The sequence below is a fragment of the Acinonyx jubatus genome, chromosome X, assembly GCF_027475565.1.
Source record: "Acinonyx jubatus isolate Ajub_Pintada_27869175 chromosome X, VMU_Ajub_asm_v1.0, whole genome shotgun sequence".
Taxonomy (NCBI): domain Eukaryota; kingdom Metazoa; phylum Chordata; class Mammalia; order Carnivora; family Felidae; genus Acinonyx; species Acinonyx jubatus.
This window is the reverse complement of record NC_069389.1, coordinates 20,196,260-20,484,617: the sequence shown is the minus strand read 5'-3', so window position 1 is coordinate 20,484,617 and position 288,358 is coordinate 20,196,260. Positions and strand designations below refer to the sequence as shown.

The following is a 288,358-nucleotide window of genomic DNA, read 5'->3' as shown; positions in this document are numbered from 1 at the left end:
TGTAGGCCTGTCAAAGGCACCCCTGACATTGCTTGGCCTGCTGTTGCACTCATTTCTTGGGTGTTACTGGACCCTATCTATTGACAAAAACTACCTTCTGTAACCTGTGTGGGATATGGGGTCATTTTTTTTAAAGGGAATTTTTACTTTCCAAGTGAATCCAGGAACATACTGGGTTAACCATGTTGTCTTGTTTTAAACACTACTTTCAGAGATTAAATTCTAAATTTTCACTCTTCAAATATCTATAGTTTCTCAGGACAAATGACAAAACTGCCCAGACAGGCACATGCCTGCAATTTGATCAATGGCCATGAAGAAATGTACTTGACGGTTATTATACAAATTATTGCTCATTAGAGGAAAGATATTACATAATTCTAAGTACTTTTATGCATGAAATATAAATTTATTAAAAGATGAAATTCAAGGATGAGCTTTAGACTACTCTTATCACTGGCCTGTTTTCTTAGGTACAGAAGACTATGTGGATGTTGTAGCATACTGTGAATATTTCCTCTACAGACTATGGAGGGATTTCATTAGAACAAGAGAAAAAAAACCTATGGTCTGGAGAACAAAAGCTAAGAGTTCTAAGTTTTTGTGGCCATGTTTCCCATAGGGCTATTGTGTAAGAAGAGTAAGACTATGTTTTTTTCTGTTCACAGATGGAAAAGAGTAAAATTTCGCTTTATTTAAGCCCAATAGCAATAATCTTGCATGGGTTTCAGAAAAATGATACATATTTTACTGTGGGATAATGAGGACCATTAGTTATTAGAGAGAACAAATTATTCTCTTTCAATTCAACACACTTATTCATTCACTCATCTAATAGACTATCCTCTCTCCTTTGCACTAAAATGGCCTTCCTATACAGAACACCTGGCCATGCAACATGCCAGCAGACAGACCTCAGGAGGTATCTTGACAGGGAGAAATAGTCGGAGAATTTCCAAAGTGAAGCCACAGGATAAAACCAACACTTGATGCTTGCCTTTCATTTCAAGGAAAGCAGTATAAAAGCAATAGAAAAAGAAAAAGGTGGTGGAAAAATATACTTGCTCTCCACAAAAGAGTCTTAAAAATAAAAAATCATGAACTTAATAATTTTCATAAATGAAATTATGCCATTATTCCTGATTTCTTTGTACTAACTAAAAGGACAAAGTATCAAACTTCACTGAAGTTTCAACACTGTAATACATTTCATTAATCAAAGATAAAAACTACATTAAAAGCAAGAGAGTTATTTTATGTCTGTGATTAGGCAGTTGGAGAGCCTGTATTTTATGTATACATTTGTACACTTCAACTTATTTAACATTGTCAGTTCACGAACTGTAGTTTTTTTTCATATAAAGAAAACAGATTTAGAATTTTAAAAACAAATTACAGTAATTTTATGCCTACAGCTTGCACCTCTTAGAAACCATGCACCCCCTTACACTCCTCTTACTTTCCCCCCACCTCCCCACCTCCTCCACTCTCCTCCGCCCTAAAACCACAGGCTAAAGGAGAACTGGTAACAGGGGCCTCTAATCCCCTAGTGAAAAACAGCCATCCTGATTTTTCTCTGGGGGGGCGGGGGAGGGATAAAGGATGCAGATCAGAACATGGCTCCTGCAGAGGGCAGGGAGCAAAGGCGGGCACAGAGCCGCCTGGGGAGCTTCCACATTTTCTACAGACCTTCATGGTCCACGACATTTGCAGTCCTGCACTTCATGCACGTGGACCTCCTATGGGCAAAGAGGGAGAGAGAAAGGACTGGGGGTTTCTCACTAATACAGGCAGAGATGCGGACAGCGCCGGTAACAACAGGAGCTGCCATGGGAGCAGAGGACGAGCACAGGACGAGGGGACAGCACAATGGAGACAACTTCACAGGCCCTCGGCTGAAGACCCACTGCCAAGCGGCTCAAGATAAACACTGGAAGATAAAAAGGGGGAGTCGCAGCAGCTCCTTGGGAACCAAAGACACAGATCTTCCCAGTAGCTCTGAGCGGCTACCTGGCACCAAGAGGTGGCGGGTGATGGGCTAGGAGAGGTGGAGGCTGGGTGGAGCTGTGCCCAAGTACGGAGGGCTCCGGGCGCACAGTGAGTCTGGTCAGTAATAACATGAACCCTCTGCAGACAGGACCCACGGGGCTACCGGCTTGGAAAATGATTTGCGAAAACTGGATTCATAAGGCAGAGCCTGTGACCAAAGGGCAGTGGCAATTAGGATCAAGTCTGTCTTTAAGCAAGTCAAAATGTGTCCACTGTTTAACTTAGAACTACCTTAAATATGACCCTAGAACCGACAAAATCCTTCTGGGTCCCTCTGGGACCAGTACTGAGATGCACAAGCGGGTATTGGGTTACCCACCAGGCAGGCTCCACCACCCTTCCCCCTCGAGGCTCGGTGCTGACTATGTGTCACTCGGGGCCGGGGCAGGGGGGCACTTCATCCATCTACTCCTGCTCAGTGCCGGGCCACTGGGAAATTTCACACCAGGGAAGGAAAGGATAGCAATTAGCCTCTAGAATAGGTTCTTGGTGAGGTGGTACAAATGGAAAAACTGGGAGCCCTACTCTTTCAAAAAAATGGTTCTTCTTGGGGGGTTTTTACTGCGAATGTCCACTGGTGGGTGCAACAGGGAGAGGAGGGCGCATGAAGATGAAATTCCTGTGCCTTCACATCCACACCACTCCACTCCTGCTTGAAGAGCTGTGTCATCGCCTCTCAGAGCTAAGAACAGGCAGGAGAGGGTGGTGCAGCGGTGAAGAGCTTTGGAGTTCACAGAGAGCTGCGTCCCATCCAAACGCAGCCAGTCCCCTTACTAGCTATGTGACAAGACCGAGTTAGTTACCTCTCTGAGCCTCTGATTCCTTCTCTGTAAAATGGAGCGAACACAACACACCCTCATGAGGTTCTTGCAAAGATTAAATGAGATAACATATACAAAGTACTTAGTACGGTATCCGACAGAGCAGCACCCAATGCGGAGATGAGAAAGAAGGAAGCTAACAACTACTGTGCGCTTCGATGCCCCTCCTCCCCACTGAGGATTTATAAACATCATCAAATACAATTCAACTCTGAGAACACATTATATGACGATTTGGGTAGCAGATCTTATCATCCTAATTATGTTCTGCTTAGGCAAAGGTCAAAAATAAGTTTCCACTTCCAGAGCAGACACTGGCAGAAGAGTGGAGTCAGGGCTAGCAGGCAGAAGCTGAGGAAAATGCTCACCAGGGGCAGGATGGCACACATCTGGGTCCACACATGCAGAGTGAGCACTAACTACGTATAAACCTTAGGGACTGGAGAGGCCGTGGACACATTTACGCAGAGGCCGGGCAGGAGCGCAGGGCGTGGCTGCCAACAGCACCCTCTCTGCTCCAGGCCCGGGCAGACGTTCACCCGTGCATCAGCCTATTGCCCCCTGAGAGCAACTCTGCCTTACGATTCCAGAAACCAAGGCTTTGAACAAGGTTTGGAGGCTTGTGAAAGCCACAGAGCTTGTGAAACACAGAACCAGCATGGACACCCAAGTCCCTATGATGTCAACACCCATGTCTTAAGTCAGACATTTCAATGAGAAGAGGGGGAGAATTTTCCATGAAGTAGGGACAGAATGAGCAATGCCACATTAAGGGGACCCTAAGTATACCGATTAAGAAATAAGGCTAAAAACACAGGTTGGAGCTCCAAAGTTAGAGTCTACAACTGCCAGAGTTAAAGACTGTGAGATGTCAGTGGCACCTGGACTTCACTTACAGGTTGCGAGGCGTCATCTAAGGACTTTATTAGGCAGTATTCTAAAAATACTCATCTTTGCGGACAATGGGAAAGAGAGTAGACATCTTAAAGCACTGTAACCCTTTCCATGCTGGCCATCTAGAAATAAAGTCAGAGCAAGTAACGAAATGCATCTGTAAGCAAGAGATGACAGTCTGGTGACACAGGAAAACGTCAAAACACAGAAGTTTTGGGGTTGACCAATACCTCCTGGGATGATGACAAATTAGGAATCAGCTCACTCCTAGAAGGTAACACCAAGTCTGGTTTTCAAAGAATTTAAAATAAAGTTAGAGTAGGATACTCACAGGGAATTGTATACTAAAAATTAAACTTTTTACTCTTACTCTTTAAAAAAAGCTGTGTACTCTCACTTTATACAAAAATACATTTAGAGATAGAGACAAGATAAACCACCCATCACGATACCATCAATCTCCTTATTAATAGAAGTTCACCGATTAAAGCAACGACAACGTAAGCTCAGACACTGGAACTATGCCTACAATCTTCTCCTCCTCTCTTCTCCTGCCTTCCTTCTCTTCCCTCGACATTTAGTGACTGAGTGCCTACTGTGGAGCAGGCATGTGGCTACAGAGGGAGCAAATATGTGGGCTCCCCAGCCTATGAAGGGAGACAGAGAGTAATCAACCAACCACAAAAATAAATACCCAACTATAAACAAAGAAGTGCTCGACACATACCGTGCCGATAAACAAGGCTTGCAACAGTTGAGGGAGGACCATGGCTGCTGGTATAGGCAGCCGGGTAAAAGGCTATGTGAGCTGGGGACACTTACCTAACCACGTTGCAATGAGGACAGCATCGATTCCGTCTATTGGCTCACAGATCCGAGCCACGACCGGGTGGATCTGCTGAGCCAGGTAGTACTGGGTGTCAATGGTTAAATTGTCCTGTTTCTGTAGCTGCTCGGGTGCATAGGCCCTCTGACTCGCACTGAGGTTTGACCCATCCTACAAAAGGACACGGCACAGGTAGCTGTTAAGAAATTCAATCACACATACTTGCCTGGCCACAAAGAGGGACAACAATTCAAATTTTATGTATTCAATTACAAACCCCAAGAAGTCCTTTTGACCTATTGGTGAACATTTCATATGTATCTAAGAGTAGGAAGATCAAGGAAAACATGTCACCCACTGTCCAAGAATGTAAATCCAGCATGTGTTGTGTTCTATTTTTTGTTGAAACATGAAACCAACAAGATGGCATGACTAGATTAAATAATTCCACCTGCCATATCACAGAAGCACACTGAGAAGACTTGCTAACTATCAATCTAGCCAGAAAGGCCTTTTAGGAGTAATGAGAAAAGGCATGTGTGGTCCTTTTACCATGTGAATACAATCCCTTCATGCAAGGATTCTAGTCATAATCTCATCTTAAAGGCCCCCCCTAGGGGTAGTATTTTCTTTGAGGAGCTATATGTATCGAGAAGCAAATGAGCAAGCAGTCAAGAAAGGAGTATGAAACCCACAGAGTAGTGACTCATATAGAAGATATAATAGGAACAAAATTAATGAGCTATCTTGGTGGAACGGCAATGCTCTAGAAGCAAAATATCTGGCCGGTGGAATGAAGGGCATGCCATTTCGTACTGTTTACAGGGGTCTCCTCGAGGAAAGAAAGATGGGTCAGAGAGTATCTTTTCAAAGGCTCTTTTTACAAAAAACAAAAAACAAAAAACGTTTATTGATTTGTTTTTGGGAGAGACAGAGAGAGCAAGAGCTGGGAGGGGCAGGGAGAGAGGGAGACAGAGGATCTGAGGCAGGCTCTGTGCTGACAGCAGAGAACCCGGTGTGCGGCTTGGACCCACGAACCGTGAAATCATACCGGGAGCTGAAGTCGGACTCTTAAGGAACTGAGCCACCCAGGGGCCCCTCAAAGGTTTCCTCTTTATAAAAAGCCGTGGAATTCTATATAATTGATCCACAGCCCTGTGGGTGAGGTCACCAACATCTGTGACTCTACAAGTCATCCAACAATTTGCTCCATACCTCCTCTTGTCAACAACAGAATTTTACATTCAGACTAGTCAATTTTTTTAAATGTTTGTTTATTTTCGAGAGAGAGACAGAGGGCGAGGGGGGGAGGGGCAGAGAGAGAGAGAGAGACAAAGAATCCGTGGCAGGCTCCGAGGTGCGAGCACAAGAGCCTGACGTGGGGCTCAAACTCACACACTGTGACATCATGACCTGAGCCGAAGTTGGCCGCTGAACAGACTGAGCCACCCAGGCGCCCCATCAGACAAGTCAATTTTAACTATTCACAATGCTCAGCTGCTCTGCCAAATAGATAACATGAACCCTATTCTTTTATTCCTGCTACACTCAGCCCCTTCTCAGAACCCAACCCAAGAAGAGGCTACTTGCACGCCACTGTCTTCACCAGACTGGAGGCAGAGGCCTCTTTATCTGGCAAGGCTCCTGAGGGAAACAAACGGAGATATTTATCAACTAGGTCCTACCTGGTCTGGGATATAATGAAACACCTAGAAAGAAAGCAAACCCTGGATTGAAAAACTTGCCATTTAGTTATTTTTCAGGAGTTCACAACATGGTAAAAACAAATTAGGCAGAATTCATCAACTTTAATTGTTGCCCTTTGAGAAGTCTGAATCATGAGAGGAGGGTAAGATGACGGTTAAGGACAAAAACGGTGTGAAAAATCCCTGGGCAGCGTCTCTATGCACCACACCTGTATTGAGACTGACTTTGTTAACACACACCTGAAACTTGATTAATTTAGAGAATTCTTTTTTTTTTTTTTTTTTTTAAACTTGTCTGTCCTTCGGGCGCCTAGGTGGCTCAATTGGTTAAACATCCAGCTCTTAGTTTTGGCTCAGGTCATGATCTCGCGGTTTGTGAGACTGAGCCCTGCATCAGGCTGTGTGCTGACAACACGGAGTCTGCTCGGGATTCTCTCCCTCCCTCCGTCTCTCTGCCCCTCCCCCTGCTCGTGCTCTCTCTCTCTCTCTCAAAATAAATAAAGGAACAAAAAAAAAATCTAGTCTGTTCTTAAGATTACAACAATGTTAACTACTTTTTAATGGTAAATAAAAATCAAATTGTAGAGGCAAATTTTTTTTGAAGGCACGTGAGTTACTTTCCAATATATTAGAAGATATTCTCAGAGTAAGGCAAGTTTTTAAAAAAGCAGTTGAAAATTTCTAAGCATATCCTCAAGTTAAGAAAGTTTTTATTTTAAATAACCACACAAAAGACCAGTTTTCACACTGACACAAATAGATTTCTTTTTTTTTCTCTTCTAGCACGGAGCCCAATGCGGGGAGCTTGAAGTCACAACCTGAGATCAAGACCTGAGTTGATAACAAGGATCAGATGCTTCACTGACTGAGCCACCCAGGTGCCCCAACCCAATCATAGTTCTTGCTGTATTTAAAAAATCTGAGCCCAAACATGACTAGATTCAAAAGAATTGGTAAGACAGGTTTTGCTATGTTGTGTTGGAAAAACATTCAGGCCGTGACATAAGATATATCCCTCACAGACCTAATTCTCCAACCTAGCAAGATCCCAAGGTATATGCAGTAACACACGGCATACGCTTTAAAAACTGATTAACAAGCAATGTTCGTCCTGCATTAAGTGCCTACGTAGTAATTCACAAAGTTCACAAAGTACATACTTCACAGAGACAACCAGGTGCAATCAATTCATTCAAAACTATGTTGTCATCTTTAGAAGGAAACTAATGGAAAAAAGTTATTTAAATGGGTGTACAAGGGGGCCCCTTAAAACAATTATGTTAAAGGCATGCCTTATGGAAATTATGTCTAATGAAAGTTAAATAATTAAGGATTTAAAACTTAACCATTAAGTGGAAGTTGATTTAAGATCTCAGCAAATAATTCATGTAGGCTTTACAAGTCGACGAACTACAATATAAATCAGACACCAAAAACATTACTCTCTGAACTCATCTGAATTTATAGTCTGAGTAAATTATCAATAGAGTACTATAGTCGAATTTTAATTAGAAATTTTAAACAAAACGGAACCTGTCTAGGAGACAGACTATTTGCAGAGGACACCTTTGCTTAGAGCAGTAAAGTACTCTTCAAAATATCAAAAAGAGATTCTAAATAGATGGTTGTGTTTGGAAACAGAATGGTGTGAGTCCTTAAAAGCAAAAGAGGTAGGCAACTCTGGCTCACAAACATCCTCAAAGCGGGCTTGCCCCGCTGCCAGGGGATAGAGGCGAATGCAAGTCCTGCAGCTTTTCCTGGGATACAATGAGAAGGCTTCATAAAAAGAAACATGAACTGTAGTTTTAACAAGTAAGTTAAGGCCCAGCACCAGTGGATGGGGGAAATATTGACAATACATCAAAATGGATTTATCGCACTATATCAGCGTCAGCATTTTTTGAGCTTTTCTAGCTCAGTAAGACCCGAGAAAAAGCAAGCTTAAGACCTACTATCTAGACATCAAGGAACATAACCCGGACTTCTAAATACATCGATCACACTACCACACATCTCCACTCCAGGTTTAGCCAAAACATAATTTTGGCTGGATTTCATTATTAGATGTCATTTCTCAGAACCTATATGATTTTCAAAGCTGCATTGCCATCTGTTCCTGTCACTAATAATCTAAGAGCTTTTCCACGTATGTGAGATCATAAGTGAAACAAAACTAGCCTATTTACCAAAATCTTTATTTGCATAATATGAAAATTGTTTTTTTGAGATGAGACTTGTCAGAGGCAATATGCAAAGCACATTAAGGGATTGAGCGAGTCAGACATTTATGGAAATATTTTCCTGCAGGAATTGGCTTTCTGTAACAGTTCTTAATCAAGGGTAACCCTAGGAGGGAGACAGAGTCAAGTGCTGATTCCTGTCCATGTACTTAAATCATTTGTTACGTACGTCATCTGTGATACCGAGCAGATATTAGCAGCTAATTTTTAAATTCTGAAAAGACTCTATGTTTTAAAAACACACTGACTGTAGTTTGACAAAGATCAATCATAATGTAATGAAGTTCAAGGCTTATCTCATTTTTTCCACTGTAATGACAGAACGCAATAATTAATTAAAAACAAAGCCTTACACAGATGAATTATGCCTTTTGATAAGTATACCACACCACAATTAATTTTAAAGAATTTGGACAGAGGCTGTGACTTTTTTTTTAATAGGAGAAAGAGATGAGACCTCTCCTTTGCTCCAACTGGAGTTAAGTGCGTTCAAAGAAAAAAACTACTCTTCTGTCCTACCATCTTTCCCCATCCCTGTTAAAGGAATGCTCCTCTCCAAAGAAACTGGTTAGTGGTATAAACTTGTGTTCCAGAGGGGTTAGAGGTTCCTCAGAGGTGCCTCATGGAAGAGGGAGAAGGCAAGGAGGTGGGTTCTAGGCCACCGCCACTCAAAATAAAGAAAAGACCCCAAAGTGGTTAGATAATTTGTGTTTTCTTCCTAAGGAATGTTTTTAGGATCCATCACTTTTCTCCATATTACCAAGTACTTCACACTTTTTTCAAGGGACTATTCGAACACAGGCTAGGGAAACATGCATCCGCTCTCTTATCCTGACAGTATTCCTAATGGAAACTATGGCAAAAGGAATAACAGACTCCTGCTGGACATGTGACCAAACTTACACACATTATCACTCAAGTCAGTTTAGGGGTGAAACAGCAACCACTGTCATGCATCTGTCTCACCAAGATAATTTCAAGTGAACCAGGACACTGGTCTTAAAGGCTTTACGAAAATTTTAATAACATACCTCGTACCTCTGACTAAGGCTTCAAATATTATAAAACCAACCAGACTAACCCATCTCTTTACAGGACCAATTGTTTGGAAGAGCACGAAGTAAGACACTGTGGTGATCTGAAGTTTACTACAGGTTAAGAGGTGGTCTGGGAGTCTTATTAATTACTACAGTTTTACCTGACAGATGACATACGACACGGTATCTCCAGCTTTCACCTTTCTGCCTCCTTGAGAATTTATCCAGAGGGCAACATGTACATGAGGTAGGCTTTTCTTATCAGGGTAATCCTGGGGATCCTTGGTCAATGCCTAAAAGAGGAAAAGAGGAAACAAAAAGCCCCACGGTTTAAAATAAAACCCTTCTCACACAGATAGACACTAAATACATCTTTCCTAGAACGCTATCAGCCACAGAAACCTAAGATGGACAGAAGCTGCATGGAGAAAACAGTGCCACAGTCCGTACACATTCCATCCACAAGGCTCCTCCCTCCTTCATTGAGTAACTAATATGACCAAATGGAACTCTGGCAAAAAAGAAATACAAGTTTATGGGCCATGGCATGTAATACGTGGCTATAAAAAACTGAGACTATAAATTCAGTTTCCTGTGAAGCCTTCAGAGTTTCTCGTCATGTTTGTTCTCTCCCTGAATTAACTGGTTAGTAAGGACTGATGCAGAGCAGTTACTCTGAACGGTGTTTCCCAAAGGCTTCTCCAGCCTACATAAATCTCAAAGGTACCAGAAATCGGTGGACTTAACACTCACTTTCAGCTCCAGAAAGGCAGAATGAGTGAGCTGCAAGCACAAAGTCGGCCCCACGAGGGCAGGAACAGGTCAGCCTTGCTTGCTGCTGCATCCACAACGCTCACGACCGTTCTTGGCGTGCAAGGGCAACCCAAGGTTTGCAGAATAAATGATTTTGCTCACTCTGCAATAATTAACTAAGTTCAAGCACTGTAAAGTACTGAGAGATGAGTAAGACGGTCACTGGTTCTAAGTCATCTGCTATTAGAAGATTCCCCATTCCACAAATGAAACCTCAAAAATAAGCTACATGTGCCCTAAGGGAGATGTGGAGCAAAGTGTTAGGGAGAGAGTTTAGAGGCAAAGATCACTATCATCTGAGAATAGAAATCATAGGAGAAAAAACTTGAGCCGGCATGTGAAGAAAAACAGGATTTTAAGACAAGGTGACAAGAGCAAGAACATTCTGGGCAGAGATAAAAGCAAAAGTTCAAAGAAGAGGTGACACAGAATACAGTCTACTGGACTAGAACTCAGTATGCACAAAGGGGAGAAGGAAGGGATCTAGCCCTGTGGTGGGTTTCAAAAGACAAGAGGAAGGGCAGGGAACAGGGCGCCGCATGACTACATCACCTAAATGTGCTCTGCAGACCTGTGGGGGTTCCGGGCACCCTTTTAGGAAGGTGAGAGGTCAAAATTATTCTTCTAACAATACTGTTGGCACTGGTAATGCAGAAGCAGTGGTAGGTAAAGATCCTGATGCCTCATAAACATGAACGGGGGCTGCCACACCAAAGTGTGGCACCATTCCTGGTATTCTTTGCCACCACGCACTCAGAGTTCTCAAAAGAAAAAAAAAAGAAAAGGAAAAAAGAAGAAAGAAAAAGCGAAAGAAACCAGTTTCACGTGACAATGTCCTTAATGGGGTGCTTGGGTCGTTCAGTTGGTTGAAGGTCCAACTCTTGATTTCTGCATGGGTCACGATCCCAGGGTCATGGGACTGAGCCCCGTGTCAGGCTCCGTGCTGAACGTGGAACCTGGCTGAGATTCTTGCTTGCGCGCTCGCTCTCTCTCTCTCCCCCCTACCCCATTCACACACGCACTCTCTCTCTAAAATAAAAAATTTTAAAAATGAATGTCCTTTATGAAACAGCAAAAAGTTTTAGATTTTTCAGCTCCTGACCCTGAATACAAGGCTAATATTTTGTGTGACAAGATAAGAATTACACATAAGCCATGTCTACTGTATACTAAAGAATGAAGCTTACTCGACGGAAAGCACTTGTGCAAATGTTCAGACTTGCAAGCCAAACTAGCTGCCTTTTTCATAGAACACAGTTTTTCCTTACAAGAATGATGAGCCAACTACTACTATTCTAACTTGGGTCTTCAGCAGGCAATTTCTCAAAAAAAAACGGAGTGAACCTGCAACCTGAAGACAAACAAGTGGCAATATGTACTGCCTAAGGTAAAATTCAAACTTTTAAGCACAAATTAGAATTCTGGAAAACTCGTTGCGTGTGTGTGAGCTTGACAGCTTTTCTATCCTTAAAGACTTTTCTAATGCTAATAGCAGGAAATATTTTAAAATGTGATTTTGAATAATCTACAATAAAATGCATTCAATATTTGGAAGGTCTGTACAACTGCCAGAACTATCATTTCATAAATGGCCAATGCATAATGCTTTGCATGAGTAAAGTATCTATTCCAAGTACAACACAGACCAACAGATTTTAATGTGAGATTATGAAAAGTTCACTGATAAGGTTTCAGATTTCCCCATTACAAATAGCCTTTAAGAAAATACCACATAGGTGAGACTGGGTGGCTCAGGTGGTTAAGCATCTGACTCTTGATTTTGGCTCAGGTCATGATCTCACAGTTCGTGAGTTTGAGCCCTGCATCAGGCTCTGTGCTGACAGTGCAGAGCCCACTTGGGATTCTCTCTCTCTCAAATAAAATATGAAAAAAAATTTTAAAAATACCATTTAGATAATAGCGGTGTAGAATCAAAGGAGAATATATATTACAACTATCTGAAAAAAGTAGTGAAATATTTCTCCTTTTTCCAACTACATATTTGTGTGAAAATGGATTTTCTTCCTATACTTCAACCAAAACCACACACGACAAGAGACTGGACATTCAAGTGGATATGAGAATCCAGATGTCTTCTACCAAACTAGACATTGAAGAGATATGCAAAATTGTAAAATGATGCCACTCCTCTGGCTAATTTTTCTTTGTTTTGAAATACATAGTTATTTCAAGGAAAAATGTTATTTTTGAATCACATACTGGGCTTATTGCTATTTCTAAACAAATAAATGTTTTTAAAACTTCTCAGTTTTCATTTCTAACAGTAAATATTAATATAGACCACACATAAACAAAATCTCTTGCCGCCCTCAATATTTTAAGACTGTGCAAGTGTCCTGAGAGCAGGAACTCTGAGAAATGCTGTAGTAGGAATAAAGCAGGTTCTCCAAAGGGCGGCACACACCCATGTCATGTCCACTTTGTAAATCATACACTCAGGGCCAGAGAGTGCCTAGGAAATGCTCCACGTATTTGAATCTCCTCCAACCTGCATTATGTGGAGTCTTGATTGACTTGGATGGGTAATGCTGCGTAGAAATCTTAATCAATATAACTCTACTTCAAAAAAAAAAAACCATTATCTTCTTCAACTGACTATACATCAGAGCAATGTTAAGAAATTCTGAATTTCATCTGACATACTTTCCAATTATTAGATTGAGGCTATTTGGGGATTTTACAAGCTAGTTTTCGAAGGCTTGATTTAAAAAAATGTTTCCTGGTGGTTTAGGGTCAAGTTAGCTAGGGCTATACAAATCAGCTGTGAAGTACTTTGTGTTACTTTATAAAATATATTTAAGCTAAGATTGCAGTAATTCAGAAAATCACACCCAGTGTTTTTCCGTTGCTTTCAACAACAAGGGCTAAAATCTCTACAAAGGTAAATCTCACCACTTTACTCCTCCACCCAAGGCTAGCCTCCTATTTTCAATCCCTCCCAAGTTCACAAAAATATCGGTATCTACAGATAAACAGATATCCTGTCATAAAATCATCCACAACCAGTCACATAGACTGTTCTGCTCCACTCTCCTTTGAAAGCAATAAAACATAAAAAGTGAACTGCTCACAAGTTTTCTTTAAAACTTGTTTATGTTTATTGTAAGTATTCAGAGAGATCAAGACACATCACCTCTGACATATAAATAGCTTGCTGTGAACAAGACTGAGGAAAAACTATGACACAGATAGGCCTTTCATCAGAATTTACTGTGCTTGGTGCAGCCGCTCTGGAAAACAGTGTGGACATTCCTCAAAAAATGAAAACCAGAACTACCCTATGACCCAGCAATGGCACTACTAGGCATTTATCCACGGGATACAGGTATGCTGTTTCGAAGGGACACATGCACCCCCATGTTTAGAGCAGCACTATCCACAATAGCCAAAGTATGGAAAGAGCCCAAATGTCCATCGATGGATGAATGGATAAAGAAGATGTGGTATACATATACAACGGAGTATTACTCGGCAATCAAAAAGAATGAATCTTGCCATTTGCAACTACGTGCATGGAACTAGAGGGTATTATGCTAAGCGAAATTAGTCAGTCAGAGAAAGACAAATATACGACTTCACTCATAGGAGGACTTAAAGACACAGAACAGATAAACCTAAGGGAAGGGAAGCAAAAATAATATAAAAATAGGGAGGTGGACAAAACATAAGAGACTCTTAAACATGGAGAACAAACAGAGGGTTGCTGGAGGGGTTGTGGGAGGGGGGATGGGCTCAATGGGTAAGGGGCATTAAGGAATCTACTCCTGAAATCACTGTTGCACTATATGCTAACTAATTTGGATGTAAAGTAAAAAAATATAATTTTAAAAATTAAAAAAAAAAATAAAAAAAACAAAGGAAAAAAAAAGAATTGATTGCGCTTGAATCACCATTGCAGAAATCCGTTTTATTTTTAAAAAGGTATAAAAATATGGGACAGTAAATATATCTTTGACAGACCATCACCATCTTGAAAACATGGACCTTGCCTTGCTCATTCAATTTTATATTCCCGAATCTAGCATTGTGCTTATAAGAGGTAGTGCATGTTTGATGAATGGAAGATTAAGAAAGCAACTGAAGGGGCGCCTGGGTGGCTCAGTCGGTTGGGTGTCCGACTTCAGCTCAGGTCATGATCTCACAGTTTGGGAGTTCGAGCCCTGCATCGGGCTCTGTGCTGGCAGCTCAGAGCCTGGAGTCTGCTTCAGATTCTGTGTCTCCCCCTCTCTCTGCCCCTCCCATATTCATGCTCTGTCTCTCAATAATAAATAAACGTTAAAAAATTTTAAAAAACAGAAAGCAACCAAATTCTTTTAATATTCACTGGACAACTGTTACTTGCCAGCCACTATGTCAAGTAAAATGGAGATTATAAAGATAGTGACTTAGAATTTTAGTTCTGCCACAGAAAAATGAATGCACAGTCCTGATCACACTATTACTATTACTGTGGTTAATAATAATGTCCCTGTAAATTGACAATTATTGCAGCTGAATGATGGATACATGGGGACTCATAATACTACTCTCTACTTTTAAGTTTAACAATTTCAATAGTAAAAACTTAAAAATCACAAGACTATAGACTGCTCATCAGAACTTGGACACTGCCAGTGTGCCTATGACTTCAGTTTCTTGGCATACTAGTAACACTGTCATTGTTCATATGAGAAGATGACAGCGGGGGTGCAATGGCCTAGGGGACATGTGCTCAGTGTTATTGTGCCAGTAATATGGTCATGTTTGGATTCAGCCTTCCAAACTCCTGCCAGGAACTCCTTGGAATACAAGGCCCACGTTTCTAAGAAGGTAGACAGTGTCAGGGATACAACCTGTGGAAGTGATGCAAAAAGTGATCAAGGGAAGACTGCAGTTTTAACTCTTCCTCACTCAAATTTCTGAGACAGACCAAACAAAATCTGAAAGGAAATCAGTGTTTAGATGTCACAAGTAAAGCCATGCCAACAGGTGAACATGGCATCACTTAAAGTGAAGAGCTAGTGCCAAAGCACATGCCCTCTTCTAATATTTACTTCTAGTTGTTTGTGCTTCTGTATATAAAAGAGTGTCTCTTTTTTTGTGACATTAAAGACATCACAGTTAAGGTGTAAGGAACAAATGGCTTATCTAAAAATAAATACTAATCCTAAGGATATGCATAGCAAATACTCATCTTCTCTAAAAACCAACAAATGCAAATTAAATCCAAAAGTGAGACACTTTCATATCACAGTGACAGCATTATTTTATTTAAATGTTATCAATGATATTATCACCAATGAACTACTACCAATACAAGGAAATCTGTGTGACACTGGCACACACATTTTATTTAATCAACTGGTTATCACCCTTTTACAAAGCAATGTGGCAAGAGCTGTACAGATATTCCTGTATTTTTTTATTTTCAGAAAGAGAGAGCAGGCAGAAGCAGAGAGGAAGGGGTAGAGGAAGAAAGAGAGAGAGAGAGAGAGAGAGAGAGAGAGAGAGAGAGAGAGAGAGAATCCAAAGCAGGCTCCATGCTCAGCAAAGAGAATGACATACAGGGCTCCATCCCACGCCCCAGGGATCACGAGCTGAGCCGAAATCAAGAGTCAGATGCTCAACCAACTGAGCCACCCAGGTGCTCCAGATAGTCCTATCTTTTGACTCAAATATTTCACGCCAAGGAACCTAAACTAAGAATATAATTCATTCAGAAGCAAAAAGATAAAGAAGGAAAGATGTTCAATCTGGTTATTTATAATATCAAAACTAATGTAAATAATCAGACAAAATTTTTAAATAAAGATGTATCAGTGAAATACAAAATTAACATGATCATTTTTAAGATAACATAGAAATGTGGCAAAATCTGTTTATGTTAAATAAAAACACATTTCCTTGGGGTGCTGGGGTGGCTCAGGTGGTTAAGCATCCGACTTCGGCTCAGGTCATGATCTCACGGTTCTGAGTTGGAGCCCCATGTCAGGCTCTGCGTGCTGACAGCTCAGAGCCTGGAGCCTGCTTCCGATTCTGTGTCTCCCTCTCTCTCTGCCCTTCCCCCACCTGTGCTCTCTCTCCCTTTCTCAAAAATAAATAAAATGTAAACAAAAACACATTTCCAAATAATATGTATTGTAATCGCTTCAATGTAAAAGTACGTTTCCAAGAGTAAGAAAACGTGCAAAAATGACAGGCATCACCTTAACATAAGGTATCATGAAGGTATCATTAGAGTTTTAACTCTTAACTCTTCCATTTTATATCATCATCAAATTCTTTTTCATTAAAATTCTTTTTTTCTATCAGCTCTGACAACATAATCTATCACAGAATGGATAAAATGGTATTTGCAGAATTAGCTTCCGTCTATGTAAGGGTACTGTTCAAATGGAGGAAAAAAAGGAGATCTGCAAACTAACATCTTATATTACACAGCACTTTGGAAACCAAGGTTTTATTTTTCAAATTAGGTAAGAAAAAAATATTCCCTATTTTCAACAACTAAAACTGTCCACAGAGTCTAAATTACATAGTTTAAAAAGAAAATAAAAGCACAAGTGCTCTGGCTATACAAAAAATGCTATCGCCATCTTAATTCTAAATAACTATGTCCCACAAAAGCCCTCTCATTGCAATACCTCTAAGGATCCCCTTCTGTGAAAGGCACACATACACACACACTCTTGTCTCTGTCTCTAAGCTTACAGGCTGTCCTCTGCAAACAAGTATAGATGAGGACGAGGACCATGGAGAAGGTAATACTCGCTAGTTCCCTAAACATCAACTAGGTCACTCTACACAATCTCTGGAAACAAGGCTTCCACCAAGTAAAAGATGGAGACAGGGCAGTGCCAGCAGCTGGAAGAGGAAGCGGTATGCTAATGCTCCATTGGGGAGATAGTTGTTAAGCGGCTTTCATCACCAGCTAGAATTTATTTCGATTGCAAGGATGAGGTGGTTCTTCAACTATCTGAAGGAGGCGAAAAACACATGGCAGCAGCTGGGCTCAGCAATAAATGCTACATTTACCTTGTTAATTTCAAACTGGCTCACTGGGACACTGCCATTTAGCACATTCTCTCCAATTTCTATTAACCTCTTCTGAATGTTTTCCACTATAGTGTCTCGGCTTTGATCAGAAAGAATCTGACCAAGGACAAAGCTGCAGAAAAAGAGAAGGATTCAGTTTTTTAATATTATACTTTATTAATAAAGGAGAGAAAAGGAAGATAAATGCCATTAGATTTACATGTGGACAAGAGCTGTACTAAAAGCTAACATGAGCGTTAATGTCCAAAAGGCCGTTACTATTTGTTTTTTTACATGAACTCTCCGAAAGGTTTACCAACCTTGGAACGTCAGGTTTGCCCTTAAACATACAGACCCTTTTTCATTCAGCAGCTAATGCTTCACACAAAATGTGCACTGAGAAAGGTATGTGTTCCATCCACAAGTGCATTTATGCAGCTACAAAATTCACAAGCAGTTATATTCTGCTCACAGGCTAAAATTTTAAAAGAAAAAATTGGACTTTCCCCATAAAGTAGCAAGATATTATTTCTGGTATCACCAAGCTGAGATGACCATTAACTGGGTAAGCAGAAATATGTTGCTCTTTACGCAAAATTTTTTAAAAAACCAAAGATTTCAAACTTTTCTTTCTTTGGCTTCATTATATTGCTCAGTGTTCTCCAACCTTATGCTATCGCTGAAAAACTTCCTATTATTCTACCAGACCCCCTCAAAAAAAAAAAAAAAGGGAAAAAAGAAAAAGAAAAGGAGTAAGGAAGCCAATATTTTATCCATTTCTGAGAAAATGCAGAGCAAGGCTTTGACAGCTGCATTATAATTTGTCAGAAAAAGAACCCTGACAAAAACATTTGTATAGCTTTAATTACTAATACATTTCTAACTCAGAGAAATTTACTTCTATTATGATGCATCTTTTCTTAGAAAACACAAAGCTGAAGAGAACACTCTAATCGACAGTCTATACAAAGTAGTTTCATCTTTGGGTACATTTGGGGGCAATGAAGCATTTCAAACTTCATTTCATAAAAGGCTAACAGTGACCTATACTCTGATGATCAACTTTGCCTAATCAAGAGTGGTTTTGCAGAAGCAACAACTGCTCAATCTCCCAATGTGGAAAGCAAGAGGGAGACTGGAAAACAAGTAAAAAGTGAGAATATTCAGCAATATTAAGATTAATTTAAAATTTTGCTTTAAAGTAAAAAGTTCTATTTTCAGAATTGGGCAGGTTCACAAAACAGGAATATCTAGAAAGATGGTACATTAAATACATATCAATACAGGTTTTTTTAAATGGGTGCTTTATAAATTAATGTGACTCTTTAAAAAAAAAAAAAAGAGGTCTTGGGGAGCCTGGGTGGCTCGGCTCACTTGGTTAAACGTTTGACTCATGATTTTGGCTCAGGTCATGGTCTCATGGTTATGAAATCAAGCTCCATGTCAGGCTCTGTGCTTGGCATGGAACCTGCTTAAGAGTCTCTCTCTCCCTCTCCCTCTGCCCCTCCTCGTTCATGTATGCGCGCGCACACGCGCTCTCTCGCGCTCTCTCTCTCTCTCTCTCAAAAAAAAAAGAAAAACAGGCCTTAGTATCACCATTTCCAGTCTCAGATGCAAAGCTAGGGGGTCAGCCATGACATTTATTATTTCTGAGGTACGTAGGGTATTTGAGACCCAGCTCTTAAATTAACCTGATAGGAATTTTTTTCTAGATATTCCTAAGAATCTTTATACACAAAAGATACAGTTGGGAACAAAGTCTCACTCCATGGTGCACTTTGAATCCCAGAATATTTAAGTCAAAACATGGGGACACCTTAACAACTATGTTCCTCCTAGAGACCACCTAAAGAGGTTCTATGATGATTCAGGAACATAACACAAGGCACTTTCTAGTAAGAACAGGAAAGCAAAACAAAACAGAGACAAGCCAACACCAATGAAACCAACTCTGTAGGGAGCTAATATGTGAAGGTTTACCCTCATCATGAGTCACAACTCCTAAGATGTATCTTACAGCAAGTATCTCTCACTGAGTGAATTTGGCTTCTTCTAAGTTTTCATCTACCTGGAAAATTCCACTCCCAATATGTAAAAAAGAAGTTGGGTCCTTGCGCTTGGCAGAATCATACATCTTGTCCATGTCATCACTATGTGAAGTTTTTAAAGACAAACAACAAAAGCACACATGAAAGCCGAACTCACTTTCCAGTTTCTTTAGCAAGATCACACCAATCTCTTCTAACTATATCTAATCCTTTTAGCTCCTGTTTGGTGATGTAATTCCCATCCGACGTTGGCTCAACAACCAGAGCGGCGTATTTCTTTTTCTTCAGCAGTAGCAGAGACTTGAAAACACCATCGATGTCTATTTCAAGCAATCTGTACAACTTATTCACTTCACTTTTTACCTGTGAAAATGTCGACCATTAATACTAGCTTCTCAAACATCCACTAGGGAGATGAACATGCTACAAATTCCCAAGAGTTAATCTAAACAGAACTTGAATGCACACAAGATTAGAATGCATTTACTCAGGTGATACAGAACACAGTATTATGTTGAGTATGATGCAAAACCATTCAAAGAGCACAGGGACAAAAACAGATTAAAAAAAATACACCATAACATAAATATATCATCCCACTCAACCAAAGGACAGAATTAGCTGGGTCTGCCGCAGGAAATTTATGAAAATTATGAAATAGTCTTCTTGAATCTAAAAACGAAAGTCAGAGGTGCTTCAGCGGCTCAGTCGGGTAAGCATTCGACTCCGGCTCATATGATTTCACGGTCCGTGGATTCGAGCCCCGTGTCAGGCTCTGTGCTGACAGCTCAGAGCCTGGAGCCCACTTCGGATTCCGTGTCTCCCTCTCTCTCTCTCTGCCCCTCTCCCGCTCATGCTTTGTCTCTCTCTCTCAAAACTAAATAAACATTAAGAAAGATAATAAAAAATAAAAACTAAATTCATTCTTACTTACCTTCAAACTACTAAATTAGAAAGATTAGATAGTTTAACAAGTAGATACGTGGCCAGAAACAAGTAAAACTTTTGACTATGAAAATAATGTCTAAGATCTCCCTGTACCTGTATGTTAAACAAAACATGACCTGCTCTTTATTGATAGGATCAAGGCACAGCCAATCACCCAGGGAAAATACACAGCTTTTTGAAGTGCAACATGAGGACAGTACGTGTCGCTTGCTCTCAGGTGAATGCTATAGGCCAAACTTCACACATATTAATGGAGAAAGGCAGGAAGTTCTTACTCTGGAAGATGATATCTTAGTTCTAGGTTACTGGGACAATATCTTAACATAGCAAGTACTCAAGAAACCTTGACTGCAATAAGGGGGCAACAAATGATTACTTTCAAACGTCCACTTGCCTTTTCAAATATATTTTAAGTACTCCTGTAAAAATTATAACGTGTGTACATGTATGTATGTATGTAGGCAGGTATTTCTCCATATCTGTCAGTGTATAAAATCCACCTGAACGCTATTAGAGATGTTTCTCCTCATGCATGATAATGCGATAAGTATAAACACGACCATATTTTAAATTTACATTAAAAACTTTTTTTTTGCTTTCTTCTTTTATCAGAAAGTAGACATAGGGTGTGAAGCAGTGTGCCTCCCTCTTGCAAGACCCAGAGATATCACTGTAGCCAGGCCTAAGCCCAACATCACGAAGGTGTGACAAGAACACCACAGCCACCAGCTTTAGAAACAAGATGAAAACATCTCAGACTCTCTTCAAAGCAAAAATGTATTTATCATTTAAGGAAAAAACACCCTCCTTTGAATTTTACCCTTAATACAAACAACTGGATTAGAAACTAAGAAAAATAAGAAGATGAGGAGCTGAGAAGCACTACATTTATTATTTTCTGAAGCACATGTATACATATACATGTTCCATGTTAAAAGAGAATTCACTAAAGTAGGTAAAAGAGATAATTTCATCAAATTACATCACCTTGTTTCCCAATTTATACACTTCTTCCAGATTGGTGCTATTGGTGTTTATCATAATTGAATCTGTATCTCCATAAATAACTTCAAGATTCATCTAATAAAAAGCAAAAATTATAAAAGTTAACAACAAAAACAGAGTGATCAGCATAAACAAAACTCAAGATTACCCATACTACAGAAATTACACGTTCCACTGATTTTTCAAAAGCTTATGTTTATTCTTGTCCATATTGTCAATATGTCCATATTGTCCATATCTTGTCCATATTGAGTACAATCAATAAACCAATAAACCCATAAACCAATAAACTAGAAAGGAAAGCCACTATCACATTAAGAAAGTCTACCTAATTTTCTTAAAACAGACAGTAGAGTGGCAGGGGAAATGTCTAGTTTCAACTGAAACAAACTGTGGAACTGAATAATATAAAGGAGGATAAGAGACTAGGAAGGGGGGTGTCTATAACTATCCACTGTATCATGAGCTTAGTGGTCACAGCAATTTATAAAGCCGAAACATAATGGGGTTTTTAAAATGCAGGGGCACAAATCCATATGAAATTTGTAACAGTTTCAAACAGTATTTAGGAGAATACGAAGAGTGCCAAAAAAAAATCAATCATAACAAACAACACTACAGCACATACAGTATAAAGGCCTGGAAGTAAACTCTAATTAGCACTGTTACTAATTTGCTTGAAACACTCACATATAGGCTTCAAGCAGCGCCTAGATCATATCAGTGTTAGTAAAAGAAAAAAGCTATAATCCATTAGCAGGGATTATAAACGTAAACTAGGCATCCTAAGAAGCCATTTCCAGTCTGTTTGGGTTACAATTTTCCTTGAATACAAAAACGTCACCAGGTATGATATTTAAGAGTCACTGTATGATGAAAATGCTCAGCATTACCTTCTGCACCATCTCTTTTGTATGCATCAAAATCTAAATGAAATAAAAAGTCAAGATTAGTACATAACATAGTTACAAAACCATAAACATAAGTACACAGAGATAAATATCCCAATGACTGGTCATACATTTTAAAGCTCTTGATGGTTTTCCAACCACAACCCTCAAAATAACAGTAATATCAACATAATCTAAAAGTAAGGTGGCCTCTATGCTGATTCACAGCCAGAGATATGGAAGTAGATCTACTGTAAAAATCTGCTTAAGTTCTATCTTTAATAAACACGTGTAATAAAAACATCCCATTATGATAAGGCAAAGAGGTAAACTAATTCTCATTATTAATATTTAAATATAACTATGTGGCTTAAAAAAAAAAAAAGCTTCACAGAGCATTTCAAATCTGGCAATTCTTACCCAGAATGTTAAAAATTAGTGGAAAAAAAGGGGGGGAGCCTGGGTGGCTCAGTTGGTTAAGCATCCAGACTCTTGATTTTTGCTTGGGTCATGATCTCACGGTTGTGAGATCAAGCCCCATGTTGGGCTCTACACTGGAGGCATGGAGCTTGCTTGGGATTCTCTATCTGCCCCTCCTCTAATCATGCTCTCTCTCACTCTCAAAATAAATAAATAACCTTACAAAATGAAAAAAAAAAGTGAAAAAGATACATACACAGTAGATTTAAATTTCTTCTCTCGATTGTAAATTTCTTAAAGACAGAGAGTAGACCTTCACATATTCTCTGGAGTTAGCACAGTGCCCAGGCCAGAGGCAGGGCTCAGTAAGTATTCAATGAATAAAGACAAACATCTACATAATATCTGTAGACAGTTCTGTCCACTGGCCCATATAGCTGCAAACTGGAAACATGTATTACAGAGCCCTATAAACCCTGAACTTAGAATTATCTTTCACATCTACCCCTGACTTTCCATTTCCACTGCTTCCTCCCCTTTATTACAGTCTAATTTTGCTCAGGCATTCACTGTCCTTTGTTCTTAGGGAAGAAAGCCCTTCCTCTGTCCTGGGGGTGGTGGGTGGTGGTGAATATGGATCAGGCTAATCAAGGTTTTCTTTTTTTAAACGTTTATTTACGTTTGAGAGAGCAAATGGGGGAGAAGCAAAGAGAGAGGAAGAGAGAGAATCCCCAGCAGGCTCCACACTGTCACCACAGAGCTCAACCTGGGGCTCGAACTCACAAAACGTGAGACCATGACCTGAGCTGAAGTCAGACCCTTAACTGAGTCACCCGGGTGCCCCTAATCAATGGTTTTAACACTGGCTGTACGGTGGAATCACCTGGGGAGCCATAAAAACAAACAGACAAACACCAATACCTGGCCCTCACAATGTTCTGGAAAAAGCTCTTCAGGTATTTATGTTGCAGGCCAGGCTAAGGACCACTGGCCTAAGATAATCATGATAATGCCCTTCTGAAAAGTTTTTAGTTGACAGTTTGTCCCCTCCCTAACTAGTCCACAAGCTCCTGGAGGCCAGAGCACATGTGTGTGCCTAACTCCAGGCTTCACATGTAACAGGTACTCAAAAAACTGTGCTAGTTGACTGACAGTTCTCATAGTAATCCCAATTACTTTTCTGAAATTCAGTTAACTCCTAAAAAACATTCACACTCCTCCACTTCACCTTCTTTTTTAAACATTTAAATTGCAGAGAAATGCATTGTGGGAGAACATGACAATTCCTTTGGGAAGAGGGCAATAACGAGATCAACCAACTTAATCATCGTGAGGACAGAACTGCTCATCACAAGTTCTCTTCACCCTCCGCCCCTCCCACCACACTAAGCTTAGCCTTCCTCATCACAATGGACAGCTCTATAAGATAACCAGTACCTAAGTAAAAATCCACAGACACCATCCGTCAACCTTTCACTGAAACTCCACATAAGTGGTAAGCAATTTCCTCTACTCTTCTTTCACACCATGAACAAAACCTACTATGTTGTCCTTGAGCGTACCTTCAACGTGTAGTGGCAACCTTCATCCTCCATCAACCGCCTCTATTCTCTCCTGCCACCAACTCACAACCATTTCCAAGCACAATCTGAGGGCTGCTACCAAAACAATTTTCTCTTTGGTGGCAGAAACCTCTTGTTGGATCTTTTGTACAAAAAATGGTAGAAAACTAAGCAAAAGGGGCGCCTGGGTGGCTCCCTCGGTTAGGCGTCCGACTTCGGCTCAGGTCATGATCTCACAGTCTGTGAGTTCAAGCCCCACGTCGGGCTCTGAGCTGAGCGCTCAGAGCCTGGAGCCTGCTTCCGATTCTGTGTCTCCCTCTTTCTCTGTCCCTCCCCCACTCATGCTCTGTCTCTCTCCCTCTCTCAAAAATAAATAAGCGTAAAAAAATAAAAAATAAAAAAAAAGAAAGAAAACTAAGCCAAATATAAAGACTATACCGTAACTGCTTTGTTTTCACCCTAATACTTTATCTTAGAGATTATTCATCTACACATAAAGACCTGCCTTATTCTTTTTTAACTATACAGTGTCAATCGATGATTTAACTAGTGCTCTAGTAATAAACACGTAGGTTGTTTCTGATCTTTACCTGTATAACCACACTTCAACAGATAATCCTTATACACATGTAACCTGCCAGTAACAAGATAAACTCCTATAAGACTTACTGGGTCAAAGGTTATATCGGTTCAAATTTTTTATAAAGATAGCCAAATAGCTCTCAACCGACGTTATACCAATTTCTGAGGGTAGTTTTATCACCATCTTTCCAAGGGACCTCAACAGTAGCTTTTCAGTGGACCTGAGCTCCATCTCAGGCTCCAGGTCCTTAACCACAGCTCATCAACTCTTCAGTCCATTCAATAGGAGACCCGCAACCAGGCTGAGCCTGACTTTTCATGCTTCTTCACTAAGCACTTCTGGGTGGTGGGTACCAAAGTGCCCTGTCCAGACTTATGCTTGCCCAAGCGCTAACGAGGATGACCAGAAAGCCACCCTTGATTCAAACTGTTCACTGGGAGGGCTCAGCTGTTAGGTGCCCTGTGGGCTACCAAACTCTTAGTATCTAGCAGAGGTCCTGGTGCACAGTGGCTATTAATGAATATTTGTAAAATGCTGAATGACTAATCCTAAGGAGTGGGCAGTATTATTAATCCCATTTTACAGTTGAGTAAAATTAGGCTCTACCATCTTACCCAAAGTAACAGAAATAGGCAACAGCTTGATCTAGAAACAGGACCTTACGTCTCATTTTCTTTTCAGCATGTTTCATTGCCTTGTTAAAAAGCCCATACCACATGAATGTTCGGGAAGCCAACAGTCAAAAATTTATATACATCACGGGTATTTCCCCCATTAAGGAAATTCATTTCTAAAAGAAGCCACAAGTATCAAGAAAAGTCTACTGGACACAAGGTACAGTGATTACAAGATGTCCGTTCGTAAGTTCACTTCAAATTGACAAGCCTAATATTAAAGCTCCCCGTTCTGACAGAAAATCATTTTCTAAGTGCCAACAGCTAGGAAACAGGGCTATAAAGGCTTGCTAAATTCATTAATAAGGCAGTCTGCAGTTATCTGATTTCACAGCAACACCTGCATATTTATCTACTCATTACCAATTGGATGATGGAATTTTTTCAAGCACATTTCAAAAATCTGCCAACTTCAAGTGTAAAAAAATAAACTTTGTGGTTAATTTTTCCCTTAACAAAGTACAGCTGTTGAGAATAATTGTTCAAGATCTTACCCTGTAATGTCAACTGCAGCAGAACAAAGAGTATTTAATTAGCAAATCTATCCAGTAATTCAACACCTATTATATAAAATGCCTTCGTGATTTTATTCAGGATAATTTGCTAAGAGGGTTATTACTGACATTCAGATGGAATTTAAAATTCCTACGCAAGTCGAGTCATAATAGCAGTAATGATCTCCCCAATCAGGAGATTCGGTGTCACACAAGGCTCTCTTGCAATGCAGCAGCCGATTTCCTGACTTCTTAATTCCTGGGCTCAGCTCAGTGAGAGCCCTTCATGCCGATATTTCAGTCAGCAATACATCTTTAATGGGACTCTATTAAAATAACTAGAACAAAAATGACTTTTTTTTGGTTAAAAAGAATGACAGCACTGCCATCATATCAATCATTGCAGGCTTTGCAGAACAGTGCCGTTAGGGGAAAAGAGGAGGGGGAAACAGGAAAGGAGTGGGGCTGGGGGTGGGGAGAGCAATAATTAAAATAATACGAAAAAGTATTTTAACCCCAATCTGAGCCTCTGAAGGCTGGTGGAGGGTGGTGGGGACTAAAAAGGAAATGTAAAGTGTATTTTAAAAAACTTTTCAAAAAAAAATAATGTATTCAGGAATACACCCACGATGTGGTTTACTAAGCAGAAAGAGCAGGTTTATGATGCCGGGTTTAACAGCAGCAGCAACCCTAAGCCCAACTACTATTGACGTGTGTATTTACAAGTTCCCCTAACAGGGTCAGGATAAAGCTGGGCTCCTTACTTTCTGCCAGGACAGAACACGTGTGTCTGGCAATGCATTTAAAGGTTACAAAATGGTTTCAGATGCTATTACAGACTAACACTGTGCTTATTAATGCTACAGAGGAGCAAGAAAACACCACTTTTCCACAGTTAAAAACAAAGTTTCAAGCTCCTTTTCCAAAAGCACAGGTCCATCACAGTGATATCTACTAACAAGAAACCCACTTTGATGACAGATGATGGTCGACGCTGCAGACGCTCAACAGAAATCTTACAAGTTAAGAAAATGTTGGGAAAGGTCAAATCCTAAACAAATAATGCATGAAGAGAATGACAACTGAAATCTCAATGGCTTTAGGATTCTTCTGTTACTGATGACATAAAATTAGAAATAAACTGGAAAGGCTTTTTAAAAAAATACATTAGCATAAGAGGGGTAGCAAAATGAATGGTTTTGAAGGATAGGGAAGAGAAGAGTAGAAGAAATATAAATATTATGATATGTGGTAATCCAACCATTATGTAAGCTTTCCTAGTCCCAATTTCAGCAGTTTCCAAGCAGGACTCTGTGATACTCAGCTCTCCCACTTGGCAAACATGTATTTCATCCTCATTATATTTGACTGTCTTTTTCTTATTTTCCTTTTACCTGTTATTCCTAGATGTGTGTCTTCTCTATAAGATGTTCAAGGAGCACAGGCTATGGATTTAATAAGCACCCTACTTTCTGTCTTCACCACTTAACATTCCTGTCACACTGGGTTCCTTCCTTATTACCTTAAAACCGGAGTTTTACCTTCTGTGAAACTGGGATTAAAACTACCACCCAGGTCCCTGAGGTAGATGGGAATAAGAAATCTGTGCTGAAAACGTGGTTAGCAAAGATAAAACATTATACAAATACAAGTTTAGAAAAAAGTTGGGGGTTGGAGCACCTGGGGGGCTCAGCTGGTTAAGGGTCCGACTTCAGCTCAGGTCATGATCTTGCGACTCGTGAATTCGAGCCGCACATCAGGCTCTGCACTAGCGGTGCTTGGGGTTCTCTCTCTCCCTCTCTTTCTTTGCCCCTTTCCTACTTGCGCTCTCTCTCTCTCAAAAAAAAAGTTGGGGGTCTGAAATGTGAGTACTGGTCTAAACTGCCAATTAGTAGCTGAGTGATTTAGAAACAATCTGAGTTTTCTCTCTAGATCTTAGATTCCTTATTTCTAAAATGAAGAGGCTGGGATTCCTCCCAGATGTAAAAATCTAGAATCCAAGTTTGACATGTAAAAATACCTCCTCCTTCTATCTGGTTGTTTTGTCTTTCAACCATATTCATTTCTTTTTTTTTTTTTTTTTAGTGTTTTTTTTTTTTTAATTTATTTTTGAGACAGAGACAGAGCATGAGCAGGGGAGGGGCAGAGAGAGAGGGAGACACAGCATCTGAAGCAGGCTCCAGGCTCCGAGCTGTCAGCACAGAGCCCAATGCAGGGCTCAAACTCACGGAGTGTAAGATCATGACCTGAGCCAAAGTGAGACGCTCAGCCGAGTGAGCCACCCAGGCGCTCACATATTCATTTCTTTAGTATTGGGAGAGGAGGCACTAATATGTCCAACAAAGACCATCAGCATTACAAGAATATATCATATCCTAGGTTACTTTTGAAGGCTATGTGGTTGTAAAATAACTAGAAATATACAGGTTCTGACAAGTTCTCTGCATATAGCTTTATGCACTTAGCATAACTGGGTGGGTATATGTACAAAATATAAAACATTTGACACCCTCTGCTGATATCTCCCCCTCTTGCTCAGGAGAACACACACACATACACATATATACATCAGGGTTTCTCAACCTCAGCACTACTGATTGACATTTTAGGCTGGAGAACATTTTGTCACGGGGGGCTGTCCCCGGCCTCTACCCATGCATGCGCGCGCCCAAGGGCTCTCTCTCTCTCCAGCTGTGACAGCCAAAATTATCTCCAGATATTGCCAAATGTCTCCTGGGGGACAAAATTGCCCCTGGTTGAATAACACTTTCTCTCTCCAAGCCCATTTTCCACCGTCTGTCCCACAAGCATTCATTCCTAAACTGCATCCATCTTCTCCAAACCCTCCCCAGCTCCAAACACGAGAAATGGCCCCTCCAAGAGCCTCGAACGGAAACAAAGGGCTGACTTCCTTTCTAACCCAACGAACTAACAAGTCTCACATAAGACTCTGTCTTTCCAGGGTGGCTTCCTGCCAATGTGCTCTCCCTCCTTCTGGCCCTCACCACTCAGACTACCTTGTCTCCAGCTTCACGACCTTTCAATTCATTCTTCACACTTTTCCAGTGTTCTTTTTCAAATGCACTCTTTGCGATGAAATTCAAATCCCTTAGCTTGACCCAAGACTCATGATGTACTTGAAGCTGACCTCATCTTCGAATGCTTCCCACATGCATACTTCAACTCAACCTTCCTGAAATATTTTGAGTTCCATGGACGAGCCATGCTCTTTTCTTGCTTCTGTGCTTTTCACATGCTGTTTCTCCACACTGGTCCAATGTGTGGGTTCAGAAGTTAGGCTGTGTAATGGTTAATTTTATGTGTCAACTTGGCTAGGCCAGTGATAACCAGTTATGTGGTCAAACATAAGTCTAGAAGGCTTTCTTGTTTTTGTTTTTTTGTTTTGTTTTTACATGAGACCAATATTTAAATCAGCAGACCTTGAGTAAGCAGATTACCCCCCACCATAACGTGGGTGGACCTCACCCAATCAATTTCAAGGCCTTAAGAGAATAAAGAACGAAGTCCCCTGAAGAAGCTGCGGATTTCAGACTGAAGCCGAAACATCAACTCAGGTGCTGTGTGTTTGGGTTTCCAGCCTGCTCACCTGCCCTGAGAGTTCAGTCTTGCCATCCCCTACAATCACATGAGCCAATTCCTTAAAATCAATCATTCAATTAATCAATCAATCACTCTCCCCTCCCACACCAAAATGATTCTGTTTCTCTGCAGAATGCTGACTGATACAGGCTACTTGTAAGTTCAAAACGTAACAGCACTGCTTAAAAGCTGTGTGACCTCAGGCACATAATATAACCTCTCTGTGCCTCCAACTCTTGACTGTAAAATGGAGATGATAACCACAGCTTCCCTACAAGATGGCTACTGTGAACATTAAATGTAACATATGTAAACTATTTTCTACAGTTCCTGGTACATAAGTGCTTATAAACATTAGGTATTATTATCACTTAAATGTCTACTTATTTTACAAGGAACTTCACACCATCAGAGAAGCCTCTCTGGCCTCCCCAACTAAATGAAATTAAGGAGTACATTATTAGTCCAATTTAGCCCTCAAAGTCCTCTGTGTATACCCAGAGCACACCGCTCTAATACAAAGGTAAATAAGACACTATAAGCAAATTATAAACAGAGATCATGTCTTAGCGATTAAACCTAACACAATGCCTGGCACAGGGATGCAATAAACATTTATCTTTTATGTTCTAATAAAAGGAGGCAAACCCAGGTGGTCTAACATGAGAAGAGCAAAGCAATGAAGTGATAAATCCATCTCCACAACAAATGGACCCTAAAGGTAGTTGCAGTAAGTGGTAATTAAACCCATACACAGTATGCATTTAAAAGCTAACTCTTTTGGGGTGCTTGCGTGGCTCAGATGGTTAAGCAGCCAACTTCGGCTCAGGTTATGATCTCACAGTCTTCGGTTTCGAGCTGCGCATCAGGTTCCGTGCTGACAGCTCAGAGCCTGGAGCCTGCTTCAGATTCTGTCTCTCCCTCTTTCTCTCTCTGCCCCTACCCTACTCGTGCTGGCTCTCTCTCTCTCTCAAAATTGAATAAACATTACAAAAAATTATAAAAGCTAGCTCTTTCAGGGGCTCCTGGGTGGCTCAAGTTGGCTGATCGTGTAGCTCTAGGTATCGGCACAGGTCATGATCTCACAGTTCATAGGTTCCAGCCCAGTGTTGGGCTCTGTGCTGACAGAGGAGCCTACTTGGGATTCTCTCTCTGCCCCTGCCCTCCTTGTGCACTCTCTAAACAAACAAACAAACAAACAAACTTTAAAAAATTGTTTAAAAGCTAGCTCTTTCCGTGCAAGAAGTGAAAAGTGAATCCGTTTTAACCCCACCTTCAAGCACAATGCATGTTAGATAAACATATATTCACTCATGAGAAATGAATTTCTATCCCAATGATAAAGCCCCATTAAATATAAACTTGACTAAAAGTGTAACTCTCCTACACAACTCTTTCCAGATAAACTGATTTTCTTTTAAATCCATAATTTACAACCTAGACGTTCCAATAGCTCATGTGTAAAGAATATAAAACACACTGAATAAACAAAGCTTTCTGAAAGGTTTCTCCTCCCTAACACATAGATTTATAATATTTATGAGTATATCTTGATTACTGCCCTAAAATGTGTCAAGGCTCTAATATTGACTTAAAAACTTAAAATACTATGGTCTGTGGCACTGTGTGAAATGGAAAGTGAACTTCTCCCTTCTCCTCTCATTTCTTGCCCTGAAAGATTTATTCCTCTGTGGACTTAAAAAAAAAAAAAAGTTTGACTTTTAAAAAACTGTTTTCACCTTTAAATAAAACTTCCTTTCACAACATTCTTACTCTCTGTTCCTCCTCCACACCAACCTCCATCCAGTTCAGAAACTCATGTCCCCTAGGCTTCACTTGAACTTCTGTGCGTTACTGCCATACTTGGGATTATCTCTGACACAGGACCCTGGAGAGTGTGCAGAGCTGGCTTTAAAGCACACTTGAGCTAAGTCTACTCACTGACACAAGAGTTCAAGTGTGAGCCTACACTCTTAAATATTACATCTCCAAAAAATACCCAAACCCTAAGACACCAAGGTTGAAACTTGGAGCAGGAGATATTAACCTAAGGTCAAGAAATGTGAACATTCTTGAAACCATAAGGAAAAATTTGAATGCGTGCTTACATGCGTTTTTCTAGGAAGAGGGTCCACATTCCATCAGATTTGAAACTGTGATTCATTTAAATTTAAGTACCGCTGAAGATGCTCCAATTAGCTTAAGAGTCGAGCTTTCAGATTTCTCAGAATTCACATAATGTCCATGAGACTAGAAACACCCCTACACAAAGGTCTTTGCCTCCCGCTTTGGAGCTGGGTATTTTCAGCCCCTACCAGTGTTATTTCCCTCACAAGAAAACACGGACACGTCAAAAGGCTCAGATTTGGTTCCCTGATTGACTCCTCACATAACTCATCTGGGAGGCTAATTAAGACACGGCCAAACTATGTCCGCGCTTTAGTGAACATCGGCGCTCAGGCAAGTTTCACACACCCTGATTAAAATTGACTCAAAGTGTCTTACTTCAGTAATCACTTAGACGGAATGAATTTTACATTAGTGGGATCAAGCATGCACCAGGCCTCAGTGGAAATGAAAAGGGCTTATAGTAATAGGATTTATAAATCCACCCATTAGGTTAATGGCTAAATGATTTACATGTAACTTTCTCCCCCACTCCGCCTTCCCTCACCCTTTAACTCAGTAAAAACTATGCTTGGCATTTTCCACTGCAGTGCCATACACAAAGGAAATAGCCTTTCTATTTTGGGACATACTAATTTCTAATAATGGCTTGGGTAGCTACCATTAACTCTTTCAAAGCACAAATAATTGACTAATAAAATTAAGTATTCTATAAGGCCTGAAAGTGCTTAATTGATCATAATTGTCTATTTGAGAAGAAGGCGTCAGGCTGGCTATGCTCAGATAATGAAGTTGGGCAATTCTGAAGCACTGCAATCAAGATAATACTTACAGCTAAAAAGGACATTAGCATTTTCTAGAATCTGCAACATTTTCGTTATAAGTGAGGTCATGGGAATATGTGACTAGAAAACTTTGTGCTCCCAGCCCCCACAAATGGAAAATTTCCCAGGTTTTCACTTACCGTTACTTAGTACCTGGCCTAAAGCTCAACCCTGGCAGAACAGCTAGGTGGTGGTCTGGCGGACAACTTGAAGCTAAGAGGGTGGCCAAGGTGTTACTGTCCTTATTTTCATGGAAGCATTTTTAATTTCTGGAAAGCTCCTTTTTACGATTGGTGTGTGACAAGATGTCATGGCACAGTTCATCATTACTCTCTGCTCTGGGAAGGTCAGAGGCAGAACTTTTTAAACCCAACACGTGGGATGGGGGGCAACTCCCTAGCTCAGTACCAAAAATATATACGACATTTTGATTCGATACTGCCTGTACTTGCCATATGCTATTTTAGCAAATGCTATCCTTTGCCCTCCTGTTTATTAGCCGTTCAGAAAACAGTAATCCTAGGAGCTACCTATGATTAAAGTATAGAGGGTTCCCGCTTCAACGAAAAAAAATCTTCTCACAGATAGTCTAGTTTTAGGGAAACATAACTGTGTTCACTTCTCCAGAGACACATGTGTTACAGACACATGTTCAGGCATGCCTCTAGAATAAATATATTTAAGGATCAATCAAATAACGTTTTCTCATATACCCATCACTCTTCCTCCTATCCCATCAGCTTCTATTTTTCTCCAGGAAGAATACAGAGAAATTCTGAAATCAACGGGTATCAGGTTTAGAAGTCATTTAGGATGGAGGTGCAGAATATGATGGAGATAACATATCAATACAAAGACTATACAAGATCTGGCTCCTTATGACTTTAAAAAAAAGAAAAGCACCTTTACTTGGGGACGTCATTGTACTGCCTCTCTCTAATGTGGCCAAGGCTCAAGAATGTGATATGAATTGTAGGAAGCACAGTAATTTTCTCATCATTTGCAATCTCAAAAGGGAACTGATTCATTCACTTACCAAGTATTTACGAGTACTTCTCGTGTCCTAGGTGGAATGGAACACAAAAGCAAATGATTCCCATACAATGTCTTCCCTGTCTAGCGTGTAACATTTAGCGGAGCAGAGAACCAAATATGTGACTGGGAAAACACACACACACACACACACACACACACACACACACACACACACACACACACACACACCCTTAATAGGGGCTCCTTATTAGGGCCTAAGAGGCAAAGGAAGATGGGGGAAGAGTGTTGGTGAGGATCCCAAGGACAAAGAGAAACTCAATGGTGATTAAACAACATTAAACTTTACACAATTTTAAGGGTTTTTTTGTAACAGAAAGCAAATAAAAATATGGCTAAGGCTAGAATGCTCAAGAAAGTGGGGAGAAGGCAGGAGAGAGGCCCAACTGCGAAGGGCCTTGTAAGCCACATTAACAACTTTAAACTGGGGAGTGCCACCACCAGATTGACAAGTTAAAGAAGTCTCTCTGGCTATAAAACACGTGGAGAATACGTATCAGCCGGGGGGTGGGGGGATGGCGTCCAGGGGGAAGTAACGAAGCTTACACAGCATAATAGCTGTCGCCACGGAGAGACTCGCAGGCATTTAGGAAGTGGAATCTACAGGACTCACCACCTGACTGGATTTGGGGCATGAGGAAGGGGTAGAGGAGTCAGGTATGATACCAACGTTCCTGGCTTAACAACTGGGGAGACAGTGCCTGTCACTCACTGAGACCGGGAATCCGGGAAGGGGAACAGGCTGGGGAGCAGAACCTTAAGAGCAGTTTTGGAATTGATGAATGCACTATGCCTGTGGACACGTGAATGAAGATGCCAGGGAGGCAGACGGAAGGTAAGGTGCTCAACGGAGGAGACGTGAGAAGTTTTGCCACAAGAAACGCAATGCCATAAATGAATAAGAAACAGAGATGCCATAAATGAATAAATCATAGCAACGTCAGGATGCAGACAGAACCCATCGGAACAGAGGGCAGAGCTCACCAAGGGACAGCAGGGGAAAAGGGAGACAAGGCACACCAGCACCCAAACCACAGTAAATGGGCTCCGTGGGTCCCTCGATTCCTCATTCCTCCTCCAGAACCTTCCTTTCCCTTTCAGCTCTCAGATCTCCATTCGTGCTGTCACAATTGGCAGGTGTCGCACGAACCAGCGGACACTGGCAAATGTGACGCAGGCTGCCACAGACAGCCAGGCACCACACGCTGACCTTTAACGAGACCGATCCCAACAGGTGGCTAGCGCCTAATACAAATAATTGTATCAGCCCTCCAAACAAGGTCAAAGAAGAGGGGGGCACCTTGCCTTTTCTCGAGCAGCCACAACAGCCAAAGGCAGTGGCTCCCCTCCTTGAGGCGGGGATAGGCTCCACAGAAGACTGACCGTCAATCAATTCACTTCACAAGAGCCTCCTCCAAGCTCGGGCATAGCTGTCCCTTCCCTGCCTCTCTCCTGCATCCGGGAGGGGGAAGGAGTTGTGCCTCTCTTACGGAGAGTTTGGGGCCATTTGTGAGCAGCTCTGACTCATACTTGTCCAGTTAAAAAAAAAAAAAAAAAAAAAAAAAAAAAAGAGCTACGAAGGAGGGGTTCCTCTGTTTCCAAATAACATTCTTCACACTCTCTGAGAGAAACTAAGTCATAAGTGATTAAATTAATTGCCTTGGTTGCTAATTTGGTTTTGATAACATCAAATGTCTCACGGTTCTCATGTACCTTTGACCTCAGAGCAAGCTACTGTTGTGACAGAACAGACAGCTGTAGGCCAGGGGGCGGAAGGAGGCTCGCACAAACTCCTGAAAGAAAACCGCCTCGATCGGAGCCCAGAAATTCCACCGGGCGCTCAATGGCCAGGAGCCCTGTGCCGGGCAGTAGGGCCCCATGTGCCGACCTACAGCCCTTCTCCTTGGCTTTCACACACAAAACGAGATCTTCCTTTCCTCAAAGACAACCGCCTCTGCTCTCCCCCTCTTAAGCCCTGTGACTGCCAACGGCACGGCTGCGACCAGCCGCACACCACCGGCGCGCGGGTGCCCGGATCAAGATCACATTCCTGGCAGCTGCACAAGAGCCGCCACTTCAGCTGCTTCTCGGTCTTTATTTTGAAAAGGCAGGATGGGCTCAAGGGCATGGTGGCCTGTCACACAAGAAGAGACGAAAGATTAAAAAAGATAAAACCCAAACCTCTGAGGGGTGTGCAGACTCACAAGAGCCTGCGAACCGAACGAGAGCTTCAGAAAAGCGCGTAGGGCAGTTTACAAACTGGTCAGGAGTGTGTGTGTTTCTCTGAGTGACATGACGGGGGGGCGGGACTGATTATGGGATTAAAGAACAGATCTAACTATAGGTCAGTTCTTAATCAATGGGACTAAAACAAATGAATTCCCCTGCTACTAATTTGGAAAACACTTATTTTCAGAACTCTGAGCCCAGAGCATTAAAATATTGGGATGTGCTGCCAGTGCCAAAGTGACCTACTTAATCAGTCCCCAGAACCAAAAGAGCATGTAAAAATTAAATATAAATCCACAAAACTCAAAGAGTATGGTTAAAGAGAACTTACCTATGCAGAATACAAAATGTGTTCTCTTTTTCCCCCTTTACCACCACCATTACCACCAGATCATTCTTGACTAATTCTTAGAAGCTGAAGACCAACTTGGATTTTGATGTATAAACTGCTTTTGACGATATTTCATTTTAAACAGATAAACACTTAAAAAAAAATGCAAGCCGAAGACACCCTTTTGAGAAACCAAGAAAACAGATGTGGAAGCCGTTTGTTTAGATGAAGAGGAATTTTCGCTTTTATAGGAATACAATGATTCATGAAGAGGAAAAAAGTCTGTCATCAAGTTTACTTCAATAGATACTCTTGGGTTTGAGGCAGCTTTCTAAATATGGCCATTGCTTTTCTTCACATCTCATCTCTCCTGAAATATCTCAAACTACCACTAACAAACATTACATTTATTGTCTTTGTTCTTTTAAATTTTTTGCTTAGTTAATATATTGTGCAGGAGGAAAAAAAAAACCCGACAACTCTGGTACTACAGCATTACGTACTTGTTTTTATTGCTTAGGTAGCTGGACAAAATACCTTCTGCTTTTGCGACTTACCAGAAACCAGCCAGCTTGAGACTGTGAAAACATCAGGAATGCCAAAAGCCATGACAGTAAGTTCAGAACTAAGAGCTTTCCTGAACTCCAAAGGAGATGGAATTAAATTAAAAAATTGTGAAGTTTTTGCAAGAACTTTTAGCCAAGAGGATAATCTGTTTTCTTCGGTTGTGTGCTTAATGGAGATACCAAGACAAACTAAAACAGGAGAAAAAGGCCAAAAAAGGGGGGCTGCTGCGGGGGGCACTGGTTCCACCGAGACAGACGCCGAAGAAATTCCTCTCCTCTCGTGCTGTGCCGTATACCCATGTGCGTGCACCCTCTGTTCCTCACCCACTGGCTGCTGAGCCCACGGAAGCTCAGTGGGTCTGTGTCCAGGGCACACTTCGGATTCACAGGCACGAAGCCTGCAGCCATGAGGGCTTCACCTTCCATGTGCCTCTGCCTCCTCAACAGAATAATAAGGCCACATCAGCCAATATCCCTCCATTGGTTTTGTTTGATAAACAAAAACATCACACCTCACAATTCCCTACCCCTTAAGATTCTGCTACGATGCCAATTAAGTACACAGAAAAAAAGAAATCAACTCTTTTCTGTAATATCCCCATGTGCCCATATTTTACATTACTTCCCGTAGCTTATAGTTCAAAAATAGAGGTTTTAACCTATCCTCAATCTAACAACCTAATTTTGAAGACGCATTTTCAAAATACACATACTCCTGCTATGAGCTACAGCTCAGTCTAGGAACCCACCCTTAATAGACGACAAAATTCTGTATTCATGCATACATACCTATTTTTTCTGGGCAAAGAATCCACAACTATCACCCAATCCTCAATGGGTCATGGTCTCAAAAAAATTAGCCTCCCTCACAGAACTTGTAGTGATTTCATAATTACATCAGTCCTCAATCTAAGCAGTTACCTGGTGTATTTCATAACCATGGCTTCTCTTGATTTATCCAAGAGGCTGCCAAAGAGGAGCAACCTGTTTGGCTGGCTCCAGCACCACTTATAAACCCTTTGCTTATCATCCTAAGAAAGAGTGTCAACCATCAGTCACAGGTGAGGGGACAAAGACAAAAGATGAGCCTTAACAAATCTGTGAGCACTACTATTATCGTTACAGAGACAATGTGTAGTTTCGATTAGGTGGGTCTAAAGGCTGGTGAGGTTGCTGGCTGGCTGCAAGGAATCTGACCCATCACAATAACTTTTATAGTTTGTTTCGTCAACACATATTGACTTTCTACTACATGAAAAGTATCCTTACAGGTGCTGGGATGAGACCAAGGGAAGGACATGATCTAATTTTCAAACAACCCCGCAGACACGGACAATGGGTTGTGGGGAGCAAAGAGGAGAAGCGCCAGTCGAGAGGAGTGATGCTACGGGCATGGGAAAAGGTGGTAGCAGCAGGGCGGGATGGGAAGTAGAATCAGGACACACTAAAGGCTGAGATGTAGGAAGTGGGGAAAAGAGAGAACTGTGGTGCCTCTTAAGTTCATTATGAGAGAGCAAAGTGTGTTTGTGAAATTAGTAGCAATACAGCTGTTTTTAAAAAATCGAAAAGACTAGCTATAAAGTTGGACTGCAGACATTCTTGTACCAGTGTTTACAAGTCTTAATGGTAAGCATTTCAAGATGTCACCGCCCTTAAGGAACTTAAAAGATAAATGTGATCACTTCCAACCAAGCAGTTTTGACTGTCTGTAAACAAAAGGAACAGAACTCAAGAGTTGTCTTGCAGGAATGTAAAAACAGGATGACTGAGCCAATCATACCAAGTGCCATACCAATGGACTGATCGATTAAAACCTTGTCTTTGGAGGCTCGCTCCAGTCTTCAGCTGAGTCCGAAAACAGAAGCAGCTCTGGGTGCATGCAGGGAATAGTACCTATGATACTAACAGAGAGGTAGGGCAGTGCTGATGAAAAAGCAATGGGATGAATGGTTTCTGACCCCATCATTTAAATGTCCTTGTACCTACCTAGTGTTATCTTTAAAAAAAAAAAAAAAAAGAACCATGAGGAACAAAGGTCCAGTACAGACATGAAGTCTGGAAACCTGGGATCCAGTGAGTTTTAGTGGCACAGCCAAGCTGTCCTTTAAAGCCTAACTCTCTTTGTAATTTCTTTGTAATAATAATTTGTAATAATAATAATATATAAGAATCTCACCTCTTCCCTTCCCACCGGTGCCTTTCTTTCTATTACTACGATTTCGATTAAGCATACTCATTCACTTGACAAATATGCAGTCTGTACTGTTCAAAGCATGGTGCTTATCTCTTAGAATATAAAATGTACTCTGTGCTCTTGCAGACCCTGTGATCTACACACCCCAAATGTCCACAATGGTCTCATTTCTTCTTTATCTTTTAAGGGCTCGACCCCTCCACCTCATGTTCAATGTGTAAAACCTATGCTGCCTTGTAGCTTCATTCTCAGAACTCAACTCCATTCATTCTTTCAAAAGCTGGTGGTCTCTTCTCACTTCACATAATGGTCATTGCTTAGGTGAGACACTTCAACAATCACCTGAGCACCTACCCTGACAGAATGAATAGGCACTTCAGTGTTTCCCCTTCATCATCACTAGCCTCCATCAGACCCTAATGACAAAGCCTATACATGAACACACCTCTAGACACTGTCAAATTTTCCACGGTGGGCAAAATGACCCCCTGGTGAGAATCTCTAACCTCTAGCAATGATTCTCTATGCACATGCTTGGGCGGAGACTGATTTGCCATAAAGCGTACTGATTCCAGACATATGCCTATGGTTGTCAACATTATTTAGCGCACAGGACTACATTATCTAAGATGGATTTTTCCACGTTTAGACAAACATATAAAGTCTCCAAATATGCCAGATAGCTTTCCTCTGCACATCTAGGTGCACTCTCCACCCTGCTCTCGGGGTGGTGGGGGGGAGGCTGACCTAATGGACTATATCCCTCATCACCTAATTTTCAACTGAGTGTGACTAATGGAGAACACTGTATAGATCAGGAGGGAAATGAGGACCGGCTATCGATGTCCCTGGCTTTTTTCCCTGAGGGGGCATGTAGGGACTAGTTAATTCCATCCACCTAGGATCATGAGGCCCTCTTCACCCAAATCCCTTTTTTGGGGTTAGGTATGTGTTCCTCCTCTTTCACCGGACAATCTAACACCCCCACTGTAAATGACCCTAGAGTTGGCATAATTCTCTTGTGATTTACAGGGGGATCGTGCCCTCATTTTGGTAAACAATCTCTTTATCAAATCTTTCTATTAATCCCAAGGTCATCTCTTTCCTACTGGGGCCCTGACTGACACACCAAATACATTTTTATTTATTTTAAATTTTAAAAACAAGCAATTTAAAAATGTTCCCCCTTGAAGCCCCATTCTCCTAAAAACACATTCCCAAGAGGCACTGCATCTTGAAGATCTAGGCTTTTAAGGTTTGTGAAGATACACTGTGAGCTTTCTTCAAAGAGCAAGTGTATGATGTATCTCTTTTACTATTACATATTAACTAAAATGTTCAAATTTCTACTTCTTTTAGCCTTACCTTACTGCAAAGAAAAAGAAAAATAGTGAACACTATAATAAAGAACACTACCTTCCACCTTATGGTCTTGACAACTGGACAATTATCGCATAATTATAAGGTAACTGATGCCATTATTTTTCCCTTTACATATTTAAGGCCTCTAATTACATTGTACATTAACACCGAGGACCGGGACTATTGTCTTAAAATTGTTTCCCTCACACTTACTCATGCCTTGCAATAGTTCCTTTAAGAAACAAAATATTCAAGGGGTGCGGGGGGGCTCAGTTGGTGAAGCGACCCACTCTTGGTATTGGCTAAGGTTGTGATCTCGTGGTGGTGAGATCGAGGCCCACGTTGCGCTCTGTGCTGAGCATGGAGCCTGCTTGGGATTCTCTTGCTCTCCCTCTCTCTCTGCCCCTCCCCCTCTCATGCTCTTTCTCTCTCTCAAAATAAATAAACATTAAAACAATATATTCAGTAAGTATTTGTTGACAGTTGGAAATAGTATCAACAGAAAGAGAACATGAGGAAGCAGGAAAGCTAGTCCCCAAAGCTACGCTCCCTTACTTTAGGATTTTCTTATCTGCCTTGCCTTACCAAACGATTTTGTCACCAGAAGAAACAGAAAAGCTTCACTGCAAGGTGAATATAAATTCTAGGAAAACAGCTGTATACCCATCAAGATTATTTTCCACAAGTAGCCAACAAGAAACAGAATTTACAACAGAGACAGGAAGAAGGGTAGGTGGAGTTAGAATAGAAGGAAATGAGGAGGCTCAACAAGAATTAATTACTGGTAATTACACATGCTACAGCCTCTCTTCTTTCTCCACCCTCTAGCTAATCAACAGTGGGAACAGATGTGGTCCGTGGTGTTGGGGAGGGGGGTGCTTAACAGCTGTTGGGAGAACATGACATTAGAAAGCAGCCTTGTCCACAGAAACCCAAGAGTTTCACTGTTTGAAAGAAAAGAGGTAATGAAAAATGACCACAGTCTTACTTTGAACTTCAACCTCTTGCGGCCAATACAAAAGTTCTTGTCCTGACTTCTGATCACCTACTGCAGTATGTTCACTATTTTCTATTACAGGAGTGCCTCAACATGGGGATGTGTTTCATGTGCCTTATCCACGTAACTCCTGAAACCAGTACAGCGATCCAACCACTCCTTACTGAATAAGCAGTCAATAAATCTTGACTATGGTAATGATAATTAGAAGGCAAACTCTGAAAGTGCCCACTGTAGGGAATACCAAATTAGGGTGAAATAATCCCCAATTTGCTACACTCCTTCTGCATACTCTTCTAGGAGATGAGAACTCTGAAAACAATGTGGAAATCAGAACATTCCAGTTTGCTTCTTTAAAAATTTCAAGAATGTAGCATACTGTCATTGCGTACAATCTTTCCTAAAAAACAAAAACACAAACTAAAGCCCACTAATAAATTTAAAAACAATACCAGAATCGAGGCTTTAACAAGAAATGTATTCACTTACCCCCAGGGCCCAAGGAATGCAGATAGGGGGCGCAGACCTGCCTTCAGGAACTATCAGGTGACTGCTACCTATGATCTCAAACGCCTGTGCTGGAGCACCTGAGAAAGTTTTTGTGTGTGGAACCAATTAGGTTCCAAAAAGCTGTAAATACGTCCATTTGTTCACAGATCCCAAGCGGTACTCAGTAAGTGACTGGTTCTGCCACTGACAGCAAGTACACTGACTGACTGCTTGTGCCAAAAGAAACGTGCAACTATGTTGGAAGCTTTGCAAGTTCTTGAGTAGCTTAACAATTAAAGTTCTTCTTGGCATAAATGTTATTTATGTACTTGGGTGTGAGGTGTATATACACATGGAATGTTTAAGAGGGTACATGTTTCACAGGCACTTGCAGGATACTATACTAATCTCCTATATCTAATCTTACTAAATTGAGCTTGCATAGTCTCAAATTCTGTGTATTTTGGGGGCAACTTCAAAAATTTCATTCAGTTTCAGTATACGCATGATTATACGCAGTATACTGCAAGAACTATGATTCAATCCCGTGGGGGATAATTAGAGAAAGACGGAGCTGGGGCAGGGAAGAGGAAAGGAAGGCAAAACCTAATGGCAGAACAGGAATAAAGACTTTTGGAATGAACCCATAGGAAAAATACAAGAAGGTGAGCACAAAGCACAGCTGGGAGGGACTCACAACTACACCCTGCCGGCATCTCAGAGCCAGCAGTGGAGGTGGCGGGGCCTGGGGAGAGGGACATGCAGATTTTGAGTCTGAAAACTAGGAAGGCCCTGAGCAGCTAGGTAGAAAACCAGCCGTGGGAGAGGAAGAGAGATGCCTCAACGCATGCTTGTTCTGCAACCAAGCAAATGTTCTATTAAACAAGGGATGGTAAATGAACATGAATATACAGTACCCGTTACTACTAAATAAGAGTATACATTAAAGGGCTGTTTGTATTACACTGAGATTATTCAAGTGCATATAAATACTGCTCTTTCTTAAGAAATTCCATAGATCCGCTCTCACCTTCAGAACCCCTGTGACTATACTTTCCATGTGGTCTCAAGTTCTCAGGCTTACATTCTACAGTCATGAGTTTTCAGAAACCTCTTCCTCCTGGTGAGAAAAGGACAATACCTTCCTTTGCAATTCAATGGGATGAAGCTATTCTTTTTGGCGTGCTCTGCAAACCCACCTTTTGAGCCCTAGAAATAATTTTAATCATCTGCAGAAAAGCGCATAAGAAAGTTTAAATTAATCCTTCATCCTAAATTATGTTGCTTTTCTGCATCAGCAAAGACACATTACCATGCAAAATAATGAGTTTTTTTTTTTTTTTGTCTGATAGAGAATATATTTGGGAGAGAAATGGGAGTTTCTGGCAAAAAATAAAGGCTTCATTACTTCAGCTTTAAATGTAAATTAGGCACTCAGCAGCATGCAAGTTAGGACAATTTTCCTTACACAAGATAAGATGAATTATATTTTATTCCTTAGTTCTTAACAAGAGTCACTTCCTTAGACATACCTAACCCTTAAACAAAGGCTGTTCTTTGTCACAGCTAGGGAAATGTTTTTATTACTGATGTTCTTTAAATATGAATAAAAATCTCTCTTCTATACTCATGCTCATAACAAGCTGCTACTTAGGCAAAGAATATCTAAAATGAATATAGAAATAAAAGGGGGAATATTTGCTTTCTATGTGAACAGTACACCTATCACCCCAACTAGTGGAAAGGCCTTTAAAAAACAACTGTCCTCTGAGGCTCTAATACTAACTTTGCAAGGAAGTGATAGCTTTTGAAAGTGAAAAAGACATTAAACACACATCCGATTGTCCAGAATCACACCAACATAACAACTACCAGTGTTCTGTGGGGTTTTGCTCGTTTTTAAAAGGTGATCACTTCTCTGATATTCATACAACTTTCTCCCTCTGTCTGGAACTCAGCGTATCAAAATGTCTGTTCTGCAAAGCCCCTGAACAAGACCCAACCAACCCAGTTCTTCACCAGCGGCCTTAGGTAAATAGCCCTCACCATTATATTAAGCACTCAGGAGAACATTCTTAGGCAGGCAAGGATCAAAGACGTTTCTCTGAGTGTTTTGTCCTAGTTAACCTGAATACATTACAAGACACTGCATCTTTAAGCCTCAAGTTCCCTGAACCACTTAAGGCAAAAATATAGTCCTGAGATGTTAGTCTGGAATTTTCCTTTAGTTCCGCACAACCTGAATATATAAGTTCAGAAAGAAGAAAAAGTCGAGGAAATATGCTCGACATTTTATTAAGTTAACTCACAACACTTTCTATCCTAACATGTGATATCAAATTTTTAATATCAACTTTACACTTGAGAGATTCTCCAATTGTCAAATGCCTTTTCAAGCAAAACTCAATAATATTTAAGATGATGAGAGTACAATTGACCTAAATTTTAGCATCATGGAATCTCAACTATGTGAATCATATTAAGATTGTTACTTTTTCTTCATATATGTTGGCTGTGCCTTTTCTAAGTAGTGCAGAATCCTGTTCGTGTACCAATTTTTCTGTTGCACTGCAGCAAATATCCACACAAGGGAAGAGAAACTTGGCATTTATTTTTGCTATTACAGAAGTTTCTACCTATAACACCTAAACACTTAGGAAGCACCAAGAAAATTAAACGTTTACGTGTATTTTTAAAAGAATACTTAAAATATTTTACATCATATAGACAGGCTAGGTAAATGTATTTAGAAACATACATCTTACAAATAAAATTATAAACAATGGCAGAATTATGTGATAGTCTCTCCCCACCCAAAACAAGGTTAAGTTAGATTTTCTGGAACAGAATCATCCAATAGTACTTCCTGTAGTGACAGAAGTGTTCTGTATCTGCAGTGTCTCACACGGCAGCCACAAATGACTAGTGAATATTTGAAATGTGGCTAGTGTGACTGAGGAATTGAATTTTTAATTTTATTTGGTCTTAAATAATGAAATAGCCTAATGTGGTTAATGGCTACCAGGCCTATATATAGAGACAATGAAACATGGCTAGTGTGACCGAGTAAATGAATTTTATTTCATTTTAATTAATTAAAATTTAGATTTAAAAAGTCACCTGTGGCTAATGTCCATCAACCTGGCCAGTGCAGATCTCGAACAATGATAGCTACAGAAGTAATGTGTATAAAGAAAGCTGCTATTAACTGTAATGTACTTTAAGAATAAATGGTGGGGTGGCCTGGGTGGCTCAGTCAGTTAAGCGTCCGACTTCGACTCAGGTCATGATCTCACAGTTCGTGGGTTTGAGCCCTGCGTCAGGCTCTGTGCTGACAACTCAGAGCCTGGAGCCTGCTGCGGATTCTGTGTCTCCCTCTCTCTGCCCCTCCCCCTCTCATGCTCTGTGTCTCTCTCTCTCAAAAATAAACGAACATTAAAAAAATAAAATACAAAAAGACAGGGCAGTCACCACCCAAGAGTCAGACACTGAATCTTAGTTCTGCTTTCCATCTCAAATCATCAACTCGGTGTTAAGAAACCTTAGACGTATAGTCTAGGATTTCACAGAACTAAGTTTATCTGTAAAAGGGGGGACTTTGACACTTCAAAGGTGACAAACATTTTCCCATTTTTCAGGCCAAAAATTTATAGTACGATAGAGCAAAAGTTATGGCTAACTAAAAACAGAAATGATTACCAGCATACATATACATTACATATTCTACAAGTGAAATTCAAATGAGGTAATTCAGATGCAAAGGCCACGTAAAACACGACAAAGCACTACACACGCATAGCATAACTGCTGGTCTACTACTGTTAACAATCTTAACTTCAAGAAGCTTGCAGACTGGTACCTGCCAAGGCCTTGGTGGCTGCCCACAGGTTTTGGTGGACATATGGACAGTTGGTATCACTTCGTTTCAATTAGTGAAAACTTAAGAACAGATGTAGATAAATGTGGTGATCACTGAGTCTTAACACTGTTTGTTTTTCATCATAAATTCAGCGGTCCTTTGATGATGGACAGCGGGTACAGACAATAAATGAGGGAACAATCTAAGACTCTAATGTGAAATTGGCTCACAATTCCAAGGTCTGAATCTCTATTATATACTGTCATGCATTCCTCCTTGAAGGCAACTACTTGTCATGTTTCGTGGATCTTTGACATGAAATTCTAGTATATTCTTTAACTTTAAAAAATCAAACATGTATGTTTGAGTTCTAGGACTCCCTAGGTTTAAATTTAGATTTTTCCTACATTTTCAAATAAATTCATTTTACCTCCATTAGGACAGATTAGCCTTTCCCACTGAAACAAGGTCTTACATAGGGACTGAACTTAAGAACAAGGGTATGGCATCAGTTAAGTTATATGAAAGACAGAAGCGAAATCTTCTATAACCACCTAAACGGAGTATAACTATGTTATTGGCAGTACATGAGAACAATGATAGGGGATTCACACATCCCTTCCAGACCATGAAAAGAAGGCAAAAAAAGGCCACCCTCTGAGCTTAAGACCAACTTACACAATGGATATGAGAGCACTCTGCTGACAACAACCAAAAGACTGTATGTGTATGCACCCAGGCCCAGAATTTGAAAGCCTTTGAAGGTTTCTAATGGTAATCTAAGTGTATTCTTAGGAAGCATTCCCAGGATGAGTTTGCCACTTAGTAAAAAGTGTATTACAGTTTAGTTTGAAAGAAATTGTGTAAACAAAGGAAAATGGTCAGCATTGAAATAAGCCCCAAGAACCAGACACTGGTAAGCTTTACCACTCAGCATTATTCAGGGGGAAACCCAAATAGTCCCTGTGGCAGGTGTATCCTAATCACGGATTATCTAACCAAGTCCCTTTGTTTTGATTCCATTCTCACCAAGCAACCTTGTGATTGTAATTTGGCTTCCCATGTGGCTTGTCTATAAAGAGAAAATGCACTAATCTCTCAGTTCAACCTTACCAGTCTAATTAACAGCTGTAGTGCTCATTTCAAATGAACAAATTGGCAGTAGGGCACGTACGTGTGAGTTTGACCATCCGCAGTGTGCCAAAAAGGTCAGATTTCTCAGCCTTTAAGAATATGAGCTCCTTGTTCATCACAACACTTCCGGTGCCTACAACAGGGCAGGGCTCGTGTTAACTGCTCAGTAATCATCAGGCTGGGGTCCAGAGACCTAAGACAACTTCTCCTCGTGTCTTTCAATTCAAATTACAACATACACTAAAACAGCACAATGTCCAGTAGAAGATGACCAGAAAAGAGAGTTTGTTACAGATAAAATATTTACGTACTGACATGACCTAAAACTAATTTATTTGATATAATAAACGTTAAACAATTAGAAATGCTTTGTTTTCGGGCCTAAAATATAAGTGTTTACTTCCATCATTTTCTCCTGAAAAACCTCCTCGTGCCAAGCAAAAGCATTCAAAATGATTCAGAAACTCGACACACTCAGTATTCAACAATGCTCACTTTTTCAGGCGATAATGGTTTTTCCTACTGAAACCTTTTTGAAAAAAGTTAATATAGCATTTCTCCTTTTCACTTTTTCCTCACTCCATTAATTTATTCTACATATCCACTGGAGCTATTCCATATCAAATTCAATAAAGGCAACAATGATTAGAAAATGCTGTCAAGTGACCTACTTCTGTACTTGGATTTACAGCTATTAAAGTGCATCTCAATTTGCTCCAGTGTCCCAAAACCAAAAACGCAGAGATTCTGCTTCCAGAGTTGGACACACCCCACGACAGAAAACCACCATACCCTCTGGACAATATAAAAAACAACTACCTGAAGGCAGCAGAGAACCAAACCCAGGCCAAATATGCACAGAAGTCTACAACTGGAAAAAAAGAAGGACTCTGAGCACGTTGCCCATTTTTCCAACTTTATGCCCGACTGTGTGGAACATAGTCTAAGTGGCTTAAAGAGGCAGAAAACAGCATCCAGGGTGGCCATAGTAGCTGGAAAAAATAAAAGACCAATTACCAATATCAGGAATGACAGAGATAACACCACTACCAACTCAACAACTATTATGAACAACTGCATGCCAATAAATTAGACAAATTTCTTGAAAGACACAAACTACCAAAGCTCACATAAGAAACTGGGGCGCCTGGGTGGCTCAGTCGGTTAATCATTCGACTCTTGATCTCGACTCAGGTCATAATCTCACGGTTGGTGGAATCAAGCCCCGCATCCACCTCTGCACCAACAGCACAGGGCCTGCTCGGGATTCCCTCTCTCCCTCTCTGCGCCCCTCCCTCACTCATGCTCTCTCCTCTCTCTCTCTCTCTGCCCCTGCCCTACTCTCGAGGACTCTCACTCTCTCTCTCAAAAAAAATTCAAGTAAACTTTAAAAATAAAGAAGAAATAGATAACCTGAACATCCCTATATATGTTAAAGAGACAGAATTTGTACTTAAAAACTTTTACACAAATTAAAGTCCCGGCCCAGATAGCTTCAGTGGTGTATTACTCCAAACATTTAAGGAAGAAATAGTACCAATTCACAAAAACATTCCCAGAAAATTGAAGAGGAAGAAATACTTCCCAGCTCATTCTATAAAAAGCTAGTATTACCCTGGTGTGACTGAGACAAAGATATTACAAGAAAAGACTAACATCCCTTGCAAACATAAACGCAAAAATTCTAAAAGTTTTAGCAAATCAAATCCAAAAACACATAAAAAGGATAGTATATCACGACCAAGTGGAGCTTTCCCCCAAAATGCGGGACCAATGTAACATTTGAAAGTCAATATAAATCACCATATTAATAAACTAAAAAAAATGAAACAGAGCTAAACAACCAAAAAAACCTTCTGATCGTCAAAAGACAGAGAAAAGGCACTTGAAAAAAATCCAACATCCATTCCTGATTAAAAACAAAAAAACCCTAAAACTCTATCTTTGTGTGCCAACCCTGTTTCAATTGGGAAAAATAACCTCTCAGGAAAGTGAGAAGAGAATGGAATTTCTTCAACTTGAAAAACACTATGTAAGAAAAACCTACATTTGACATACTTAATGCTAGCAGACTGAATGCTTTCTCCTAACATCAGGAACAAGGACAAAGTTATCCTGGCTGTTTATAAAATAGAAGTTTACAAAAAATACCAATTAGGAAAAACGAATACTAATGACAGAGAAACCATATGGAGATACATGCAAAAACGGGGGGAAAAAAATCAGCATCTCTTTCTAGCTGGTTGGAGCCCTGGGAAAAAAAATCCTACATAAGCAGGTATTGCCAATAACCACCGACATCCATTGTGCGGAGGTGGCGAAATGCTGTGGAAGGATCTCAAATTAGGTCAGAGTGAACCTTATGAAAGGAGTGCTATTCAAATATTTCTGCCCTAAAAAAAAAAAAAAAAAAAAAAAGGGGCGGCAATTACATTATATTACAACCATTAACAGGGTGGTTAAGAGCACAGACTCTGGCGCCAAACTGCCTAAATTCGAATCCTGGCTCCACTGCTTACTAGTTTGAGTGACCTGCAGTAGGTTACGTAACCTTGGTTTCCTCGTCTATAAAATACAGACATAGCAATATCCACCTCAGGGCTTGTTCTCAGGAGTTAACGAACTTGCATAGATAAAGCACCTAGAACTGTGCCTGGCACATGGTAAAAGTTATACCAGTGTGAGCTACTCTATCATCCATTCCAGCTCTGGTACTCTATGAAAAAGAAGGTGCTTCTACCTTATTTAACCAAATGGTAAAATGGAGGGGTTGAATGAGACTAACTCAAAAGTCGGGACTGGTTCTTCAATTCTATTTTTCGACAATTACAAAAGCAGAGGACAAAAGCTTTGTATCATCATACTACACTAACAAAGCAGTATCATCTGCCTAAATGACCATCTGAGGTCATTCTTCAGTTTCTCTTAGAATTGACTTAAAGTTAACCTCAAGGTTAGGGGTACCTGGCTGGCTCAGTCAGAAGAGCATGCAACTCTTCATCTCAAGGTACTGAGTTCAAGCCCTATGTTGGATGTAGAGATTACTTAAATGAATAAATAAAAGCTTTTTAAAAAAATCAAAATAAATTAACATCAAGGCTGGATGTCAGTGTCCAATCAAATCCTGTATTGAAGTCAATCAAGTAAATCAGTAGTCTCCAGAGCAGTGGCTTCCTATCATGCTTTTATACAATCTCCAGTCAACCTAAGAAGTTCAAGAGAAATAACTGCTATTTGCTCAAACCCTACAGTGTGCTGAACGCCAAGAACTATTGCGTGACAAGTATGAACTAACACAACATAGTCATTAATATGATCAATGTGGGCCTAGAATCAACTGCCCGGGTTCAAATCAAATTGCGACCTTAGGCAACTTATATGGCTTCTCTGTGGCTCATTTCCTCTTCTGTAAAATGAATAATAATCTCATAGGCTATTGGTGAGGGTTAAATACACTAATGTATGAACAATGCTTAGGACAGTGCCCAGCACACAGGAAAAAGACAGTAAATATCAGCTATATCAAAGTCAGATAATTAATCAAAAGCTCTCAAAACCAAAGTAATTTTCATGTATCTTAATTTAGAAAATAAGTATAGGCCATCCAACATGTTTAAAATGACTCAAAATCAAATAGCCACATATTAATGTAAAACTTAGATGTCAAGCTTCTCCTACTTTGTATCATAAAAAGAACTAAACTACTAAGAACATCTGACCACTCTAATTAAGGGTAATTCCTAATAACAAATCAAATCAAATAAACTTATTTACCAGGCCTGGAACATCTTTCTTTTTTGTTTTGTTTTGTTTTTCTTTAAATAATCCTATCTTCCACCTCCAAGACATATACAAACATTAAAAATAATGTTTTCCTTATCACCTGGCATTACTAATTCTTATTCACATTGGGTATATGGACAACTATTTACAAGACCATATGAAACTACTGTTAATTGTGTGTACTTTCAACCTTGAACTCTTAAGCCAGTCCTATGTTTCACTTCCTTTTTACATCAGTAGCCAACTGACTGCCTGCCCATGCTTTCACTTCCCTTGGCGCAAAGAAGCAATTAATGGTAACAAGAAGCTTAAGTAAATGTCTTATAGAGAAGCAAGCTCAATATTCTCTCCATATTTAATGACTCCATGAGGGTTAGTCAAAGGAAACAGCACTCTTCCCAAGACTCTAAAAGGCAACTCTCCACTTCCTACCCGTACTCCAAATGGTGGTGAACCATATACTGCGCCTGTTATCACCTGGCTGCTTATGCAACACTTTACCAAACTTCAGACAGGTGGTTTTATATCTGATGGGAGGTCTCACACATAAAACCGTACATGAGCATTACAGAAGAACTCAGACATCTCTGTTTCAGGAAAATTTAAGGCTGTACATGCTTAAGATAAACTCCTCCAATAATATCGCACGGCCTCAATGACTTAACCCGTAGTTTCCAGGATCAATTGGTTGATGATCAACTTAAAAAATATTGTAAGCATACATAAAAAAACAAAATAGAATACTTATAAAATACTTAGGTATATTTAAATCAGTATCAATACTACAGAATTTTAAGAGATACATACACTTTAATTTTTAAAGCCACAGGTATCTTATATACCTCTGTCCAATGTTACACTCAATTACACATACCGATCTACCAATATTTGTGTTTGACTTTAACCTGCAAAAATGGATTATCCAAGAAACATAAAATTAAAGATTAATCACAACAGTCAACAGTGGTGGAAGAAACCCAAATGTCCATCAAAGGATGAATAAACAAAATGTGGTACATACATATATAAGATGGAATGTTGTTCAGCCTTTAAAAGGAAGAAATCCTGTCATGTGCTCTAACACAGATGAACCTTGACGCCATTATGCCAAGAGAAATAAACCAGTCACAAAAAGACAAATGCTGGATGATTCCACTTACATGGTAAAGGATATCTAAAGGAGTCAAATTCACAGAAACAGAAAGGAGAATAGTGGTTAGCAGGAGCCAGGAAGAGGGGAAAAAGGAGAGTTGTTACTCAGCGGGTATAGAGTTTCAGTCATGCAAAATGGAAAATTTCTGGAGATCTATCTCACAACAACATGAATATACTTAACACTACTGAGCTGCATGCTTAAAAATAGTGTGGCAAATTTCATGTGATTTTTACCACAATAAAACATAACACGAACAAGGTTTTAAGAATAAAAAAATTAGAGACTAACAGAGTATATGCCTTGAAAAACTATATTCACCAAGTACTTCTTTCACATTGCCTTAACAAACACACATATGACACAAACAGAAGGCTGACTATTACAGTTCTTTCCAAAACAATACAATCTCAGCATTCAAGTAAGTTTAGCCCTACATACTGAGGCTAGGTGCTCAAAAAGTTTTCAGTGTAACTAAAACTTAACAAGACATATTCCCTGTGAGCAGAATACTTCCTAACTATTCACACAGTGAGGAGGCCTAGAAAGTTATTTTGGCCAAATCTTTTTGGATTGTATTTCATCCTTCAGAGCGGTATCCCACCTGGGCGGAAACCAAATGTGAAAAAACAAAGCAGACACCAATTGTACTGTAGAAACATCTGCCCATTACTAGTGCTGGTTTTACAACATGCCTTGAAGACGCCTGGGATTCAGCAAAACATTGCTGAAAAATGCCACATCTTGAGCACTGAACCTTGAGAATACTATCTATCCATCGATAAGTGAAATAAAGAGCTCTGAGAAGTATCAATTCCCAAGGAATACACAAAAGACTTGCCTGCATTTAAAGGAAAAGCAAGCTTGGATAAGAAAGGAATGAAAGGAGAAATACAGTTTCAGCTTGTCTCGGGCCTAGATCACTTTCATTCACAATTTCAAAATCATATTCTTGCTGGTTAAGTTGTGTTGTCATTTGTTTGTATTTAAATAGTTTCCAGGTGCCCAATTTCCCTATCTCGCATTACTGGCTGCCACAATTCTCAACTGCAAATTTATTAAATGTCATAAGCACTTGAGAAAATAAGAAATAATCATGTAAAAACACAGTGAGGATAAACCAAAGCAGTTTCTCCATCAGAAAATGAGGCCTCGCACTCTGTGACAATCGCTCTAGGGAAGTTGTTTTGACAGTCATCAACAGCAAATAGAAATCTGTCCTCAACCTATATTATAGAAAATATTTAAGTACAGTTTTGTAAGCTGCAGACTATCCGCAGATCTATAACAAGGCTGAGAAAGGCACAAACTACTGTCTTTTTCACAGGCTTTGCTACAGTTTACAGCTTCTCCTGAATAGTTTTTCAGCTCTTACCCAATTTAGGAAAAGAAAGGGGGAAAACAAAGGTATATAAATCAGATCCACCCAACTAGGCTGGGGAAAAGATAGAGGAGGGAAGAGAAAACAGCCTTTCAAAAGACCGTGCATGCAATAATTATGTTTTCCTACTTTACCCCCTTCCTTCACCGTGCATTACATTGTCAGCATGAGTCTTCCAGATGACTTTTAAGTGGCAATAAGAGAGTAAGCATTCTGTTAACTGGGTAAAAGGTGGACAAAATTAATAGTCAGCTCAGATTTTCCAAAGACTGTGGAACAGCTAAAATTACTCACTACAAATGATAAAACCTGCTTGGACTACAGACTCAATGACTGCATTATTTTACTGGTAGAGTCATTTTCTTACATGATGATTCAGTATTTTCTAAGTGCTGCACTGGTGCTCTACGGCACTGATCAGAATGGTAAGATCTAATCAGCTCTGGCGTGGGAAAGAAGACCCCTGGGTTTTAGATCAGTCCTGATTCTGGTCCAGACCCTACGGACTTCCACTTTTTCATTTATGAAATAAGGGGACTGGACTAAGGTTCCTTTTAGTCCAAATGAGAGGAGTCCAGAAATCTAAAACTTAGTAATCTTTTAAAAAATCTTCCATGTGTGCCAACTCTATTATCCTCACTTTTACCCTGAGGAGTTCTACACTGTACACATTCGCTCAACACAATGACAAGAGTCAACACAGATCTAGCCTTCTCTCTGGCTTCGATGTTCCAAGGGCCTTCAGGCTCCATGTATAATGCTTCTACTGAAGGCCACAAAGCTGCTGGTTTTATAAATTCTAAAGATTAAAAAGAGAAGCAAAGCCCTCTTAAGGCACCAGGCTTACCACTCGAACTCAAAATATATGCATTGAGACCCTAGGCCTTGAAAGCATCAGAATCATCCCCATAAAGTTCACTCCCTATGTGTCATGACTGTTTCAAATCACTCTGATAATGCATTTGCATGCTCTAGATTCTGGCTGGTAAAGTGATACTACTCAAAAGGGGTAAAATTAATATGGCTACAAAAGAAGATCCACTGTAAAATTCCACAGATACTTTCTCTAAAACATATTAACCCACCTGGCACACAAGGCAGCAAGCCTTTGGGCCACGCACTGCACAGCACGGACCTCAGTTAACACCTCTATGACACAAGCTGCACACACTCACTGGGAGCAACAGAGATGCCACGGTTCCTCACTGCAACTCTCAACTGCCAGGCAGCAAAACTAAGGACAAACGAGAACAATGAAGAACATCAAGTAGAGATGTTTTCCAGGCCCCTGACTCCCAATTTTTCCCAAGGCATTTCCTAATAACAGGTTTCTCAAACAGAAAAAAAAAAAAAGAAAAGAAAGAATGCCACTTCGTTTAAAATGTGAGCAGCAAAAGTTGGTGCATATCACCTAATACATTAAATAATAGACATGGGGTGATTACATCTTTGTAAAATCCCACTAGTTATCTAACAAATGAACAGTTAAACCTCTTGCTTTCAAGATAATACCAAGTTGCATGAAAGAATCCCAAGGCACTTTATACACTACATGTCATTAACTCCCATAAATCCCTGACAAGTGTGGCAAAAAGCCAATGCTCCAAATATTATAAATGGGGAGAGCAGCAGAAAACAATGACATGTCAGAACTCATTCGGCAAAGAGTCCTAAGAAAGCAAGCAACTGCTTGGGCTCCCAAGTCAGCTTCCGAACTTGATTCGGAAGCCACCTTTAAAGAGCTTAAGGGCAAGGGATCAGAGTTCATAATGACAGAAAAATATCAACCCAAGGTATATAAGCCCAAATAGAATGTACGACAGTAGGGGTTCAGTGACAGCCTCCCAGGGGATTAAATATTGATGCTACACTTAGGGGAGACACCAGCCAAGTACAGAAGCCCAGAGCCCAGAACTCTTGAGCAAAAGGTGAAATGTACCATCCACTCCTTTGAAAGCTCCGATGAAAGCACATTCAACATGCACAAAATCTTCTGCTTGTTTTTTTAAACACTTCTGAGACACACTTTGCAAGCAATAATTTTCTTCCGATTTTGTTTACAAAAAAAAAAAAATGCACTTGTTCCAAATATTCATCCCTTTGGCACTGCTATGGAGGAGGGGGCAGCCTGGGACACCAGACTAGGCTGTAAGACAGCATCAAGTGAGGGAATGGGCCACTGCCAGGCTGACACACAACAGGTGAAAGAAAGTGAAGCAGGGAGGGCCAAGCTGGGCCCAGATTAGCAGCATCAACCCTTCCAACGATGCACTCATGGGGCCTTACTGCATGTTTTGTGATAATCCTACATATTCCACTCAGAATCACAGAACTGGCCTACAGTTGGAAGAAACTTTAGAGGTCATCGAGCCTAACCACTGATTCAAAAGAAGGCTTCTCTCTTCTTTTATACACTTGTAATGGTCTGGAAGTTTCTGTTTGAATTCTTCCAGTACCTGAAAGGGCAACTCCACTGCTTAATAGAGCTAATTAGTAGAAAGTCCGTTATTGCTAATTTCTGGCAATTAACTATGTCTCTACTTTCTGGAGCTACACAGGATAAATTTCAACCCTTTCTTTACACAACAGTCTAACATTACATATAAATGTATGTGTGTTAAATGTGCGTGTGTGTGTGTGTATTTTAAGTAGGCTTCAAACCCAGTGTGGAGCCCAATGCAGGGCTTGAACTCATGACCCTGAGATCAAGAACTGAGCTGAGAACAAGAGTCGGATGCTTAACTAAGTGAGCCACCCAGGCACCCCAACAGTCTAATATTATAAAACATAAATGTAAGACTTATCCATTACATTTCATTTGCAGTTGGGGCTTATTCTACCTGCCCACCAAGTCTCTCAGATGTTTATCCTATCACTTATTATGTATTGAAGAAGTATGTGCTCTCTACCATTTAAGAAAGAAAAAGATTAACAACAACAATAAGCAGCTAACCTTACTGATCACATACTAAAGGACAGGAACTATTCTCAGTGCTTTATACTTAATAATTCATTCAATCTTCCAAACACACATGTGAGGTAAGTATTCTGTTGATTTCTGGTTTCTAGATGAAGAAACTGAAGCACAAAGAGGTTGTTAGGTAACTACCCAAAGCCACACAGCTGACTGCAGAAGAAATGCTCTCAGTACTCCGGCTCTTATGCTTAAAAGAGCCCACGGTCTGGCAGAAAAGAACTAATGGCCAACCACCTCAACTTTGTGACATACCTCCAAATCTGCTAAGGGCATGTTCTATTTTCATCTAAGTCTCTACAAATAATGTGTGTCAGGACAGAGTCATGGAGCCTCACCACAAAATAACAGAAATGCCCCTGCCACTTAAAAACAATCCACTAATAAAACCTCTCTAGAGTATAGCTGTTGGGAAACTAAAGATTCTCCCAATTCTATATACATTCAGTTCACACTGGTTTGACTGGACCATAATAACATTATGAGAAACATTTTCAGGTCCTTTGATAAAATCAAATTATGTGATCTTATTTAGTAAAACCTATGAAAGATGGAAAACCAAAATCGGCCTACCCTGTTTCTTCTGTTGGTTTTAGAAGTAAAAGCCAATGTGGTGGTGTTATAGTAAGATAGGCTCTCAGGGCCACTGCTCTGGAAGCATAAAAGAGTACATACTTTATTGTAAGCAACTTGGAAATGAGTTTTAAGAGTGCATACTCTTTAACCCAGAAATTCCACTTGTGACAATTTATCCTAAGGAAATTATCAAAGATGTGGACCAAGATTCATGTAGATGTTTATTACAGCACTATTTATAATAGTAAAATGCTAAAAATAACACGAATGTCTTAAAATAGGGCTATGGATAAATAAATTATGTGACATATACTTGCTGAAATCCTAACAGTAAAAATTCAGTTTCTATAAATATTTAATTACAGGGATATGCTTATGACAGGTTCAACATAAACAGCCAGATACTCCACAAAAATGAGCTATAATCTAAATTATATTTTTTAAAAATAATATTCTTGTGAACATCACATAGGCAAATGGAAAAACATGCCTAAACATACATTGTTGAATTATGAGTAAATTTTATTTTCCTATAGTTTCTAAATATGCTCCAATGGACATACAATAATTTTATTATCAGGAAAAAATGTAGTAACAACTCTTAGAATAAAGCATATGAAACTGTTGACACTCAACTACTTGTGATTTTCAAAATTAGCACTCTCATGTGGTTCCACCCAGTATTAAATCTAAAAGGAAAAACAAAACTAACAACGCTACCTGTTCTTGGTGAACCAATACTAATCCTTAGCCCTCACTACAAAATGCTGGAAAACACCTGCTGAATTTTTCTAGAATTGTATTGTGTAGCTTACTAGTCCATGATCTTCTTGAGTTCACCTTTTAGAAACTTTAGAATCAAGACTCGCTGTATTTGGTCTTCTAGACTGAAACCCTCAAGAAAATCCTGACATGGTTATATATAATTTGCATCCCAAATACAAGAGTTACACTTCAATGACTTTGCGATTTCTGCCCTGAAAAAAAGTACTGAAAGATTCACCATCTTTAATTGTATGAGGTGCTACAGAATCCCACCATCAGGCCAAGGGCCATGTTCGAGTGGTGCTTTATACTCTGTTCATTACAGAATGAGACAGCGTAAAACATTCTGACTCATCTTTGGTTCTTGACAGCCTCCCCACAATTCCCATCTTACTGTGATGGAAAAGACCTGAAGATTAGTTTGGTCCAGGAAGGGGAGGTGGTCTTCAAGTCTGGCAGATCCTGGAACACTTATTATCCAGGATTCCTCAGAGATTATCAACAGTTATTTCATAATTGCATTATTCTTCATGGAGCACGTATCAAAGGTGAGACACAGTGTAAGAATTACAAGTACCGCCAGCATTCTGGGCTGAGATGGAATGCATCTGGCTAGAAGATGGAATTTAAAAAACAAGGTTAGCTTTTACAATTTTTTTCACTCATCTTGGGCTGTGATTTACACATAATGATTTATCTATAATTTTTGTTATTGCTGTTGAGGTGAGGAGGCTGCTTTTTATCCAACAAAAATGAATCCTCTTCTATCTCCCTCCCCCCAAAACTCGGTATGAATCAATCACAGGAAAAGTTCAAGTTCTCTTGTCCCATGGCAAAACATTTTTATTGAATAATGGTCACATGCTAAGCTGGAATCAAAAACCCCTCTGCCCTCCAGTCAGAGAAGGCGGCAAGGAGATGTGCAGCTGAGGAGAGTTCAAAATTAGGAAGAGAAAGACCTGGGGTGCCTGGCTGGCTCAGTTGGAGGAACACGTGAATTTTCATCTCTGGGTCATGGATTTTATGCTGGGGGTAGAAATTACTTGCATGAATGAATAAATGAATTTTTAAAAAGAAAAGAAAAAACTTAATGGCTATAAAAATGCAAGATTCTTCATTTACCAAGTCCCCCCCCCCCAAAAAAAATTGTCACCCTCATTAATTTAGATTTCTGGCTAAAAAAGAAAGATCCTCAAAAGTATGACAATAATATACGGTTCCTCTTTGGCTTCACCCCTACAGAGACAGCATCCTAAACCTCTCTGTGCAAAACCTGGCAATCAATGACCAAAGAATCCAAGGAACTGAAAGCAGGGATCATTCCATGGACATGGACATCATTCTCTAACCTCCAGGTAATTTCCTCCTTTCTTTAAATATATCTTAATCATATGGTATCAAATTTGTTTGTGGGTCAAGGGCTTTCCTTTTCCTCTACCCCACTCTCAACTCAAATTATGATCAGAAACCATGGTCTTAACCAATTTTGTATCCTCAGGACACAACACTGCATCTGGCACACAGCAGGCCAGACAACCGAACTGAATTGAACCCATCTACAGTTTAAAGAAAGAGCTCTCTAGTGAAGTTTAGTAACAAAAAAAGCTATGTTTTACTTACCAAGTATAGGAAGATAAATACTGTTGGTGTGTTTCCTGTATTTCAGAAGAGTAGGACACCTATAAGTGGCCACATTCATTTGAGCCACTTGTAAGTAAGGAGACCCTGGCAATTTTCTCAATCCCTTTGAGACTTTTTCCTCATTTGTAAAAAGAGAGAATATCCCCTACCCGCAGGGTTGCGGGAGATTAAATGAAATAGAGTAAGTACTGTGTATGGATAGCAGACATCCAGCCAGACATTTCCCAGCTCCCACTTCCTAGCTCGTCTGACCAGGCCATCCTTATCAATCATGGGACTGCTATCTTATGCTTTCTGGTACTGCACCCAGCCACACCAATGCGGCACTTCAGGCTGAATCTCATGAGAAGCTCTCTAATCTACTCCACAACTCATTCCCTCTCCACTTCATCAAAGCCTTTCATAAACCACCAACTTCGCAACTTAGGCTTCTTGGGTTTGACAGGTCTTTCCTGCTGCCTTCCCTCAGTTCTTCCAGCGACTGCTTTCAAAACGAAAACTCTTGAGACTAAGTGGAAGATGGCAGAGCTCCTGACTCCAGGAGATTCCTTAAGACCCAAGCCATAACAGGATTCAGGGAATAAGAAAACAAGGTGCCTTGGAAGGAAGCACTGAGCACTGAGCACCCCGGCTTCATTTACCAGAAGGCAGTTACAAGCAGCAGAAGGAAAATCCGGAAGCCCATTACCAAACGTGTAAGTAGGAAGGCACCATGAGACGAAAGCACCAACCGCTAACTTCCATCCATGCAGCCAATGAAGGAAGCCCTGTGCCAGCATGCAGCTCACTTAAATCTCCCAACAAATTTGTTCCAAGGCAAGATGTCACCTGATGTGATTAAGAAAGAACAGGAGCAAAAAGCTAACAGTAATTCTGTCATGGAATGAAGAAAGAGCAGAAGGAAAAAGCCTCCCAATTCTGCTAAATCTGAAATATAAAATTAACTGAAAACCTGGAAACCCTCATGGTTATAGAACATGTGGCGAAATTAGAGTGACTCAAACAGGAGGCGATATGCAGCATTAGCAATAGCATGATTGGGTGGCTTCAGTAAATACGAGGGACACACAAGAGGTCAGAGACAGGACCAGGGATAGCTGATGTGTGCTCACTCCCCCTTTTCCATGCAAGAAACAAATTACAACACAGGTTCACTTCATTACACTGCATGTAAAAAAATAAATAAATAAAGCACTGTTTCTGGGCAACAAACACTTCAGGAGCTTCATATTCGCTGTGCAGAATGCTAAAAAGTCAGTGAATGTCTTGGAATTTCACCACACAAACTTGCGTCACCACACTCTTTTGTGTCAGACTGTTTCATTATCCTCAAGGCTTAGCATAATTGGAGCCTCGGTCTAAAAATAGGCTATTTTTTTCCTATGCGATCTGATTGGTAAATAAAAGTTAGGGGAGTTTTTATCCCCTTCATTTGTTTTCAACAACTGCTAGGTTCTGCTCGTCAAGCAAAGATTACTGAATACATTTTTCTGGATCAATCTGTCGAATCCGCTTACAGCAAACACTCTATGACCTTCGCCACTGTCACAGGCAGTAAGCGCCACAGATAAGCTGCACCAAGAGGTACTCCAGAACCATCTCAGTTTCAGCTGTGGTGGACGGCACCAACACCATTTCTGCCACAAAACCCACCAGAACCAAGTATTCCCCCTCCCTCATCCCTGTCTTTCCATTCTGCCTTCCTCATCCAGCCCTCTTCGTTAAAAATTTCATTCCTAGGGCCACGTTAATTAGGACCAATTTCCCTCACGGTTGGTGTCACCAGACTGTGGAAGTAAAAGGAGTTGTCCACGTGGATGGAAAATCTACAGTGGCAGCAAATACTAACCTATTCAGACTGATAACCTGTTCCTCGGCATACAACCTTTCAAACAAAAATGGCTCCAAGCACTGTGAAGACAGAACACTATTTTCTCTCACCTCATGATGCCTGTTGCATAAACAAACTCGCAAAAAACAAAACCAAAAACAAAACCACACGCAGGCAATGTACACCGGGGGCAGTGTACTGGGGGCTCAGGCTGCCTGGATCTGAATTACGGCTCTGTGATCCACCAGCCCCGTGACCTTGGGCAAGCTACTGACATCTCCCCGCATCAGTCCTCTCATCTATAAAATGGAGACCAGAGCATAAAAGCCCGCGCTAACTTGCCTCACAGTCAGGCAAATTCAGATCAAACTCAAGACTGAGGACTGGCCCTAACCCGACCCAGCCCCTATTTATAGGAACGGGCTGAAGCTTTTATTGAGGGGGTGGATGAGGAGCAGACGGTATGTTAGGAAATAACTAGCTCATGACCATTTAGATTTTCTCAGTTCAGTACATTTCTATACATCTCATCAATGAACACATTTTCTCCTCCATGCCACCTGCCACACACACGTAGCAACTAGAAAACAAATTGAAAAACATTTTTTCATAAACCTCACAGTAATATGACTGTTACATTTTACACAAGTGGAAAAAGGCTTTTTGTTTGTTTGGCTTATATCTTATAGTAGGGTTTTGCTGTTAGGATAAAGTGCTTAGAATGGTGTCTGGCGAGCATTAAATGTTTAATGCACCTTAACTGTTATTATTATTACCGATACAGATATGTGTCTAATTATGTACTATTTACATACAGAGGGGAAAGAGAGCAGATCCTCATTCTCTCTGGAAATTCACAGTAACTGCTACCCACCTAAGGGCCAGGAACATGTGTCACAATGTACTGAGTGGGGGAGGGGAACCAACATACTCTAAACTGAAGAATAAATCAGGAGGCATCCACACGAGACTTAACTACAGCTGTATTTTTCCCTCTGCTAAATATCTCCAAAAATCCTTTACAGTGATTCAATTTATGGTCTGCACCAGCTCCTGGAGGACAGAACAACATGCCCTGTACTGGAAACTAGGGCCCAGACATGACCACAGCAGGCAATCTCCATTTCAAGAACCGCACAGGGGTACAGGGAAATCTGTTCGTTCCCATGAGCTGGTCTTCCTGCCCTACAGGTGAATCCAGTATGCAAGCATCAAATACTTCAATCTGAAGTCTGTGATGATAAGGAAACATTTAAGAGTTTAAAAAAAACTAACAAAGCACAGAATACATAGGCTGATTTAGTAGAACCTAATAAAAATGAGGTTGTTTTTTTTCTAAGTTCAATTTTATTTTATTTTATTTTATTGTATTTTATTGTATTTTTTTTTTTTAGTAATCTCTATAGCCAACGTGGGGCTTGAACCCACAACCACTAGATCAAGAGTCACACGTCTTCCGAGTGAGCCAGCCAGGTGCCCCAAGAAGAGTATTTTTAAAAACTGATTTAAATAATTGTGCCTCAAAGATCAATATATTTCCTCTTGTGTCTCTTTACGCATGGCCACGTTTTCCTGTGTCTACCACAAGTCCCACTCCAAAAAATAAATAACAGATGGACAGTTCATTTTCTAATTTTGAAGTAAAAATGATTTTAGAAAACAAATACCAAAATCCTTGGCCCTCCACAATTCTGTAATAATAAATAAGGCTACAGATGTGGAAGGAGACCCTAAGTGATCAATCCAGCTCCTTTAACCAAAACTGGCCTGTGTAGCTCCACGCCATCTTTCATCTCCAAATTGCAAACTTAAAAAAGCATTTAATCCAAACTGGCTGTAACCTTTAAACTTGCTTTTGAACTTTGCTTCTCTTCAGGTTCTCTCCTTGCCAGATTTACCTCATCACCTGCACTCACTGCCCACAGGATCTGGCAGCTCGTTTCATCAGTGTTCACCTTTCTTCAGTCATCTGGAAGCTAAAGTTCAAACACCAAAGGGACCCAGTAAACAAGACATACGGAAAGCAGGTAGCTGCGTAAATGCAACAAGTATCAACCAAGTACCTACTAGGTGCCAACGTCCGAGCTAGGTGCTGTGTGTATATAGCTGAGTAAAACAAACTCCCTGCCCTAACAGAGTTCATGGTCTAGTAAAGACGATGAATAAAAACACAAAAACATGTTAATAAATGCAAAATGATGAGTGCCAAAATGGAACAAAATGGTGCTGAGCAAGAAAAGAACATGACAGAGGACATTCGCACATATACAAAGAGACAGGTATGGGAATGTCTACTTTTCATAATAGTAAAATACCGACAACAACCTAAAAGACCATCTACTAGAAAAATGGGAAAGTAAACTGCCAAATATTCATATGATGGAATACTATAGAGCAGTTCAAATGTATTTTCCGATCTATATGTATCAACACAGATAGAGTTCAAAAATATAATGGTGAGAGAAAAAAACTCAAGGTGCCAACTCAAATATGATGCATCATTTACATAAATTAAATGGGCACATTCAAGAGTAACAAAAGCATACAAAAAGGAAACAGACATATCAACTTCACAATAGTAGCTGCCTCTGGAGAGGGAAGGAGACTGGGGAAGGGAACACAGAGGGCACTACCTCTAAGGCTTTCTTTTATTTAAAAAAAAATCTTAACATGTTCTGGGAGATGGCCACACAAATATGTTATTTTACTCTATAAAAAATAATGGGGGGGCGCCTGGGTGGCTCAGTCGGTTAAGCGTCCGACTTCAGCTCAGGTCACGATCTCACGGTCCGTGAGTTCGAGCCCCGCGTCGGGCTCTGGGCTGATGGCTCAGAGCCTGGAGCCTGCTTCGGATTCTGCGTCTCCCTCTCTCTCTGCCCCTCCCCCGTTCATGCTCTGTCTCTCTCTGTCTCAAAAATAAATAAACGTTAACAAAAATTAAAAAACAAATAATGGGAAAAAATTTAATTTAAAAATGAAAGCTGGAAGTGGGGTGGACGTACCTATTTAGGTAGAGGAGTCAGGAAGGCCTCACCAATGAGGTGGAATATAAGCTGAGGCCTGAAGTGAGACAAACGTACAACCCTGCGCCAAGCCTGAAGAGGAACATTCCAGGCAGAGGGCCCAGATGCACAAGGGCCCTGTGGACAGACAGAACTGCATGTGAGTGCGGAACTGAAAGTGGTGGCCCATGGGAGTGAGCAAAAGTGGGGAAGAGGAAGGCAGCAAGTCGACAGCACAAAAGACAACTGGAGAAGTGTGGCGAACCACACAGGACCGTGGAGGCCGAGGTGAACCAAGAGGGGAAGCCACTGGAAGCAACACGCTGCAATCACACTTTAAAAATAGAGAGAAGCTGCTATGTGGAGAACGGATCCGAGGGGGCAAGAGGACAAGGGAGCCACCAAAGGGAGGCTGCTGCAGGGATCCTGGCCAGAGAGGACAGTGGTCTGAGCTGAGTATTTTGGAGGTGAGGCTGGCAGGAATTACTAATAACTGGGTCTCAGGACTGGGACAAGAAGACAACTATTTCAGAAATATTATAAAAATACCTGGTGCTTGTCACTTTGTGCCACTACTAGATATTGTTTGAGGACATGAAGTAAACACTCTGGGCCCCGAACCCATTTCGTACAACTGAGTGAACAAACTTATCAAACTCATGAACATCAAACTCGTTAAGAATAAATAAATATAAACCAACAACACTAAGTTAAAGAGTGAGGAAGGTCAGGTTAAATAGTTCAGGGAGAGTGAGTTTTGAGGAAGACAGCACAGAAATTAGTGACGCAGGTGGACAAAGGCCCAAAAAACCGAAGATATGAAAAAGCTGAAACACAAATTAGAAGAGAATTTGGCCAACAGCATACAAATTGGCCTTAGTAGACTAGACTGTTGAGCATTCAAGCAAGAGAAAAATGTGGAAGGGGGGTAAGAGAGGCTGTGAAAAGAGGGCAGGCCAGCTTAAGGTGTTTAGTTTTTAGCCAACATTTACTTAATGCTTCTTACATATCAAACACTATATCAAGTCACTGACAAAAATTATCTCACTTAATCCTCCTTCATTGGTTAGTTACTATTGCTAAATTGAGGAAGTGGGGGCTTGGGGAGGTTAAATAAGCAGTCAATGGGTCCCTAGTTCGGGGAGAAGCAGATCTGGGTTGTACTCGCCTGGGACTTACCTGGAACCCTAGTGGGCTGCAGGTGGCAGGGCGAAGGGTAAGAGGAGGGAGCAAGAGGCCCCCAGGCCTGGGCCTGGATTCCAGAGCTGCAACGTAGTTAAGCTGTTTCACAAGTTACTTCTCTGTGCCTTAAATCCCTCATCCATAAACTGGGGAGAATTACAATCTCTACCTGCAGCAATTCTGCTCACCACCATCACTGCATTCAAAAGGCACCGGCTGAGTCCATAATCACCTCCATGTCCCAAAGTGCAATGGAAAATTTTCAAAACTACTGTCAGTCTCTTTGCAACAGTCATCCACCACCTCCCTGAAAAGCTCTTTACTGGCTTCCAGGACATCACACATTCCTCCTTTTCTCCTTCTCTGGTGGCTCTTCTATGGTCAGCTGTTTAAGTCCATCCACCTCCTCCAAGCCACTCCATGGTGGGAATCCCAGAACACTGAGCCCTACGCCCACTTCTCCTTCTCTCCTCTTCCAAAGTAATCTCATCCATGCCATGGCTGAATTTACCTCAACACACCAATGGCTCCCACATTTATAACCTGCTACCTCAAAAGTAACATGTCCAAATCCAAACCGCTCATCTTTCCCTCTCCCCACCCCAAAGCCAATCCTTTTCCAGTGCTCGTCACCTCAGGGAGAGACAACCCATCCATGTGCCTGCTCAAGTCAGCCGGGCAGGGGTAGGAGCTGTCCCGGAGCTGTCCTTGACGCTTCCCCCATCCGAAGCCCTACATGCAATCTACCACCAGGCTTTGCTCATTTTTTTTTCTTTCACATCTCTGTCATGTCTGGATCTTTCCCCCTCCCTTGTCAGCCATCACACCAACCAAGCAACCACCATCACTTGCTTGGAATACTTCAATAAGAGCTCACTAACTCGTTTCTCTCATCTATTCCAAACACTCCAACTCATTCAGCACCAGGGATCTTCTCAAAATGCAAATGGGAGCCAATCCCTCCATCTGCACACAGGACCTGCTAATGCCTCCCCCTTGCTCAACATGGCCTGCAAGGTAGGACTCCTGCCACATCTCCAACCTGCCCTCCCATCACTCTCCCCTCCCTTTCTACACTCTGGCTACAGCAGCTTTCCCTCAGTTCTGCACCCTAGAATGCTTAGCCCTACAATCCTTTTAGCTGGTTAACACCACCACACACTTTTCAGGTCTCAGTTCCAGTACCACAGGCTCAGGAAACCCCGGATTCTTCTTCTTCAGTCCAGGCGCTTGGACTCTGCAGAGAACCTTTATTACCAGCACTCAGAAATTTGCATTCCTTTTGTTAGCACTTACTTTCTTCTAGAATGGCAGGACTATTCATGTGACTGTTTGCTTAATGGCTCTCGCCCACCAGACTGAAAACTCCATGAAGACAAGGTCCTTGAATACTTAAATCTACCACTGTGTCCCCCACCACACTGGCACCAGGCCCAACACCTGTAGGGGCTTGGCGCCTTCCTCTGGGCTGTTATGAGAAAAAACGGTGTATTGTTAAGGTGCTTAGTAACTGTAGCATGTAGCAGGAACCATCATCATCTGGCACCCTCTGACAAGTGAAAAAACAGAAGCTCAGAATAACTGACTTGCTCAAAGCCACACAAAGCCAACAAGCAGGGGGGTGGACGTCGCACCCCTGGTTTCCAGTCCAGGGTGTCTCCAGCACATACTGTAGCTTCTCTGCACGGCTTCTGCTACCACAGAAGACCTTTTCTCTTGTTTACTAGTAAGGAATCACGAGTTTGGCCTTCCAAGCTCTAGCTCTAATTTTACTGGAATTGTTACCTAAGGCTTTCGTCTCAAGCCTGCAGGTCAAAAGCAATGTCATTTGTCTCCATTTCTTCCATTGTACACACTCAGCAAATATTACTTGAAGAATTTCTGGCTATGAGGCAAGAATCAGTAATTGAATTAAATATATTCACCCACTCTAAGCCAATCAGCCACAAGCAAGTTATTTTTCCTGCCCCCTCAGGACACCATTAAGAAAGAAACACATGAATTTTCCCTGTAACAAAATCATCAGCTGTCTATCGCACCATGCCATGCAGTTCAACTTAAATAGAACACACACCCTAACCTGCTGGCCGGTGCACAGAAATATTACATGTGGCCTTAAGAACAATGCACATTATTAATAGCCCATGAGCTTATTCCTTTCCCCCCAGCGCTCCCTCCTCAACCCTCCTCCTCCCTGCCAGCAGAAGACACCACCCTCCTGCATAGGGCTGAAAACACAGTCTGTGGTTAGGTCGGCAGGGGCGAAAAGCCCCTGAAATAAATACAGCCAAATGTCTGACACTCCAGATTATGACCAAAACCTTACCCCTGCTCCGTTCCCATGCCACTCAACTCCTAGCCCTAAGGCAAAAAAATCTCATCCCCAGTCTCAGAATTCAGCCACAAATTTTGGTTCAACGTGAAACAATAAAGCCAATAAAAATAGGTCATAGAAAGCTAAACCCAAATGTGTAAAAAGGAATCAGTAATGCCAAACACCACACATAACCCATCTGTGGATATCTTTTATGTTTTGTTGCTCCTTTCACAATGCAAGTGGAGACTTACTTCGGTCACTTTCTATTTCATTCCACTCTTTAACCAAAAAATTAATAACAAAAAGGAAGCAAGGACAGGCGTACAACCTGACACCGGCACAAAATTTCAAAGTAGGTACAAGATCCCTAAAACGGTGACCCACAGGGCTTGGAATCCCTGGCTTAAAACAGACAGCTTCTCCACACAAACACATACATGAAGCCATTCTTCTCCCTGCCTTCCAAAACTCCCACAACTTACCAAACCCAGTTCCCCATAATTTGACACAGTGCTTCCAATACGGCAAATTGACGCAGGCTCACGCTGCCTACTTAAGTGATGAAAGACAAACAGAAGGCACTAATTCGATTAGCCTTCCCTAGTTTACCAAGCCTGAGCCATAATAAACCCAACCAGCTTGTTTTGTTTTTAAATTTGAGAGGGAGGTGTCTGTAAAGGATCTGACTGTACTGCTGTGAAAAGTACGCTCTAGCCACCAGACGGTGAGGGCTGCTCAAAGTAGATTCTTCCAATTAGCAATAAATGTACCCGGCACGGCTCAGGCAAGGCGGCAAGGCGACAGTGCGGTAACATCTTGTACACCATCAGGTTCAAACACTGGGGCAGCTGATCCATCTGCGGGATGGGAAACCTGCAAGACTGCCAGGTGTGACCTCATCACCCATAAATCTATTACCTGGCCAGATGAGGGAAGGGTGAGCCAGAGAAAAGATCAGTATTTTGGTTAGCAGTGATCCTTTCTCTTCAATCCTGCTATATACGCAATGTGTGAAAAGAGGGGTAAAAAGGGTGTGGGAGAAAGAATAGAGTTATATGATATTTCCCCCTTTCCTCAAGAGCAGTATTACCCAGGGACGCCTGGGTGGTTCAGTTGGTCGAGCGTCTGACTTCGGCTTAGGTCATGATCTTGCGGCTCGTGAGTTCAAGTCCTGCATCAGGCTCTCTGCCGCCAGCACAGAACCTGCTTTGGATTCTCGGGTCTCCCTCTCTCTCTGCCACTACCCTATTAGGGCGTGCACTCTCTCTCAAAAATAAAATAAACGTTGAAAAAAAAAGAGTAGTATTATCCAGGAAATTACCGATACAGACTGACTGAAGAACCAGACAATTAAATCTTACGCCAATTTCTGGGCCACTGGTGAATAGTAGTTAATAACTTCACACTTTTCGTCTCTTAACAAGGAAGGAATGGCACTTTCAAAATCATTACTGCTCTGTCATCTTGGTTCAGTGCCAAAGCAAGGAGCTTGAGAACACCTGTCAAATAACACATGACTTGTGAAAAAGAAACATATACCAAAGCAGGTTTATATAAAATGTTCACATATGTAGAAAGAGGACTGAGTTTGGGTTAAGAGTAAGTCACTATTTCTGGTGAGGGTTAGGGAAGAAAGGAGATTTCCAGGACTCATTTATGTGAGTCAAGTTAGAGTAATGACTCTGTCTCAGCAGAGCTCAGCAAAGCTGACACGATGTCAGTCTCATAGCATTTATCTGCTCATCCTTAGCCACATCCCCAGTGGCTTAGTAATTAAACAGGTAAAATTTAATAGATGAAAATACCATCCCTGTCTTCTCAAATAAGAATGCCTAGTAAAAATGTACCAAGTATCCTTTTTCCTGTTCTGAGTATCCAACCCATTCGTATAAACTCAAAATAGGCTTAAATATCAAGATCCTATTTTTAAAAATGCATCTCCTCCACATGCACTCATCTGTAAGTGCAGAAACTACAAGGCCAGTGTGATCCCAGAGTTAAAGCCAACTAGCACTCACTTTGCAGGCACAGGGTTAGGTACTAAGCGGAACATCAAAACATACAGAGAGGGATCCCTCACAACATGAAGGGAAGTGGAGAGTGGAGAATATAGAAACAACATGAGACTATAGGCTTTTGTTTTGTTTGTTAATAAAATCTTTAAGTGTTCTTACTAATTCATGTAGACCCATTTTGAAATCTAATAGTAAAACATCCAGTGTGTGGGTTTTAAAATGGCCATCAACTTATATTGAGACTAAAGAAATTCAACCTTCCTTAAAAAAATAAATCCCGGCACTTTTAAGGTTAGTACTGAGATTTTGAAAGACCTCAGGAAAGGCCAGTCCACACAGCCCCAGGACCACCTGTTACTACTACTGGCACCTAGTGGTGTAATGTGTGTAGGAGGGTGCAGGGTGCTCCTTCTTGACAAAGACTTGTGTAATCAGCACAAAAAGGCTGTTTCTTGTATTCTCCACAGCTTGTACAAGACAAACGTGAGGCAGGGGGCACCTGGGTGGCTCAGTCGGTAGAGCATCCAACTTTAGCTCAGGTCATGACCTCACGGTTCCTGAGTTTGAGCCCCATATCGGGCTCTCTGCTGGCTGCACAGAGCCCACTTTGGATCCTCTATCACTCTTGCTCTCTGCCCCCCCTCCCCATCTATCTATCAAAATCAAATCAAAATAAAATGAAATGAAATGAAATAAAATAAAATAAAATAATAAAATAAAATAAAAACATTAAAAAGGACAAAGATGAGGCAACCATCCCAAAACCTCAGGAAATATAAATGGGATAAAGAAGAAAGTCCATTGCTATCTCCTTGTTGAGGAGCCCATTTCACAGGCAGGTCTTGACATCATGCAGCTCCCTCTGCCCAGCTACCTCTCACACCAACCACTTTGTGTCCTCCTAAAGATACACATAATTTTGAATGTTCAAAACCATAAGAGCACATACAAGTGGGTGTCCAGGCCTCTTGGAGGTGCTAGTTTCCAACAGAAAGAAGGATATGGGCAGTCTCAACTTATTTTTAAAAGTCTAAAGTCTTGCCAAAAAAAAAAAAAAAAATTCTAAGGTTTTGCTACCATCGGTCACCATACAACACTATTACAATACCATTGACTGCATTCCCTATGCTGTACCTGTTATTCCCGTCACTTACTGTATGGTGACAGATGGCAAGTAGCTCCAACTGTGGTGAGCAGAGCCTAACACATTAACTTGTTGAATCACTATGTTGTACACCAGAAACTAATGTAACATTGTGTGTCAACTATATTCAGATTAAAAAAAAAAAGTCTAGGGGAGCCTTGGGTGGCTCAGTTGATGAAGCGGCCAACTCCTGATTTCGGCTCAGGTCATGATCTCACGGCTTGTGAGATTGGCCCCACATCTAGCTCTGTGTGCACAGCGCAGAGCCTGCTTCTTATCCACTGTCTTGCTCTCTCTGCTCCTCCTCCACTTGTGCTCGCTCTCACTCTCAAAAATAAATAAATGTTAAAAAAAGGAACTTAAAAAAAAATCTCAAGTTTTGGCTATTTTGAAAGAAATACTATGACAGTGTTTTCAGGTATATAAATTCAAACCAGGCCTAAATGTAACCCACTTATTTATCTGTATAAATACAACACCGTGTTAATAAAGCATGAATCATTCCGTATACTTCAAATCTTCTGTCATTGCATTTCTCTCAAATTACCGAATGCCTAAGTTATCAATAATTTAGACCAGTCTTCCATGGGTATTTCCAAATTAGCACTTCCTATTGTTTTTTTATTTATTTAAACAGAGAGAGCGTGTGAGCTGGGGAGAGGGGCAGAGGGAGGGGGAGAGAGAGAATCTTAAGCAGGCTCCACACTCAGCACGGAGACTGACACAGTGCTCAATCTCATGACCCTGAGATGACGACCTGACGTGAAATCAAGAGTCAGATAACTTAACCAACTGAGCCATGCAAGCACCCCCTAGTGCTTCTTATTCTTACATTTACCATCACTACTGTCATCGACTTTCAGAAAGGATATAGAGAAATGAACAAGCAAGTGTTGATGTTAACTCGTAAAAGTTCATCATTATAAATGATCTGCAGTTAAGATGCCACTTACTTTACTAGAAAGAGGTGTTTCTACAGAATTTAAAGGAATATGAAAAGAACCTAAGCTCCAAAATAACTATTAACTTGTACTATGAAGAATTTCAATTCAGGGGCGCCTAGGTGGCTCAGTCGGTTAAGCGGCCGACTTCACCTCAGGTCATGATCTTGCGGTCCGTGAGTTCGAGCCCCGCGTCAGACTCTGTGCTGACAGCTCAGAGCCTGGAGCCTGTTTCGGATTCTGTATCTCCCTCTCTCTGACCCTCCCCCGTTCATGCTCTGTCTCTCTCTGTCTCAAAAATAAATAAACGTTAAAAAAAAAAAATTAAAAAAAAAAAAGAATCTCAATTCATTTCATGTGAATCGCCACAGATTCTGAATTAGTAGGCGTGAATTAATAACGCTGAATAGTGTTATCAGTTTTGAAGAAATGCCAAGGATGTAGAACCCAAGCACCTCTGAAATACAATAAAAAGGGAATAAAAAGTTTCTGACTTAGAATCTTATTATGTAAACAACTTCAAAAGTGATAAGGAATCTGTGATCAATGAAAAAGGATACGGCTTCCTTTTAACATCCAATATATTCTGCCAAAACATATTAGACCTTCAGCTCAGACTTCAAAGAAATTCTCTTCTATTAAAAAAAAATCAAAATGTCAGGAGGTCAGCTAAAGTTAAAAGTAGTATTATTAAGCGGTGGCTATTAAAATTGTGGAGACAGAAGTAGAACTCTCCCCTCCTACCACCCACACAGTTGCCACGGGTCTGGTCTGGCAAGACAATTCTTCACACTGCCATGTCTTAGGTGACAAAAGCATACATTTTTAAGGCAAAAGTTTCCCTTTAACCTACAGAAGGAGAAGGCAGAAAGGAAATTCTGAGAACCAACAGTTCTTCGTCCTTTGGGCATCAAGTTCCCCTCCGAGAACTCTTCAATGCAATGTACTCTTGCCCCCCCAAAACGTACACATGTGCACAGACACACAAAATGTTGCACACAATCTCAGAGGACTCACAGACCTACCCTGAGTTCTCCTTTGGTTGACTGAAGTTCTCATATGACCATCTAAGCAAAGGAGAACTTCAAACTCTAAATTTTCATGTGTCCAAAAGATCATTTTCCTTCCTTCTTTCCTTTAAAAGTATAACCTCCTTTACAGTATAACTGCCTCTCTCTTCACCTACTATGACAGAGGGTGTTACATAGGAGAGTGACTTTCCTATTATTCATGACTCTCCGTGAGACCAGAAATCACAAGGTTTTTTCTGTAAAGGACCAGAAAGTACGTATTTTAAGCCCTGTGGGTCATTTAGTTTCTGTGCTAACTATCAACTCTGCTGCTGTAACCTAACACAAATGGAGGCCCAATAAAATTTTATTTACAAAAAACAGGCAATGGATCAAAGTCAGCCCATGGGTCATGGTTTGTTGATCCCTGGAATAGAGGAACAGAAACAACTCCATAAGGAAGCAAACAAATACAATTAGATCTCTAACTTACAGCATCCCTAAAAATAATTTCCAGAAGGATATAAGATCTAAGTAAGAAAAGAAATTAAGGGAGAATGTCTATGTCATTGCAGGAGGGAAAAGATTTCTCAGGGAAAAATAAACACAGTATACAGGGGGGAATGAATCAAATTATTTGGCATTAAAATAAAAATACAAACTTGTACACATTCAAAGACCACGAATAAAGGTAAAGGACAAGTCACAGTTGAAAAGATATTTGCAACACATACGACCAAACAAGGACTAGCCTTTGAATTCCTAACAAGAAACAGCATGAGACCTACGACCCAAAGAAAGAGGGCATATACACACATGGGCAGTTCGGAGGAGAAAAGTGAAGAGTTAAAACAAATGGAAAGACGCTCAACTTTAATACTTGGGGAAATGCAAATTAAAATCACAATGAGATGCCATTTTACACTCATCTGGCAAAAATTAAAAATTTAGAAAATAACAAGTGCTGACAAGGATGTGGAACACTAAAGATTTTAAGTGTGTAGTGAGTTGAAAATCCCTCGATAGAAAAAGAAACAACAAATTCAAAGAGACAAAACTGTATTTCAAAATCATTTCCAGTTTTCTTTAAATTAACCTCAGATACTGTGACTGAGTGGGTCAGGTTTTATGATCCTCTGGACACAGATATGAATTTAGCTATGTGAAAGAATTAGCTTGCTGTGATAAATTAAATGACTGTTGTCATTTAATCAAAGGTCACAGGTCACATAGTGCTTGTGGCTGTGCAGATTTCACTCTTGGTAATACAGTAGAGACACTCATGCCTATGGGGCACTGTACCACAGCACCGTTTATAAAGGAAAAAAAACTAAAGGGACAACTTGGAAACCTGAAAACACGGACAGTGGGAGAACAAAAAATACACTGGGCTGTATTTATTTAGTGAAATATTATACAAGAGGTAACAAGAATAAATCAAATCTAAAAATGCATCAATATGGATATACTTAAAAAGTGGAAAATAGACTAGGGGTTTTCCCCCACTTTTTTCCCTCTACTTGCTTTGGGGGGTAAACTGCAAAACAATGATGTATAGCATGACACATAAATGGTGAAAACTTTTAATGCACCACTGGTATAAACGTTAGTCGTAAAAGCAAAAAACCATGGGCAAAAAGGATAAAAACCCTTAGAAAGCAGTTACCTCTGAAGAAGAGAAAAGAATGAGAAAGGGCAGGAAAGAACCAGTCTTCAAATGTTTCTATAATATTTTACTGCTTTTAATTTTTTAGAAAACTACACTCTTTAAGAAAAAAGATTGGAAAAGTGAAATTTTTGCTTCTTTCTAGATAAAGATGAGTGTCCCTTAGCACTTAATTATGAGATTCTCCATTCATTCTCCTCCATGGACACCAATAGAGGCGACAGCCCAAAGGCCATTCCGAAGGGCTGCTGACAGGCACTACCACATCACCAAAAGACTCTCAGGAAGGCTTGCCTGGAGCGCGTTGTCGTGCAATGACCTGGATACATGTTCTAAATGCACAAATTTCAGGTCCAAACGCCAGTGAAAGCTAGGCAACTACAACCGGGTGGCAAGGACTCATGTCAGCCTGCCGGGTAAGAAAGTGAAAACACACAGCATCTATGCCCAAACATGAGAGCATATGTTCACTTTAAAATGCAACCAGAAATCCAGACCACAAATCGTTTTATCAAGAGCACAGAAATAACAGAGTGCAGAAATAAAACAATACCAACATCAGCAAGTACTAATTATTCCATAAAGACAAATATTACCAGTACACTAAGGATTACACAATGAATGTGCTTATAAGTATAGAGTAAGTTTAAAATCCCTTTAAAAAAAAAAACCCAAAAACCCAAGGAAGCAAAATTATGTATCAAAATCATTTCAACTCTCTTTAGATTAGCCAGATACTGTGACTGAGTCATGTAGTGTAGCCTCATGGCCAGATGTATGAATTTAGCTATGTGATAGAAGAATTTGCTTGCTATGATACATTCGATGGTTGTTCTTATCAATAAAAACTTGGAATTCAAAAAAACATCATTATTTTAAAATAGGTTAGACATCATTATTTTAAAATAGGTTAGACTCTTACAATCCTTTGGTCCATCGTTAGCCTTTAACAGTTTCAAAATTAATCAAAGTTGAAATGTGGACAGATTTGTGTCACTAAATGGCCTTCACTATTGTTCACAGAATAAAAACTCTTAATTGATTAATGATCTCAGGGTGTCTATCGCCATCTAGTGAACAGTCACTTCAATTACCACACCAGTCTCTTGACAACCGTTGTCTTGGCTGGTTTAAAATCTATGTCCACTCAGTGCTATCAACTTGCCCAGTATCTTTTTTTTATGTCTCTCTACACATACATTGAGAAGAAATACAAATGTAGGTGATATTTATACTGATTCACTTTTGAGTATCTATAAACTAAGTTTCCACATTACTTCTCTGAAAACACTGACTTCATTATTTTTAAATAACTTGCACGCTATGAGGTCCCTCATACAATTTTTTTAACCAATAACTAATTCCTCTACCACTGAGCAATTAAAGAGTTTAAGTGTGAAAGATCACACCTGGGAAAAGACAATATTGATGTCCATTTGACATAACTATTAGCATTTTTATTATAAACTTGTTTATAAAAGTACAATTAGTAATTACCCTGAGTACTCTAGCAGCCGTAACACATTTGATTACAGAAATTATTAGGTCACCAGAGCCAAACCTGCATGATTCCAACAAAACTAAGCACACACAAAATAGACCTAAAAACAAGAAGGGAGAGGGGCTTACAGTCTCCCCAGACTGTATATTAATCCATATTCAAATGCAAAATTTCCTAATCTTTTAGATGACATGCTACCAGGTTTCCTTATTCATTTCCACCTGAACCTTAATCTAATTTATCCTACAAGGACTTGAAAAGCAAACAACTTCTAAGATCTTGAAGTTATTGTACTGTTTTGTCCACTCCATCTCCTTACAAAAAAGACAAGTGTGATAAGTCATAAAGGTATTCCAAAATTTCAGCCAACTGACTCTCATTGTACACTTTACCTCTCCTACCTCTTTAATAATCAAGAAACGTTTGGGGCACCTGGGTGGCTCAGTCGGTTAAGCGTCCGACTTCGGCTCAGGTCATGATCTCACGGTCCGTGAGTTCGAGCCCCGTGTCGGGCTCTGTGCTGACAGCTCAGAGACTGGAGCCTGCTTCAGATTCTGTGTCTCCCTCTCTCTCTGACCCTCCCCCGTTCATGCTCTTTCTCTGTCTCAAAAATAAATAAAACATTAAAAAAAAATCAAGAAACGTTTGAAATCACAAAGGCCTAATAGTATATATGCAAAATGCTAGTAAACCCAAGAATGATTACCACAGAGAATATTTCCATCCACCAGTGCTAATAATTATCACCAATACTTTAACAATCAGTTTTATTTTAGTAAATAATTTCTGTAGGTGGCTTTGAATCTTCTTCTAGAATAAGATTTCCAGGGAGCAACCGTGTAATTATTATTTCTCATTAACCTCCCATTACTTTCAAGGCCGACTTTCCGTAGTTGTTATATTTTTTTATTTGTGGGAAGGAGCAAAGGGGAAAGAGACAAGGGGAAAGTAGAAACCAAGTATTTAAATCACATACAATTATTTCTAGATGTGTCTGAAACGTTTTGTTTCTTAGTGGAGAGAGCAGAGGTTTTTTTAGTAGTTTATAAAGATTTGTTACTGCTATATTTTATACAACAGCAAAATTAAAAATGAGTTTAAATACCCTATTAAAGATCAAGCTAAACAAAAATATTGCCCTTAAAGTACAATGGATTAGGGGAGTGGGGGAGATCACTGGACAAATTTGGGGCTTATCATTATCAACAGTGCCCTTTTAAGCTTGTGGATTTCTGAGCCAATGCAGAAAATGTAACAACAGGGATTTCCCAACAGCAAGAGGCACTCTCCAAGGGAGTAAATTGTCAACTATTGCCTCTCGTGAGAAACTTAAGAGTAACCTTGATCCAATCTCAATAGTCAACCCATGTATTATCACCCAGTTGGGGCAAAGTGAGTGCATTTCCTAATACAAAAATAAGATGGTATTCTATCAGAAGCCACTGGATATATACACAGAAATAAAATTTAAATAATATTAAAGTAAACTTAGCCTAAGAAACTGAAAACATCCTTCCCTCACTTCAACTAGCTCCTGAAATGCCTGTATGTTCCCGTGTAAAAAGGGCCTGTGTCTTGAGATGAGTAGCAAAAAAGATGTCCTTTGAGGAGTAAGAGAATACAAACAGAAGCACAGTCATGAAAGACACCATGAGATGGGGTAGATTATACTACTGTAGTAAAAGCCTTATAATCAGGAAAATATGGATCCCAATTCAAAAGAATCACTTGTTACGCTTCGCCTCTGAGTCTTAGCTTCCTCATCTGCAAAATGGGAATGTTATTAGCCATACCAATGGATTCTTGTGGGGTTTTAGACAAATAATTCATCTGGAAGCTTCTCATATATTGCTGGTGTTTAATACATGTTTTGCCCTTCCTCACTGTGCCCTGAGCCAAGTCTATGAGATATGGGTGTCAACACCGGAGCACCTCTGAACATCCTGTTTGTTTCATGCCAGCAAGATCTCCGCTGACTAATACAGGAGCCACTACTCACATGTGGATAATTAAATTTATTTTAATTATAATTAAATAAAACTCAAAATCCAGCTCCTCAGCAAGTCGACGCTAGCCTGATATCAAATGCTCACTAGCCACGTGGGCTAGTGGCCTATTGTATTATAAACTGCAGATGGAGAAAATTTTCATCATCTCAAGATTTACCGGACAGTGCTGGTCTAGACTCTAAAGCAGGGATCAGGAAATCTGGTTTCTGAAAAGGGCCAGATGGCAAATATTTTAAGTTCTGCAGACCATGCAAGTCTCCACCGTGACTACTCAATTCTGCTACTGTAATGCAAAAAACAGCCACAAACAAAACATAAACAAATAACCGTGGCTGTGTTCCAATAAAACTTTACTTACAAAAATAGACAGCAGGCTCAATTTAGCCCATGGGCCATAGTTTTGCCATCCCTGAGCATTCCACTCATAACCACGAACTACCTCCTTAAGATTGAGTAGTCTCAAATCCACTGGCAGGAATAAATAGCTTACGGGAGTGAAAGGGAATTTAATATTTAACATAACTATTCCTTTACAAATTAAGAAAAACCCACACAGGTGGGGCTAAAGCAAGTGAAGCTTATACTGTCACAAAGTGACAGTATCTCAAATCGGTTTCATATCTGGCTCATCTTTCTAAAGCCAATAACTCTCAGTCCTTAACTCCACTCCTCATCTATTCCTGGAATTGTGGACTTCTATATCCAACTGCCTACTTAACATGCCTAGAGATCTATTACAAATCTCAAAACCAAAAGAGTACCCTTAATCCCTCTCTCCCAGATTTCTCTTTTATACGTACATACGTATATATGTACATATATACATACTTATTTAAATTTTAGTTAGTTAACATACAGTGCAATATTGGTTTGCAGAGTAGAATTCAGTGATTCATCAGGGGCACCTGGGTGACTCAGTCAGTTGGGCGACCGACTTCAGCTTAGGTCATGAACCCACGGCTTGTGGGTTCAGGCCCCGCGTTGGGCTCTGTGCTGACAGCTCAGAGCCTGGAGCCTGCTTCGGATTCTGTGTCTCCCTCTCTCTCTCTGCCCTACCCCACTCATGCTCTGTCTCTCTCTGTCTCAGAAATAAACATTAAAAAAAAAGAATTCAGTGATTCATCACTTACCTACAACATCCAGGGCTCATCACAACAAGTGTCCTCCTTAATGCCCATCACCCATCTAGCCCATCTCCCACCCTCCCTGTTCTCTACTGTTAAGACTTTCTTGGGGTTTGTTTCCCTTGTGCAGATTTCTCCATCCTAGTAAATGGCTCCATAAGCGAACCAGCTATAGGACTGACATGGAGGCATTCTCCTTCATCTCTTCCCTTCCCCTGTACTCCAACCTAATACACAGGCAAACTTGCTTCCTGATGTCACTTTGCTCTCATTCCTGTTACCTCCTAAAGAAGCCTTCCCTGACCAATTTAAACTAGCCATCTTAACATCAAACTAGCCCATCACCCTGTTTTAATTACCAGCACAACATTTAGTTCTACCATATCCTCTTATTTTTTATGTTTGTTTATTCATGTATTTACAAGTCTATTTTCCCCAAACTACCCTCTCCCCATCCCAAGGCCCCACCGCATGCCACTTTATACCTCTGCTCTAGATAGAATGTGACCTGCATGATGCAGGGGAACCGTTTATGTCTTGCTCAACACTCTACCCCCTTCACAATGTCTGGTACAGAGTAGACGCTCAATAAATACTCTGTCAATGGATGAATGAACGGATCCATACTTACAAATCTATCTGTCTTGAATTTGTCCCAAGAAAGGGGCATTTGAAGCTGTGTAACTAGGTAACAAACTTGGCTCTCCCATGCTGTAACACGTATAGTTAAAAACACTCTCATCTTTAGAGCTATGAATGTGACACCATTTACCTCCCTTCCTTTGTAGGTCACCAAAGCAGCCAGTGGTTTGGCGTAAAATCTGCTGTAGGAAAATCCCAGGCAGCCATACATACTATTCGCTGTGAGCTTCAAAGCCTTCTGTCGAATGTCATACTGTAGGCACACAAGGACAAAAGACAAACAACAATATTTGCAGATGCTTAATAATTACATTAGATCTCTTTCTAGACCACCAATGACAAGGAGTAACCCTCCATGTCCAGGAAAAAAAAGAACTCTTAACACACTCAGCCCATCCTCCCAGATGCATGATTCCCTGACCTTCTGGAAGCAAGCAAACACAGACTCCAAAGCTCCCAGAAGTGAGAAGGGTTTGGTCCAGATAGGGCTTTGCAGATAGAGGTGTCTTCCATTCTGAGGCATTCTAGTGTTTGTGAATGTGTTTCCTGCCCACAAACTTAAAATAAGCCCATGAGTTGCCCACAGCATCATCTGTAAAACACTACTAGATAATCAAATTCTAAGAGCGGAGACTGTCACTCAGATGTCTCTCAGTGAAAAGATATACCTGAAGAACCAGGTCTGGATTTAAATCTTGCTGTTTCATTAGTTGTTTGACTTGCTTTCTCCTCTCTACCAGCTTCCGGATCTCTCTGGGCAAAATGCCCATTTCTAAGTTTGGGTCTGGCAGCTCAGGGATCTGTTCTTGTTCTCCATCCTGATGAACATACAACAGAAATTTCAGACAAATCAAGCTTTCATAAAACAATTTTCAAAAATAATATTTTGTGGGCACTTTATGCAATGATCACATCTTGAAAAGCTACTTTCTTGCCTAACTATAGGTCAACAGCATATGGGTGGCAAAGAAAAAGCTGAGAACAAGTCCACACCGCCCTCTTCTCCCACTTCTAACAGCCTCGTTCCCAGTATCTCCCCTCTCTCATTATTGACAAACGCAGATATCATTTAAAGGGATCAATTTCTATATATATTCCTCTCCTCTCTTCAAAAAGATTGGGAGCAACATGTTTGGGGAAATTGTTTTGAAAAGAAACACTGAGACCTCTAGGATTTACTGAAAAAAAAAAAAAAACTGCAGCACAACTCCTGTTTTAAGTCATACATACTCCCAAACAAAATGCCATTAACACTTTTACAACTACAGAGAATCGTGGCAATTACTGTGAATATTTTCCACTAAAAACTAGAACCCCAAATACTAAATCAGCAAATTTCCTTCAGGAATTTGGAGCACATATTTAAATAGGCCGTGAAATTTCTAAAAATTAATATATACATGTTCCTTAGCATTTATGTAGGACCTTTTATCTGTAAATTGCTCTGCAATTGGTAAAAGAATAGCAACATTTTAGAATAGTAACCAGCAGTTTTCTTATATGAAAATTTACAGCAGCAAAAAGCAGGAAAAGCATTAGACCATTTTTCTGAAGCCTCCATTAATTCTATTAACAGGCTGAAAAGAAAAGCCAGGCACACTTGCCCTTTCAAAGGTTCACAATTAAAAATAAACCTCTTGGCTTCAAGTATGGCAAGTCAATGCCATTTGATAACCCAGCCTTTACTAGGTATCTGATTTTATAAAGATCAATATTTTCAAATGAACAATCTTATAATAAACAGGGACCTATTGTTTTTGAAAACAGCAGACGATGATAGCAAACCTATTAAAGAGATCTTGGTACACATTCCCATTTATTTACAGCAACTAGAGAGGTCAAATAAAAACTTAACTGAAAGGATCTGGCCCAGCTCAACCAACACTAGCTGTGTGGCACTATTTTGAGGATCAAATACTGCACAAAACAATGATATAGAACCTATAAACTGCTACGTGTAGAGTATTTCTTAGATGACCTTTAAGGTCCCTTCCAACTCTGAAATGATTCCATTATATACCTGAAACCCTAACTGGAAAGCTCAAATAAACAAAACAGTGGAGGGGAATGAAGGAGGTCGGATCACAACAATTATCACAAGGCTCACATACTATAGCAGGACAGAGCCCAACGAACATTATTAGTCAAGTGCAGTCACCACCCTTTGGAGATGTCTACCCAAATTCCTTCTCTGTAAGATTATCCTCTAGTCCCACAGAAAGGCCCATCCTTAGCAGCCATGTTTGTACTCTGTGAACTCACTCCTGTGGTCACAGCATATGGTACCAGGCATGCTCACCCACTTAAGCAAGCCTTTAAGATTCTCTCTTCTGGGAAGACAGAAGAGGGGCTAAAAAACAGCTCCAAAGCATGTGGTTGGAACTAAAAGACATGTGAAATCTGGAGTGGGAGAGTAAATACACATCTTCTGCCACAGGTACAAAGAATCAGAGAAAAACAATATATAGAGATAATATTTTACTTTATTACTTGACATCTTTTACTGTTAGAGAACCACATCTAATCAAATTCCCTACTGAGAGTCAGTTATATAAGCTTTACATATGAAGAACCACACATTAAGTTATTAAGCCCTACGTAAAACTGTTGACTAATCACTAGATTAAAATCAATGTGAGATAATTCAAAAGTTTCTTTCAAAAAGATTCACTGTGTAGTGCAAGGAATCATTAAGAAAGGCTTACATGGCCAAAATTTAAAAGAATAAAAATACCAAGTGTTGGAGATGATGTGGAACAACTCACATTCATGGCTAGTGGGAATGTGTAACACGGTATAACTACTTAGGAAAATAATTCGGCAGTTTCTTTTCAGGTTAAACACACACTTCCCATACAAACCAGCCAATTCCCTCCTTAGGTATCTACCCCCCAAAACAAAAGCACATGTCCAGAAAAAGATGTGAATGTTCATAGCAGGCTTATTAATAATAGCTACACACTGAAAACCCAAATGCTTATTTCAGGAAACTAGATAAATAAAGCGTGGAATACTTCTCAGTAACACAAAGGAAAGAACTACTGATAATGCAACAACATGCATGAACCTCAAAAACATTATGTTGAGCAAAAAAGCCAGATACCAAAGAGTACATAATGTACCGCTCCACTTATATGAAGTTCCAGAATAAGCAAAACTAAGTGATGGTAACAGCAGAAGTCAGATCAATGGTCAATTGATGGTGAAGGGGCCTAACAACAAAGGCATGAATGATATACCAAAACTAATGGGATGAAACTAACGCCGTACTTGCCGGAAAATTCATAGCTGTAAGTATCTATATTAGCAGAAAAGATTTCAAATCCATAACCTAACCTTCCACCTTAAGAAATTAGAAAAATAAGGGCAAACTAAACCAACAAAAGCACAAAAAAGGAAGAAAGATTATAATGGAAATACAGGAGATAGAGAAAATTACCAAAACCAAAGTTCTTTCTTTGTAAAGATCAGCGAAACTGACATACTTTTAGCTATATTGACAAAAAAAATGACTCAAATTACTAAAATCAGGAATAAAAGAGGGATATTACTAATGACCTTAAAGAAACGATTAGAAGGGAATACCATGAACACTTTTATGACAAATTAGATAAACCTACATGAAATAGACAAGTTCCTAGGAAGACCAAAATGAACTCAAGGAGGAATAGAAAGTCTGAATAGACATAAAACGAAGATTGAATTGGAAATCAAAAAAAAGAGAGAGAAAGAAAGAAATCTTAAGACTAGATAATTTAACTGGTGAACTCTACCAAATATTTAAAGCAGAATTAACATGAATCCTTCACAAATTCTCCAAAAAAAAAAAAAAAACCAAAACAGAAGAGGAAACACCTCCCAACTCATTCTATGAGGCTATTATTATCCTAATACCATACCAAAACAAGACAAAAACAAGAAAAGACAAATATATACCAAAAGCCCTTATGAATACAAACAAAAAACTTTTCAACAAAATACTAGCAAACTGAAAGCAGAAATATATAAAAAGGATTATACACCAAGACCAAGTGAATTTATCCCAGAAACACAGAACAACACACGAAAATCAATGTCATATGCCATATTAAAAGAATAAAGGACAGGGGCGCCTGAGTGGCTCAGTCAGCTGAGCATCCAACTTCAGCTCAGATCATGATCTCGCTGTTCCGGAGTTCAGCCCTGCACTAGGCTCAATGCTGTCAGCACAGAGCCTGCTTGGGATCCTCTGTCCCCCTCTCTTCCTGCCCTTCCCGCGCGCACACACACACACACACACACACACACTCTCTCTCTCTCTCTCTTTCTCTTGAAAATGCATAAACATCTAAAAAAGGAAAACAAAACATAAAGAGAATAAAGGACAAAAAGCACATGATCATCTCAATAAAGAAAAAGTAGTTGACAAAATCCAATACCCATTCACGATAAAAACACGCAACAAACTAGGAACAGAAGGGAATTTCCTCAACCTGATAAACGCCATCTATGGAAAACCCCCAGTTAACATCATACTTAATGGTGAAATAAAGGCTGGATACTTTCCCCCTAAGACCAGGAACAAGAAAAAGGCGTCTGCTCTTGCCAATTCTATTCGGTATTGTACTGGAGGTTCTAGCCAGAGCCATTAAGCAAAAAAAGAAGAAGGAATATAAGGCAGCCAGATTATAAAGAAAGAATTAACACTACTTTTGCAGATAACATACAATATGTAGACAACCCTAACAAATCCACAAAACTATTAGAGCCGAAAAATGACTTCAGCAAAGTTGCAGGATACAAGATCAGTTCACAAAAATCAGTTATATTTCAATACACTAGCAATGCACAATCCAAAAATAAAATAAACAGTTTCACTTACAATAGCATCAAGAATGAAATATTTAGGAATAAATTTAATAAAAGAAGAGTTGTACAGTGAAAACTAGAAAACATCACTGAAAGGAATTAAAGACCTAATTAAATGGAAAGACCCAATTTTCATGGATTGGAAGGCTTAACATTAAGATGGCAATACTTCCCAAATCAATCTAAAGATCCAGTACAATCCCTATCAAAAGCAGAGCAGGCATTGTTGCATAAACTGACAAGATGATTCTAAAATAAATGTGTGACTTATATATATGTGTGTGTGTGTATATATATATATAAATATATACGTACCATGTATCACAGATATGTCATATATATCAAATATATCCTACATATCATATATATCATAAAAATGTGATACAGATCCATACAATGGAATAGTATTCAGCAATAAACAGGAATGAAGTACTAATACATGCTATAGTGCAGATGAATCTTGACAACAGTATGCTAAGTGAAATAACCCCGACATAAAAGGTCACATATGATTCCATCTATGTGAAATGTCCAAAGTACATAAACCTACGGAGGCAGAAAGATTACTAGTTGTCAAGGTCTGGAAGGAAAGGAGGGAGTGAGGGAGGGTACAGCTAAAAGGTAGGGGGGTTCTTTGGGGAGTAACGAAAATGCCCTAAAATTGACTGTGGCAAAGGTTGCAAACTCAGTGACTACACCAAAAGCCATTAAATTGTACACTTGAAATGGATGAAATGCATGGTATATGGATTACATCTCAATAAAGTTGTTAAATAATGATACAGAACAAGTGAAAATTTCTATCTACTCAACCTTCCCCCTGTTTTGACCACTAAGAAAAGACAAATTGTATCCTTAAGAGGAAAAACTAGAATGCTAACCCCTTTGGTTCTCTTCCTTCTTTAAACAGTGTTTTTAATCTCAATTTAAAGAGCCCCCAAATTGAATACCAACCTCTGTAGCTTTATGTGCCTCTGAAGCAACTCTTTGCACTGTTGTAAAACAAATATTGAATTCCTGAATGATGGAAGGATACAAACTGTTGAAGTCCAGGAGCAAAATAAACTTATCATATAAACCTGCAATAAAAAAGTCATGTTACAAAAAGCCTTTAAGAAAAAAGGAGGTGGGGGAAGGGGGGTTACAAAAAAGCAGATGTGTCAAAACATAACATTAGAAGAACTACCGAATGTAGTATGTATATTAAATACAATATAACATTGAAAGCTGTGAGTTACACCAATAGAAAAAAGTACTCAACTATCACTCCATAAAAACAACTTGTATTAGAGTGAAAACTCAGGTCACCAAAGAGGAAAAAAGAGATCCTGTCTTACCTTGAAACCAGCTACAATGAACCTTTCCACAGCAGCCCCAAAGTACACCATTATGATGGGCAAACACCTTCTCATATCAGTTACTTTAGATAGGCGTCATATCCATTTCAAAAAAAAGTTGTAAAATTCTCCTTCAAGTAAGCATTCCCTCCCACCTACCCTACCACCTCTGCCCCCAAAATATTTAGTGATCCATGTATATATATATATATATATATATATATATGCACACACACGTGTGTGTGTATACACATATATATATATGTGTACACATATATATGTAATACACATATGTAATATGTGTATACACATATATATATACATATACACATATATATATATAACTACTCACTGGTGTGTGTGTGTGTATACATACATATTTTACCATCATAAGAATAAAATGGGAAGCCCACTCACCTGTACACAAATGGTGTTAAAATCAGACAAGAGACGTATATAAATGTCAGCAGTGGAACGATCCACCCTTTTCACTTGCTAAGGGTGAACAGAAAGCTACTATATTTCTCTAGGACATTTACAAAGAGTTATCTTCACCTTAAGAAGAAACTGAATCAAAATAAATGTCCAGTATTAAAAAAATAAAACCAACAGCAAACATATTGATAGCATACTCTGTCAAGCACTATACCAAACAATCATTTTATGGGTGACGTACAGCGAGGAGGGCACTTACTGGGATGAGCACTGGGTGTTGTATGTAAGTGATGAATCACAGGAATCTACTCCTGAAGCCAAGAGCACACTGTATACACTGTATGTTAGCTAACTTCACAATAAATTATATGCAAAAAATAAATAATCATTTTTTTCCTTAAATCCCTGTGTGGGAGATTTTTTTTTTTTTTTTTTGAATTCTAGTGTAGTCAATGGATGCCTGGGTGGCTCAGTCAGTTAAGGGTCTGACTTCAGCTCAGGTCACGATCTCGTAGTTTGTGGGTTCAGGCCGCACATCGGGCTCCATGCGGACAGCTCAGACCCTGGAGCCTGCTTCACATTCTGTCTCCTCTCTCTCTGCCCCTCCCCCACTCACACTCTGGCTCTTTCTCAAAAAATAAACATTAAAAAAAATTTAATTCTAATGTAGTCAAAAATAAAATTCTGGGAGCACCTGGGTGGCTCAGTCAGTTGAGCAGCAGACTTCAGCCCAGGTCATGACCTCACAGTTTGTGAGTTTCAGCCCCACATTCAACGCTGCTGACAGCGCAGAGTCCACTTCAGATCTTCCGTCCCTCTCTCTCTGCCCTTCCCTGCTTGCGTTCTCTCTCTCAAAAATAAACATTTAAAAAATTCTGGTGTAGTTAACATACAGTGTTGTATTAATTTCAAGGGTCTATATTTCTCCTATCTCCATTTTACAGAAGAGGAAAACAAGGCTTACAGAGGTTCAAGAGGGAGCCCAAGATCACACAGACAGAATTTAAGTCTAGATCTATCTAACACCAAAGGACTACAGATCTTTTTCAATACAACTAATAAAAATCACTTTTTTAAAAAAGCTTATTTGAGAGAGAGAGGGAGAGAGAGCAAGCACGCACAAGCAGGGGAAGGGCAGAGAGGGAATGAGAGAGAATCCCAAGAAGCCTAACAACGCAGGGCCCGACACAGGGCTAGAACCCACAAACCGTGAGATCATGACCCAAGCCGAAATCAACACTTGGAAGCTTAACTGACACAGCCACCCAGGTGCCCCAATAATAAAATCACTTTTGTCAAAAAAGTCTCCTACTCAGAGTTCAAGTTACTTGATAAAATTCACATTATTCCCATACAACGATGTAAATACACTTAACGCTACTTAACTGTACACTTAAAAATAGTTGAGGGTTAAAAAAAAAAAGGATCCTGTCTAGCTCTGCATACCACCAAACATCTTCTTTGCCATTAATGACAATAAGAACTGGTTACTCTGCTGTTAAAGTTCAATGTGGTGGTTACTGTCCGTACTCCCTTTAACTTTGCCGTCCAGCCTAATGGGTCCTGGCAGCTCAGGCAGAGGCAGAGCCAGCCCTCCAGAGCAGATGGGACAAGCCACAGGTGCTCCCACCAGAAGGCAAAGGGCTCTATACTGGACTAGGGGCTAGCAAACTCTGTGCAGACCCAACTGAGCCTACCCCTTCTTTGTGTACCACTCACGAGCCAATAATAGTGTTTACATCCTTAAACGGTCAAAAAAAATTTTTTTAAACAGACTATCTCATGATATGCAAACATTACACAAAATTTAAACTTCAGTGTCCATAAACAAAGCTTTCTTGGAACGCAGCAAATAAAAAATATTCATGTTAATTCAGGTCAGGTGACCGGCAAACGAGATTTTCAAAAGAACCTAAAACAAAATAAGGTCATTACAAGACCTATTTGCTAACCTAGAAAATACAATTCAGGTCTTCTAGCTTCTCAAGCCCAGGTCTGCATTAAAAATTCCTTAACACCAGGGGCAAAGCAACCTGCCGCACAGCCTTACCAGCTTTAGGGTCCAGTACCAAGCCTCCGGCATAAGCTGCTTTCTTACGTCCTTTCTTGTATTTATTGGCATCTCCATCGAGGTCTTCATCTTCATCTCCCTAATGTCAAATGGAATGACAACTTCAGCAGCCAGCAACTAATTAACTAATTAAGAAGTTTTAGGATTCCCCCTTCTCCAACCGCAGTACACAGTTCTAACAAACAACCTTCACTTTTAGCTAGTGGTCCCACCTCTGTGGAACAGCAGTTACTGTAACATGCTCACAAACCCAAACAAAGGCCAAGCGTGGGAGTTGCCAAAACACTGTAGCCCTGAGTTAATAAATATGCAAATTTTACTTGAAAATGTTTCTGAATTCATAGAACCTTTTATTTTTAAATCAATGGATACTAAAAATACAACACTTCATATTCCGTAAAATCTAAGGTAGAAGAGTCTGCTTAAATTCATCACTCTAACAATCATGATGCAGAAATATAAACTATTTCATACAGATATAGTCATTATTCTAATTTGGACACTTAAAATGAGTGTGTCTGTAGACTGAAAATTCATTCCAGGTAGATTAATAACCAATCAATATTCAATACCTCAGCAGAAGTCAAACTCCTGTAAGTTAATATTCTTTATACCAATTTTGATGTGCACAAAGCAAATCCAGGAAGGTGAACCATCTTAACATTAAATTCCCCTTTTGAGTCAAATTGCTATCAGTGCTAACAAAACAGTAGCTAAGTTTTAGTTTCAATGTCAAGGAGGCCACTTCAGAAAACTGACTGTGGTGACCTGATCCTGCTAGCACATAAAGCTGCAACAAAGCAACAAAAAATAAAGGCTCGTGCATTTAAGGAAATAAAAGGTTTAACTGGTATCTAACTTTGGATACAGCTAGGGTGGCGCAATACCTTCCTTGTATGGTCATCCATCAAAGAGGCTTAATGCTATCCTCAAAGTAGTTCATATTTCACATAAAATTTTTATCTACACAGAAAAAAAGTAAAGAAGGAAATCACCACCGAAACACAAAGGAACAAATCTGACATGGTTTTGAGAGTATACAGAGGATTCATTATTTTGGAAGCACAAGTTATCACCGTGATAAAAGCCACCTAAGTAATAAAAGGGGAGAGGATTTAAAAAAAAAAAAAAAGCAAAACCCTATGCAATTGTGGACCCACCAGTTTTTGCTGAGGCTTTCTGAAAATCTGCTTGTCAGGCACAATATAGTTGTTTTCATAAAATGCATGAAGCAACAAGAACTCATTACGTTCGGATCGTCCGCCCATCAGAGTCCTAGACTATGAAAGAGAATGTTTTAAATTTGAGCTCAAAACCCTAACAAATAACAAACAAAACCAACTTTGAGGTGGTAAATTTAATCATGGCACCTCTTCCACAATCATTCTTCCTAATAAGAGCTGCTTTAAAAATAAGAAGGTACAAAATTAATCCTAACGTTTTCTTTAAGCACTATAGTTAAAAAGAGACAAAGAAAGCTTAAAATACTGGCAACTTGGGCTATTTCTTTACTGCCAAATAGACCGTTCCGCAAATCAGACACATCCAGATGTTAGAGATGATCCTTATGTTCACCCAAATTTCAACATAGTCTGCACCTGGTTTTCCTCCCCTTCTCACAGCCAGTTCATTTTACAAAAGAAGCCCAGCTTTCAGAGTACAAGTTACTCATTTTATAAGCATGCATTTAGGCTCATTATCATATAACAACTACCCCAAGCAAACACTGAATCCAACAGGAAATGCTTTTTCCCCCTTTCTAAGTTAAATTTACCATAATGTTCCCGGCGATGTTAGTGATCTGCAATGCTAATGGAAGAACATTTAGCTCACACATGATCTGCAAAATGAACCTGGCATCTTTCCAGGTGTGTTCCAACAGGTACAACAGATGAGAAGATTCACTGTACAGAAAAGTAAGAATGAAACAGAATCAAGTAATTAAAGGAAACAATGACTATAATCAGGACTTCATAAAATATTACAAAAAAATTTGCTATGATTAACTTCAGAGCAATGGCACCTTGGCTTTGGAAACAATTTAAAATAAGGTTAGTATGAAACTACGAATTCATTCATGTCACTGATCCCAATGCCCTTCTCCAAAACACACACACAAAAAATCCCATAAATACAAAGTAAAGTTATGCATTAACTACAACCTGGAAACTACCCAAATCGATATATTCAATCCATCTAGTAAGTAGGTATTACACGCCGACTATGTGCCAGGCAAATAGATTCTGGCTGTAACCAGAAGACAAAAATACCCATCCTCGTGGGGCTTAGGTCTTCAAGGGGGGAGACAGAGTATAAGTTAATATACATATAAAAGGTATGTTATATAATGTTCAGTGTTAAGGAGAAAAGATTAAGAAGCAAAGGAAATATTAAGTGTCAGGAGCAGAGAATGTAATTTTATTTAGTTAGGGGACCAGGAAAGAGGTGACTTGGACTAAAGAACTGTTTGAAGAGGTAAGGGGGCAATCCTTGCGGACGGATGTCTGAGGAGAACGGCACATTCAAAAGGTCAGAAGGACAGAGTAAAAGGCAGAGACACACACTGTAAAGGACCTTGTAAGTCACAGTAAGAACTTTGGTTTTTACTCTAAATGAAAGAGAAAGTCACCGGAAGATTTTGAGCAGAGTGCAGTATCTGACTTAACTTTAGCAAGATACCCCTGGTTCCTGGGTTGAAAACAGACAGCAAAGGGTCAAGGGCAAAATCAAAGAGACCAAAGAAGAAGCTGACATAAGACTCATTAATTCAGGGAAAGGGGAGGGTAGCTTGGACCACGATAGGTTCAATGGAGGGGAAAAGAAGGGGTCAGATCTAGATCTATTTTGAAGACAGAGCTGACAGGACTTTGTGATGGCTCAAACATGGGATATCTATCAGAAAGAGGACCCATGGAAGCCTCAAAGGTTTTGGGCTGAAGATAACTTTGGAGGTTTCCAGTAGTACTGGAAAATTAAGAGGTGTCACTCTTAGGGAAAAACTCCAAGAGGAGCCTAGGGGAAAATATCAGGAGTTGAGCTTCTGAACAAGTTAGGGTGGAGGTTTATATTAGACATCAGGTAGAACAGTCAGGTGTATACAGGAGTCTGGAAATCAAGGGAGAGGCTGAAGGTGAAGATACCAAAGCAGGAGGTATCAGCACCCACATGCTAGCGAAGTGCTGAGACTCCACGAGCTCACTTAGAGGGAGTGTAGTCAGAAAAGAGAAGCAGTCCAAGGACTTGGGAGGCATGGGAAGAAAACAATGAGAAGTGGCAAGAGGAGTAGAAGAAATCTTATTTAGGAAAGAAGCACAAAGGTTCAGTTGTACAAAATGAATGAGTTCAGAAGGTCTACTGTACAGCAATGTGACTACAGTTAGCCATACCGCATTGTGGACTTGAAATTTGCTGAGAGGGTACATCTACAGTGTTGTAACCACACAAAAGAGAAAAGAAATAAACAGTAACCATGTGAGGTGACAGATATGTTAATCAGCTTGACTATGGTAATTATTTCCCAATGTATACATTTATAAAACATTAATTTGAACACATTAAATATACACAATTTCTATTTGTCAATTCTACTTCAATAAAGATGGAAAAAAGAAATAACCAAGTAGCATCTCCACGTAACTTCATGATGTCTCAGTTTTTCTATTTCTAAAAGATTTATACTAACTTCTGAATTAATGAATTAAGGGTGGAAACCTAAATATCACATCAATTTCCAAACCGCTCTTGGGAAACACCTAGATGAGATTAGGATGGGTGAGGGAGATGGAGGTAAACTGATAAACTGAGAATAATTCAAGAGGCAAAATAATTCGAATTATTAAAGTCACAGAGATGCTGGTACTGACACGGAGGCAGTTCCCCTCCAGAACACCACACTCTCCTGTCCCTCCAGCCTCACGGTGATGCTGGCCTCTTGCTATCGCTCATTTCAAGGCAGACAAATTCCGAAGCACCCAGGAGCATACCTGTACATATTTCGTACATTTTCCACTGGGATCACAACCCTTTCAGATTTCAGAATCTGTTGAACAAGTTCAGACAAATGGTAGCTTTTACAACGAATTAATTCCTTTGCCGAAATTTCCACATCACAGATCATTCGGCCACAGGTAGCATTTCTTTCACCAAGTCCACTCCTGCCCTACAGGGGAAGGACAAAAAGCAAATGCCATGGATGAGCAGACACTGGGAACATTCTATTCCAACCGACTTCGAAGCTAGTCCACAATTACAATGAGGAAACTCTCAATCTCCTATTCGCCCACTCCGTCAGCCATCACTCAAGTATTTCTGAACGTTCACTATAGAGCTGACACTGTTCTGGGCACCAGGGAGATAGCACTGAGCCAAAGAGGAAAGATTCCTAGGACGCCTGGGTGGCTCAGTCAGTTGACGTCCGGCTCGCTGCTGTCAGTGAGGAGCCCACTTTGGACCCTCTGTCGCCCTCTCTCTCTGCGCCCACCCCGCTCAGGCTGTGTCTCTCAAAAATAAATAAAAACATTAAAAAAATGAAAGATTCCCGGGGCGCCTGGGTGGCTCAGTCGGTTAAGCGGCCGACTTCGGCTCAGGTCATGATCTCGCGGTCCGTGGGTTCGAGCCCCGCGTCGGGCTCTATGCTGACAGCTCAGAGCCTGGAGCCTGTTTCAGATTCTGTGTCTCCCTCTCTCTGACCCTCCCCCGTTCATGCTCTGTCTCTGTCTCAAAAATAAACGTTTAAAAAAAAAAATGAAAGATTCCTAATCTCATCTGAAATAGATGACAACAAATAAACATCAAAATCAAGAAGCTATATAGCTTTAGGAGGTAATAAGCATATGGAAAAGAGAAAAAGTAGAACATGTGAGGAATATGGCAATTTAGGGGGGCTGCATCTCAAATAGGGTGGCCGTGGGAGACCTCACAGAGACGATGCCATACAAAGAAAACCATGAAGGGGTAAGGAAATAGTAAATCAAGGGCTGGGATGAAGGTTAATAACTCTGTATCACCTTAAAGATGTGAATAGGAACAGAAGCAACAGCACCGGCCCCAACTCCAATCTGCGTTAGCAGAATCCTCTGGAGAGCATTATAAAACATACAGATTCCTAAGTTCTCTGATGAGGCAACACGCCCATTTTTCCTTACGAGCTTTAAGTGAAACAAGATGTTAAGCACTATGAGGCTTGGGAAACGAAGGTGGCTTCATACAAAAACCACCAAAACAAGTAGGTAGAATGAAAAATACATAGACTTTAAAAGAGTCAAGACAGGCCTAGCTCAAAATCTCAGTTCTTTCCCATCCTAGCCCTATGATCTTGAACAAGTTCTGCTACCCCTGTGAGAAGCACAGTCAAACTGGAGTTGCTGTGACAGGCAACTAACGCAGAAGGCACTTAGCCCACAGCCTTCTCATACGTTCAACATCAGCTCCCTCCCACTCTTCCCTGCCCTCTCTGTAGTGAATGAGAACACTGGCTGATCTCTGCTCTAAGGGCTACAGCTTTGGTAATGATGGAGTGGAGGTAACATGTATGTGCTGTCTCTAGATTCTAATAGCTGATTTTAAAAACTACCAGTGGCTTCTACCAATAAAATGCCACATTCAAAGGAAAAGATGTTCAGTGCCTAAGTTAAAATGTCCTATCACAAGACAACCAATTCTTACTCAAAGAAGCCCAGTGTGTTCCCAGGTAGCTATTCCATGTAAAGAAGCCAAGTCAAGAAGTAAGATTTTGAAAATTATTATTACCCCTAGCTTTGGCATGTTAGATCGCTTCAGTCGACCTATCTTGGACCAGTGAGGAACTTTGCACACGTTAATTCTCTGCAGGAGCACTTCCAGTTCAAATCCGTAAATATTATGACCCTAGTCAGAAAAAGAAGGCAGCCAATAACATTGTAACAAACGCAAATGAGAAGATTTATCTTCATACGCATAGAATTTCTTTGCCCTTTCTTTTTCTCGTCTCTAATTGAAGGCATCATGAGCTTACCTCCGATTGGGGTCCTTTCTTCTTCAGGAATTTATTCATCAGCAGCATTCATTAGCCTTGACATTAACAAAGCTAAGCAGATTGCTGGAATAAACTTTATTTCATCCTAATTGATGCAAGGTTCAGATGATGTCTTTTAATTTGCAGCTCATGCCTCACAGTCTCAAAAGCAAATGCAAATTTTTATGTCCCACACTTTTTTGTGATCAGTAAAAGCTGTGTTCAAATAATTCCATTTTAATTCCTTAAAAACAGAGAGCCTGCCTGTGTTGTGTGATAGTTCACACAGACTCTTCGAAAACTCAGGAACTGCAGCTACTTGCTTCTTGAAGAACTGAGTTCAAACACTACTGATTTAGACTCTTAATCAATATGCGACAAAATATATAATAGCACTCAACAGTTCAAGGAAGCAAACCATACCAGGTAGAAATTACCTGAAAAATGCAACCAAATTTTCCATGTCTATAATGATAATTTCCATTGTGTGAATAATATGGCTCAATGCCCATGTTTATTAAAAAACTAGACACAAGTTTAAAATAAATCAGATCAATAAACTGATTTACTTGTTATGAATTTTACTTAAAGATGTATACCATTATATATTTATGGCACTTTTGTCTATTAAATTAAGAGACCCAAGGACACAAGGAAGTCTCATTTCCAAATTATCATGCCTGGGATTAGGGACTCAAACCCATGTCAGGATTCTCTCTTACATCAGTTTGGATTCCTCACACACAGACTTGGCTTGGCTCTAACATGCTAAGCCAGGCCACCCTAGGCACCACGACATCTCCTTGGGGCCCAAGAGAGACTGCCAGGGGAGACTGGGTGAGGATCTAGTTCTGAGCCGGAACGCCACAATAGGGCACTGTGGACAGAATCTTCCTGGTGTTTTCAAGATGGGTCTTAGAGTAATGTAAGGGAATACTGTAAGGGAAGTATGCAGAGATACCTGATAACAAACTTCAGGCTCTAGGTACTTTGGCCACACCACGGTCAAGATAGATACCCAAGAGCAAAAATGAATGTGGACAAATATATACCACACATTGTTTTGCAAGGCTTCAATGTAACTAAATTACCATTATCACACTTAAAATACATGCATTTACATTCCTACTTTTCTCCAAAACCATCAAAATCACAGCATAATTTGATCCGTTAACTGGGTGGTGGGCAGGAGAAGAAATCACATCGAAGAGCCTACAAACTAAAGCCAGAGGAAACATAAAGCAAAATGTTGCTTTGTGACTCTTAAAAACTGGGGCAAACATAACTCAATGAACTATTACCTCTTCCTATTTAGTGGAAACATACTCAGTTACCAAGGGGAAAAAAAAATTCCTAGCCCTGAGCTCTCAAAGGAATAGGTCATAGAGAGTCACTGAGCTCGGGGTACCGGGCAGCTCAGTTGGAAGAATTTGTGACTCTTGATCTTGGGGTTGTAAGTTCAAGTCCCACGTTGGGTGTAGAGATTACTTAAAAATAAAATCTTAAAAAATAGAGAGAGAGATGCACTGAGCTCATGAAATTGAAATACAAACACTTTGCAGACTGACACCAAATCGAGGGAATTAACTCCTATGACCAATATACAGCTGGGCCACTAATCCAAAAATGTATAGGAACCAACAGTTAACAACACAAGTTTACTTACTTATAGGTAAGTTTACTTACTTATATAGGCTGGAAATAAATGGAATATCCTAAACATCAACAATAACTCATGAGTTGCTATTCTATTAGAGGAAAAGAACTATTTCATAGTGGGCTGGCTCTTTTTCCCCCTTTCTGTTAGAGGAAAATACAGCAATTCCCACCAGTCCATAGGGTTATTTCACTCTGAAGATTCAAAAAAATATATAAAGAACTCATACAAATCAACAACAAAAAAAACCAACAACCCCATTTAAAAATAGGCAGAGGGGAGCTTGGGTAGCTCAGTTGGTTGAGTGTCTGACTTCGGCTCAGGTCATGATCTCACGATCGTGGGTTCGAGCTCCACACTGGGCTCTCAGGGAGCTTGCTTTGAATTCTGTGTCTCCCCCCCTCCCTCCCTTGCTCATGCCCTCTCTCTGACTTTCAAAAAATAAAATTAAAAAAAAAAAACATTAAAAATGGGCAGAGAACCTGAACAGACATTTTCCCAAAGAAGACACAGATACCTAACAGGCACATGAAAAGATGTTCAATGTCACTAATTATCAGGGAAATGCAAATTAAAACTACCCTAACACCTGTTAGAATGTCTATTATCAAAAGGACAAGAAATAACAAGCATTGGAGAGGACATGGAGAAAAGGGAACTCTCTTGCACTGTTGGTGGGAATGTAAATTGTTGCAGCCACTAGAGAAATCAAAAAAATTAAGAACACATCTACAATATGATCCACCTATTCCACTTTGGGTATTTATTTGAATGTAAAAACACTAACTCGGAAAGATACATCCAGCCCTATGTTCAGCGCAGCATTATTTATAACAGCCAACATATCAAAACAAACCGTCCATCAGTGAATGAATGGATAAAGAGGATATGGTACACATACACACACACACAGAGGAATATACTGAGCCATAAAGAAGAATGAAAGTGTGTCTTTTCCAACAACCTGAAGGGACCCTGAAGGTATTATGCTAAGTGAAATCTAAAAAAGCAAACACACAACCAATACAAAAACTCACTGATGCAGAGAACAGACTTCTAATTATCAGAGGGCAAGGGGCTTGGGGGGTGTGCCGAAGAGCGAAGGGAATCAACTGTGCAGTGATGGATAGTAACTATGCTTTAGGCAGTCATCATTTTGTACTATACACAGACGTAGAGTTATACTACTACAAACCTGAAACTTACATAATGTTATATATACCAGTTTTTACCTCAATTAAAAAAACAGATTCTCTGCTGTTCAACAAGTACTGAGAACTAAGGAATGAAGAGTCCCCAACAGCATGACGAGACACCTACTCACCACAATGACATCAGGATCAATTTTGTGAACTTTGGCGAGGAAAAAACCTAGCAACGTTCTTTCCGTTGCAGCGATCTCAACCTTCACATTCTGTTAGATAAAAACATACGGGTCACTTACTCTTTACTTGTAAGTACTGTACTTTGGCTCCCTGTTCAAGCAGGATTAGATTTCTTAGAATTAAAAGAAACTATCCATTTCAAAACCAACAGAAGCAATGATATTGCTTATTCTAGGTTTCACAGTAACAATTGCCCAAAGTCTCTGAGAAGCTCATCCTAGTAATAAATGAGTAAATAGAGAAAATTTTATGTGGGATTTTTAAAATTTCTGTTTAAACTTTTCATTTTATTTTTAATATAATCTATTGTCAAATTGGCTAACATACAGTGTGTGAAGTAAATAAAGCAAAATTTTAAATGCTAAGCACTATGAAGGGCAGATATGTCCCTCCACAGCGACACACTTGTGTATCTCGACATATCACACAAGCATATGAATCAGAGTACCTAACAAAAACATTACTTACTTTCCTATATAATCCCTGATAGACTGCTGTTTGTGTATTTACCACATAAAGAAATCCCAAGGATTGTATAAACTAATCTGCAAGAGTGGTGTAAGAAACTATAAATAAGAAACTAGAATGAAAACTAGCATACATTTAAGAATTATAAGTGTCGTTAAGTATAAATAAAACCTATCTTCACACAAAAGGCTTCCACTTGGATTACTGAATATAAATCAGGTATTCAAAAGATCCGCTCTTATTAAGACTCTCCTAAAATGGAAGTTGATAGCTATGTGTTTGCTATAACTAGTTCGGCTACAAAGTATCAGTTTGACTCAAAAGGAATTTTCCTAAGTCATTTTACTTGGATAGGTACTTCAGGGCACTTCATAAGTAATAGCCTGATCCAACAGCACCTCCAGACTACTGGACTTCTCAAGCCAACTTAAAGTAAGTGGAACCTGACAAGGTTGCTAACTTTTAATTTTGTCAAGTGAAAACATTAAAAAAAAAACAAAAACCAACACACACATGTGTGAATGCAAGCATTCCACATAGTCTCCAGAAAACAAATTCTTTATATGAATACATTTACCCTTGTGACAAGCTCACTACATTATACTCCTTTTTCCTCACTTTCTATTTTATTAAGGACCCATGAAAACTTCATGGAGTATCCTGGGAGTTGAGAGATCCCTACCAATTCCAGCCAGCACGTATCGACCTTTCCAATACATGTCCCTTTTCATATCCAACTACACTCGGCTTTCTTCAAACTGGGGAGTGGGGTGAGTACTCTTCCCAACAGTTTCCCAAAACAGTAATCACATGATCGTGCATTTCAGAAAGGCCTCCCCTGAAGCTATCTGAAGGAGGACTTGAGCCTAAGTGTCTACTACTAGGGTACAGAATCACGTTATTTTCAGGTGGTAAAACATTCAATAATGTTTCTATTTTATATTTCTAATACATTTTGAATGGATTCATGTCAGTCCAAACTAGCAAGAAGAGACCTAATAAATTAACCTACAAAATAAGCCTATTTATGCTAATCTAGACCATCCTCCTTTTCTTTTCCTAAATAGTTGCTTCAAATCTAAAAGGAATAAATAATGAGTTATTTACCTTTTTCTTAATGTCTTCTTTGAAAGCATATGGAAAAATACAGTCCTTTGGTTTAGATATAACTGTAAGAAGGAAAAAAGATTCCATCACCATCTTAGTCCAATTTCAAGTACACATATGCTGCATGTTTCTACATGGAAACTGTTTTAAATATAAACAAATACCCCCTAATCTCTAAAGAGTTGAGAGATTCAAGTATTTCCAATGGTCATGTTGTTGGACCTCAAAAGAAAAGCCTAAACAATCCTAAAATTCATTATGGAACCACAAAAGACCCCAAATAGCCAAAGCAATCTTGGGAAAGAAGAACAAAGCAGGAGGCATCAGGCTAGTAATTTCAAACTACACTACAAAGATGTAGTCATGCCAACAGTATGGTATTGGCATAAAAACAGACATCCAGATCAAAGGAACAGAACAGAGAGCTCAGGAATTAATGCATGTATATATGGTCAGTATGACAAGGAGTTAAGAATATACAATGGGAAAAGGACAGTCTCTTTACTATGTGGTGATGTGAAAACCAGACAGCCACATGCAAAAAAAATGAAACTGGACCACAAAACACCACACACAAAAGCCAACTGAAAATGCCTTAAAGACTTGAATGTAAGGACTTGAATCCATAAAACTCTTAGAAGACATAGGCAGTAAGCTCTCTAACACTGGTCTTGGCGATGATTTTTTGGATTTGACACCAAAAGCAAAGGTATCAAAAGCAAAAAGAATCAAGTGGTACTACATCAAAATAAAAAGCTCTTGCACAGCCAAGGAAACCATCAACAAAATGAAAAGGCAACCTAACAAATGGGAGAAAGTATTTGCAAATAATTTATCTGATAAGAGATCAATATTCAAAATACAACAAGAACTCATAGAACCCAAGAGCAACCCCAAACAATCCAATTAAAAATGGGCAGGGGCGCCTGGGTGGCTCAGTCGTTTAAGCATCTGACTTTGGTGGTTCGTGGGTTGACGAATCCACCACTTTGGTTGGTGGTTCTGTGCTGACAGCTTGGAGCCTGGAGCCTGCTTCAGGTTCTGTCTTCCTTGCTCTCTGCCCCACTCTCTCTTTCTCTCTCTCAAATATAAATAAACATTAAAAAAAATTTTTTTAATGAAAAAATAAAAATGGGCAAAGGCTAGGGACTCGCTGGCATGAACTCTTGAGTTCAAGCCCTACATTGGGAATGGAGCCTACTTCAAAAAAAATGGGCAAAGGCTGTGAACAGACATTCTTCCAAAGAAGACATACGGATAGCCAACACGTACATGAAAAACTGGTCAACATCACAGTCATCAAGGAAATGGACACCAAAACTACACTGGGATATCACTTCACACCTGTCAGAATTGCTATCATCAAAAAGACAAGAAGGGTGCCTGGCTGGATGAGTTGGTAGAGCATGTGACTTTTGATCTCAGGGTCGTGAGTTCAAGCTCCACCTTGAGCATGGAGCCTACTTAAAAATAAAAAAGACAAGAAACAACAAGTGTTGGCTAGGATGTGGAGTAAAGGGAACCCTTGTATACATACTGCTAGTGGGAATGTAAAACTGGTGCAGCCACTATGGAAAACAGAAAGGAGGTTCCTCAAAAACTTAAAAGTAGAATTTCCATATGATCTAGGTATTCTACTTCTGGGTATTTGTCTGAAGAACACGAAATCACTAACTCTGTGCCCCCATGGTCACTGCAACATGATTTACAAGGGCCAGGAAATGGAAGCAACCTAAGTGCCCATCAATTAATGAATGAACAAACAGAAGTGGCATATTTATACAATGGAGTATTAGTCGGCCATTAAAAAAAAATAAGGAAATCATGGGGCACCTGGGTGGCTCAGTGGGTTGAGCATCTGACTCATTTCAGCTCAGGTCATGATCCCAGGGTCATGGGACTGAGTCCCGTGTTGGAGATCAGTGTGGAGCCTGCTTAAGATTCTCCTTCCCCCTCTGCCCCTCTTTCGTGCTTGCACATGCTCGCTCTCTCTCTAAAATAAAATTTAAAAAAAATAAGGAACCCTTGCCATTTGTGACAACACGGAAAGACCATGAGGGATATTATGCTAAGCAAAGTAAGTCAGACAGAAAAATAAATACTGCATGATCTCACTTATATGTGCAATCTAAAAAAAACAAAAGCAAAATGAGATCATAGATACAGATAAGAGACTTATGGCTGCCAGATGTCGTGGGGCAGGATGCGATGGGGCAGGGGACCCACAGGAATTGGGTGAAGACAGTCAAAAGGTGCAAATTTCAGTTATAAGTAAGCCACCGAAATGTAATGTACAGCACGGTGACTTTAGTTAATAATACTGTACTGCATGTTTCAAAGTTGCTAAGAAAGTAAATCTTAAAAGTTCTCATCACAAGAAAAACCATTTTCAAGCTATGATGACAGATGTTGACTAGTCTTGTTGTGATCATTTCATGATACATACAATTATCGAATTGTTATGCTAAACACCTGAAACTAAAATGTTACATGTCAATTATACCTCAATGTTTAAAAAGTTTAAAAGATTACATCTAAAAAAAGGAAAAACCACGCACAGAACTCTAAGCTCCTATTAACTGTTAAAACTACTTTGATGAAACATCTTCCTTCCCTCCATCTGAGGCAGAATGGAGGATGTTTAACTTCCCTAAGGGGGTTCCACCACCACCAAAGCCTTAACCAGTGTACAATGAAGGAACTCCAACCTTCTCAAAATTAGAAAAATAAAGATGACCAAAGCTGCCCTCACTGTAAGTTCTTTGTCACTCAAAACAGCTGTTCACACCATGGCATACACAGCAGGTGAATAAATACACGCTGAAATGAGCTAATGACTGCTCTCTTCCATGTACTTTCCACGATATCCTCACTGTCATGTTTTTCTGTGTATTTCACCCCACTTAAAGAGGGGAAACTTCACAATAATAACACATGATACTTCCTTCTCTGCTTGCTTTCCTAGTCCCGCTTTCCTAATACCCACAAAACCAGACAGGCAATGCTGTCCCAGTTAACTGCTGGTTCTAGCCTAGAAAAGATTTCAGGAAGCATGACAGATCAATAGTGTTATGCCCCTTTCTTGTTTACTGAAAAAAAAAAATAGTTATTTACCTGGCCAAGCTTTCAACATCGAATAGGTCAGAATCCTCCTTGGAGGCTGACTCAAGGCATGCAGATTTCTGTGTGAAATTTTCACCAACTGAATTTTATGCACAGCACAACCCAATTCCAATGTGATATTTCTAGAACTCCTCCCAAATAGGTAGACACTCATTTATGCCTCGGCATATTGCCTCACCACACAGAACACTTTGCTCAGGCTTCTATGATGGGCTTTTACAATGACATCATGAAAAGGAAATAGTGATAGCACAATTTTGACCCAATAAAAAAAACTAGAATGCCCCAACAGAATAACCACGGGAATAGAAAAGAGATGTCAAACTGCCTCCCAACTTCCCCTCAAACAAGATAAACTAGCTGAATAGGAGCCACCAAGCCAATAAAACTCAGTGTCCACAGCTGACCAAAAAAAAAAAAAGTTTAACAATATGCACTAACTACTCTTGAAAACATCAAAAAAAGAGTTACTGATCCAACAGCTGGAGAAAAAATAAGAAAAATTAAAATCAAGCCATTAGTAGACCAGCTAAAAAAAATACATACCACAGAAGTGTGACTGAAAGGGAGGCTGTGGGGGAGCTTTGTCTAACTCAAAGCTGTGATGGACCAAAGCTGCCACAGCAATAATCTGTAAATAAAGGAGGGAAAAAGATCACTTATCAGACACCTACTATGCATTCTGCATTCTCACCAAAACCACCAAGAATATTAAAAGATACATATTTTAGTCCATATTTTAATTTTTTATTACAGAAGTATTTAAACAAATAAAACACAGAGAAAACAGAAGGGGAGAGGAGGGAAGGGGTAAGGCGGGAGATTAACAACTATTACCATCTGACCTAGAACTGGAGCTCAGGGCTCCGGAACCCCAGGCCAGGGATCTCAAAGGAAACAGGTAAGTGATGTTTAAAGACTCATTCTTTCAAAAAGCAAGCTATAGATATGTGTAACAAATAATCTGGATGATGTCGACAATGGATAAAACTAAGAAGAGACGTTGTGGGTATTCTTCATTTTCTTTTTAAAATCTGTACTTTCTGGCAGGCAACTCTTGATATCAGAGTCCTGAGTTCAAGCCCTATAATGGGCGTAGAGATTTAAAAAAACGTTTACTTTCTAAGTTTTTCATAAATGGCAAGGACTGCGATTCTGATTAGAAACAGTATAGACATAGGAAAAACTCTAGAAAAAAGCAGAAAATCAAATCACATGTACAGTAAAATCCTAGCTTTTTACTAAAATATGCAGAGAAAGAAGGCAGAAAAGAAATACACAAAAATGTTACGAGTGGTTGTCGCTGAGGGCTGCGGTTATTAGAAGACTTGTCTTTTCTATTTTTTTTTGCATTTTCATATCCAGATTTTAATGTATTATATCAATGTACTCATGTAATAGCCTCCCTCAATGGTCTCCCTGCTGCTGTGCTGGCACCAATAATGGCTTCCCATGGCACCGTGCTGGAGAAAGCATGCTGCCCCTGGGGGGGAAAAAACCCATTCTCTGTGCCTAGTAAACTCCTACTCACCCACCAGTACTCAAGGTCCATCCCTACTCCTTTAGAAAAGACTTCTGGAGTGGATGCTGTGGTGTGTCACCCAGAAGTCCTCTTTAGGACAAGGGCCCTCATTCTCCCAACTGCTGAGAGGGCTGGAGGCTGACAACTCACAGAGGAGTCTCTTGGAAGCAGCCTGCATCCACTACCTAACTCATCGGAGAGGAGGGATGCTAATGAAGGCCCAAACCTCTTACCACAATTCAGAGCAACTCTGGAGGGTCATCCCCACCCCAGAGCTCCCTGGGACTGGCTGAGACCTTTGTCATAAGTGCAACTCAGATTTCTCCCACTGCCCAGTCTTGCTGCCTTCATTCTCCCACAGGGCTTGATCCTCAGAGCATCCCAAGAAGCTTCTCTGACCAATGACACCTTCCTGGCCTCTCAGGCTAGGGCAGCTTCCTTTATCATATGCTTGCCAGAGCACATCTATCCTTTGTAAATTTTACATCTATTTCTGCTATCGAGCTAATATCTGTCTCTTCCACTATCTGGAAGAATCACAAGTATTCCATCACACTAGCTCATGGTTTGGAAACATTTGCTGAGTGAACAACTTTATTAACCATCTAATCTAAACCCTCAGGAGGCCATCAACTTTACTCAGGGTTGCAGAAGATCTCTCCCATTCATTCATTCATTCAAATTTACTATGAGAAAAAATAAAGCAACATCAACTTTCATATACCCATCATCCACCTTCAATTATCAACTCATCAATATCCCTATCCACTTCCTGCCTCAACCCAGATTATTTTGAAGTCAGACTTATCACTTTATCCAGAAATACTGCAGCATGTATCTCTAAAACATGGTTTCTCACCCTCAGCGCTATGGACATTTTTGGCCAAGTAATTCTTTGTTACTGGAGCTGTTCTGTTCACTGTGGAATGTTCAGCAGTATCCTGACTGCCAACAGCACCGCCCTCCACCTCTGAGTTGTGACAACCAAAACTATCTCCAGACATGGCCAAATGTCCCCTAAAGGGCAAAATCTCACCCCTTTGAGAGCCCCTACTTTATTTTTTTTTTTATTTGAGAGAGAGACAGAGACAGAGAATCTTAAGCAGGCTCCATGGTCAGCGCAGAGCTCAAGGCAGGGCTCAATCCCACAACCCTGGGATCATGACCTAGCCAAAATCAAGAGTCAGATGCTCAACCAAATGAGCCACCCAGGTGCCCCAAGAACCACTACTTTAAAAGATAAGAAGTTTGGGGACACCTGGGCAGCTCAGTCGGTTAAGCGTCCGACTTTGGCTCAGCTTGTGATTCATGGTTTGTGGGTTCAAGCCCTGTGTCGGGCCTGGAGCCTGCTTCAGATTCTGTGTGTCCTTCTCTCTATCCCCCTCCCAAGCTCACACTCTATCAAAAATGAATGAACATTAAAAAAAATAAAAGATAAGGTTTTTTTAATGTTTATTTTTGAGAGACAACGCATGTATACACAGCACATATGGGAGAGTGGCAGACAGAAAGGGGGAGAGAGAGAATGCCAAGCTGGCTCCACGCTGCCAGCTCCGAGCCCAATGTGGGGTTTGAACCCACAAAACATGAGATCATGATCTGAGCCAAAATCAAGATTTAGAAACTCAAGTGAATGAGCCACCCAGGTGCCCCAAAAAGTTTTAAAAACGTAATAAAATTACAACTAATACAATTAATAGCAATTCCTTAAAATCACTAAATATTCATGCAAGATTCAAATGTTCATGTTTTCCCAACAATCTCAATTTTATTTACCAAGTAAGCTCATACTCTGTAATTGGTCAACATATAGAACTACAGGTACAATCCCTCCCTACCTTTTATTTCCCAGCAATTCATTTGTTGAAGAAGCTGGGTCATTCACCCTGTAGAGTGCTCTACAGTGTCAACTCTATGGCTTGTATCACAATAATGCCATTTAACACATTCCTCTGTTTCTGTACTGCTGGTGAATTCACATTTAGATCTAAAGGCTTGGTCAAAATTGCATTCAATGTTTTGGTATGAATATGTTAGAGGTGCTACTGATGCCTTCTATCAGATGGCAAAGGCACGTCATGTCTGGTTATCTCCCTTTTAGTGATCATTGCCTAGATTCATTATTTCATTAGGGATTGCAAAATGGAAATATTCCATTTTTCCTTTATCATTTCTTAGCTGGAAACCTTCTATGAAGAGAAACCACTTCACCAATTACTTAGTTAGCTGAGGTACAATACGAATTCAAAAAAGTCAAGATAAATGCTAGATTCAATCCCGTTATTGACCAGTTTTCGAACTAGGGACTTGGTTCCCTAGATGCCTTCAGAGGTGACCGGTGCTGGGTTGCAAGTGCTTACAGTAGCACTATGAACTCACACGTTTCAGTGTGCTGGACCTATCCTTGTCCATATTCACAACGTCCCATCCGTGGCCAGTAGGAAACTCTTCAGGTTGACTCCTGAACGCTTCTGACACAGCTTCAGTAGATTTAAATATCATCCTTGCTTTCTAGTATAGCTAGACACTCCCAGCATTTTCCTGAATTAGCCATTTCTCTATGAAGCCCTACTTCCCTTATTGTGAAATGGTACTGAGAAATCTCACTCCAGATGCTAGAGAATGGATACTATTTTTTTGAACAAATCAAACCTTTCTCACACACTTACCTATGGCCATCTACTATATTAACTATTATTAAAAGATCAAACCACATACTAAAAGAATTCAGAGCAAAAATAATGCCAAAAGGCTACTGTTAAAAAAAATCCCCCTCAAAGTCAAAAGGATTTAGAAGCAGACATAAGACACTCCCACTGACCAAAGACAAGTTTAAGCATCAAAAATAACAATGACTGCAAGACACTGAACCACCATGTGTAAATATAAAACTCATGAGTTCATAATATTCCATAAAAGAGGAAGCAAAATATAATTTACAACAAAAATAAACAAATCACTAGTCAACAATACATATAATGGAGGCCTCCAACTTCCTACTCAGAAAACTGGCAATGAAAGAGAAAGAAGTACACATTTCCCTCATCTTTCCTGTACAAACGACTGCAGCATAACCAAATAGTGCTGGTTAACGAGGAAAAGTTAATTTTATAGAAAAATTCAACTAATAAACGTTCTAATATTTAACATATATAACTAACAAACATGGAAATGACAGAAATTAGAAAACTGCTTTACAACTCCTAATGAAACAACTAATTCAGGTAAATAAAAGGGGGGGCATTAAATCAGTGGTTCTCAAAGGGGAACAAATTTTCTCCCCACCCCCAGGAGATATGTGGAGAGGTGCAGAGGCCTTTTGGTGGTCACCACTAGGGGGAAGGGGTCAGGTAGAGGCATCAGGTATCGGCCAAGGATACTGCTAAACGTCACACAATGCACAGAAGAGCTGTCACAACAATCAATTAGTCAGACCAAAACATTAATAGCACCAATGTTAAAAAAAAAAAAAAACCCTCCTTTAGGGGGCGCCCGGGTGGCTCAGTTGGTTCAGCATCCAACTCTTGATTTTGGCTCAGGTCATGATCCGCGGATCATGGGATCCAGTCCCACAATGGGCTCCACGCTGAGTGGATTCTCTCTCTAGGGACGCCTGGGTGGCTCAGTCAGTTGAGCATTCAACTTCGGCTCAGGTCATGATCTTGCAGTTCATGAGTTCGAGCCCCACATGGGGCTCTCTGCTGTCAGCACAGAGCAGGCTTCAGATTCTGTCCCCCTTTCTCTCTGTGTCCCTCCCCCATTCATACTGGTGCACTCTCCCCCAAATAAACATTTAAAAAATTTTCAAAAAAGATTGTCTCTCTGCCCCTCTCCCCCTACTTATACTCCCTCTGTATAAAAAAACAAAAAACAAAAAACAAAAAAAACTGCCTTTAGATGAAAACTGGAACCCACTAATCAATCATAACCCCACTGATAGCGGTTTTAGCCAGACCTAATACGTCTGCTGATATATAATGCAATATGAAATACATCATACCACCTATAAAGTATACTGACCCAAAAAGTCAAAACTGAATTGAATCCATGCTTTAGCACTAGCTAGCAGGGGCCAGCACACTTGTTCCGTAACGGGCCAGATACCAAATATTTTACACTCTCAGGACACATGGCCTCTATCGTGACTACTAACTCTGCCACTGTAGTCAAACAGCAACTGTAGATAATACATAAATGAATAGACATGATGTCTTCCAATGACTTTTTTTTTTTTTTTTTTTTTACAAAAACAGGTGGTGTGCTGGATGTGTTCGCAGGCCATACTTGATCAACCCCTGGTATAAAAGAAACTGTCCAATGACACCAGGAAGCAAACATACATAGAAAATACGACATTGTATGAGACAACGAAAAATGACTTATTTAAAGTCAATGTCACTGAATAAAGAGGATGGGAGGGAGCTGCTCCCATTTAAAAGAGATTGACAGGCAACTGGGTGGTTCAGTCAGTTAAGCACCCAACTCCAGCTCAGGTCACGATCTCACGGTTCATGAGTTCAAGCCCCATATCAGGTTCTGTGCTGACAGCCCAGAGCCTACTTGGCATTCCCTCTCTCTCTCTCTCTCTCTCTCTCTCTGCCCCTACCCCATGCTCACTTGCACACACACTCTCTCAAAATAAATAAACTTAAAAAAATGTTTAAAAATTTATTTAAAAATGAATTAAAAAATAAAATACTTCAACAAGAATTAAAGGTGGGAGGAAACAAGTCTGACAAAATCTTGCTAACCACTGAATATAACTGGTATATGAGAGTTCATTATATTATTCCAAGTCCACTTAAAGTTCTCCAAAATAAAATATTCAAAAAACAAAAAATAAAAATAAGCCCAGTAATTTAAATCTTTAAAGAACACCTCCAGCACCCAACACATTCAATACATTCTCCAAAATGGAGTTTGGTACTGCATTAGTACTTTCTCCTCCAGAAAGAACAATTTTCCCTTATAGAATGGCTGTATAAGTTCAAGCAAGTATTGCATCTAAGACATGGGTACAAAAATATGCCCTATTTCTTTACCTCATTCTGATGTGTCTTTGCATTCTGCATTGTCTTCATGCTGAAAGACATGACCACAACTGGAGGAGGACCAACATCTTTAATCACATTCACCAGGTCTGGTTTCAAGGCCACTGCCTCAACTTTACACCAACTCACTGGCGGATTCAAGAGCTCTGAAAGAGAACAGATACAACAGATCAACAGCCATTTGCTGAAAAAGGAAAACTACTATAATTAAGACATCTGTGATTAACTGAGATAGTCTTCAATCCCATATTCTAATAAGAATGTCTTATTACATCATCTAACTAAAAATAAGCTCAATTACTGGATTGTATGCAAAGCCGTGTGTGTGTGTATGTGTGTGCACGCGCGCGTATGTGGGGGTGGGTAGGTGGGGGTGTGTGTACACATATGCTCATCTTCTTGGTAAAAGGTCCACAGCTTTCATCTGATTTTCTGAAGAATCCAGGACCTAAAATAGGTTTAAAAAAAAAAAAACAAAAAACACTACCCTGAAGGAATCACCAAACATTTTTAAGAGATTTGTGAAGACAAAACAGAGTATCACAGATGCAAACACTGGAAAACATCGGGTAATAAACCAAATGAGCACTGTCCCCGTCGGGCAGGGATGCTGCCTCTCCTTCAGGGGTGAGCAGCTCGCTCCGCACAACAGGGGGCCCATCAGCAGGGTGGGAGGTACACGCCAGGAGCGGCACAGAGAGGGATGCGGGGAGGGGTGCGGGCAAAGGCCACCCAGACTCACTAAGGCCTCCCTCCCACCGAACTGCCAGGCACTGCAGCGATGAAGTGGCTCCAAGCATATTCCCTACACTCACTCGAGGAAAACTCTGAGGAAAGAAACACAAAAAAGGACGTGGACACACTGAAATAAATAGACCAGGTCCTTAACTTCTAAAAATCACCCTACTGGAAATTTAACTTTCTGAAGGTAAATTTTTCCTTACGTGGATTTTTTACTTCAAGCCAACAAGGTCCTTTGATCTTTCTGTTCATCAAGAATATTTCCAGGCTGGATGTGTTGGTCCCAAATACATGAGAAAAAGTTTCTCCTTTCAAATCCTGAGGAAGCTGTGGCATTTCAGCCTGAAAAAGGCAAAGAAGAAAAAAAACAACAACCCTTTTTTGTTTAAAACCATTACTTCACATTTTCCGAAGTCTGTATTTGAAATAAACAAAAGCCTCTCTACGAACCACCAGAAGAAATCCCTTTGATATATATGAAATGTAATTTGCAACAAATGAAATCCCAAACAATTCACAGTAGGACAGAAAAACAATTCACAATGACAAAATAATGCATCTTGATGGCACCCATTAGAAGAAAAATAGGCCAAGAAGCTCCCGGAAAAGAGGATTTCTGTCCAGAGCCGTACATGCCTTACTGATAAAGAACAGCTGAGTAAGTACCACTCCATTAGAAGAATGAAAGCAAGAGAGTGGAACTCATTCAAAATGCTCCTAGGGAACTTTTCATCACCACTGTCAGAAACATTTCTTAAAAGTTTCCCTTTTCCGACATTGTGAGATCAAAACTCTAGAACAAAGGTAAAAAGAGGTTAAGGCCCAGTTAATTAACATCCCAGAGCAATGACCTTGCCTATCACGGGAGCAAGAGCAGCACTACAGTGATGCTACGGACGATCCTCTCTCACCTTTCCGCGGCTCAGAAGGGACACTCCAACAGACTAATGATGTGCAACTCCATCATGTGGCCTTCACTCCACTTGACAAGCAGTTGTGCAGTCTCAACTTATTTATTTAAAGATGCATACTTGAAAGCCTGAGACAGGCAGCATAACCAGTGTTCTATGTACTTAAATTAATTTGAACCATTTTCATTATTCATGACTGTAAGTCCACCTCACTGAACTATGGACTTGAGGAGCCCTGGCAATACTCCTAATTGAAAGCCAGCTGAAGTCTCAAAAATAGAGAAATGTCATTCTCAACCAAAACCCAGTAATTTTGACTTACCGCGTATCTAACTTCCAAGTACTCGGATTTTTCTGGAACATCAGGTATCTCAAAAGCATAGTTCTTTTCCACTTGCTGGAGACGGGCGGGGGAAGGGATATGCAAAAAACATATAAAAATAAAAAAAATAAAAAATCATTAACACAAAAACTTCACAAATGAAAATGACAAGCATTCCATGTACAACACGTGCCCCTGTATTCAACAGTGAGGAACCTAGTATCATTATGGAACACAAAGGTAAATGAAGCCAAAAGGGCACCCTTTCCCCCTTTCAACTAGGACTAAAACACCCAGTGACAAAATGCTAAAAAGTTATCTCTTAGACACTAGAGAACTTAGAAATATTTGCATTCAAGAAGGGCAATAAAAGATTTAAAATTTTTATAATGTTAATGTATTAAATCATTTGCTACTCTTTGATATTAACCAATTCCATCTTGCTAGAAAAATTACTAATTAGCATTAAAATTATAGCTCCTATTTACTGAGTGCTTATCAAGCACCAAGGACTGTTCTAATCACCTAACATGAATTAAGTGACTTAACTCTTGCCACAACTCTTGAAATAGGGCCCCATTTCTCAGGTGAACAAACAGGCCCAGAGAAATCACTCAGCTTTTGTCCAAGGTCACACACAACAAAGTGGTAGGGCTAGGACTTAAAGCACAAGCAGTCTGGTCCCAGCACCTATGCTCTTCACCATTATACCACAATATTTTTAGAATTTTAGAGGAATGATCCACCAGCCGTAATTCAAAGCTCAAATAGTTAAGACCATTAACCTTAGCGTCAGCAACTCAATCCTCCCTTTGCTGAAACCACTGTTAAAAAAGTATGCTGGGTTACAGTCCCCTACGATGATGGCTAAAGGTGTCAGTGATATCACTAAAATCAAGGCCAATCAATATGTAACACACAAATAAAAGATTTTTATCCTATCAGAAATAGCACTATAGTCCCCACTGTTTGACTATAACACCTTAACCTTCTGACCAAAACGACTTGCCAGTAACTAATAAAAACAAGATCGGAACAGATTCTTTCCATTTCAGGAAAAGAACACAAAACATGCTGCAAGTACTGGAAACAATTACTTTGCTATGTGTTATCTTTCTATTCAAATTCAAGAAAATTATTTTCTAAGTAAAAAGAATTACTTGTACAAATCTTAACATACTAGCTTTACATTGGTATCTATGAAATCTCCATTCAATGAACTGCAGTCACAAAAAACACATTTTGTACAAAGAAGACATACAGTAACTATTCTGCTAAGTCAGGAAATGAACAAACAACTAATAAACAGAGCTGGAAAAAATTATCACCAAATACAAACCTTGGACTTGAACTTCATAATTTTATATTTTGCTGCTATTTTCTCATCGAATTCATCATAAACATCCTTCATGGTAACTAGAGTTTCTGTTTCTTTTCCTGTATTCAGATCAATTTTCTGCTCTCCCATGGGGAGAGAAGGGAAAGGAAAAAAAGTATCTGTATATGAGATCTTTTCAACAACCAGAAACCCAAGTCTCATTCAATTCTCATCTTCAGCCATTTAAACATTTAAAAGAACACTCTTACAGAGAGATGAATTCAAAGATACAAAGAGACCCCAAAAAGGTACGAAACCCAATGCCTGATTCCTCCCAGTGGCATCATAAAAGCACATCAGATAAAAATGACTGATTCTACAAAATGGAAGAATAGTGTTGTAAATCCTGACCAAGAAGCTTCACAGTTCAGCTGAGATCTCAGGGGATGGGCTGGGGTTGGGAGGGGAGTGTGGGTATTAAGTCCCAATTTCAAAAGGAGGAGCAAATGGAGCTGACCTGGCTGAATGGCTATAGTGGGCACGGTACTGCTACATGCATAGCAAAAGCATGAAAACTGGGCCAAATGCCCTGGGACATTTTAGAGCCATACACTCCCAACCCCGATTAGTATGGAAATGAGGGGTAAGAGAGAAGAAAGCATTATATACTAAAATGCAGACTTTAACACTCTTAACGAAAACAGTTTTACTACATTTCTCTATTTCTCCCAACCTCTAATGGAGCTGCTGACAATCAGTGGTCATCAGGCAGTCAGCAAAAAGGAAGCATCAAGGCTGTGGATAACGACTTGCCAGTAACTAATAAAAACAAGATCGGAACAGATTCTTTCCATTTCAGGAAAAGAACACAAAACATGCTGCAAGTATTGGAAACAATTACTTTGCTGTGTGTTATCTTTCTATTCAAATTCAAGAAAATGTTGAAGAATATGGCTGGTGGCAGAACATACAATGTACTTGGAATTAGAGGCTAACCACTAGCGATTACCGTTTCACGGGGAAGGAAGTAGAGCGTTCGCTCGATGTTTTTCACCATGACACAACAGCTCACGTGGGTTTTGGCAGATTCAATCCAAACTTTGCCAAACAGAAATACCACACCTAAGAGAATAGGAGAAAACCATGAGAAAAGAAGTGTTTCAATTACTCACATTAAAGGCGCAGCGTGAAGGCTCACTGAACGTGTCCACACATTCATGCCTTCATGACACACCATTTTTTATAGTAAATTTGCAACAGCTGCCCACCCCCCAAGCCCAATTCCTTTACTCAGTACTTATGCCACACAACATCACACTAGTAAAACGTGACCGCTGAGATGTCAGGGGGCAGAATGATTCTCCAACCTGATGTAAACGTTTTCCCCAGAATTCGGGATATCCCAGGTAAAGAGAGATAAACTTCAATTACTGGGGAGACATCCCAAGTCTGAGTATCCACACTTGGGGAACTAATGAGACACTCCAGGTTAGTGCAGAAACCTCTGGGGAAGTGGGGAGACATCCCAGGTCGATGTATACATAACCTCAGAAATTAAAGAGATACCCTAGGTCAGTGTAAGGAAAAAACAAACTTCCCTAGAACTGGGACTACCCAGATTCAGAGAAACAAAAAAAAAAAAAAAAAAAAAAGCAAACTATTCTCCAACAAATCTCCTATTGAAACCTCCTGTGGGGGGGCACCTGGGTGGCTGAGTCGGCTGAGCATCCGACCTTGGCTCAGGCCATGATCTTGTGGTTCGTGAGTTCAAGCCCCACATCAGGCTCACTGCTGTCAATGCAGAGCCCACTTGGGGATCCTCTGCCCCCTCTGTCTCTGCCCCTCCTCCCCCACTTGTGCACATGTGTGCTCTCCCTCTCTCTCTCAAAAATAAATAAACATTTAAAAAATTAAAAAATAAAAAGAAACTTCTTGTGAAGTGTGAGAATACTAACTTGCTTTTTAGCACTTGTACTTAGGAATAAAAATTAACATTCATGTATAAGAGTAGCTATGTATGGTGCATCACTATTTTTCTATATGTAAAATCGTATTTGGGGAAAAACATAATAGATCTCATATATCTTATTCTATATAATGATAAGGATGTCATAAGAGAGTTCAACTACTATCTCCTATTTTACCCTTTCTACCTCATTCACTACTTAAATATCTGGATAGGTGGTGCTTATCATGTTCGTTTTTCTTCTATTCCTATTTAAAAAATGATCTAGCAACCAAATCAGCAGACATGCTCCTTTTGAGATTCCCATGTAATGTATACCACAAAGTAAAAACAAGCCTTTCTACATAGACATCAAGTCACTGTTCATGAAAACTGGATATCAAGAAAGGACTCCAGAGGTTTGTCAACCTAAAAGATGGCCACTGTGCAAAATCCCGAGCTCTGTGCATAATTAGACAGCAGTTATCAGCATAGCCACTCAACACAGCCACTTGTCTGAGCACTAAGAAAATTCTGGCACATGCAAAGGCTACTGTTCACAAGGCCAATTACTCCAGTTTCACAAGATAGCTCATCAGTGCTTCCTTTTGTCACTCATTCTAGTGGAAATAAGACCATCTAAAAAATTTCATTTCTGCACATGATTAAAATTCTTAAAAGAGTTGTGTGATTTTCAGCTGGGGTGGGGGGGAGAAGGGGAGAGGGAAGGGAGGACTGTGGGGAATGATTTAAAAAGAAAAAAAATCACAGGAGCTAAGAAAATTAAAAGTCATCCTCACAACAGTGAGAGATGAAGAAACAAAATTCCATGCAAAGAAAAATAAAGACCCTAATATTGGATTCACAGATTCAAATAGCTCATTTTACAGTCAAACTAATATCACACTTCATGCAACACATTTGACACTGTTTATGCCTCATTTGCCACAAAAAGATCATGGTAAACAAAGATTACATTCCCCCCAAAGTTACTAGCTGAAACCAGGTGCAGTCAGGATTATTCAACCTTGAAAAAGTCATAATGAAGACAGGATATCTTCCCATATGCAAAGAGTAAGACTCTTTTCATAATTATGGAGCATTCAGCAATAACTGACTTACTTAGAATCTGTAAAAACGTGAGACACAATAACAGGGTCTTTGGGAGTACTTCGTTTTTATTAGCAGCATTGATTTCACCAAGGCTCAGTGATCATTACCTGCTATCATGATGAAACTGTTCAACCCCCTGAGATTAAAGGACGTCTTTTTTTTTTTTTTTAAGCCGTCCTTTTTAACCCGTTGGCATCAATCACAGAGAACGCAGCTTAAGAAGTGCCACAGAACAGCAGAGTGGACTGTGGGTGAGAAGCCCAGAGCTCTGGCCACTTTATTTTTTGAAGCCTTAACTTCCTTCTCTATAACTAGACCAGACTGCCTGAGGCCTTCTCCAGCACTTGAAATTTCCTTTTACCACAGCATTTGGGAGATAAGCCAATAAGAGACTAGTATCTGTTTCAAATGCAGAATATTTCCCGATAGTGGTTGAAAAGGCCTATCTTTGACTATGGTTAGCACCAGAGATTCAGTAACGATACGTATCATAAATTTGTGGCTTTCCTAATAAAGCCGTGCTTCAATGCCTCGATCTTAACCTCCAACAACTATGACTATAGACAAGCACTAGCCAATAGAAATTTCTGTGATGACAGAACTGTTCTATCTATGCCATCCATGGATCTGGTAGCTACTAGCCACAGGTGGCTATTAAAGCATTTGAAATGTGGCTACTGGCTGAGAAGCTGAATTTTTTTATTTCATTCTCATTACTTTAAATCTAAATTTAAAGAGCTACATGTGGACAGTGGCTACCATAGTGGATGGTTCAGCTCTAAACCTCGTCCTGCGAAACAATGCTGTCGGTTTCTCAGAGTATCAACAAGTAAACAAAAGGTGGAAATAATAAACTCATTTTCACACAGAAAACAAGACTGTTGTTGCTTCAGGTTCTAATCCTTGGCAGTTGACGGTGGGCAACCTGCTGGTTTATACGTGGATTAACCTTGGCCGGCACCGTGTCTCTCTGCATTACCCGTTCTTCCCCCACGCTGCTAGCAAGCTACAAGAGGCAATCTCAACAACAGCACTGAATGCATCTCTGGCTCCCTGAAACCTTCCATGTGCATCTATAGGCCTGTCCACAGCCATGCAGTGTATTTCAATGGACATTTATTCAATACCTACTACATGCTTGGCATTAGGCTGGAAGCTGGTCTAGAGGATTAGGAAAACTTCCAGGAGATGACACACCTGGGCTGAGACAGTGAAGGCATTCCAGTCAAACACCATGAGTAAAGGGACATGGTATCAACAGGAGCAGGTGTATACAGGGAACTATCTCTAGAACACAGAAGTCATACACGGCAGGTGTCAGAAGCCTTCCTGAGGAACTTGGACTTTATGTTGCAGACAGTAGCCACTGAGGTGTGTTTTGGGTTTGTTGTTGGTTTTTTTTTTTTTTTTAACAACGGAATGACGTGGTCAGAGCTCCCCTGCTGAGCAATCGCTCTGGCAGCAATGTGGGGATGACAGCTGAGGGATCCCTCAGGAAGCTATCACAATGGTTTCAGGAGGCAAGCGGGGATCAGAGGTAGAAGACACAAGAAGAAAGAGAAGACAGCGTGTCACCTTGAGAAGGAAAAAACTAACAAGATATGGTGAGGAAAGTGAGGAAAAGGGGCAGTCAAGGCTTGCTCCCGAGTCTCTGGTTTTGATGGGACCATGAACCAAGACAGGGTATCAAATCCAGCACCAAGCGGACCCAGCAGAGAGACTAGCACTGGGAAGGGCAGGCCCACCACATCGCGCAACTCCAGCAAGCCCCCCAGTGTTGAACTCCAGGGAGCGGGAGACACGTGAAGCACATGTGAAAATGGTGTCCCCTGAAGCCGTATGATAGGGCAGGCCTGGGTTTCGGCACTGGATGGGAAATACCTGCTCAGCTGCATGCAACCCCACCTGCCAGTCTACCCTCCACTGGTGAGCAGCAAAGAGGTAGTAGCCAAACAGGTGAGAGGGTCTAACCGAACTGTCTTGTCACAGCTAAAGTAGATACCATTTCTAAGATGGTTGAGATTTTTTTAACAGGGCTTATTCTTTACCTACGAAACCAACACACTGCAGTTCACTACTCAAATGGCTCTGCACCTGTCCCTATGCATTTGCTATGCTGAGGCCTATTAATGCTTCTGCTCCCTTCAGAGAGACTGTTAACAACCTTCCAGTGGATGTCAATGCCTGGTTATCTTTAAGATAAATCTGGCCTACAAGACTGATGGTTAATGCTTACTCCTCTTACTCATTCACTTGCTTCATGGATACTCTATTTTCACTGGATGCAGCCTCCGGGAAACCACTTTGAAAAATACACAGTTGCATCTACCCTCACACCCAGAAATGGATCTGAGTGAAGGCAACTCTGCTTAAGGATATATGTGGTATTTTATATTAATCTGACCTACCTTGGCATGCCCAACCCTGGGGTGAAGAAGGGCTCAAGGAGGACAAAAAAACACTAGAGAGCCTCCTGGCTTTGTCTGAGGCAGAATTCACATTCTCAGTTCATTGGGAGGAGGACCTGGGAACCATCCTCGATTCCTCCTTTCTGTCAGTCCCCATGTCAATCCAGCGACAAATTCATGTCAAAATACATGTGAAATATATTCATTCCTCTCCTCCTCCACAGCCATCACTAGGCCAAGTAACCAGCATGCCTGCCCTGTACTGAATGATCTCCAGGCTCCAGTCTTCCCCTCCCCACACACACACTATTCTCCGCACAGACCTATTTATTCTCCACACAAACCGGAAGGCTCCTGTTAAACAGTAAACCCAACTATATGACTACCACCGCCACGCCACCAGCACTTAAAATCCTCCACTGCAGCCCTCTCCATTCTTAGAGTGAGATCTAAATTCCTCAGTGTGGCTTTCACGGTCCTTCATCACCTGGCCTTTGCCTTTGTCTCCAACTTCATTTTCTACCAATCTTGTCACTGGATTGCTGTGCTACAATCAGACCGGTCTCCTTTCTCTCTCCAGGCCTCTGTGCTCACCAGTTCACCACAATGAAATGCTCTTTCCTCAGCTCAGCACGTGCCTCAGATCTCACCCAATGGTGGTCTCCGAAAACAGGCCTTCCCTGGCCATCCCCCAACTAACTGCCTTCACACCATTTACCAACTTACCTTATTTACCACCCATTTTTCCCCACCCACTCCCACCACAGTTGAATGTAAGCTCCACTGGGATTGGGAATTTGTCCGGCTAGTTCACGGCATCTCACTGCCTGGCATACAGCAGGTATTCAATTTGCTAAATAAACAAATTAATGACTGATTCCATTTAAAAGAAAGCGCATAACTACAACTTCAGATACATCGAAGGTGAACAACAAGCAGATTCCAAAATCACATATAACTGGTTTTCGGAAAACACATTTTTAAGGATTATTCATACCACAGCTCATCTCCACCGGGGTGGCTCACACACTTCACAATGAATGAATGGTGCTCTTTTACTACACATGTATGTGAGGGCAGAGCCTTTGCCAATTATAGTAACTAAAGCACTTAAGGGAAAGGCACCATTCTGTACTAAAGGCGGTTACCATACGTATGATTACCTGGTTGGGTGTACTGATCTTCATAAGCATCCAGCCAATAAAACTGAAACACTTGTTCCTCATCTGCCCCTTTTACCAGCGGGAGGTGACCGGAATCCACTTGGACTTCCTGGGCTGAGAAACTGCTATCATCTTCCTGATCAATGTCCCAACAAGAAACATCTGGGAGGAAACTTCCTCTGCAGAAATCACATATCAAAAACTTTCAAAATCCAACTGAGTCATTTGTAGTGCTACCTGCCAAAAAAGTCATAAAATGCTCTTACAAGTAGGACAAGGGGCCTTTCCCAGGATCTGCGTCATGTTTCACCCCCTCTGCTGGCTCACTCTCTTGGTCCCAAGTCTTGACAGCCATGGGCTCCACATCTACTTCCTCAGCTTCCATAGGTTCATCAAAGTCACCGTCTTCAAAATTCATTGTCCCGGAGTCCTTCTTGTCGTCTATACACAAAGCTGGCACAGACTCTCCTGTAGGCGTCATCACACATTCCCATCATGTAGAGCTGCCATGTAACACAAAGGCCTCCCCCACACGGCAACAGCAGCCTACCCTTCCTCCCACACTGTGCCTGCATTCCTGTTCAATCTCCAAATTGGATGTTTTCTAACTTTTGCTGCTATGGATTCAAATCTTTCACCCTTAAACCTGCTATCACAATACCTTCAAAATTGCCTCCACTTCCTCCTTCAGGGGACCTCCATTCCCGACAGCATTTTGCAACTGCTCAACACCCTTGCAGCTCTGACATTAGACTTACCAGCAAATTCAGCACGTTTAAGGGGAACAGAAGTTAATGGAGGCTCCTTCCTTGAGACAGGGGAAGCAGTTTTTCTTGAAGAAACTGCCTGTAAATATTTTTACATGTTCGGTCAGTTAAACCTGCATAGTATTTTATACTGTCCTACCCTGACCGGAGAAAACGACAGTTCCCATTTATACGACAATTTTATGTATCATTAATGTAACAGCTTCCATTATTTTACTATTACCTAGGTTTACAAAAAAATACTTGTTTCCAGGAAGAAAATTATTGCATTTAGCACAGCTGTAATACCTATAATAAACACATACTAGTTACTAAAAATTTACTATGAAAGAAGCAGGCACATGCTATTTTTGAAATACATGAAACTATACAATCAAAAGGGAGTCCTAATTTAAAACAAAAATCAAGAAGAAATTCAAAAGCATTTCCCTCACATAGAAAAGCAACAAAGTAAGTTTTAAGCAATAATACAAATCAAGATTGAAGGTTTTTCCACTCACTTTACCTTGGGGGTGTGCACAGAGAAAGGATTCAGTGAATCTCCAATGGATCTTTTCTTCTTTGGTATCATTACAGGTGGTAGAGTTATTTGAGGTGTCTTTAAAAGGAGGAGTAAGACAGACATTCACTGCCATGCTTGGCTTACCAGAAGACAGAAAAAGTACATTTCTTCCCCCCAATAAAGCCTAATAAGCAAAGCATTCTTCCTTCCCTGCTCTCCCAGCAGATCTATGTTCATGTACTACAGTTACTATAGCAACAATACCAGACTCACTAGAAAACCAGAACAGATATTAAATCCACCTCTCACCCAATTTTTTCTTTTTACAACTTAACATACTTTTCCCCTACCCCTCCAGGATATTGCATGTAAAAACTGTCAAGCTAGAACTACACAAGTTGGTGTTGTTTTAACGAAGCGTTACTTAGAAAGAAACACACCTCTAAATGAATTTAGTCTCCACGTGTAACAGCCCCAGTGTAAACTCCCAGAGCAGCCGAGCCTGTCTGAGTTGTCTCAGGAACAGCTCACTGCCTCTTCCTTCACTCCCTCTCTGAATTCAAGATGAGGATCTCATGCCTGACTGTGCAGACTGACAGGTTTCAATCTATTTCAGGAACATACACTGCAGCAACTAAACACAAGCAGCGTGCATTCCCAGAACTGACTCGTGTATGTTCTTACTACCTCAAACACATCCCCACGCAGCCCCATCGACATAACTGCATAGCTTGTAACAGCTGGAAACTACTCACCTAAAGTGGTAAGAAACCAATTTGGAGAGTTGTTTGTGTGTGTGTGTGTGTGCGCGCGCATGTGTGTGTTTTGGGGGGGGGTTGTGTTGTCGTTGAATTTTTTGTTTTAAATTCTAGCGGCAGTCTGTTTTGTAAAATTACTGAATTGTTTCTTCAGCCTATGCCCCCCACATATTTGACAACCCCCCGAGAATGACTTACCTCAGTGTTCAGATCTTGGAGAATGTCACCTAGCAGATCATCCTTAGACAAGTCGACAGCTTTCTGAAAAGTATAATTGGAGACAGAATGAGAAAGCCCTGCACTTCACGTTCTCACCCACACCATGTGCCTGTGAAAGGAAGAACCCAACCAGTCAGTCCTTGCCTCTTCAGACCCCACCCTGAGGACTCACCTACCGTTCAGATCTTAACCACCACCTGTGTACATGCAACTCCTAAACCTAGAGCCCCCATCCTGTTTTCACCCTCATTCCGGGAGCCTCCAGCTAATCAATAAAATAAACACCCTGTCCGTTCACTTTTCTATGTCCAAGTTCTAAACAATGAGGTGCCTAAATTCATCTAGAAATACACATCCAACTTCGTGAAAGTGGGAAAATACAATGGAAATATCTGAGCTCAAGAACACTGAGCACCTATTGTCCATACAATCAAATACTAAATTTACTTCTCAAAGAAAAAGACAAAATACAAGGAAACCATGAAACTCACGTCTGCAGTCTTCTTCCCAGCACTAGCAATGAACAGTGACTTGATATTGTTTGGTTTTGTCACCACAGTCTTCTTTACATTCCTCCTGTCTTTAGTACGTGCTTTTTCATCTTTGCCTGTTGGAATACAACTTAGTCATAAACATGTACAACTAAAAGCCTAGTCACCTGCCCTCTGTATAGGAGAATGAAAAGAAAAACATAAAGAATTCAAAATACAAAAACACAGGTGCCTAGCTGGCTCAGTTGGTAAAGCATGTGACTCTTGACCTTGGGGTCATGAGTTCAAGTCCCATGCTGGGCGTGAAGCCTACTAAAAAAGAAATAATACAAAAATATGAGACTTTATACATGGTACACAGGGAAGAATCTTTAAAAGTGGCTTAATTCAGGAAAACTCTGGCTAAATGTTATTATAAAAACTGATGATGGGGGACATGGCTGGCCCAACTGGTGGAGCATGTGACTCTTGATCTCAGGGTTGTGAGTTCGAGCTGCATGTTGGACACAGAGATTACTTAAAAATAAAATCTTACAAAAAAACTGATGAAACACTAAATATCAGGATAAATTACTAAGCAGGACTGTTTAATGGCTATTGTTAGTGTGAACAGAAATCTTTTTAAAAGGTAGGATTTTTTTTTTTGTTTTTTCTCCAAGAGAAATGAAACAACCAAGCTCATCTGGAACCGGAGGATTAGCCTAGCAGCCTTCATCAGATCATCTTTTTTAGTGCTATCCTGATGGCAGGAAAAGTGAACTATGAAGAAATAGGATTACCAATCATGGTAGTGTAGCATCCTAATTTCCATCTTCTGAGGAAGAGCAACCCCCCCCCCACACACACACACACAATATGTTGTAACAACACTAAACGGCACGGAAACATTTTTTCCATGTTTTCTCTTATGGCAATGTGTTAATCACCTACAAACTCTTCTAATACTGCCAGTTTTACTCCCTCTTTCTGATTCATTCCAGAACTCTCTACCTCAAAAAGACCTAGAATGAATAGTTGATACAGTGTGGTGTAAGAATACACACACCAGGGGTGCCTGGATGACTCAGTCAGTTTAGCGTCCAACTTCGGCTAAGGTCATGATCTCAGGGTTTGTAAGTCTGAGCCCCACATGTCGGGCTCTGTGCTGACAGCTCAGAGCCTGGAGCCTGCTTCAGGTTCTGCGTCTCCCTCTCTATCTGCAACTCCCCTAGTCATGCTCTGTCTCACTCTTTCAAAAATAAATAAACATTAAAATAAATTTTTAAAAGAAGATATCCACCAGATGAAATAGAAAATTGAATCCAGAAAAGATTGAATTACTTGTGTAACCTAGCATATAATAAAGGTGGCATCTTATTATCACTGGGGAGAAAATGGACTTTTTAACAAGTAGTGTCGGCTCTCCAATTGTAAAGAAAACAGTACCAACACAAAAAAAAAATCACAGATCAAAAAATTTTTAATGAAAATAGACAAATACTTTCAAGTTCCTTTGTAAGCTGGGTATAAGTATTTCTAACAGATTCAAAATCCATCTGCAAGAAAAAAATTGACAGATTCAATTATACCAGAAACAGGTTTAAAGACAAAACACAAGAAAACTTTTGCAGTGCTTTGCAGATAAAGAACCAATTTTTCTGATTAAAAAAAACTCCTGGGGTGCCTGGGTGGTTCAGTTGGTTAGGCATCTGACTCTTGATTTCAGCTCAGGTCATGACCTCACAGTTCAGGAGTTTGAGCCCCACATCAGGCTCCGTGCTGACAGTGTGGAGCCTGCTTGGGATTCTCTCTCCCTCTCTCTGCCCCTTCTCTGCTCATGCCCAAGCACTCTATCCAAATAAATAAATGAACTTTAAGGAGAAATTCCCTGATATTAAAAAAGCCCCAAGGCCCAAAAACAATGTGCACAATAAACACAAACATACAGTTCACATTAAAAAATATATAAACAGTCGGGGCTCAGTGGGTTGAGCATCTGATTTCAGCTCGTGTCATGATCCCACAGTTTGTGAGTGCGAGTCCCGCATCAGGCTCTGGGCTGACAGCTCAGAAACTGGAGCCTGCTTTGGATTCTGTGTCTCCCTCTCTCCGTTCCTCCCCCGCTCACTCTCTGTCTCTCTCTCCTTCAAAAATAAACAAACATTAAAAAAACTTAAAAATTAAAAATGTATAAACAGCTCTAAGTTTCATGAAAAGATGCTCAACTTCATCTGTAGAAGAAACGCAAATGAAAACCACATTCAGATGTCACTTCTCACGTATCAGAATGCCAAAAATCCAAAGGCCTGACAATGCACTCTGTTGGCAAGGCCATAGGGTCTAAATGGACACTCATACTGTTCATGGGAGTGCAAAATGGGACAAGTACTGGAGCAGTATCTCCTAAAACTCCACGTGCATTTACTCTCTGAGCCAGCAATCCTCCTTCTAGGAGTTTTCTCTGAGAAAAGCACCACACACACCAAGTTACTCAATGCAGATTTTTTTGTGAAAGCAAATTGCTGAAAATCTAATTGACAACTCACGGAAACCATTTGAATACACCATCATCACATGTTTATACAGTTAAGTACTATGCAAGGATGTAGAAATAAGTAAGAAAGAAAGAAGTATCTCCATGTGCTAATATGGAATGATTTTCAGGTCACCCTGTTAAGTGAAAAAACAGAGTATAAAAGCATCCACAGAAAAATCTCTTTTGTGTGAGAAAAAAATAAAAATATACACACGTAATTCCATTCCTGGGTATATACCCAAAAGAACTGAAAACAGGTGTTCAAACAAAAACTTACACATGAATGTTTGTAGCAGGACAATTCACAATAACCAGAAGGTAGAAACATCCCAAATTCCATCAGCTAATAAATGGATAAACAATATGTGGTATAGCCTTGCAATGGATTATTATTCAGCCACAAAAAGGATGGAAGTGCTAATACATGCTACAACATAAGGGAACCTTAAATCATTATGCTAAATGAAAGGAGCCAGACACAAATGGCCACATATTTGCAAAATAGGCAAATCCACAGAGACAAAGACTAGCGGCTGCCAGGTGATAGGAGAAGGAAGACTGAGGAGCAACTGCTTAATGGGTATGGGTTTCCACCTGGGGTGCTAGTTTCCACCTGGAACTAGATAATGGTCATGGCTACAAACATTGTTAACTTATTAAACATCAATTATAATAAAATGTATGTGTATTTAACTGCAAAAAGGGCATTTTTTTCGTGTACCTAAAAATGAAAAAATTGTAGAACATTTGTGAAAAACATGAGAGAAATAATTTTTTATTGAAATCATTTGGCAGTTTGAAACCAGAATAGAATTAATGGCCAAAATGTTTACAACACAAAATACAGGTCCTAATACAGGGTATCAAAAGAGAAGGTCAACAGAGGTTTGAATAGCATGGAAGGTTTCTTAAGTAGGCTTTAATCTCCCCATTGTAGGTTAGTAGTATCTCGAGAAGGACAAAAAGAAACATAAAGAACAGGAGTCAACATCTGATGTAGAATCTTTCACAGTGTTAGTACTTCTGTCTTATTTGTTTTATTCATTTTCCTACTTGTTTTTTCATTAGGACTTAGTTACTATTTTCTGCTTCTATTTGAAAACATGTCAGGGACTGGATCCACACCAGAGAGTTGTCCTTTTACATCTGTGCAAAACTCTACAATTTCTTCTAAGTCTTCCAAGGGGACTACAGAATTCTCTTTCCCTTCCTAAGATCTTAGGGACCTTATTGGGCTCTCCTGAGGGGCACTGAGGCAGTGGGGACTCATGGATGAATGGTGGCAAAGCATGGAATAAAGACGTATAAAACTGAGAATGCCAAGTCATTCTCTTCACTGATGTATTACTAGGAAGAGATAACAAGATAACAATGGAAACAAAAAGATGACTCGTGTATTCAACAAATACTGCATACTTTCTCTGCACGTGCTACTGTGACTGGCACTGAGATGACTAGGACATGGGTCCTTTCATCAAAAACCTCCGGGTCCAGTGCAACCTAACTTACAGATAACAAAACTCAGGTCCAGGTAACTGATGGGAGTCATTAAAGATGATAAAGACAATTCACAACAAAGCCATAACTCAAACAAAGTCTTCCTCCGTTCAGGGAGATAAAAAGCACACAGGTTCCTTTCATTCTCTTCTTCATGGACACACAAAAACTACAAATACACAATTAGCCACATTGCTACCAAATGGTACCACCGTGCAGAGTCCCTACATTACACAGGTTGGCAGCAACCAGAAAGACAGTCCACATATTTACAGTAACTAATGAATGACTAAGTAACATCCAACATTAAAAAATTACATTTATCCTTATTTCTTTTGTGGAAGGAAAACAGGAAGGATAATCAGAAACTATTAAAAATGGTTACCTAGGGAAACTGGGTAAAAACCAAGTAGAGAGCACAGTGATGAGGATAAGATTTATCTGAGTCTTGATCTCAGTATCGTTTTGATTTTGAAATCATGAAAATCTTTCACAATATTCAAAAACTGAAATTGAAACAAAGGATTTTTTTAAATCCTAATTTGAATACAAACACAAATGAACCTTGGTAGTAAACTGATAAAATAGCACAAAGAAAAAAATACTTCATGCACCTTCCAAACACAATCCTCTAACTATACACCCTTAGTGAGAACAAATAAAACTGCAAAGAAATTATTTAGCCATTTTTATGTACAATTCAGTACAGTTACATATATTCACAGCATTGTTCAACCGATCTCCAGAACTTTTTCAATTGTTTATAAAACGATTTATTTATTTATTTATTTATTTTGAGAGAGAACACGTGAATGGGGGAGGGCAGAGAGACAATCCAAGGAAGACTCCATACTGATAGTGCAAAGCCCAACACGGGGCTCGAACCCATGAGATGCAAGATCATGACCTGAACCGAAGTTGGACAGTTAACCAACTGAGCCACCTGGGCACCCCAAACTGCAAAGAAATAATAAACTTCACTTAGAAAGGTTGTCAGTAGATATATTGGTTTAGTAGCTCTAAAACTTCTAAAATTATTTTGCGTGTATTTTAAAGGACAAGGGTTTTCGGGCTGCTTGGATGGCTCAGTCGGTTAAGCGTCTAACTTCGGCTCAGGTCATGATCTCACGGTATGTGAGTTCGAGCCCCACGTCAGGTCTGTGCTGACAGCTCAGAGCCTGGAGCCTGCTTCAGATTCTGTCTCCCTCTCTCTTTGCCATTCCCCAACTCGTGCTCTGTCTCTTTCTGTCTCAAAAACAAATAAATGCTAAAAAATTTTTAAATAAATAAGAAAAATAAAGTACAAGGGTTTTCACGATGTTGAAGGCAGATACAAATACAGAATTGGAGAAGACAAAGTAAGAACCCTGTGGTACTATATTTGAAATGAATGTATCACTATAAAATCATGACAGACACACATATAAAATCTCTTAGTTCTAGTCACTAAAAGGGCCCAGTAGCAAAGAGTACCATCCATCCTCCTGATCTGAATACCACTCTCCACTCAAGGAGCCATGGTTCTTGGGGGGGAAACAGTTGATTCCAGGTCAGCGACAGGAATAATACAATGAGAACCTGGAACATCTTCCTAGCCCAGGAAGCAAGGAAATGCTCAAAGACTGAAGTGGTCATGTCAGAAAGACATAGGAGGCAGCTCAAAGGAGCTCCCACTGCCAAATTTAGGATAATTTGAACATCAAAAAGAAAAATAATGATAATGGATACTGAACTAAAACAGCAATTTTATTTCAATCTTTGAGTTTAAAGTGATCATTTTAAAAAGGAAAGAGAAAAAAAGGAAAGAGAAAGTCATCAATAGATGTTGAAAGCATTGGGTGATGGTGAGCGAAAGATATACACATGATCTCACATATCATCCCTTATGTACATTAATACAAAGGTGGAAAAGTAGCTTTATAAGGAAGAGATCTGATGAACATCACTTTGGCCAAGAGAGCAAACTCAGTATCACCAAGAATAGGACAAAATGACACTATGTGCCTCTGATATGATCAGTGGAAAGGACACAATTTCTTCTATATTGCATTTTTGACAAAATATTTAATCTCTAGGGGCACTTGGATGGCTCAGTCGGCTGAGCGTCCAACTTCGGCTCAGGTCACGATCTCACAGTTTGTGGGTTCGAGCTCCGCATCAGGCTCTGTGCGGACAGCTCGGAGCCTGAAGCCTGCTTGGATTCTGTGTCTCCCTCTTTCTCTGCGCCTCCCCTGTTCGTGCTTTGTCTCTCTCTCAAAAATGAAAAACATTAAAAAAATTTTAAATATTTAACCTCTATACACCAAGAAGCAATCAGGCAAATCCCAGATTGTGGAATAGTGAACAAAACCAGCCTGGTCCCTTTAAAGATGTCAAGGTGATGAAAGACCACCCCCCCCCCCGGACAAAAAAAAGCCAGAGAGGGAGGAGAGGATGGATGGTGCCGTTCTATACTAAATAACACTCAAGAGACATAAAAACTGAAATGGACTCTGCACTTGAAAAAACAGGTATCATTTTGGGCTGAGGAAATCTTAATATAAACGATATGTTATATAATATTATGAGAATAGTACTGTGGCTAAGTACACAAGTGTTCTTGTTCTTACGAGGTCACTATTGAAACCTGTAAAAGTGAAGCATCATGGCTTTAAAACTTACTTTCAACAAGTTAACGAAAACTTAAGTCTGTGTATATGTGGTTGAGAAGGGGGAAGAGGAAGAAAGTAAATGTTACAAATCCACAAATTAGGGCCCAGTATTTCTAAAAAAGGACAAGATAGAACAGATTTTAGGCTTTGTGGCTGCACACATCTCTCACACTGCTACATATTCTTCCTTGCATTTTTCTCTTTTTTAAAAACACCTTTTAAAAATGAAAAAACCAGGGCATCTGGGCAGCTCAGTCAGTTGAGTATCCAACTTCTGATTTCAGCTCAGGTCATGATCCCCAGGTCGTGGGGTCGAGCCCCCTATCAGGGTCCGTGTTGAGTGTGGAACCTGCTTAAGATTCTCTCTCTCTCTCCCCCCCTCTCCCTCTGTCCCCTGCTTGCACTCTCCCTCCCTAAAATTTAAAAAAAAAGAAAAGAAAAAAACATTCTGAGCTGGGGCCCTACATAGTAACAGGCATGATTTCCTTCTGAGGTAAAAAAAAAAAAAAAAAAAAAAAAACGTGAGACCAACTACGGTGATAGCTGCGCAACTCTGTGACTATAGTAAACACCACTGAAATGTACACTTTAAATAGGTGAATTGTATGGTACGTGAATTACAGTTCAATAAAGCGGTTTAAAGTAAACTGGCTGTGAGTGGGCCATAATTTGCTGACCCATGATCTACACTTGGTGGTAATAATGAGGCAAATCAAAAAAACAAACACTAAAGACAATTTCCCCTTCACATTTTACAGAAACTAAATCAGGCTTGTTTACTTAAGAAAAAACATTTTGTCAAAGATTATGTAGCTAAGAAAATCTGACACATTCATTTGTATCATTTTAAATTTTGATTAGACAAAGCAAGTTGATTACTAAATCTAATTATTGTACTATGCTACTATCAAAGAGCTAAAATTGTAAGCACATCAATTCAGTAGAAATTAAAAGACATCATTTATTGCTGCAGCTCTCAAAATCACCAAGTCTAAAATGACCACAGAAATGAAATTCCAAAATAAGTAAAAGAAGACCAAACTCTTTGGAGCACAGAGACACGAAACTTCCTTTCATGGTATTGCTTTTCTTTTTACATTTAATTTTCTACAGAACTACACTTCTCTCAATATGAGAACATATACCACACCTAAAAACAGTTGTGGTAGGTCCTTTACCCTTAAAGGAACCCGTGTCAAAGTACCAAGTCATCTCAAATGTTAATGCTTTATATCTCAAAATGGCATTCTCTTAGAAACAAAATAGTTACCTTTCTCATAAGAATCAAGGGCATCGTCTTCAAGGTCATCATCAAAAATCTCTCGGCCATCCTCCACATAGCCAATACCATCTACAGGACAAAATTTTAAATTGGAATCAAGTTTCCAAAAGTGGCTAGTAGTATTTTAGCCACCACCACCACAACAAAACACCTTTTATACCCACTCAGATGTTCTCCCGGCCTGTGCCATCTTTAAGTGTAGCAGAAACCTGGTTCAGATGAGTGCCAGATGAAACACAACATTTACATACACAGCAGGTTTGCTGAGTCAAAACAAAAGGAAATATGCTATGCCCATCCAGGTGAGCTAGGGAAACAATTTGGCCCTCAGGATCAAAGTCTGCCACAACAGGATGTTTAGCAGTAGTTTTGCTCTACCAAAAGAATAAAAAGTACAAGAATCGAGATCACAGAGGCCCAGAAAAAGCACCTCAGTCTCCAGAGAAAAGTGGCAATATAGCTGAGTCCAACTACAGAAAAAGAAACATAAATATGGTCACAGGTGCAGTCTACACAACCCCCCCCCCCAGTGGTTGGCAATCACATGGCCAAGAAGTCACACCCGACAAGCAGTAACCAGTGGGCTTTCCACATGGGTTGTAAGAACATCGGGACCAGCCTCTGCCCGGAGCTTTCCACTGTCCAGGTTAGTGTTCACGCAAAGAGCTCTGTGTAATCCTCACAGACATTCTGTGCAACAGGTAGTTTTCTTATCCCCACATCACCCGAGGATACCCCACAGGTACATGGTTCCTCCCAATTCCTAGCCCCTTCTTGGAGGTTTTATACTAGCTCCTGAGATATGTGGCCGGACTCTCCAAATATCCCAAAACAAACTTCGTATTGTACTGCCTCTGCACTCTCAAATATTGTACTTGAGAAAAATCTGAACCAATGGTATGATCGTCACAGTGTCTTATGTCTGCTCGTGCAAAGCAGCAACTCCACTGCACAAGACTCTACACAACTAGTACAGCGTCTAGGAGGCCATTTCCTCCCACATACCATCATCCACGATCCAGTCATCATCTTGACGGGCCTGAACCAGCTTCGAATACTGTTCTTCATCAACTTCTTCATAAACACTTGTGAAGTCCTCAACCTGCCATCATACAAGTTTGAGAAAGCTTCAAACGGAGTGAAAGCGTTAAACATTTCTGATGGAAAATCGTCAAATTGAAACTGGAATGGCAGCCTGAAGGAGTAGCTGCAACCAAATCACGAGTTCTGACATTCAACACCACTACCAGGTTTTCCTTCAATAGACATCAATTAACTTAGTATTCCTTTTACGTGGGTGTTAACACAAGATATTAAATGATTCCATTAGCATAATACACTTGTCACACCATCAATTACTCATCGGCTTCATAAAAAACAAACTGAATTATAGCCAATTCTTTGGTAGCTGCTTTGGGGATTATTCGCTTGTAACTTCTAGACTGGTTTCTCTTGTACTTAGCAAACCCATAAGGCATGCTAACCCCCTCTACACTAGCTGATGATGTCCTGCAAACTGACAATTTTATGAACTATTCAACCAACCAAATATAGTTCAAAAGGAAACCCTCCCCCATCTATCTCCCTCTCCCACTCAGCACAACAAGCATACTCGGTATTCTACAGACACACCAGAAACAATGTTTCAGTGATCCCTGTCGGCATTACCACTGATGCCCTACCGTTCTCAGGCCCTGAGACTGCAGAGACTGGAATGCCGAGCTAGGTGAAGGGCAAGTCCTCCAGCAACATGAGCTGCCCAACTGCAGGAGGGCCAGAACACCAGGATTTATTGACATGAACAGAGCAGAGCACTTCACAACGTAAGCAACAAGCAGAACAGAGGCAGCCACCTCAGCGGCTACAGTAACAGGCCATCGGCATCCCAGGTGCAAATTTGGTGGTCTGCTTAGAATTCAAAGACACCTCATTAAAAATCCCCCCCTTCTCTCCAGAGTTCAAGTGGGAAAGGGGCTAGAAGAAATGACTAACTCCAGCTGAAAAGCTAAGACTCCAGGAAAAATCGCTTGGACGTGGAGCTTTGAGAGCCCGATGTGCAGAGCTGACTAGACTCCTGCCATAGCAATGAGACTTCTAACAATGACCGGACCAGGCTTGGTTTTCACCAGCTATTTAATCTGCTCCATAGGGATCACTGGAAAATGTTGATTTGGCCTTTCACCATTTGATAACAGAAACTACCTGCCCTACCGAATTAAGTTTTTGACAACCCAAACACAAACCCATCCAACAATATTACTATACTGACCAAGTTTCTTTTGGCAGGGGAAGGGAACTGGCAGGATGATTTTTGTTGGTTGAAGTCTATCAGGCATACTTTGTCTCTTATTTAAGTAACTCACTTTAATATACTATCAAAAAGATACCAGAAAACTATTTTAACAAATTATTTTGAGTAAAATGTCATTTTGACTCTATGTCACAAAACAGAGCTACTGCTTGGCATGAACCCTTAGAGCCATGCAATTAACATGAGTGATTAAAGAAAAATCAGTCACATCGTGTCAACATCTGAAATGCCCCCACAGAACTCCTTTACAGAAGTTCCTACATTAAAAATGCTTTACTCCTGCTTTACTGTAATCCTTTTAGCAACCCTTTGTGATCTGGTTGACTCACTTAACTTGACTGAATGATGGCAAGTGAAAAAAAAACCACTCTTCTACTTTCTTAATTGCATAGCACAGTATATACCATTGTTAAATATGCAGATTCTGAAGCCAGACTGCCTGTGCTCAAATCCAGGCTCCAGGATCCACCACTGTGACCTCAGGATTCTCACCTGTGAAATGCTGTTAATCATAGTATCTAACTTTTTCATGATTACTGGAAAGATTAAATAAATGAACCTATTAGTAAAAGAACTTAAAACAGTGCTTGCTAAAAAAGTATATGAGCAGTTGGAGTTATCATTATTTTCCAGTATTAATTAAGCACTTTCTAGCCCTAAGGCAGCTAAGATACTCTAAGATATAGGAAGCACACTGAAAGGGAACCCAGACAATGCTGTCTAGATGGCAGCCGCTCCTTTTTTTTCCTTATTTACCTGCAGGCCAAAAGGGCATCACATTCAATCTTACTCATAGGACACAACAGCAGTAAGGCCCAAGTCCTTGCAGATTCACCCCTTGCAGATGAAATTAGAAAGAAAAATTCTCTCCACGAAGTAGTGCTTAGCTAGACTGCTCAATACCTTAAGAGTAAGGTAAAAGCATTTCTAAGTTTCCCCCAACAAAGCTATGGGACTTACCAAAGCTACAGTGTGCTTAATAAGGACAAAAATGTAGATCTGCTTTCATCAGAATTTGAATAGCATGCGTAAAGTGCCTTACAGGAACTCAAAGGGTCAAGCAGTGTACACAATGTGCAAATCTACTTCATGCCCATGCTTGTTTAATAGTAAGAAATGACTATCACAACAAGAGCGAATTATATGCTTATTTCTCATCAATGACAAAGGGGACATAAAATACCGACAGGCTATGAATTAGATAAAGCACAGGAGGGGAAAAAAAAAAGAAAAATGGTTACTTACTTCATATTTATACTTCTCACCAGCTTTAGCCCTTTTCAGTCTTTCCAGAGCTTCCTGGCGCCCTCTCTTTGATTTCTTTTCTCGCCTGGATCGAGAAGCTACAAAACTCCCTGAATCTGACAGAGCTGAAAAAAAGCCAAATTTATAGGAAATGTTAGAAAATTGCCAGCCATCTTTCCTCAGTAACAGGGATGTTTCTAGCCAATAGTAACAATTTTAATATTATACACACATACTTTTCATATTGTAGACAGTAAGTTCAAAGGTCATATTCATGCAGCTCCTGTGACTCCAGAAATTTTCTCTAAGACCCAGTGAAAATAACTGAAGTAACTGTTATTTTTTTCCTCCCCAAAGAGGAAAATTCCAAATTCAACTGATATCTTATGGAGACACTGCAGAATGGAGATCAGCCATTAGTCCATAACCTTTCCATTAAAAATGACAGCCCATAAGCAGAGTTATAGGAGAAGGACAAGTCATTTTGTATTCTATTAACACTTGAAAGGCTTTGAAGGAGCATCTGCTTTTTGCATTGTACTAAGCGCTCTGAAAGACACAAAGATCAGAAAGACATGGTTTGTGTACTCACAGAATTCATAATCTAAAATGGGAGATAAGTTAACAACTAGTTCAAAACCAGTCTTTAGGATACCTGCCCTAACAGAGGGGCAGATAAAGTACTTGGAATTTCAAAGCAGGGATCAAGTGGGTGGTTGGGAGAATTTAACAAGTAGGGCTCTGAAGAGATTGAATCCTTCACTAACTTCCAGGCCTCACTCAGTCGGTTACAACATGGTATGATAGTGCAAAATTACAAAGATTAAAATGTATTTTGTCAAAAATTACTGGAATATCAGAAGGCCTCAGTGTTCGTTCATTCAACTTTTGAATTATTCATGTTTTTGGTCGTTATCAACTGACCACCACACACATACGCTGAAAAGAGTTCATCCACAAAATTAAGACTTTCATTTACCAGCTGAAGAATAACCAAGGCAAGCGAGGCAGCGCTGCCTGCCAGCCGTGCGTTTCAGCTTAGCACGATTGCCATCTAGGTCTGTGAAACTGAGTATTTTATTGTATTTGATGCTAATTATTTTATAAAAAGGAGTAGGCACAGAAAAGAAGTATTGATGAGATGAATCCTAAAAGCTCCAATCCCTCTGGAACATTCATAACAACATTAAACTGACTGACAAAGTGTTTGACTGAAATAGAAGATGCAATTTAAAGTTAAATTTAAATGCTGACAATAAACTGTTGAAAACTAGATCTTAAAGGTGAAGCATAATTAGAGATCTTATTTTTTCTAGCTTTCTGGAAATGGAATCTCTTTCTACCATCTCAGTCTATTGTTTGACTTTTGCATCTTTTAAGTCCATTTTCAAAACAGCGTTAAGTAAAAATTAAGCAAAGCAGGTAGTTGATGATGACAGCCACAAATCTTGGGTGTCACTCAAATGATTTCAAAAAATCATGAGCAGGCCTACGTGAAAAGGTTTCAGAGAGTATTGGGCATGACCAGTGAGAGTGAAAAGTTGGTCTCAGTATATTTTTAAAGACTCCGTGGACCCCTTTAGTAGACTATCCTGACGAAACCTACAGTTCTTCAAATGGACTTACTTCACAGGCAATACTGTGCCACTCTACAGGATTTGGGGTACAATTACAAGCAAGAGACACCTGCCTGTCGTCAAGGGGGCTCACAGTCAAATAAAGCAAAAGGACCTGAGGTTCCCACGATCATACAGACACGGTGCCCAATAAGAAGGAAGAACAAAGTATTCAGGAAACACAGAAATGAGCACTGTTAATTTTGCCTGAGGAATCAGGGAAGCCTTCACAGGGGAGGTTGCCAACACTGACCCAGGAAGAGAAATAGAATTTCACCATCATCGTATAGGGGGAAAAGGGGCAGAAGCACAGAAAAAAAGCATGAGCCAAATTACAAAGGGATGAAACTGCCAAGTGCATTGAGAAACCGTGAGAAAGTCAGTATGGAAGATAAATCTGACATCAAAGTGTAGAGTGGGAGAACAGATTAGGGAAAAGCAGTACAATCCAACTCCACCACTTACTGGGTGACAGGAGACCACCAGTTAGTGTCTCTGAGCTGCAGTGATCAGATGTCTTGTTGTTGGTTTTTAAGCTGCCCAGCACCTGAACCTATTTGTGAATCTCCCCGCTTATAAATCTTGCTCGGACACACAGAGCCCAAATGTCACTACATAAGTTGCAAAACCAGATGCTCTTTCCCAGACACCCTTGCAACTAGAGCATGAACATATAAAAGAGGCTCTATCAATTAAGAACACCAGTTCAGACTTTCAATCAGATGCTCGTGACAGAAGGAAAGGGGGGTGGGCTAAAGGAAGATTCTAGAAGTAGTATCAGCTGCAAGAGGATTACCTGGGCTCACGGAGCCAGCAATGTCCCAAGGTACAAATTATAACATCAAGTACTTGGCCATGGCTGGCAATGACCTCCTCAGTAGACCAGTTTTGGGACATGACTTTAATCACATTCCTGGCTAAGCAGCCCCTTGACTGACTCTCCAATCCTCCTGGAGTTTTTGTGAACAACATATCCTTCTAATCCCTAAAATCCTTCCAATAAATTCCTTTTTTCTATTTACATCAGCTAGAGTTGGCTCCTGCAGCTTACACCTAAGGACTCTGACTAATGCAGAGCCTCAGAGTTCTCATCTGGGAAATGGGGATAATCATCTCTGCTCCATAAGGTTGTTAAGCATTAAATGAAGATCCCCGGCTTACTTTGTACTCAGCAGTACAGAATCTCATTTAATGTTTGTGTTATGTGTGTACAGATACAGGGTAGACACACACATACAAACACACACCGCCCACACACACCACACCTAGCAGTACCATGTTCTAGCTTCTAGAAAGCAAAAACAAAGCAAAGCAGTTTGCTCAGAGAAGCCTCAATATAGCACCACACATAATTAAATCTTTACCATCTCAACTCCAGGAAGATAAAATACATGTCCAGCTTACCTACCACTGTAATACTGTTGCACCAGAGTCTGGCAGACTGCCTATACCTCGTAGGTACATTATAAATATTTGCTGAATGAACAAATGAATAAACCACCGTACCTGCTTTTTTAAATCATTAAACTCTCCCTGATCCCTTTTCATATATAATAAGAGCTAGTTACAGACCTTTCAACTTTTCACTGCCATTGTCAAGGTGCCCCACCTTCTAATACCTAAGGGAAAAAAAAGGCCTAGAATTTTCTTCTTGGAATGTGTCCAATGCTTCATGTAGGTAAGTTAACCCCAAAAAGCATGAAAATAACCCATTACAAAAGTTTAAATATTTGCTTCAAGATTACCATCTGAAGTACCCCCGTTCTCCCCAAAAGCAGACAGACACTAGCCTGCAACAGTCTTTCAGGTAACAATCTTTCTGCTCTAAGGAAAAAATTCTAGTCACAAGCTCCAGCAACTACTTAATCAACACCATGACTTAAGAGAGTCTCAAGATTACACAGTATCCTCCGAAGAGTGATTTCTTGATGTTCGTAGATGACGTAGTTTTTAGGGTGAAGAAAGACACCCTAGTGGCAAATCACTGATGGACGGCTGCAAAGACTGTTCGCATACTCACATCCCACACCCCATTTGTAATCCAGGCTAGACGACTCTCCAAAATAAATTGTCTTAAAAACGAAAGGCTAGAAGAAATTGAAATCTGTGATTCACAACTAGGTGAATGCAAAGGAAGCTGATTAGAAAGCAAGTTCTCATTAATGGTGATGTATTTGAGTGACAGGTGATGGAGCTTGAGCTAAGAAAGCGAAGCATCTGATTTTAAGTTAGAAGTTCACTGAAGTTAAGTCACACTAGATGAACACAGTTCAAAAATCAGAAACCAGACAAAGCCAATTTACATTTTTGTATTCTATTTTTGGAAGTAAAAGATTACTACTGAAAACGGCGTCATATATATGACATCCCAAATGCTGCTGAGCTGATGCTTTGGGGGGGGGGGGAACTTCACCAGAGACGACTAGATTGTGAATATTATTTCTATGCAGCACTTGAAGAAATTTCGACAGAATTTAAAGAAAAAATTGCTAACGCACAAAGTAGAAATCCATTACCTAAAAAGACAAAACCCATTTGTATCTTGCGGTGACAGCCCTTAGACCTTTCTCTCCTGCTGAGTTACAAGATATAAGCAATTTTCCTGGGAGCTTCTATAGAAAGGGCCCACATCCGTTCTGCCCTAGCCCTCAAGCAGATACTTGGGGCCAGAGTCCGGAGATACTTTGAAGCAAACCCGTGCCCCACCGCGGCCAGTCTGGATGAAGGTGTGCCCAGCACGTGGAACGCGCTCACCAAAAGAAATAAAAAGAAAATGCAGACTAGTGTGGACACCAGGAGTGACACAGGCCCTGCAGGGGGTGTGCTCTGGTTTGCCAGGTGCAAACGGTCCTAAAAGGAAGCACCACCCGGTACCAACCAAAGGGGTCCTACCCGGGATGGCCGAGGTCCGCGCCCGAAAAGACCAGTACGGCGACCCGGATGCGCGCCTCTCTAAGACAAAATAAGAGACCACTCCAGAATCCCCACCACCTACAGTCATGCCACGGTCCCTACACTCCCAACTCAGGACCCCGCGCGCGGGGTCATCCCTCACCGCTTGACCCCAGCTCGCAGTCTTCACCGTGCACGAGCGCCATGGTTCCGAAGTCTCCCGATTCCGCGCCAACCAGCCCGAAACTGGCGCGGGGGCCGAGACAGGCGCCAGGCTGAAAGCCAATCAGAGGCTCCGGAGGCTGCGGACTTCCGCCCGGAAGGCCACTGACGTGCCGCGCCGCGCCGCGCCGCGCCCCGCCCCCGGCCTTCCCGCGGACGCGAATTTGGCGCCCTGTTATGACCCCTCCGGGAAAAGCGCGAGTGAAGGGGAGGCCGAGGAGAACAGGAAAAAGAGGCGGCCGGGCGCTGGAAAGGAGCCGCCTGGAGACGCGCTGCGCAGGCGCACCCGTGCTGATGGGAAAAGATTTGGGCGCGATGCAGTAGGAGCTTTCTGGTTCTGAGAATTGATTTTCCGGGGAAAAAAGACGCGGGAGGGCAGTGGGATGGGCGTGGTTGGACCGGTTCCGCAGAGCCTTGAGAAAACGACTGCCTCCTGCTGCGCACTAGAAGTCTTGCCTGATAACTTGCCTTCTTAGCGTGAGAATAAGTCGCTGTGTGATTTATAGATACGTATATACATACATATACATATATATGTGTGTATATATGTATATGTGTGTGTATATATGCATATATATATGCACTCTCTTACCCAAATGACCAAAAGAAGCATTGTCAATAAGGGGCAATCATATGCCTCTTGATGTGATGCCCTTGGAAAAGGGAACATCACCTATATAATCTTTTGGCAAAAGATGTTTAACCTGAATCTAATCATAAAGAGACGATCAGATGTATTCAAAGTGTAGGACAGTCTATAAAACATCTGGCCCAGACTCTTACAAAATATCAATGCTATGAAAGACAAAATGGCATTAGATCCTTGGGTATGGTACAACATATGTAATGTATGTATCTCATTCTATCTTTTTCCAAGTAGATACAACATTTTTATTAAATGATGCCTCCCACACATTTGTAATGTTTTTTCCTGCACTTTTGCCCACATACTTGTTGATCTCTTCCTCATGTGACAATTTTATAGTATCATTTTTTCTGAAGAGGATATAAAGATCATTCAGTGTGTCCTCCAGCATGGTTGATCAATGTTTGTTTCTTAATTTCTGACTGTTTAGAAATTTTTCTTTCAGCTTTATAATATTATTTAATATCATGTTAAGATATGATCTATATGTTGTGATACATAACACATAATAATTCACACACTTAGTTCCACTCACTGTTTAAAGCACTAGTACATGTATGCCTCCACTTTCCCTTTAAAGAAGTTGTTGAACTTTTGATATTATCAGGTTTATTCCTAACAGAAGGGAACTATTTTGGCTAGGCATCAATAGGAACCAAATCTTTCCTTTACTACTTCACATGTCTGATCATTTTCCACATGCCGTGTTAGAACTCTAAGCATTTCAAATCTTGTTTCTCTTTCATGACCTTCAAATTTCCAGGAGCCAGGACACATAGGACACTTTCATACTATTATGTCACTTCTGGCCCTGCACATTCAGGTCAAAATTCCAAGTAAGCACCGTGGGGTAGGAATATTCCTGGAAGCTATTCCTATAACCAGAAGTCTATCAATAACTTAAGTATAATGAGAGTGCTTTATCCAACATAAATAGATGCCACTAACTCTAAATGCAGTGCAATACCAAATCAACTTTCCCATGGTAGAATCCCACAATGACTGTGCCCACTCTACCGCCACCACGAGGCAGTAAGGGATGTGTATCAAAGGGACAGGTGGTGATTCTCAAAAGCTGATTGTTGCATATTCAGGAATTTTATGATCTGCTTGTTAAACTATTAGTAGCTTGAAAGCAGCCATGGTATTTACACCATGGAAATGGGCAAATGCTACAAATCAGAAATCAGGCCTGTTTTTTGTTTTGTTTTGTTTTTTCCTTTGAGAGAGAGAGAGAGAGAGACAGTTTACCAGCAAACCACCAAGTAGCCATAACAGATTGTAGTGAAAATATCTTACTTCTGCAACTTTTCACAAAAACCCAAGACCATTGCTAGAGCATCTTCCAGGGCCTCAGAAGTGGCGCATAAGCAAACAAGAGGTCTTGAAACTTGTTTCATCTACTTCATTGTAAATGTACCTCTGTTATCTAATCATGCAAAAAAAAAATAATCACAATTTGTCTTAGACTTACTCTATCCTGTACAACGCAGGCCCAGTTTTGCACTGTTTTTGCAAATTGAAAAGTTTTTTTTTAATTTATCACTATTACTATAAGCAAAGAAAAACAAATTGAGACTAACTTGAGATACCATTTCCCACCATTTCTCTTTTCATCCCTCTCCCTCTCTATAGAAGCTCTATCCATTGCTGGTAAACTGCTGTTGAGGAACCACTGATTTTTTGCCAGTGGTGGTGTAAATAGGGACAACCTTTTAGAAAATGATATTGCAATATATGGCAAGTACCATAAGCATGCTTTTGTCTTTCAAACCATGATTTCCACAGGTAAAAGTTAATAGGAAATAACTCAAAAGAAACAGAATAAATGCAAAAATGTTAATGGCTGCCATTTGCCATTAGCAAAAAGTTGGAACCTTAATGTCCACATCAGAGAAGAGGTTTAATGATGTGATATCAAAAAAGATAAAATAGGGGCACCTGGGTGGCTCAGTTGGTTAGGCATCTGACTCTGGATTTCAGCTCAGATCATGATCTCACCATTTGTGAGCTTGAGCCCCACATGGGGCTCTATGCTGACAGCATGGAGCCTGCTTGGGATTCTCTAGCTCACTCTCTTTGCCCCTCCCCCACTTGTACCTGCCCATGCTCTCTCCCTCTCAAAAATAAATAAATAAGCATTTTTTTTACAAAAGATAAATTAATTGGGAAAACTCAGGACATGGAACTTGGGATATTTTATAAAGTTAAAATGGCAGAAGGAAAACTGAGAGGCACACTTAATGGCAACTGTATATTAAATACCAATGCTATGGGGGTGCCTAGGTGGCTCAGTCGGTTGGGTGTCCGACTTCAGCTCAGGTCACGATCTCGCAGTCCATGAGTTCGAGCCCCGCGTCGGGCTCTGGGCTGATGGCTCAGAGCCTGGAGCCTGCTTCCGATTCTGTGTCTCCCTCTCTCTCTGCCCCTCCCCCATTCATGCTCTGTCTCTCTCTGTCCCAGGAATAAATAAACGTTAAAAAAAATTTTTTTTAAATAATTAAATAAATAAATAGCAATGCTATGTAAAATGGAGTATATTTTCTCCAGATGATAGCATTATAGATTCTTTTTGCTTACAATTCGTTCTCTTTAACACTATATCGGGAGACATTACAACATCAGGTAGAGTCAGATTTAGGATCTGATTCTTACACTACTAATTTTATGTGACCATCAGCTGGTTACTGAAACCTTAATTTTTTCCTCTATAAAACAAAAATGCTGGGGCGCCTGGGTGGCTCAATCAGTTAAGCATTCGACTTCGGCTCAGGTCAGGATCTCACCATTCCCGAGTTCGAGCCCCATGTCAGACTCTGTGCTGACAGCTCAGAGCCTGGAGCCTGTTTCTGTGTCTCCCTCACTCTCTGCCCCTCCCCCGCTCATTCTCTCTCTCTCTCTCTCCCTCTCTCTCTCTCTCTCTCTCTTTCTCTCTCCCTCTCCCTCGCTGTCTCGCTCTCTCTCAAAAATAAATAAACATTAAAAAAATTTTAAATGCTTATACTTACCTAAGGAACAATTGTGCAATTTAATTGAAATAACACATATACAGTGCCATTAAGATGCCAACACCTAAAAGGCATTTAACAAATAGCTATTATGCTTACTGTATTTATACAATAGTCTTAACCATTACACTCATCTTCCTAATAACTATACAAGGTAGAGTATGTTAAGAAATTGCTAGTTGCCTACTGCTACATTAATTCTCCCCCTTCTTCTTGTAACGGAATGTGAATTTTTAGCTGGCCACATTGACAGACAGGAAAAGACTATATTTCCCAGCCTCCTTTGCACCAAGGTTTAGCCAAACGACTCATTTCTGACATACAAAATGCAAGCAGTAGTATTGGAGGAGACTTACAGGAAAGCTGCTTAATGAAATCGGATACATATGGAAGGGGACTGGTTTGTTGTTGTTGTTGTTGTTTCCTTTTTGTCTTTTCTCTCTTTCTTCCTGCAACACAGATGTGGTGACCAAGGCTCCAAAAACCATCTTGGATTATAAGATAACTGTGAAGAAGAAAGCCATGCAAGGAGATGGTGGAAGAGAATGGTAAGAGCCTTGGTCCCTAACATCTATGAAGCTACTGTACCAGCCCAAGCTATTTGTCTACTCTCCAAGAAACCTTTCTTTTATAAACTAGACTTTTTTTTTTCTAGAGAGGAAAACGACCAGCCAACCAGATTCTACTCTGGCATGCCTGCCAGATATATTTCTCATTGCACTCAATAAATTAGGACTCTGATTCCAATAGCAGTGTGAATTTGTTAGCATAAACCCGGTTATCTTTGGGTTTATTAACAAAACCAGCTTTATGGCCGTGCGGAGTTTCTGAGCCTAAGTCATGTTGTTTATGTGCAGCTGTGGAGGGAGGATTGTCTGCCAGCTGAAAATAGGCAAGGAAATGAGGGGTGCTGCATGTGCCCTTGACGTCCCACAAGGATTCCAGGTGATATGAGTAGATATACGACCCCTCTGGTCAGGTAGCTCATGGTGCCCAAGCTCAAATCATTTTCCCAGGCAGGTAAGCTGCAAAGCCCCTCTCTTGACTTACTTGCTTATTAAAAGGTATAGGGGCCTTCTAATTCAAAAGGTTCCGGGTTCGGGTCCCGGCGGAGTCGCCAAAAAAAAAAAAAAAAAAAGGTATAGGGGCAGTGGGGCAGGCCCCTCTCCTAGAGCACAGCCCATTACATGTACCACTGCTCCTGGACAAAGCACAGCTCTCTGGGATGGCATCTGCTGACCCTGTGCCAGTGAGGTGTACCTGTGCTGTGGGAACCACATGGTGTTTGTGGAGACCTTTGCTTAAAGGCAATGATTCTGGGGCTGGAACTAATTGAATCAACACACAGTGGGAGAAATATTTTGACTTAATTATAAACTCACATCACTTCTAAAGCAAGAATGAATGACACCCAGAAAATCAGGAGGCAGAGAGAGAAAATGAAATGGATCTAACATTGCTCAAGGGAGAGACAGGGGAGAACTACTCACTACTGAGATATGGTCCCTAAATAGATACAAATACATACAGGCATTAGGTTTTCCTGTTGTTGGGGAGAAATGACTACTTAAATAATTCATGACGACACTTGACATTATTTCGGCTGCCTGGTATCTGACATGTTGGGGGATTTCTCACATTCTTTTCTTTTTAATGTGTATTTATTTATTTTGAGATATAGTGCATATGTGAAAAGGGGAAGGGCAGAGAGAGAGGGAGATGGAATCCTAAGCAGGCTCTGTGCTGACACGGGGCTCAAACTCACAAACATGAGATCATGACCTGAGCCAAAACCAAGAGTCAGATGTTTAACTGACCAAGCCACCCAAGCGCCCCTGGAGCATCTCACATTCTGAGTTTGTGGGGAGGCAGACCAACTACCACTTTATTTTTAAAAAAATTTTTAATGTTTATTGGGGGGGGAGGGGCAGAGACAGAGGGGTCCAGGAGGTCCGAAGCAGGCTCCGTGCTGACAGTAGAGAGCCCAATGCAGGGCTCGAACTCAGGAGCCACGAGATCATGACCTGAGCCCAAGTCAGATGCCTAACTAACCCAGCCACCCAGACGACCCCCACCTATCACTTTAGAAGCTGAAAATGCTTTGGTGCAGGCAACTCTGCCAGCTACCACACTAACAGTCTTACGCTTGGCCACCTCCACAAGGGACTTTGAATTTGGAACTAGTGTCACAAAAAACAGGGACATTCTCCATGTCACTGGCCGCAGCTTCCCACTTCCTGCTGGGCAGCCATGGCTTCAGAACTGCTGCGAAGGCCAGTGTCCAGGCCACCTGCAATGGCTGAAATGACCTGGGTGCCTTCCACCAAATTGCTCAGAGGTGTGATTTTTACCGGTGATTTCAGCTTCAGAGTGTCCCTTTGTGCCTACCCTCTTCGGCTTGCCTCCTCTGGCTTCCTGGAGATTCTGTGAGTCTCTAATACCCTCTCACAACCCCCTTCTCTTCCTTCTCCCCCATCTCCCCTCCTCTTTCTTCTCTGCCTCCTTTTTTCTCAAATCAGTCAAAGTCTCTTTCTGCTGCTTGTAACTAATATCCCTGGCTGACACAGCATTCTGTTTCTTTGCTTTATTCTCATTCCAAACTCACCAAGCAATATCTTAGCTGGTATTTAACATACTTAAGTATTGGGACAGAAGAATGCTAAACAGAAGAGGACAGCATTCCAGCATTTGGAAAATGATGATCCCCACTATCAGTTACGAGGTGTTTATTTTAGTTAGAATGTGTCTCCTGTGAGTTTAAGTAAAGTAGGTCTGGTTTCCTAAGAAAACCATCTCTGAGTGTTCTAAGGAAATGGAGTCAGTACTCACAACACGAAGGAAAAAATCCTTTCAGGCGAAACAATTATAATGTAAGGTGGTTTTCTAGATCAATTAAATTAGGGAGGGACATAATCCTGAGAGGAATTAATTAACAAAAATCTTCAATTCTCTTCTCCTTTGCTTTTTAACGAATAAATACTGTGAGATTCCAGAAAAACAAACAGCAATTTAAATGTGCACCATCCATGTAGATATGCGCCCCACCAATATACCCTGTAAGATTTAATCCTGGGGAATAGAGTGTGAAACACTGAGTCTGGAGACTTTGTCCTTGAATGCCTTAATTTCTAATCCCTGCCACTCTGGTGACTTCCAGACAGAAAAATCTATTTTCTTAAGATGGCCATGAAAAATAATTAATCAGCAAACAATCATAACAGAGACATTTGCATGAATGTGTTAACTAGACAGCACTAATTAAACCGAAAACTTGGAATGAGAATTAACCACGTTCAAGTAACGTTTTATGAAGAATTAATTTTAGCCATCCACGTCACTGCATCTGAACACTTTCAGCAAACCCACTACTGCACAGCTCTCTTCTTCCCGCCTCCCTAGAGAGCAGTGTCCTCAAGTGAGTCCACACGAATTATTGACCAACGGGCAGATCTTCTGTGTTAATTGAGGCTTGGCTCACGGCATAAATATGCAGTGTCACTGTGAATAAAACCTGTCCCCAAAGACAAATAACTGTACTAATGCTTCAGAACCTTCTAATCCAGCGGCATGAACTAACACTTGGCAGCAGAAAACCAGAATTCATCTGGGAATTATTAAAGGTCTTGGGGCAAAGTTAAGAAAGAATTGAGAGTTAGGACAGTGATCATATGGTCAGTCCATAGTGAGTTTTAGGAAAGGATGGCAGCATGAGAGCTTTGTAGCTTACATATGGCCAGTGTTCTTTAATGTTTAGAGCCTGGTTCTCAACTTGGCTGATAATTAGAATCATGTGAGCAGTTTCTCAGAGGTTCTATGCCCAATAGCGTCTCAGGCCTATTAAATCAGAATTTCTAAAGATGGGATTCCAATGTCCAGCCAAAGTTGAGAACAAGTGGTCTAAGAAGGCATTGCTAAACCTTTTAATCATTAGAAAAATGGTTAACGTGGATATAAATATTCAGTTGGGCACACCTGCTTCCATGAGGAAGTAGGCCTCATTTCCCACCTGCCCTGAAGACTTTTTACTCTTTGGTATTTTATAGCATTTAGTATGGTGGCTTCCTTTGAATGGAATGATGTCTGGGTTACGTAAAAGACTCATGCGAACCCAACACCAGCTTTATTAGAAATAATGTGAAATCACCCATCTTGTTAAGCTTCTGTGTGGGTAGAAACTACAGTTTGACTGCATCTCCAAAGTATGGGCCTAGGGGATGGAGAACCATTTTATTTTATTTTATTTTATTTTATTTTATTTTATTTATTTTATTGTTTTGTTTTAGAGAGAGAGAGCATGTGCACACAAGCGGGGGAGAGGGGCAGAGGGAGATTCAGAGAGAGAATCTCAGGCTGGCTCCACGCTCAGCACAGATCCCAACATGGGGGGTCAATCCCACCACCCTGGGATCATGACCTAGGCTGAAATCAAGAGCCCCACGCTTAGCCACCTGAGCCATCCAGGTGCCCTGATGGTGAACCATTTTGGTTGAAGTAGTCGTCACTTGTTGCTTCATCATATTACCCTTTGTGTTCCTTCCACAGTAATGACAACTTCCGTTTCATTTCCCTTTGTCCTTAACTACCTAATTAATAATTTCTTCCAGTGACACAGACTTGTCCAAATGGTCATTGACAGTTCACAGTCAAGAGTTTGCTTTGTAATCATCTGCTTTAAAAGATCATCCTGGACATGCAAAGTGCTCAAAAGTGGGGGAGGGGAGGCACCTGGGTGGCTCAGTCAGTTAAGCATGTGACTCTTGATTTCAGCTCAGGCCATGGTTTCATGGTTTGTGGGATCAAGCCCTGTGTTGGGCTCTGGGCTGATAGTGCAGAGCCTACTTGAGATTCCCTCTCTTCTCTCTCTTCTACCCCTCCCCTGCTCACATACATGCACATGTGTGCTCTCTCTCTCAAAATAAATAAATACTTTTAGAAAGTGGGAGAGGGGCATGTCCCCTAGATCAGGCGTTATTAGCAATTATGTATGTGTGTATAAGTCTGATGCTTTCTAGAGCTGCATATGTTATCCTTGGATCAAAAACAGAGATTATGTCTAGACTGATCTTTCATTTGCCTCCATTGGCGTAAATACTTAATGGTTAGCTACACTTGATGACTTACTACATTATATCTCTATCTCTTTAATACAGTGGGTATGTTTCTAAAAATTCCTGCCTTACATGTTTGTTGTTTTAATTTTTTTATGTTTATGTTTTTTTTTTTTTTTAAGTAAGCTTTACACCCAGCCTGGGTCTTGAGCCCACAACCATGAGATCAAGGGTCCCATGCCCTACCACCTGAGCCAGCCAGGTGCCCCCTGCCTTATGTTTTTTAAACTAAATTTTAAATTTTGAGATAGTTATAAATTCACATGCAGTTATGAAAAACAATACAGAAAAAGCCCATGTATCCTTTACGCACTGTCTCCCAATGGTAACATTTTGCAAAACTAGAGTACCATTTCACAACCAGGATATTGACATTGATATAGTCAAGACACAAGACTTCTCCATCTTGAAGATCACTAATGTTGCCCTTATATAGCCACACCTGCTCACTTCCTGCTCACGCCCCCACCTCCACCCCATCCTTAACAACTGGCAAACACTAGTCCGTTGTCCATTTCTTTAATTATGTGTGCAGGTCTTTATATGGACATGTTTCATTTCTCTTGGGTAAATACTTAGGAGTGGGATTGCTGAGTCATATGGTGAGTATATGTTTAACTTTAAAATAAACTGCCAAACCATTGTCCAAAGTGGCTGTGCTATTTTCCATTCCCACTAGCCGTGTAGAAGAGATTCAACAGTACTATCAGTTTTCATTTTCATTTTCATTTTCATTCTAGTGGTTATATATTAGTACCTCATTATGAGTTTGAACTTGTACTTCCCTGATGACTAATGATGTCGAGTATCTTTTTATGTGCGCATTGGCCATTTGTAACTGTTTTCTCAACAGTGCGTTTGTTCTTTGTTTCTCTTTGTCCTTCGTTTCTTTCTCCATGTCTCTGGTTTTAAAGGAGCATTTTTTTATGATTCCATTTTATCTCCTCCCTTTGCATAATATTTATACCTCTTTTTGCTTTTAAACGTTTTTAGTGGCTGCCCTAGGGTTTACGATATACATTTAAAAATACTCTAAGTCCACCTCCAAATAACATTGTACTGCTTCAGATGTAGCACACATACCTTGTAACTGATCATGCTCAATTCCTCCCTCCTGTCCCTTGTGACGCTGCTGTCATTCATTTCACTTATCCATACACTTTAGTCACCCAAAACTTTGCCACTGCTTTGCTTTAGTTATCTTTTAAATTAATTAAGAAAAAGAAAAATTAAAAAATTTATTTTACCTTCATTTATTCTTTCTCTGATGCTCTCCTTTACTTTATGTAGATCCCGGTTTCTGACCTGTATCATTTTCCTACTGCCTAAAGAACTTCTTTCAACATTTCTCGCAGGGAAGGTCTGCTGGCAGTGAATTCTCTCAGGCTGTTTGTCAGAGAAACTCTTTATTTCTCCTTCACTTTGTGTATGTGTGTGTGTGTGTGTGTGTGTGTGCTTCAGCAGCTTTATTTTTTTAAGACTATTCATATACTGAGAAGTTATTTCAAAGCTGCATTTTAAAATAAAAGACTGGGGGTGCCTGGTTGGCTCAGTCATTAGAGCATGCCCCATATTGGATGTTGAGCTTACTTTTAAAAAATGTGAATGCATAGTAAACATTTAATTTCCTATAGGAGAATAAACTGTCAAAAATGCTAATTATTAAAGTGCTGAAAAAATTACCACTCGTGAAGCAGATGTCAATATTTTCATATTAAATATATGGACAAGGGGCATCTGGGTGACTCAGTCGGTTGAGTGTCTCACTCTTGATTTCAGCCCAGGTCATGATTCCAGGGTCATGGGATCAAGCCCCACATCAGGCTCCATGTTGAGCACAGAGCCTGCTTGGGATTCTCTCTCTTTCCCTCCCTCTGGCCTGCTCATGTGCTCACTCGCGTGCTCTCTCTAAAATAAAATAAAATAAAAAATTTGAGGGGTGCCTAGGTGGCTCAGTGGGTTAGGCGTCCAACTTTGGCTCAGGTCATAATCTCATGGTTCGTGGGTTCAAGTCCCGCGTAAGGCTTTGTGCTGACAGCTTGCAGCCTGGACCCTGCTTCAGATTCTGTGTCTCCCTCACTCTCTGCTCCTTCCCTGCTTGTGCTCTGTCTCTGTCTCTCTCTCTCCCCAAAATAAATAAACATTAAAAAAATTTTTTTAATAAATAAAATTAAATAAAAAATATGAGATAAATAAATAAATAAATAAATAAATGGACAAGACCTAAATAGCATTAGAAATAAATGAAAAAGTTTCAAAGTTGGCATAATATTTTTGTTATAACAGTATTTCAAAATTCCACAAAAATGACAGAAATTTAAAAAAAAAAACAAATTGTGGGGGCACCTGGTTGGCTCAGTCAGTTAAGTGTCCAACTCTTGATCTTGGCTCAGGTCATGATCTCAGGGCTGTGAGATTGAGTCCTGCATCAAGCTCTACACTGGGTGTGGAGTCTGCTTATGATTCTCCCCCAACCCCGTCCCCCTCTTCCCTCCTCCCACTTGCTTGTACTTCCCCACTCACTTGCACTTTCTCTGTCTCTCTCAAAAAATATAAATGAATAAAAACAAATTTTGAACAACTAAGCTTGAAAAAACATAAACAGAATTATTACATATCCACAATAACGAGAATTCACATGATGATCAATCTATATTTTTCATGCAACATGCTTTGTTCTCTGGGCTGTATACAACATCAAAATCAGAATAAATGAAGTCAAGAACATTTCTGATCATTGCTAAAAATTGTTTAAGGATTTCCAAATATCATGTTGCTATTATGTTAATCAAGTACAAAGAATTTGTTCTGTTTCTTAAATTCTGCAAGTTATTCTCACCCCCATCTTCTTCCTTCACTTTTGAAGGGTAATTTCACTGGATATAGAATTCTAAGTTGGCAGATGGTTTTGTTTTTTTTTTCTACCAACACCTTAGTGATTTCGCTCTACTCTTGACTTGCTTACATGATAAGTAATATGCATTTGGTCTTCATCCTCTCTGGCACAGAGCTCCTAAAATCTTTGGAATGTCCTAAGTGGTGAAAACCGCAAAGGTGTCTTTTGTTATATTAATGAGGTGACTTTTGAACCAGCGCCTAAGGATGGGTGCTACTTGCCAGTAGAGCCAACAATGTCATTACAGAGTAGAAAATTCCAGCTCTACTCCGACCCCAGGGGAGGGAAGAGGGGCTAGAGATTAAATTCAATTGCCAATGTCCAATGACTTAATTAATCATGCTTAGCTAATGAAGCCTCTATAAAACTCCCAAAAGGGTGGGGTTCACTGGTGAACTCATGGGGATTTGGGGAGAGTGGTGCACCTGGAGAGGGCATGGAGTGTGGCTCCAAGCAGGGCTTCCATGCCCTCCCCCACATACCGTCCTTGCCCTATATATACATCTCTATCGTCTGGCTATTCCTGAGTTATATCCTTTCACATTCAACTGGTAACCTAGGAAGTTTCTTTGGGTTCTAGGAGCCAGTCTAGGAAATTAATAGCAACTAAGGAGTAGCTTTTGTGGCACTCTCCAATCTCTAGCAGGTCAGGTAGAAGCCCAGGTAATAACCTGGACTTGCATTTGGCATCTAAAGTGAGCATGTAGGAGGGTGACAATCTTATAGGACTGAGCCCTTAACCTGTGGAATCTGGTTCTAATTCAGGGTAGATAGTGTCAGAATGGAGTGGAATTCTTGGACACCCTGTTGGTGTCTGAGAATTGCTTTTTGGTGTGGGGAAATGCGCCCACCCACACATTGGAAATTGAGTCTCAGAACACTTATAACATGGTTTCTGGTGAGAAGCCCACTGTAATTCTTTTCTTAAATATTTATTTGGGGTAGAGTGAAAGTGGGGGAGGGGCAGAGAGATGGGGACAGAAGATCTGAAGCAGACTCTGCGCTGACAACAGTGAGCCCGATGCGGGGCTCAAAGCCACAAACCATGAGATCATGACCCAAGCTGAAGTCAGACACTCAACCGACTGAGCTGCCCAGGTACCCCCACTGTAATTCTTATCCTTACTCTTTAATAAGTAAAGTTTCCCACCGCTGCCTTCCCCCCACCTCTGGCTTCCTTCAAGTTTTTCACCTTGTCCTTTGTTGTTGCTTTTTATCCCCAGTTTGAACATGATATTCCCAGGTTTGTTTTTTTGTCACTGCTTGTTTGGGTATTTATCTCGCTTGGTGTCTCTGAGCTTACTGGGTCTGTAGTTTTGCGTCTGTCATTTTAATGACAAATTCTTTGGAAAGTTTTTGCCCATTATTCAAATATTTCTCCTGCTCTATTTTCTCTTTCTCCTCCTACTGGTATTTTCATATTGTTCCCTTGCTCCTTTTCCTCACTACAGCAGTTCCAATCTATTTCCTCAAAGTCTTGTCCCATGTTGAAGATGGTTGTTTTTATTTCTCCTTAGGTGGGACAGGAAGGCTGAAGTTCCCTTCCCTAACCTGGAATAATACTGCAGTATTGCCCTCTGACAAAGTCTTGACCCCTGGAGAGTCAGCCTTTGTGATAGAGAGGGTTCTGGGAGGCGCTCCTGATGGTGAGTCTTCCTCTTCTTCAGCCTGGGTCTCCAGGGGCTATTTCTCAGATCCTCAACGTGAGAATCTGGTGGGGTTCCTGCAGAAAAAGCCCACAAAAGCATGGGGTCCCTTCTGTGATTGCAGCCCCAGGAATTTCTTAATTTCATGTTAGTCCACATTGAGCCTCCAGCAATTTATTAAAATTACCCTTTAAGTATTCCCCCCAGACCATGGCTCCAGCAGCTTCTCTCCCAGGTGAGCAGATCTCAGCTGGGATTCTCTCTCTGCGTCTATCTCTCCAGGTTTGGGGGTGAGAATTCCCCCTGTTATCTCAGTTCCCTGATGGGTCTAAGGAAAGTCATTGATTTTCAGTTTATCCATATTTTTCTTGATGTAAGGATGGTAGCAACAACTTTCAAGCACTCTACATACAGGAGCTGAAGCCCGAAGTCTCTTGCCCATCTTTTCTGTATATTTTCTGATGAAAGATTCCTTCTAGTTGTTTGCCCATTTTTTAAAAATTGAGTTATTTGTCCAATCATTAAATTATAAGAATTTTTATATGTCCTAAATAAAAGTCCTTTATAGAATATGTTTTGCAAATATGTTCTCCCAATCTGTGGTTTACCTTTTTATTTTCTTAACTGTGTCTTTTGAAAACCAAAATTTTAATTTTTGGTGCAATTCATTGTATTCACTTTTTTCCTTTATGGTTCATGCTTTTTGTGTCCTAAGAAATCTTTGCCTAACCTGAGGTCATAAAGATTTTTCTCCTGTTTCAGTCTAGAAATCTTATGGCTTTTACCTTCAGGTCTATGATCCCTTTCATGTTAGCTTTTACATATAGTGTGAGATAAGGATCGAGAGGTTCATTTTTTTGCTTATGGAAATCCAATGGTTCTGGCAACACTTTAATTTTTAATTATAGTACAACACACATAATGTAAAAGTTATCATCTTAACCATTTCTTTTTAAAGTTTATTTATTTTGAGAGAGAGAGAGAGAGAGAGCACGTACACATGCACACGAGCAGGGGTACAGCAAAGAGAGAGGCAGAGAGAGAATCCCAGAGAGGCTCCGGGCTCTCAGCACAGAGCCTGACGCGGGGCTAAATCTCACCAACTGCAAGATCATGACCTGAGCCGAAATCCAGAGTCAGATGCCTAACAACCAACTGAGCCACCCAGGCATCCCTCATCTCAGCCATTTTTAAGTGCAAAGTACATTCACGTTGTTGTGCAACCAATCTCCAGAATTTTTCAACATCACAAACTGAAACTCTGTACCCAATTAAACAGTAGTTCCTTATTCCTCCCTGCCCCCAGCCCCTGACAGCCACCATTCTACTTTCTGTCTCTATGAATTTGACTGCTCTAGGTATGTCGTATAATCAGAATCATACAGTAATCTTTTGTGCATGGCCGGTTTATTTCAGTTAGCATAATGTCCTTAAGGTTCATCTGTGTTATGGCACGTGTCAAAATTTCCTTCCTTTTCAATGCTGAATAGTATTCTTTTATATGTAGACCACATTTTGTTTATCCATTCATCTAGTGGCGGACATTTGGATTGCTTCCAGCTTTTGGCTATTGTGAAGAATGCTGTTATGAATGGCATATTCTTTAAGATGATTTTTTACAGCAATCTCTGCACCCAATGTGGGGCTCGAACTCATGACCCCGAGATCAAGAGCCACATGCTCTACTAGCCATGCCAGCCAGTCAGATCAGGGAGTCTGAGTTCTCCAACACTATTCTTCTTTTTCCAAATTATTTTGGCTACTTTAAGTCTTTCTGAATTTCCATATAATTTTTAGAATCAGGGAGTCAATTTCTACCAGAAAACTTGCTGGGAGTTTGACTGGAATTGTGCTGAATATGTAGATTAATTTTGAGAAAACAGATATTTTAACAGCTTTGAGTCTTCCAATCCATGAACATGGCACATTTCTCCCTTTTTGTAGGTTTTCTTTAATTTTTCTCAGAAGTCTTTTATAGTTTTCAGTGCACATAACTTCCACATGTTTTGTTATATTTGTCTTGAAGTATTCCATGTTTTTTGATGCTGTGTTAAGTTGGTATTGTTTTCTCAATTTCAATTTTTAATTGTTTGCTGTCACGTAAAATTTTAATGCCAACCCAAAATAGACGACTGTCTTTCCCTTCCCTCAACTAGGGTAGGTGATATGACCGTGGAAACAGAATTTCCCTACTTTGGCAATTCTACTGAATTGTCTTTTATGCAGAGAAGAGTTTAGCACACTGCTACTCAGGGACCCAGCATCTTTTCCTTTGGAGCTAGTGTGGAGAGAAGCAAAGCCATCTCTAAATTGGCATCTTGATTTTGATTCCAAGACTCTGGCCCAAAGTTTCCTAACTACGTGGATTTATTTCAAGATATTTGAGTTCATTTTCTTGAATCAAAAGTTTCTGGAAATGTTAAAACGAAACGAACGTTTGGAAATGCTGTATATTATTCTCTTTCTCCGTAGATTTTCCCCAGGACCTCTAAGTGTATTGTCTTATAATCACCAATTGATGCAGTTGCACTGTCTGGTCAGGAACAGTTTTTTAAATTTTTTTCCCAACATTTATTTGTTTTGGGGAGACAGAGAGAGACAGAGCATGAGTGGGGTGGGGGTGGGGGACGAGAGAGAGGGAGACACAGAATCTGAAGCAGGCTCCAGGCTCCGAGCTGTCAGCCCAGAGCCCGACGCGGGGCTTGAACTCACGGACTGTGAGATCATGACCTGAGCCGAAGTCGGACGCTCAACCGACTGAGCCACCCAGGCACCCCAGTCAGGAGCATTTTGAGGTGCAAAAGTTCTAAGCGATCCTTTAACCTGTGGCTCCTCCCACAAAAGAGCCTCTTTGAGATTCACAGTTAAAAGTGAAGAAGAGTCTCTTTCGCCTTGGTAGGTGAGAGAACGGAGGAGGGAAAAGGAAAGGAAAAAATACAATGAATCAGATTCCCTGGTCAAGCACAGAAGTTTTGCATCATGAAAGGGCTGAAGGCGAATAGCAAAAAGCCATGGGAAAGATGTAGAAGCCATTACCAAATATGTCATGTTCCGTTTTTCTTCAAGTCAGTCTCACACCAGGCAGAAAGTCAGTTTTTCTGCAGGAGAGAAACATGTCAGCAAATCCCCAGCAATCCGTGAACTGGTTGTTATGAGGTGAGGGAAAGAAAACGATCTCTGAGTCACTTGGCTCATCACTCTAACACCTTCGAGACGTTTTGTTGATGGCCCAGTGGATCAATAAACATGCTTCTTTGCCTGGGCCTTCATTGTTTCAGCAAGTTGCTGCAAACTGAAACCACCCTGTGCCTCAAAAGAAAGCTAATAAATTCTCAAGGTCCTTACTCCCTGCAGCTTCTCAGTGCCTTTACTTTTCTTCAACACCAGCTGTTCTCCAGATCGGGGCTCCATCCTTCGCATTATTTGTCCCCAGTCCTTCCAGGAGTACCTCCCACTGTCAAACCAGATTGTTTTTCTTTGTACTATTCTCCTACCCACTCAAAGCCAAATTGAACAAGAAAAAAATAGTGCAATTTTGATGCCAAATGAATTTGGCCATCAACAAAATGTTTCCCGAACACTTAATATGTGCCAGACACTCTTCTCCTCACTGGGATTATCGGCAGTGAAGCAAAGCCCCGCCCTCTCACTCACCTGGGAGAGATCGACAGTAAACTTGTAATGGAATATGTCCCTTATGAAGTGAAACAAAGCAGGGGAAGGGGGAAGAGAGAATGAGGAGTTGAGGTGGTAAGATAGATTATGTAAGTCAGGGAAATATTCAGTTTAACAGCACCTCTTGTACTGATTTGTAATTCCATGAGGGCTGGTACTGCTGTAATTGCCTTCATTTTTTCTCCTGGGTGAGCGCTTGATACAAAGTAGATGTTCAGTAAATCCAATGGAAACAGTAATACGCAAAATATGTAAATTTTACCCTTGAACTTGGACACATCTTGACATCATGTGGGTGGAGTATGTTTTTAGTCCATCATTTGGAAATGCGAAGTCTATACTTGTATTCCTTCTTCAGAACTGTTGCCAGCTCATTCCAAGCGATCAGGAAAAGCAGAAAGACAGGGAGTCACAGGCAGTCACTCTCCTCCAGGAATGAACACGCTATCCTCTCATCTGTTCCCTGGCTTCATCTCAGAACTAAGACCCCCAAAACAGCCTTGGGTGAATTCGTCAAAGATTTTCCAAGCCCCGTTGACTAAAATCCCCCAAACAGCCTTGGGTGAACACAACAGGCAGAGTTTCTAAGCCGGTTATCAGGCATACGCAGGGCAAAAGATAAGAGGCACTTACAAAACACTTTAGGGATTCATTAATTCATTAAATCATTTTCAAAGCAACTACTATATACCAAGGACTATGCTAGAATTGGAGCAAATCATTTCATCTGAGTCCAGAATCTAGCCTTCAGCCACTTAGATTCAGAAAATCATATTGTTCAGACGTTCAGAGATGATTAGACTTTTGATGACAAACTACCTGTAATTAACTATAATTAAAATAACCAGAAAATGCTAATTAATCCATTAATTTCTACAGTGATTTAAAATACCTCTAGCTGGGCCTGCTGCTAACATTTGTGGGGTCAGGGCAGGAATCTAAATGGAGGCCCGTGTATCATGTGTCTAAATATTTAAAAGTTTGAAATCATGCTAGCAGACTGTGTGTACCTGTGTATATGGTGGGGGGGTGGGCGGAGCCAAAGGCCCTCCTCTGTGCTATAGCACCGGGTGGGGCCAGCCCAGATATCCAGTTTCTGTTCACATTTTCCTGCTAAAAGCTCTACCACCCCTTATACCCAGGGACATGCAATTCTGTGGGGAGGTTACCCCCCAGGAAGATGGCCTTGAGGGAGAAGCCACGAAAGTCCTGGAAGCAGGGGGGGACATCTGGACAGAGACCTCTAGAGTATTCTAGAGGGGGGCGGTAAGGGTCTCCAGGCATGTACCCTGTCCCATGGCCACATGGACTCCTCAGAAGAGAGCTAAAACAGGGCCCTCTCAAACGAAGCACGTAAAGCCATGTTCCTGGGCTCACCCTGCCCACCGGTGAGGTACCAGGAAGGCAAAGAGAATGCTGCTAGGGAATTAATTCATGGAAAGAAGAGTATTGCATCAGCTCTGGACCTGAGGCCTGGTTGACCAGCCACACCACCTGGCGTAGAACACCTCATCTCTTGAACCACGAGGATACTCATTCCCCAAATTCAAGAGCGTTTCTCTTATAATAGGACTAACACAGTTTGCTTCCCCCACAACGCCCAATTCTCTGAGGGTCAGGGGCTGCAGAGAGAGAGAGAAAGTATCAGTGCTGCAGACCGGGAGACTTAGGGGCTAAATCCAGCCCTCACTCTGTTCACCAAGTGGGACTGCTTGGCCCAGAGGAGCACCTTTTTAAAATTTATTTATTTATTTTGAGAGAACGGTGGGAAGGAGCAGAGAGAGAGAGAGGGAGAGAGAGAATCCCAAGCAGACTCTGGGTGACAGCACAGAGCCTGATGCAGGGCTCAGACTCATGAACCATGAGATCATGACCTGAGCCAAAATCAAGAGTTGGAAGCTTAACTGACTGAGCCACACAGGTGCCCCAAGTTAATTCACACAGAGTGCCTTATACAGGAACTCAGATCTGCTGCCCACCCATTTCCACCTCTGCGGGCCTGGGCAACTAGGTTCTACCCACTGACACAACTATCAGGGCTCTGGGGCACCCCTTGTATAGACCACAGGCGATTGTTCATAGGGATCATCTGAGACCATTTTAGTTTATGAGACTCTCAAAAGCAGAGAAGACCCCAGAAAGCTACCAATAAGTGTTCAGATGATAGACATCTTCATAATCCAAGGGTAAGTGGCTTAATTCAATCACCTGGGCTAGCTCTATGTTAAGAATACAGTACGTTGTTGTATTGGTGGCCCTGTCTCCATTCCATTTGCTTTAGAGTCAGAATTAATCAAAACCTATCCTCTCAACGTTCTAATGCTCAGGGCCAATAATCGCCTACGCTAAGCAGGAATTAACTGAGGGAATAGATTGTCAGCCCGTCTTCTTTTGGATGTGTGACAAGAAGCTTGGAAATATAATCAAATGCACTGTTATTCTAAGAGATGACAACAAGAGGCAATTTCAAAACAAGCCTCTCTTGTGAACCGTTGGGCCTTGATGACACAAGAGTGATTTTTCCATTACTGAGAAGAGTAAACCAGTGCAAATACAGGTAGATGATGTTTTTCTGACAGCTGAGCCAGGTTTTACTTCACTTTCAGAGAAATCTTCTGTTAGAGTCCATCTGTACATGCTGTGTTGGTCCGGCCACATTTCAGTGGGTCCAGTGAATCACTCTGGGAGAAATAATGTGCCCAGGACTTGGGCTTTTCTTTTTCTCTTTTAGCTGACTACCTGGAACCCACCGCTGGAGTGTGGCTTACCTCTGATGGCCAATCTTAGCCTCTTTGGGGGGATGAGCCATGGGGATAAGAACAGGGATGAGGGAAAGACACGGGAATGAAGAAGGATAAGGTATCCGAGAAAATGCTTGGGTCTGAATAGAATCATTGCAAATTGGGGGCTCTAGGGACCTGGGGGAGAGGTCTGACACAAATATAATATCTCTTTCCTTCCTCACTTCCTCAGTGACTCAGTTCCTCAGTCACCTCTAGGTCAAGTTCCACGGGATTTTCTCCCTATTGCCCTCTCAACTCCCCTCATGCTGGAGATTCTCTCCTACAGTCTTCACATTGTTTACAAAATAAGTATATCAGCCCTAGTTTAGTAAGCACAGCCACTATGAGATGTGCAGGAAGGGATTTAACATAGGAAATAGACCTGGCCCACTGTGGGAGGGGTGGGGGGAATGGAGGTCGGTGGGGCAATTGGATGATGGGACAAGTTAACCCATCTACAGTTACCAGCCCAGCATATACGGCTGCCAAAGTGCAGGAGGATCCCCCCGCCCCCAGGAAGCTCTGGGAAGCCGCTCTGACCTCCGTTGGGCTGGAGAAACGTCTGAGGGTGGACTCTGAGCTGCTGTTGCTTAACGGGGTCAGCGGTTAGTAAGATGATGGATCGAGACACAGAGCAAAGGGGAGTGAGGGTAATCTGGGACCTTCTGTCACCACTCCCAACCATGACAACCTTTGGAAATAATGACCACCTCACCCTCACCTTCCACATCTTGTATAAAATCCTCTTTTGGTCAACTCGAACCCAGAGCCGGAAGGAAAGGGGATCCCCGGGAATGGGATTCCAGCTGGCCAAGTCCGCACACTACACCCCACCATGCTAGGCAATGTAGCAGCGATTCACTGATAGAGCTTCTCCAGCAACCAGCCCAGCACCCGGACACAGAAAGGCTGGGATGGATGGATGGGTGCAAAGGTTGAAAGGCTCCTTTGACCGATCAGAGCGCATTGTCTCATCCTGGAGAGTGTAATAGGTGAGCGAGTGACCAAGAGTTTTCCCGCTAGCGTGGAGCTTGGAAAATCTTTATGTGGCTAAGGTGAATTTAGATGGACAGCCATCTTCATTCTGAGCCGAGGTATGATACTCGTGTTAACAGCAGCACTTAAAAAGAATCTTGTCCAAAATGCCCCAGTACATGCATATTTAAAGAGTTCTTTTAACACACAATGGTATTTGAGGGGGAATTACCTTAACACAACTTGTGAAGATTCTACATTATTAAAATGCACAAGTTCACTTATCGGTGGTGATTAGAATGGCTCCTTGGCAGAGAAAATGTTTATTAGAATCAAAGTATGTAGGAGAGATTTCCTTTCTCTATCTTCATTCTCCCATTGAAAGAAAGTGTTGAAGTGTGTATTAACAGTTCAAGGTCTCGGCTACTTTTTATCTTGAAAAAAAGAGACAAAATGTTTGTCATTCCGGGAGCATAATCAGTTCAGCCGGCACACAATGACATAGTTAATTCACCAACGGAATTTGTTGCCATAGCTCCAGTGAGGGATAGGGGAGATAAAACAATGGCCTTTTTCACCAGTGCAGCTTTCACCACAACCTGCCTGTCCCCGCACGGCAGGCCATGATAGCGCCAGTCCAGAGCACAGCACTTGTCGATGAACAGCGGCCCAGAGGGGACAAGAGGAGGCCGGTGGCAAACAAAGCAGGAACACCCAGCACCTTGGATCTCTGCTCATTCGATCACTGGGACACGACTAGCTCCTCGGAGCTTGTGGTTCAGGTTCACCGTTGGTCAAGTGCTCCAGTAAATCCAGAGAAGGAAGATTTCATCCTGGGACTCAAAAGAACTCCAAAGAGAAGAGAGGACTCTAGGAGACGGGGAAAGCAGACCAGGAGCAGAAATGGTGGGCCACCAGCAATGCACCTTGGAACAGGATACCAGGGACCATGGCACTTCGAGATCCTGGCGCAAGGTAACAGACATGCTTTCTTAGTGATCTTCGCCTGTTTGAATATCGAAGTAGGTCCCCAAAGTAAAGCCCTATGTATCTGTGAGTGTAACGGACCTGCGCTAATTAATATAGTCCCTCTCAACATGGAAATCTTATCCTTTCCATCTAAAGGTGATAAAAAAGAAAAGTTGGGGCTCCTGTTGTTTATCCCCTTACTGACTATGCAGGATCCCTGGATAGAGTTAGATGACAGGAACAGCTTCTCTTTCTGAAAAGCAGTCAAATCAGGATGAGGAAATGTAGGTGGTTAGAGGCAAAGAATGACGCTGTGTGAGCCTGAGGGCGTTGGAGAACTGTGGTAACAAAGTGCTCATTACCCTATAGAATGAGAAAGTTTCCTCTTAGAAAAGTCACAACATCCTGACATCCGTTTCTGAATTTCTCGTTGTGCAATTATCACAGAAGTGAGACCACCTCGTATGGTCTTGCCTTGTGGGGCATTGAGTGCCTAAGGGAATGTGCATTTTAGTGGAGTCCTATTAAATCAAATGAATTCTAGATGGAAAAAGCTTAGGTGGTCAGACGAAATAGTAAGAAGGCTTTCGGGTGATGTGAAGGAGAGATTAGGACCGGGGGAAGCTTCCTGGCAATGACATAATGTTCCTGCTTTACAGTAAAGGTGGTTTCACGCCACACCCTGACAGCAGTTTCTTGGGTCTCAAGACACCAGCTCTGCTCTTGCTTGTATCGGCACTCCTTCGAAAGCTCCCCATCCCCTTCAGAGCGAGCAGGGCTGGCTGGTTCAAGCACCCCATGCCTCAGAAAGTAGTCTAGGCCCACAGCCACTGGGCACCTGGGCAACACGGCTAGGAGAGCAATTCCTCTATTCGATCCCTTCCCCATTGGCCCCAGTATTGTCTCAGATTTGGAAAAAGTGTACATGTTGGGGACTCATGAGTTTTACCAGCTCATTTTATTGTGTAAATGGGGGGATAAGGATGCATTTCAGTCCTTCGTTTATTCATTCTTCCACATCTCATTCCAAAAATAGATTTGACATGGTATTAAAACAACTAAAGAGATTCAGTTCTTGACTGGTACAGATATGGAAAGTTGAGATGATCTTTCTCTGTCCAGTCATGGAGAATTAAATCTGTGCAAATAATCACTCCATATTCCCATACCTTTTGTGAATTGAAAAATAACCAAGGTCTTCTAATCTCATGGGTCTCCCAATAGCATCACTTAATATACTAACGGCTGCAGTTTTGGAGCGCCTGGCTGGCTCAGTTGGTGGAGCCTGCAACTCTTGGTTTCAGGGGTGTGAGTTCAAGCCCCAAATTGGGTGTAGAGATTACCTAAAAATAAAATCTTTAGGGGCACCTGCGTGGCTCAGTCAATTAAGGGTCTGACTCTTGATATCAGCTCTGGTCATGATCTCATAGTCATGACATCAAGCTCTATATTGGGTTCTGCACTGAGCATGGAGCCTGCTTAAGATTCTCTCTCTCCTTCACTCTTGGTGCCTCCCTGCCCGATAAATAAGTGAACTTAAAAAAATAAAATCTTAAAAAAAGAGCAGCTGCAATTTTTGGTCCTTAGTAGGTGGCACGCCCTGTGGTAAGTACGTTGGGTGTCTTATTTCATGTGATTACGTCCAGCAAAAGTGCCTGAGCTCCCGACTACTTCCCTATTCTGCTAATCTGTGCTTTACTTTCTTCACTTACATGGGCTGGGTTTATTTAGCCTCCTCGGGCAAGCATGAATTACACTATTAATTATAACAATGACGAAGAAGTGATTGTGTTGACATTTTAATCAGCCTTTTGGGTTCTCGGTGTACTTTTCATACAAAAGCTGACCTCAACTTCTATAAATTTAACTTCCTGACTCCCACCTCTCTTGCTCACCATACACTGATACCCCCAAGCTAATAGTACTGCTTACCAACTGATAGTTGTAAACATTGTCATTAAATATTTTATCGGAACAATGAGGATAATTCTGAATTTAATAATATTTATGAGTTCTCTAGGAATGCGAACACCCTTTAAATGAGAGAGCCGGTTATTCATTTTGCACATATTTAACTTTGGTACTTGATCGGCACTTATTTGGAAATAGGAGAATGCCTGGATACATCTCAATTCCTCTTACTCCAAATCCCGTCAGGTAGTTATTTACATTCTCGTTTTCAAGTGAGAAACTTCGAGCTCACAGAAGTTAAGTAAATTGCCAAAGGTAGTAAGTGTACAGCTAAGATTCAGGATCTTGGAATACATTTTCATTTTTTCTAAATGTTTATTTTTGAAAGAGAGAGAGAGAGAGAGAGAGAGCTCGTGAGCTGGGGAGGGGCAGAGAGAGAGAGGGAGAGAGAGAATCTTAAGCGGGCGCCACACTATCAGCGTGGAGCCCGACTTGGAGCTCGAACTCACGAACCATGAGATTATGACCAGAGTTGAAATTGAGACTCATTCAGGTGCCCCCATTTTCACTTTTTCTTTAAGCCTGCAGTGTCATCTAAGATAGCCACAAACCACATATGGCTGTTTAAATTTAAATTTTAGTTTAGGGGCACCTGTGTGGCTCAATCGGTTAAGCATCCAACTTTGGCTCAGGATATGATCTTGTGGTCTGTGAGTTCAAGCCCCCCCATCGGGCTCTGTGCTGACAGCTCAGAGCCTGGATCCTGCTTTGGAGTCTGTGTCTGCCTCTCTCTCTCTCTCTTTCTCTCCCTCTCAAAAATAAATAAACATTAAAACATTTTTTAATTTAAATTTTAGTTTAAATTAAATAAAATTTAAAATTTAGTTCCTCAGTGGCACTAGCCACATTTCAAGTGCTCAGTAGCCACGTGTGGCTAGTGACTACCTCATGTGGATGGCTAGACAGCACAGATATAGAATATTACATCACTGCAGAAAGTTCTATTGGATAATACTGCTTTAAGTTGTAGTATCTCTTTTCTATATGTTGACACATGGCCTCAAAATATATTGCAGTACTGTTATAAGTAATATGGATTTAATATTTTACAGTAAAATTTCGTTCATTGGAAGTCTCCTCATTTGCATAGCACCAAGTTAACTTTGATCTGCAAATTAATAATATAGATAAGAGTCAAGGAGACGTTAAACACACTTCAGAGGCCAAAGATTTTTAAGCACCATCAAATAACTCCAGAAGCACTCACTTAGATGCAAGCAATTGATATGATAATTACACATCATTTTTATTTATTCATTAAAACAGGATCCCCTAAGGTGCCCTGGTAGGAAATAATATGGTTAGCCTCGTGCTTTATAGCAAATCTTCTGCTATTTCTAAATTCTATGGAAAATCATTTTATACCACTGATTTACCTTCCTCTCTTCCTTTGGGTCATTAAGTAAATTGGTAGCATAAAATACTATCACAGTGAAATTTTTATTAGCTCAAGATCTAATTCTAAAACCTTCCCTTCTTCCACTCTATCCCAGGATACCCCGGAAGGAGTGTCCCTGGGGGCCCCTCATAGACCCTGGAACATAGGAGGGGTTTGATAAATATCTGTTGATTGACAGAGACAGTTCTTTCAAGATGCCACTTGTAGGAGTGGACTCCGATTTTCTACACAGAATTCATGGATCAAAATGAAAACTGTCTTCCATTTCTTCTTTTCCCCTTACCAATCTTTGCTGCAAAGTCTTCATTGTGAGATAAGGGGTTCCTATTTCTGAGAAAAAGATGCCTTGCAGGCATTCAGGTCGGAGGGTGGGAGTGAGCAGTGTGATCCTATGTGAAAATTCGGAACCAAATCTGTGAGCTTCTTCAGAAAAGAGAGCTGCCTTCCCAAGGCACCAGCCATCATTTGGGCCCATCAGTTCTTTTTTTTTTTTAATGTTTATTTAATTACTTTTTGAGAGAGAGAGTGGATGCGAGTGAGCCCACAGAGTGGGGGAAGGGTAGAGAGAGAGGGAGAGAGAGAATCCCAAGCAGGCTCCACACTGATAAGGCAGAGCCCTGACTTGGGGCTTGAACTCACAAACCTATGAGATCATGACCTAAGCCAAAACCAAGAGTCAGACACTCAACCGACTAAATCACCCAGGCACCCCAGGCACCATCAGTTCTTAAGCAGTATGTTGAGGGGTGCCTGGATGGCCCAGTTGGTTAAGTGTTCAACTTCAGCTCAGGTCACGATCTCACGGTTCGTGGGTTCAAGCCTTGTGTCGGGCTGTGAGCTGAAAGCTTGAGCCTGCTTCAGAGTCTGTGTCTCCCTCTCCCCCTCTGTCCTTCCCCTGCTTGTGCTGTCTCTCTCTCAAAAATAAATAAACAAAGATTAAACAAGACCAGTATGTTGAACACATTTGCCAGGTACTGTGCTGGCTCTAGGTAACAAGATAGAAGAAGAGAATTTTGAGTTATTTAGAGAAGAATGACCCTTGAATTTCTAAATCTTTAGTGGTTTCTTGCAAGCTTGCTTGAAGTGGTCATTCCAAACATGGAAAAAACTCAATTCCTCAGTTTAGCAGTTAGCTTCAAAGAATATGATTTGTCACTTCCTTGTCTTCTGTATGAAAAATTTCTAGTGTAAGCCATAAGCAAACAAAGAGAAAATCATTGAAACAATATAAATGCATTTGGAATAGTCTTTATTTGGAGGGAATTAAACAATTTGGAACAGTCCAAATTCATGAAGTTTAGATATCTGAGTATCTTTTAAAGCCACTTAGGGCAAGTAGATATTACATTTTTACTTTTTGTTCCGTAACACAATTAGGGCTTTTTTCCTCTCATCCATCTGCAATTCCTTCGCCTGAATCCTAGTATTACAGGAGCGGCATGTATTTGTACAACCTGCAGCTAACTCACTGCAGTCTTTGTCTCCTTTGGAGACTATATGGTAGACCTATCCAAGGGTCACACACCATGCTGACCCAGTTAACAGATGTATAATCACTGCCATCGGCTGCTCTGCTGATAGCTCTCACTCTGAAAATTGACAGGTAGTGCACACGCTGTATGTCTGTTGCAATTGAATCTGGGTTTCTAGAAGACACTAATCTCTCTTGCTAAACTATGGCTCCCCATCCACCGTGGTCCACTAAGGCAAGCCTTGACTAGTATGCATTTTGGAAATCTTACCAGCTCACCCAGATGGCTCAATTAGCACACGAAAAGATGTGGAGTGAGAGGTGAAACCTGTGTCTGTTGAAACCTGGGGTTCTTCTGGTCTTCCCAGTACTGGAAACTATGGGAAGAAAAGGAATCTTATTGGTTTCTCTTATTTTTGTCCTTTATTCTCAGGGAGTTGGGACCAGCTCTCAAATACCATGGAGCAAAGGATATACAAGAACTGGCATAAAATTAATCTTGCCCTTGGGGAGCCTGGGTGGCTCAATCGGTTAAGCATCCGGTTTCTGCTCAGGTCATGATCTTGCAGTCCATGGGTTCGAGTCCCACGTCAGGCTCTGTGCTGACAGCTCAGAGCATGGAGCCTGTTTTAGATTCTGTGTCTCCCTCTCTTTCTGACCCTCCCCCGTCCATGCTCTGTCTCTCTCTCTCAAAAATAAATAAATGTTAAAAAAATTTTTTTTAAAAATGAATCTTGCCCCATTCTTGCAGTGAGGACTTATAATGTGAAAAACATATTCTTTATTTCAATCTTGCCCCAGGCATTAGAGCATTTTATTTTTTTATTTTAGTATTTTTATTTTTTGAAGTAATCGCTGTGCCCAACATGGGGCCTGAACTCGTAACCCTGAGATCAAGAGTCACATGTTCTACTGACTGAGCCAGCCAGGTATCCCTATTAGAGCATTATAAAGTTCTCTTGGGCTTTTCTGGGGCGCCTGGGTGGCTCAGTCGGTTAAGCGGCCGACTTCGGCTCAGGTCACGATCTCGCGGTCCGTGAGTTTGAGCCCCGCGTCGGGCTCTGTGCTGACAGCTCAGAGCCTGGAGCTTGTTTCAGATTCTGTATCTCCCTCTCTCTGACCCTCCCCTGTTCATGCTCTGTCTCTCTCTGTCTCAAAAATAAATAAACGTTAAAAAAAAATTTAAAAAAATAAAGTTCTCTTGGGCTTTTCATGAACTAGAAATTTTTTCTTTCTCTCCCTCTATCTCACATACACACACACACACACACACACGCACACGTGCACACACAGATACACACATGGAAAGAAAAAAGAAAGGAAAAAAATGGAAAGTGTGGCCCAGGACAAAAAGAAAAATAATATCTGTTTCAAATGTGTCTTCTTCAGTTCCATTAAGTCATAGAAAAAAGTAAGAGGAATTTAAATGATAATTCTTTTAAAAGCGAAGATGGTAAGATTAGATTTTTAACAGTACCATCATATTTACTAAAAAAGAAACAAAAAGTCTTTCAGAGTTTGCCCTACCTATATATTCCTGCTCTATACATTCTTTGAGAGTGTAGACTATCACATCTTGGATGCATGGCTCCTGATGTACTGGAGATGCTCAGTAAGTGTTTGTTGAATGAATGAAAGGAATTTAAATCCCTGTTTATTCTCTATCCTCCTTGCCCAGGGAGAATCCTGTGTTTGTTCACCTAAGGTCAACTCTAGGTTGTCCCAGAGAATGAATGAATTTCAACCCAGTCTATAAGGCATGCATCATTGTTGGGTAGACCCACTTCAACTTGACTCCAGCGTCTAAATTGAATGACTTGATCATTAACACCAGCCACAAAGATGGAGTAATCACTATTTACAGGACTTTCCACCCCAAACCCTGCCAGACTCCTAGGTTTGCTGGAGGTTTGTGATATCTCAAGGCGAGGTGGGATCTGCTCAGAGACACCAGAGGTGGCTGACTCCCTCTCTACAGTTTTTCCTTGGCTTCCCCTGCGATGTGCACAGCAGGCTCAGCCTCCAGGAGACATGGGTCAGGCTTGTACACAAATCTGTCCCATAAATTCCTTGCCATGTGGCTACTACACCTTCCCTGAAGAGGGCAATTGAAGGAAGCTTGTAAGTATCACACAAGGAATTCAGCACACAAATGGAGAATTAATAAAAGAGTTTTGTAGGGTTTTCTCCATTCTATAAGGTAGGAGAGTAGCACAGTAGAAGTCTTCTTACCATATACAATGGGGACCGATAGGTTGGTTAATTGAAAAATAAAATGTCTCTGATAAAGACTTGTTTGGGGCGCCTGGGTGGCTCAGTCGGTTGAGCGGCTGACTTCGGCTCAGGTCACGATCTCGCGGTCCGTGAGTTCGAGCCCCGCGTCAGGCTCTGTGCTGACAGCTCAGAGCCTGGAGCCGGATTCTGTGTCTCCCTCTCTCTGACCCTCCCCTGTTCATGCTCTGTCTCTCCCTGTCTCAAAAAACAAAAACAAACACAAAAACAAAAAAACGTTAAAAAAAAGGCTTGTTTAAAAAAATGATAAATATATGCATGAAATATTTTTTAATTTAAAATAATATATTATTACTTTGCCAATCCTTTAATTGGACCACCGATTAGAACTCTGTGTCGTCTTTTCTTTATTGAGCATCACATAGGCAATATCTATGATTTCCATTTTGGGTTTATTCTAAATGAAGTGAAACTTAAGATATTTTTAAAAAATGGAATATAATTCAATACTCCTAATTCTATACTATACCTAATTCAGTAGTAGTTTTTAAAAGCCACATGACTGCTTCTTGTCTTTTGAAAACAATTTAGTCTTAAAAATACTCTTTTTGCATCATTTTTATCAGTTTCCATAACATTTAATTAAATTGTATCATTTCCATCACAGTGGCCATAAACAGGATGGGGGAAAGTTCAGCTAACTCTTGTAAAATGTAAAACTCAACTTTTCAGAGCTAATCTACCCAGGCATTCTCAAGAGGAGCTTACTACCAGACAGAAGCATTCAGAATACTCTTAGGGTCCGTAGGGAAAATGGAGGGCACTGGTTAATTCTGCAGGTTGGTTAACCTGGAGGTTGATTTAAGGGAATCACTACTGTTCCTCTCTGGCCATAAAATGTTAAAAATAATAGTAATCACAGCAGGAAGGAAATCTTGTGTTTGTCTTCCATGCTTCAGGTGTACTGCATTATTTAATGAGCACCTCCTTTGTGACTGGCACTCAGGAGATTCAAAGAGACGTTCTTTTCAAGATATAAGCCATTAAATTGTTAAAAAACTCACTAAAAACCAATTCGTTGTTTTTTAGTATATTCACAGGGTTACGCAACCTGCAACACATTTTACTTTTAGAGGACTTTCATCACCACCTCCAAAAACTGCACTCAGTAGCAGTCAGTCCCTCCCCAGTCCCCCCAGTAGCCCCAGTACTAGAAAACCACTCATCGATTTCTCTTACATGGATTTGCCTTTTCTGGACATTTTACAGAGGTGGAATCATACAACATGTCGTCTTTTGTGTCTGGCTTCTTTCAGTGAGTTTATCTTTTCAAGGTCCATTCATGTTGTAGCATGGATCTGTACTTCATCCTTTTTTTATGGCCAAATAATATTCCATTGTATGGATAAACCACTATTTGTTTCTCCATTCACCAGGCAGTGGACATTTGGGTTGCTTGCACTTCTTGGTTATTGTGAATAATGCTATGACATTTGTGTACAAGATTTTCGTGAACACATGTTGTCAATACTCTCGGGTAAATACCTAGGCGTGGAATTGGTAGGTCAAATGGTAACTCCATTTTTAACTTTTTGAGGAACTGCCAATTACATTCCACCAGCAGTGTATGAGGGTTCCGATTTCTCCACATCCTCACCAACTCTTGTTATTTTCCATTTTCAAAATTTTAGCCATCCTAGTGGGTGTGAGGTGGTGTCTCATTGTGGTTTTGGTTTGCATGTCCCTAATGGCTAAAGAGGTTGTGCATTGTTCACATATCTATTGGCCATTTGTGTATCTTCTTTGGAGAAACGTCTTTTCAAATCCTTTGCCCATTTTGAATTGTGTTATTTCTTGCAAAGATCCATCTTTGCCTTAAAGCAAGGTTTCTCAGCTTTGGCATTATTGACAATTTGGGTTGGTTAATTCTTCGTTATGGGGGGTTTTCTTGTGCGTTGTAGCATGTTTACAGCGTCCTTAGTCTTTACCCACCAGATGTCAGTAGCACCCCCCAAGTTGTAACAATCAAAACTTTGTCCAGGGGCACCTGGCTGGCTCACTCGGCGGAGCATGCAACTCTTGATCTCAGGGTTGTAATTTCGAGCGCCACGTTAGGTGTAGAGATTACTTAAGAATAAAATCTTAGTGGCACCTGGATGGTTCAGTCATTTAAGCATCTGACTCTCGATTTTGGCTCAGGTCGTGATCTCACAGTCGTGCGATGGAGCCCTGCATTGGCTCTGGACATGGATCCTGCTTAGGATTCTCTCCCTTTTCCTCTGCACCCCCCCAACAAATAAATAAATAAATAAATAAAATCTTAAAAACAACAACAACTGTGTCCAGACACTACAAAATCACCCTTGGGGAGCGGGATACAAATTATCCCTAAGTAAAGGACCGCTGCTCCAAAAGGTCCTCCTGTGCAGCTAAGAAACACTCACGTAGAAACGTAACTGAGCTTTAGGGGAGTGCTGGAGGCAGAAGCCCGTGGGAGGGTTGAGGATGATGTAAGAAAGTGAATGGATCCTGGAGGTACGAACTGATCTTCCCAAGCCTGGTTGATGGGTTGATTAACAATAGGAGAGACAGATGTCAAGGTTACAAGTGAGAATTAGGTAACATCATGAGATAAATAATGATTCAATATAATCACACCAAAGGAGTCGTAAGTTTGTATACAAAAGTATCAAAAGTGTGGTACATCTAGATTATGGGGTTTATGAGGTGAATTTACTCTGAGCTGGTCTCTGGAAAGAGTGTCATCCCCTGATGTTCCTAGGCGTGAAGCATAAGTACCTGTTAAGTGGCCTTTCCCTGTTAGCCCTTGGCTTCATTTCTCCTGTTAGTCTCGTCTGGGGCGGGGGTGGGGGGATGTGTGCACATCTGTCTCAGACCCAGTGCTGGGTTTCAAGGAACAGTAGCCGCTGAGCTAGCTTTTTCAGTAGGGCAAATGCAAAAGTCTATCTAATAGAACCCACAGAAAGCTGAAAAGCAAGGAAAGGAACAGGAGCAGCTTGACAAGGCCTCGGAAAGGCTCATTTGCAGACATATTTACTCTAATCCCCTGATCTACTCAGTTGGCATCTCTTAGTTCTAATTTCTGAAAGAGGGAATCTGAAGATCTGAGGAACCACTGAATAGCCCAAGGCTTGGTTTCTTCATCAGGTGTCCCAACCCAATTCCCTGGGCTGGGGGCTGTATTCATAGAAGGGGTGGAGTGAGTTGAGGGCCAGATAGAGTAAAAGGAACTACCTCATAGATGCTTAAGCATTTCTACCATCTGTACAGATTCCCCACCCCACTGTTTATCTTCTCAAACGTGTTTGCCCCATTGCCGCGTGACACACATGACACGTCTCATAGGAATGGCCTTGCTATTGTTTGCCAGTAGAATACGGTTACCACCATTTACCTATGGCCCTGTGGTCTTGAGGTCAAGTATCTTTATTTCTTTTATTTAAAAAAAATTTTTTTTAACATTTATTCATTTTTGAAAGGCAGAGAGACAGAGCACAAACGGGGGAGGGGCAGAGAGAGAGGGAGACACAGAAACAGAAGCAGGCTCCAGGCTCTGAGCTATCAGCACAGAGCCTGATGCGGGACTTGAACTCATGGACCGCGAGATCATGACCTGAGCTGAAGTTGGCCACTTAATCGACTGAGCCACCCAGGCGCCCCTCTTTATTTTTTTTTAAAGTCATCGCTGTACCCAGTATGGGGCTTGAACTCACAACTCTGAGATCAAGGGTCACGTGCTCTACCACCTGAGCCAGCCAGGCACCCCAGGCATCTTGACTTTAAAAGGTGGATGTGGGATGGGGGGCAGATTATCCATAATGTTTTCTATTGAATAACGACATTGTAGGCGGGTGTCATTGAAACTAAGGTGAACTATTTTAACACGAAAAATATATCTGTTGGGGAGCGCTGTCTGCATCCCCTTCATCCCAATCCTCCCCCTTTGGTGTCACAGTTGGGAATAAAGACTACTAAGCTGTTGAGAGACCGTACCTCCTTCCCACTGGTTAATAAAGTGATGCCCTGCCTTCACAGCCTATTAATTAAGAAGGTAATCAGTGCATGCTTCAAGTTTGCTATTTGAAACTCAAAGGCAATAAAATCAGAACACTACTCAGATTTTTTTCTCTTCAAGAAATGAATAACAAATTAGGGCCACAGAGCTAGAGTAATCACATTTTGAATGATTTCTCCTGAGCATGTCTTTAATAACCTGTATGTGTGGATAAGAAGAACAAAGAAAGGTAAAGTTAATTATCTAGGAAAAGCTTCATCAAGGAGTTTTGGTCACGTTAGCCCAGGGTTTCTCAACCTCGGTATTGATGATATTGGGGGCCAGACAATTCCTCATTGTGGGGAGCAATCCTGTGCATATAGTGGGTTGTTCAGCAACATCGCTGGTCTCTAGCCAGTACCCCTGGTCTCTACAGTATAGCCTAGTAGCACCGCCCCACCCAAGTCTTGACAACCAAAAATGTTTCCAGACATGGTGACATGTTCTCTGTGGGGCAAAGTCATCCTGGATTGAGAACTAATGAATTAATCATATACGTTCTTCTTACTCCCCATTCCTCTGGGGTCCCTCTAGGGTTTGTTGTTGTTGGTTTGTCTTTTTTTTTTTTTTTAATTTTTAACTTTACAGAAGGAGAGAGAGGGGGTGGAGGAGAAGGGCAGAGGAAGAGAGAGGATCCCAAGCAGGCTGCACACTCAGCACAGAGCCCGACTCAGGGGTCAATCTCACAACCCCAAGATCACGACCTGAACGGAAATCAAAAGTCAGATGCACAACCAAGTGAGCGACTCAGCCTCCGAGTTGGTTGTTTTAAACCCTTAGAACCAAACGTTTTATACCAGCGCCATCTACACTTTTCCAGGGAATGGTTTGAAAAGAAATTGGCTGGATCAAAATTACTTGTCAAAGTGACAAGAAGAGCTCTTTCCATTTCTGAATTGAAGAGTAGCAAACAAAAAGAACAAAGGAAGGAGGTCTAAGAAAGGTATATATGTAAAACACTCAGCTAAACACTTATATTTAATCCCTATGGAACCCTCAGGGGCATAATTAGTCTTATTTTATTGGTGAGGAAACTGAGGTTTAGAGAAGTTACATAATTTGCTCAAGAACGCAGTTTGTAATTTGGTAGTGGAACTACAAGCCTGATGGCAAATTTGTTCCCATCTGCAGATTGCCTCAGTACGTGCACTTAAAGTGTTAGACATCTCATAAAGCAAGGTGACCGATTTTTATCTTTTTAAAAAGAAATACAGCTTTTGGGGTGCCTGGCTGCCTCAGTCAGTAGAGCATGTGACTCTAGATCTCAGGGCTGTGAGTTCCAACCCCACACTGGGCATGAAGTCTACTTTAAAAAAAAGTAAAAAAATTGTAAATACAGCTTGTATTATCAATAGTTTTTAACATATGCAGAATTAGACAAAACAGTATCTCCCCATTTGTGCTGTTCATGTACTTGTCGTGCAGCTTCAATAACAATCAGCCCACTACTAATATTGTTTCATGCAGAGCTTCTCAACCTTGGCATTGACATTTTGGGCAGATCGTTGTACACACACGAGACAAGGGGAAGCTAAAGCTGAGTTCTGACTGACTTGACTGGTAAAAGTACATTGAGTCGCTTTGGGATTCAGAAAGTTTATTACTTAGTGAAAGATATGTACCATCGGTGCCAGCTTTCCGTGGTCCTTGTCTCCTATGCCAAGGACAGCAGGGCAACAAAAGAGGCCAGATGACCTCTAGACTCCTGCTGCTGAGGAGCCCATTGTAGATGGCAACTAACCGGTTTTCTACTCCGCAGGGCTGATGCGGAGGGGGACAGGGCCAGAAGCCCCATATCTCAGCAGAACTCAAGAGGCAGTTAGGAACTGCTTCCTGGGGGTCTGTCAGCGGGAGATAGGGACAGGCAGGAGGTGGCCTCCTAGCAGCTCCTAACAGGCCTCCCACCTCTCACGGTCTGCCTCTGCCGACTGACGGACACTCAGATGAGCCGCAGTTCAAGTCTTTGCCAGCGCTAGCCATGTGGACACATTCAATGTTGTCAGGCAGGGTGTCAGCGCAGACCCATTCCCCCACGTTGGAGGGCTATTTCTGTGCATTGTAGGATGTTTAGCACTAAATGCCTGGAGCATCACCGGCCCCCCCCCCCCCACCCACACACACACGTGGTCAAGAAAAATATCTCCAGACATCACTAAATGTACGCTGGGGGGACAAAGTTGCAGCCAGTTGAGAAGCTGTCATCTAGAGCCCTATCCACTCCCCACACCCACACAATATAATTCATCTGCAAATACTTCAGTGCATATTTCTAAAATAAAGTTTAAAAAAACCATAAACATGGGGCACCTGTGTGGCTCAGTCGGTTGGGCATCCAGCTTTGGCTCAGGTCATGATCCCATGGTCTGTGGGTTTGAGCCCCACATCGGGCTCTGTGCTGATGGCTCAGAGACTGGACCCTGCTTCGGATTCTGTGTCTCCTTCTCTCTGTCCCCTCTCTCCACTCGGACTCTGTCTCTCTGTCTCAAAAAAGTAAATAAACATTAAAAAAATTTTAAAAACCCATAAACATGATATCAGTATCATACCTGAAACATTTACTAATAATCCTACTACAGCATCCAGAAACTGTCCAAATTTCTCATTGTCTCATGCACGTTGTAATTTTTTTTACAGTGTTTTGAATTGCGATCCTAGTAATACGGGGTTTACATTGCAATTGATGGCTGTGTCTTTTAGATCTTGTTTAATCCTTAGGTTTCTTGCAATTTTTTGGTTGCAGCAACTAAGTTTGTCCTATAGAGCTTCCTACAATCTGGATTTTGCTGATTGCATCCCTGTGGTGTTAATGTACTCCTTTATCCCTTCTTTATTTCCCATAAATTGGTCTTGGATCAAGAGGTGTGATCAAAAGCAGGTTCTATTTACTTGGGAAACTACTTGATAGGTGGTGTGTGTGTCTCTCTCTGGAGTGTATGACATTGGCGGTTGTCTGTCTTTTTGTCATGCTGGCAGTTGTTGATGCCCCATGCCTAGATCCACTCATTCATGAGGGGTTTGAAAACAGGGAGAGTCTAATGCGTTACCTTCTTCATTACCTCCATACTTTCATTACTCATTCTAAGACGATCTGTTTCTCCTTACTACTTGGTCACTCAGAAGTACGTTTGTATAGAAAAGGTAAGATAAATGCCTGATTCTTTCCCTCTGGCTTCCAGTTTTCAAAATAATGCCTGTGACCCGTTGCAGCTGCCGATGCAGACAACTGACGTCTTTGGTTTGTTTGGGACTCTGTTCTATAGTATTATGAACTGGTGGATTTAAACACAGTTGATGGATTTCAATACATTGCACTTCTCATCCTTAACGATGCTTCAACTTTTCATCTTAGGCAGGCAAGAGTGTTTCCAAGTTGACTCCTGAGTCCTTTGGACAATTTCTGTTGTTTTTGAAAACGGGATAGTAAAACGCATACATTCACCTCTGTATTTTTATCTTCAGTTTTGCTCTACAACAGTGTTGCTCAAAGTCAAGTTGAGGGCCTACCCTGGCCTACTGATTAGAATCTCTGGGAGTGCGGCCTGGGAAAGCAGTTTAACAAACTCTCTGGGTGATTCTTATGCACATTAAAGTATGAGAACCTCTGCTCTAAAGAACTGACCTTAGAGCCTTGGGGTCACCTTTGTCACTTAAGATCTCTCGCCCTTCAGGAATTTCTTGGATGTCAACAGAGGGTACAATCAATCATCCTTGAGGGTTATTTCCTACATTTTTGAAATAACCTAAAGCCAACTGATAGTTTGATAGGTGAAGAGTAATTCTGGAAATCTGGTTAATACCACTTTGGATAAAAAAAATACTGATTTGGTTATATAAAAACTCTTTGTCTTTTTAAGATTTTAAATAATCTCTGTACCCAACATGGGGCTCGAACTCACAACCCTGAGATCAAGAGTTGCATGCTCTACAGCCCCCAAAACTGATTTTCAGAAGTGGCGTTATAAAATTTCTGTGATGCAACTTCCGGAAGATTTATTCCAAAAACGTTCTGAGCAAGGGTAGTATTTTACATGCTAGGGACTGCCATGGTTTAATGCTGATGGTTTTGTTTCTTTTGAATTCCTACACTTGAATGGTGTGGTGAGGTTCTCCAGGCTACTTTGAGGAAATAAAGGACTATCTTTCTTTCAAAGTGTGCTTATCTCATGCTTGCTTACTTACTTACCGAAGAGTATTTCTTCTGGTAGCCAGAGTGGGCTTCAGTGGAAGCACATTGACTGTCTACACTTACTGTCAAGCGCCATTAGGGAGTCATTCCACAGAGCCCCTCCCCTGGCACTGAAGTAGAGTAGGTGTTTCAAACGATTGCTTTTGGACACAGTGAAGGTTTTTACGTGGCCGCCTTCTTGGGATACATACATTAATAGGGTTTATTGTTTTCGATGCAAACAAAGCAGACATTCTTGGCAAAAAGTGAGTCCAATAGTTGAGCATCAAAACCTATGTCTTAATAAAGTCTCTCATCATCTCTGCTTCACTTCGTCTCTGTGGCTCTAAACCTTTTTTGTTGTTGTTCTGCATTTTTAAAGTCTGTTTTTTTAATGTTCATTTATTTTTGAGAGAGACAGAGAGAGCACAAGCAGGGGATGGGGAGAGAGAGAAAGAGAGGGAGACACAGAATCTGAGGCAGGCTGCAGGCTCCGTCTGAGCTGTGAGCTGTCAGCACAGAGCCCGATGTGGGGCTCGAACCCGCAAACCACAAGATCATGACCTGAGGCCCAAGTCGGACACTTAACCGACATAGCCACCCAGGCACCCCCATTCTGTATTTTTAAAAGTCCTGATGCTGCAACCCACCCCTGTGAGGCCAGAATCTCCCGGGTGTGGGGACCAGGTTTCTGTAGTTTTGAAAGCTCCCCAGCTGATTGTCATGTGCAACTGAGGCTGAGAACTTTACGAAGTAAATCAGAGAGGATGAGAAACTTGATTAACACACGAAATGAGGCTCCTAAAGTGTCAGGCTCTCTTTTTTCAAGAATAAGACAGCGGAGACGGGGCGCGCCTGGGTGGCTCAGTCGATTAAGCATTCGCCTTTGCCTCGGGTCATGATCGCATGGATTTTTGAGTTCGAGTCCCGCATAGGGCTCTCTGCCATTGGTGCAGAGCCCACTTTGGATCCTCTGTCTCTCTCTCTCTCAAAAATAAATATTTAAAAAAAGAATAAGATAGTGGGTATACTTGTAGGCTGTTGGAAAGATTATTTCTCACTGCCACCACCTGATACTATTCAGACATTTACATTTCACCCACGGAGAAGATAACCTGGCGGGCGCACTTCTGTTTGTATTATGGAGGAAGAACCCGCCGGATGCTACTTTGGGGAAGATTTATTAGAGCATGTGGAGACATCGTGAATGAGTGTTTCCTGATGGCATCCTCCACTGGCACCTGCTGAATGAGTCAAATATGAGATTCATCGGGGCTTAAAAGGTTTTATCTGGTTAGGTTGTATCGTTCAATGTCAAACTAAGTGAAAAGCTCTCAACATGAAGGCTAGCCAAGGAGAGCAAATTGAGCAGAGCGCGGGAAATGTTGAGCTACAGCCACGGCCCACGATGAACACAGGCCCACGATGAACACAGGCTTTGAAGTCCGACAGACCTGAGTTTGAAACTCAGCTCTGCCACTGACCAGCTCTGTGACCTTGGGAAAATTACTTAACCTCTCTATGCACTGACTCTTACCTGCAAACCTGGCACAGTGCCTGTGCGTGACACAGAGCAGGGGGTTACAAATTACCATGTTTTTAAATTATAGGCAGTGTATTGTTCAAATATCTGCACGTGAAATAGCCCGTCTGATTCATGCTCAGGAATGTGTGGTAGGCAGAATAATAGCCCCCGAAAGATGTCTACATTCTATTTCCCGGAACCTGGGAACCTGTAACTATGTCACTCAACATGGCAAAAGGGATTTCGCAGATGTGATTAAGTTAAAGATCTTGAGATGGCAGAGATTATCCTGGATTATCCGAATGCCTAATGGAATCGCAACGGTATTTTCAAGTGAAAGGGGCAGGCAAGAGAGTTAGAGAAGGTTGGCTATTGAAGCAGAGGCTGGGCTGATGCGGTGCTGGCTTGGGAGATGGAAGGCACAGGGCTGTGAGCCAAGGAATGCAGGCAGCTCTAGAAGATGGAAGAGGCAAGGAAACAGATTTTTCCCCTAGAGCCTCCAGAAGAAATGCAGTCTTGCTGATACACGGATTTTAGCCTGCTGAGTTCCGTCAAGACTTCTGACCTCCAGAACTAAGATAAGACATTTGTGTTGTTTCAAGCTACGACGTTTGTAGTACATTGCTACAAACAGCAACAGGAAACTACTACAGAAGATAAAACCAAATCTCTCTTTTTTTTAAGATCTTATTTTTAAGTAATCTCTCCATCCAACGTAGGGCCCTAACTCACAACTCCAAGATCGAGTCCTACGCTCCACTGACTGAGCCAGGCAGGTGCCCCCAAACCGAATCTCTCTTTGAGCATTCAAAGATGCTGGGGGCAGATTTTGCAAGATGAAGAGTTCACTCTTGGGTCCGTGCCATTCAAAATCAGTATAAAGTGCAAGGATTGTAACAACGGTCTACCTGTGAATGAGTGCCCATCATCGTGGCACCAGGTGGCCTTGATCACTCACTTGCCAGTCAGGCACGTTTGGATCACGTTCACAAGGCCCCAGGCACAATCCTCAGGACACAGCAGTATTTGCTGCTGTACTGGGAAACCGCATCTGGTGGCGATGCAAGAAGGAAGCAAACTGGTTTCAGCATATCAGGAGCCAAGAAAGACAACCCTTTAGGAGTATCAGAGGAAGTATAAATTTGGTCAAGACAATTTGATAATAGTATTGAAAAACATACACAAAAAGCCTTGACAATGCAAGTAGCCCGACTCAGCAATTCTACTTGTCGGAAAATTTATGGAAAAACTGCATTAGTATGCACATCCTTCACCTGCATACAAAAAAAAAAAAATCCTTCCATGGTTGCCGTAATTACTTCTAGAATAACACTTGGGGAGACTGACGGGCGTGTGGTAGTAAGTCCACTTACGCTCCGTAGGTAATTAAGACTGGCAGGTGTTTGTACTGACCACAGCTTGGTCTAGACTTGACCGTGTGTTAGATTAACCTTGGTGGTCCTTGAGCCACCTTTTCTACATTTGATCTTTTTCACGATACTCACCAAAATGGTGATTGTGACTAACACTTGCAATGCGAAGTCAGTGCCTACCCTTGAACATTTATCATAAACTATCATCCAATTTTGTGGCTCAAATGAAAACTTTCCTATGTGTAATTGAGCCATTAAGTGGTGAAAATTACCTGTATTTTTACTTATCCACTGACATTCAGATAATATATTTGACATGCAAAAGTTGTGAATCCAAATTGTGCTCAAATCCAAGGGAGGAGTCTTTATTCATTTTTTTCCTGTTGTGTCTGTTTCAGCCACATGTCTGGACCCAAACCCCATCACGGAGAGACCAAAATTTACACAATATTCTTGAGTATGATGGCGGCTGCATTTGGAGTTTTGATTAAACTGCACTACATGTGTGATTATTACTTGTAAACAGATGATTAGATATTAATTAGACAATAAGTGATTGTAAAGCACTTAGAAAGTAAAAGTGTTTATAAATACCACCAAGTAATAGCAACAATAATTCTTTACTGACTACACAGCTGCTAATGTCAATAAGAATGATTTATTCCAGCTAGGGCAACTTTAATTTATTTAAAAAAGCCCTGCTATCCTATCTGTTTTGCTATAGCAAAACAAAATGTACTTTATTTATAACTGATTTGATCACCAGCATTTAGATAAACACATCTCATATAGATAAAAACAAATTACCTCTTTTAGGACCTTCTCAAACACAGCCGCAGCCACTATGGCATGGCGTCTTTGAATGCTAAGAAATGGAGCTCCTGACTGGTCATTTCTGACTTATGTCTCATGTTTATATCTTTTAAATGTAAGATGTAAGATGACATCTCATTGGTGGCATTTTCATTCATGCAGGAGGTTAGTCATGTTGGGTCTGTGCAATTGTTCCCCAGCACCTTAAAGCAGTGCTTAATCTTGGGGTGCCTGGGTGTCTCAGTTGGTTGAGTGTCCGACTCTTGATTTCCACTCAGGTCATGATCCCAGGGTCATGGGATTGAGCCCAGCGTTGGGGTTAGCGTGGAACCTGCTTAGGATTCTCTCTCCCCATCAGCTGCTGGGTGGCTCAGTTGGTTAAGTGTCTGACTTTGGCTCAGGTCATGATCTCACGTTTCGTGGGTTTGAGCCCCACATCTGGCTCTATACTGACATCTCGGAACTTTGAACCTGCCTTGATTCTGTGTCTCCCTCTCTCTCTGCCCCTCCTCCACTCACACACATGCGCTCTCTCTCTCTCTCTTTCAAAAAAAAAAAATAAATAAACATTATAAAATTTTAAAACAGGATTCTCTCTCCCCATCTGCCCCTCTCCCCCACTCACACACTCTCTCTCTAAAATAAAAAATTTAAAAATTCAAAATAAAAAAAAAAACAGTGCTTAGACTCAATAAATTTTGGTCAAACGAATGGGTGAAAGTTAATTCTTTTCTGATTATGACAGAAGCCCCAAAAGGAAGAAAGTCCCTGTTAAGGATAAAATAAAGCACCTTCATTCTATCTTCTTGATTTTGTTTTTCAAAAAGTAAGTTTTGAAGCTCTGACTACTTGTTATGTCTGACCATTATTTTTTCCCCCCTAATGGCCTTTATCGGCCTGGCTCTTGACCCACTGGTGAATCTGGCAATGCCTCTGTGTTTATTTCTCTGTCATAATTAAATGCAAGCACCTACAATGAGTCCAGGTCCATGGTTTTAGAGATAGGAAGTGAAGTGAATGAATTTAAGTGAAGAGTGCTTCATGTTACATGAATTCAATAGGAAAGCGGTGAAGGGGCTATTTTGGATGATGAAATATGCATGAGTCAGCTCAGCAGCATTGTTAACAAAGCAAATATAACTACATCAAAAAGGGAGACAGTGTAGTGTAGTGGAAAACAGAGTTGAACTTTGATTCAAGAGACCTGGATTCAGGTGATAGTTTGTCCCCCTTACTGTGTGACCCTACTCAAGTCACTTAACCTCTCTGATTCTGTTTGCTCATTTGAAAATTTTCAGTATGAAAACTTGTCTATCTCAGAGTGCTATTATGATATAATTTAATGTGGAAAAGCACCAAGTGAGGGGTGAAATGCTTTACAATGGAAAACATTTTTATTACCACAATTTTCCCGAAGTAGGTGAAAAGGATTTATATGTGGGTTTCATTACTTAGTATGGTTGAATTTTTTGCTCGACTAGGTCAGGTTTCAGGCCCAAACCATAAGCCACATGTGGAAAACTGAGTAAGGGGCTCCAAATAGAGCCATGAATGTAACAAAATTCCATAGAAGGTCATAATAGTTTCCGGGAAACACTAAATTCTGTCCACTTTATGTTGCTCTTTCAATCTCCTTTCTTTAATAAGCTCCTTGCTTGGTAGATCTGAGGCAATGAGAAAAAATGAATGAGAAAGAAAAAGGGAAGGTGGAAGAAACAGTGAAGTCACGACTGATGGTAAGGAGGAGGGATTTCAGAGGAAGGAGGTTTCTTTTTTTTTTAAATTTTTTTGTTAATGTTTATTTTTTAAGGAGAGAGAGACACAGAGTGTGAGTGGGGGAGGGGCAGAGAGAGAGGGAGACACAAAATCCGAAGCAGGCTCCAGGCTCTGAGCCATCAGCACAGAGCCTGATGCGGGGCTTGAACCCACCAACCATGAGATCACGACCTGGGCCGAAGTCGGATGTTTGACTGAGCCACCCAGGCGCCCCTGGAAGGGGGTTTTACATACGGCATTCTTGATAAATAGTAGGAGCAGTATAATATATGGAGGGACATACAGACTGTAGCTAAATAATTTAAAATTACCACTACGGTTGAGCTAACATTTTTATACAATGGACATAAAATTTTCTAAAGGGAGGACTAAAGATTGGAAAATAAAAAAGGTAAAGAAAAGACGTTTTGAAAGAAGAAGACTCTTAAGTGTAAGGCCTACTTCAAAAACACAGGCGAACAGACATTTCCATATGGTGTTATGGCTCATTTTTATCCATATGAGTATATAAGACATTTTGCCATAAGAAACAGATATTAACTTTACGATGGGGCGCTGAAATAGTCTTAATTGGAGATGTCCCAGGAGCAGATCCTGAGACAAAGATTCAAGTTCCAGCAGTTTGTTTGGGAAGTGAGCCCAGGAAACAGCGGCAGCAGTGTGGGCAAGCAAGACGAGGGAATAAAGCCGGGCGATGGCGGGAGCACTGTCAAGCCAGCCACACCATGGCAAGTGGAACTGAATCCCACTGGGGACCTCTGTCCACGGGGAGCACACGATTTGGAGTCATCCCACTTGAGGGCTGAGCCCACGGGGGTGTTTAGACTTTTGCTCCTGTCAGTCACTGCTTGAGAGCTCTTAGGGATTTGGGCTGTTAATTTCCCAGCCCCTCAGCTCTGCCTCCCCGGGGCTGCTGTTGGGGGGTCTCCCATGGCCAGAGCAAGCCCTCACACAGAGATGCAGTTGAGAGCAGGTGGCAGCGGGCCGGCCGTTGTCCACCACAGTGAGGCCTGGGGGGATCGGGCTCACACGGGCTCCTGCTCTAAAGAGATAATTTTAGTTCTTCCCTGCAGATCTTTGGGAATGGACTTTCAACAATATGATGTTGTTCAAGGGCATACCGCTTGTAGGAAGAATAATGTCATTTTGTAGGTCTCTTCTAAGCTGAAGTCTCTGCAGGTTGGTCTCCTCGTCTGCAGAGGGGGGCCCCTGTTGCTATCTGCTCAGCTGTTGTGGGACTTACAAGTAGCCCAGGATAAGTACCCAGCACAGTGCTAGGAATGTAAGAGGTACTCAATAAATGGGGGAGATAACGACGGCTGTGCATGTGAGCGGCAGCGCCGATGTGCCGAGCTCTCACTGAAGCCGTGCCCTGCTCGCGCAGGGTACAGGACTCAGGACCCCTGGCCCCAAATGCTCCCTGGAGATTTTCTGGACAGCCTGCCTCCAACACGATGCCTCTACTTATCCTAACTGGAGAGGACTCTCCCAGCTTGTTCCTCGCTTTTAGCTTTCTTGTTTCCTTTCACTGAGTCCCTGCCTCTTTGTGTATGTTCATGTGCCAATGTCTGTCTGCTTCACCCCGACCCCATACCCAGCCCTTCATACCGTTGGGGAGGAGGGGTGATGTTCATTCTTTTCCTGACTAAAAGGGTAATAGATGTTCATCTTTTACATACTTGTTATAGATACGAAGATACAAAAAAGAAAGCAAATATCGCCCCTGATCCCACAGCTTAAAGATGTCACTTTTCACATCTTGGTGTACTTCCCTGTGGGACTTTTCTCTAGGCATGTACATATCTTTTGGTATCTTATTTTGTGGTCTGCTTTTTTTGGTGATGTAATGTTAACATGTAGCCATAGCATTAGAATGGCTTCAAAAACATGACCGCTAACGCATGTATAACACTATATGAATGTATTTTGTTTTAACCATTACTCCTATTGCTGTAAGTTCTATTTTTTTTTGCCTGTTATAAGTAATTCTGAATTAAGCGTCTTTGTACATAATTATTCGTGTGCTCCTCTGATTATTTCTTTGGCGATAGGTTCCCAGGAGGAATTCCTAGGTCCAAGGGCATGCATGTTCTAAAGGCTGTTCGCATGTACTGACAAATGTCCTCCACGGAGTTTTTAACAATGTTAACACAGGTATAGACTTGTGTAACCATTACTATATCAGGATAGGGAACAATTCTATCACCCCCATAACTTACCTTCTGCTATCCCTTTACAGTCATCCCCTTCCCCTCTGCTAACCCCTAGAGGGTTACGGAACATTTAATTCCATACTGTGGAATTAACTGGTCATTCTCAGCTAATCACCTTAACAGCATGTGGAAGCCCCCACGTTAAAATTACTCCCACAAGGACCCTGCTGGACACCAGGACTCTGCTAAATAGGCAGGTGAGCAGATGAGCCTTCCATCTAGAATTCCCTTCTAGAAAGGGAATTCGAGGACCAATTAGGAACCAAGCTGGCAAGTGGCCCAGAACCTAGTGGGGGTTAAGGGGGGTTAAGTGCTTTCCAATGGGACCGTGTGGCTCTAGACAGTGGTTCTCAAACTTTACCAAGTGGCAGAACCTGCAGATTTCACTGAAACACAGATTCCTCGTCGCCACCGCCACCGTCTGATTCAGTAATCTGTGGCAGGGAAGGAAGAATTTCTGACAAGTTCCCAGGGCTGCTGTTGTGGCTCCTTTGGGGACCACATTTGGGAACTGCCACTGTAAGGTAAAGAAAATATTGAGATGAGATGAACAATATCACTCCCATATCACCCAGCACAGGGGGAAAGGACCTCTTAAGTGTATTGTAGGGTTTGGCTCTTCCAGGCTTGTTAGAGATAAACTTGCAGCTTGAGGTGTTTTGTGTTTCCAGGAGGGCAGACAGGGCAGGAAGGAAAGGCTAGGAAGTGGGTGGGATGACCCCTTTTCAGACGACCCAGTGTCACTGGAATTCCTGCATCACTGGAGCTCTCTTAAGCATAGGTAATAATGGGGATGTCAGATGATGCCATTCTCATTTAAAGCGCCAGGATGTGTAACTGAAAATCTATGCTGCAGAATCCCTTTTCTTTTTTTTAAGGCTAGCTCTCTTGATCTGAGGGGCAATGAAAATAATGCCCCTATATGAATATGCCACATTCTAATTTACAAAGTGCTTTCACATAATATTTATTTGGTCTCCCAAATTCTGTGAGGGAAGCAGGACAGTGTTTTTATCCCACCCTTTTTTAAATTTAAATTTTAGTTAACATGCAGTGCAATATTGGTTTCAGGAGTAGAATTCAGTGATTCATCACTTACATACAACACTCAGTGCTCATCACAAGTGCCTGCCTGAATGCCCATCACCCATCTAGCCCATCCCCCACCTACCTCCCTCTGTCAACCCAGTTTTTTCTCTGTCATTAAGAGTCTCTTATGGTTTGTTTCCCTCTCTTCTCTCCCCCACAACTCCCATAGGTTCATCTGTTTTGTTTCTTAAATTCCACATACGAGTTAAGTCATACGGTATTTGTCTTTCTCTGACCTATTTCGCTTAACATAATACATTCTAGCTCCATCTATGTCATTGCAAATCACAAGATTTCATTGTTTTTAATGGGTGAATAATATTCCATTTTGTGTTTGTACGTGTGTGTGTATACACACTTCTTTATCCATTCATCAGTCGATGGACATTTGGGCTCTTTCCATAGTTTGGCTATTGTTGATAATGCTGCCATACACATCGGGGTGCATGTACCCCTTCGAACCTGTATTTTTGTATCTTTTGGATAAATACCTAGTAGTGCCATTGCTGGATCATAGGGTAGTTCTATTTTTAGTTTTTTGAGGAAGCTCCACACTGTTCTCCAGAGTGACTGTACCAGTTTGCATTCCCATCAACAGTGCAAGAGGGTTCCCCTTTCTCCCATCCTTTGGACTATTGGTTCTCGAAGTATGGTCCTTGGACCTGCAGCATTAATATCACCTGGGAACTTGTTAGAAATGCAATTGCTGGCCTGACACCAGACGTACGGAATCAGGTCTTGAGGGGCCAATAATTTGCATTTTTAAGAGTTCCCAGATGATGCTGATGTTGGTACTGCTGGTCCTGGACTACACTTGAACGAAAAATACTGTTATAGATTAAGATGAAAGATCTAGAAGCCCAGGGACTTGTCTTATGAGGACTCCTACCTAGGTGCTTTTTCTACTACTACACCTGCTACATCCCAGCTCCCACCCCCATCCCCCGCAAATCTTTCCAATCCTTGCAACTCTGCTTATGAGTTTGAGGCCCTCGGCAATTACTCTCAATTGCAATTTAAATGGGACTAGTAATAGGATCGACTTTGGGTTCTAACGGAGATTAAACAAAATCTGGGTAAAGCACTGTGCCTGTGCTTTAGAAATGGTAGCAACTGCCATGATTTTTATTAATGTTACTATAAGTGTGATATTTCACCAGAACGAATACCTTTGTAAGTTCTTTGAGTGTGTGTCTTTGGAACGCCCCTCTTACAATGGGGGATATTCATGGATGATTTAGACATTAAGGCACATCATCACTAACACCCCAACTGGAATGTTTGTGTGACTGGCAAGTGCATTTGGCTGAGAGCAGGGTGCTTAGGAAATGGGACCCAGGACTGGTAAAATAGGAACAGAGGAATAAGAGACCAGTGTATGGAACAAGACTTCATTGAGGAAACTCAGAATAGCCGGGGAGAGGGGAGAAGTGGTTGAGGGAGGAAGCAACTGGGAGGCGGGTTGTCAGACAATCTACCTCCTTCAAAATTCCTCTCAGGGCAGCCCCAGGGGCAGGATCTGGAGCTACACCAGGCCTGGGGGTGGGGGTGGGGGGTGCTGCCAGTGCTCTTGTTGACGTCAAGGGGATGAACACTCAGGTGCCCACAATAAGTGCCCTGAGGGGCTCTCTCAGGCCAGCTGGCAATCGTGGGCACAGGGAGTTTGGGCCCAAATGTTGCTTTGTCTTCAGGGTGACTGCTATTTAGCAAAATTCTGACTATAGCACATCAAACACTCATGCCAGGGACACGGTCCTTTTTTTAATGGAGGTCTGCTACGTCCTTCCTCGAGGAGTCCCGGACCCCTCAGGAAGCGGTTTTATCCTATCTGGCTAGTGCAGCGCGGGTCCCTCGCCCCGCACGGACAGAGACCTTTGCAACTGAATCAAGCGGAAGAAACAAAAGCAGCAAGTTCGAGCCCGTGGGCACAGCCGGCCAGCCAATGGGGCCCTGCCGCTCCCCGGCGGAGTGGTACTATGATGACAGTAGCCAACCAGCGCGCTCCATGCAAATGAGGTACTGTATCCCGCACCCGCCGCACCAGTGCCGTCTGGTTGTTATAGTGATAAACTGAGGCCTTGCCTTTTGGCTTCTTGGGGAAGGAAACGGGAGGGGGTGTGTGGGGGGGTAACCTCTTCACTTCCCCCAGGGAAGACAGAAAGAAGGGGCGAAGAAGGGGGATGGGTGAAGAAGAGAAAAATACGTGACAAAGAAAACATTCTCTGCCTGGGAGGAGACTCACAGAGGGTGTAGAGCTGGAGGGAGCATTCACTGGCCATGCCAGTACTTACCACTGATGCTGAGTCAGAAACAGGTATCCCAAAATCCCTTTCCAATGAGCCTCCCTCAGAAACCATGGAGGAAATAGAGCACACATGCCCACAGCCTCGACTGGTAAGTAAAGACAAAGGATGCAAATGTTATGCTTGGCTATGGCACAAAAGAGTTCCTTCTGCGCCTGCAGCCAGCGAGGAAAACGATGCTTGGAGGATTTTCATGTAAATGAGAATGGAGCTACCGCCTAATCCTTCTCAGCTGTTTATACTTAGCTTCTATACCGGGCGCTGCTCTCAGCTTACAAAGCATTATTGTATTGGCTGGGTAGGAAACGGGCTGTTTGGGCTATGCTGTTTTTCTGCCTTGGGAGGAGGGGATGGCCTTTTTCCTTTTAGGTGTCTTCTCGTCTGAAGATAAAAATCCCACAGTGCGTTTTAAAATGGTATTCGCTTCGCAAAGCTTGGGACGAGTCCGTTGTTAAGTTCTAAATTCTAGCTGAGGAATGATTCGGTCCCCAACTCATTTTGGTGCCTAGTGCCAATTTTGGAAAAATGAAAACGATATGGAAGCAAAACTTCCCCATTCGTTTGAACATTTCAAAATAAATAAGTAAAAGGGTCCCTCCGTGATGCATTTAGAAGCAAGGTGCATTTTAAATGAATCCTAAGTATTTCCAGAGTGTGCTGGGAGGGTTTGTCTTCAGATAGTAGAAACCTGGGGAAGCTGCATTTACTACTTAGAAACGGGTTGCATGCCTTTAATAATGAAAGTGTGGAAACGGGGGTGCTCGGAGCTTCCTTCCATCTCAGTGACTGGTATCCCAAATTTCATGAGTTGTTTCTGCCCTTGTGCATGATTATTTTAGCAGGTGTGGAAGATGGTTGTCAACCACCTGAGCTTAGGATATCCTCAAGGAATCAAAAACACCAAATGGGTGGTGGGTTTTCAGTGTCCTGAGGTCCTGTGAAAGTTGGAAAGACCTCTCTTCCAACTCTCAAGTTCAAGTGACAGACTAGTTAGAACAATCCTTTTTGTAGTCGTTTCCCCCAAGTTAAAAGGTGCAATACTCTGATTGGCCAAGGAGTTTGACCCTGGGAAGAGGTTTTTAAGAAAGTATTTTGTGATGTAGCATTTTCTGTGAACTCTGTAAATGAAGGCTCACAGATTCCAAGGCCAGCCCATCATGGAACTGCTTTTTCTTCATAAGGGTTACAAGGGTTCAAAGGCAGGCTTAGAACAACTTCCAAAAACATGAAAACACAAGAAATTACATTAGAGTGCTGTGGGCTTTCGTTCACTGTGTTTCTGTTTTATAAAATATATTTTTCTTAGGGCAGTTTAATATTAATGTGTCCCGCATTTGAGCCACTTACTGAGTGGCATACGTGATGTAGGGTCTATGTTCTCGTGGGATATAAACCATTCCAATAAGTTTCTTACCGCAGGATTCCTCTGAACCACTAAAGAACTCCTGATTGAGCGTTGAAAAAACAACACAAATGACCACTTAAAGCCTGTAACAAAGATGGTGCGAAGATGGTGCAGGGGAGAGAGAGGCAGCATCAAGTTCCAGTTTGTATCATTTGACTCTCCTGCTCACTTCTTTTCCTTCCCTTTTTGCCTTTGAACTCCTCTGCCCCTTGGTTGATTCTGAGAGGGTGGGCAGAGGAAGTCAAGGGAAGGAAGAAAGTTGAAGTACTTTGCACTGTCACTTGTGACGTCTCATCCCGGAGGTGGCTCTAAAGAGTCCTGCAAAGCTGGCAAGGTTACACCTGCACCTCTGTGCTGTTTTAGAAATAAGGAAATGGATGCTCAGAGAGGGTGAGTGACTTTCCCAGAGTCACCCTGCTTCGAAGGAGTTGAGCTGGGATTTGAAGATCCCAAGTGGAAGATCTTTCCTGTACAACACACCCTGGAGTGAGGTACATTCCCTTCCCATCTTTTTGCCAGTTCTAGCCTAAAGTAAGTGCGGGTGTGTATACAGAAGCTGAACTGGTAAAGTAATGGCTTCGGTCTACCTCTGATTAAAAAAAACACACACACACAAAACTTTACAGGGGGCGCCTGGGGGGCTCAGTCGGTTGAGTGTCTGACTCTCGGGTTCAGCTCAGATCATGATCTCACTTGTCGTGGGTTCCGGCCCCACGTTGGGCTCTAGGCTGACAGTGCAGAGCCTGCTTGGGTCTCTCTCTCCCTCTCTCTCTGTCCCTCCCCCACTTGTGCTGTCTCTGTATCTCTCAGAATAAGTGAATGACCTTAAAAAGAGTTAAAAAAGCTTTCCAAGTTGTCTATCATTGTCATGGGCTACTGAAAATTTGGTCGGTTTAAATCAGGGCTGCAGCCAATTTATAATCCACTACTCAGGTTTTAGAAACCCCTTTTCTCAGCACACTTTGATCACTGTAGGGGTATATTCTAAGTTTGGATTTACACTTGAGGGTCGGACTTTCCCTTGCTAGTGATTTTACTTGAATAGCTAGGCTCATGTTAACCACTTAATAACAAAGATTGTTGAAGAGGGAGTGGTGAGGGAAAATGTCAAATAGCATTTCTTTTTATGGTTTTTAGTAGTTTCTGTTGATCCTTAGCTTTGCTAATATCCTCACATTTCAAATTGTATAAATTCTTTGTTATGCCCAGCACCCACCCATAATGATCAAAATCGCACATGGGTCACTGGTGCCACAACCGTCAGCAAGGTATGACTGCTGAGTTCCAAAGTTACTTAAAGTTCATGAAAAATTTAAGAGATTCCCCTCCAGAGGACAGGATCCTTCTCCCACTTATTTTCAAACGTGAATTCATACAGTTTAGAGGAAACAGGGCTCAGTAACAAAACATCATCTTAAAGTAGCGGGCGCCGGGGTGTCTCAGTCAATTGAGTGTCCGAATCTTGATTTCAGCTCAGGTCATGATCTCGCGGTGATCGTGAGATTGAGCCCTGACGTGCTCAGCGCTGAGCCAGGAGCCTGCTTGGGATTCTCTCCCTTTCTCCCTCTCCCTCCTCCTCCCTCCCTCTCCCTCTGTCTCTCTCGCCTGATCACACATTCTGTCTCTCTCTCTCTCTCTCTCTCTAAAACAACAACAAAAAATTTTTAAAGTAGCAATTAGCAAAGTAGTTCTCTTTTTATTAGCTGAGGCCCACATTGGCTCCCCAAACTCACTCTGACTTTACCTAGGGATATGGAAAAGGAAATTTCTGGGTAAATAAAGGGCCATAAAGCTTTACTGCAAGACCTGGAGTGTGAACTTAGGTTGCTGAATGCTATTGTCTGTAAGTAAAAATTTTATTTAAATCTCAGAGGTTGTGTCAAATGCCTTTTTGTAATGGACTGTGCTCTCTTTTTAGTGTGGCACTTGGAAAGCTGTGCGCAGTATTCCTGTGTCTATGTGTGTTTGCCTATATATTTTCCGCGAAGCTTCTCTTCTGATCCTGCTGAACTCAGCCCGCGTTGATTGAGTACCTACTACATGTTGAGCTCTGAGCCCTCAAGCAGTTTGTGATCTGGGGATTCTAGAAGAGACTGGCACATAAACAGATAGTTTACCTACAGGATGATAAGGGCACCGTGTGCTAAGAGGTGTGTTATCAGGTACATTGGGGGCAGAAAGGAGTGTGGTGACCTCTCCACGAGTCAGTTTCCTGGGGAACATGGAGTAGAAGCCAGTCTTGTCATCGCTGTATCTCTGGCCTCTAATACAGAGCCTGGCATAGCCCTTTAAGGAAATGAGGCGTGAAGCTGGCGCACATAAATAAACGGGCCTTAAAACAATCTTTATTTTATATCCTTGTAACTAGCAAATTGATAAGGATATTGAGGGTGCAGTGTGGTCATGTTCAAGGGGAAATTTTTCTGAAAGGAATATTTATAGTTTTTCCACCTGCCTTCTTTTTCATTGAAAAAATATATAAGAAAGGAGAGGAGTAAATAGAATTAAGTAACACTGATTAAATTAGAAAAGAAATAACAAAATTACCTAGGTTTTCTGATCAAGCTTCTATCTTGGGATGTAATCGTATTACCCCTACTACTTTACCATGGTGCTCAGGTTTGGGATGTGTCTGACAACTCTTCTTTCCATCGTTACAGCGTTTATTCTTGATCCTTCACTTGTTGTCCCTTCTTTGCTATTTTCTTGCTTCAACATGATGCAAGGTGACTCATAAGCTTGGCTGTCAAGGAGAGAAACTGAGTGGTCAGGGGTGGTGTGGATGTACTAGCCCTCCTCCAAGACCCAATTCCTGAGGGGTGAGTACCCCTTGTGGGCAAGGACAGTGCCTTCATATCTCCCCAGCTCTCAGACTGTGCCTAGACAAATCTTCCAGGTCCAGCAAGTACCCCATGAACCCTTTTGAATAAGGCCCAGCCCGCCCCCCGCCCCCCGCCCCCCGCCCAAAGCTGTCTGCTTAAGGATTTGGTTGACGACCTTGGTCAAGTTCTTCTAGGAGTGCCTTGTACTGTCAGAAGGAAGTTGTATTTCTAGCCTGCAATAGTCACTTCCATGAAGATGGGTGTACCACGAACCAACTGAAAAGGCCTTGGAAATAAAAAAATGGGGCTGGTTCGATACGCCACATTAGCAGGAGTTCATTTCGGGCTTGACTTCAAAGTGGAGCAGTGCCAAGAGACTGCTGTCTTGAAGAAGGTGCATTATGTCCATTGGGAGGTAGGATGCTCACCCGCTAATGATCAAAAAGATGACTGGCTTTCCAGAGACATTGGTGGCTTCCTTTAGTAGTATCACCATCTATTTAACCCCTCAGAGCAGCACATATTTTAAAAGGGAGATACTTAATGTTCTGTGTTGGTGAAAGTAAATATGAGTTTCCTTGGGCATTTACTGTGGTCAGCTGGAATCATGCCCAAGGTTATTATCAGACATTTTCCTGTCGGTTTCAGTCCGAATGCAGCTTCCATTTCTTGCAGATCGATACTAGCCAGGTGTATTGTTGAACATGGAACCAGTGAATTCGTTTCCTCCATTCTCTTAAGTTGGTTCTTGTGCCAGCCCCCCATTTGCCTAATGCTAAAGTCCTTATGGAAGAAATAAATCTCAGTTGGTAAGAAGATGGGTAGGTTCTTTGTTTCATTTTGGTGTTTGAGCGTGTAGAAATGAGAAGGTTGTGTGTGTTCACCCAGGCAGTGAGGAGGATTTAAAGCTGATTCAGTGATGCAGGGCTTTAGAAGGTAACAGAGAAAACTCAGTCCCCTGTCAGCCGGATCCAGTTAGCCAGCCCGAGAGCAAGTTCTCTGTGCAGTAATGCACCAGGTGCTGTGGGGAGGAGTAAGAGAAGTAATTCACAGCCCCTACCCTTGAATATCATGTCCACTTAACAGGAGACCGTAGTTTGGGATGTGGAAGCATGCCAGGATGCTGAAATCCCTTTTGAGAGAGTTTTTTTTTTCTTTTTGGTACATTTGACATTAATATATTGGACGTTACGTACCTTATAAGCTGCATTTTATCCACTGAACACAAGTGCTTCCCAACAAGGGAGACTCCATTGACAAGATCCCCAAGTTAAGACTGGTTCCTGCCTCTGAGGAAAACATGCAACTTGCTGATCCCAAAACATTTTTGGACATGGAGAGGACCAGTCTACTTTTGAGGGGAATCTTAAGTCCCCAGTGTAAGCGGCAGACTCCAGCCTCTAGACCAGTGCTGTCCAGTAGAAATACAATTTAAAATGTTCTAGTAGCCAGGGTTTAAAAAGTTGAAAAAGGTGAAGTTAATCTTAATATGTTCTGTTTAGCCTGATATATCCAAAATATGATCATTTCAACATTAATCAATATCAAAATAATGAGTGGGGTATTTTATATTCTTTTCTTGATAGTAAGTCTGAGATCCAGTGTGTATATTATATTGGAACACATCAAAATTCAGACTAGCCACTTTCAAGTGCTCGGGAGCCATATGTGGCTGTAGAGGGAGCTTAGACACCTGCACAGACCTGTAGAGAGAGAGAGAGAGAGCTCTGCAAAGCCGCAATGATAAATACATGTCATGTTGCAAGCACGCACACACACACACACACACACACACGTGTATATTTACTCAAAGCTAAGAAACTACTTCATACTTTGCACTTGTAATATTTTCTTTGCTACCCTATCCTCTTTTGGTTTGGAGACTATTGTAGTGATGTAGATGAGAATTATTAAGTTTGAAGTTACGGATGGTGCAGTGGAGAAGGAGAGAACTGCATGAATATGGGAGACACTAAGGAGGTAAGCATCCCATGATTTGATAACTGAGTCTGAGGGTTGGCCAGTATCAAGGAAGATTCAGTTTTCTGGCTTCCTCGACTGGGTACCATCACTGAGGTGAGAGTATTAGGGGACAGTAGGTTGTGAGAGTTGCGTTGGGGATAGCATGCAGACTTCCATTTGGAGGTGTCTACTTAATGTTTGGTTTTGGAACTTGGGAGAGAGTTCTGAGCTGGAGATGTAGATGTGGGAGAGGTCAGTGTGGAAGAGATGGAAGTGAAATTGATCGGCATGAAATGGAGTCAGACAGTTTCTGGACCAAGAACATGGTAATTGAAATGGAAATGGTTAGCTAGCAAGAGCGCCTCAGGATAATCCTACTACAAGTAATTCGAGAAGATAACTGACCCTGGGCCATACTATCAGGTTCTTAGAAGGGGAGAAATAGAAGAGCTGTAATTAAAGCTATTAGAAGGCTCCTTATAGCTGCCTGTATCTATGTGAAATCTGGTTAAATTAATCTACTCTATCCCAGAATCTTTCCAGAATCGAGCCCTGAGGGACACCATGTATTATTTTTTTAAGCTTATTTATTTATTTTGAGAGGGAGGCCAGAGAAAGGAGAGAGAGAATCCCAAACAGGCCCTGCATTTTCAGCTTGGAGCCCAATGCGGGGCTCGAACCCATGAACCTTGAGATCACGACCTGAGCTGAAAGCGAGTCAGACCCTTAACCAACTGAGCCATCCAGGCACCCCCTGAGAGACACCATTCAAAGAGCCAGTAGAGGTGGATCATGAAAAGAAGACAGAGAGGTACTTCTCAAATATCTGGGAGATCAGGGGGCCAATGGCAGGGTACGTTCTGTGGTGGGAATGTCCAGTAGAACCAAATGCAGCAGACAGATCAAACGGGATAATGAAGCAAAGGCTCCTTTGGATTTAGAAAGAAAAGGTCACTGGTGATGTTTCAGTGATGTCATGGGAGCAGAGGCCAGATGGCAGTGAGTTGAGGAGCTTTTAGAAGGTGGGGAAGTAGAAGGTTGCCTGAGAAGATAAGCAGATAGAATGTGTAGGATCCAAAGGTGGATGAATCAGGATTTAGGGTTGAGAGAGGCTAGCTTTTTTCTCTTCTTCCTTTTTCATCTCATTCTTCCCAACATCTATCCAGTGTGCCAAGGCTTTTGGTTGGCTCATTCTTTGAAGCTGGTAGTAACTCACACTTACATGCAAATGGCAAAGAGCCAGTGAGAGAAGGTGAAAGTGATAGGGGGAAAATTGAGGGGGGAATGAGTCTTGGGCTGTGGAGACACTGGGCTCTAGTGAACAAGTGGAAGAATTGGTTTCAACTAGAAGAGACATTTCTTTCACTGGCAAGCTGGCAAGGATGTTTTGGGTAAGAAGTTTTAAAGGGGGAGGGCATTGAATGTTGAAAGCCTCTCTTTATCTGATAGGCTCGGATTTCTCTCTAAGGTGGAGGTTAAGTTAGTGGCTTGGTTCTAGCAGGTGCAGAAGTGTAAATATGGGATAGCCTGAGAAGTTGGGTCCAACCCCAGAGTATTCCTCTCCAGAGGCCTCCAGGCTAGGGTGGGAATAGGGAAGGGTGGAAAGGCTGAGCGGTTCCTGATGAGACAGGGTTCCAAGGAGAGAAAATGGATCTGTCCCATTATGGCCTCTGGGGCTGCACACCAACCCCCAGGATCAAGAAAGATGTAGATTTGGAGCTTCCAGGGGAAGTGGGCTGGCCCACCGCAGAAGGGCGGGGCCTGGCAAGACAAGAATGCCACAGCCTAGTCTCTGCTCATTGGAGCCCACGGTTTCCTTCCAACGTCAGTTTTACCAGTGAACTACTCTGTGGGCTTAAGCAAATCACTTCTCGTCTCTGGACCCCAGTTCTGTCACTCATGACGGATTGGATAGATGATCTTTGCCAGCCTCAAGATTGTGATTCCAGCTTCCCTCACCACGGAGCATGCTCCACCCCAGTGTGTTCTGTTTGATCTCTTGCTTCTCTCAAAAAGCAGGGCTACCCCACTCCTCCCCTCCTTTTGGTTTTATCCATTTGGGGTAAAAACAGGTTGAATGATCTTATGGCAGGACACATTGGTTAAATAAGAATAACAAATGCTGGCAAAAGACTCTGGAACTTTACATTAGTAAAAGAAACAAACCTGTTGTCTTCCAACTTTATTCTTCAGATGCTTCTTCAGAAAGGTTGAGTGTATTCTAAATCATATGTTGAACATTCTAGTCATTGTCCAAAGAAACCTAGCTTGAATCTCTTCTTAATGTGAATGTTGACCCCCTAATTGATCTATCTCCTAACACTAAAGTTCGAAATACTGGGTTTTCTTTGAGGCAAGGCAGTATGGCATTGAGCTGTAGGGGCCTTGTCTAGCTGAAGCCAGCCACATCAGCTCACTGCTTCAGGTTAAAGTCCAACAGTGCGTCAGGCCATAGTCTTGGAACTCTTGACTCTTTTGCTCATACCCACACAAAGAAAGCTTCTTGGTGCCTCTTGATGAGAAAAAAATGTAGAAAAAGGTTTATTCCGTCTGAAAAATGGGGGTGGGATGAAAAGGAGAAAACAAGGAAGGTAGGAACAGACCCAAGTCGTTGCAAGCTAGGCCTGTTTTCTTCCAATAATCTCCCAGGTAACAGCTTCTACCTTGCTAGGATCTGATTACCCGTTGCTGGCCTCAGACCATAGCATTATTGTTTTAACATTCCTACCTTCCTCTTTATCCCAGCAGGAGACAGGTTGTATGGGAGGCTGGGGAAGCTGACCTTGCTTGGGGATAAAGAGACAGTTTAACACTCAACAGTCTTGAAGGCACACTTGAAACACAGTGATTAGAAAGTAAAGCAGCAAGCCCTGTTAGTGTGCACCTGTGTAATAATGGGCAGGGCCACACGAGGCCGGCCCATGGAGCTGGATTCATTTTCATATAATCTCCTCACTTCCACCAAAGCGTGTGACTTGATGTTTTTGTTTTCCACTTCGTAATTCATGCACGTTGAACCTGACATAAGTGTAACAGGGAGCTGACGGCGATTTAAGCTGGCATTTAAGAAGAATAGCAACAATAATAATAGGTTAATAGAAGCCCCGTGAATGATGTGTACAGCCTGTTGCCAGCCAAATGATGCTGGAAGCCTATTCCTGGTAACTGCCGGCTTCTGGGCTTCATGTCTAGTGTCTGATTTTGATGGTAGGCACAGTCACATGACACGAAATCCTACTGTACCTCCAAATTGTTCAGTTACGCGGGAATTGTTCTATACTGGGCTTAAGACTAGTGGTCTCATTCATTGCCCTCTGTGGGCAAATGGGGGACTGGTGCACCCTGTGTTAGGCACTGTGCTGGTGCCCTATGTGTGTGACCTCGTTTAACCAGGCTGCAGGCCTGTAAGATAAGGATCACTATTCCCTGTGTTAGAAATAAGGAGACCAAGAATTAAGTAATTCCCCAAAGATCAAGCACACTGATAAAGCTGGGATTTAAAGTTAGGTTTGTCTGACTTGTAAAGCCCCATGTTGCCACTACACACAGTCCCCCAGCATCAGTGAGCAGAGAATCACCTGCTCAGGCTTCCGGGGGAGTTGGAAGCAAGGTGTTTGTGCATGCACTTTGAAAAATGCTGTATTTAGCTCTCCCGTGTCACATTGTCCGCCTTTGGGACCAGGAATGGAAACAATTTCGATGTCTAGGCTCTTGGTAGTAAATTTAGAAACTCAAAGTAAAGATTTTTGACCCGGCGTACCTACTCCTAGGAAACTTGTACATATGGCCACAAAAGATGAGTAATAGGATGTTCTTAGCAGCATTATTCGTAATAACTCCAACTGGAAGCTACCCAGATCCCCGGCAGAAGGAGAATGGATAAATAAATTGTTGTATTTTCACACAATGAAATGCTACCTGGCAATGGAGCATGAAGAGTCTACAACTACCTGCAAAAATATGGATAAATCTCACAAACAGAATATCGAATGAAAAGAAGCCAGTAACAAAAGAATATGCATTACAGGATTCCATTTCTATTAAATATTTTAAAAATAGGCAAGCCAATCTGTGAGGTTAGAAGTCAGGATAGCAGAAGGAGCACAGGACGGATGCTGGCAGTGGTAGTTTACTTGATCTGGGCGCTGCTGTGTATGTTCATTCTGTGCACGTCCAGAGTTCCACACTTAGGATCTCTGCACATTGCCGTATATGTATTGTTCTTTAATACAAAGTTGAAAGGTGCTGTGACCACAGTAATGGAGAGAGGGGACACTCAGCAACAGATTGAGCATTTCACATAACTCTGGTGATCTCACAGATCCCGTTCTAAGGAATGGTATCCAATCCTACCTGCAGTTACAGCTCTGGGCTACGAACAGAGCTTTGCTGTGCTCCTGGGTCAGCACCCAGTCTCGAAGAGAGCATAGGTAAGCTGCTGAACTAAACTCGCCTTGCTTCTAGTACCTTGTTTAGCCTTAGTCAGGTTATCTGTGAATTAAAAGCCATGGTGCCCAATCTATGTGTGTTTTATAACAATGGCCTGGCCACACAGTCCGTTTCTAGACTCAGAAGGAGGTGGACGGGATTGGTTAGGTAGCAAGAGGGACTCTGGATAATCCTTTTATAGGGCAAATTCTAGGAAACGACTGACCCCAAACCATCCTATCATGTTTTTTAAGGGAAGAAAAATAGAAGAGCTGTAACTAAGCTAAAGAAATCCTCCCTGTATCTGCCTATCTCTATATGAGATCTGATTAAATTAATCTACATATCCCACAGTCTTCCAGGATAGAATCCTGAGAAACAGTTTTTAAAGGTCCAAGAGAGGAAAGGTATTGAAAGGAAGACAGAGAGGCATTTCTCAAATAGGTGGGAGTTTGGGTTCTAAGAGCAATGTGGTTGGTTCATTGACAGTTAGATGTGGGGGTTTTTTTGTTTGTTTGTTTCCATAAAATACTGTTTTTATTAAAGAAGTCATCCACTCTGCACAATCAATCTTCTTTGGAACATCTTTCTTTGGAAAATCTTCTTTGGAAGATCTTCCCTTCAGTGGCTCACGAAAAAAGGGGGGGTTATTATTGAAATGGAATCTAGCAAATACCTCAGGCTGCAACATTTTAGAAATATCTGTACTTCGTCCAACTTTACAGCAAACCTCCCACACTGCATAATTTGTTCTAATGCTTGTTTCTTCCAGTCTTCAGCAATGTTTTCTATATGTCTTCTAAATATATTTGCTGACAAAGGAATGCGTTTTAGTTTGACATCAATTTTTTCCCCATGTACTAGAGCAGCCAGCTGTACTGTGGCATGAAGAGCAGGTGCTTCTGCAATGGTATGAGACTTTTGGTTTTTCTTTATTGAATTACAGAAATTTGAAAAAGGCTTCTGCCATTTATCATTACATGCAACAGTATTTTGTGAAGGCCTGGATTGAGTATCACGTCTTGAAACGTCACTGAAAAAATCCTAGAGATTTTTCTTCATGTTCTGGATGCTTTGCTTTTAAGTATCATGGTAATTACAGTAGCTTCGTATGATCGTAACCTAATAACTCAAGGTACAATATACGCTCCAGGTGAAGTTTAATGCTAATGGCAGCAGATATTTCAAATAGTCCTCTTTGTGATAATTGTCCATTCAGCTGTCTTCCTGTTGATCTGATTAGGTCTTCGTTGTTCATACCTGATAACGTGGCTGATGCAAGACACCTACAAAGGGCTCTTGTTCGCTTGTGCTTGTATTATTTTCGCTTTCCTATTTCATTATGGAAAGTGTTTTAAGCCAATTGGTGATCCTGTGAGCATTGGTTTAGTTAAAACTAGGTAACATAATCTATAAATGCCCTTTACCAGGCCCACGCAAACTGCATTAAATTACAATAAGCTAAAAGCAAATGAAAATGTCAGGGGATCCAGACCCCCCTTCTCAGCTGTACACTTTGCATGTTTCCTTAAGGACACTTCACGGACGTGATGTTGACAGAGATAGGGCACTGTATCAACCTGCATGTTAGAATTAGATGTCAGTAACGCGTCTTGTTTTTTAACATGAAAAATAAATCTAAGCCCAAGTGTTGTTCTCTAATGGATTATATCGCCTGTCCCACATTAGAAATCCCTGGTCTCCAGATTCTACATCTTGCCCTTGGATCCAGCAGTGAGGGGGAGGACCGCATTTTCAGGCTCCGTGTTTGGCCTCTTATAGAAATGCTCTCTTGAACTGCTTTTTGGTTCTGAGGCTGTGCCTTGCCTCATAACGGTACTTTGAGCAAACAAAAAAAACAGGGTTTTCTTTATTAGGGCGTTGTTGTTGAGTATGCTGGTCCCACTACCGAGCATCACCCAGCATGCCCCTTCCGGCAGCACCACTGGAGCAAAGGCTATAAAATTTGGCCTCAGGAAACGCCGTGCTTCTCCTCAGGATCTATTTTGGTTTTTTGCTTACGGACGATATTAACTTTGTCTCTCTCTTTGCTCTGACTGCTTAGAGCTTAAAGTCATTTTTGTGATCAGCCTGAAATGTGGAGAAGTGGGATAGGGATTCCTGTATGCTTGTTTCCCTTCTGACCTTTGTTGAAACCGTATTTCCTCCCTCAACCCAGATCTTGCAACTATTCAACTTTCAAATCTTTTTTTTTTTTAAGTCACCTCAAGTCCTTTGAGGAAGAAGATGGGATATGAATAAGATATACGATTGTTATTGATGTTCATTATGAACTCCTTAAGCTCAGTTGCTTAAGAAAAATGGACTTAGGGTATGGACTTTTTAAATCTTGAGGTAAAAATGATTCTTTTCTCTTGTCAGCATCCTCTATGCATTTCGTGAATCTAAGATGCCCTTGATTATGAGATACAGTCCCATTGCAGAGATGTTACAATATCAGAAAATTGCCGATACTGGTTTTAAGACATTTCTCATAAGACCCCTCTCCTCATCTCAGAGATGTTAACATGTGGGGGAAAACATACATTTTAGGATAAATGAATGTATTATTTAGAGTACATTTCAGAAAGTGACACATGGGTGGTGTGGGGGGTTAGGGCTTGTGGGCGGTCAGTGTTTTAGGGAAGCCTGGATCCCTAGACCATAATAACATTTCTGATCTTGGGTCGCTGGAAGGGCAGAAATTGCTAGCCTGACCTAGGTGCAGGTGTTCACACATTGGTTTAAAAAATGTGACTATAAATGACATACATTGTACTGTGACTATAAATGACACAGCTTTTGTAGAGGCTAATTCACCAACACATGTTAAAATGTTCTGCAAATATTTATCTCGAAAATGTTCATACCCCTGGTCTAAGTAATTCAGCTTCTAGGCATCTATCCTAAGGAAATAATCTGAGGCTCAGAGCTATGTTTAGAATGTTACTTATATTACTAAAACGTAAACAACTTCATATTCAACAACAGAGAGATATCTAAATACATTACGGTTTTTCTGTTCAGGGGCATGCTGTATAGCTATCAAAATTAGCGAGAGTTAAATGGGAAATAAAATGTGTGCCTCCTGCTCATGTGGCTGTGTACCTAAAGCTTCTCTAAAAAATAAAGTCTATTAAAAACAATGGGAGGGTGTTTTGCAAGAGTATGGACTCTTGAGAGGGTGGGGGGCTGTCACAAAGTGGCCATGGCTGGTGCAGTTAGAGCAGCTGGGGTCTCATTATACATCCTACTTGGACTGCTATCATTGGCGTTGGGTAGGCCAGGCCTCGGGGAGGCTGTTCAGCGTAGCCGATGACCAGTTACCCAGAATCCTTGGAAAAGGAAATGACTTTATTGAAGGGGCCATTCTTCAAATGTATCTTACTGCTTAGCTTGCCCATTGCCTACTCGTTCTCATTTTGGGATACCTGCTAATCTCTCCTCTCGGGCCCTGCACCAACCAGCATTGGCCTCCAGGCCAACCAGGGCAGCTCCTTTCACAGCTAAACTTGATTGGCCTGTATTGTATTTCCTGGTGCCACTTGCACCTTCAAAATAGAAACATGAACAGATAAATTAGGTGCTCCTGCTTCCCTCCTATCTTTTTAATTTAACATTCTCTCTCTGAGATATGATGCCCCTACTTTTCATTGTCTTGCCTAAAAGAGTAATGCTTGGGAATTTTAGGCTCAGGGCTAGGGAGAATGGGAGATAGAACCACCAGATAATACCCTTAAAATAGTGAGGTTGAAGTCTAAATGACATAATAAAGTAATCATGACATACTGAGTGGAAAAAACCGTTCATGTAGATAGGATTCCAAAGTTGTTAATATGTATGCATATCAGAAAGCCCTGAAAGAAATATAGAGAGTGTTAACAGTGGTTATATTTGGAAAGTAGAATTATTGGTGAATTTTGCTTTCCTTTCTTTATTTCCCCAAGTTTTCTGTAGGATATATCATGATAAGAAAAAGTTATGCATTATATTTCTTATTTAGTTTAGTCTTTATGAATAAAATCATTATCAATAATTTTCTCTCCAGTTTCTTATCAATAATTATTTTCTCTCTAAGGACTTTAAATTCCTCCATTCAACAAATGTCTTTTGAGAACCTTCTGTCTGCCAGATACTGCCCTAGGAATTAGGGATATAGCAGTGAGGAGGATACAACAGACCAAGTCCCTGTTTTCTTTTCTTTAAAAAAAATTTTTTTAATGTTTATTTATTTTTGAGAGAGAGGATTAGACAGAGAGAGAGAGAGAGAGAGAGAGAGAGAGAGAGAGACCAAAAGCAGGGGAGGGGCAGAGAGGGAGGGACACAAAGAATCCAAAGCAGGCTCCAGGCTCTGAGCTGTCAGCACAGAGCCCTATGTGGGGCTCGAACTCACGAACTACGAGATCATGACCTGAGTCGAAGTTGGACTCTTAACCAACTGAGCTACCCAGATGCCCCCCAAGTCCCTGTCTTCTTAGAGCTTTCAGTATTCAGGGGAGATTGGCCATAAATATATAGTGTCTCCTTATTAAACAACCAGGACCTTGCCTCAGCCTGAACTCATGCCCTTAGCTGAATGAATGAATTGAGTCTAGTGGCTTTAAATAGCATTTATACTGTATGGTTTCTTAACCTGTATCACTAGCTTAGTTCTCTGTCCCCAGCTTTAGACTTGTAAATCCAACTGCCTACCTGATGTCTCCACTGGGAGATCTAACAGGTATGTCACACCAAATGTGTGAGAGCAGAATTCTTGATTTCTCCATCCTGACTGTCCCACTCTCACACCTACTCTTCCAGCATCTCCCCATGTTAGGGAGTGGTGATGCCATATTTCCACGTCTTCAGGCCAGTGACTTTGGAGTTACCTTGACTTCTGTCAGTTTTTTTTACACTCTACATTCAGTAAATTTCAAATTTTGTTTATTCAAAATCTATCCAAAATCTGACTACTTGTCACTACCTCCCCTGCTCTCACCCTGGTCCCAGCCTCCAGCTACCTACTCTTGCCCAATGAGTACACCAGTTCCCTTAGTGGTTTTCTTGCTCCTGCCTTTGACCTTTTAGAGTTTAACCTCAATGTAGCAGCCAGGTGGTCCCATTAGGACTAAGTCAGGTCATCTTACTCCCTGTGCAAAACTCTCTCATGGCTCCCATCTTCCCAGTGGAAAGCCAGTCTTTAGAGCATCCTAAAAACCCCATACCATTGGGTTCCTCCCATCTCCTGCCTTGTACCTCACCTTTCTGGCTGTATCTCCTACTACTTTTCTTTTTTTGTTCACCTTCTCCAGGCATACTGGCCTTCTTGTTATTCCTGGAAGAAGCTGGGCATGCTACTGCCTCAGGGCCTTTGCACTTGATGTTTCCTCTACCTGGAGAGTTCTTTCTCCACATGGCTCAACTGATCCTTTATATTGATACATATATCAGCTCCCTTGGCTATCCTATTTACAGGTAAACCCTGTGCATTCTTTATCCCCCTTCCTTGCCTTTATTTTTTTCTAAGCACTATCACCTTTTAACATACTACGCATTTCACATTCTTTTTTGTTGTTGTTGATTATCTTTAAGGATCACAAAGACAGGATCTTTTTGGTTTTGTTTTTGTTTTTTTCCTGATATATCCTTAGAACCTAAAACCAGTGCCTGGCACACAGCAAGCCCTCAAGTAGTATTTGCTGGATGTTGGAAAAGTGAATAGAGAGTAGATAGTATGAAGATAACTTAAATTGTTTTTGAAAGCTCAAATAAATTTTAAATGTTCCATATACCTTAGAATAATATCATTTAGCAGTTAGTTTATAAATAATAGTTGTTATTTTTTTTAATGTTTATTTTTTTTTTGAGAGAGAGAGAGAGAGGGACAGTGTGTGAGTGGGGGAGGGGCAGAGAGAGAGGCAGATACAGAATCTGAAGCAGGCTTCAGGCTCTGAGCTGTCAGCACAGAGCCTGACATGGGGCTTGAACTCACAAACTGTGAGATCACGACCTGAGCTGAAGTCGGATGTTTAACCGACTGAGCCACCCAGGCGCCCCTAATAGTTGTTATTTTTAAAAGTACTCCTCTTTTCCTGTTAGACTCCTTTTCCCCTCAACATTTGGAACACCTGATCCTGGATTAGATTTCCTGCATCTCTGAATTCCCAAGATAGGAGATATTTCTTTAAATTTATTTTAAAATTAGATAAATTGTGGGGTGCCTGAGTGGCTCAGTCGGTTAAGTGTCCGACTCTGGGTTTTGGCTCAGGTCATGATCTTACGGTTCTTGAGTTCAAGCCCTGCATAGGGCTCTGCACTGACAGTGCGGAGCCTGCTTGGGATTCTCTTTCTCCCTCTCTCCCTCAAAATAAATAAACAAACTTTAAGAATAAAATAAGATAGGGGGCCCTGGGTGGCTCAGTCGGTTGAACATCCTACTTCGGCTCAGGTCATGATCTCGTGGTCCATGAGTTCGAGCCCTGCATGGGGCTCTGTGCTGACAGCTCAGAGCCTGCAGCCTGCTTCGGATTCTGTGTCTCCCTCTCTCTCTGCCCCTTCCCCACTCATGCTCTGTCTCTCTCACTCTCAAAAATAAATAAATGTTTTAAAAAAATAAAAATAAATAAAATAAGATGAATTGTGTAAGTGTGTTCTCATGTAAAAATAAAATAACAGGCACAAATGGAGTGAACAGTAAAAACATCCTTTCATCTCTTCTGCCCATGTGGTCTTCTTCCCCCAGTTAATAATTTGTTGTATATCCATCCTTCTTGGCCAGTGCTGTCCAAGAGAACTTTCTGTGATAATAGGAATGTTCTATATCTATGCTAATACTGTAGCAGCCACTAGCCACATTTGGTTATCAAGCACTTAACATGTGGCTAACGTGACCGACAAAATGAGTTTTTAATTTTATCTCATTAATTTCATGAAATGTAATTTGAATTTAAGTAAGCACATGTGGCTAATGACTACCACATCGGACAGCACAGTTCTAAACTATTTCTACAATTAGCTATTTTTCTCTCTCTCTCTCTTTAAGCATACGATATCATACTATACAACATGTGTACATATTATACTTCTTTCTCTGTCACTTGCTTTTTGCATTTAGCAAAATGTCCTAAAAATTGTTCCTGGTCTGTACATACATATCTGTGTCACTGTTTTCAGTGTTGCCTATTACTTCATAATATGTGCATACCATACTTGGCTAAATGAAAAATAGATCTTTCTTGGTGCCGAGCAATGTGCTAGGCCTCCTTTGTCTCCACTCCACTGGCATCTGTCAAGCCTCTGCAGCAGCTGCCTGGGCTGAGCCTCTGCATAATCACAGACAGAGTCCAAGAATCCAGGGATTTACATATGTTGGGCCTACAGTCAAGTGTAAAATCTACCGTTTCTTCCCTGTCTTCAAAAGACTAACATAATTTGATCCCAAATAAAATCATGCCTTAAAAACTATGTTCAACTGGCAAACACAAACCTAACAGAATGAGACTGAGGACTGAGATTTTGTGATGTGTTTTTCTAATTCTGAATTTGCAGTTCAAAAGCTGGGGAGTCCTGAGTCAAAAGGGCTGCCTGGGAAAAGTCGATTTGTTTCTGAGGTCCTGTTCTTATCTCTTTCGCGTATCCTGGTGAACCAGTTGTAACGTTGCTATAAAATTCTTTCCTACTGGAGGACATGGTTATGGATGGTTATGACTTTATTAACTATGAGTAATTCACTTTTCAATTGATCTCTGTGCTTCTAACATGCCTCATCAACATTTGCTAGTGAACATTTATTGAGCCTGGCAGCCGTACTCTTATATATACTGTATCAGCCAAGGCCCTGTCGAGACACAGACGGCTCATTCTAAACGGGAAATATGAAAAGAGGTTAATAAAAGGGACTATTTACCAGGGTGCGGGCGTTTCAGGAAACCTCAAGGGATAGTATGCACCCTAGGCCTGGAAATGTTAGGGGTTGTCACTCCTAGGCATGAAGGAAGGGGAGAGTGTGGTCGCCGGAACTTGGCAGGGCACTGTGTGAAGAGGGGCCTCTCACCACAAGCTGTGCATATCGGTAAAAGGACAGAAACAACACATGCTTCCTAGCAGTGAGGAGGCCAGGTGGAAAGATACCCTAAGGTCACTCTTGCCCTGCCCTCTGGGGTTTTGCTTACTTGTCATGGATCCAGCTCAACTTGAAGCAGAAAGGCAATGTAGCCTATTGGTGCACTCCATACCAGAAGCCATCCAGAGAGGAGTAGAGAAGAGCAGGAGAGAGTGGATTCTGGAGAAATAGAAGGAAGATATCACTTAGACATACATCACTTCATTTACTCCTTACAGTAGCTTCATGAGGTAGATTATTTTATTGGATAATCAAATAGGTGAAGATACTGAAGGTGAGTTTAAGGACCAGCAATGTTTTTAAAAACCATGTTTAAAAAATAAAATGGGTGTCAGCTTGCTGTCTGATTGATCCAGTTGTCAATGCGGGAGTACCGGTTCTATCCCCCACCCTTTGTTTACATTCAACTGACATTTGCATTGTATACTTTATGTAATGTCCAATTTAAAAAATAATAATAATTATTTATTTTAAGTGATCTCGACATCTAATGTGGGGTTTGAACTCATGACTCTGAGATCAGGAGTTGCATTCTTTTCTGACTGAGCCGGCCAGGTGCCCCATGTAATGTCTAATAGCTTTTAAGTAAATATTTGACAATGACTAATTGAACGCATTTTGCAAATGAAATGTCCAACATCTAAAGTCCTTCCCTTTAAAAAGCATGACGGGAGGGGCTCTTGGGTGGCTCAGTTGGTTAAGGGCCAACTCTTGGTTTTGGCTAGGGTCATGATCTCACGGTTCCTGAGTTTGAGCCCCGCATCAGGCTCTCTGCACTGACAGTGCGGAACCTGCTTGGGATTCTATCCCTCTCTCTCTGTCCCTCCTTCACTCTCTCTCCCTCTCAGAATAAATAAGTAAACGTTAAAAAAAATGTAGAAAAAGCATTATGGGAATATGGCTTTGGTATGATACAGTACAGTTTATATAACCAGAACCTATATGACAAATAGGCAACGTATTCACATGCAATGACTCGGTGTTCTGAAATCCTAAATTAGGTAGAAAGAAGTTTAATTGCAGTCTTGCTCCAAGTCTGTGGTCTGGCAAGGTCCTTGCACATAGGAGGTCCAGGGTTTGGGGCCAGCCCTCTTTAACCCTTTAATACCCTCCATCTTTCCTGCTAAACGTAAAAATTTCATGTGACTTCCAGCCCTGAATTTGGAATGTGGCTACCTAGGGGGGCACAGTCTATCCTCTGATGATCTATACCAGTTCAGAGGCTTAATTTAGAAAATTTGTATGTTGAAAAGGGCAGGGTTTTCCCCCCACATATTAAATTAGTGAAAACTGAATATGCCTTATCAGACTAAAACCTCCTCCCATTTTAAAAGCGCCATGCTTCACCTTTGAGGATTGCTGCCCCAGAGCCAATTCTGGTCCGTCCTTCCTTATTTCTCTCCTATTTATGCACTCTCCAAACGTCTAGCTTCATATGAAATACATAGCAAGTGTTAGTAAACATTCAACAATGTGATCTGGCTGATGTGGGGTCTAAGCCGCAGCTTGCCAGTAACCAAGTCTCTGTCAGTCATGTGACCTACCACACCAAGTCTGGGTGAAAAATAGGGTCATGTCCTTTTATTTTTCTATTAATCATTTTCCCCCTTCTTCTTTAATTACCAGGCAGTCCATTGTGTCCTTTTTGAGGCCCCTCTATCCGAATGGCCTAAGAATCCAGAGAGTTTCCTCAGTTCAAAGGGAGCCAGAAAGGTAACGGAGTCTAAGGGACATAACACTGCTGCTTCCTGCTGCTATTTGGTGTCACTGTTGAAGACAGGTTCTGTTTGAGTGGAGACAGCATCTATCTCAGACTTACAAAATTAAATGAGCTGATACGTTTAAAGTGCTTAGTGTGTAGATGGTTACATGGCACTCTGTAGGCACTCAAAGACTGAACTATTATGTTACATTATTGAGCCTCAGTTTTAGGACTTTCTTAGGACCTAAACCAGAGGATCCCTAGAAACACTCTAGGTCTGCCAAATGGTAAGGAATAGTTGGGGGCCTGGGTCCTCTGCAGGCTGTAAGTATATGTACAGCTTGGAGTCCAGGTTGGACCAGTCCCTGCCTCTCTTGGGAGCCTCTTGTTAACTTAGTCCCATTTTCCTGTGGTTGGTCTGTCCCTTGTAGGTGGAGGAGACAGAACCCATGTAGTTTAAAATTCCTTAGAAATCAAATGATTTATTCTGGCTCAGAGAAGAAGGAATCCTGGGGTGTTTGGACTGAAACAATATTGGCTGAAGTCACAGGGCTGCTGGGCCTTAATCAACATCTTCCTGAATGTAGAGCTTGACTCTAAACCTAGGGGGTAATCTACCTCACTTTGGAAGGCAGTGTTCTGGCAGTGTTCACAACAAGGCTGTGGCTCAATAATTTTTGCATTCTCCCTGTTTCCAGCACGGTGCCTTGCACATACCAAGAAATACCCCTTCTCCATGTCAACTGATGCACACACATGTACACATGTGCACACAGGCACACCCAAGCTCACTGAGGAACTCCGTCTGCCTTCCATCTCTTTGCTTCTCTCTTTTTCCCACTTTTAGGCCACAATTCTTAGTGTGTGGATGATTACATGGCTCTGTGTATGCACTCAATTAAGAAGACAATACAGGGTGCATTGAAACCTGTCTCCAACTTTGAGTAACTATTCTTGCTTTACAGCTTTCTCTGTCTCTGCTTTAATTACCAGATTTCACACCTTCTAGAACACACCTTTCTTGGAAAATGGGAACACCTTATCTTTTTTTTTTAAATATGAAATTGATTGTCAGATTGGTTTCCATACAACACCCAGTGCTCATCCCAAACATGCCCTCTTCAATACCCATCACCCACCCTCCCCTCCCTCCCACCCCCATCAACCCTCAGTTTATTCTCAGTTTTTAAGAGTCTCTTATGGTTTGCCTCCCTCCCTCTCTAACCTCTTTTTTTTTTCCTTCCCCTCCCCCATGGTCTTCTGTTAAGTTTCTCAGGATCCATATAAGAGTGAAAACATACGGTATCCGTCTTTCCCTTTGTGACTTACTTCATTTAGCATCACACTCTCCAGTTCCATCCACGTTGCTACAAAAGGCCAGATTTCATTCTTTCTCATTGCCACATAGTATCCCATTGTGTATATAAACCACAATGTCTTTATCCATTCCTCAGTTGATGGACATTTAGGGTCTTTCCATAATTTGGCTATTGTTGAAAGTGCTGCTCTAAACATTGGAGTACAAGTGTCCCTATGCATCCGCACTCCTGTATCCCTTGGATAAATTGCTAGCAGTGCTATTGCTGGGTCATAGGGTAGATCTATTTTTAATTTTTTGAGGAACCTCCATACTGTTTTCCAGAGCGGCTGCACCAGTTTGCATTCCCACCAACAGTGCAAGAGGGTCCCCGTTTCTCCACATCCTCACCAGCATCTATAGTCTCCTGATTTGTTCATTTTAGCCACTCTCACTGGCGTGAGGAGGAACACCTTATCTTTTTAATAAGCTTTGCGACTGGCACATGAAGGATCTCCAAATAGTAATTTATTTCAGATCGTGTGAAGAAGATTCACTGCCCACATCTATTAAAGGTTAATGACTCATTAATAAAAGCTAATCCATTTAGCTATTTAGGTTGTATCCTAAAAGTTCATTCATGGGTCAGTTTGCTTTGTTTCTAGGGGGAAGTCCATTATCTATTATTATAATATGTAGTATTATATATTATGATATGTAATAATGAACACTAATAGTAATAATAATTGCCACAGTTTATTGGGTACCAGATACTTTATATACATTATTTCTATGGCGCATAACAACCCTGAGAGATAGTTACCCATTTTACAGATAAAACTGAGCTTCAACAAGTTAAGGAATGTCTTTTTAAAAGTACACAAAGTCCAATGCATTTCTTGTCCTAGAGACAGCGCCTGCTAAAGGGGCATGACAGGCCACCCCATCACCTCCCTCTCCGTTTCCAGTCCCTTGACCAGCCGCAGCCTGCGGGCCGCAGGTGGGTGTCTGATTCAATGCCAGCCTATCCTGGTTGTGGCCTGCTCTGCAAAGATGAGCTAGGCCATTCTGATTCTCCTTTAGGAATTTGAATGGGAAGGGATGTCTGGATGGCTGAGTCGGTTGAGCGTCCGACTTTGGCTCAGGTCATGATCTCAAGATTGGTGGATTCGAGCCCCGCAACGGGCTCTGTGCTGACCATGGAGCCTGCTCTGGATTCTCTGTCTCCCTCTCTCTCTGCCCCTCTTCTGCTTGCGCGCGCACGCACATTCTCTCTCTCTCTCTCAAAAATAAACATTAAAAAAAAGGACTTTGAATGGGGAGACATGGAAAGAAGCAGCAGGTGGGTTGGAACTGAGGCTGAAAGACTCCATAAGAAGTTAATGAAGGGGTATTGGGAAGGGAAGCCAATGTCACACGTGAGCTGCCAGTTACGGGGGAGTACAGGTGAGCAGAGACTTGGCTGTAGTGGAAGGATACAGAATAAATGGGAGTGGGAGAGAAAGAGTCACGTGCAGAGAGCCAGCCAGGTGGGTGCAGAGCACTGTGGGGCCAGACACTGCACCTTGCCTACCTTTTTCCCAGTACTTTCTGTGCCGGGATAGCCTTAAAGTAGTCCTTCACCTCTTTAAAGTTTTTTAACGTTTATTTATTTTTGAGAGAGAGACAGAGTATGAGCAGGGGAGGGGCAGAGAGAGAGGGAGACACAGAATCCGAAGCAGGCGCCAGGCTCCGAGCTGCCGGTACAGAGCCCGACGCGGGGCTTGAACTCACAGACCGCGAGATTGTGACTTGAGCCGAAGTTGGACGCTTAACCGACTCAGCCACCCAGGTGCCCCATTCCTTCATCTCTTGAACTGGTTTGAACGAGTGTCTGTTCCTTTCAACCAGAAGAGCCAAATTAGAATACATAGCCCGCGAATGCTGGCGTGGGGATTCTGTGGCCTCTGCTCTGTTTGTGGCCTCTGCTCCGATCACTGCACCCCTTGCTACATTACAAACAAACAGTGGACCCAGGGTTCCTGAAGACATGTCACTAGTCTTGGTTTGCTTTCAGAGCTGTGTGCGGGGAGGTGGGGGTTAAGAAAGTCTCAGACAACTGGAAGGTATCCAAACAAGTCTGGGGCAGAACTCCAGCTTCCAGGGCGGAAGGTGCTACAATGGGGAGAGGGAGGGACATGGGACAAGGATTGCTTCTTGGCAGTGCAGAGGAGGACTAGGCTCTTCCAGGACAGGAACCGGTCTTCCCCCTACTTGTATCTCCAGTTCTAAGATTGTACCTGACTTATATTTGAATGAGTGAATGAATGACTGATGAATGAGTGAATGAATAAATGAATGGCAGAAATGGGTCATGGCCCCTCTGTAAACACATGGATCAGGGGCACCTGGGTGGCTCAGTCGGTTAAGCGACCGACTTCGGCTCAGGTCATGATCTGGTGGTCTGTGAGTTCGAGCCCCACGTCGGGCTCTGTGCTGACAGCTCAGAGCCTGGAGTCTGCTTCGGATTCTGTGTTTCCCTCTCTCTCTGCCCCTCCCCTGCTTGCACTCTGTCTCTCTCTCTCAAAAATAAATAAAAACATTAAAAAAAATAAAAAAAAATAAACATATGGATCATATGGACTCCCCAAGTTAGGGAACACCAGTGTATACCTAAGAAGCAATTAATTCATGGGACAATGTGAGTAATGTGTACAGTGACTAGTCACCTTCAGCTTTAAAAATACCAAAGATGATACAGTGATGACCATGATGATGACATAGCTCAGAGGCTATGGACAACTCTCGATTGCATTTGCCCTGTTTACAAAAATACCACTCCCTTTGTCTTCCTCTGGAGAGAGTGAGGTTTTCATTTTAAGAGGCTGACTAAAAGATGCAGAGCCACTTCCTGGGCAGGCTTCCAAGTGACTACGTCTCTCTCTCAGCGCTCCCCAGCTCCCCAGAGCCCCAGCCCAAGCTGCCTGGGGCGGGGCCTCCAGCCGTGGGTGGCTATTGGAGCTACCCGGGCACTTCTCTGCAGCTCGCCAGAAAGGCTGTGCCTTTAGGCCCTCCCGGGGCTCTGGCCTTTGCATTGAAGTGACGTCAGAGTTTGTGATTGGCCAGGCCGGTGTGTGTGAAATACAGGCGATGTCTGCCACACTTCTGAGTATGGCATTTCTTCCAGCCGGGTGCCCCAGGGTGTGGGTAAGTCGAAACCCATACAGTCTGCCCTGCGGGGGTGTGAAATGTTCACAGCCCAGCATGACTCTCCAAGGGCGTGACTTAGCAGATTTTGTAATCCTGCTGGACCTCAGTTGCCTTTTCTGTGAACTAGAGATGCTATTATCCTATATTATAGAAGGAAAGAAGACTCTAGCCATCACAGGCTCTTGTGGGGCCCAGAAGAGAGAACCTGTCGAGAGTATCTCCCCTGGTACCTGGCACGTAGTAGACGTGAGGCACGCTCATTATTTCGGAGCATCGGTCAAAAAAAAAAAAAAAAAGGTTCCAGTGACAATGTCCCTGTTTTTATTTCTCACAGCAAAGTATTTCTCTGAAAGACTCAGTAGGTGTGTTCTTCTTAACTGTACTTGTATAGCCAACAGAAATAAGACTTTAGGGGAAGTTGGTGCCAAAGGAAAGTTTGTCAGACTATATTCCCTTTCTCTTTTTCCCTTCTAGACCCTGACTGCACCTGCCCCATTTGCAGATGAAACCAGCTGCCAATGCCAAGCACCCCATGAAAAACTGACCATTGCTCAGGCCCGCTTAGGAACACCAGGTGAGGCTGGACTTCTTGTTCTCCGAGTGGGCCCTGTCCTGACATTTAAAGTAGCAGAGAGGCCCATCGTTATTTGAGTAGCACTCGCTTTTGATCGGAGAGTTGAATTCAGAGATTTATAGCACAGTGCAGAAAGAGAAGCATCTACACTGATAAACTAGACCAACCAGAGATACAGCACGGGTGGAGCCCCAGCTTTGCCATTTACCAGTTCGACCGCCTTGTGCAAGTCATGAGAACGGTCTTGCACCTGTGTCTTCAGGTGCAAACAGGGTCAGTGATACCTGCCTGCTTCACAAGGTTTTGAGGATGACAAGATTTGGTGAAAAACACCAGAGCAGTTTTTAAACCGTGAGGCCTTCTACAAACCTAAGCTATTATAATTATCACTGTGTTCACAAGTCTGTGTTGTCAAAAGTTTCTCCAGGTGTGCCCTAAATTAAAGAGCCGGGGCTCTGAGCTAGAAGTTTGTCCATTCGTTCACTCCTTTATACCAGAGATGGCGAGGGAAGAGATCGAAAAAGAACTATCAAGTACCATCTCTGTTTCCCGAGAGCTCAGGCATGCCTCATCTCAATGCACGTTACTGGAGTGTGCTTTGCAGATACTGTGATCTTTACAAATGGAAGATTTGTGGTAACCCGGTGTCGAACAAGTCGACGGGTGCCATTTTTCCAACAGTATTTGCTCACTTTGTATCTTTGCCACATTTTGGTAATTCTTGTAACATTTCAAACTTCTTCGTTATTTTGTTTGTTCTGGTGATCTGTGATCAGTGATTGTGACTCACTGAAGGCTCAGGTGATGGTTAGCATTTTTAGTAAGTGTTGTATTAATTTAGGCATATACATTGATTTTTAGATACAATGCTATTACATGCTTAATAGGCTACAGCATAGTGTGAACATAACTTTTTAAAAAGTACTCTCTATACCCAACGTGCAGCTTGAATTTACAACCCTGAGACCAAGAGTCGCGTGCTCTCCCATCTGAGCCAGCCAGGTGCCCCTAAACATAACTTTTATATGCAGTTGGAAACCAAAAAATGCACTTGATTAGCTTTATTGTGATACTGGCTCTATTGCAGCGGTCTGGGACTGACCCTGCAATATCCCCGAAGTACACCCATAGTTAAAGAGACAACTTGGTATGAGATAAAACCCCCAAATAATATGCGTGCATGTGCTCAGGGGCTCAACCTTGCCACACAGATTACTGAAAGTTTTAGGAAGGACAGATTGATTTGGCCTGGAGCAGTCAGGCAAGACCTTGTAGCTGACCTGAGCTGATTGTTGTGGGAGAAGATTGGGACAAGGTGGGCAGCAAATGGAAGGGTACTCCAGGCAAGTGGAACAGGAGTAGTGAAGGCACAGAGGTAGAGTGCTGTGTGGGAATAAATGAGTGGCGTTACAGCTGATGGGGATGGAGTGAAAAATAAGACTAGCTGAGCAGGTCAGCCTGGGGACACTGAAGACGGCATAACTCGATGGTTTCCACTCACCATGGCAAAAACCAAACATCAAACCAAACAATAGAATCCATGGGACAAAGGACAGCTTGCTTAACAATAGTAATAAGAATGGGTAGTTATTAAGTGCTTACTCTTACCAAGTTCTTTAGATACATCATTGTCATTTGACCCTCACTCCTCTATGGGATTAGTACTTACAGAATTTCCCAGTTGAGGAAATGAAGGCTATAGACAAGCCATGAATCTCGCATGGCCAACAAGTGGCAGTGGTCCTCTACTGGACGTGCCTGGGAATCACCTGGAGGGCTTACTAAACCAGATAGCTGGGCCTGGCCCCCAGAGTTTCTGATTGAGTCCCAATGGGGCGGGGCTTAAACATTTGCCTCTCTAAACAAGTTCCCAGGTGCTGCTGCTGCAGGGGGACCCACTTGAGAACCACGGGTGGGTAGTTAAGCTGGGATTTGACCTCAAACCGTGGGTGTTCCAGCTTGATCTCGGTCGTGACACCCTGCTTCCTTCGAAGAATAGCTTCAAGACAGTGAGGTGAGGAGGAGGACAGGCAAAGTTAATAAGCTTTGAGAAAGGTAAGAAGAGGCTTGGGGAGGTAGCTCAGAGCAGCTACACCAGGGGTTCCCGGACTTACGCGTGCAAACAGCCACCTGGTAAGTTTGTTCAAGAGGCAGATTTCCTGCTCACTCTCCCTTACCCCTGAATCTGGGCTGGGGCCCAGACGCCTGCATTTTTTAACTAATAGCCGGGTGGTGGTGAACTTGGTGGTCTACAGACCATACACTGAGAAATGCTGATCCAAGCAATAAATCCAGCACCTAGAGACATTCTTGTCAAATACTGTGTGCTCAGTAAATATTTTGTGAGTGACGGAGTGAAGGGATGGGAGTTTGGGACAGGAGAAGGAACTTGCCCTCTGGATATAAAATCAGAGAGTTGGGTGTGATGCTCTGAACCAGCCTCAAGCTGATTGGGTGAGACTGGGCATCTGTACATTGTCTAACTGCCAAGCAGTTTAAACCTGGAGAACCAAGCTAGGATAAGACGGTGGTGTATTTTGAAATGGCTCTGTCCCGGGCTCTGTGGAACATGGGTCACCACAGGAGGCGTGAGATGGAGCAAAGGTGAACTCTTAGTCTTAGAAGAGAAATTCTCCGTTATCTCAGGTGATGACCCTGGGAGGTTATCCGAGAGGATCGGTGATGTTGATGGGCACCTGGGGACACAATTCTGTTAGAAATTCCTTTATTTAGAACGTCTCACATCCATATTAAAATGCAGTGAGACGTTAGCTCTTTGATTACCCACAAGGCACATATTAGTCTTAGATCACTCTCTAATAACCACTATTTTATTAGAGTAGTGGTCCTCCTATCTGCTTAGAATCCCCTGCATTGTTAAAGCAGACTTCACCTGCAAGGTTTCTGATTCAGTCGGTCTGGGGCGGACTCGAGAATTGGCATCTCTAACAAGTTCCCTGCTGTTGCTAATGCTGCCTGTTCTGGGACCTCACTGCAAGAACCATTGATCAAGGGTACCCGTTGGTAATGGTTGGAGAGAATGACAGGGAGATTATCCACATATAATTGTGAGAGCATTATACTGTTAGTAGAAAAGCTCAGAGAATTTTTAAAAATCTGCTGTTTGACTACTTTTTAAGAAAATAAGAAGAACATCACTGCTTTTTTGGAGTGTTTGGTAATTTTCAAGACTAGTAAGCAATTACCTTTTTGTGGTGCTGTCTTGAGCGTTCCATCAAAAAGACAAAGCAGACCCACATTTGGGGTTTATAATGTACTTCACGATTATAGCTCTAGTTGAAGTCTTTATCTCCTTCACTAGCCCTATTTGATGACTTAATACAATTGCCTACAATATGGTTCACGACCTTAGGTGTACCCAAACAGGGGTTGGCGTATACGTTCTAAAAGTCGCAATGACAAACTCTGCTCATCACCCTTTGCTCCTAGAGGACGTCTGTCAGGCCACAAGGGTGATGAAGCCACAAGAGGAGGAACACGCTAGAGCAACGGGAATTGGCCCCTTTGATCTTAGCTCAGCTAGTGCGTTTGTATAACTGTGAACCTACAGGGTTTCGTACGTATCCGGAGACCGCGAATCTCTCCTCTGTCTTCACACAAAGTCCAAGTGATTATTTCATAGGTCCCTTTTCAGTAGAGCTGCCTTTTTTCTTCAAAGGAAATTTAGTTCTAATTGCCTATTTTCCCTCTCGAAGGGGGATTTGTATTGTTCCATTTCCACGGTGTGTAGTTTGCCAAATTAATTTTTCAAGAACTACCTTAATGAATTTTGCCTTATTTGTGTGCACCTGTACTATAATTTACTTAATTTTTCTTTAAATATACTTTTTAAAAAATTTAAATTTAATGTATTGAGAAAGTAAACATCAATCACTGTCAGTAAATGCTGGGCTATAAGTAGAAGGAAATTAGAAAGTTTACATAAAGCTATCATAAACTTGAGAAAATATGTAACTATTAGATCTTTAAAGATTAATTTTTCTGCCACCCTTCTTACACATCAGTTGTACACAAAAACAATACTAGTTACCATAATTAGTAGATGTTTAGTACCAATCTCTCTTTTTAAAAAATTTATATTGGAATGTAGTTTTCTAGAAGGCACCATGAGTTCGAAGAAAGGGCAATGAAGTTTTGTTTGATTTTTTTTAAGTGTTTATTTATTTAAAAAATCGTTTAATGTTTATTTTGGAGAGAGAGACAGAGAGTGAGCAGGGGAGGGGCAGACAGAGAGGGAGACACAGAATCTGAAGTAGGCTCTAGGCTCCAAGCTGTTAGCACACAGCCCGACATGGGGCTTGGACCCACAAACCACAGGATCGTGGCCTGAGCCGAAGTCAGATGCTTAACCGACTGAGCCACCCAGGCGCCCCGGTATGGTTGATATGTTTTTAAATTCTTTCCCATTCTAGGGACATGAAGTAGTATATCACTCCAGCTTTAATTTACATTTCCCCGATAACCAGTGATATTGAAGATCTTTTCATGAGCTTATTTGCCATATATATATATATGTTTGTGTGTGTGTGTGTGAAGTGTCTGTTCAATTTTCTTGCCCTTTTCAAAATGAGGTATTTGTCTCATTATTGAGTTTTGGCAGTTCTTTTGTATTCTAGACACAAGTCTTAGATATACATTTTGCAAATATTTTCTTCCAGTGTATGACTTCCCTTTGCATTTTTGTAAAAATGTAAAGATGTGAGTTTTGAAGTAAGGCCCATTTTATTTATTTATTTATTTATTTATTTATTTATTTATTTATTTAGCTTTACGGTGTGTCCTTTAGGGCCCTATTCAAGAAATTTTTGCCAAACCCATACTCACTAAGATTCTCTCCTGTTTTCTTCTAGAAGCCTCACAGCTTTAGCTCATACATTTAGGTCTATGATCCATTTGGAGTTAATTTTCATATATGGTGTGAGATGTGAGGCAGGCATAGCCCCCTTAACCATTTCATTTTTGTATAAGTGCTGAATAAGTTAGAAAATTTGGAGTATAAGATCCAAGCAGTTAAAATGATGAGATTTTCCCACAGTGCTATACTGTGGTCATCATTTGCATCCCTGATTCTCAAGCACATATTCAGCATCCTTTTGGTGTTGGGTGTAGTTTATTATATTAAAATTATTTGAAACTTGGCAATCAGCCTGTGGTGTACAGATAGGCATTTTATCAGAACATCACATTTATCTGATTGACTTTACTCTGTCAGTTCAGGATTAATAGGAATTTATTTGGAATACTTGTAAAAATTTATAATAGTCTGTGGGAAGAAAATTTATGATGCCATTGTATTTATTTTCTATGCTGCATAACATATTGCCACAGAATTAGTGGCTTAAAACAATTCAGATTGATTATGTCATAATTTCTATGGGCTGGGAGCCTGGCTTAGCCGAGTCTTCTGCTCAGGGTCTTACAAGGTTGTATTCAAGGTGTTACCCAGGGCCCATTTCTCATCTGGAGGCTTGATGGTGATAGATCTGCTTCTGAGCTCACACGGGTTGTTTGCCTGCAATGGTAAAACTAAACATCTAGCTTTTTGCTGGTTGTAAGCCGGAGGCCACCTTCAGCTCCTAGAGGTCACCTGCAGTTCCTTACCATGTGACCCTCTCACAACATGATAGCTGGCATCTTCAAAGCCACCAAGAGAGAGTGAGTCTGCTAGCAGTATGGAATCTTCTCTACGATAACATAATTATAGGAGTGCCATCCATCGTGTTTGCCATATTCAACTGGTTAGAAAACTTCCAGGTCCCCATCACATTTCAAAGGGAGGAAATCACACAAAGGCATGAACACCAGGAGGCAGGGATCCCTGGGACCCACCCTAAGGTCTCTCCACTATGGCCGTGGAATAGTTGTGTTCTCACTTGTGATCATCACAAAACCCCCAGCTTCACAGGCCAGTGGTTCCCAACATAAATGCCCTTGAGAATTCCCAAGTGCCTAAAAGGATGTCCAGAAAAACCTGAAACAAAAGATCAAAACAAATAAGCATACAAACTAAAAAAAGCCACACTGTATTTAAAAAGTTATTATAGAGCATTTCAAACATACACAAAAGTAGAACAATATAATGAACCTTCGTGTGTCTGTTATCTATACCTAATGCCCACCCACCAATGCTGGTCTTGCCCCCGCATGCCCGCATCCTCTGCCCCCTCTTGAATTATTTGAAACAATGTCCTAAGCTTTCTATCATTACATCCATAAGTATTTCTGTATACATGTCTTAAAAACCCAGTTTTTCAAAGCATGACCCCTATACCATTATCACACCTAAAAAATAACAGTAATTCTTTAATATCACCAAATAAGCAGTGTTCCAATTTCCAGTTACCTTATGTCATCGTTTATTTATAGTTGTTTTGAACCCAAATCCAAATAATATCCATACGTTCGCTATGTTGGAAAGTGTTTTAAATCTCTAATCTGCACGCCCACTTCCATCTTTGTCTTTTTTTTTTTTTCTTGAAGTGCTCCTTTGTTGAAGAGATTGGTTTTGGGGGGGGGTGTTTTTTGTTTTTGTTTTTTTCTTTTGGGCCCACATGGTTTCCCAGTCTGGAAATTGCTGACACACTACAATTTTAAAAAGTGAGCGTATTGCAAAATCAACCCCACAAATACTCTTCAAAAATTTACTAAATGGTCTTTCTCTCGGTAATTATGTCATCTTTCTTTACTTTTCTTTCCTCCCTGCTTCCTGAATTCATTTATCTTGATCACCTCTGAATCAATAACAAAAAGTTTTGCAAAACTGCCATCTGCTTTCCTCTGGGATTTATATCTTAAAACAAATTTTCCTCAATTGAATTCAAATTGAATAAGAGCATTGAAACCAAGGATCCCTCATTAGACAGTTTGTTATTTCAAAGCATTTTCTATTTACCATGGCTTATTTAGAATCCGGTATAATCCTGTGAAGGCAATTCTGTTTGTTCAAGATGGTGTATAATTGGGAATAATTGCAATTCCCTATCTGACATAAAGTCTCTTGAGTTTTTTTTTATTAGAGAAATTTAATTTATTAGAAACATTGTACCATCTGAATCTATTAATGGAACATTCCTTTTAATTTATATTCCAAATTAATGAGGTTATACTACATCAAGAAATCATCACAATTTTAAATCTGTCTTACAGATCATTCAACAGAAGTTTGCATTGATTTCTTTTTTTTTTTATTTATTTTTACAACATCATTAGAATACATGTAGGTAGTTTTAAAAATCAGTAGGACTCTTAGGTTTTTTTTATAAGCCTAACAACTCAACAGTCCCTTTCCCTACCTGCCCTAACCCTGATTCTTATTTCCTTTAGACACTAAGCATTTGACAATCAACTTGCCAAAGTGTTGTGGACTTCTCTCATCTACTGTCATTGCCTTTGTTGTTTCCTCTGCCCTTGGGGAATTAAACCTTTTAATTTTTTACAATTTTTTTGGGGGGGGATTGTACCTTTTTAAATCTTTCTCTGTAATTCTTGTATTTGGGAAGAAGTAGAGATAAATGTGTATATGTTCAGTTTGCCATATTTAGCTTGTAGTTTGCCATATTTTCACTTTGTAGTTCCTTTGTTGAGAGTCCAGAATGGGTAAAAGTTGTCACTCAACCCCTCTCCCCACTGTGTCTCCATCTTACTTGAGGGGGTGGGTCTTTGGGCTTTCTCAGCCAAGTGTCATCCTGTAGTTTCTGGTACAGTCTCCTGGCTCCCAGGAGCTGTGATAAAGTGTGTCCCTCTTCATCATGGAATGGCTCCTCCCAGAATACCATATGCCACAGTGAGAATATCTCTTGAGGCCACTTCACTCTTGACCTTTCTCCCTCAGAGGGACTGTAGTGTTGGTCGCTGGCCGGCAACCCTGAGGACCACCCCCACATGTAACTTTTGCACCCTGATTCTTCTGTCTTTGGGGCACACGCCCTGCCCCCATCCCTTATGATGCCAGAGAGGTTAGGTAGTGACCTTTGTACAGAGTATGCTGGTAAATGTTGAACGGTTGGCCCTCCAGAGGGAAATACGCCCAGATTTGTAGCATTTGCCAATTGCTGTGGTGTAAATACTACCCCAGCTGATTTCAGGCTGCCAAAGTGACTTGGAGTTGGGAGGACAGATGCACACCAGTCTCTCTAAGCAGAATGAGCAGACCCCTGCACAACACTGCCTTTGGGCACAGGTCTTGGGAGCCCTCACTCAGCGCTGCCAGACTCAAGAATGAAGTAATTGCATGCACCAATAAGAGACTGATGGTACACAGACCTTGTGTTTTATCCACATAAACTTTCTTACAGTGCTCAACTGATGTTGGAAGAATCAGGTAACTGGGCTTCCTTACTCTGAAGTTCTGTTGATGATACTTTCTTTCTCCCACAGTTGACAGGCCTGTCAGAGTTTATGCCGATGGAATATTTGACCTCTTCCACTCAGGTCATGCAAGGGCACTTATGCAAGCAAAAACACTGTTTCCCAACAGCTACTTGTTGGTTGGAGGTAAGATTTGCTTTTTCTCTTTGTCTAGAAAATTCCTTTATAATGTGCTCCCTGAAAAGGACCCCTTTCAGAGTTCCATTATTAAAATCTCACATTGTTATTACTCCCAATTCAGCCAATACTGGCTCACTTGTTTGCTGCCTGAAATTTAAACGGATGTTTAAAAAGCCATAGGGGAAATTACTTCATGGGATTATACACCACTGATTCCCAGAGAGGGACAGACTAATAACACCATCATGTGCAACGGCTTCATGTTTTCCACTAATGCCTTTCTTCTTGTGATTGACGCATGAACCAATTTCGGTTTCTAAAATTTTCTAGAGGGCTAGGAGAAAAGCAATATTATTCTGATTTCAAAGCATAGAGAGCTGGGGCTTAAGAATGATTAAGGGTAAACAAGGTCATTGTCTGTTTCCTTTGTATGGCCCACAGGTTTTGGGATGATGTTGAGCTAATGGTTGTTGCTTACAACAACCCCAATTAATGGCATTTACATACAGTGTGTTAAAGAAATGGAGATTGATATGCCTGGGTGATCCTAGTTCACAATGAAGGAAATGAGTTAGTTCATCAGCTTCTGGAAGAAGGGTGGTTAGATGTGGATTGAAATTTCCCCCCTCCAGAATGCCTACTGATTTCAATTTGGGTAAAAGGAATAGTGGCTGACTAGGGAGACCTGTATCTCACCTTGTAGCTTCTGGAAGCACCATATCCTTTCATTGTGATCAGATTTTATGCCATTACATGAATTAGGCACCATCAACCCTCACGCCTGTACAGTGAAGGAAAAGGTGCTGGTAAGAGACCGTGCCTCTCTTTTTAAAAAATATTTTGTTACCTTCTCTAAGTTTAAGACTACCTTTTGGATATTTGAGAGGCACCTTTCTGCACATTTTACTGAGGATGGTGAGCACGTGGTTATCGAATGGAGTTCTTTCCAGGAGGAAGAGATGATAAAAGGCAACGATTACTGGACATGCAGAGGAAACCCAAGGCAGGCAGAGAACCCATCTCTTCTTCATTTCTTTTTATCTTGAGTGGAAAGCCATTTCTGGAAAGAACGCTACCATCCGGAGTGTGGTCCGATGCTGCTGAGGCCCCTGGGAGACCTCTGCAGTGTTTTGGTGACCCAAGTTTGGAGGTGGTTAGATGTGGGTCACATGTGGGAACGCTAGCCATGGCTCTAGGTGATCATGTTAAAGGTGATAGAGGGGTGTGTGGTATCGGAGCTCGGTCACCATGAGTGGCATTGCCATGGCAAACACATTTTGGTAAAAGTGTGGATGAGAGAAAGTATGGTCTCCCTTTGTGTGTGGTAGTTGTCTTCCTCCAAAATTCAGCCTCTATCACAGCTATTCCAGAAATACTGTGCGATTATATGTAAAACAAAGTTCTAGACTCAAATGTCTTAAAATAATTATGCAGGGACACTCGGAAATCCTGGGTGTTGTGGTAAAAATCTCCTCTGGAGCTGCTCCACCCCTTGCAAGATGTTTAGCTTCATTGGCGCTCTTCCCACTAAATTCCAGTAGCTGTCTTCAGTCACTGTGACAACGAAAGATGCCCCATAAATTTCCAGAAATGGCTTCATAGGGGATGATGAGGCCCTTGTTGAAAACCATTGTCTTAGACTAGGAGTCTTCAAACTTTGTTCCCCACAAACCCTAAAAGAATTTTGAAAAACTATATACCTTTCCGCAAATTAAAAAAAAATTTTTTTTTAATGTTGTATTGATTTTTGAGAGAGAGATAGAGAGAGAGAGAGAGGCAGAGTGCAAGCAGGGGAGGGGAAGAGAGAGAGGGAGACACAGAATCTGAAGCAGGCTCCAGGCTCTGAGCTGTCAGCACAGAGCCCTATGCGGGGCTTGAACTCACAGACTGTGAGAGCATGACCTGAGCCGGAGTCGGACACTCAACCGACTGAGCCACTCAGGCGCCCCTTTTCTTGCAAATTTGTAAGTTGACATCTAAAATTTTCTGTCCTAAGTTTAAATACTTGTGAAAGATGTAATTTCTATAATATTATCAATATTGACATTTTCAAAAATGAATAAACTTTTTTTAAGGGAAGTTTCACGTTCACAGCAAAATTGAGCAGCAAGTACAGGGAATTCCCACATAGCCCAACATGCATAGCCTCCACCACTGTCAACATCCCCCACCAGAGCGAAACATTTGTTACAGTCCACGGAACCCACGTTGACACACCATTATCAAGCAAAGTCCATAGTTTACATTAGACTTCACTCTGGGTATTGTACACTCTGGGTTTTGGCAAATGTATAATGACGTGTATCCACCGTTGTAATACTGTAAAAAATTAGTTTTACTGCCCTAAAAATTCCCTGTGCTCTGCCTATTCATCCTTCTCTCCTCCCGGCCCGTGGCAACCACTTCTTACCATCTGTATAGTTTGTTTTTTTCCAGAATGCCATGTAATTGGAAGTATACATTATGTACCTTTGTCAGCTTGGCTTTTTTCTTACTTAGTAATATGCATTTATTTAATTAGTTCGTTTTAATATAATTTATTGACAAATTGGTTTCCGTACAGTACCCCCTGCTCATCCCAACAAGTGCCCTCCTCAGTGCCCATAGTAATATGCATTTAAAGTTCCTCCATGTATTTCATGGCTTGTTAGTTCACTTCTTTGTACTGCTGAATAATACTTCAGTGTCTGGATGTACCACAGTTGATCCATTTACTTACTGAAGGTCACCTTAATTGCTCCCAAGTTTTGGCAATTATGAATAAAGCTGCCATAAACACCCATGTGCAAATTTTTACGTTGACATGGGTTTTCAACTCATTTGCCCAGGAGCATTATTGCTGGATTGTATGTTAAGAGTGTGTTAAGTTTTGTAAGAAAGTGCCAAACTGTTCCAAAGTGGCTATACCATGTTGCATTTCCTGAAGCAGGTGCATGATAATTGCCATTTCTCCATATCCTCACCAGCATTTGATGGTGTTGATGTTTTGCATTTTGGCCACTTTAATAGGTATGTAGTGGTATCTCATTGTTGTTTTATTTGGCAATCCTTGGTGACATGTTGAACGTCTTTTTATATGCTTACTTGCCATCTGTGTATCTTCTTTAGTGAGGTGTGTGTTCAGATCTTCTGTCATTTTTTAATCTGGTTGTTCATTTTCTTATTGTTGGGTTTTAAGTCCTCCTTGTATAGTTTGGACAGCAGTCCTTTATCTTTTCCAAATATTTTCTCTCAGTTTGTGTTCTGTCTTCTCATTTCCTTGACATTGTCTTTCACAGAGCCACAGTTTTTAATTTTAACTAAGTCCAGTTTACCAGTTATGTCTCTGATGTTGTATCTAAAAAATTACTGCCATACCCGAAGTCGTCTAGCTTTTCTGCTAGGAGTTTTATACTTCTGCATTTTACATTGAAATCTATGAACCATTTTGAGTTAATTTTTGTGAAGAGTATAAGATTTGTGTCTAGAGTAATTTTGTTTTGCCTGTGGGTGTCCAGGTTTTTTTTATCACCATTTGTTGAAAAGAGATGGTCTTTTCATGGTCATGGTATATAATTCTTTTGACACATTGTTGGATTTGATGTTTTTTTGCTGAAGAGTTGTGCATCTATGTTCATGAGAGAACTTGGTCTGAGTTTTCTTTTCTTGCAGTGTCTTTGTTTGATTTTGGTATTAGGTTAATACTGGCCTCATTGAATGGGTTAGGAGGTATTCCCTCTGCTTCTCTCTTCTGGAAGAGATTGTAGAGAATTGCTATAGTTTAGTCCTTAAGTGTCTGGTAGAATTCACCAGTGAACCCATCTGGGCCTGGTGTTTTCTCTTTTGGAAGGTTATTAGATATTGATGCAATTTTTAATAGATATAGGCCTATTCAGATTGTGTATTTCTTCTAGTATGAATTTTGACAGCTTGTGTCTTTCAAGGAATTGGTCCGTTTCGTGTAGGTTACCAAATTCGTGGGCACAGAGTTGCTCATAATAGTCCTTTATTATCCTTTCACTGGCCACAAGATTTGCAAAAATGTCCCCTCATTAATATCCTATATTAATAATTTGTGTGTTTTCTCTTTTTTTCTTAGCTTAACCAGAGGCTTATAAATTTTATTCATATTTCAAAAGAACCAGCTTTTGGGTTCATTGATTTTCTCTATTGATTCCTGTTGTCTATTTCATTAGTTTCTGTTCTGATTTTTATTATTTCTTATGCTCACTCTGGATTTAAGTTGCTCTTCTTTTTCTAGTTTCCTAAGGTGGACTCTTAGATTATTGACTTTAGATATCTAGGCTTTTTACGCTTTATTTTTTTTCTAATATATGCACTTAATGCTATAAATATCCCTCTAAGCTTTTCCCCCTGAATTCCACACATTTTGATAAGCTGTGTTTTCATTTTCATTTACTTCAAAATATTTAAATACTTCTGTTGAGATTTATTTTTTTACCCATGTGTTATTTAGAAGTGTGTTATTTAGAGGCGCCTGGGTGGCTCAGTCGGTTAAGTGTCCAACTTCGGCTCAGGTCACGATCTCATGTGATCTCCGTGAGTTTGAGCCCCACGTAGGGCTCTGCGCTGACAGCTCAGAGCCTGGAGCCTGCTTTTGGAGTCTGTGTCTTCCTCTCTCTCTGCCCCTCCCCCACTCATGCTCTGTCTCTATCTCTCAAAAATAAAAATAAACATCAAAAAAAAAGTGTTCTATTTAATCTCCAAGTATTTTGGGATTTTCCACCTATGTTTTCATTATTGATATCTAACTTAATTCCATTGTGGTCTGAGAGCAGACATTGTATGCCTTCTATTCTTTTTTTTAATGTTTACTTATTTTTGAGAGGGGGGAGGGGCAGAGAGAGAAGGAGACAGGGGATCTGAAGTGGGCTCTGTGCTGACAGCAGTGAGCCCAATGGGGGACTCAAAGCCACGAACCATGAGATCATGACCTGAGCCAAAGTGAGATGCTCACCCAACTGAGCCACCCAGGTGCCCCTGATTTCTATTCTTATAAATGTGTTATGGTATGTTTTATGGCCCATAACGTTGTCTGTTTTGGTGAATGCTCCATGTAAGCTTGAGAACGATGTGTACTCTGCTGTGGTTGGATGAAGTAGTCTGTAGTATTGATTTTATTCAGCTGATTGACGGTGCTGTTGACTTAAACTATGTCCTTGTTCATTTTCTGCCTGCTAGGTCTGTCCATTTCTCATAGAGGGTATTAAAATTTCCAACTCTTATAGTGGATTCATCTGTGTTTCCTTGCATTTCTCTCAGTTTTTGCCTCATATATTTTGACTCTCGGTTGCTAGGCACGTACACATTAAAGGTTTCTATGTCTTCATGGATTATTGACACTTTTATCATTATATAATGCTCCTCTCTTCTTGATAACTTTCCTTGCTCTAGAGTCTACTCTGTCTGAAATGGATGTAGCTATTTTCACCTTTTTTTAAAAGGACATACTCAAACAGTATTTCCTTTTTTTTTAAGTTTATGTATTTTGAGAGGGAGAGAGAAAGTGCAAGTGGTGGAGGGTTAGAGAGAGAGAGAGAGAGCAAGCGAGAGAGAGCTGTGCTGACAGTGCTGAGCCAGTGCAGTGCTTGAACTCATGAACTGTGCAATCATGACCTGAGCCCAAGTCAAGAGTCCAACGCTTAACGGACTGAGCCACTTAGGCGCCCCTGTTTCCACTTTTTTTGATTAGCGTTAGCATGCTGTATCTTTCTTGATTCCTTTACTTGTATATATGTTTTCATATTTAAAGTGGGTTTCTTACAGACAACATACAGTTGGGTCTTATTTTTTGATCTACAATCTCTGTCTTATAATTGATAAATGTAGACTGTACATGTTCCAAGTGATTATTTAAATAGTTGCTTTAATATATACAATATTTTTTGTTTTCTATTTGTTGCTTTTGTGTTTTGTTTCTGCTTCCGTCTTTGACACTTGTTCTGCCTTTTGTGTTTTTTAATGTTATTTATTTTTGAGAGAGACAGAGACAGAGACCATGAGTGGGGGAGGGGCAGAGAGAGAGGGAGACACAGAATCCGAAGCAGGCAGCACAGAGCCTGAGGCGGGGCCCAAACTCATGAACTGCAAGATCATGACCTGAGCCGAAGTCGGACACTTAACTGACTGAGCCACCCAGTAGCCTCTGCCTGGTTTAAAATTTATTTTTAACATTTATTCATTTTTGAGAGTCAGAGACAGAGCATGAGTGGGGGAGGGGCAGAGAGAGAGAGAGGGAGACACAGAATCTGATGCAGGCTCCAGGCTCTGTGCTGTCAGCACAGAACCTGACGCGGGGCTTGAACCCACTGACCTGATCATGACCTGACCTGAAGTCGGAAGCCCAACCAACTGAGCCACCCAGGTGCCCCTGCCTTTTGTGGTTTTAACTGAGCATTTGATATGATTCCATTTTCTCTCCTTTCTTAGCATATCAATTACACTTCTTTTTTCACTTTTTTAGTGGTTGCCCTAGAGTTTGTAATTTATAGTCTAAACTAACCCAAGTCCACTTTCAAACAACATTTTACTAGTAGTGCAAGTACCTTGTAAAAACAAAATATGTCTTACCCCTCCCTCTCATTCCTTGTGTCATTACAGTCATTCATTCGTAAATGAATATATTGTTGTGGTTATTATTTTGAACAAACTGTTATCAGATGAATTAAGAATAAGAGAAATGAAATGTTTGCTCTTACCTTATTGGTTCTTGAATGCTTCTCCTTTCTTTATGTAGATTTGAATTGCTGTCCTACATCATTTTCTTTCTCCCTAAAATAACTTTTATTTTAAAGAAGAAATTTTTAAAACATTGCTTGCAAGGCAGGTCTACTCGCAACAAATTCCCTCAATTTTTGTTTGTCTGAGGAGGTCTTTATTTCTTCTTTTTTGAAGGATAATTTTACAGGGTGCAGAATTCTAGGTTGGTTGGAGTTTTTCTCTCAACACTGAATATTTCACTCCATTCTCCTCTTGCTTGCATTGTTTCTGTGGAGACATTATTGTAATTTTTATCCTTGTTCGTCTATAGCTAAGGTGCTTTTTCCCTCTAGCTTGCCCTGAGATTGTTTTTCTTTGGAATTTTTCCTGTTCACTGTTCTCTAACATTTAAATGAAATGATTGGGATTTTGTGATTTGTGGATGAATATATCACTGCTAGAATGAGACAGGGTTTAACATTGATTTTATTCCTATTTTTCCTTATTATAGATATCAGTGCTGAAGTATTTTGTTTACACAAATATTTAGACAGGAATGGAAGAAATTTGTTAGAGTGATGCCACTCAGTCTTTGAACTCCTGAATTATTTGCCGTGTAGCACAAAAAGAATTTATTGTTGTCAACAAAAGAATTGTAATGGTCTATCAAGTGACAATTTATTAAGGTTCTCTTCGGAATTTGAGGCAAGCAATGGATTAGAAATGACCCGACCCACAGGAAGATGTATTCCAAGCTATTAGAATCATTGGCTTTCTTTTTTTCTGGGAAGTATAACAAAAAGGCTTTACCAAGACTTACCAAATGGTTCTTAATTCTAACCTTTACTCTTTTACTTGAAAGCAACTTATTTAACCAGATACACTGAGAAAGGGTTGGGGAAATGGAAATATTGGTAATTTCATTACACTGTTGTCAATCTACTAATCTTTGATAAAATGGTTTTATCATTTTCTTAAAACTTAGAAAAAACCCAAAAAACCTTGGGGCTGTGGTTTTTGTTTACTAAATCTGCAGAAAACACCATCTAACCTAAGTAACCAAGCTAGTCCCCACTGTCAAACCTGCCAAAAACCTAGAAACTAAGAAAAAGTCTTTTCAATTCAAATATGTTAATGTATTTCAGGAAGTCTTATAAAAAACACTGAGAAATACATTATAAAATGCATTGTATAAAATAGAATCAGTCAAGATTAAAATGATATATAGCTCTAATATAATAAGTTACAAACAAGACAACAAATCACTATGCTTAATTTATAGTGATGCAGTATAATTTATAAGTAAAATAATACCATATTCATAAGGAGAGACGTATGGTAAAAAGACCTGTTATTCCTTCTCTAAATACCGGTGTGTGTGTGTGTGTGTGTGTGTGTGTGTGTGTGTACTTAAACTCTGGTGTTTGACTTTTGGGAAAAATTAAAATCAAATGTAAAAATCAGAAATAACCTATCTTTATTAGACACCATGGTTATACATACTTCTATGTATTTAAGAATAGAAAAGGGAATATACTACTAAAAAAATAAATTGGCAGTAGATATTTTGTGTAGGAGAAGGTATAAAATAATACACCTTTTAGGAGAAGAAATAGGATAAGCATTATCTGTAAATGGAATAAATATTTTATAATGTGATCTGATAAAATAGATTTTAACTTCCTTTTAAATGCATGCATATGAAATATGAAAAAAAGCATGTAAATGTTTTATCTACATGTTTATTCCAATGTATTTTGAAAAAAATAATTCTAGAAAATATTCCAGCTACATTTCTAAAATGCAGCAGTATCAGCCTGTGCAGCTTTGCCTTGTGCAGTTGATTTTGAAGTGAATAGCTGGCAAAAATGCTTACTCTGAACTAAAAGAGAGAAGGCGTTTCCGGGACTCACCGTGAGTGCTGAGAATAGCTGGGGAAATGCTTACCCTTCACCATATGAAAAAGCCATTTTAGCATTCAATATTTCTTTCCATTGCTCCTTTTGCTTTGAATTCCTGGGTCTTATCGCTCAAGATCCTTATGTCCTTTGACAATAGTTAGGGGAATGAAAACGCAAAGTTGTTAGGCAACAGTTGGCATTATTCCTTACTTTCCCATAATGAGTTTGTAACACCGGGCTTTACCTGTAACAGAAATGTTTTAGGACAGGAAGCTTTTAGAGGTTCATGGTGTTTGCAGTAGTCATTAAGCAAGCTTTCCCTTTGGTTTGGCCTGAAGCCTTAACCCCCTGCCCCTTGCCATGCAACAGAGTAAGATTCGGATGGTGTCTTCCTTTTGCATAGTGGAGTAAGGGTGGTTTTGGACACAGAGGCTTTCTCTGGGACCATTAATTTTAAGAAAGTATACCCTTGGAAGCTGAGGATCTGAAAATTGAGTCCTTTAAAGCCTCTTGTGTTTGGATATCATTTGAAAAGTCTTTGTGTATCCCCAGGGGTATGTGTGTCCTAGTTTGAAGACCATTACTTTTAGACTATCTTGAGTGTCACAAACCACCTTAATGGCAGACAATTCTGTACTGAGGAAAGTTAGGGAGTCTTTTACAAATAGGTGTTTTATGTTGTTGGTTGAAAGACTGGCCCTTACAGTGATGTGTGTAGTCAGCAAATAAAATGCTTAGGGTGGGGGCGCCTGGGTGGCGCAGTCGGTTAAGCGTCCGACTTCAGCCAGGTCACGATCTCGTGGTCCGTGAGTTCGAGCCCCGCGTCAGGCTCTGGGCTGATGGCTCAGAGCCTGGAGCCTGTTTCCGATTCTATGTCTCCCTCTCTCTCTGCCCCTCCCCCGTTCATGCTCTGTCTCTCTCTGTCCCAAAAATAAATAAACGTTGAAAAAAAAATTAAAAAAAAAATGCTTAGGGTGAATTGAAAGAACCTGCTATATTAATTGTGGGGCCCCTGACATCTATGGGTAGGTTTGTTGTAGGGGTTCCCCTGGGTGGAGCATGGGCTTTGCTCATGAAACCACTCTGGTCAGGGTGAGTGCAGAGAAAGGCGGCATAATACTTGGTATTTGGTAGAAATAATTGATTCAAAGACCAGAAACTGTGATAAGTGGTAGTACTACAATCTATTTTTCAACCTTAGGCAATAACAGACACAAAATGCCATGGTTTTGTACAATGATTATAATACTTGGATTTCTAATTTTGTAAGCATTATGACCAGTAATACTTTGAAAATTCATTTATGTAAGCTTACCTTGTTGACATTATTTTAGCGAATTGAAACTACCAATTGTAAAGCCCTTTTTTCTTTTTAATTTAACTGCTAACATGGGGTGCCTGGGTGGCTCAGTCAGTTAAACGCCCAACTCTTGGGTTTGGCTCAGGTCGTGATCTCATGGTTCATGAGTTCGAGCCCTGCGTTGGATTCTCTGCTGTCAGTGCAGAGCCTGCTTCAGATCCTCTGTGCCCACCACTCCCCTGCTCGTACATTCTCTCTGTCTCTCAAAAATAAACATGAAAAGAAAGTAACATCATTTAACAATAAACAACAGGTGTCGGCAGGGAGGTAGAGAAAGGGGAACCCTCTCCTACTGTTGGTAGGAATGCAAATTGGTGCAGCCACTCTGGAAAACAGTATGAAGTTTCCTCAGAAAGTAAAAATAGAACTATCCTATGCTCCAACAATCACACTACTAGTTTTGTTCTCAAAGATTACAAAAATCCTAATTCACAGAGATACATGCACCCTGATGTTTATAGCAGCATTATCTACAATAGCCAAATTAAGGAAAGGGCCCAAGTGTCCATCAACTGATGAATGGATAAAGATGTGGTATATACAGACAATGGAATATTACTCAGCCATAAAAAAGAATGAAACCTTACCGTTTGCAACAACATGGATCGAGCTAGACAGTATTACGCTAAGTGAAATAAGTCAGAGAAGAGAAATACCATATGATTTCACTCATATGTGGAATTTGAGAAACAAAACAGATGAACATGGGGGTCAGGGGAGGGAGAGAGAACCAAGAAACAGATTCTTAACTATAGAGAACAAACTGATGGTTACCAAAGGGGAGGTGGGTGGGGGGATGCGTGAAATAGGTGATGAGGATTAAGGAGGGCACTTGTCTTGATGAGCACTGGGTGTTGTACGGAACTGTTGAATCACTATAACGTACACCTGAAACTAATATTATAGTGTGAACTAGAATTTGAATAAACACTTAAATAATGAAAAGTTAGTGTCATTTAAAAACAAGTCAAGAAATTAAAATTTATATTAGAATTTTTTCCCTAAAACAGTTTTTAAGGATATGGGTCACCCAATGCCTACTTCTACCTCATTGGAGGGGAATAAAAAAATAATAATGGTGACACTATTCCTACTATAGTAGACATAAAAACTCCACGGACTTGGGTTTATGCTGTCTTGTACTTTAATTGAAATGGAATATTCTGCTAAGACTCCACTTTGCCTGACTGGTGGGAAATAGTCTCTCAGTCCTTGTTGGGCCCTCTTCACCTCTGCGGAGTCCAACGAGATGTTAAAATGTTTACAGAAACAAGAGAGGGCTTTCCAGTCTCGAGCCCAGCACTGTTGAGCCTGCAGTGTGTGGAATCCCAGTGCCTGGGGCTCCATGTCGTCATCCCTCGTGAGGCTCTGCCACCAGCCCCTGCTGCTCGTGGGATCCTCAGACTTTTGGCCTCTGCCTCATTTGGAGGAATCTTCTCTCTCTTTGTCTCTTTCCTTACAGAATTCCTCTAAGGAGTTCTGGCTTGGAGAAAACAGCAGCCAGGAAGGCAGCCGTGTGTACCAGCAACTTTAACTTCACAGCTTCCATGGGAGAGTTTCTTCCAAGAGGCTGGACACCTGCTTGGAGTGGGAACAGGAAGTTAGCCCCAAACACAAATGAATATCCACAGTAATGGTTTCATACTACTCTTAAAAAAATGGCAAATGTTTTTGAGCATTACTCCTCACATCATCATATTCTATTTTCAAAACTTGCCATGTTTTAAAGACAGTTGATGGAATCTTAAGAGACTGAGTAATTTTCCTTGTAGCAAGGAGCAGAGCTGGGATTAGAACCCAAGTCTGTTTGGTTCCAAAGTTGATTGATTCCTTATGTTAAATTTTCTCTCCTACAGAGTACTGGTAATATTTCATTTTGAACATAGTGAGCTGCCAGTATAGGTTAGCTACAGTACAAGCTCCCACGTAACTCAGTGAATTCATCCATGGAGCATCACTGCTCAGAGGTCTCCATCTGGTTGTCAGTGTGCATTTGCCAAGATTCAGGAACAACAGTGCTGCTTTGGGCGTAATTAATGTTTAGACAATAACTGGTCAGCATGTTCAGCTGCTTCTTCAGGTCACTCCTGGGATATGAAAATAGGACCCCGGACTGACATAAACATCCTGTTTGTTTTCTTCGTGTTCTGTCAGGAGGCCGTTATTTCGGTCATCTAGAAGTTATACCATATTGCTCAGGTGCAGGTTCAAAACGCAGGGAGGATATGACCCAGCCTAGTTTGGTGTTGTTTAAAATAGAAAATTGATGGATCTGAAATCCATTTCTGCTCAGTATGATTGTTGAGGTAGTGTTTTAATAAAGTCCTAACTGAATATTTAAGAAGTCTTAGATCAATATTTAAATTGGGTATCTTGGCCCATAAATAATTGCTATTTATAGTCATAAATCAGTGCATTCAATGAATCAGTATAACATAGTCATCATGGCCCTACTATCTGCCACCCACCACCCAGCCCCCCAAACTGGAGTGATGGGTGATTCAAAAACAGGCTGGGTTCTTTACTCAAGATGTTCATAACATGCTTCAGGGGCTTTTGAATGTTGCATACATCAGAATTATCCCTGAAGCTTGTCAAAAATAGAGCTGCCTAGGCCCTACTCTAGACTCAGTATCTTAGTTCATTTGGTCTCCTAAACAAGACACCCCAGACTGGCTAGCTTAAAAACAACACAAGTTTACTTCTCACAGTTCTGGAAGCTGGGAACTCCAAGATCAAGGTGCTAACATGGTGTCCCTCTAGTGAGGGCCCTCTTCCTGATTCATAGGTCTTGCCTTCTTGCTGTTTTCTCACATGGTCGAACATTCTAAGGGAGCACTCTGGAGTCTCCTTTATAAGGGCACTAATCCCATTCGTGCGGGTTCCAACCTCAAGACTTAAGCACCAAAGGCCTACCTCCTAAATATCACCTTTGGAAGTTAAGATTTTAACAAATGAATTTGTGGGGAGACATTCAGACCATAGCACCCACTGAATCAAAATCTCGGCGAGTGGGACCCAAACATCTTTATATTTAGCACGTACCTTAGGCAACTCCGATGTTCATCAAAGTTTTTGAGCCCACCACATGGTTGATGGTGTTTGGGTCACATAAACCACTACAATGTTTTCCATATTGTATTCTATATATGTCTGTACATCTCAGGAAAGATGTATAGGTATACATGTGTATCTAGAGATACACCAGTCTCTTCATTATATATATATATATATATATAATATATATTATATATATATAATATATATATATAAATGTTGTTGAAATGTGCCTACAGATAAATATCTGTTATTTTAAATTATAATAAACATTAATTGAGCATCTGTATATTTCAGGCACTATTAATTCATTCAATAAATACTTGTTAAAAGCCCACTATGGGCCATCAGAAAATGAAACAAAGGAAAGTCCCTTTCTTCGGGGAGCATATATATTAGTAGAAGAACATCAACAATAAAATAAGAGAGTTCCATGATGAGGAGTGCCACGGCAAGAAGTGAAGCGGGAAAAAGATGGCGACTGCCAAACGGCAATTTCTGTTGGATGGCTGGGAAGCCTTGAGGCCAGGGAGGGAGCGAGCTCTGTGGATATTTGGAGCACTACTGTTTCAGGTTTGATACAAAGTGCAAGGTCCTGACCTGAGCAGGAGCATTCTTGGTGGCTTCAGGAACAGCACGGAGGCAAGGAATGGGCTGAGGTGTGGAACTCGTGGTGGCCTGTGGGCCCCTGGAAGACTTTCCCTTTCACTGTGAGGGAGATGAGAAGGGTTCTGAGCCCAAGAATGACCGTCGGGCAGGTTTCAAGGTCATTCTGGTGGATGAGGACAGCTGCTGGGGGTGGGCAAGGCTGGAACCAGAGCCTGGCTAGGAGGCCACTGCAGTAGTCCAGAGGAGGGGAGGTGAATGTGCTGGAGGTGGTAAGACGAATGTGGCTTCTGGGCACACTCGGGATGCAGATGCAGCAGGTTTGAGGATGGTTTGGAGGTCGAGCACATGAGGGCTATAATAAGAAGTCTTCCCAGGATGCTGGCTGTGGCCAACGGCTGCCTTTACTCTGGGGCTAGATTGGGTTTGGGATGTAGGTCGTTCTTTGATTCCCAGGGAATAATTGTATTTTTGTTTTTAAAACATGTATTGCATACTTAAATCTTATAAATTTTTTGTGTGTACAGAAAACCTCTTGAGCAGTCAGGATAGAATGGCTGTAGGACTTTCACTGGGATATTGGTGAACAGGGACTGTACCCACAGTGACATTTCTTCCTGACATGGAGGAAAACTCAGGAAAGTTGCCTTTCCTCACCAACGCCCCCCCCCCAATATTATGGAGAAGGTCATGAGTAATATTTCTTGTTCAGTTTATTTCAACGTACTTTTATGTAAATCCTCAAAAAATCCTTTCTAAGGCTGACAGTGGATGATATTAACCCCCATGTGGAGATTCAGGAACCAGAGATCTAGGAAAGATAAGAAATGTTAGAAGGATGAATTCCTCTAGATCAGATCTTCTGTTTTATGACTTCCTATTCTTGAGTATGTGGCCTGATGTGTAGTGACTGGACCTCAGTCCAGAGAACAGAAGTGTGTGTGTGTGCACGCGCGCATACGCGCATGTACGGGCACAAGTGCATGGTAAGGAATCGCACTTGGGTTATTAAGTACAATGATCTAGTAAAAGAATTGGAAATGATTGTTCAAACCTTCTAGAATTCAGTCCTCTTGGTTGCTCTCTGTCAGTTCATTTGGTCATTTTTTTTCCCCGAATAGTAATTTTCGCTGTGGGATAAGGAAATAAAAGATACAAGAATCACATTAGGTAGTGTGGAGAATGATTTTAATAAAAGTTGCAGCAGAGAATGCAGTCAAAATCAGCTCTCAAATGGAAAGCTCAGTTGCTGGTAGATTTCAGCTTGCTTCGCTTTCCTGATGCTTTGTTCCTGTAAAACAACAACAACAACAACAACAACAACAACAACAACAACAAACTGAGTTTGATTATGTCATGTACCAAGTAAGGCTGAGATCCTTTTGTTTTGCTGAATAAGCCCTGTGTGTACCGGGATGGCTGTCAGCAGGGCCTGGGCCAGGTGGCAGCCTTTAACACATTTGTCTGTTTCAGTTTGCAGTGATGACCTCACCCACAAATTCAAAGGTTTCACTGTGATGAACGAAGCAGAGAGATATGAAGCCCTCCGACACTGTCGCTATGTGGACGAAGTCATTAGAGATGCTCCATGGACCCTCACTCCAGAGTTTCTGGAAAAACACAAGGTGCTTCCTCTTCCATGTTCTCTAAGTAGCAGAATTGGAATCTGGCTCTGCACCTTACATGCAGAAAGCCCAGAAGCTTCCACTTGCTAGAAGAGGTAGCTTCAGGAACTATCATGTGGTGTCACTTGACATAGCACCTGTCTTCTGCCCAAGCCTGGGGACTGATATCCTCTTCCATCCTCAGTGTGGGTGCTAGAGCTAGACCACCCATGTTCAAGTGTGACCTCTATCCCTTCCAAACTGTGGGACCTTGAGCAAGATACTGAACTAACTTACCTAAACTGTAAACTGGGGGCAGTATTCGTACTTCTCTTATGGGACTCTTGAAAATCTAATGAGATCATCTAAGTAAAACCCTTTGAACGCTGGCTGGCCCCTAGCCCGAGCTCCAAAAATGTTACTGTCGTTATCACCACCATCATCGCTACTGATGCTTATAGATTTGCAGGCATCATTTTTCATGGAACAAATGAACACGCCCTGTATCCAGAAGAGCAGGGGTCAGCCTTTAAGGAAGGAACTTTATATGTGTGATTTTGTGACCCTGAGACTCCTACTGCTACAAGATTTTTATTAGTTGAAAACATGAGAAATTCTTTTGATCTGCATCAAATTATGTGCTTTGAATCTCCCCACCAGCTCCACATTAGGCCCTATTCTTCCCTTTTATAAGCAGCACACAAAAAAAAATAAGATTAAGCTGTTCTAAGAGTTTTCTTTTCTATTTTTAAATCCACGATGGAGAAGAGAAGAGAGAACACTGATAAATGTGCATGGATAATAGCAGAGGAGACAATTTCTCAGCAAGAATAAAAAGAAAAAGGAGAAACTACAATATGATTTACTTCCAGCAATCACTAACGCGTTTTTATGAAGCATCTATTGTACATTCCACTTGTGCCAGGCGTGCCGGGGGTACCAGTGATGGGCGCGAGGGCTGCCACTTCTTATTTACCATGTGCCAGGCACCGTGCTGAGGGCTTTGCTCCCACGTGAGTTGCATTCAGTCTCATGGCTACCCTGAGACTTTGTTGTCGTTGGAGAGGAAGAGTATGAGTGTCCCAGGTGATTTTTAGCACTTGTACGTAATTACTTCATTTAATCCAGTGATTCTCAAATGGACTTAAGTTTGCCCTCAAGGGACGTCTGGTGGTGTCTGGAGACATTTTTGGCCGTCACCACTGGGGGGCGGGTACCGGCCTCTAGCAGGTAGAGGCCACGGGTGCTACTAAGCTTCCTACGGGACGCCCCTCAAAAAACTGTCCACCTCAAAACGTTGCAGATACCAAGGTTGGGAAATCGTGGTTTCATCCTTACAGCCAACCTAAGAGTTACCTAGCAAGGAAGCGGCGGCACAGGCAGATCAGACTGCTGTTCTAAACTGTGCCTCGAGGTGGAGTGAAGCCTGGTTGCAAAGGGCTTGGACAGCCAGGCAACAGGTTTTCACCGGGTGGAGCAGGAAACAGGGAGCCAGTGAAGATGAGCAGGAAAAAGAATGACACAAAGAAAACTGTTTCCCAAGGAAGTGCCCCACCCCCAGCGTGTCACGGAGGGATGGCTTGGAAGGGAGAGAGCCTGCAGTGAGGAAGGTCAGGTGTAGGTTGGTATCAGTAACCCAGGTGACAGGGCCCCGGATTCTGTGTAGTAGCTGCGGGGAGGACGTGATGGGTGCACACGCGTGCATGTACGTTCGCATGTGCACACAGACATGCGCACGCACCCCCGTGGATCTTGCGACCTATGTGTCACGGAGACTGAAGGATGTAGGGGAAGAAGGCCGACTCTGAGGTGTTTGGGGCCTAGGTAAACTGGGAAAATGGAGGTGCCACTGCAAGGGGACACTAGCTTTCAGGCGGAATTAAATTTCAAATCGCTTGATTTTAAAGTGACAGCAGAGGGCAGTGAAATAGAAAAGGGTGACTTCAGGCAGATCTGACAAGTCTTCTACCAGCAGCAGCCTTATGTCCCAACGGAAATAGTAGCATGTGCCCCACCTGCCTAACAAGGTGGTCAGGAAGATCAAATAAGAAAAGAGGTGTGAATTCATTTTCCCCACATAAAACACGACTCAAGCGTGAAGGCCTATTCCTATCGATGAGACAGGAAATGGAGGTTTTTTGGGTCCCTCATCATAGCAGGGGTGAGGAAAATCTGAACAACGAATGGATTCTCTAAGGAGAAAGCTTAAAGGCAGATGGACAGAATGGCAACAAAACCTCCTGTCAGAGGAGAGAGAAAGAGGGACCAGTAGAGGAGACAAACCAACCTCGTTCACTTTATTTCCTGGAAAAGGAGACATTTGGCAGTCAGGACCTTTCAGTCGAGGATTCAAATCCCCATTATAAACTGCTTATTTCAACTGCTTTATTACGAATGCTTGCTCTCAAAAAGACATGTGCAGAGGCACCTGGGTGGCTCAGTCAGTTAAGCGTCCGACTTCGGCTCAGGTCATGATCTCGCAGTCTGTGAGTTCGAGCCCCACGTCGGGCTCTGGGCTGACAGCTCGGAGCCTGGAGCCTGCTTTGGATTCTGTCTCTCCCTCTCTCTCTGCCCTTCCTCTGCTCGCGTGCTGTCTCTCAAAAATAAATAAAAGTTAAAAAAAAAAGGCATGTGCAAATCACAGACATGCACGTCCATCCTAGTGGTGACATCACTCTTCTCTGTCTCCAACAGATTGACTTTGTGGCCCATGATGACATTCCCTACTCTTCTGCCGGCTCTGACGATGTTTACAAGCATATCAAAGAAGCTGGTGAGTTCCCCTATGCACACCTGTCCACTGCATTATGACCTTGAGGTTTAAACAGAGACCTCTGCCCTGGGCTTGCAGCACATACATGGGAGGCACCGGAATTTCAGATGTCTGCCAAGTAGCCTCTATAAGCTTCTGCTGACATGTGCTAAGGCTCAGTTGGAGGACAGACACCATTTAGGTATTTATACAAGAATTAACTTGAGCACTGAAGTACTCAACTTCTAGTTTGAGGCTCAGTTTTAGGGTTCGTCAGACTGAAACCATAGGACCCTATTGTTTAGAGGGCATTTTCCTCATTCACATTTAAGTCTCCACAATGAAATGATTTTATACTTACAAGAGCGTTCCTTCCAGAAGAAGACAGATAACTGGGTAATTAACAATTTGGACTCCTTGTCTCCAAAGTCAGTCCTGCCTTATGTCATCCTATCACATCACAGTAATATCCTCAGGTACCACAGGCAGAGGGGAAAAAAAGAATGCGCAAATATTTGAGAAATCAGGTAGAGTATTTCCTTCCCCAACCTGTTAAGCAGTGTCATGGAGGGCAGACACAGTGCCTGCACTTTGGAAGTTGTCCCAGTTGTCACTAAGCATTTCTTTTAAACTCAGAGACTCTAGTCTGCCCCAGGGAGTTATTAGGGGGCTGGGGAGAGGCCGGTTTCCGTCCGTTGCAGACTCCCTGGGGTTCATTCCTTCGTCACCTTCTCTGTTCCTTTTCCTTTGGTGCTAAGGACTTGAGGGAAATCACTGTTGGGGCATCGTAACAGGTCTGTGGTTTCTAGCCTCAGCGGGATTGTCGATGTTCCTTGATAACATTTACCCGCTTCCTGCCCTGATTGACCTGCAACTCCTCGCCTCTTCACCTCCTGTCCTGCATCCTGAGGAAAAGGGGTATGTTTTGTGTCCCAGGCTGACGTCTTTATCTGCACCAACCTTCTCCCTTCCGTGGAGGCTGTTTCATTCATTCTTCCTCTCTTTGCCATGCAGGGTTTTCACTCTCTAGTAGTTTCGTCTCAGCTTACAATCTTTGAAAGTCTGTAAGAACTTCAAACAAATAAACAAATCAAACAAGAACAAATAAATCAAATCCTTCTTCTGCCCTCCCTCTCCCTCCATCTCCAGTCACATCCTGTGTCAGTAGTCCCTTCCTGGCAACCTGCAGGTGCTCTCCCGGTCATTCCCAGATGCCTGCGCTCTCACTGACATTCCATCCTTCCTCACTTTGGTCATGACCTTTGGACCACCAAATCCAGTGGCCTCGACTCTGTCCTCTGGACATAACAACCCTGCTGACTCCTCTCCTCGCGTGGGTGCTCTTGTCCTCTTCTTCTGGGACACTTGTGGGACCTTCTAATTTCCTTCAGTCTCTCTGACTGCTCCTGGGTTTTGTTACTGGGTTTCGGTCTCTTGGCCCTGCCCCGCCTCTGCATCTTGCCAGCCTGGGCTCTGCACCGCCTTGCTCAGACCCTAAACTCCAGGCACACAGAGCCCGTCCTCGTGCCCAGACACACCCCTACTTAGTGCCTTGGCTCCAGCTCTTCTCTGGCCTTGGCATGCCCTCGCTCTGAGCGCCTATGCCTACTCCGTGCCCCATTGAGGACCTAGCGCTTGACATGCCCTGTCTCCCTGGGGCATGATTCAGTAGCAGTACCCTCCCGCTACCTTCCTTGGACACTCTTGGCAAATGGACCTTCCTTTCAGCTCCTTTCTGTTGGCATCCTGATAGTTTCTCTCTCTCTCTGTCTCTCTCTGCCTCTCTCTCTGTCCCCCCTCCTCCTCCCCCTCCCTCTCTCTGTCTCTCCCCTTACCTCCCTCTCTCCCTCCCACTCTTCCTCTCTCCCCCTCTCCCCCTCTCTCCCTCCCTCCCTCCCTCCAGGTGCGTGTGGGTATCCCTGCCTAGAATGAGGTGCCATGGTCTGTGCTGTGTCTCATCCATCTTCACATCCCCCCATAGTCCCTGGTACATTTGTAGTGCTCGTTCAATACTGGCTAAGCAACAGGGTGCTTTCTCAAAAAAGTTGTATTTATTTAAGTAATCTCTACACCCGGCATGGGGCTTGAACCCACGACCCCAAGATCAGGAGTCGCACGCTCCTCTGACTGAGCCGGCCAGGCACTCCAGCAACAAGGTGTTTTTAATGGAGTATGATGGGGAGTTGGCTAAGATGGACGTCTTCTGCTGGCAAGAGCTCTTCCCACTACACAGGGCGTAGGGCCATTTACCTAGATAATTTGGGCACGTACTCTATCTTGTGGAGTTTTTCAAATTACTTAGATTAAGGGGTGATTTGGGGCTGAATTTTATCAGCCTTTGCATCTGATTTGTTTGCTTTCCATTGGTATCATGGCCACTGAGTCCCTCACCCCTCTATTGAAGGGAGATGCCGACTATATGCACTAAATTACTCTGAACCACCAAAGGCTCACAGCCCAACAAAATCTCAGAGAAAGATGAAGGGTTTGCCATGTGACTTGTTGCAAAAATGACTATGATCTGAATGAAATAGCTTTAAAATTATATCTGTGGATTTGCATTTTTCTTGCTCTGTCTTATAAAAGGCAAGGGAATCGGGGCGCCTGGGTGGCGCAGTCGGTTAAGCGTCCGACTTCAGCCAGGTCACGATCTCGCAGTCCGGGAGTTCGAGCCCCGCGTCGGGCTCTGGGCTGATGGCTCGGAGCCTGGAGCCTGTTTCCGATTCTGTGTCTCCCTCTCTCTCTGCCCCTCCCCCTTTCATGCTCTGTCTCTCTCTGTCCCAAAAATAAATAAACGTTGAAAAAAAAAATTAAAAAAAAATAAAAGGCAAGGGAATATAAATCACAAATAATAGGTGCTTTTGGGGGCAGATGTGTAATGGAAAAATAGTCTCTGCTATGCACTCACCACCCAACACTTAGTGTTTTCCTGAGCTGACGTTTTCAGTTGGTGTCACAGGGTTTCCGGTAATCACCTAAGAATTAAAATAGTCATTGCTAGGACTTTTTAAATACCCAGTCTCCCCAGATTCTATCCATTTGGATTATTTTAAAAGACAGACGGGGCAAAGGTAATTACTTGTACCCTCTTATAGGGTCACATGGTTTTTCTGACCTTAAAAATGGAGATGTCCCCGGTGGAAGGAGGCAGGATAGTGGCCTGAATTACGTAAGTTCTCTGTCCACCTTCCTTCACCTGACTGCCTTCCATTCATCTCCCATAAGGCTACCGCTGCCTGAGAAACTTGGAGCAAGGAAGAGTTTGAGGAAAGGATGGGTTGGAATTGGTATTTTAACTAGAGTTAGGTGTGGAAGTAGATTATTAATGGCTTGGTTTGTTGTCTGCTGTTTGGCTTTCTATCATACCTCTCCTCTCTGGGCACTGTAAGTGTGTCCAAGCATACCTTCCTACATACGTGAAACCATTATCTGGCACATCCGGCCCCCTGCTCTTGTGAGTTAGCATTTGCTTTACTGGGAGATTTCAAGAAGTGTGATATACCCATTATACTTGAGCTGTCCCCATCACAGCCGTCTTCCCCTCTTCCTGGGAACCACTGGCACTCCACCCACGTTGGCCCCACCGTCCCTTACTTTCAGCCCACCGCCACTAAAGCCTTTTCCTGGTACATATGGACCTTCGGACTCTTGAGGTAGGATGTGCTCCTGAGGGTTACAAACCCAGTCTCCTAGCCCCTCCTTGGCATCACTGCCACTTCCTGATAGAACTGGGACTTCTCCATCTCCCGTGATGGGGGAGCTCCTACCTCCCAAGGCAGCCCATTCCATCTTTGGATCATTTGGACTTCTCATTGGTGAAACCATGAATTCCCTGAGTGCGTCCACAAGCCAGGAATTGTTGGAGGGGAAATGGTATGCAAATACGAATAAGACCTAGTTCTCACCCGTGGGAGATGGCAGAGACAAAATAATCACCTCAAAATAATAGAAGCCTGTGGAGGGGTGTGTTCTGTAGGCTGGGGATGCATGTCCGAAGGTGGGAGCTTATGAAGCATAGCACATTTGGAGAAAATCAAATGTTCATGCAGTATAGGGTGTGTAGAGGTGAGAGCAGAGATGGCGATTGGCAGGATGGGGTAGTGTAGATTTAATTCTATATGTCACATGGAGCCAGGTGCCATTCCGAGTCAGGGAAGTGCCATGAACACTCTTGTGGGGGTCTCTTGTGGGGGAAGGATCAACCGGGTTGGAGGACAGGAGTCGTTTCTGCAGCTGAACCTACTCAGGAGCTACCATTTCCCCAGATGACAGGGAATAACACCCTGGACATTTACAGTACTCGACACTGTGCTACGTCTGCACTGGGACTGTGTAGAGTCAGCTTTTGGCCTTTTTCTCCTGGGGTGATCTCTGTTCCTGGGCCCTATGTGTTGGCCTGGCATGGGGTAGGGAACTGGTTCTTGCTTATCTTTCATTGTATGGTATCGGACCTGCTCAGTCATCATCTGTGGCGACGAAGCCCCCCATCATAGCCTTCTGACATCCAGCCACCTCTCCATTTGGCCTGTCCTTGCCACAGCCTCTGCTACAGGATCCCATCCCTATGCTCTGGGTGTGCCGTCCAGCGGTCGTGCAGATTTTAAATCTCCGCTACCTTCAGTGTTTCTCCAGAGGGCCCCTGGGAACTTTAGAAATGTCTTCCCTAATCTACTGGACAGCTGTGGGAGGGGCCATGTCAGTCCTGCCTGACGCGCCCATGTAAGGAATGCTCTACTGAGGCCTCCCCATGTTGGCATGGGGTCTCTGGGAGACCATTTTCTCCCAAAGTTCCTGAAGGTGAATGGGGTACCAGCCCCTCTGGTCTGGGCTGTCTAATGGGTTCACTTGCCTGTCCCTGAACCTGGGGTTTGACTCTGAGTGGGGGCAAGGGACAGGCCCCACTCACATTTTCTCACTTCCATCCTTCCCCTCCTTATCCCTCTCCGGCTTCTTTCCCCTCGATCTCAGGAGGGGCTTTTCCTCTGCCTGGAGGGTAAGACGCTGCCACGTGGTGAATTACATGTTTTCCCCACTCCAAGGCTTACAGGAAAACACTCCTCACTCTGAGTCCACTCAGCCTCTGCTTCTTAATAATGAAAGGGGCACTTTCTGGGATTTAGAAAACCTTTTTTTTTGTAGTCCTCAAAGCATGGCTCTTTCAAGTGAAAGCCTTACCTTTCAAAACAGTTCTTTTTGAAACGAGCCTTCAAAAGAGCCCATTTCAGAAGTCAGAAGCTGAACGCCTTCTCCTGTATTCTCAGCTGCAGCTTCTTTCCCCTGAGATAATGGAGGTCTCCCCGTCAGTGCCAACAGGACCTCAGGACAGACATCATCCCCAGAAATGAACACGACATTGTATAATATTTCAGAAAATTATTCTGTTACCTATAATATACTTAGTCTTCCTGATGGTGTGTTCGTTGGTTCAAACCCTTTTGGGGCCAGCTGGGGAAGCTCCATGCACCATCCCGCACCAGGGCTGGTAGTCAGGTCTGTGCTGTGTTCTCAGAAAGGCCTCCCCCTGGCGGTGGTCAGGAGCATTGGGTAAGAACAAGAGGCCTGACACTCTCACATGCCAGTCTTGTCTTGTTTATAAGAAGTTCCAAGAAGGAAACCCCATATGCTTCAGACTTGGAAGGCTGCTGAGGAACATGGCAGGGGTAGGAGGGGAGAAGGTGCGGAGAAACTGGCTGATGAATCAGTTGTAAGGAGGTGGGTTATGGCATAGGGAGGTTATTACCTTTTTAAGTCTTTGGAAGATCTGAGCTATGAGCCATGAAGGACCTGGTATAGACCAGAGCTTGTCAAATGTAAATGTGACTACAGATCCCCACAAGATCTCTCTCTGTCTCTCTTTTTTCTTCTTTTTTCTCTTTTCTCTTTCTTCTCTCTCTCTCTCCCTCCTCCCCTCTTCTTTCCTCCTTCCTTTCCTTTCTTATTTTCCTCCTTTCTTTTCTTTTCTTTTCTCTCCCTCCCTCCCTCCCTTCCTGTACAGTTAACATACAATGTTATATACAATCAGAAAGACAAATACCATATGATTTCACTCATAGGTGGAATTTAAGAAACAAAATAGAGGGACATATGGGAAGGTGGGTGAAGAGAAGAGAGGGAAACAAACCACAGGAGACTCTTAATGATAGAGAACAAACTGTGGGTGATGGAGGGAGGTGGGTGGGAGATGAGCTAGATGGCTGATGGGTAGTAAGGAGGGCACTTGTGATGAGCGCTGGGTGTTGTAAGTGATGAATCACAAATTCTACTCCTGAAACCAATACTGCACTGTATGTTAACTAAAATCAAAATTAAAAAAATAGAGTGTTAGTTTCAGGTGTACAATATAGCGATTCAATAATTCTGTACATGACTCAGTGCTCATCATCATAAGTGTACTCTTAATCCCCATCACCTGTTTCACCTATCCCCTCACCCACCTCCCCTCTGGTAACTATCAGTTTTCTATAGTTAAGAGTCTATTTCTTGGTTTGTCTGTCTCTCTTTTCCCCCCGCCCCCTTGGCTCATTTGTCCATTTCTTAAATTCCACATATGAGTGAAATCATATGGTATTTGTCTTTCTTTGACTAATTTCACTTGGCATTATACCCTCTAGATCCATCCATGTCATTGCAAATGGCAAGATTTCATTTTTTTTTATAGCTAAGTAGTATCCCATTGTACATATATACCACATCTTCTTTATCCATTCATCTATCAGTGGACACTTAGGTTGCTCTACATCTTGGCTATCGTAAATAATGCTGCAGTAAACATAGGGGTGCGTATATCTTTTTGAATGAGAGTTTTCGTATTTTTTGGGTAAATACCTTGTAGTGCAATTACTGGATCCTAGGGTAATTGTGTTTTTAATTTTTTGAGGAACCTCCATAGCCTTTTTCACAGTGGCTGCCCCAGTTTGCATTCCTACCAACAGTGCATGAGGGTTCCTTTTCCTCCACATCCTTACCAACATTGGTTGTTTCGTGTGTATTTGATTTTAGCCATTCTGACAGATGTGAGGTGGTGTCTTATTGTGGTTTTGATATGCATTTCCCTGGTAATGAGTGATGCTGCACATCTTTTCACATGCCTTCATGTCTTCTGCCCATTTTTAATTGGATTATTTATTTTTTGGTGTTGAGTTGTATAAGTTCTTTATATGTTTTGGATACTAACCCCTAACGGGATAGGTCATTTACAAATATCTGCTCCCAATCAGTAGGTTGTCCTTTTGTTTTGTTGGTTTGTTTCCTTTGCTGTGCAGAACCTTTGTAATACACCCAATAGTTTTCTTTTGCTTTTGTTTTCCTTGCCTTAGGAGACATTCTGACAGATCTTTTTAAATGCAGATTTGGATTCGGTAGGTCTAGCAGGACCTAAGATCCCCATTTCTTTTTTTTTTTAATGTTTATTTTTGAGAGAGAGAGACCAAGTGTGAGCGGAGGAGGGGCAGAGAGAGAGAGAGAGAGAGAGAGAGAGAATCAGAAGCAGGTGCCAGGCTCTGAGCTGTCAGCACAGAGCCCGACACAGGACTCAAACCTACACAACGTGAGATCATGACGTGAGCTGAAGCCAGACACCCAGTTGACTGAGCCACCCAGGTGCCGCTAAGATCCCCATTTCTTTTTTATTTATTAAAAAAACTTTTTTAATGTTTACTTTTGAGAGAGAATGTGAGCGGGGGAGGGGCAGAGAAAGGGAGACACAGAATCCAAAGCAGGCTCCAGGATCTGAGCTATCAGCTATCAGTGCAGGTCTCCAACTCACGAACCATGAGATCATGACCTGAGCTGAAGTTGGACGCTTAACCGACTGAGCCACCCAGGTGCCCTAAGATCCCCATTTCTAACGAGCTCCCAGGTTGGTAGATACAGTAAGTCCATAGACCTCACTCAGAGTAGCAAGAATCTAGACCAGGTATCTGGTTCACCCAGGGTTACTTCCAGGGTGAATTGAATCAACATTTCCTGGGGTGATAGCTTCTCACCTACCTTGGAGAGTGAAAACATGCATTTGGTCGTGGTTTCATTTCTTGGTGAGTAGCCTCTAGTGAGCTAAGAAAAAGTTGCATTCCTGATTTTAGGGTATAGGAACAGGCCCAATAATTTCCTGACTCAAAGCAATGGAGCACCCTCTTGTTGCATAACAAATTAGGAGCCACTTTATTTTGCTCGTGATTTCGTAGGGCAGAATTTCAGCCAGGGCTTGGCTGGGTGGTTCTTGCTTGGGGTCTCTCCAATGGTTGTACTCCGCTGTGGGCTGGGGCTGTAGTCATCTGAAGGCCCACTTGGGCTGGAGGTCCCAGGTGGTGCTCTTGTATGGCTGGCAGTGGGTGGTCATTTGTCAGCAAGGAGCTCAGCTGGGGTTGACACTGTAGCGCCTGCCTGTGGCCTCTCTGTGTTGCATGGGCTTCTAAAAAGCATGGTGGCTGGGTTCCAAGAATGTGCGTCCTAAGAGGAAGCATTTGGAGAGTTAGCAATCTCGACAGAAGCCTCAAGGCTTCTTTGGCCCTAGCCTTGGAGGTCAGCCAGCGTCACTTCTACCACATTCTCTTGGTTACAAGCAAGTCACTCAGGCCAGCTCAGATTCCAGGGAAGGGGACTGTGCCCATATTTAATCTACCCTAATTCCCATCTTCGCATTGAGTAGTCAGGTGGTATTCTACTTGGCCTGGGAGCACGGGCATAAGACTCTGCGTGACTTTACGTATGCCCAGGGCCATTGATCTGTTCTGCCGATTCCTCACCAAGGGAGAGCCGTAGGAGAGAAGGCCCGAGTATTCACGGTGAGGGAAAGATGCTCAGAAATGGCCCAGGCATCCACATGTGGCGTTTGCATTCTAATTGAGGTCTATTTTGAAAGGCAAAAGTCACTTTAAATGAAGCCAGAGATAGAGAGGGCATGAATTAAACTTTACAGCACTCTGCTTTGCTTGTCGGAACTACATGTCAAAACCCTCCAGCAAAGCTGGATGAAAGGATGGAGCTTAAGTGAAGTAGGCTGTCAGGTCCACGGTCCTCATCATCCTGCTAATATTGCCTACTACTGTCGAAAGTTTCCTTCATGAACATGTGCTTGGCCGCTTCTTAAAATAGCTCCATAACCAAACACTGCAATTCGGGAAAGCACGATAAAAAAGGTTCTCTGATCATGCTCATTACTGAATATTTTTAGCAGAGCACTAATTAGGATTTGGAGGAAGCCGGGTGCCTCATTATGTCAGCAGAGGGCTTGGCTTCTTTCAGAGACGTACCTCTCCACCAGCCAAAGCAAGTCTGTCCCCGCCCTAAACCTTCGGTAACTCAGCCACAGAGACCTCACTCTGTGGCTTCACAGAAAGGGTGAGCTCATGTCACCAGTGTCTCATTGACTTGCTAAAATCTACTAGTAACTAGAAATCTTCTTAACATGTCACCAGGCAGCAGGGGTGTGGGAAAAGCGTCTGCCTGCTGACAGATGGGACATAGCGCTCCCCAGAAAGCTCCCTGCTCCGCCCACCAAGGTGGGGATGTTGTCTTGGCCCCCCAGCTTGGGACCACTCAGTGCTCCCCGCCCACCAGAGCCCCCTGCGCAGCTGGTCACTTGGGTGCTATTTATATTCATGTGTTTGGATGTTTGTGTCCTCTGCCTTCCATTTGGTTTTCTGCGTTGGAGTCCTTATTCTCAGAAAGTGATAAAAGAAGTTTTGGGCGTAGTAGTAAACCCCAGCTCTGTCTTTGAGCCACAGAATATTAGAAGCCCGGTGCTTTGTCTCAAACGTCAGCAGTGCCAGCCTGCTGCTGATACTGTGAATGTACACATGATATCAAAAGAGAGCTCAAAGGGATACCTTAGGAGGGGCCAGAAGACTGAAAAGTTCCTCAGTGTCAATAGAATCAAAGAGAACTGGATTTGGAAAGGCACTCAGAGATCAATGTTCATCTAGTCAGCTCTTCAGCAAATATTCTTACAGTGCCTGCTTGTCACTCAGTGCTGAGAATATAGAGGAGATTAAGACAGGAGTTCTTTCCCTCATGTAGCTTGTTGTCAAGTAGGGAAGGCAGTTATTGAATAAGCTGTTTTCTACAGACTTTGGAATATGTGAAGGGAGAGAAAGAAAGCCTGAAGAGCCAGTCTGGGGGTTAAGAGATTGCTTCGAGGAAGTGACGCTAACGGTGAAACCCAGAGGATGACAGGGGGTCAGCTGAGTAGAGAGCACGTGTGTGGCAGAGTGAGGGGATGGGGCCAGCCCTCTCAGGACACCAAAGCCCAGTGTCGGGGGGCTCAGGCAGGTCCACTTTGTCACACAGCTCTACAGAATCCAGTGAGAATGGTGCCCCCTATTGGCAGTGTAGTCCCGGGGCCTTGGCTCAGACAGTGAAGTGGGGGAGAGGGTCTGAGATGGGACTGGAGAGCATGGTGGGGAGCAGAGATAAAGGAAGCTGGCACAGAGCCAGGGTAAGGGTTTAGACGTGATTACTCAGGACTCTAGAAAGCCACCAAAGGCTGTTGGGCTGCCGCCTGGTATGTGTTTTGGAAGGCTGCTCTGTGGCTCTTGCCACATGACAAGTGGATTGAGGGCACCAAAAATGACATCGCTGGAGACTGGTTTTGAGGCTCTTGCTGTAATCTTTGAACTAGATGGTGTTAGATTGGTTTAGATAATGGTGAAGAAAAGTGGGTGAGTCAGAGAGCTTTTTAGGAGGTAGGTTGGTGCCTGGAAGGAGACGGATTGGACGTAGTTGAGTGAGGGAGAGGGAGGTGGCGCAGATGATCCCAAGGCCATCTTGTCCGGCTGCCTCACTTCTCAGTTCTGGACACTGAGGTTAAGTAACTTGCCTTCTGAGGTGTGAATCTGGCCCAAGTCTCCAAACTGAGAACCCAGTACCCTTGTCCCCAGGCCCTGTCCATCATGTTGTCCCACCCCTGAGATCTCTGAGTGGCCCTAATCACACTGGGGAGAAATATCTTAATTGCCAACATGTTTCAGTTGACAACACAAGTGTGAATATAAACCACGTTCTTGTCTCGATAACATTTGTGACCTCTTGATAGCCCTGTATTTGTTCACCCAAATAGAGTTCTGAGGACATTGAAGAAAGTCTCCTAGAACTTGGCATTCTCTGTGCTTATTTTTACTCAGTCCCATGTGTTCTAAATGAAAGAGTCTTGAGTGGTAAAACCACCAAGCAGAGTAGACTCTTCTTGTTTTTTTATTTTTTTTTTAATGTTTGTTTATTTTTGAGAGAGAGAGAGAACGAGAACAAGTGGGGGAGGGACAGAGAGAGAGGGAGACACAGAATCTGAAGCTGGATCCAGGCTCTGAGCTGTCTGTACACACCCTGACGCGGGGCTCGAACTCATGAACCGTGAGATCATGAACTGAGCCAAAGTCGGATGCTCAACCGACTGAGCCACCCAGGCACCCCCAGAGTAGACTGTTCTTAAGGAGATAAAGTCATCTAGTATCCCAAGGGCATGTCTTCAAATCAGAGACAACAAAATAGTACACTTTTTCATCTTTTCCTCAGTCTGATGAGATGCAGACTTCCTTAGGCAAGAAAGGAAGTTGGGCCACGATCTAATTCATTGGCTCAATTGTTAGGCTCTATTCACTTACTCGTTTCATTTGCATTTATCCAGCACCTTCCATGTGCCAGGAATGGGCACTGAGCCGGGGGCTGATAATGCAGAGATAGTCGAGGCATAATCTCTACTTTCACAATGTTCCCCTTTTGACAAGGAGGCAGGTATTTAAAATAGTTGTGTTGAGGGGCGCCTGGGTGGCTCAGTCGGTTAAGCGTCCGACTTCAGCTCAGGTCACGATCTCGCAGTCCGTGAGTTCGAGCCCCGCGTCAGGCTCTGGGCTGATGGCTCAGAGCCTGGAGCCTGCTTCCGATTCTGTGTCTTCCTCTCTCTCTGCCCCTCCCCCGTTCATGCTCTGTCTCTCTCTGTCCCAAAAATAAATAAACGTTAAAAAAAATTAAAATAAAATAGTTGTGTTGATGGAAGCCACGTTTGTATCCTAGAGGTTGTGGATTCTACTCAGTGATGGCAGGAAAGGCTTCCCAGGGGCACAACCTTGAAGCTGGACCCCACAGACTAAGGAGAAGCACCGTGGCTGGTGCGAGCGGGGAAGGGGATCCAAGGCTTGGTATGAGTCAATGCCAGGTGCGTGCCCGCTGCCTCCAGGGAGCAGGTCCGGGGGGCTGAGCATGCAGTGTTGTGGCCGGAGGAAGTGTATGGAACCGGGTGTGGAACAGCCACCTGGGGCCACGTGTGAAAGACTCCCTCACACACCCAGGAGCTGCAACTCTGTCCCGGAAAAGAGAGCTAGTAAAGAAAACAGGTCTTACTTTTTTCTTTTTATCTCCTCTTTACTATTTGAACAGGAATGTTTGTTCCAACACAGAGAACGGAAGGCATCTCAACATCAGACATTATCACCAGAATTGTCCGTGACTATGATGTTTATGCCCGACGCAACCTCCAGAGAGGGTACACAGCCAAGGAACTAAATGTCAGCTTTATAAATGTAAGTGTGCCGCCCGGTATCCTGTGACAACCGTCATGTCACACAAGCACTGCCACCATTTGTTGGATGTCTACTATATGCCATACAGTGTTCTTTTCTAAAAAGTTTTTATTTAAATTCCAGTGCCACTGTCTTCCTGATGTTTTATATTCATTGTCTCGGTTCAGTCTGCACAACGACCCAATGATGTATTATCCCCGTTTTACAGATGGAGAAACCACTGTCCAAAGGGCTAACCTAAGTCAGCCAAAGCACGTGGTAGCGAGCTCCACATTTTATAAAGGAGTTACCTCCCTTCCCCTTGCTCCAAGGTGCCTCTTCTACTGTTCTCAGACTTGCGGGAAGGGTTTCTGGGAGATGGGTCCTCGGGAAAGGCAAGTGTTGTCTTCCCCTCAAAGGGAAGGAAGGAAGGCAAAGGCAATGAAAAGCGAAACCAGAGGCAATGAATTTAAAATTTTCATTTTATTAAGGCCTTACAGATGCTCATTAGAAACCTTAACAGCCATCATCATCATCACCATCATCATCATCACTGTCCAGAGAAATTACAGCTGGTTAAATAAAGCCTAATGTCTTTGGCTTCCTTTTGTATTTGTGCCGTATTGTTCCCACAGAGCTGCTGTTAGTTTAATAACAGAGCAACTGTTAAAACAACTTGAAAACAACTGAAACAGGCTGTTAAAAAGCAAAGAGGGCCAGTCCAGTTGCTAAAGGTGATGTGAGTGCATCTGGACAACTCTATTTGCCCAGACTCTGAGGAGGTGACGACGTTGATTGAAACAAGAAGTCTTCCTCCATACTGAATTTTAACCCCCCCCCCAGAGGCGTTGTATTTTCAAGAGTGATTTTTCTACAAAAGTAGAGGCTTACAGTGATGTGCAGCCATATGTGTCCAGCAGCTTACACAAGTCGATCATTGGGACCTTCCAGATGAGGAGGGGTTTGTTAATTGTTGATCCATGCTTATTATTTGTGCTCACGAAGCAGGGGGCGTTGGGAGTCCAGACTGTGGCTTCACACAAGTCGGGCAACAAAATAGAAAATGTTGGGTTCAAGTGGTACCAGAGCAAGTGGCTGAAAAGAATTCTGTCGAAGTGATCATTTGGTATCTTTTAGAGAATAAAGCCCTGGTTATTTCAATAAATTAAACTGCCTGTTCTTTTAAATTGAATCCAGTCAGCCATCCAAGCATGCCAAACCGTTTCCAAAAGTTATTGCTCGTTCTCTTCCAACAGCCTTTAGATAAGCCACTTAGCTCAAGGAACCGTGTAGTCGCTGTGGATGCGCTCATGGCCTTGCTGTGACAGCAAGCCTGGCTGCAGCTCAGAGGGAAAATCAAATGTGCTCGATGGGCATGTAGATGAATCAGAGAACCTCAGAGGTGGCAGGAAGCTGAGAGGGGCCGGTCACCCAGTTCGAGTTTCTGCATTGAGACTGGAGTAAAGCTGAGCTCAGAGGGGACCTGGCCAAGGTCCTTCAAGCAGAGTAGAGGTGGAGGCAGCGGCAGCCTCCCGCTTCGCGGCACCCATTCCTTCCGTCCGGTGCTGCCCGAGAGCTGTATGTAACGCTCCCGTAGTATGTGTAGCCAAGTGACAGCACATACCTAGCTCACATCCTACCCCAAGGCTACAGTAAGCTTTAGTCCGGGAATCCTGACCTAGTTGTGCAATATTCCAAGTGTCCCCAAGAATTCTGAGATAGGAACGTTAGTCCCATGTAGTGAAGAAAAAACTTGATTGCCCCTCGAGGAGAAAATATGTCATGACTTCATGGAGGGGAAGACCCTTCATCTCATGTTATTTTCATGGTTTTGATACTCTCGTTGGGTAACACGATTAAATGCTTATGCTGCTTAATTGTAATCCAACAGCCAACACATACGAAATTTTTACTAAATACCAGGCTTTGTGCCAAACACTTTATGTGCATAATCTTATCTAATTGTTACAGCAACTCGATGGGGATAGAGATGAAAATTACCCCCACTTAACAGATGAGGCAACCGAGGTTTAGAGGTGACCTCTGACCTGCCCAACATACAGGACCTTTCAGGCACATAGGTATAGCATTGTTGCATTAAGGCTATAAGAAGAACAAAGTCTCAATCCAGAGAAACTATCAGAACAAAAGCCTTCTTCGTCACCAAGGAAATGGATACAGTTCAATTAGCTTCATGAAAAATGTCATTACAATGAACATTTTAGTGCAACACATGGGTGTTAAGTCCCAGTCAGTTGCCTATTTATTCCAAACAGTAAGTACTGGTTTTAATAGTGTCCCAGTAAAACAGAATTCAGGCAGCCTGTGAGTGACCATTCTATGTACAATTCGTACTTTTGTCTAAATCCCAGGAAAATTTGGGGGGGTGTTTGCCCAATATCTACCTGTAGTAAGCAACAAATACATATTTTTGGTTCTTACATAAGCGACTTCAACTCTGATGTTTACAAGACAGGGAATATTAAAATCACTTGTATTTCATTTCACATAGCCCAAGTAGACTAATGACAAATGACTTTTCTTACAAGAGATGTGCCTTCCCATCAATCTAGGCCTTGGAAATAGCAACATCCTGACTCTTTAGGTTAAGAACAAACATGAGTTGAAATAAAAAGACCATTAATGTGAATGACTGGTCTCTCTCATGCCCTTTTGGCTAAATCACTCTTTCTCCTTTAATTTTTGACCAGGAGAAGAAGTACCGCTTCCAAAACCAGGTAGACAAGATGAAGGAAAAGGTCAAGAACGTGGAGGAAAGATCAAAAGAATTTGTCAATAGAGTAGAAGAAAAAAGTCATGATCTAATTCAAAAGTGGGAAGAGAAGTCAAGGGAATTCATTGGCAACTTCCTGGAGCTGTTTGGGCCTGACGGTGCATGGGTATGTAATTATTTCTCTTCACTTTCATGGAACCACTCAAGGGTGTCCCTTATCTCAGTCCAATTTGGGCATCAGCCCAAGTGGCTTCAAGTCTACATCATTTCTTTATTTAGGTTCTGCTTTATCCCTCAATTTGGCACCCCATAGCACCCGAAGCCAGTTCTGGTCTCTGTTTCTATTTCTTGTTCAGACCTTGAAGCCATTTGGTAATTGTTTAACGTCTGTTGCTGCAGAGGTTGGTTCTCTAGCTCATCGTGGTCTCTCAGTTGGAAATGAGGCAAAGCTTAGGGGTCAGAGTCAAGTGGGTCAGTGGTGGCATGGAATTTGTGTTGTGAGACAAAGCTAATGGGCTCTTGGATCACCCTGGGGAGGAAGGTCAAAAGAAACCTAGCAGCATCCGTCACCTTTTTTGGTCAGGAACCCTGCTCTTCCATCGGCCATAAGAGAAGAGGTAGGATTTTGCTCTGCGTCTGCACTGTCATGCCCTGATTTTCCCATCATTTCATGGCATGTATGTGTCGGGAGAAAGTTTTAGGGAACTGAAACCATGATCTCAATCTTAAAACAGAGAAAGTGCAGAGAGTCTTGTCGAAATTCTACACACAATTCTGAGGGAACACTATGAAAAGGGAAAAGAAAATTCTGGAAACTACCTTGTATTCCACTGGTATTTCTCTTGTGCATGTACCTAGAGGTGAAGAACCAGTATTGTCAGCAGCGTCAATGGGGGTTCCATGAAAGATCTTTCAAAGCCAACCTTCGTTTTTAAAACAAAGAGAAGTGATTCCATTTGATTTCCTTGATTTTAAGTAGCCTAGATTTCCTATTATGACATGAGAAGTCTCTAACAAAATCCACTTCGGCTTAATTATTTTATTGATGGGTTGTCACTGCTGCCTCTGTGCTCATTTGCGCTGGTTCATTATAGGATTATCTAAACGTCAAACACTCAATTAGTAATAGAAAAAGAAGAACGTTTGAGAAGGTGGAAGAGATGCTTTGCTTAAAGACTAGTGGCCTCTACATGATTATAGACGTGGGTGTTGTGCGCCAATCGGGTCCCAGTGGCAGAGTCTGAGAGGGGCAGAGGGTTTGCAAGGGGCTGCTTGAGATTTCGAGGACTTTTAGAAAGAGCTAGTAACAGTGGAGGAGCCCAGTGCTGGGTTCCTTTTCACTTCCCCTGGGCCTGTTCAAGTTTTCAGCTCAAATCAGTTTAATTTACGGGCCACGTATCCACGTCCTTGTGTACGCACAGGGCTAGGGAAGAACATGAAAACAAAGTGCAGAACCTGTTCTCTGGGATTCCATGGGATCTCTAACATCCGGTCTAAAAGTTCCATGAGTTTAGTGTGTACCCTAATAGTTCACCATCCACAACTCATTTCCAGGGGGTGGACACGCCGCTGGTGGTGTTTTGTTTTGAATGAAACCGGGTGGGTATTCATTTGCTTACAGAGATTCAGAAATGTGTCACTGTGGAGGAGCCCTGGTGTCGTAACTCAAGGGGGTGGCTATTTTCTCCACCTGGAGTGAGCCTCGGCAAGGAAGGAGTATAATTTCATAGCAACTTGGTAGATCTTAGTCGTTTCGGGCTCTCAGTGAAGGTGAAATCATAACGGGAATTGTCTTAGAGGAGTCTGGTGACAGCACGCCGCGGTGATTTTTAAGAAATGAAATCCAGCTTTGAGTCTAGAGGTTTTTCTTTTTAAAACTTGCTATTAGTGTCAAAACTGTTATTAACATTAATTTACCTTATCAGCCAGACTTAGACATTGCTTTTTTTCTGTTGACATTAAAAGTACAGGAATAGTTACAAGGATGTTAAACGCCAAGATAAGTAATTTGCTTTTCATGAATATGCTATTATTATAATAATTCTTTATTTGTGGGTTTGGGACTGGAACTCATTTCTTAAAATAGAGGATGTGTATTACCTGCAAATATGGTACTGTTACAAATAACCCAAACTTAGAAAAGCACGAAATAGAAGGATTTAAAGTACAAAATTCGGCACAACAGAATTGGTGTGAGGTATAACATGTAGCTTTTTATAGTGGGTATTCCATAAATGTGTGTGGATTTAATGGATGCATGGACCTATACACAGAACCTTCTAGCATCTGCAAAGGAGATGGTGAGGTATAATTCTCCATATTCCTATCTGTATTGATATCAGTATCATATATATAGATTGATACAGATATATACCCTTAGCCTTTTATTGCCTTATGGTGCTCAGTACAGGACTTGGTACAGCTTGGTGTTTGGCTCAAATTCAGGAGGCAGAATTGGTTTGCTTGGCCTTCAAAAACGTTCTCAAGTTTCTTTCAGGGAGGGCATGAGCTCGCCATTGCCCACCGTTATTCCCTGCTGCCTCCTCTAACCTGACTCGTACATTTTTGCTGCCCACCTGTACCCAGGCAATATTTGTGCTTTCCTTGTAGTATAGAGTCTTCGATTTTCCTCCAAGTGACCTCATGCTTTCTATTAAGAGCTGTCATAGAAAATCCAAATCCTTCCACATCAGAGTGAGAAGTCGTGGTGAGGACCATGTTGTTACAGTCTAGAAGTCGTATAGCAGGTTAACCCTTTTCCAAAGCCTTTTTCTATCTACTCTACGCATTTTGACTACACAGTAAGGGAGTATCATGGCTGCGTTCTAGATAAATTACAAAGGTCTAGGAAAACTGTGAAACTTTCCTATGGTTTCCCAGACATTTGGAGGTACCGGGCTGGAGGCTGGGCCCCAGCCTTTTTTTTCCTGGCCGGCACTGTATCGTCCACCATAGGAATGTCCACGGGAAGCAGTCACTTTCGTCCTTCACCCTCCTTTGGTCAGCCTATGGCACTGTGGAGAAACAGATGTACCGAAACCACATTAAGGCTTTGTGACCAAGCCCGTTGCCAAAATGGCACTTTAGGCCAGGTCATCTAGATTCAGGAGAGGTGGTGGCGGCTGCCTTCTTAAGTAAGCAGAAATCATGGTGCCGTGGTGATGTTATCTATTGGTGAGTACCAAATTACCCCCAAAATTAGCGACTTAAAAAGAACACATATTATTTCACATAGTTTCTGAAAGTCAGGAAGTAGCTTAGCTGTGAGGTTATCATTTAGGGTCTGTCATGAAGTTGCAGTCAGGAGAAAAGCTAGCCTTTTAAGATGTAATAGCTGAAGTGACAATCCATTTATGCCATATTCTTTTTTCCTCTTGCATAGTTTATTTTCAATAAAATAAATCTGTAGATCTTAACCCAAGAGAGCTGTAGATAGAATTCAGAGGGTCAGTGAACTTGAATGAAAAAAAAATAGTATCTTTATAATTACTAACCTCCACCTACAATACAGCTTTCCCTCCAATTATAAATGTAGGTAACAAATGACAATACTCCCAGCAAAACTTGTGGCTTTGTAACCAACCAGTAGAAATAACAGATATTTTAATATCAAATTTTGGGAATTGAAGAGATGTCAAAGTATCCTTTATATACATCATTACTTCGAAATTTTGGTGGTAATTACTATTGGAAATTTATTTTTTTTCAGCCTTCCATTTTATAATTTATGTTTTAATTTACATGTAAGTTAGTTAGCATATAGTGCAACAATGATTTCAGGAGTAGATTCCAGTGATTGATCCCCTATGTATAAAACCCAGTGCTGAGCCCAACAAGTGTTTTCCTTAATGCTCCTTACCCTTTTAGCCCATCCCCCCTCCAGCAACCCTGTTTGTTCTCTGTATTTAAGAGTCTCTTCTGTTTTGTCCCCCTCACTGTTTTTATATTATTTTTGCTTCCCTTCCCTTAGGTTCATCCGTTTTGTATCTTAAAGTCTTCATGAGTGAAGTCATAGGATACTTGTCTTTCTCTAATTTCGCTTCACATAATACTGTCCAGTTCCATCCACGTAGTTGCAAACGGCAAGATTTCAATCTTTTTTTTTTTTTTGCCGACTTATACTCCATTGTATATATATACCACATCTTTATCCATTCACCTGTTGATGGACATTTGGGCTCTTTCCATACTTTGGCTATTGTGGATAGTTCTGCTATAAACATTAAGGTGCATGTGCCCCTTTGAAACAGCATACCTGTAGCCCTTGGATAAATACCTAGTAGTGCCATTGCTGGGTTGTAGGGTAGTTTTATTTTTAATTTCTTGAGGAACCTCCATATTGTTTTCCAGAGTGGCTGCACCAGTTTGCATTCCCACCAGCAGTGCAAAAGAGATCCTCTTTATCTGCATCCTTGCCAACATCTGTTGTTGCCTGAGTTGTTCATCTTAACCATTCTGACAGGTGTGAGGTCATATCTTGTTATGGTTTTCATTTGTATTTTCCTGATGATGAGTGATGTTGAGCATTTTTTTCATGTGTCAGTTGGCCATCTGGATGTCTTCCTTGGAGAAGTGTCTATTCATGTCTTTTGCCCATTTCTTCACTGGATTATTTGTTTTTTGCATGTTGAGTCTGATAAGTTCTTTATAGATTTTGGATACTAACCCTTTATCTGATATGTTGTTTGCAAATATCTTCTCCCATTCTGTCGGTTGTCTTTTAGTTTTGCTGATTGTTTCCTTTGCTGTGCAGATTTTTATCTTGATGAGGTCCCAAGAGTTCATGTTTGCTTTTGTTTCCCTTGCCTCCAGAGACACATTAAAAAGTTGCTCCAGCTGAGGTCAAAGAGGTTTTTGCCTGCTTTCTCCTCTAGGATTTTGATGGCTTCCTGTCTTACATTGAGGTCTTTCATCCATTTTGAGTTTATTTTTGTGTATGGCGTTAAGAACGTGGTCCAGGTTCATTCTTCTGCATGTCACTGTCCAGTTTTCCCAGCACCATTTTCTGAAGGGACTGTCTTTATTCCACTGGATATTCTTTCCTGCTTTGTCAAAGATTAGTTGGCCACATGTTCTGGGTCCATTTCTGGGTTGTTCATTCTGTTCCATTGATCTGAGTGTCTGTTCTTGTGCCAGTACCATACTGTCTTGATGATTACAGCTATGTAATACAGCTTGAACTCCAGGATTGTGATGCCTTCAGCTCTGGTTTTCTTTTCAACATTGCTTTGGCTATTCAGGGTCTTTTCTAGTTCCATACAAATTTTAGGATTGTTTGTTCTTGCTCTGTGAAGAATGCTAGTGTTAGTTTGATAGGGATTGCTCTGCCATATTCTATTGGTCACACAATCGGGGCATATTTTTGGGAAGATACCACACAAGGATGTGAATAAATCCAGAAGGTGGGGTTTTGGGGGGCCATAATTGCTGTAATAGAGGATGTATTCCCATTTATTCAGTCTGAGGGAAGAATTACCAGAGCTCAAAAGGTTACTTTTCAATCTTACCACCTACAATTCTACTTATTTAACTACTTGCTTCTTTTTTTTTTTCTAGATTCTTATAACTAGTCCTGACTCACATTTAGAAGACAGCCTATAACCCAACCATAGCTGCAAAAGGAAGCCTTCCCAACAGAAACTTGGTATTCCCCCTCTTGGGAGGGCATGTCCCTGAAAGACAGACTATCCTCAAGGAAGGGGCATTAAAGGAGCTGAATTCTGAAGCATTGTTGTCATGTTGGTGGCAATGCTGTTCATTTCCAAGGTGTTCAGGGTCAAGCCGCCAGGATCAGGGGAGGCAGAATCAGCTTTCAGGGTTTGCTTTTAGGGTAGGGCCTTCCTAGTGAAACTTGGCTATTTTTGTTCAAAGGGTCAGACACGTTCCATTTAAACATTGTGCCCTAGGCACAGAGGCTATATTTTAAAAACATTATGTATCAATATGAATGATATGCCACTATAGTCCTTAACTGACATTGAAAACAGAGACTCATTTCCTGTTTGAAATGAAAATGCATCTCTTCTGTTTTACAGTGTGAACACAGACCTTTTCCCGGAGCACTAGGAGAGAATAACCTTAGGTCAGGTGCAAGTTTTCAGTTTATCCTGCACCACAAACACTCTTGGCCCTAATCCAATCAGTCTGGTGGATTCCCTATGCAAACCAAATAGGTATTTGCATCTAATATAGGAGATACATTTTTTAAAAACCTTGATGATATGTTCATTTTTTTTTTTTTTACAAAGAACAGATTTACATAATGTGAGGTCCGTTAGTAAGTTTTTCAAACTGTGATAAAATTTACCTAACATAGCATTTTAGCCATTTTTAATATATAGTTCAGTGGCATTTAATATATTCATAGTTGTGCAACCATCAGCACTATCCGCTTCTGGAACTTTTGCATCATCCAATATTGCAACTCTGTACTTATTAAATACCCCGTCACCAGTCCCTAGGAATCCCCCTTCTAACTTTGTCTCTATGAGTTTGACTATTCTAGGTACCTCATGGTGGAATCACACAGCGTTTATCCTTTTGTCTGGCTAATTACTTAACATAATGTCTTCAAGATTTAACCAGTGTTGTAGCATGTGTTAGAATGTCATTCCTTTTTAAAGCTGAATAATATCCCTTTGTGAAAGAATTTTATTTGCTTACCTTAAATCATTGGCCTAGGCAGGCATCTATAACACACACCGAGGGGCCTACTGGGTTAGTCTCTAGGGACAGAGGCTGGCGCATGCCATCTTTCACTACCCCTTTATGTCACTCCAGCTTCCTGCCATCTCCCAGAATGGAGCTTGTACCTTCCTTTGGTACCTCAATCTTGTAGCCACCCAGGGGACACCTGTAGATCTCCTGGCTCTGATAGCCAGTGCAACCAATTGACAAGAGTTCCCGACCATCTACCACGCCCCAGGGCCCAGGAAGAGGTTAGAGACACAGGCAATCATCTTTCGGAGAAATAAGCCTTTCAGCTTATCTTCATAGCTGTGGCTGGAGGGGCAGGCTTCCAATGAAACCTACCTCTACAGGCCAGAGACCTCCTTGGAGGGCAGGTGCTAATTTTATGTTCCTTCCACCACCCACCAGAGCACCAGTGGCTCCTAGAGAGGAGACCGTACCTGTGTCTGGTGTCCTGGTCTTCTGGGCTGCCACCAGGGGACACTCCTTGACCTTCTACCTCTGATGGTTAGCCACCACCCCCAGGGCACTGCAGAGACAGTAGGCTGAAATACACCCCCAGTCGTTCTATGAAAGAGGCGTATTCATTTGTCTAGGAGCTGGGGCCGGAGGGAGGGCTTTTGGTTTGGCACAGATCTACGGACCTAATGAGGTGCACTCTAAGGACAGGGGCCAGAGGACCTTATGTTCGTGTTCACCCTCTGTCTTGCTCCAGGTCACCAGTATCTACTAGAAAGGAAGTTGTACACTGCTCAGGTGTCCCGATTTTTAACAAGTGCCACAGACGAGCACCTCTAGATGACCTGACTCTGGTGGTCAGCAGGACTTGGCTTGTAGTCCTGCAGGACTGTATCTATGGGCATGCTTCATCTGATTGCATTTTGTATTATTTGCTGATACTGCATTTTCTACAAGTGGAAGGTTTGTGGCCACCATGCACTAAGGAAGTCTAATTGGCACCGTTTTTCCAAAAGCATTTCTTAGTTTGTGTCTGTGTCACGTGTTGGTAATTTGTGCAATATTTCAAACTTGCAGTGACTAGTGGCCTTTGATGTTACTATTATATTTGTGTTGGGACACCATGAATCGTGCCCATGTAAGATGGTGAATTTAATTGGTAAAGGTCTTTGTTCTGACTGCTCCACTGACCTGCTGTTTCCTCATCTCTCTCTCCCTACTTGGCCACTTATTCTCTGAGACACAAAAACACTGAAATGAGGCCAGTTGATAACCTTACAATGGCCTCTAAGTGCTCAAGGGAAAGGATAAGTCACAGGTCTCTCACTTTCATTCAAAAGCTAGAAATGATTAAGCTTGGTGAGGAAGGTGTGTTGCAAGCTAGGCCTCATGAACCAGTTAGCCAAGTTGTGAATACAAACAGAAAGTTCTTGAAGGAAATTTAAAGTGCTACTCAAGTGAACACAGAAATGATAAGGAAGCAAAAAAGCCTCATTGTTGATATGGAGAAAGTTTTACTGGTCTGGATAGAAGGTAAAAGAAGCCATAACATTCCCTTAAAACAAAGCCTAAACCAGAGCAAGGCTGTCTCCAGTTCTGTCAAGGCTGACAGAAGTGAGGAGGTACAAGAAAGTACTTGAAGCTATCACAGGTTGGTTCATGAGGTTTAAGGAAAGAAACTAGCATAAAAGTGTAAGTTGAAGCAGCAAGTGCTGATGTAGAAGCTGCAGCAAGTTGTTCTGAAGATCTGGCTCAGATAATGCACGAAGGTGTCTACACTAAATAGACAGTCAACGTACACAAAAACAGCCTTCTACTGGAAGATGCTCCCTAGGACTTTGATAGCAAGAGAGGTGAGTTCAAATTCTGGCTTCAAAGCTTTAAAACAGAGGCTGAGTTTCTTGTTAGGGCCTAACATAGCTGGTGACCTCAAGTTAAAGACACTGTTTATTTCCCATTCCAAAAATCCTAGAGCCCTTAAGAATTATGTGAAATCTACTCTGCTTGTGATCTGTAAATGCAACAAAATATGGATGACAGCACATCTGTTTACTACACGTTAAACTGAATATTTTAAGCCCCCACACACAAAAGATTGCTTTTAAAATACTACTGCACATTGACAATGTACCTGGTCACCCAAGGGCTCTGGTGGAGATATATAATGAGACTGGATGTTGTGTTAGCCGGCATGAAAACAACATTATTCTTCAGCCTGTGGATCAAAGAGTCATTTTGACTTCCAAAATGATTTAAGAAACATATTTTGTAATGCTGTAGCTACCACAGCTAGTGGCTCCCTTGATGGAGCTGGGCATAGTTGGTTGAAAACCTTCTGGAAAGGATTTACCATTCTGGATGCCATTAAGGATATCTCTGATTCAATGTAAGAAGTCAAAATACCAACCTTCACAGGAGTTTGGAAAAAGCAGATTCTAACCATAGATGATCTTGAGGGGTTTAAGACGTCAGTGGAGGAAGAAACTACCGATGTGGTGGAAATAGCAGGAGAATGAGAAAGGGAGCCTGAAGACGTGACTGAATTGCTGTCGTCTCATGATGAAACTTGAATGGGATGAGGACTTATTTCTTCTGGATGAGCAAAGAAAGCAGTTTCTTGAGAAATCTACTCCTGGTGAAGATGCTGTGAAGGTGGTTGACATGGTAACGAAGGAGTTAGACTCTTACATAAACTTAGTTGGTAAAACAGTAGCAGGGTTTGAGAGGACGGACTCCACTCGTGAAAGAAGTTCTGTCAATGAAATGATGTCACACAGCATCGCAAGCTATAGAAATGGTTCCCGAAAGGAGCGTCAATAGATGTGGCAGACTTCATTGTGGTCTTGTTTTAAGAAACTGCTGTAGCCACCCCAGCCTTCTTGCAACACCCTGACCAGTCAGCAGCCCTCAACACTGAGGCAAGACCTGCCACCGAAAAGAGTATGACTCACTGAAAGTTCAGAAAATGGATAGCGTATTTTAGCAATAAAGTATTTTTAAATTAAACTTTTATAGCATTTCTTAGACATAACGCTATTACACACTTAATATGCTATAGTGTAAACGTAACTTTTGTATGCACTACGAAACCAAAAAATTCTTTTGACTCACTTTATTGTGAAATATATTCACTCTACTTGATTGTGGTGATCAGGAACAGAACCCACAGTATCTCTGAAATCTGCCACTATTTGCATACTTTAAAAGCTGTTGCCTGAAGGTCTGGCTTCCAATCAGCCTGAATCTAGGTGCTCAGTGAGATCCTCCCTTTTGGAACATTGACAGGCTTGGTATACCCTCCACCACTGGGATCCACTAAGAATAAAATAAACTGCTTGGACAATCACAACCAAGAGCTATGGCAGGGTTGAATGGTAAAGTTTCATCTCTGATGTGCGGTTACTCCTTCTACAATGGCAAAGGTGGCTGTTTTATCTAATGCATAGTAAACAACACAGAATGTCCAGGGAAGCAGACAAAGGAATATGTTCAAGATGAAAAAAACAAGAGAAAACCTCAGAGAAAGTCCTTAAGGAAGTGCAGATAACAGATTTACCTGATAAAGAGTTCCAAGTATGGCCATAAAGATGCTCATCGAGGATGCCTGGCTGATTCAGTTGGTGGAACATGCGACTCTTGATCTTGGGGTTGTGAGTCTGAGCTCCACGTTGGGTGTGGACATTACTTGAAAAAAGATGCTCACTGAACTTGGGAAAAGAATGGATGAACACAGTGAGAACTTCAACAGAGAGAAACCAAGTATAATTAGGTACCAAATGTTCTGGGCAAACACAAAAGAATGCAAAAGAATGAAACTGGATCACCTTCTAATATCATACACAAAAATAAACTCAAAACGAATTAAAGACCTCAATGTGACACTTGAAATCAGAAAAATCCTTGAAGAGAACATAAGCAGTCATTTCTTTGGCATCAGCTATAGCACTGCTTTTCTAGATATATCTCCTCAGGCAAGGCAAACAAAACCAAAAATAAATTATTGGGACTACTTCAGAATGAAAAACTTTTGCATGGAAAAGGAGACAATCAACAAAACAAAAAGACAACCTACTGAATTAAAACAGGTATCTGGTAAGGATATGTAAAAAACTTACACAACACCACAAAACCAAAACCAATTTAAAAAATGAGCTGAGGACCTGAATAGAGATTTTTCCAAAGAAAAATGCAGATGGCCAACAGATATGAAAAGATGCTCAACATCACTCATCATCAAGAACCTGCAAATCAGAGCCACAATGAGAGATCATCAGTTCACACCATTCAAAATGGCTATTATCAAAAACACAAGAAATAACAACCATTGGCTAGGATATGGAGAAAAGGGAACCCTTGTACATTGTTGGTGGAATGTAAATTTGTACAACCACTATGGAAAACAGCATGGGGGTTCCTCAAAAATTTAAACACAGCAGTATCACTATACAACCCCAAAATTATTCTTTGTAGTATTTACCCAAAGAAAACAAAAACACTAATTTGAAAAGATATGCACCCCTATCTTTGTTGCAGCATTATTTTTAATAGTCAAGATAGGGATCCAACATAAGTGTCCACTGATACGCAAGTGAATATGTGATGTGTGTAAAGATATATATACATACACACACACATGTGTATACACACACAATGGAATATTACTTAGCCATAAACAAGAATGAAATATTGCCCTTTGTACCAACATGGATGGACCTACAGGGTATTATGCTAAGTGAAATAAATCAGACAAAAAAAGACAAATGCCACATGATTTTACTTTTATGTGGAATCTAAAAATCAAAATGAAAAAAACCCCCAGAAACTCATGAATAAAGAAACTAGGGGTTGCCCTGGGGCAGGGGGTGGGTGAATGAATTATGTGAAGGGGATAAAGAGGTACAAATTTCCAATTATAAATTCAATCACAGGGATAAAAAGTACAGCATAGGGAATATAGTCAATAATATTTTAATAACTGTGTAGTGACAGGTGCTGACTATACTGATCATGGTGAGCATTTCATAATGCATATAATTGGTGAATCACTGTATTGTACAGCTTAAAGTAATAAAATATTGTATGTCAACCATACTGAAAGAAACTGAAAACAAACAAATGGAAAGATACCTCTTGCTCATGGATTAGAAGAATTAATACTGCTAAAATGTCCATACTTCCCAAAGTAATCTATAGATTCAATGCAATCCTTATCAAAATTCAGTGGCAATTTTTTTTTACAGAAGGAGAACCAACAATCCTAAAACTTGTATGGAACCACAAAAGACCCCAAATGGCCAAAGCAATCTTGAGAAAGAAGAACAAGGCTGAAGGCACCACACTCCGTGATTTCAACTATATTACAAAGCTGTAGTAACCAAAATAGTAAGGCATTGGCATTAATATAGACATAGATCACTGGAACAGAGTAGAGTCCAGAAGTAAAGCCACACATACATGGCTAATGAAATTACTACAAAGGAGCCAAGAATATACATTGGGGAAAGTACAGTCTTTAATAAACAATGCTGGGGAAATTGGGTAGCCACATGCAAAAAGAGTGAAACTGGCCCACTATCTTATACACAAAAACTAACTCAAAATGTATTAAAGACTTGAAACCATAAAAATCCTAGGAGAAAACATAAGCTATAAGCTCCTTGACAACTGTCTTGCCAATTTTGTTTTTTAATTTGATATCTAAAGCAAAGGCATCGAATGCAAAAATAAGTGGGACTCCATCAACATGAAAAGTTTCTGCACACCAGAGGAAGACAAATATCGTATGACTTCACTCATATGAAGACTTTAAGATACAAAACAGATGAACAAAAGGGAAGAGAAGCAAAAATAATATAAAAACAGGGAGGGGGACAAAACATAAGAGACTCTTAAATACAGAGAACAAACAGAGGGTTGCCGAAGGGGTTGTGGGAGGGGCAATGGGCTAAATGGGTAGGGGGCATTAAGGAATCTGCTGAAATCATTGTTGCACTATATGCTAACTAACTTGGATGTAGATAAAATATTAATATAAAAAAAGCTTCTGCACATAGGAAACCATGAACAAATGAAAAGGTATGCTACTGAACTGGAGCAAATATTTGCAAGTCATATGTGATAAGAGTAAACATGTCAAAATATAAAGATGTCATGCAACTCTACAGTACAAAAAAGTACCAATCTGATTTAAAAATGGACACAGGATCTGAATAGACTTATTTCCACCAAAGACATACAGGTGGCCAAGAGGCACCTGAAAATATGTTCAACGTCACTAATTACTAGGGAAATGCAAATCAAAAACCACAATGAGCTATCACCTCACACCTGTTAGAATGGCTGTTATCAAAACAAGAAATTAACAAGTGTTGATCAGGACTTGGAGAAAAGGGACCCCTTTTCACCACCATTGTTGGTGGGAATGTAAATTGGTACAGCCACTATGGAGGTTGTTCAAAAAGTTAAAAATACAACTACCATATGATCCAGCAATCCCATTTCTGGATATTTATCTGAAGGATACGATAACACTAATTTGAAAAGATAGATGTACCACCATATTCACTGCAGCATTATTTACAACATCTAAAACATGGAAGCAACTTAAGTATGCATCAATGTATAAATGGTTAAAGAAACTGTGTGTGTGTGTGTGTATATATATACACATATACATACACACACACCATGGAATATTATTCAGGCACGAAAAAGAAGGAAATCTCGCCATTTGCCACAAATTGTTGGGCTATGAGGACATTACACTAATATGTTAGAGAAAGACCAATATTGTGCTGTCTCACTTATTTGTGGAATCTAAAACAAACATGCAAAAAACCCCGCACTCATCAATACAGAGAAAAGATTGATGGTTGTCAGAGGCAGGGGGTGGGTGTGGGCAAAATGGGTAAAGGGGGTCAAAAGGTACAAACTTAGTTATAAAATCCATCATGGGGATATAATGTACAGCATGGCGATTACGGTTAATAATCCTGTATTGAGTATTTGAAAATTGCCAAGGGAGTAGATCTTAAAAGTTCTCATCACAAGAAAAAAAATGTTGTAACTATATATAGTGATGGATGCTAACTAGACTGTGGTGATCATTTCGCTCTATGTACAAATAGTCATATTATACCCCTGAAACTAATGTTATATGTCTGTTATACCTCAATAAAAAAATAAACATGAACATAGACATTCTCCCTCCCCCCTTATTTACTGCTGTATCCTCAGGGCTTAGATTTATGCCTAAAGCATAAATAGTATGCTATAAGTGTTTATTGAAGGAATGAGTGGTCAACTTTCAGATTCTCCATGCCAAGAAAACCCTCCATAATATTTTATGATACACAAAATGTTTCTTTTCAATATCCATCTTGAAAATACTCAACTGTGTTCAAGTTGGAGAATATATGTGTGTGTGTGTATACATACATATATACACCAGATTGTGTCTATACATATACATACATATATATTATTTATATATACCACATTTTGTTTATTGATTCATCCATTAATGGACATTTGGATTGTTTCTATCCTTTGGCTATTTTGAATAATGCTGCTATGAACATTGCTATACAAATATCTGTTTAATTTCTTGCTTTTAGTTCTTTTGGTTGTACACCCAGAAGTGGGATTTCTAAATGTTATGGTAACTCTGATCCTGTTTTCCACTGTGACTACACCATTTTATATTCCATTGCAATGCAAAAGGGTTCTAATTTTTCCACATTCTCTCTAGTGCTTACTCTGTGTGTGTGTGCGCATGTGCGTGCGCATGTAGAGAGAGAATACAGATATATTATAAAGTAATCATCCTAATAGTACTGCTGTTGTTTAAGACTTTTGATTTTACAAAACATGTAATTCAGTTTGTGGATCTGAATTAATTTCCTGCTTGAATTTTTTTGACGGTTTCAAAAATGCACAAGTAACAGGAGTCAACAGAAAAACTTCTTACTATGCAAGTGGCTAATTACAGAGAGTTGGTCAGGACAGGGGCTCACCTCCTAATGGGGTGCCTTGGTCAAGTTCCTTTGCATCCATTACCTCTAGGGTTGTTGGGTGGATTGAACTGTGTCATTCTTTAAAGCCCTTTATCAGCACCAAGGCACATGTCAGATATTGTTTACAAGGGTTAGTTTTTGTTGTTTATTGATTTGGCCAAAACAAACTCTTCCCTTGAGTTCCACGATGCTTACCAAAAGTCCAAACCAGATGTAACTAGCATGTTTTTCTTTTCTGGTTTTTGTTTGTTTGTTTTTGGCAGTTAAGCTGGAATCTCTCTGAGATGCTGAAAACTTTGAAGGCATTTGTCAGGACATTAAACGCCTCACTAGATGTGAAAAACGTCTTGAAAAGTTTGTAGGAAGAGAAATAGAAAATCAGTTTTACTGGGACAGGACTAGATAGGGTTATGTTCTTGGGAGAAAATTTTATAAATGGAAATCTCTCAATACAGTTAAAGACTTAAATACCTTTTCTTTATGAAAATGCCTTGCCATGGTCTTCATTATTTTTATATTTCTAAAGTGCTTTTCTTCCCAGGAAGCTCATTACAAATCTGTCTGCTGGCCTGATGCAATTTCACTCCTTTGCAGAAGAATCATGCTTCATAATGCACCAGAAACAGATCACAGAGCTCACAAACTGAGACCCAGAGTTGTTTTGCATAGGTACCGCATTATATGAAGTGTGACATCATTGTTTATCATTAAAGATTCAAATTATTTCATTACTGTAGGCATAATATTCTCAGTTATGAGCTTGAGTCAAACTACACTAGACAAGCCCTAGATTCCTTAGAAAATGAGCTTCTAATGGAAATGCTGACATCCATTAACAGTGGGAGAGCTAATGGCTGCCACTATAAATATACTTCAAGATTACAGTAATAAAAATACATATTTTCAATTGACTGCTAGAAATTCAAGGATTCTTTTAAAGTTGCTATTAATAATAGGCCACCCTATCCTTTTGGCATTTGATTTTATCTCATAAATGGGCTTCCATAAGGTAATGCTGTTGTACTACAGCATTTTTTTTCTATTTGATTTTGCGGGGGTTGGAAGTCTTTTGGCAGAATTATCAATGCCTTTAATGTAAGGTGAATAATTGGTAGTTTCTTAGAACTGTGAGTTTTAAGTCTGAAGAGGTTCTTTATGATCAGCAAAGCATCTCTATTTGTAGAGAAAACTTGAGATCCTAAGATGAAATGGGCTAGAGCTGGTAAAAGGGGGCGGGGTAATTGATGATGTACCCCGAGGCTCTAAAATTCCCTCACCTATGTCATTACTGCAGTGCCCTTTGGCCTCTTCTCCTTGCCTCAGTCATTTTTCTCCCTTATGGCGATCAAAGTAATGCCTATTCATTACAGAACTTTAGAAAGTAAAGAAAAAAAGGGGAAGAGACTAAAAATCACCTGCAGTCCAACTGCCCACATTAGTCACTGGGATGTTGCCTCAATCTCTTTTCCATCTGCACGTATAGATTTCCTTTTACAAAATGGGATCATGCAGAACATACTGTTCTCACATCATTTTTACATTGTAATAGCTCACCAACATCCTCACATTACTAAATATTCTTGAAGGTCTTTTCATCAGCTGTCTAGTGTATCATCTCAGAGTTGTGCACGATTTCTCTAACCTTTTTTAGGGTTTTGGGGTTTTGTCTGTTATGACACTGCAACGAATACCCGTGTATCCAATAAGTATTTATTTATATCTCTGATTCTCTCTTCAGGAAAAAAAGTTTTTACACCTATTGCCAAATTACTCCTTAAAGAGGCACGGCTATTTTACCCTCCCATCAGCAGTAATAGGTGTGTGGTCTTTTTCCTGAGCCCTAACCGGTACTGGCCATTACATTAAAAAAAAAATTGGGGAGAGTAACATCACCAAGATGGTGACAGGAGTCATTCCTGACTTCGCTCCCCCTCACAAGAAGAATTAACAACTCTTCATAGACAAGACACCACTGAGAGGATCCTAGCACATGGGGGTGAAGCTATATGCTGACCTTGTTGCCCTGAACCCAGGCCAGCCCAGCCCAGTCCAGCCCATCACACAGAGAGGTCTCCGCTGAGCCTCCAGTTTTTATAGTGGAAAAATGGAGTCCAGGGCAGATATCCAACTCCCCCAGCATTGTAGGTCACTTCTTGGGAGCCCTCACTCTGGTTTTACCCTACAGGAATCACAAGGCAATCTGCGGGGATGGACCAGTGTGAATCTGACGGGGAGGGGCTTCCAACAACCCGTGCCCATACTGGCGTACTGAGTTCCTACCTGCAGCGACCGAGTAGTCGTCACAGCTAGTGGTTTTGCTGATTTGCAGATCCAAGACGGTGGCACAAATGAGTTCAGGGAACTCAGTGGGGCCCCATTCTGCCCGACTCTGGTCCTCAAATAAAGAGATTTTGCTGGCCCTATAGGCTGGTCTGCCTCTGTGCAGGCAGGGAAGCTGAGTTACAGCCGTCCGCCCCACCCCCCACCCCACTGCTGAGTAACACTCCCAACCATGCCCACCCAGAAAGGCTGGCAAGAACACCTGGGAGAGCCACGCAGTCCAGCCACACTCGAGCCAAGAGTATGGCAGGCAGAGGCGATTGCCTATAAAGCCAGTGCTACATGTGGAGGGTTCACTGGCTCTATCCAGACAATGGGACTAATTCATAGCCTACCCACTACTGAGTGTAGCTCCTGACCCCTCCTTACCAGAAGGCCTGATGTGGAAAAAGTGGGAGCCTATTTGGAACTGGGCCTACAGTCCCCCCAGGCAAGGGAGTGAAGTCATAGCCCCATCCACTGCTGAGTAAAGTTCTCAGCACCATCCAAACAGAAAGCTTGGCTGTAAGACCCAGAAAGCTGCATAGCCCATCAACATTTAAGTAGAGTCCAACAGGCAGAGCTGACAGTCCACAGAGCAGAGCCGGGGCCCTGTTCAGGCAGGGAATGTGTGGCACAGGTTGGCGTGAGTCAAGAGCATAAACCAAAAACCTTTGTGGCCATACTTCTCTTGCTGTGCCTGGGCACATAAACTGATTCATAGCCCTGCCCACTGAATACCGTTTCCAGCCTGCCTGACCAGGGAACCTGACTAGAACACACAGAAAACTGTGGATCCCAGCCAGCAGGCCTCCTTACAACAGCCCTTGAACAGAGACCCCAGCCCATGATGCTCCTCATCTGCTGAGCAAAATAGGTGGACCCATTGTAGCCAGGGGGTTCAGTCCACAGCCTTGCCTGATTTAGGTACTCGAACTACCAGCCACATAGGCCCCATTCTCTTGCCCAATGAGGTCAGAGAAGCCAATTCATAGCCCCACTTACTGCTAAGTACAGTATGGACTCCTGCCAGTCTAGTAAGCCAGACCAGAGAACCAAACCAGCCATCTTACCAACTAGTCATACCAGTGGCACCCCTACCCCTGACCTCAGAGCTCAGCCAGGGGCCTCACCCAGAAATCGACCCTGGTAGCAAAACTCTACCTGCCTAAGGACACTACCAGCTGACATGTCCAGAAACCCAAACTGAGGTGACTGGCAAAGAGCTATCTCTGCCAAAGCAAACCTGCAAAGTCTGGAAGAGGAGACCGCTTACTCAAAAGTGCAGATACCAATGTAAGGAATCAAGGATCATGAAAAATCCGGTAAACGTGACACCACCGAAGCAAACCGCTAAAGCTCTAATAAATGACCTTAAAGAAATGGTGTCTATGGACTGTCAAAGATTTCAGAATAATCCATTTAAAGTTTAGCCAACTAGTAATACATAGAAAGCTAAAAATTAGGAAAATGATGTATGAACTAGAAGCTCAACAAGTAGAAACCATCAAAAAAATTGTAGAGCTGAAACAATACAATGACTGAATGAAAGAATTCAACAGAGAGCTTCAAAAGGAGACTCAACTATGCAGAAAAACAGTCAGTCATCTAGAAGACAGGACATTTTAAATAATCCAGTTAGAGGAGCAAGAAGAAAAACGAATCAAAAGGAGTGAACAAAGCCTACAAGACTTAAAAGACACAATCAAGGGCCATGTGGGTGGCTCAGTCTGTCAAGCGTCTGATTGTTGATTTCAGCTCAGGTCATGATTTCACAGTCTTGAGACTGAGCCTTGTGTTGGGCTCTGTGCTGGGCTGGAGCCTACTTAAAATTCTCTCTCTCTCCCTCTGCCCCTCCCCCCCCCCCCACACTCTTTTTCTGTCAACAAAAAAGATACAATCGAGACAAGCAATATTTGTATTAAGGGAATTCCAGAAGGAAAAGAATGAGAAGGGAATGGGTACAGAAATTAAATTTAAAGCAGTAATGGTTTAAAACTTCCCAAACCGGGTGAGAGACTTGGACATCCCAATCCATGAGGTACAAAGGATCCCAAATAATATGAACCCCAATAGGGCTACATTGATAGACATTGTAATTAAATTTTATGAGAAGTCAAAGACAAAGATTAAAAATCTGGAAAACAGCAAGAGAAAAGAGGCAGATTACATGTAAGGGAACCATCAGGAGATTATCAGTGGACTTCTCAACAAAATTGGTTCAGGCCAGGGGAGAATAGGATATGTCCAAAATATTGAAAGGAAAGAAAATGTCAGCCAAGAATTCTGTATTTGGCAAAGCTGTCTTTCAGAGATGAAGAGATAAAGACTTCCCCCCCAAAATAAAGCTGAGTGAGTTCATCACCATTAGACCTGCCTTACAAGAAATGCTGAAGGGAGTTTTAGGAGTAAAAGGACACTAATGAACATCATGAAAACTGAAGAAGGTAAAACTTACTGGTAATGGTAAATATATAGACAAAGTTAGAATCTATAATGTGGCAATGGTGGTGCTTAATGTACTTCCAACTCTATTTTTTTTTAATTTTTTTTTAACATTTATTTTTATTTTTGAGACAGAGAGAGACAGAGCATGAACGGGGGAGGGGCAGAGAGAGAGGGAGACACAGAATCTGAAGCAGTCTCCAGGCTCTGAGCCATCAGCCCAGAGCCTGACACGGGGCTCGAACTCATGGACCGTGAGATCGTGACCTGAGCTGAAGTCAGACGCTTAACCGACTGAGCCAACTCTATTTTAAAAGTTGCCCCCCAACTCTATTTTAAAAGTTAAACAGGGGCACCTGGGTGGCTCAGTGGGTTGAGCGTCTGACTCTGGATTTTACCTCAGGTCATGATCCCAGGGTTGTGGGATCGAGCCATGTCAGACTCAACACTAAGGCATGGAACCTATTTGAGGCTCTCTCTCTAAAATAAAAAATATTTTAAAATAAACAAAAGTTAGAAAACATTGTAAAAATAACCACAACTACAATAATCTGTTACTGGTTACACAATATAAAAAATACGTTATGTGTAACATCAATAACCTAAATGTGAGGGAGGGTGGAGATACAGGTGTGCACTTTAGAAATTCTATTGAAGTTAAGCTGTTGTCAGTTTAAAATAGAGTGTTATAATTTGAAAACATTTTATGTAAGCCTTGTGGTAATCACGAGGGTAAAACCTGGAGTAATTACACAAAAGTACATGATAAGGAAGTCAAAGCATACAGATACCAGAAGACATGGCAACACAAAAAAAGAAAGCAGGATACAGAACAAGGAATTATGGTTCTACAAAAACAGCCATGAAACAATTAACAAAATGGCAAAAGTCCTTACCTGTGATTACTTTAAATTATATTTAATTGGATTAAAATTTCCAATCAAAACACATAGAATGGCTGAACAGATTAATTTGAAAAACATCTAATGATGTGCCTACAAGAGACTCACTTTAGTCTTAAAGACACAAATAGACTGAGAGTGAAGGGATGGAAAAAGATTTTGTAAGCAAATTGTGTACTAAAAAAGCAGGGGGTAACTATACTTATATCACACTAAACTTACATCCAAAAATGGCGAAACAAAACCAAGAAGGTCTTTTACAATTATTACACAGTGATAAAGACATCAATCCATCAAGAAGATACAACAATTGTAAATATTTATGCACCCAGCATCAGAGTGCCCAAATATAAACAGCAAAAACTAATAGAGCTAAAAAGAGAAAACAACAGGAATACAATAATAGTTGGGGACTTTAATGACACATTCTCAAAAATGGATAGATTATCCAAACAGATAATAAAGAAACAGATTTGAACAACACTAAAGACCAAATGGATCCAATAGACATATATAGAACATTCTATTCAACAGCAGCAGAATACCCATTCATATCAAGCACACATGGAACATTTTCTAAGATATACCATATGTTAAGTTACAAAACAAGTCTTAGCAAATTCAAGAGGACTGAAATCATACCAAGTACCTTTTCTGACCACAGTGGCCTCAAAGTAGAAATCGTTAACAGGAGGAAAACTGAAAAATTCATGAATACATGGAAATTAAACAGTACTCTGCTGAACAACCAATGGGTCAAGGAAAAAATTACAGGTGAAATAAAAATGCCTTGACGCAAACAAGAATGTAAACAAAACATACCAAAACTTACGGTTTGCAAAGAGAGCAGTTCTAAGAGAGAAGTTCATAGAAATAAATGCCTACCTAAGGAAACAAGAAAGATCTCAAACAACCTAACGCTATGCCTTAAGGAACTTAAAAAAAAAAGTGAACCCAAACTTAGCAGAAGGAAGGAAATAACAAATTCTGGCAGAAACAAATAAAACAGAATAGGTAAAATAGAAAAGATTAACCAAACCAAGAGATGGTTTTTTTGAAAAGATAAAATTGACAAACCTTTAGCTAGACTAACGAATAAAAAAAAATAGGACCAAAATCAACAAAATTACAAATGAAAATAAAAAAGTAGACATTACAACTGAGGCCACAAAGGATCTTAGGATGCTACTATGATTGACTATATGCCAAGAAACTGGAAAACTTAAAAGAAATGGAAAATTCTTACAAACATACAACCTACCAAAAATGAATCAGGATGAAGTAGAAAATGTGACAGACCAATTACTAGTGAGGAGATTTAATTAGTGATCAACAAACCTCACAGGGAAGAAAGGCCCAGGAACAGATGGCTTCACTGGTGAATTTTACTGAACATTTAAAGAATAATTAATGTAAATCCTTCTCAAACTCCTCAATGTTTTGGAGGCGGAACACTCCCAAACTTATTTTATGAGGCCAACATTACCCTGATACCAAAGCCAGAAAAGAATACTAAAAGAAAACTACAGGCCACTATCTCTGGTGAATATAGAGGCAAAAATTCCCAATGAAATACTAGTAAACAGAATTCAGCAGCATAGTAAAAATATCTTTCACCATGAACAAGTGGTTATTTACTTTTGGGATACAAGCATGGTTAAACAGGTGTCAATCTGTCACTATGATACATCACATTGATAGAATGTAAGAAAAAAATCTCATCATCTCAATGGGCACAAAAATCACTGGACAAAATTCAACATCCATTCATGAGAAAACCCCTTAACAAATTAGGTATACAATGAACGTACCTCAACATAATGAAAGCTATAGACAACAAACCCACAGCTAACATGGTACTCCATGATAAAAGGTTGAAAGCCTTTCCTCTCAAGTCAGAAACAAGACATGGGTGCCCATTCTCACTCCTCCTATTCAAGGTATTACCGAAGACCTAGCCAGAGCAATCAAGGAAGAAAACATAAAAGCCATCAGAATTGCACAGGAAGAAGTAAGATGGTCTCTATTTGGAGACGACATGATTTTATATGTAGAAAATCTGACAGACTCCACCAAAAAACTGTTAGATCTAATCTACAAATTCAGTAAAGTTGCAAGATATAAAATTAACATACAAAAATAAGTAGTGTTTTTAAAATGCTAATAATGAATTACATGAAAGAGAAACTGATCCTATTTACAAGACAAAGCAATAAAATACTTAGGAATAAATTTATAAGGAGGTGAAAAATCTCTACACTGAAAACTATAAGAAAGTGATGAAAAAACTTGAAGAACCAAATAAATGGAAAGGTATTTTAGAAGAATATTAATGTTTATAGACTGGAAGAAAATTATTAATGTCCATACTATCCCAAAGCCATCTACAGATTAAACGCAATCCCTATCAAGATTCCAATGGAATTTTTCACAGAAATAGAGAAACAAATCCTAATTTTTATCTGGAACCTCAAAAGACCCCTAAAACCTAAAATAATCCTGAAAAAGAACAAAAGTGGGAGGCATCACCCTTCTGATTTCAAGCTATACTATAAATATGTAGTAATCAAAAGAGTATGATACTGGCAAAAGAAAAAAAAAAAAACAGACACCTAGACCATTGGAACAGAACTGAGAACTAAAAAATAAACCCATGCAAGGGAGCCAAGAATACTCAATGGAGTAAAGACTGTCTCTTCAACTAATGGCGCTGGGAAAATTGGATATTCACACATAAAAGAATAAAATTAGACCCCTATCTTACACCACTCACCAAAATTAACTTGAAAAGGATTACGGATTTCAACATAAGACCAGGAAACCATAAAAATTGTAGAAGGAAACACAGGAAGAAACCTCCTTTACGTGGGTCTTGGCAATGACTTTTTGAATAGGACACCTAAAGCACAGGTCACAAATTCAAAAATCAGTGGGACTACATCAAACTAAAAAGCTTTTGCACAGCAAAATAAACCAACAAAATTAAAAGACAACCTACAGAATGGGGAAAATATGTGGAAACCATGTGTCTGATAAGGAATGAAGATCCAAAATATATAAGGAACTCCTACAACTCAATAGCAAAACCCCGAAAATAATCCACTTAAAAAATGGGCTAAGTACCCACAAAGACATTTTTCCAAGGATGCTACACAAAGGACCAACGATTACATGAGAAGATGTTTGTTCAACATCACTAATCAATAGGGAAATGTAAATCAGTACTACACTGACTTATTACCTCCCACCATTTAGAATGGCTACCATAAAAAATACTGGAAATAACAAATGCTGGTGAGACATGGATTAAAAGGAACCCTTGTGCATGCACTGTTGGCAGAATTGTAAATTGGTGCAGCCATGGTGGAAAATAGAATGGAGGTTCCTCAAAACAGTAAAACCGAAACCACCACCATATATATGAGCCAGCAATTTCACTTTGGGGAATATAATCCAAAGGAAAAAAAAAAAAACCACTATGCAAAAGAGCTATCTGCATCCCCATGTTCAGAGCAGTATTATTTAAAATAGTCAAGACATGAAAGCAACCTAAGTATCTATCAGTGGATGAATGGATAAAGAAAGTATGGTAGATGTATACAATGGAATATTAGTCAACCATGAAAGAAGGAGGAAACCCTGCCATTTGTGATAACATGGATGGACCTTGAGGGCATTATGCTAAGTAAGTTAGAGAAACACAAATGCATGATTTCGCAAGCAGAGTAAGAAAAACAAGCCAACAACTCAAGGAAAAAGCAATCAGATTTGTGGTTACCAGAAACAGAGACAGGAGCAAAAGAGGGAAAAGCAGATGCAGGTGGTCGAGACATACAAACTTCCACTTATAAGTACTAGGGATGTAATATATAGCATGAAGACTATAGTTAACGTTGCCGTACGGTATATATTAAAAAGTCGATCCCAAGAGTTCTCATCACAAGGAAAAACTTTTTTATCTGTATGAGATGACAGATACTAACTTATTGTGGTAGTAATGTCATAATATATGTAAGTAAAATCATTACACCGTATACCTTCAACTGTGCTGTATGTCAATTACATCTCAATAAAACTGGAAAAAAATTTTTACATGTTGGGAAGACAAAAATTTTAACAATCTGATATATAAAAAGGGCATCTCACTTCAGTCATTTTGCATTTGTTTACTAGGGATGCTGAACATTGCCTTCACAAGCCATATGCTCTGTTTTTCTATCAAGGTTTTTGCATTAATCTTTTGGATTTGTAAGCTCTGTTTATATACGAAGATCCATTATTTATGGTTAAATGTTGCAAGAATTTCCCCCTGGGTTTTCACTTGCCTTTTATTTTATCTGATGCTGGGTGGTTTTTTGTTTTGTTTTTTTTTTTTTTGAGGTACACAAGTTATACACTTTTATATAGCCAAGCACCGATCTTTTCCTTTATGGTTTCTTTCTTTGCTTTTATGCTCCCACCTAAAGATATTTCTGGAACACACATCTGATGATACCCCTCCCTTAATTAAAATCTTCCAGGGGCTCGGCGCGCCTGGGTGGCGCAGTCGGTTAAGCGTCCGACTTCAGCCAGGTCACGATCTCACGGTCCGTGAGTTCGAGCCCCGCGTCAGGCTCTGGGCTGCTGGCTCGGAGCCTGGAGCCTGTTTCCGATTCTGTGTCTCCCTCTCTCTCTGCCCCTCCCCCGTTCATGCTCTGTCTCTCTCTGTCCCAAAAATAAATAAAAAACGTTGAAAAAAAAATTAAAAAAAAAAATCTTCCAGGGGCTCTTAGGGATAAAAACAATTCCAGCTGTTCCTGGTGCTGCAGCCCCAAGGCCCCGTCAGCCCCATAGGCACTCTGGTTAGAGTCGGCCAGAAAGTATACTTAGGCCTCTCTACTTAGCGCCCTCTGCTTGGAAAGGCACCCCTCCCCCAGCTTCATGGGCTCACTTCCCACCTCAACCCCCCCCCCCTTCCTGTACATCACTGAAGCCCCGGCTTGTACAGCACGTGGTCTCCAGGGGGCTCTGGAGTGGTTTGTAAAATGCGTAACTCGAATGACAAGCCAGGTCTCAAATCACTAACTGGAGAAATGGCTCTCAGGCCCAGTTTAGGATCCCAAGATCGGACTGAGGTGCTGGGGGCGGAGGCTCCGTGACAAACCAGGCATAGAGCCCAGGCAGCACGGGCAGGGCGCTCCGAGGTGGGGCGGATGGGACGTACATATACGTGGGGGGCCGAGCTGCAGGCGGAGAGCAGAAGGGCAGAGCGCTCACGGCGCCGCCAGCCCAGACCGGGCTCCCCATGAAGCAGACGGATGGACCGGGTCAGGGAAGGACTCAGTTCTTAAAGCGCCAGCCAGCGGTCAATTGAGGTTCCGAGCCGGAGCTGTCTTACCACCAAGACCCCCTTTACCCACAGAGTCCCCCACCCGAGCAAATGACACTGCTGGCTTTCTAGTCGTTTACGCCAGAAGCTGGAGTCGCTTGATCAGTCTTCCTCCCACACCGCACATCCCACCTGTCAGCGCCTCCTGGGGGCTCTACCTGCAAAGTGTAGCCATTGAGGAGGGCACCTGTTGGGATGAGCACTGGGTGTTGTACGGAAACCAATTTGACAATAAATTATATTAAAAAAAAAAAGTGTAGCCAGACCACGATACTACATGATTCCATTTAGAGGACATTCTGGAAAAGGCAAAAACTGTAGGGACAGAACCCTGATCTGTTGCCGGAGGCTGGGGGAGGGGGCGACAAAGGATCTCGTGGGAACTCGGTGGCCAATGGAACTCTCCCAAGACCTTGGCTGTGCGGGCGGCCACATACCCTGCTGGTGCTTATCAAAACTCACAGAACCGTAGGCGGAGAAGGGCGGGTTTCACCTTAAGTCAGGTATACTTTAAAAAATCCAGGGAAAACAAATCTACCGGCCCTCCACCGTTTCTCACCTCATGTAACCTTGGGTTCTTAAAACGGTGTGCTCGACCCCGTTCTCCCAGCCCCGGCTCTCCTGCCACTGTAGTCTGTCCCCTGTAGTGTGCTCCCAGCAGTCCGGCCAGGGTGGTCCTTTTCAAACCAAAGTCACAGTTCCTGACTCTTGGACCCAGAACTCCAGGGGTCAAGGAACTATCCCGAGGTTTTTCTTCTCAGAGTAAAGGCCAAAGTTCTTCCACAGCCACCAAGAGCCCACGGGACACAGTTTTGTGTCACTTCTCTGGTGACTTCCTCTTAACCCCCTCCTCCCCGGGGTGACTCCACTCCGGCCGCCATGGCCTCCTCGCTCCTCCCTGGACATGTACCGCATGCTCCCTTCTGGAATGTGTTCGCCCCCGGTTTCCAGTCACATGGGCCCCAGGCCCTCATCTCTTTCAGGTCTTTGCTCAAATAGCCTCTCCTTGTGGCCTTCGCTGAGCACTGTAATTACCTTTGCTGCCCAGCGCTTCCCCACCTCACACCCCCATCTTGCTCTCCTCTTGTTTTCTTTTTTCTCACACCCCGTACATCCATCTGACATACACGTATCTCATTCCCTTCGTTTACTATGGGAGTCCTCCTCATATCGATGAGGACAGGGATTTCTGTGTCCCCCTACCCTTCCGTGCCTAGGACATTACGATGTGCCTGGCGGGTCGCAGCCCCTCCAGTTACGTTTGGTAGCTGGAGTCAAGGCAGGCGAGGAGGAGAGTCCCAGGAGCCAGCACAGATGGCCACCTGTGTGTCGGCGTCTGGCCGTCCCTGCCTTTCACGCCCCTCCTCCCCGAGGGTAGTGTCGGGCATCGAGTGTGGTACGGGGGTGTGGGTGCCCGCCTGGTGGGGTGCCAGCTCTCTTTCCTGCCCTGTTTCGCCACCAGCTCGGAAGACTAACTTAACAGACCCTTTCTCCCCATTTTGTCTCTAGAAGCAGATGTTCCAGGAGAGGAGTAGCCGGATGCTGCAGGCCTTGTCCCCGAAGCAGAGCCCAGTGAGCAGCCCCACCAGGAGCCGGTCCCCGTCCCGCTCCCCGTCACCCACCTTCTCGTGGCTCCCAAACAAAACCTCACCCCCCTCCTCACCCAAAGCAGCCTCAGCCTCCATCAGCAGCATGAGTGAGGGGGATGAGGATGAGAAGTAAAGGCTGCTGGCAGATGAGAGCCACCGCGCGGGCTGGGGCCAGGGCGGGGTCACCGGGCTTGCCTGGGTGGGGTTGGAAGGGTCACAGTCGCAGGGGCAGCGGCTCAGCTAAGGTAAGGCCTGGGGACCAGCTCTCCCCCAGTCTCCACTCAGCCTAACATGTGGGCTCTGCATGGAGGTTTCTAGCCGGACAACCTTTACAAACCTTCTTCGCAGCATCCAGAATCACTCTACTTTAACCTTGCTAAGGAAAGATGCAGAGCACCCCCAGGAGACTTGCACCCAGTGGGGTGTCTTCTGCTTTGGTCCTTCCACCCGCCCCCACCAAGTTCACCACCCGTGGAAGCGGCCATTCCCTCAATCCGCTACTTGCAGCTCACAAGGGCCCTGCACGTTGCCTCCTCCCACCCAAGCTCTGCCAGAATAAAATGGTTTCCCATAGAGGTGGCGAAGTGCTTCTGACATAGCCAAGTTCAAGACAAATTCCAACCTTCTCAGTTGAGCCACTGAGACCTGATGTTGCAACACATCTATCCTTGCCAGTTCCAGGAACGTGGTGCATAGATCAAGACACGCTTTAGGCCAGATACGTAAAAGGTCATCTAGCACGAACCTTAACTTCTTATCCAAAAGACAGTTTTGTTGAGAATGCCACGTAAGGCCTAATATGTTCCTGGTTGTATTTTTTCATCTTTGGTTCGACTTCACGGCCTTCCAGAAATTACCTTTCTCTGTGGGAAACGCAACAGAGAAAAACATTTTGTGTATGTGTGTGTGCGCACGTATGTCAAGAGGAGCTGCTCTGCTTTGGCTCCGAGTTTAGCAGATGCTCAAGGTCTCCCGGAGCTTCTCCTTAAAGGATGCTAACTGTGGAATGGCTTTTCCCACGTCTGACCACTTAACAATTTCATAGACCTCAAGTAACCATTTGATATACCAAACCACATAGTATACCAATAGGGGGTGCTACCTGCACGTATCTGTCCTATGTATGCTCCAAATACGCTCTCCAGGGTGTAGACCATATGCAATACAAATATACGGTGGTAGCATTTTACAGTACACTCCCCTGCTCTCACCCTAATACCCTGGCTGAAATCCTCGGTCTAATGAACTACCTGGTTCCCTTGTGACTTGGGCACTTTGTCAAAAACTCATCCTGGATTCCTGTAGAAATGTCTTGTCCCAACCAGGAATCGAGCATGTTGTTCTCATGGCCTCCCGTAATAGTTCTGGAGGGAGGCTCTGAAGAGTTTCCCAGAGCAGTGTCGGAATCTCAGTTTGATCTCAGCATAGACATGCTCTAGGTTGTTAGACCGCTACCCCGCCCCTAGGTTTGCCAAATGGGACGAGGACCCTAAGCACTCCTGTGGAGTTGTGTGAACTTCTTGGCCACTAATGACAGGTCGGGAAGGAGCAGGTAGAGTCAGGGTGTAGAACCACACTCTCAGGTAGAGGAGGCACTGCCCGCCGGTCCCAGTAAAGCCAGAGACAGCTGGGGCCCGAGCAGAGGCCCAAACCAGCAACTTGCGGGAAGAGCTCAGCATCTCTCATGCCACAAACACCCCTCTTCCGAGGCCTCGGGAACCAGCCTTCTGGGCGAGAAGTGGGGCAACCAACGAAGGAAGGTGGCATGTCTTTCCCCCTGGTGTCGGGGTTGAACTACCTCCCTGCCCACCTGGAGAGAAGTGGGGTTTACTGGGAAGCAAGACCATGAGGCTGAGCTAGCTTGGAACCCCCTCGTTGCTGGCACTCTCTCCAGAGTAACGTTGAGCAGTCGTGGGACTGCCGCGGGGGGGACGCGGCACTCTAGAGGGAACCTGCCTGTAGTCAAGGCCCAGAGCGTCACCCTGCCGAGGGAGTGAGGCCCCGTGCTTCCGTTGTGCCCACTCGCTCGCCCCTCCTTCATGCAGCTGGAGCAACAGGCCCCGTCTCGGCTGCAGTGAAAGGATGAGAAGAGCCGGGCAGGGCAAGGTGGGGGAGAACAGGGGGAGGAAAAAGGGGAGAAGAGGGGCCTCGAGAGCGGAAAGGACGTTAGAGGAAACCCGTGCTCTCAAACCACTTCAGGAGCTCTTTGTGTAGGAGCAACTACCTTGTGCTTCCTGCACGGCCCGGCGCAGGCCCGCCCTCAGCTGAGTTGTGTTCTGAAGCAAATAATGTGGGGCTGATCGATCGGGCTGATTACGCGTCTGCGGGCCTTCTACCGCGTACTGACAGATGCCACCTATGTGACTCAGACTCAGCGCCACGAATGGGAAACGACCAATGTCTGGGATGTTTCGGGGATGGGCCACAACAGCCCACAAGCCGTTCTAAAGCTCACCCTCCGAGCCCCTGCTGTCCTCCAACAGCACCCGGCCACCGTCGTAGGGCCATGAGACTACTGAGAAGGAAGGCGGGGGGGCGGGATTCCACAGCCTAACCGCCCAACTTTTGGCGCTTCTGGCCATGAGCGTCTTCCAGCCCACCCCCCAGGAAGAGATGGGGGTGCTCTTTGTTCGGGCCGACCAATCAACAGTAATGACCCAGAGTGAGTCAGGGCTGGAGTGAGAGATGTAGAAATTAAGTGCAGGCTCGAAGAGGCCAGCAGAAATGAGAGAAAGCGAGGAAGCTTCAGACTGAGGACTAGAGAACAGTAGTGAGCGTTGCCGACGGGGGCCAGGTTACAAAGACGGGCGAAAACGAGGGTGGAGGGTGGAGAGTAGGGGAGCAGTCACCTTCTGCTCCCTTTCAGAGTGTCACTCACCCCCTAAAAGGTGAAGAAGGAAGGCTTCCTTCCACAGACACCCAAGGTTAGTGAATACCCGTGCGGGGTGTGGGTTCCCTGCCCTCCCCAGCTCCCCCGGCTCACCACTTCTCCGTCAGCTGCCACACCCTCTCCCCAGGGCCCTGAAATCAAACACTCACCCTTCCACCAGCTCAAAACACAGGAGAGCTCTAATATCCTAGCCACACCGAACGGCCCGCTTCTGGCAAGCCCGCCCCCATGTGCCAGGACCTTAGAAAAGCAAAAGAAACCAACCTCAAGACGAGCGACCCTGAGACCTAAGACTGCCTTCTGACCTGCTCTGCGGGCTTGGGATCTTGCTCTTTGCCTCGGGCTGTAGTCACTGTGAGTCCATCCCTGGAGGGAGGGACGGGAAGAGCGAGCGTGCGCCTGTGTTCTCTTCAGCTTCAGGACTTCCTTTAGCACCCAGGTGTACCCCAGGGAGACGAGTGAGTTGGCGGCTCAGACTCAGCTGAATCAGATGAGCCCGTTTGGAGCAGAGATGTTCCTGTTCCTCAGGCATCCATTCAGCACTAGTCTTGGCCATCAGACTTTTTAAAAACGAATAAGTTCATGAGGCATTTGCAACTTCTACTTCTCTCTAGAATTGAGTTTTTTGTTGTGTCACTGCGATGTGCACCGGGACAAAGCCATAAGAAGAGCACACACTCTTAAGACTCTGCTGTACATACAAGAAGACGGAGACTCATCTGGGTTAAAGTACGACCTTACGCCCAAGCATTTGCTCTGGTGCTGAATAACGCGAACTACTGGAATCAGCCCTCCACCCCTACCCCCTCGTCCCTCCCTGACCCACCCCCGCTCCCCAGTGGAACACAGCGTTCCCAACCTGTTTATAAATAAAGGGACACGTAATTGCACGTTGGCTTGTCGTGTTTCTTCAAAGTGTGCCTCTGCGTTTCGCGTGTACGAGTGCCAGCTCAGAGGGGAAAAACCCAGGTGTGGCGGCCATCCCGCCCATGGCCAGCTGCGGCCCCGGGACTTCAGAGGGGACTTCAGAGGGCGGGGGCTCTGCGCGGCGCGGCTCGGGGCAAAGGGCCCACACCTGACTGACGAGCTAGTTAGGCTACCCGGAGGGGAGGTCACCGGGGGGAGCCCGGTCGGGACCTTGAGTTCTAGGTTCCAGTGCTAACTGGCTTCGTGACCGAGGCCAAACCACTTCACTTCTGTGGCCTCGGTGTCTGCTTTTGTAAAACGAGGGGGTTGACGGAAATGGTTTCTGAGGTCTTTGCCCGTTAAGGTCTCTGAATGTATGACCCAGCCCGTGGTGTCCCTAAGCTGCTCCGGCTAGGATGCTGTCACCAAGTGACCGTGAGGAAGTGCTTACCTCTCACTGAGCAGAGAGCTGGAGGGTGGCCCAGCACAGCTGACAGCTTTCTTTGGTGGCCGCTTACACGCCCTGGCCTCCACGGGCGCTCGGGCTCCACCCACCTTCCCCATCCTGCCACCTGGTGGGGGCTTCTCACCTGTACCTAACCCGGGCGGCGTGGCCATCTCCACCACTTGAACATCTTTGGGGAAGCGCGCCTCTGATAAGACGGAAGCAGAGAGACGGGGGTGGAGGCACTACATGGGGAGCCCAAAGGCCAGCAACTGAGGCAGACTCTGCAGTGCCGAGACCCGGGCACGTGCCCTCCACTAGCTTAATTTGGGAGTTTCCATGAACTCCATCTGGGGAGGTTTAGCTCGGAAATGACACTTCTAACAGTAGCCCGGACTCTAGAATCAACAGCCAGGCCCGCGTCCAGCAAGGGAATCCACTTAAAAACAGAATACCTATTATTCATAGACCGTGTTACTTGGCTTTGTTGCCCAGATCAGACACGTTCTTGACAGGCTGTAATTACAGCAAGAGTTACAGGTTTCTTCTTGACTTCGTGAGACCTCAGAAATGTTCCCAAAAGAAGAGCGATCCATTCTAAAGCACAGTAAAATTCATGTTGAGGGACTCTCATTTTTGCTACAAAGACAATTAGCCTTTGTAAGCAGAACCCCAGGATAAAAAGGTACACTATCAGAAATGTTTACACACAAACCACGCACACGCACAGAGTCCTCTTGTACCGGAGGCCTCGCGGGTTATTGGAGTTGTGTGTTTAAGCAACTTCTTCAGTAGGAGCCATTAGATACAAAGACTCCCACCGAGATGCCATTCAGACAAAGCATGACCATTCATAAACCCCCAAGTATACCCAGTGGTTAAATTCTTTAAGAAGTCATCGAGTCAAAACCAATAAACCAGTAAAATGCGAAAATATCATTAAGAGCATAAATATCTGTAGGCACTAATCGATCTCTGTGAGGCCCTGCTGTGCGGCTGTAACTTATATTCTAGAAAAAAAAAAAGACCTTGTTAGCTGAGTCTCTGCCATAGCTGACCAAATAGGGGAAACTTGAGGAGTACTGTTCAGAGCAGGGTTGACTTGTCTCCTACAAGCAATTTTTATTCTCCTTACCTTCATTCTCTTTCCTGCGGGGGGGGGTGGGGAGGGGCGGGCAGGGAGGGAAATTGACATGCCAGGTTACTGTACTGTCTTCACAAAAGCGGAGTTCTGATGGAGGGATTAGACATAACTAAAATATTTGATATGTAACCTTCCATTTTAAAAGAATTAATGAATCTATACCTGAAAGAGTTGGGATACTTTACCCTTTCCACAGGGACCTTTTCAGCTAATTATACTTGCAAATGAACTTGTCACTTGAAAATTTCCAAGTTCAAAGAAAACCTGTCATCTTCTGCCATGCACGTGGCAGGACATGACTGATTACACAGCTTGACGAGAGAACCAGTCTTTCTTGCCTGGTAGTCCCATTCCACTGGATAGATGTTGACAAGAAGCCATTCACTGGTCTGACCACAAATCAACATGAACACAAGAGAGTCACTGACTCTATTTTTTGTTTCCATACCTGGTACCCAGGGATCAACAATAGCTGAAAGAAGCTGAAGAGGTATATATTAGTTTCCTACTTCTGGAACAAACTCAGCGGCTTAAAACAACACAGCTCTGGAGGTCAGAAGTCCAAAATGGGTCTTACTGGACTAAAATTAAGATGTTGGCCGCATTGGATGCTCTAGGGAGGATGTGTTCTTGCACTTTCCAGCTTCTAAAAGCTGCCTGCATTCCTTGGCTCGTGGCCTCCTTCCATCTTCAAAGCCAGCCAAGGCCAGTGCCGTCTTTCTCATGTTAACACTACTCCCACATGCCTTCTGCCTTTATAAGGGCTCTTGTGTTTACATTTGCCCACCTGAATAATGCAAGAAAATCTCCCTATCTGAAGGTCGTCAGCAACTTTAATTCCTTCTTGCCACGTAATACAACATATTCCCAAATGCCGAGGATTACGATGCAGACACCTCTGGGGAGCCATTATGCTGTCTACCACAAGGTGACTAAAGACAATAGTCATAAACCCTTGAACCTTTTTCCAGCTCCTGAGCTGAGGAACAGTAACCCCTATGCAGATAGATTCATGTTCCTCTTTTTAACATTCCTGTATCTACTCATGATGAACCTGCTTAAAAGGTTTCTCCCAAGTCTTGATATCCACAAGAGAAGCACAGAATAGGTATCATGGGAGATGTCTGACCCAAATGAACATGCTAATTGGTCCATGAAGAGAGACGTGGAGGTGGGTCCTCGACTCACAAACATGGAGCCATGGCTGATAGAGAAGGAAGTTTAAGAGTTTCCCCGCCCCATTCTCTGTATATATCCTCCAATTCATACTTGGCAGTCTCAAGAAGACAAGGAGTAAAAGGGCAGCTAACCAAAGTCTTTGATCAAATGGATACGTTCCTACTATAGCAGGCTCAGGAATACAGCTTCTGACTGCTGGGCAGAATCCGTTTCCTGCCTATTCTCCACCTGGCTTGTGTTTTTTTCTTTTTCTGGTCCTTGGAAGTTGACCACGACCACTTTAAGCTAGAACTCACTTCCAGCCATCCAGCATCAGATTACTCCATACTCCTTTCTAGAGTAACTTCTTTTCCCACTGGAGCCTTCCATGAGCATTTGCACTCCTGTCTGGAGCTTTCGATAAACATTTGAGTGAGCTGCTAGGTCCTGGGGACACAAAGATTCAAGAGGACACAGTCTCATCCCCCATGCCAATTTCAGCTCAAGCCCGGTAGCTTGATTCTCAACTATGGCCTCTCCTGACTGTCCCTACCTTTGACTTTCCTGAGCCCTTGTTGAACAGTCCAGGTTTCTAATTGTGCCAAATAGAGTTTTACAGTGCTTTTACGAACAACTAATTTCACAATATTTTACGAATCTCTTTGGGTGTGGGGTGCTCTTCCTCCAAGTGCAAGGACTGCCACATCTTATTCAAAGTAGGGGAAAATAAGTAGATTTTAAATAGCAGACTTTCGGGGCACCTGGGTGGCTCACTTGGTTAAGCATCCGGCTTCGGCTCAGGTCATGATCTCACGGTTTGTGAGTTCGAGCCCCGCATAGGGCTCTGTGCTGACAGCTCGGAGCCTGGAGCCGGCTTCGGACTCTGTGTCTCCCTCTCTCTCAAAAATAAATAAACTTAAAAAAAACAGTAGACTTTCTGTTTATTAGAAACCACTCTTTGAGGACTGCCGAACGGAGGAGGCTCATGATTGCTGTGCCTTCGCTAGGCCCATGAATAGTACAGCTGTAGGTGAGCTACCGAAGTCCCAAGGCATCAGCACACACTTTCCTTTAAGGCCCTAACAACAGGTGTGGAGCCTCGCCCCAAAGACTTGAACTCTCTTATCTGGACAAAACTATTTGATGAGTGACATGGGCATTCGAGGCCTCACCCTAAATTCGATTGCAGTGTGACTGACAGGCCTTTCTCACCTGGATCACGGGGCAGTATCTGCCCCCGTAAACTTGCTATTTTGTTGCCAGTTGAAGCCCTAGGAAAAGAGCAGTTTTCGTATAGGAAGCTCTGTTCCAGTTACTGTGCTAAGGTGACAATAATTATCTCTAACTTTGGAAATAATTACACTATTATATTAAGCTGTTACTAAGGAACTGTGGAAAGCTCTGCACCCGTCACTGTTACTGAAAGCATTAACGCGTTTATTTTGTCTGAGGGCTGGAGAGGGCTGTTCAGACGACGATGCCGGGGACGGTGAGAAGACCATTGGCCTAACTTAGAGTTTCTTGCACAGTAAGAAACAGCAAGGCTGCTCAGCTGCCCCGAATTCAAATCAAGGCCTTTTTGTCTGTTCTGAGTATTTTCCAATTACCTGCTAAACAGAACATCAATACAACTGCAAGGCCCCTAGGACCTGCTCTGTGTCAAGGAGACGGGCTTGGCCGCTGCTTGCCACCTACGATCCTCTTAGGCAGGTTTGGACTCACCAGTGGTTTTCAACCCGGTCCGTCCCATGTTAGCATCTCCTAGGGGACTCTTAAGAATATGTCCCAGAAGCCATCTGACAGAATGGATCTGAAGTGGGGCCCAGGACTCCGATTCCAACAAGCCCAGGTTGAGACCCTCTGGGCTATACCTA

The 288,358-nt window shown here is 41.8% G+C and overlaps 2 protein-coding genes, 1 long non-coding RNA gene and 1 other non-coding gene across 21 annotated transcripts in view; 1 reads left to right on the top strand and 3 right to left on the bottom strand.

Moving 5' to 3' along the window:
* POLA1 (DNA polymerase alpha 1, catalytic subunit) overlaps positions 1 to 137,443 on the bottom strand; it is a 290,976-nt gene extending 153,533 nt beyond the window's left edge. The window contains exons 1-32 of one of the 2 annotated variants that reach the window (XM_015085029.3): positions 137,294 to 137,443; positions 132,623 to 132,747; positions 130,072 to 130,168; positions 129,055 to 129,135; positions 121,122 to 121,237; positions 120,610 to 120,672; positions 119,657 to 119,749; positions 119,143 to 119,230; positions 118,651 to 118,852; positions 118,385 to 118,563; positions 112,765 to 112,877; positions 111,777 to 111,893; positions 110,438 to 110,512; positions 109,408 to 109,546; positions 108,455 to 108,609; positions 102,437 to 102,521; positions 98,768 to 98,829; positions 97,132 to 97,221; positions 93,907 to 94,023; positions 92,142 to 92,317; positions 89,933 to 90,062; positions 89,319 to 89,438; positions 88,138 to 88,237; positions 85,270 to 85,394; positions 80,136 to 80,285; positions 79,598 to 79,720; positions 22,316 to 22,348; positions 21,405 to 21,497; positions 19,627 to 19,832; positions 17,422 to 17,554; positions 9,735 to 9,866; positions 4,587 to 4,761 (exon numbers count right to left, since the gene is read on the bottom strand). In XM_015085029.3, the coding sequence (XP_014940515.2) occupies positions 4,587 to 4,761; positions 9,735 to 9,866; positions 17,422 to 17,554; positions 19,627 to 19,832; positions 21,405 to 21,497; positions 22,316 to 22,348; positions 79,598 to 79,720; positions 80,136 to 80,285; positions 85,270 to 85,394; positions 88,138 to 88,237; positions 89,319 to 89,438; positions 89,933 to 90,062; positions 92,142 to 92,317; positions 93,907 to 94,023; positions 97,132 to 97,221; positions 98,768 to 98,829; positions 102,437 to 102,521; positions 108,455 to 108,609; positions 109,408 to 109,546; positions 110,438 to 110,512; positions 111,777 to 111,893; positions 112,765 to 112,877; positions 118,385 to 118,563; positions 118,651 to 118,852; positions 119,143 to 119,230; positions 119,657 to 119,749; positions 120,610 to 120,672; positions 121,122 to 121,237; positions 129,055 to 129,135; positions 130,072 to 130,168; positions 132,623 to 132,747; positions 137,294 to 137,336 (3,736 nt within the window). In that variant the 5' untranslated portion in view covers positions 137,337 to 137,443. Of the gene's footprint in view, positions 1 to 4,586; positions 4,762 to 9,734; positions 9,867 to 17,421; positions 17,555 to 19,626; positions 19,833 to 21,404; positions 21,498 to 22,315; positions 22,349 to 79,597; positions 79,721 to 80,135; positions 80,286 to 85,269; positions 85,395 to 88,137; positions 88,238 to 89,318; positions 89,439 to 89,932; positions 90,063 to 92,141; positions 92,318 to 93,906; positions 94,024 to 97,131; positions 97,222 to 98,767; positions 98,830 to 102,436; positions 102,522 to 108,454; positions 108,610 to 109,407; positions 109,547 to 110,437; positions 110,513 to 111,776; positions 111,894 to 112,764; positions 112,878 to 118,384; positions 118,564 to 118,650; positions 118,853 to 119,142; positions 119,231 to 119,656; positions 119,750 to 120,609; positions 120,673 to 121,121; positions 121,238 to 129,054; positions 129,136 to 130,071; positions 130,169 to 132,622; positions 132,748 to 137,130; positions 137,255 to 137,293 lie in introns of those variants that run through there. The other variant, XM_027054650.2, reaches the window with a different exon arrangement.
* On the bottom strand, positions 86,111 to 86,240 carry LOC113597775 (small Cajal body-specific RNA 24). Its single transcript, XR_003418551.1, has one exon. It is a non-coding gene; the product is annotated as a small Cajal body-specific RNA 24 (non-coding RNA).
* Positions 137,444 to 150,626: 13,183 nt separating the features above from the next.
* PCYT1B (phosphate cytidylyltransferase 1B, choline) lies at positions 150,627 to 283,721 on the top strand. Of its 17 annotated transcripts, none has more exons than XM_053202184.1 (10): positions 158,868 to 159,064; positions 205,808 to 205,894; positions 210,844 to 210,943; positions 219,341 to 219,457; positions 234,548 to 234,699; positions 237,373 to 237,451; positions 249,800 to 249,942; positions 252,633 to 252,821; positions 279,862 to 279,924; positions 282,830 to 283,721. In XM_053202184.1, exons 1-10 carry the CDS (start codon positions 158,993 to 158,995, stop codon positions 283,133 to 283,135), a joined length of 1,308 nt encoding a protein of 435 aa, XP_053058159.1. In that variant the 5' UTR covers positions 158,868 to 158,992; the 3' UTR covers positions 283,136 to 283,721. The 17 variants fall into 17 exon arrangements, with proteins under 17 accessions (XP_053058167.1, XP_053058166.1, XP_053058161.1 ...); XM_053202185.1 differs by lacking the exon at positions 158,868 to 159,064 and adding an exon at positions 179,692 to 179,818; XM_053202183.1 differs by lacking the exon at positions 158,868 to 159,064 and adding an exon at positions 185,184 to 185,554.
* Positions 259,543 to 283,271, bottom strand: LOC128311573 (uncharacterized). Its single transcript, XR_008290057.1, has 3 exons — positions 283,137 to 283,271; positions 262,860 to 263,005; positions 259,543 to 261,947 (listed from the first exon to the last, which is right to left on the bottom strand). It is a non-coding gene; the product is annotated as an uncharacterized LOC128311573 (long non-coding RNA).
* Positions 283,722 to 288,358: the final 4,637 nt, after the last annotated feature.

Bases quoted from the DNA above. Each gene is read 5' to 3' on its own strand.
- PCYT1B (XM_053202182.1), top strand. From the start codon at position 158,713: ATGATAGCGCCAGTCCAGAGCACAGCACTTGTCGATGAACAGCGGCCC. The intron at 219,458-234,547 runs GTAAGATTTGCT...TGTCTGTTTCAG, and splicing joins CAGCTACTTGTTGGTTGGAG to TTTGCAGTGATGACCTCACC. The intron at 234,700-237,372 runs GTGCTTCCTCTT...TGTCTCCAACAG, and splicing joins AGTTTCTGGAAAAACACAAG to ATTGACTTTGTGGCCCATGA.